This window comes from Oryzias latipes, chromosome 13 (genome assembly GCF_002234675.1).
Source record: "Oryzias latipes chromosome 13, ASM223467v1".
Taxonomy (NCBI): domain Eukaryota; kingdom Metazoa; phylum Chordata; class Actinopteri; order Beloniformes; family Adrianichthyidae; genus Oryzias; species Oryzias latipes.
The window spans coordinates 11,538,392-11,776,351 of record NC_019871.2 but is presented as its reverse complement, the minus strand read 5'-3'; the positions used below and the strand labels follow the sequence as shown (position 1 = coordinate 11,776,351).

The 237,960-nt window shown below is 38.6% G+C and overlaps 1 protein-coding gene and 1 long non-coding RNA gene across 4 annotated transcripts; one reads left to right on the top strand and one right to left on the bottom strand.

The window, feature by feature from the left end:
- Positions 1 to 11,695: 11,695 nt before the first annotated feature.
- LOC101167886 (cell adhesion molecule 1) lies at positions 11,696 to 208,207 on the bottom strand. 3 transcript variants are annotated; one of them, XM_011482431.3, is made up of 11 exons: positions 208,063 to 208,206; positions 77,969 to 77,989; positions 71,491 to 71,637; positions 54,533 to 54,685; positions 51,552 to 51,689; positions 46,006 to 46,164; positions 43,307 to 43,403; positions 39,692 to 39,864; positions 29,174 to 29,224; positions 15,517 to 15,642; positions 11,696 to 15,382 (listed from the first exon to the last, which is right to left on the bottom strand). In XM_011482431.3, exons 1-11 carry the CDS (start codon positions 208,136 to 208,138, stop codon positions 15,264 to 15,266), a joined length of 1,260 nt encoding a protein of 419 aa, XP_011480733.1. In that variant the 5' UTR covers positions 208,139 to 208,206; the 3' UTR covers positions 11,696 to 15,263. The 3 variants fall into 3 exon arrangements, with proteins under 3 accessions (XP_011480733.1, XP_011480736.1, XP_011480734.1); XM_011482434.3 differs by lacking the exon at positions 29,174 to 29,224 and having other exon boundaries at positions 208,063 to 208,207; XM_011482432.3 differs by lacking the exon at positions 77,969 to 77,989.
- A 28,385-nt stretch (positions 208,208 to 236,592) lies between these two features.
- On the top strand, positions 236,593 to 236,975 carry LOC111948451. The gene is made up of 2 exons (XR_002874465.1): positions 236,593 to 236,647; positions 236,738 to 236,975. It is a non-coding gene; the product is annotated as an uncharacterized LOC111948451 (long non-coding RNA).
- The last annotated feature ends 985 nt before the right edge of the window (positions 236,976 to 237,960 follow it).

Below are 237,960 nucleotides of genomic sequence, written 5' to 3'. Positions count from 1 at the left end.
TGACGACACCACACTCATCGGCCTCATCTCTGACGGAGATGAGTCGGCCTACAGGAGTGAAATAGCCAGGCTGGTGTCATAGTGCAGCGCTAACAACCTGGAGCTTAATGCTCTGAAGACAGTGGAGATGACAGTGGACTTCAGGAAGGCCCCAGCCCCCCTCCCCCCTGTCATCCTCTGTGACTCCCCGGTGACCTCTGTGGAGTCCTTCTGCTTCCTGGGAACCATCATCAGCCAGGACCTCAAGTGGGAGCAGAACATCAGCTCCATCACTAAGAAGGTCCAGCAGAGGATGTACTTCCTGAGGCAGCTGAAGAAGTTTCACCTCCCTGAAAAGATGCTGGTAGACTTTTACACCGCCATCATCGAATCCACCCTCACGTCCTCCATCACAGTCTGGTTCGCTGCGGCCACGGCCAGAGACAAGGCCAAGCTGCAACGCGTCATCCACTCAGCAGAGAAGGTGATCGGCTGCCACCTCCCGTCTCTCCAGGAGCTGCACATCTCCAGGACCTGGAGGCGGGCAGCCAGGATTGTAGCCAACCCCTCTCATCCAGGACATAATCTCTTTTGGCCCCTCCCTTCTGGCAAGAGGCTCCGGTCCATAAGGACCAGGACCTCGCGCCACAAGAACAGCTTCTTCCCCACTGCAGCCAGCCTGCTGAACAGAACCCCAACTCCCCCAGGTGACCCCCCCTCCCCCCCCGCCCACCAAAGGACTGTCGGTGCCACTTACAGGCCCCACCATCCCAGCCCATCTGTGCTCCCACTTTAATTCACCTTACTCTACTGTATATAGTGTGTTGTTGTTGTTAACTTAATTTTTAACTTATTCTTAATTGCACTATACACCAAGTCAAATTCCTCGTTTTGTAAAGTGCGCTCTACTGAACCTGGCAATAAAACTTTTTCTGATTCCTGATTCTGATTCTGATTCTATTAATCATTGTTTTTTATTCATTCAAAATGCAATTAAATCAATATTTTATCTTTTTTCTTTTCCTTTTTCTTTTTTTTTTATCTCTTATATCCTTTTTTATAATCAATGTTTGAACTTCTTTTCCTTTCTATTGTCATGGTTTCAGTTTGTTGTCTTTTTTTTCGCTTTAGTTCTTGTTCTGTCTTGTTTGGTTCTGTTTCCTGTTTTATTTTGAAAGGTTTCCTGTCTTGTCATGTTTCTTGAGTTTTACTTCCTTTGGTCCCCATCTGCCCTAATCGTGTTCACCTGTGTCTTGTCTGCCCTGTCTGTATATAAGTCTTGTCTCTGCCTTCCTCCTGTGCTGGTCCATTAACTTCTGCTCATGTTGATCACATCTTCTTGTCTGGCGTCCATGTCCCTTGCCATGCCACAGTAAGTTTTTGTTTTTAGTTTTGTCATCCTGCTCTGCAGCGCTTTTTGTTAGTTAAATAAACCCACTTGCCCTGAACCCGTTTGCCTCCCGTCTCTGCGCCTGGGTCCTACCTGCTCTCGAGCCTCCCCCCCACACGACATCTATACATCCAATGAAATTAAACTACAAATCAACAAACACAACTGATAACAAATGTCTCTAAAAAATGATGTGTATATTTGCAGAACCTTAAAAACACCAAACAAATAACAAATGCTTCCCAATTAAAGCACAAAAAATGGAACACAAAATGTAAAACCCAAGTTAGAAATTGCAATTTGAAAAAGATACTTTTTTCAGCAGCTTTTCAAAATCAATCACCAATTCTACTCTTCTGTGGATGAAACAAAGAACTCCAGAACAATGAAGCCATTTCTCTAAGTCTCTCTCACCTTCAGTTTTAAACAAGGTCTGTGAAAATCCACCATACATTGGTCACATGAACTCAGAGACCTGCTAAAAGTGCACAATTGTAAAAGCTCTTTTATATAGACAACTGTTTGTTTGCTTAGAGCTCTAAATATAAAAAAAATGCTTTTCTATCACCTAGACACAGATGGAGAACCATATCAACTGGATTAATAACAGGGTGGCATGTTTAGACAACATGAAGCTGTCCATCACATTTTTGACCTAAACATGTAAACACATCCTTGGCTCTGCGGTTAGGAAATGGCATTTGGGAATCTCTTTATACCAGGAGCCAGCCTGGCCATTGGAACATCGCCACAGTGCCCATCCAGACTGGGACAGCAACGGGGTCCACTTCAGAGCCGTGAGCTGCTGTGTTTAACTCCAGCTGTCCCAGCAAGGGAGACAACTGCAGCAACATCCACTGACCAAGCTGACAAGCCCTGGCAGAAAAGATCCCCACAAGAAAAACACTGGCTAAGGCAGGCTGGTCAAAAAAAAATAGTTTTGCCATTGTCTTGCAGCTCACAGATCAAGTGGTTTAGTTTTCCAGTAATGTCAGTCAAGAATGCAAGTTCAGATTTACAATGTTCATATTCACCATATTCAACAGACATCTCCTCCAATAGCACCTTAAAAATCCTGTGCTGTTTTGCTTTGCAGCTGAGGTTGTTTACGATTTTCAGAATAAGAGTCATTATATGTCCAGAGCCAATCACTTCTGCACATAAGGCCTGCTGGTGAATGACGCAGCAGTAATGCAGACATTTTGGAAAGTCTGGGTCAGCTTTACAGTGAGTGATGAAACCTGTTTGTCTATTGATCATAGCAGGAGTCCCATCTGCAGTCACTGCTACCAGCTTTTCTAATTGTACATTTTTCTGCACAAAAACTCCTTCACCGTGTTATACATTTCAACTCCTCTTGTAATTGTCTGTTAGGGCAGATGTGTCAGGAGTTCTTCTCTTGTGGAAACCAAAAGCTATGCTGTACTGTTGCCGTCCACAGACTCATCACACTGGACGTTAACCACCTGCACTTTGCAAGATCCCGGTCCAGCTAATTGGCCAAGTTATCAGACATAGCTGACACTCATCTAGACATTGTAGTGGAAATTGAATGAGTTCTATTGTTCTCATCCTTAGGGACAGTGATAGCAATTATCATCATTGCTTGAATTTTTTTCATGCTATATGCAAAAGTCTTTGTCCCTTAAGGCAACAGATTACAGCCCCCCCCCCCCCCCCCCCCCCCCCAGGCTGCTGTCGTATTAACAATAGCTTGGAGCTCCAGAATGGACAAGAAAAAACGACGAGAATGGCTCGAGCAGGGCGTTGCTCACGGGGCGGTCGCTCGTGCCATGCGGTCGCACGTGCTCGGGCCCGCTAAATGCTACTTGTAGCTTTAATTAGATTTGTTGTCTTTCATAGGAAAAATTCCACACGTATATTTTAAAAACTCAAAACAATAAATAAATAGTTAAACACTGCTATAACTCAGTTATTGTAAATATTTAAAAGCTACATTTATGTATAAATGGCTTCATGGCCACAAAAAATAGTTTTTCTAAACTGGGAAGTGGGACTTTGCGGCGCTCACTAAGTTTTGGTTAATAGAAAGTTCAAACAAATAACTCTTTTAGCGTTAAAAGTTGCAGAACCCTGGGAGAATAATTGTTTTTTCAGTCGTTCGAAATGAAATCAAGTTACATTTTAGGCATTTTGGTGCAAACTATTCTCTATAAAGCGTCTCATTAGTGTCTCATTTATAAATGGGAGTACTGGCAAATCTGAACAAATCTGCTCTGCTTTTCACAAGTTTTTATGTTTATTTTTTAGCACTGCTAAAATAAATAAATAAATAAAGTTGGTAAGCTTGTTTTCCCAAGCTTGAGCTTGATTAAATATTACACAGCACTTCATTCAGAGATCTTTTACCACTAATTAGAGAGAGATTTTGCACACTTGCATCAAACTGACACAAAAAGACAGTAAAGGAACCCAAACGGGTAAATATGTAACCAAGGTAGAAAGTGTGAAAGCTTCTTGAACAGAGGTACAGGCCCTAATGATGTGTTTACAGGTAATTATAAACATAACTGAAAATGTTGTTTACCCTCACATGTGCCATAATTACTTATGGCGCATAATGAAATTTCAGAAATGACACATTATTATTGGTCCTGCTACCATTCCTCAAAACACTAATTAAGCATAGTGGAAAAAGTGTATTCCATCTTGTTTCCATTAACTTGTCTGCTTTTGTTCTTTTCCTGCACACATTCTTCTTGTCTCAGCAGCTCTGTTGCCTTTTGTTCGCATTCGGAGAGAGTTGGTTGGAGAGCGCTGACACTGGCTGGCTGCACATCTCCCATGCAGACTTTCATGTCCTAAAATGAAACGACTGTGATAGCTCTGGATTTATTCCCTAGGTGACGCTCTGATCTCATGGTACTTTGTCTCGCCGCACGTGTGCAATCTCAGCTGTTGCGCCATCATGGTTGGTGTGTATTTAGACAGAAGACAGCACAAGGAAACTTTATAAACAGCCCTGTCCAACAACACTTTACCAGCCAGAAACTAATGCAAGGCTGAATGACAAATACTTGTATGTAAAACCTCTGTAGACGCCTTTAAACTGCTTTGCCAGAGGAAATTACAATCATTACCGAAACAGAAAGGTAAAATTATGAGAGAAAAAAAAGTTGAACAAAAATTTTCAGCAAACTGAAATTCCATTCCAATCCTCTTTTAAATGCTGAATTGTGTATACTTGTTTTGCGTTTTTCTACCTACCTCAAAGGCCCAAAGCGATTTACAGTCACAGACCCATTCACCTGTTTACATGCACATTAAAAGCATTTCCAGTGGTTTTTTGATTAAAAATTCTAAAGCTTGTGGTGTTTTCTAGGACATAGTTTCAGCAGAGTGTCAAAAATTCATTAGAAATTTGCCTCTGAGTTGTTAGTTGGACCGTTGGCATAGAGAAACCCTGGCCCCCTTCCCCTCCCCGTTAATGAAAGCTTAAAAGTTGTGGCCCACCCAGAGTATTTTTTTTTATTTAGACATTACAAATACAAATTTTTTTTTTTTTTTTTTTTAAACCATTTTTTTTAATCTGCCCCTGATTCACAGAGATTTGTTTAAATAAATCCTCAGAAATGCCATTTTGAGTTTAGTTTTCTTAATATTTTTCCTCAGTCATCAGATAATTGCAACAAGAACATGCTAAAAACACCAAAAAATGCCGTTAGGGTAGGTCTTTATGCCAAAATAACATCTTAAAGGCTTGTTTAGTCCAAGTATGGTTGACAAATTTCTTTTTAAAGTGTGTAACTGTGAGCTTTCCAATTGCATCGGCTGATCAATCCTCGGCTGTAATGAGGCAAAACCTAATTTTAACTTAAGTACACTGCAAAGTAGCTACTGCTTTGAGTTGGAGTACTTAAGTTTGCCCTTCTCATGCTTCACTGTATGTAACTACTGATCACTTTACCATAATTTTATATTTATTTATTTACAATCAGCATAAATGCAGTGTGCTATCAAAATGATGCCACAACTCTTGAACTCTAGTCACGTATTATGTGGTTGTTCTTTGCTAGCCCCAAAGCTTTAGCATTGTCTGGCATCCCTGCAGTGAGACAGAGGTGACTGGATTATGTGAAATTGAAGGGAAAGTATAAAACGCTCTAAAATATATTTTTTGCGTGCACTCCAGTACATTTTTTTTTAGTGATAGCGGTCACCTGTAGGAGTAATTACCAGTAAGGGAAAAGGTTTTCCAATGAAATTAAATTTTAAGGGACATTATCTGTCAGATCAAGTCCAGCAAAAACAATGTTTACTTTGTTTATCATCATTATAATCTTTTTTTGTTGAGTGATTTGTTGCACTGCAGGACCACCACAGTTCGGTGTTACTTTTAAGTAATTTTTTTTTGTAATACATGCAGTGATAAGTGGAATTGTTTTATCGTCTGCTTCTTCTTCGCCTTTCCCTTTTCTCCAGTTGTTTGTTACTATGCACAGATCTGCAAAATATTGCAGACACCCTCTATTGAACCTGCGTGAGCCTAACATCCACAAATTAACACGAAATGCAATTCACAAGTCAGAACTGCTTTATGTTAGGAAAAAAGCCAGTGTCCAGAACCAAGACTTAACTGATGAAAACCTTAATCATTGGGGAAAAAAAAGAAACTACTCTAACAAAAAAAAACCAGAAGTACTCAAGCCAAGCTTTAATATGGCAGAAGAAAAATTAGAAAAACTCAATGATGACTTTTGACTTAATAAAAAAGTCTTTGGACTCAAACAATATCTGTATTAAACAGAAGCTGAAAAAGCTGCATGGTGGGAAACTAAAAGGTGGAGTGATAGTTGTGTAGTAACTAAAACAAACAAAAAAAAACAATAAAAAAGACTAAATATGACCAATATACAATAAACCATTAGTTTCTAAATGAGTAACAGGCTCCATGCTGTACCTGACAATTAAAAATCATACACTTCTTAATTTATCAAAACACTGCTACTGATAAATTACATCATATAAACTAAAGTATTTTTTTTTCAAGCTTTGCCAGTGTACGTTTAACAAAACTTTGAAGCTTTCAGAACTTCTGCTGCCAGTTCTGTTGCAGTTAACAGGAGACTCCAGTCTTTCCTGATAGCAGCATGGGGGATCAGTGTAAATAAACACAAATAATGAGAATATTTTTACTGCTAACGCTGTAAAAATGCCAAAAAATGAACAACTCCACGTCTGTTCGGATTTATTTGAACTGGGCAAACGTCAAATCATGCAGCTTTAGAAAGCTGTAGAACAATAGGAAAAAAAAACTTAATGCAAGATAAAAATTACAATTTGTTATTGTTTCTGGTATATTTTGAGCTGTTGTGTTAAGGTGGCTTTAAATTGGCATTTCACCGGATTTTTCTTTAAATATATGTAAACTGTCATTAATCATACCAACATTGGTTGTTTACCCACTTCTTAATAGTATTTAAAACATTTACAGGCCAGAATCTTTCAATCATTAAATAAATTGAACTAAAAATTGAAACCCTATTTCTTATTTTAATCCTCCTTGAACAATTCAGTGTGTTGCTATCTCTAACGCCTGCAATAAAGGCTGCGACTTGATTGGTTACAGGACAATAAACAGATAAATTCAAACTTAACCACATCTTCCCAAAAGGGACTGAATTGAAGTCAAAGCTCATCCAAGCTGACGACCTGTATCCCACAATGCTTTTCTCCGCTTTTGGAGAGCGCCTGTCAGCATTCAATAGTAATTTAATTAAAACATGTAACTTTTAATTACTAGACTAATTAATTTAATAAGTCAAAATAGACTCGGAGTGATAAATTATTGAAGTGGTGATGTTCCTGCAGCAACTCACTTGTGCTCCACGTGACTGACTTCAAGGCTCTGCACTGAGCGTTAGACTGCTACACACTCGGCCCCACAAAAATAGAACTCTTTCATATGCTGACAACAGACTCACACAAAACATACAAAAAAAATCTATCTGGGAGTTGCAGCATCTCAGACAAAAGATGCCTAAATAAACTTGTACTGCAGCAAAAACCTTTTTTTTTTTCAGACAATATCTTGAAAGATAATCAAAAATAGTTATTGTGGTGATTCAATTAAAAGCCTGCTTATAATCAAAATTAATTATGCATCAACAGTTCTAAAATTGATAGAAAGATTGCATCCAGACGTAGAAGAATAAAAGATAAGGGGAGAAGATTGGGAAATGTTTGCTTTGCTTATTGTATGTGGGTGGTTTCTGTGAAGCGGAACATTAAGAGCGAATTTCTAAAATAAAAAAATAAAACACAACTTCTTTTTGCATCTGTAGTGGGGAGTCACCTTGAGATTTGGTGGGAGGAAAATCAGAGGATGCTGCTTGAAGCATACGCTCAGCAGATAATCACAGATATCCTTTTTGAAACATTTAACCTTTCTTCTCTGGGGATGGAAGGTTAAGAAAAAAAAACGGTATTATTTTTGCACCAGAAATTCTAAAATTAACATCAAGCACGTTTTCTCCCTTTAGCAAACATCAATCTCTGATTACAAATTCGAATATTGAGCATCGAAGAGGAGCATCACTAATATTAGAGCCAGTAGTGCTGTTCACAGCATCTTTCAGGATTGGAGTTAATCAGCTCACAAACACCAGCCTTTTCTCTCTGATACTTTCAAACAGGATTAAGAGGCAGGCTGTGCGTGCATCAAATTAATGCCGATTTCTCTGGGTCATACTGCAGCACTCAGAGATAATTGTGTTGTGGTTGTCACAACTTCAGGTGATTGTCCCTTATCCTTGTTGATAACAACCAGCTCATCTGTTTCATGGGACATGACTTGGCATTTCTCTCACCACTAATAGTACAGTTTTGTCAGAAAAAGGATAAAGTAGTACACTGAATGAATAAATCCTAGTTTTATTTGCAAATGAGGAATGCATTGGGTGTGTATCGGTTAGTACTTTTTTTTTTCTTCTAATTATCAGGAAAAACACCCCAGATATGCTGATTAAAAAATGGTAGAATAATTAAGTAGAATAACTAACAGTACAACGTTATCAGTAACCACAAAAAGCCAATTTAGTCGCCGGTTTTCGTACTATGGACACCGCCATGGAGACAATCAAGTCGTTCTGTGTCAACCTTTCTGTGGCAACCACTCTCACCACTCGGGAATGAGTTTGTCGGATCATCATGAAATCTGTCAAATATTTTGAACGCTGGACGTAGAGGGGCAGTAGGCACCACATATTTTATTAAAGCATCTGATTGGTCAGTTTATAACTGAAATTAGATGAACTACAGAAAAGTGTTTAAATAACAGAACCTGTAAAAAAGAAAAGGTATCGGAGCAATAATGGATATTCTGCTGTTTATTTCTCTATAGAAGGCACAGGGTTTTGGCTTGTTAGAGCCAGCTGGTGCATCCTGTTTGGAACACAAGGAGAAAGAAGGGCTGGGCGATAAAACGATAATTATCGTTATTGCGATATTACCTTTTTTCGATAGTGAAATGAGTCTATTGCGATAAACTTTCGTTTTAAATGAACACGGGAGAAACCCCCGGAAGACCCGCCCTCTTGTCCAATCAGAATTAATTATCACAGGGCTAGACCAATCACTGAATAAACTGTGCCACGTCTAGTTAGAGTGAACGTTATTTACAAGCTAGGATGCAAGCTAGTATCTGCATGCGTTGCAAATCCCAACACTTGCAGAAAATGAATGTTCCGTCTGAAGAGAAGTTAACAAACTCGGGCCAAGCGGGCGCAGATGAAGGTTCAAGAGGCATTGTAGAACGGACCGGCCTGAAAAGTTCCGCCGTGTGGACGTTTTGCGGTTATCTAAAGTCGGATAAAAGTCAAAGTAACGTCTACTGCAAATTGTGCCAAAGATGCGTTCCTAATAAATGTGGAAATACCACCAACCTTTTTTCTCACTTAAAGCAGCACCACCCCCTCGAGCATGCTCAATGCCAGACTTCAAAAACAACGGTAAGACCTGCGCTGCAGCAGCAGTCTTTACATTCGGCATTTTCCAATGCCATACGACAAAAAATTGAAGAGACATTGCGACATCACAAATGCTGTAGCCTAGTATTTAAATAAGAACATTTTTGTTTTAAGCTTTCTTTAATTTCTTGAAGAGCATTTTAAAGAAACTGAGGAGTTTCTTGGGAGTTTTTTTTAGTTTATTGCACTTTTTTTATATTGACATAATTGTGTGTCAATTTTTTGTCTATTTTTCTGTTAAACTTTAAAGTTCAAACATTTGAATTTATTTGTGGTCTTTTAAAACTGTGTGCAATAAAGATTACTTTGAAAAATATAGTTATTTGATATCGTTTTTAATATCTTTATCGCACAATATGAAAAAAACAATATCGTGATATGAAAAATCCAATATCGCCCAGCCCTAGGAGAAAGAATTACCCAGTCCAGTTCTCATTTACAGTTAATGCATGAAATCATGTAAACAGACCTACTGTAGCAAACCACACTAGGATGTACCTGCAAAGACAAATTCCATCTGATTTTTATAGTGTAGGAGTCCAGTAACAAACAGAAAACTGGATTTAAAAACTTTGACAATAAGTCTTTAAAGAAGCCACACTGTACCAAACAACTCATCAATAGTAAGAAAAATATAAAGACAAGACATGTTTTATATTGTCTTTGTTCTCCCACAAGTTAATCCTACATGATTTAATAAATCCTCAGCGGAGCAAAGTGTTGCATGCCATCAATCTCAATCAATCAATTAGTCATCTAAACAAGCCATGCTCAGACATTCGTTCACTCTTAATTTCCCCATTGTACTAATTACACTTGAACGTGTCATCCTAAATTAAAATTGAACATTTAAATGGGATCTATTCCAAGTACCTGAAAAATGACCACCCAACAGTCACGTCCTTGAATTCCTGAACAGCAAATGCTTGTTGTCCAGGGATCACTGTCTGGTTGGAATGCTGCTTAAAAAGATGTCCGTCTAGAAAGTAACTTACGGTACATTTAGACTCCATTTGACTGAAAGCGAGATAGTAAAGATGTTGTCAAAGATCTGTAATCTGCCTTGTTGCACAAACAAAAAGAAAATCAATACAGAGACACCTCATGCTCCTTGAGAGAAGCATTATATTTAAATGACTGCATGAGTAAGAGAGAAAAGTGGCTGCTTTCTGAGGTTAAACTACTCCCATTAAAGTTTGAATAATGTTATTGACCTTTACCTGGGATGGATCACTTAAAGTAATGGGAAATGGTGGTGCTGACAGAATTATGATGACAGAATAGCTTATGGTTATGAATTAGGTCCTGTTCTTCAAAATGCCTATCAATTTGTCAAATTACATTCATGTGTTCAGCTCGAAACTTGAATGTGGGCCATGGAACCGAAAGGTGTCAGTCATTTTGTCACATAAAGCATTTTCATCCTCTGTATGTGCACAACAACAGCCGTGCCAGTCATGGATGTGAACTCAGCACATCAAATTTAAAGACCCACTCAGAGGAAAATTGTGTTTTTGGTGTTTTCAACGTGTTCTTTTTGCATTTTTCTCATGATGAATGACATTTATTAAGAAAAGTAAGCTCAAAAGTGCATTTCTGAGTATTTTTCTATTCAAAGAATCATGAATCAGTAACAAATGAAAAAAGGCCATAGGAACGAGCTTGTAGTAGTAGCGTAAAAGACAACAATCGCAAGCTCCCTGCTCCGCTCCATTCTGATGCATCTACTTGTTGACAATTGGATCAATGTATGTCTTTGTTTTCCTAGTCTGAGCTGGCATCTGGCTCAAAACTGTTCGGCTGGATAGCTCCAATAGTGCTCGCCATTTTCGTTGGACCGATAGTGTTACCTTGGTGTTGTGAGGGATTGCAAGCTAGAGGGAGAGAGTGTAAACAAAGAGATAATGGGGAAATTAGTGCAGGCCTACCCCAATACATTAGTCCTGCCCACAACTCAGAGGTGAATTTCTAATGAACTGCTGCCGCTCTGCAGAAACTATGTCCGAATCTGAGTTGCTTCCCCACCACTCTCCTCGCTACATTTTCTATATTCCTCCACTTAGAGGGATAAATGTAGGGAGAGGGAGAAGCCGTAGGGGTAGGGTAACAATTCGGATTAAGGCCTATGTCCTAGAAAATGACACACGTTTTTTTCTATTGGATCTAAAAAATAACATAATCATTATTAAAAAAACACTTTGAACGCTTTGAAAATAGATCAAAAGATAACTGGAGTGGCGTTGCTTCTATCTCAATCCACTCATTTTGGCGGAATTGTTAAATTTATTAAAGTAAACCCAATAAAACTATTCATACCAATAAAATGACAACCGCACATGACTTTGACATTGAAATCTTTTTATTAAGACAAGTACTCTTCAGATTTTTTTTTCCTTTTGTAAAAATGTTTGTGTGAACCAATACAAAATATGCATGGTCATATGAGAAACATCCTCTTCACTACACAAAGGAAAAATGTCACCTGGAAACATAGAGAAGTTTCAGATTTATCAAGAAAAGCAATTTTTTTTAATAGGGGGCGTCAAAAAAAAACAATCTGCACTCCATACCTTCTTGCCCCAAACCCTTCCTTCCTCCCAGGTGTTAAAAATGAGTTTCACCCAAATATCCAAGACGTTACAGATCATTCATAAAACTGCGTCACAGTAAATACAACCACCATCGTTTCTGGAGACTTATGCGTGATACTTGATTGACTATCTGTCGTCACATCCTATAATTACTAATTAACAGATACTGTATGAGCAAAGTGTTACAGTGGAAGAAGAAGTCTCATGAACATCATTGTGATTTGGGTAACACTGACTGTACATCATTGTTGTCTGCTTAGCAAATCTAGTCGTCTTTGAGAACTAGGTCTATGCAAAATAATATTTAACATTTATTGTAACAGTGCACCATATTCAGAACACAGTAACATGTACAACTCAGTAAAACATGTACACCTTGTGATTACCTAACATTGTCAACAGCTCTTGAACTACTGGAATATACTTGGGGCCTGGAATTTGCATTCTACCTGAGATGCAGAAAAACAACCATTAAACACTCATGAACCTGAGAAAGTGAAAAAACAACAACATACTAGATATGATGCTTAAAAAAATTAGTTATCATAATGATGCCTGGGCCGTCTGTAAATGTCTGTCCATTGAAAAACACGAACACCTTCCAGAAAAAACATGTCTTGCACAGAACTGTTCCCATGACACCGCATTGCTGTGATCCCGAAAGCATTTTCATTTTTATCTATATTCTAATATAATTTATGCCTTTCCATAAATGCTTTTAAGATTTCACTGAGTGAGTCAGCAAAGTTGACGAAGTCATTCTGGCAAAATTGAACTTTCTACGTTCAACATATTGGCATAAGGTGTTCTATTCGTCTGAAGCTGTCACGCTGGTAAACATGGAAAGCTTTCTTTTATTTCCAAGCATTGAATTTATTCTATTATTTGTAAATTCTGTAGATTTTGAATGGGATGCATGCCTATGGAGAGTGTACACAGTTAGAAGGGATTTGTCCTTCAAGATCACGATCCGACAAGATAAGTGTGGGCACCAGAATTGTTAAATACCTCAATATCAGAAAAGGAAGGCACTAAAATAAGTCCTTCAGTCTTTTCTTTTGTGAAGATGGGTCTCAAAAAATCAGTTTAAGGCAGTGGTTAACCTTTTTTTTCTTGTTTGTTTTTAATCTGCTAATCGTCTTTCGCCTTGGTCAGCACTGAATCATCTTCATAAATTATCAAACGATGTTTGCTTCCACAGTTGTGAGTCACAGCAGAATAAAACCTGTGTACACTGCCAAACACAAAAAGAGAGATCTTTATTCTTTTTTTAACAAAAGGCTACTACTCTGAAGGTTTGAGGCTGCAAGATGGGAGTAGAAAAGTTCTTAGAGTAAAGCTGTGCACAAATTTCTGAGAAGCTGTAGGAGCCTGTGACCTTACGAGATTCAACACTGACCTAAAGATAAAACATCTGTACAGAGCAATGAAATATGACATTCATTTTTTTTAACTGTACAGGCAATGGCTTGGCATGGGTTTTTAAGCCAGAAGATGACCTCTTTTTGTGAGGCAGCAGATTTGTTTTCTTAAACAGAAAATGGGGATTTACATAGACATGATACACAACAGTGAAAGTAAAACATTGAACATTTCACACATGTTTATTCCCTCTGATATGTCACTCATAAAGTTAAAAGTGATAAACAAGTGACAAAAATAATCCATAGGTTCTACCCCTAAAGGCCAATTCACTGGAGATGAGCAGTCAAAATTGGGGGCTTTTTAATGCAACAATAAAGTTTAATGCATACATTGACACCATGGGGTTTACCCTTTTTATTATTACGGATTAAAATCAGATAACTTTTCACATATTAAATAAGTTAAAGTGAATTCTAGTTCTAAATTAATGCTAACTTACATCCTAATACTATATTTTAGTGACAAAATAACAGGAAGTAAAGGGAAAAGCTAGCCTTATTCCACTGACAGAGAAAAACAATAAGCATTCATACATCTCAGGTAGCCAAGTTATGGGCTGCTGATTATCGTCAATCATTTGAATTTTTTTCTGAGCTCTTGCTTTGGAGTAATTTCACAAAACCAAGGTTAATTTTCTTAAACAACATCTTACACACAGCCTGCACCACGCTGACATTTGTTGCAGACTCTGACAGGTCCAGTTCTGTTTAGATAACCATTTTGGGATCTGTGATTCCACCAGAGGAGCTGCAGTGCCTCAGAAGCCTCCCAGCAGCACCTCTCTGTTTCCAGACGCCAAAGCAAACTGACCAGAGTGACCTACTATGTGAAGATCATACAGAATCTAAATTTTACAGTTTATAGATTGTTAAACCTTTGTCTGGGGAAAACGTCCTTTAATTACTTTCTTAATAAGTACCTTTTTTGTACATTATCTTTGCTCTTTTTGTTTGGATGACACCGGAAAGAATGAAGAATAGGAAGTGAAGTGTTGATAGTGTAAGGTGTTTTGGAATTAGATGTCATGGAAATACAAGAATGTACCTAAACCTATGCGTTTGGGTAGATGAAACAATTTGCCTCTAAAATGCTGCCAGCACAGTTTAAAGCAGTCTTAATGGGGTCTCTAAACTGCATCAGCCATGAGGTGATAGAAAAACTGCTGCTGGTGGAATTCTGGGAGTAAATGTAAGAGATTAGGAAAAAACAAAAATAAGACTTGTGCAGTGAGTTTATAAATATAATGGCCCCTACATTATGAGCATTCTAGCCTGATGCTTACAAAAGCAATTGGTACAGTGAACCTGATTCGAAGGGGATGAAAGTAATCGCCCTGTGGATGGAGGCACCAAAGGACTTCTGACCCAACATGAAGAAATGTGTTGACACTCCTGTTTCATTTACTGAAGGCTGCAGGAAAGATGTATGGATGAGCTGACTTCTCAGATCTGGTCATACAAGCTAAAAGCTAGCAGCTCACATGAACACCAGACCCTTATAATCTCCTCCTTAAAAGCCAAAAGCAACACGGGATCAAGTGAAGTACAAGGGGCGGAAAAAAAAAAAATCAATCCAACAAGCTTTTGAAAGAAGACCATAAAACAAACAAAAGAAATAGAACAAGGCACAAAATTGTCTGTAAAATAATCAATCTGTACAGTATAGGACACGGAGGTCCAGGAAGGGTCGGATAGGAGACTCAACCTCTTCTTATCCCTTGGCTGTACCAGTCCTATTTTCCACCTTTTTTTCTGCCCGTCTCTTTTCTTTAAATCTTGCCATCCTTTCTCCCACGCTGTCTTGTAACCAATCAGAGTTTGACATAATACTCCTACAGCACCATGACCACCACCTGCAGCATCCCCACCCGTCTCTCCTGGCCTGTCCACTTCAGATATAGTACTCCTTCTTCTCGTCTGTGTTGTTGTGTCCCCCCTCTGCATTAATAATGGCCGTGTCTGCGTCAGCGGCATCGTCCGCACCTTTGGCTTCATGAGTAAAGTAAGTCCCTGCAAAAGAGTAAGCACTAATTAGCCCAAATCTTTATAACTTTTAGTCCTCTTCCATCTATTAGCAATAAAAAAAAGTACATACAATTTTTTGATCTCTTCATGATAGTGTAATTGCAAAGCTTGTGATTTACCTTTGTGTCTGGCAAAGTATCGACCAAGAACAATGAGTGCACAGAGGATTGCAAACATCACCACGGCAACCACTCCTCCAATGACAGCGTGGTCAATTTTTTGTGGCGCTCCGCCAGCTCTGGAGTCTGAAAGCAACAAAATAAGATTATTATTATTATTCAAGATTATTACATTTTCCCAGTCAATAAGGGAACTTCCAGTACGGTCACATGATCTCTCCAACCCAGTGTAGAGTTTTGCACTTTTTGGCTTCTAAAGGCCCTCTTGAAGCAAGGTTAAACAAAAATAAAGACCATTATTTCACCATGAAACAGTAACCTGCTTGCCATTGTATTGAAAATTCTCACACTGCAAAATATACTTTGATTTAAGAGGCCATTTCTGGAAGCTATAGAGCTCAATCACCTGAAATAGACACACGTCTAGAGATGAATTGGCACCTTGTGTCCCCATGCAGAGAAATACATGACTGCTTCAGAACTCAGAGAGTATCACTGTCCAGCACTTAGCCAGATTTATCCATTCTCCACAGAAGAACAAGCCAAAATTTCAGGCCTTTAAATTTCCCGTCTCAGAATAGTTCAGAAGCATTTATCAATAGTCTATATCTGTGCACATTTGGACTGATGGAAGAGTGGTAGCGGGGTGGGGGTGGGGGGTTGGTGCTCTGGTCTTTGCTGCATGAGGGAGCAGCTCAATTTTCTATCAATCTCACTAGTCATGCCCTGAACTTGAATGATTTTGATAAAAGACGACTGGTGGGTGCAGAATTTCTTCACACTTTTAAGGCCGTAATTGAAGAGTCCACAACTGGTGACGGAGTACCACGTAGAGCTAAAACAACTCCTCAATCAAGCGGCAGGCACTTAGCGTGAGGGCATGTTGGAAGAAGTGTAACAATAAAAGTAATTAATGAGAAAAGTTTGGATTCAGTTGAGTGCGCTCCAAAAATAGACTTGTCTTCACGGGGCTCGCCGTTGCTGTGCAGTGGTGTGTGCGAGGCAGGGGGGGTGCGAGGCACAGTTTGTTTACTGTGTCAGGGATGTCAGATAGCCCAGCTCATTCCCAAAGGAGAGCGAACAGCCTCTGCTCCATGCTAATGAAAATGCACCCACTAAATGGCTTGCGCTTGGTCCTGTCTGGTTTTGCTTCTCCCACCACCGCCCCTACCCTGCCTCCCATCTACTGTTTGACACATCCACATGGAAACGATCAGGATCCCGGCTCCCTCTGTGCACCATGGGAGAGTTTGCCTAAAAAGGTAGAACATCTGCACTATCAACTGTTATGCTTGGTTGAGTTTTATGTAGCCTACATTAAGCGCATGGCTAGATAGCTGTTTATCAGGTTCTGAGTTTACCACAGAAGTAGTCTGTAAAACACAGCCTTAAATCCTGTCAAAGCTAATGCAGAAAATGTTTTCAACAAGTTTCATCCACATTCTTGGTATACATGTATCATTCATGTGTCCTGAACTGAACCATTTTTAGCATAGCCGGTTAGGTTGGTATTTCAGACAAACTGTGGCTTTTGTGGCACAAGCACTAAATTTTGCATTAATGTATCTTAGGATCCCCTCTTTCAGAAAAGTACATTAGCCATGAGAAAAAGCCTAAAATGGCGACCATGATTAAAGATGGCGACCAACACTCAATTGTTACAAAAATATTTAATGTTTATTTTTCCCAGTCTCAACAATATGGGCTATTTCTGCACAAAATGCAAACTTAAGGGGTACAGACAGAATAATATTATATATATATTTTAAAAACTTGGATTTTCTTGTGGCAAACATGCTTTTCTGAAAGAAGAGATCCTAAGGTACATTAAACTTGGTGCTTGTACCACAAAATGCACAATTATTTTAATTAATTAATTTCGATAGTAAAATCATTCTCAGTGGTCTTTTAATTATAATTATGCAATTTTTAACTAAAATCAAAAACCCTGTGTTGTTTTTAAGACATACTTTCTGCAGATCGGCTGGAGCTCAGTAGAAATTCGCTTCTGGGTTGTCGCTGGGACTGTTGGCAGAAGTTAGCCTAGCTAATTTCCCAGCATGCCTTTGTTTACACTCTCTCCTGCTGGCGACATCCGTCTCACAAGCCCAAGCTAGTATTAGCGTAGCAAAAAACGGAGACCAATATCGGAGGAATCCAGCCGCACAGTTTAGAGCCAGATGGCAGCTTAGACAAGGAAATGAAAACGTACAGAGCTATTTGACTGAAAGTAATGGATTTAGAATTAGAGCTGAGCAAGCAGGACTTTGGCCCACCCATGGCAGTAGCTGCGTCATAGTTCCGAGCTTTTTTTAAATCCTGTTTTCATCTGTTCCTGATCCAAAGGGATTTGAATAAAGAAATACTCAGAAACGCAGTTTTAATCCTAAATTTATATTTGTCCTCCATGATGGGAAAAATGCTACTCTTTTAACTTGTTAAAAACACCAAAAACATTCTTTTTCATTGGGGTGGGTCATTAACATATTTTGTACATTTTTTTTTTTTCTAAAGATCAGCTGTCATGAGCACTGGCATACGGTTCAAATACTTGTATAAATGCATAGTAATCCATTATGCCCACACTAAATGTTGCCTTTGGGGGAAAAATGCCACTTTTTTCCAAGTTTGCTTCCATTTTTTCCTGAAAGTGAAGTCAATAAAAATAATTTATTTAAAAGTTGAAGGTAATTCTGTTTGCAGCAGTTAAAGTAAAAAAAAAAAGATAGAAATTTGTGGGTTAATGTGCTATTAAAATAATCTTTCTAATCTGTTAACCAGTTCTATGTTTTGGGACATGATAGGACATTGAACAAACTCTTTGTCAATATCTCCTTAGGAGCATCATTTGTAAGCACGTGTGTGTGAGCTTGATGGGGCTTCACATTTTACTCAATGCTAATTTGAATAAGTTAAGCTACATGTGACATTGATTTCAACGCAGAATCGGCGGGAAGCCTCATCTGCTGTTCTCCACGTGCCGCAAACAGAACACGATGGTTTCCCCCGTGGCCTCTTTTCCAGCACGTCCAGCATCCTGTGCACTCCAACCATTGCAGAGCTAATTTTCCCATATTGATGGGCTCATATTCAAAGTTGCAATAATCCATTTGAGGAAATGTATTTAATTATTTGAGTATCATAGATATCCTGATGTTACAAATATTGTTTTTTGGGGGGCAAGTTCAATAATCTAAGTTTCTGCCTTCTTCCTTCAAACATGTTTTGCAATGGTATTACTATATAGTTGTTATTGTTGCTATTATCTATAAATTTGTATTATGTTGATTCTATTGTAATTGTTAACATGTTTGAAACAAATTAAATAAAATTTTAAATCCCCAAAATAAAAAATGGAACTTTTAAGTAAGATTGTTTTTAGGTTAAACAGTGAAACACATTTTTGAACAACAACTATAAAATATCAAACGAATCATCAGCTAAATTAGATTTTCTTTGAGAAGATTTCTGTTTCGTAATTTGCTCAGTAATTATGTGTCAGAAGTCAGAACTCTGTCTCCCCCTCTGGTCACCAGCGGGAACCATCTCCAGAGTTCTAGCCACACTTCCTTCTAGTACACCTGACTCTCATTCAATCAATCAACCACAGCATACTTAACACACTGCACTGAGCTGAGATGAGTGTTATTGTTTGTGCCACTCTGCCTTCATTACTGAGCATTAAAGCTAGACCTGATCTTCTGTCTTCTGACTCTGTTTGTGTGCTTGCTTGCTGCCTGCCCCGACTTTCGCCTGGATTTTTGACCACACTGTCTCTCTTATGCTTTCCTGCCTATCATGGACCCCTGCCTACCTGACCCTGATTTATCTTTGTGGAATTTTAGCTGAGCTAATAAACCTGCTGTACTTGGATCCAGCCGTCTGCCTGTTCTTGTGATAATGAGATAAGAAGGCTCCAGATCAGACAATGTCGGATATCCTAGTTTTCCAATATTGTTTAACCTTTTCTCTTTTTAACATTTAGCCCTTTTAGCATATCCAAAAGGAAGCATCTCAGTGACTACGCAGTCTCAGTATCCTGTTTTTGCATATATAATGGCAGGAAGCTAGAAGTAAAAAAACAAAACAAAACCTCAAAATGACAGACAGTGTTATCATCCAAGCCTCTGTGGCCTCACACTTGAATTAAGTCGAATTTGATTATGTCTGTAATGGGGCTGGCTGGTGTCCACATCACCATTACAGCTCTGTCTGCCCTAGGCTTGATCTGGGAGTGTTGACATGCCCACACTGGCATTGTGACAGGATGTGCGCAGCCGTGGGGATTTATGAAGGAATAAAGGGGATTTGCAACTGATGCCTGTGTGTCTGCACGACTGTGAATTTTGCTTAGCTGAAGTCCCTGCGTCAGAGGCTTTACAGTTGCACCTTTCTGTCTCTACACTGCAATGACTAATTGCTGCTCTGGTCACTTACAGAGAATCCTATAAGACTGCTGCTGCTGCCAACAAGGGGTGGGCCTGTCATTAGGCTGATTATAAGGACACATCATTTCTGTTATTTTTTCATTTTGACACTCTTCTGCTTACATAAGGAAACGCATCACCTACACACGTGTATGTTTGGATTTATAGATGTAATGATACAGCTGTGATGGAGACCATGTCTCTTTCCCTGAAACAAGAAGCCCCCGCAAACTTACTCCTGACATTTTCTGGACAGATCAATGAGTGGATGTGCAGTTTGAAATATTTGTGTAAAGCAGTAGTCACATATAGGTCACCGTATGCGTGCTGCAGGTTTTGGGTTGTCCAGGCCCATAGAGTACCATTGGCAGGAGTCATTACACCTTATGCTGATTGCAGGTGTGTCTTGAATTATAGACATTCTGTCAATGGAATTGTCGTCAATGTGCTAAGTGTATCGTGAAGTATTTGTAAGGATAATGTATGTTGCACATACTTATGACGTACGGGATAAGCTGCCGTATGGAGCCCCTACCCCAGACTCTAGTTGTTCATAAGGTGGATACATGGGGTGTGCAGCTGCGTGTAGGATACCCACACAAAGGCTCTGCTTGTCTAATACCCTAAATTCTAACAGTCAGGCTGCAAGAAAGAAGCGCACACTTATCATGTGAACAACACTGACAGGCTCCTAGCGCAATGCCCAGGATTTAGAGGGTTAAAAAAAAGGAAAAACCTGTACAACGCGCCTGCATCTCACATACTTCACCATTACTTACCCTTATGTGTTGTTAAAGTGTTTGTTACGACCTGTCTGCTGTAGCATGCTAATATGAAAAAAAGGTAGGTGGACATTTTTGCTGTCCAGGCTCATCACACAATCTATGATCTTTAAATTTTGTGTGGGCCACCTGCTTACCACGTACAGGTTTGCCCATTTTTCACAGCACATATCTACCTGTACGGGCATTTATAACCAAGGCTTAACAGTATTCCCCCCATATTCGCGGGGGTTGGGGACCAGAGACGCCTGTAAATGAGCAGGAACTGTGTATATGGACCCTCCGTCCACCACCCTCACAGCCGAAGAATGTCCATCACCGATCCTTACTCATCAAAAACCCTTCTGAAAATGTTCTGATGCTTTTTCAAACATTTATGAAAAGAACATTGGAATGTTGCTCAACATAAAGAGTTTTTCTCTTTTTCAGAGCAATAAGACAGTACTGTAGTGTACTTTATAACGCACATAAGGAGTGTCACTCTGTCTCTCTGTGCCTTAAAACCAGGAGCCTGTGCTTCCTTCTTCATCAGACAAATGCGAGAGGTCATCTTCTTCCAGAAGAGGCCTGTTTTTTTTCATCATTCCTTCATCCGGATGATAATTATTCCCTGCGATTATCTTCCTTAGCGCATCAGTATTTTTTTCTGGCCACTTTTTAGTCTGCTGATGCCATTTCTCCATGCAGGGACACAAACTTCTCTTGGTAACAATTGAGGAACCAGTGGAAATGGCTGTGAAATATTCCTTAGCATTCAGCAAGGAAGCCAATCGGCCGGCGTAGTCTTCATCTCTGCTGCCCTCCTCCCTCGCAGCACCTCTTTTATATGATAAAGTCTCAAACAAGGTCTGTAAATGTGTCATCCCAAACTTTTAAGCACTCTATCCTAAAATAAAAAGAACATTTTTTACGGCTTTCATGGCACAATGACACAAATCTTCTAAAAGAGGTGTTGATGTGCAGATTTGCTAATCAATAACAGTTTTGTCGCAAACTTAAGATAAAAGAAGTGAACTTATGGAAATCGAATCACCCTTATTTGGACATTTAATCACATGTTAAATAGAAAGTTGTCAACTAACTTTCAGTGACATCCCTCACCTCTTAAATAGACTCCTTAGTTTTGGAACCTCCAAAATGGAAAGTTTGGTGGAGTAACATTAATGGAGTCGGAGAGAGCAGTGAAGGTGAAGGTCTAACTTAACGGAATAGAATGGCTGCGAAAGAAACTTGAACCCTTCAGTGGCAGGTTATTTTAGTTTTTTTCTAAGTTGATAAAATTCTTTAAACAGGAAGGACAAATAACAAACAAGAAAAAAACAAAAAAACAGTCGGCCCCTTTTTTTTTATCCAATGCATCCTCCCCTCCTGTGTGCGTTTACCCCATGAAGACCAAGGAAACGGAAAAGGATGAGAAAGAAAAGGAAAGCGTTTCTCTCTTTGTGAAGTTGCCCAATGTCAGGGGCTTCAAAAGTGCTCAGTGGGCTGCAAAAAAGAGGAACATCACAAGTTCAATGGCAGCTTATTCCGTCTTTAAATCCTGTTACGGCTAAAAAAAATGCCTCACAATATTCTAATACTTTATTGAGTAAAAAAATATTAATTATTTCAATGGACCTGCTAACCTGTTCCTTAGAGACCAATTAAAATGGGCCGTGGTAATATTTTTTTTCTTTGATGGATTTTTAAAAGAATAAAATATGTGAAGTTTAAATAAATAAATAAAACTTTAACTGGGAACCAAAGTAAACAGAGACAGACGAAGAAAGATTCTCTAAACAATTTTTGTGTGTTTTCAGACAATCTCTTTAAAGGGTGCAGATACATGTGGGAATTAAAAAAATGATTGTAAATAGTTAACGGCTAGAACTGTTGAAGATTTGGTTGTCTTGTAGCAATAATGGAGAAAAGGGTTCAAAGTCAGAAACATGAACACTAAATAGCACAGGAACATCAGCACTGATAATCCCTACGCACCAATCATGCTGAACAAGAAAAAAAATTCAGATTTTTGCTCTCAATCATGTGACTTTATCTCACTAGGCAAAAAAAAAAAAAAAAAAAACGGCACATAAACGGCACTAAAGCCTTGTAAGTGTACATATTCCATGCCTTGATGTGAAGACACAAAGATCTACAAATCCCTCATGGCTCATCCAATAAAAAGACCCAGTTAGTAGAATGATCAAGTCGACGGGGCTCAGCAGAGGCCAGGTTCATGTGTGCTGTAATGTTGGCTTGCAAATCTCTTATTGGTAGTTATTTTTCCGCTTTATGAATTCTATAAACCATGTAATAGTTGACCCTAAAAACTCCCTTAAACCTAATGACACCAAGGATCCGTGTGCAGCACATTTATGAGAGATTCAATAAAGTAAAAAGGCCACATCATGAATGACAAATGCTCTCTGATCTCTCCATTACTCAAGCTAAACAACACTGTGGCAGGTGTGACGACAACTTTAGTCCTCAATAAGGGATTTTTACTGCTCTGAAATATTTTTAACCTTAAATGCCTGATGTCTTTGAGGAACATACCGTCAGAAATAACTGTGAGAAATTTATGTTAGAAAGGAAAAAAGACTTTCTTGTACTTTTTGAGTAGCTTTTTCTTTCTTAACTTTGAAATACGAACTTAAAGGCCCTATACCAAACTATTACTAAACCTTTTATAGTAAATATCCATGTATATGATAATATATTACCTTTGGCCCACTAAAGAGAGATTTTTTAAATGAAGTATGAGTTATTTTCACAGCTCATTTTCCTACCCGGAAGTAAGACTACTCGATTTCTGAGGCACCGCATTTCGGTCCATGAGTCCATGTCATGCTTTTCTAATACAATTCACAGCAAACTACATCCATATTTATGATAATATATTACCTTTGGAACACGAAAGAAAGATGTCTTATGAAATGTGAGTTATTTTTGCAGCTCATTTTCCTACCTGGAAGTATGACTAATATCTCTGAGGCATCGCCTTTTGCTCCTTGTGTGTGCCGCCCATTTCATGACGTCAACCTAGAGCCGGCTTTGGCGGCGTGTCTGTGTTTCTTTCACAAAAACAAACATCTGAAGTTTTACAAAGATGGATGTGCATATTGTGCATATAAAACAAAATCATTTTTGTCGATCACCACTGGTTCTGCAGAGAAAGTGGGTGTGTGTGTTAGCCTGGGGGCGGTGCTGGCAGCGAAGAGTCTTCCTGGATGGGGCTGTTACCCACTTTGTTACACATTGTGAGAACTTACTTGTTTTTATGAGGGGCTGATGCTCTCAGCGCAGGTTTGAGGAATGCTCAGAAATGCATGAATGGATCAAAACACTGCTTTGGGGTTGTTTTTTTTTTGCAAGGAATTTACATTATAATTCACTTTAAGCTAAAAAAACAAGATCTTTCATGATATAAGCCCTTTAAACAAAATTTCCATAATCATTTGTACATTTACATTCCTGAATTTTAAGCAAACTTGCCAAATGATGTTGTTCAATAAATGACTACTGGAGAGTGGTTTCAAATATTTTGCTATTGACACCCATTGTTAGAAGTCAAACTTTACACCAAAAATAAACCTACTTACAGTCTGGTGTCAGTTTATTTGTTGAAGAGACTTGTGCACATTTTAGAGTGTGTTGTCAGATTGGCAGGTGAATGGACTTTGCAAGTTTCAGTTGTGTCTGATTATGCCAGAAATTACTGGTCCAGTCAGTAAATGTTCTGGGTTTACATCTAAAGCTACGAAAGAGGTAGAGACTGAAATCTGAGTCTGAAAAGTGGTATGAGCATCTGATCCTTATCCTTCCACAACTCACGAGTTTATATAAATTAGCAGAAGTCTATAAAGTCTGTAATAGCGTAATCTGCTGAAGAGGGCTCATGTTCAAGTTTACAACACAACCATTTGTTTCTCTTTGCTCTCTTCAACAAGGGGTTTTAACTGGAGACTTATCCAGGATATGATGTTCCAGCCTTGGATTGCCTCGGAGCATCAGATGAGCTCAAGTATTATCACCAAAGAGTCACTTTATTCCTCTATAGCAGTGGATTGTGGGTAAATTCCACTTGCTGGCAGAAGAAATACAATCATTGACAAAAGAGAGAAAAAATGGTGACCTACATTATTTCACCATCCATTTCAACTATCCACTGTCCATTCTGAAGAGTTATTCTATTTCTTTTCTCATAACATTGATTTTTAGGAACCATTATGGAATTCCATGTGATTTGTCTGGCTCTGGTATCGGCAAGGGTCAGTGCCACAGATATCTGCTGCAGCTTTGCCTTTAAAAGCCCACCAACTATAGGCATTTCTGCCTTTTTGTAATAATTTGGTGGAAGCACAGAAGTAAAACGTTTCATTCACACGAAAGAAATATTCACTTGGATCTGTGTCGTATGACCTCCAACACCCTCCAAACACAGTGCACAATACATGGTGATGTGAACTCTTATAAAACTCTCTGAAAGTAAAAAAAATGTGCATTCTCCATTAGATTCCTTATTTGGAAAAAACCTTATGGAAATTTAGCTGTAAAATAAATAAATAATAAATAAGAGGCTACTATGATATTGCATCGGTTATAGATATAGAAATTACAGGGGGTGTGGTCTTCATGCTAATGAGAGCTAAAAAGGCCCTACTGGCTCTGTTCTAGATACATTATGGAATGACATCTACTGTTCATAATTAAAGGAAATAATATATTACCAGCTAACTTTGTTTGAATGACACCAAATATCACTGATTACCTTTGCTTTCATGGCAAAATTTGCTACTTAAGTGCTAAATTGTAACGAGATTTATTTACCTACCTAAAATAACAATTTAAAAAAAGATTTTTTTTAATATATACTCCTGAAAATTGGTTATAAATATGAATATAAATGCAGAAAAACAACAAAATATTAAATTAAGTGACATTTTTGCACAATGCATGGTCCTATTTTCTGTGTTGGTTAATTTATTTGCTCTTGGTGTCTGAATGTCTTTTGAACACTCTAACTATTTCTGAAAAAAGTTTAAGTAAAAAGCCACAATCCCACACCAACATTATAAAAAATCTAACTTTAGGAAGAAAAAAACTATTTAAAATTTGACCTTGTCCCATTTGTTTTAAGTTTTTGTGATGTTATCAACGTGACCGAAAAAAAGCAAAAAGATCTTTCAAAAAACTGCACCTTAGCTGTGGTGTAATAAGAGTTTCTAAGCCATTCAATTGTAAGACAGGAAATCCAGCTTGGCCAGGATTTAGTTTCCCAATTACTAAAATATGAAGAGGAACTCATACATACACAATATTTTACAAAGCTGGTGAAAAGATTAGTCACTGAGGACTTGGCTGGAGTTCCTCAGTTGACATATTAAAAAAATCATTACCCTTCTGTTTTTGCTGATGTCATGGTGGATGGACTGCATATGTTTAGTTTTAGGCATAAAATTGTAGAAGTATAAAATTCTGTTTTGTGGTGTAAAGATAAAAAATTAGCTGTGGAACTAGCAAGCTAGGGCAGTAGTATGGCTGCCATAAAACTGATGATTTTAGGAAAACATATTAAACTGTATTTAGATCTTGATTATTCTTTTAAACATAAATTAAAATCTCCAAGAGACAGTTGGTCAGTTGCAATGTGGCATCTGTAAATAAAGTATTTTTAGTTCTATAAGAATTTTAGTATTTTAGTTCTATTATTTTTAGTTCTATCACTTCAGGGGGAAAGAAAACATGAACAACTTTAAAACTATTTAGAAGACATGACTGAACTTGCATAAAAGAGAAGAGCCTTTTTCAACTCTAATGCAGTTTTTTTCTTGTAACATGGGTGATTCTACATGAATCAGAATTTTAATCTGAAAATATTATTAATTCTTTTGTAGATAATGTATTAATAATTTTAAGTAAGAGGTTTTGCAGATTCTTTGCAGAAAGTCTGAACTTTAACTTTGTTGTGGGTCATTTAAACACAAATGTTTAAAAAACAAAAATAATTTCTTAAAATAGTGCGAGATTAAAATATATGTATAAGAAATAAAATATGTCAACATGTAAAACATGCAACATTAATTATTCAAATCAAAGTTTTTGTTTTTTATCAAGGAAAAATGTATTTTACTGCAGCTTCCCATGTATGAAAATGCTTTATATTTAAAGAGCCCATATTATGCAAAATCAATTTTTTGAGCTTTTACGTCTATTATAACCCCAAAGCAGTTGTTTGATCCATTTATGCATTGATCCTGCGCTCTTAGCACCAGCTCCTCCCAAACCAAACCAAACCAATCCAAGAAAACAAGTGGATTTTCACACTGTGACATATGAAAGGAGTAACCGCCCCTTCCAGGAAGAGTCTGCGCTGCCAGCACCGCCCCCAGGCTAACACACACCCACCCACTTTCTCTGGAGAGCTAGCAGTGATTGACAAAAATGATTTAATTTTATATGCACATCCATCTTTGTAAAAATTTAAATGTTGTTTGTTTCGTGGGTGAAATGCAGTCACGCTGCCAAGGCCGGCTCTAGGTTGACGTCATGAAATGGGCGGCACACACAAGGAGCAAAAGGCGATGCCTCAGAGATATTTGTCATACTTCCAGGTAGGAAAATGAGCTGCAAAAATAACTCATATTTCATAAGACATCTTCCTTTTGTGTTCCAAAGGTAATGTATTATCATAAATATGGATATAGTTTGCCGTGAAAGTTTTTCTCATATAAAGACACTACTTGGGTGAAAGTTTTTTTCTTTTCACAGCCAAAAAAAGTTGTTTTCAGAAATGAAATTTAACAAAAACATTGATATTTATTGAATCATGTGAAGCTGGTTAAAATCAATTTGTGAACTTGTGAATGGATCTGGCAGTTTAGCAGTAAAATCCAACCCATTTGTGAAAGTCTCCTAAAAGGTTGCAGCTGATAAATACATTAAAGTTGAGATTAAAATGTAGCAATGATGGATTTGACTATGAGAAAAAGAAATTGATAAAAAAGATGGTGATGGCACCTGTAAATTTGAAATGGCATAAAGTAGCACTTCAGAGGCCTTTGACCACAACAGGAAATGTTTGTGGTGGTTGTACTGATCCTTCCCAGTGTAATCATAATGAATGCACAAGAAACTTTGATGTTTGCTCCTTCATTGGCTAGAGGAAAACTCTATACTGTGTGGTTATGCTGATTAAAGCAGTGCAAAGCAATCTACTGCAAACCAGCTCAGAATTGCCCCAGTGACAGGGTATTTAGAAGAGTAGTGAAGTGCAAGAAAGCTCAATTACATCCGCCCAGCATGTTCCACATAATTCACAGTAAATCCTCTTTCAAGCCTCTCTTTCGGAAATGACTGTTTCTTAAAACACGGAGACTCCTGCTACAGTTCTTCTCTGAGGACAAGAGGCGATAGAAAAACTGGAGTAATACGCTGATCTGCAAAGCAACTTCCTGTTGAGGCTTACCACGCCCAGAGGGAGTCAGAGAGCGGAATATGGCTGCGGCACCATCGTTGGTATGAGAACGCTGCAGATTTATCAGCTGAGGCAGAAGAGGGAAGCTTTGAAGAATCAAGAGACAATCATTCTAAACGTGCACTGGCACAGAGCGGCGGTGCAGGGAAATATATTTCAATAAATAGGCCCATAATGCACAAAAATTCCGCTAAAAGGTCAGCTGTTTGATCAAATGAATATATAAATGAATGCTTTCTGAAAGCTTTTCATTAGAATATTAAAGCTTTTGATGCAGCCCCACTTTGAATTTCAAACTTATTATTGCTCGCCCTGGATTTTCATGACTATCTGAGTTTCAGAGCGCTTCTGATAAAAAGAGAAAAATTGAAATATTCCTGAAGTAGCTATTGATAAACCGATCTATTCTTTAAGGATATGTTTTTGTATTAAAATGTCACATTCTGGCATATACAAATGTCAACTCCCAAGGTTGCCTTACCCTTCTCACTAACCTTAATGCTGCTTTTGAAATAATAGCCATCCTACAAAATATTGTTTATATCGAAATGTGTTTTTGAGGCAAAAAGGGAACAAAAGACTTGGTGCACTTAAAACCTTGCCGTTGAACTCCACCGTCCACGACATATGTCTGGGAAAAATGCTTATTGATGTTTTGCGGCCTTGCAAAAACAAAATGTGACTGGCATTTGTGGAGGAGATGTAAAGGGCGTTGGAATATGATGAAATATAGCTGCAGGTGCTGATAAGATGGTTGGTGAAGTTTTCTTCAGATCAAACAGGAGTGGAAAGGGCTGTGACAGGTGTCTCTAACAGCCCCGCGCCTCCCGTCCTCATCCTCACCTATCTGCAGCACTATCTGATTAAAACTGACCATCCACAGGCTCTCTTCACTGCCAGTGCACGCCATCGCTGAACAGCTTATCACACATGCATGCACGCTCACACACACTGCTGCTGAGAGGGACAGCGGTGGGGGAATACAGTACCTTGTGTGTTGACTGGATTGGTGGTGGGTGTGGGAGTAGTAGTGGGAGCATCTAGATGAAAAGAGTGGGAAAAAAAATAAAGAACATGTATAAGAAATAAAGACCAAGAGTAAAGAAAGAGACAAAAGTTATTGAAGATGAGGAGCTACAACACAAAAACAAAAAAACAACAACAAAAAAACGGAAAAAAAACGTGCAGGTTTTAGCTACAGAGTGAACTTTAAAGGCTATGTTAGTAGATGTGACTCCTGACTGATTCACATCATTTGAAATCTAAACTGAAATCCATGTCAGGCGAGCATGGTAACAGTAAAAAAGTAGGTTTTGTTGAGCAAGATGAAGAACAAACATGCTGCTTTTATCCAAAAGTGGCTTTCAAGTGGGAGATAAGAGGTGGCGATGTGGGGTTCCCCGCATCACACACTTTGACCTGCATGCTGGAGAGGTTTTGGGATGGATCCACCACCTGTCTGACTGCATGATAAAGATAGGGTCAAGTATTTTTTAGCAAAAGTTGAACAAGGTAGATGTATTTTTACAAGCACTTTTTTGTTTCCATTTCTTAAAAACCTTTTAGTTATATTAAAGCAAGTGTATTGTGCACAATCAGCATTTATGTATGCACATTCCTTGGTGGTCTTCTTAAATTATCTTATGTACATCCTTTTTTTAAATTGCAAATATACAAAAAAATAGACTTTTTACCAGCTTTACCAACCAGCTTTACTTTGATCTCAGAAATGTGCTAAAGTATTTTACTGTGTACTTTTTAGAAAAAAAGTGACACAATCATGATTTAAAAACTGTTAAGTGTGAATGTGCATGTTTTTTTCATTATTAAAATATAAAATGTTTTGCTTCGGAGAAAAAAAAAGCTGCTTAAGACGTCAGTCCTTCTATCTCATGCGAAGCTTCACTTTCAGTCATCCATCAATCTTCCTGTTTGGCTGCTATCACCTGCAAATAAAATTGACTAAACTTTAAATGAGTTGAATAAAATGAAAACATATTTCAAAACATTATTTACGAAAGTAGTATTAAAACACAAGAGTATAAAGTCATAGTGTACACTGCAAAAAACAAGTCTTAAGAAAGTAATAAGACCTCTTAAAAAATGAAGTTAGTGGTTTGAATTATTTTTCTCAAAATAAGAATTCTTGATAAAACCAGTTCCCATTGGCAGACTTTCACCAGTTTAATACAAGGCTTTCTTTTTCTTTTGGTTCTGTTATACCTACAAAGAGTTGCATTTCAAAAAAATAAATTATAATAAAAATGTTATAATAAAAAGTAAAGAAATCTTCATCTTCTTGGAAGAAACATTTTTTACTGTCCTCATTCTCTGTCTCAATGTTACATGAAAGCATTTGCTGGTAGGCAGTGATCAGAGTAGGAAAAAGGTTTTTCATGTGGACAAAATAAAAGCCTTTTTATTTATTTTTTATTGTTGTTGTTGTTGTCCAGGATGTCTCAGCAAAGTTTGTCTATCCTTTTATCCATCCAACATCCAGCTCCAAATGCTGAAAAGGTTGATCTTGGGCTAAATAATCACAACACAAAAGGATGACAATTGGTTATTGTGTCACCTGAGCATATGACTGTTTCTGTCAGAGCAACTAAATACATTTGTTTTCTTTTTTATCACCAGACGGAGGGCATCAGGGTAAGAACAATGAAATCTCAAACTTTAGTCTGTTCTTGTTTGTCTGAAGCCTGAAATTTAAAGCCTCAAACAATAAAACATTTTGCTGCATCCTTGATGAGATCAGGGAAGGATAGTTGATCACGCTGAAAGGAAGCGTAGCATGACAGAGACCGGATGTGCTGCAGTGGTTGGTGTTTTATGGGCTGAACCATGTTGGAATCATGATTTATTTCAATATATGTATAAGGCATCATCTTAAGAATTAGTTAATTTACAGTGAAGTGGTTGGTAGAGAAACATGGCACCCACTGAACCATTCGTGTTCCATTACTAAAAACACAAAGAGCTGAACATGTTTGTCACTGCTTTAGTTGGATTATACTGCCTTATAGCATGCACTTTTTAATACATTTCTAATTAGGAATAAATAATAATGGCTGGCATTTAAGCAAAGATGCTGCTATTTTCCACAGTCACAATAATTAAGTCAGACTGCAAATTAAACTACTCTGGTCTCCTGCTGCAACCGAGCAGAGCCTCAAGCAGCATCCTCTGCCCCGCACTGCACTGATTAGCTCTGTTAGTAACCTCCAAAAAAAAATAATCAGAAAGACAAAATGCAGAGCAATTCAGCTATGCAGTAGAACTAAGGAGGACTGAAAGGTTTCCTCATCAGGGGAATATATGCCAGTCTCTGGTGCAGGGGGAAGATAGCACGACCCCTTGCTGTGGGAGAGCAGCAGCAGGGGAAATTGGCAGGCTGTTTCCAAGCCTTTACTGTCTGCACTCCATCAAAAGACAGCAGTGGGGGACCACACACTCCCAAACTAATGATAAAACATCAAGGACAGCATAATGCTGCCGCCGGGGATGGAGTGAATAGCAGAGGTGGTGTTGAGGGTGGTATGGGGGTATCAGGAGCAGATTCTCTTCTGACAGCATTTGAAGAGAGGGGTGGGCTAGATTTCTTTCCCTATGACCGAAGGCAGTGTGATAGCTGAAATGTCAGTGTCTGGAAGAGGGAAATTGGCCATTCAGGGATGAGGGTCTTCACAAAGGCTAGGATAGGATGTGGCACATATAATATCCACACGAACAAGAATTCTCCATGGGCAATTTCCAGGCTGGATGACTCTGGGCTCAGCATTATAAGCGCTGAAATATGACTGTATTTTGAGAAACCATATTTTTGGCAGCAAGGAATTTGATTTGAGAAACTTAAACCACAAAGTGAAACAATGTAGGAAAAATTGTTTATGCATGCCTGCTTAAACTTACATTTCTTCCCAACATCAAGGTATTTTTTTCAATTTGTTTTTCTGTCCTGTCCAAAAATAGTTACTGTATTTTGCAGATTACAAGTTGTTTTTTGTCATAGTTTGGCCATAGGTGTGACCTATACTCAGGAGTGACTTATGTTTAAAAAAAAAGACTCATAAATAAGTAGGCGAATTTATTCCTCATTTTCCCACTAGCAGCTAGTTGCCCTTTAGCAGTTGTTTCCCATTAGCAACCACTAGTAGGTGTATCAGAATTTGCTACTGATGGGAAAGCAGAAGAAGCTCAGTCTAGATGGAGATGTGCTTACCGTTGCTTTTGTGGAGCTCTTCAAAATAAAAAAATCAGATCTCTCAATGTCATCTGTGTCTTCCGTGCATTATAAATGAGATATCCATGCTTCCATGTACCGATAAGACTACAAACTTGAAGGTAGGTCCGCCCACACGGGACAAAAGAATCTAGTTTCTGAACTTATTTTTGGACTAGCACTTTGCATCAAATTTTACACGTCGAAAAAGTGGCAGCAGACGCAAACTCGACGCGTGAATCATGCACGATGGAAGCGCAGCATTACGCCCGGGCTTGGCGGATTTATTCGGAAGCATTGCACCTTTCTCCCAAAGGTGCGACTTATACTCCGCAGAGACTTAAATGGGAATTTATTTTTTCTTTTTTTTTCCGCGACTTGGAGTGCAACTCACAATTCTGAATATACGGTATATATTTAAATAGTGGTCTTTGAAAACACTGAGGTATCTTCAAAGGTTTGTTCATTTCACCAGTAAAATATTTTTGCGAAAAACTAATCTTGTGAGGTGCTGACAGTCACCCCAGACTGTGTAACTGTGCAATTCACAAGGACAGCTTCCCAGCAGCCTTTCATAGGAACAGGGAGCCTCATGCTCATGTTATGTCAAAACCCTGACAAACCCTAAATTTGCTGCATGCTGTCAATCTATGACTTTTTGTCCGCCGAGGATTTATAGATCCAAAAAGTCAATTGCGGACAGAGTCGTGGTGGTAAATGGAGCGGCAGCGTGTGTGAGTTATAGCACCAGGTCACCTCTGAGAGTAAAAGGCTTCTTTCCAGCCTTAGCACACACCAGCCAGGGGGCACAATTCACAGACTATTGCAGACAAACCCTTGTGGAGAACAGCACGACAAGCCTCTTTCCCAGCCTTTCGACCGCCCATATACAATACATGCCACACAATGGGACTTGATTTGACGTGGATTTACATCAGCCTCCCACCTGTCCAGACTGTCGCAGAGTGAAAGGTCATTAGTCTTTTTCAAATAAGAGGAGCCCACAGGACTGACTGAGGCAGAGGCTGACAGAAGACTGAGAAAAAAGAATTCATAGACAGTTTAACTTGGGCCTGAAGACAATGTAAACATGTGCCAATCAGAAAATTGTAAAAAATATTTATATTTGACACATTAAGTCAATGTTATATTAGAAAAGAAAGCAAGTACAATTTTATTGATTTATTTTAAAAAAAAGTCATTTACTGAAGAAGATCTTTGTTTGTTTGAAGTCTAATAGCTTCACCAGAAATGTATAAAACAAAACACGTAAAAGAATAAAAGAATAACATATTTTTCTGAGTATAAGTTGTGGATTTTTGCATAGTTTGGCTGAGGGTGCTATTTATACTCAAGTACGACTTAAATGTGATTTAAATAAAAATAAATAGCAACAACCGCTGGGGGGCACTGTAAGCGTCTATCTGTGTTTGATGCAGACAGCAATGCAGAAGAAGAGGTGCGACTCAGTCTTAAGCTATTCAATTAAATTCAATCCATTCAATTCAATGCAATGCAATGCAATGCAATGCAATTCATTTAAATGCAATTCAATTCATTTAAAAGCAATGCAATGCAATTCATTTCAATTCAATTTTATTTATATAGCTCAATATTATATAGCCCAATATTTACAACAATAGTCACCCTTCAAGCTACATACACTGGTCATACGTGGTGCATTCAAGATCCAAGTTTTTAAACACGCCTTCAGCATATGGTGTTCACACTGGACTGTTGCTAGCCTAAACTAGTGCATGTCCTCACAGTTGGAAGAGGCTTGATGCGAAATGTCAAAGCGGTGCAAAACTCTCAAATCTTACTCTAGGCTTTTTCCTTAACAGCTCATTTCTGATACATGAAAGACTGGTATCATATAATTCTGGCCCGGCACAAAACAGCAGTTATTGATTTCTCCTTCATGAACAATTTCAAATGGTTGACACTCGCATGTGTCGAAAAGGATGCCATCCAAACATCATTACCAAAGCTGAGTCCCTGATTGGTCAAAGTCCAACTGGTTTAACTTTCAGTGGACGTTTGAATGCTGTGCGTTTTGTATGTAGAGCCCACAAATAGACTTAAAAACGTCCTTAGCGACGCGTAAAAACACTGCAGCCAAAAATGCACAATTACACACATTTATATGAGGTTTTCAAAAGAAGCGGTTGCTTGATTGTGCATTTCCGAGCCTGGTATGTGTAGCATTACCCCGGGCTCTGCAAACTTGTTCAAAAGTGACACAAAGGATACAGAATTCAATGGATTTTGTAACTTAAAGTCATACTTAGAGTTTAGTTGTTAGCATGTTCTTTACGCTATGTTTATCATATGTTGCACAAACAAACCAGATTCCTCCTATGTTTCATAAAGCTAAATGAGCATCAATGTGTTATAGTAGTAAAGCAGGCATTTATTCAGTATATTATTGCTATCTATTCTGGTACTATGATTTGCGTCTTAAGATAAAATGTCTGTTCTTGATCCCATATTTTGTTAAATAAATTTCTCCCAAAAGTGCGACTTCTACTCCAGTGCGACTTGTATATGACTTTTCTTTTGTTACTATGCATCTTTTGTCAGCTGCAACTTATAGTCCGGAGCGAAAACAAGGTATAAATAAATTTAGAAAATGCGAGTGGATGCTCAGTGGTAGGTTAAGGTTGTGCATTGATGCTCAAAAGTTATACAACACAAAGTTATCATGTTAAGAGCAATCAATGCAGCAGAAACACACACTAATTAAGCCACTGTAGCAGACATGATTAGCCTGGGACAACAAATCCTCACACGGACCAAAACATGATTTTGCCTGGCATTAAATCCTCCAGAAAAGAGAAGTGGGAGTCACAGACATAATTATATGCAGTTTGAACACCTATTACCAATCTCCTGTGACTCATTACAGAGAGGCGAGGTCATAAAGCTTCCAACATTCACACACTAGAGAAATGGGCTTTAATGGAAATTGGTAAAATATGTGAACATGAAGTTATTAATTTATGGGGTCATGGCAAGAGATTCAAAACCCGACAATGTGTTTCTTTTTAAGGAGCACGCTGTAGTTACTGCCCTTTGCTTTGGGAAATTGTTTCGAGTGATACATTATTTAGCACTAAAGACCAAATATTTGGGAATTAAGAATTTTCCACAGGCATTTCAGTGAAAATTTAGATTCATTACAATATTATAGCGCAACATTACAGTGTTGTGTATGTGCAAATAAAAACCTCCTTTTCCACTCGTCTTTGTTGAGGAACAAACCCCCAAAACACACTGCCTACACTTGTTGTTTTCCAGGGAATCTTTCCTCGCCTATTAAAAATTTAGCCATGATTGCTTGATAATCTGCTCTGAGTGTGTCATTTGCCGGCATATGCTGGGCTTTTGTCTGGGAGTGATCATTACGGGAATAAGCAGATGCCATCATCTGCCTGGCAGAGCACGAAGATGAATAGCCATGACGCTGCAGTGCCATGAATGTTACAAGAAAGAAAAAAACAGGGAAGAAATCACATACTTCTGAGAGGGGAAATAGCATGTTGCTTTAACCAAACTGTTCAGAAGTAGGAAAATGGTGAAATCGTTTTCTTTTACACAGATTGCAGTTTTACAAGCAGCCTAAATACAAACAAAATTCTTAATTCTTTCAGCTCTGTTAAAAAAAGGCTTTGTATTTGTCCTTCAACAATTCTTTGTTGCACAAGTTTTTGAGTATTGAAAATGTGTTCTAACTTACAAAATATCAACTAAAACTTTCAACCTGACTTGATTTCCTGCTATTCTCTCTTAATGTATTTGAACCTGAACAGTTTTCTAGGCACCTCTGCCTCTCATCTTCCACTAAAGACCCACTCCAATTAATATTGTGTTTTTGATGTTTTTATCATGTGGCATTTTTCTAATGAGGGAGGACATATATAAAGACAATTCATCTTGAAAATTTGGATTCAGGAGCAGACAAAAACATGACATTTGAAAAAGCCTGTAACAGTGACGTGGTAGCTAGTACTGCAACCCACAAGCTCCCTGCTCTTTCTCCGTTCTGATGTGTTCACTTGTAGACATAGAGAAACTATGTTCTAGAAAACAACAGAGTTTTTTTTTCAATTGGCTAAGAATGACATAATCATAATTAAAAGATCACTAACAATGTTTTTACGTTAGACCAAAAGATGACTGGAATGGGTCCATAAAACCCAAGTCAGTGCATACCATACAGTTGATGACAGTGTTGATGTGAAACCCAATTTCAACTATTCTTATTACTAAAATCCATTTCCATACTGGTGGATGAGACAGACAAATAAATATCAAGTTGCTGTGGTTTTACATGCGGTCTGCTGCTGTCAGCATGACCAAAACAAGTCTGCTGACTGACAACAAAACAATTTCATCACAAGGAACCCCGCAATTGATCTTTCAACAGACCAATGTCTGAGAAAAAAATCTGTTGTAGCTTTCTAAACAAACCACTGAATTGAATATTTTTCTTTGGAGATGCTGCATTTCAATTAAACATGCAAATCTGCATCTGAACTGATGCAGATCTAGCAGTGTGAATCAACATGATGAATCACATGTGATGAGAACTGTTTAAAACACTGTCTGGTCCAGGTGTTTACTTGCAGACAGCACATTATTTTGCTAAGTGACACTTCAATTAATCAACAGTAATAAAATGAAAAACTTTAAACAAACATCAACTAATTGTTTAGTAAAGCGGAGGAAGATCTGAGCTCCACCACAGGAAAAGTATTTATGAAGTAAATCTCAGCCAGTTTAACAGTGTGGGATTTTTAAAATAATGTCCGTCTTAGCATTTTCCTCCAAAATGCTCTATGCAATTAATTAGGTAATTACTTCATCATACAACTTTTAGTGACTTCTAGGTCAACCAATAGAGTCTACAAGGAGGGTTTTGACTGGAGAGTGGTTGAAGAACAGGCATAGTATATCTTTTCTGGAGCATGTATAGTGGAAGGACGCCATCCATAAGTCACTACCAAATCAGAGTCCCTGATTGGTCACATTGGTCACAGTTTTACTCATTGTTACTTCAAATGTGCGTTCAATGGGTGCCCGATTTGGACTATTTGTGCTTTGCGAGAATTTTGAACTTGGAAGCCCCAGGTGGGCTTGCAAGTGGTCACTTGAATGCATGCTGCTGAGGGCAGTGTGAACGTAGCTTTAGAAGGAATGGGGTGGATAGCTAATATTTACATTGACGAAACAGGTTGATTTATATGGACTAATAGTTTTTAGTTATAGAGTTTTTAGTTAGTTAGTTATTAAAAAGTTTGACTGCTAAAACTCTTTATTTTATAAAGATACTGGTCTGAATGGATCTTAATAAGGCATACACGTTTGGTGTGTCCACTTATGTTGAGGAAATACACATGTTGCCTGGGAGCATAAACAGCCTGTTTCTAGTTACTTCTTGATCACTGGTAAATTTTTTGACTCACAACACAAACCAATTCCAACCTGGGAGTAAAACACAAAGTGCTTTTCTGAGCAGCAGGGAGCAACTTCTCAATGGATAGAAAGCTAAACAAGCAGCTTCCACTGAAAATGTATTTTCCCCTTCATCTCCATCACTCCTGCTGGCCAACAAAAATGGGAAATGAAAGTCTGAGCCGTGTGAAGTTCAGGGATGTCACATTGCCTTTGTGTTTTAAAGAAACTTTCACCTCCCTTGATTTGTTTTGCAGCTTTGGCTAAAATGAAAAGTAAAAAAAACAAACAAAAGAAAAACAGGAGTTGTAAAATGGCAAAAGAAAAATGGACAGCAGTGTTGTTAAAGAATAAAGAAAATGAGGCCTGAATAAAGAGAGGTCAACGCAGAGCCGCCAACAGTCTGTGGCATTTAAAGACAAGTCCTGGGAGAGATGGTCCGTCTATTGCCCTTTACAGTTTGGCTGCTGAACACACGGAAACTCCATCAACTTCAGTGAAAGTCAATAATCAAATGGCAATCGCCAATGTATTCCACATTTTAATTCTTGTATCTTAGCAGCATATTGCATGAAGGGGGGGTTAAAAATGTGCTAATCCTTTCCTTAGCTGGAAATTCACGATCCTAGTTTTCCTCCATTAAACCAACCTCCCTTTAACCTGGAAGTAATGTGGCTTTATAAGATAATCAAACAGACGAAGATATTGAGTTGGGGATAAAACTAGCGTACAATGTCTAAAAGTGAAACCAGAAGCTGGTTGTGTATTATTATAGAGCCTGTTGGCAGACGTAAGGACATAAAACAAATGACAATTAAAGAGAAAGTGAAAATAAAATTGAGAAATTTAATATAATCTGTCACACATGTTTATAACATTTTTTAAAGTTTAGTCAGGTTAAGACCCTGATTCAAATTTAAAAACCCACTCTGATGAAAATTGTTTTTGGTGTTGTAAACATGTTCTTGTGGCATTTCTCTCATGATGGAGGACATTTGCATCATTTGCATTGTAGATATGCATTTCTGAGTGTCTCATTATAAATCATGAGCAGACGGAAAAAAAATACAGTTGAAATAAGCTAGATGTGACATAGGGGCTACAATCGATAAGCCAGAAGCTCCCTGCTCCACTCCATTTTGATGCATTCACTGGCAGACAAATAGATCCATGTATGTCTTCATTTCCCTCATCTGAGCTGGCATCTGGCCAAAACTGTATGGCTGGGTGGCTCCAATATTGCTCTCCATTTTTGTTGCACTCATAATGTTAGGTTGGGGTTGTAAGGGCCTGACGGCTTGCGGGAGAGTGTGTAAAACAGACTGATGATGGGAAATGGAGGTAGGCTTACTCTGCACCAGTATTCCTGCTCACAACACAAGAGGTGAATTTTTAATGAACTCCTGGAGAAACTACATTCTAGAAAACAAAAACTTTTTTTTTTAATTGGCTAAAAATGGCATGGTTATAATTAATTATAATAATAATTTACAATAAATCAGAAGATGATCAGAGTGGTACTTCGAAATTGTAATGACCACAAGAGAGAGGTCGAAACAGACATTTTCTAAAAAATTTTTATAAATGACAATTGATAAAACAATGCATATGCACATATATAAACAATTTTTGTACTGTTTTGAGTTTCTCTGTCTTTTTCAAACAATTAGCTCCTACTTATTTCTTTGTATGTCAAAATATTTAATCAAGCTAAATCACAAGTGAACAATTTAACGCTAACGTCCTGGGTCTTAGTGAGCCTTTGAATAACCTCTTATTATCCAATCATTTATGTGTTAAATAGTATTTTTTCTATAGAAATACCTACCATACACATAGAGGATATAGTCATCATAGGCCTCTCCAACCGTGTTCGAAGCCACACAGCGGTAAGTGCCATTGTAGGACTTGTTGAGGTTCTCAATGTAGAGATCAGAGCCGGTAACCACAGCATGAGGCGGCACATCCTCATCCACTCTCAACCAGTTGATCTGATGGGGACTGTTAGGAGGACAAATGCCACTAACATTAGTCAGGCTATCCTATCCTTAAGACTAATTGAAATTAAAGGTGAGATCTCAGATCAACACAGAACTGCTGGCAGCTTGTTCAATGATGTACAGGATGACATTTATCAGCTACACATTCACTGGAAGATAAATGTTAAAGTCTGTCTGACTGCCTTAAAGCAGCAAAAGTTCCAAAAAGTACCTAAAATGCATCGCTAAAAATAAAGAAAAAAACGCTATGAAGAAATTATGAGAACAAAGAATTTAAATTAAAGCCTTATTTAGAAAAATGCTAAATTTTCTTGAATGAGTTGGGCCTAATTTTTTTTAATCCAAACAAGACCATTTTTAAACTCAAAATTATATATTCGGACTACTGTTTCCTTTAATCCAGATAAAACTACACATTTTGCTGTTGGGATTAATACATTTTAGTTTTGTTTTCTTGGTTTAAGTTTGTTCTGGCCATGAAGCTTCAGATTCTGTCAACCACACTCTCTTGATCACACCAGGTTTTATGTGGTCAATCAACTCAGCTGTTTCAGTTTCAATCAATTGTCATTCAGTCTATTTAAGATCATGGTTTTCAGTTACTCTGTCATGTTTGCTTTGTTAGCACTGCTTTACTCATGTGGTTCAAGGTTTCATCAGTTCTGTTTGTAATGTTTGAGTTTGTTTTAACTGTTTGTTTCCATCAGCAAGAGCAGGTTTTCTGCATTTGTTTACCTCCACACTATCTTTTTGTAGCATTTGTTTGAAATGCGAACTATGTTCAGATGTAATCCAGAAAAATAATTGCAATAAAAACAAAATGGGGGGGGGGGGGATGCTTATGAGTTGAGACACTAAAAACCTTTAAAATGTTCCAGCAGTGGGTATGAAATTACTAAAAATTTTGTTTCTAAAAAAACAAACAAAAATAACTTTAAATGGGTAAGTACATTTACAACTTCTCATTCATTTTAAGTTATTATTATTATTATTGTTATTTTACTGCCAACAGTCTGTGTGAAAGACTACTAGAAAAGCTTTCTAAATAAATGCCACCTGTAGTGGTGGACATGTTGAAGCCTAGATGAGAAAACTATATTCCAGCACATTCAAGCGTCTCCTTTAGATATTACAGAAAGGAAATGCTGTCTTTCTAAACGAGAATTGGCAGCTGAACAATAAAAAAAAAATTCTTGGCAACTTATGAAAGATTAGCTGGCATACCATCACATATGATGACATAAATAGGTTGGATTTTTGTTTAAGTAATTTTCCAAAACAAACTTAGTTTTCCCATTTTTAAACTTTTTATTGATTTCAATCTAAATAAAATTGGTGTTTGAAACTTATGTATTTCTTTATTTTTTACTGTCAATTTATAAAATTAACTGAAATGATCCTAGCAGCAATCCCTGAGGCACACCACTGCAACAGTATTTCCCAATTGAAAAATTGAGTTTTACAATATCACTTTCAGTATGGGGAAGCCACAACCTCATCTATATGTATATTTATATATATATAGATATAGATATCTATATCTATATCTATATCTATCTTTATCTAAATATATATAGATCTATATATATATATCTCTTTATCTCTATATATCTATATATATATCTATATATCTATATAACACAAAATAACCAGTTCTCTGAAATATTGTTCACAAATCTGTCTAAATTCGTGGTAGTGAGCACTTCTCCTTTGCCAAGACAATCCATCGAACCTCGCAGGTGTGCCATATCAAAATGCTGATTAAACAGCATGATTATTGCACAGGTGTGCCTTAGGCTGGCCACAAGAAAAGGCCACTCTGAAATCTTCAGTTGTATCGCACGGCACAATGCCACAGATGTCGCAAGTTTTGAGGGAGCGTGCAATTGGCATGCTGATATCAGGAATGTCCACCAGAGCTGTTGCTAGGGAATTGAATGTCCATTTCTCTACCATAAGCCGTCTCCAAAGGCGTTTCTGAGAATTTGGCAGCACATCCAACCGGCCTCACAACCGCAGACCACGTGTAACCACACCAGCCCAAGACCTCCACATCCAGCATGTCCACCTCCAAGATCGTCTGAGACCAGTCAATCAGACAGCTGCTGAAACAATCGGTTTGCATAACCACAGAATTTCTGCACAAACTGTCAGAAACCGTCTCAGGGAAGCTCATCTGCATGCTGATCGTCCTCATTGAGGTCTCGACCTCACTCCAGTTCGTCATCGTAACCGACTTGAGTGGGCAAATGCTCACATGCGATGGCGTCTGGCACGTTGGAGAGGTGTTCTCTTCACGGATGAATCCCGGTTTACACTGTTCAGGGCAGATGGCAGACAGCGTGTGTGGCATTGTGTGGGTGAGCGGTTTTCTGATGTCAATGTTGTGGATCGAGTAGCCCATGGTGGTGGTGGGGTTATGGTATGGGCATGCATCTGTTATGGGCAAAGAACACAGGTGCATTTCATTGATGGCATTTTGAATGCACAGAGACACCGCGACGAGATCCTGGGGCCCATTGTTGTGCCGTACATCCAACAACATCACCTCATGTTGCAGCATGACAATGCACGGCCCCATGTTGAAAGGATCTGCACACAATTCTTGGAAGCTGAAAACATCCCAGTTCTTGCATGGCCAGCATACTCACCGGACATGTCACCTATTGAGCATGTTTGGGATGCTCTGGATCGGCGTATACGACAGCGTGTTCCAGTTCCTGCCAATATCCAGCAGCTTCGCCCTCCCATTGAAGAAGAGTGGACCAATATTCCACAGGCCACAATAGACAACCAGATCAACTCTATGCGAAGGAGATGTGTCGCACTTCCTGAGGCAAATGGTGGACACACCAGATACTGACTGGTTGTCTGAGTCCCCTGACCGCCTCAATAAAACAAAACTGAAGATTTCAGAGTGGCCCTTTCTTGTGGCCAGTCTAAGGCACACCTGTGCAATAATCATGCTGTCTAATCAGCATCTTGATATGGCACACCTAGAGGTAGAGAGGTAGGATGGATTGTCTTGGCAAAGGAGAAGAGCTCACTATCACAGATTTAGACAGATTTGTGAACAATATTTCAGAGAACTGGTTGTTTTGTGTATGTGGAAAATGTTTCACATCTTTGAGTTCATACCATGATAAATGGGAGCAATAACAAAAGTGTTGCGTTTATATTTTTGGTCAGTGTATATATGTGTATATTTATGTGTGTATATGTGTGTATGTATGTATGTATGCACGTACGCATGCATGTATATATATTTATGAGGTTGTGTGTTTTTTCTTTTTTTTTCTGTTTTAAGTAAGACTGAAAATAATACAGAATATCAAATCATAATGAATATATGAAACTTGTTTTTCAACAAAAACAAAAAAACACTTCTTTAAACTTTAAAGGAAGCATTAAAGTGAAAATATATGATCCAGTTGAATACTCACTGTGGTTTTCCTTCTGCAATACACGTCAAATCAAGGTTGTCTCCCTCTCTAGTTAACCCTTCGGGGTATGTCACCACAATCTTAACCTCAGGCTTATCTGAAAGCAAAAAAAACAAACAAAAAAAAGTGAAAAGAATCATTTTCTCAAATTTAGAAATTAATTCATTGTTTGAAGCCAAAATAAATGACAAAACTGTTTTCTTTATAGCTTTATAGTCGGTCTGCAGTCGCTTTAAGCAAGATGTTTTTTTTTTTTCGTTTTTATCAATGCGAGCAAAAGATTACCAAAATGTCAAGCAGCTCGAGTGAAGCTTTCTATTTTTCTTGAAAGGTCACACAAAACAGTTATCTTCCTTTAAAAAAGTAAAAAAATGGACAGACTACAAAAGGTTACGTTCACATTTGTTTGATGTTTGACAGTAGTTAGCAACTTGTGTTGTCTTGTCAATCAGGGCACTTCTTTAAAAACATCCAAACAACTTTTGACATCATTTTAATTTCTTATTTCTAACCTAAGACTTCCAAATATTTTTTTAAAGATTGATACATGTTAAGATAACTAAATATGATGAATGTAAAGCACTTTAATAGAAAACTTTAAAGGTCTGATGGTTCAGACGATTAACGTCCAAACCCAACTTGCTTCTTAGTGTGACGTAATTGCCAAAAAAATGCTACTCATTGAGCATATTTTTTAGATATTTGACCAAGACATGATTTTAAACTTTGTGTCATTTGACCACATCAAAACAAAGAATCCAGGAAATGACATTGTAGACTGAGGTTTCTCTGTATTTATTTGTACAAGGTTTTTGAAAAAAAGTTTTTGTTCAGTAACAATATAAATGTAAAAGTATTAGGATGAGCAAAAGTTTATTTCAATACTTTATAATGTAACCCTGTTTAGTAATGACAGAGGTCAAATGTTTCTTGTAGGTCTTTATCAGGTTTGCATACACTGTAGCAGCTATTTTGGTCCATTATTCCATGCAGATCTTCTCAACATCTAAAGCAGGGGTGTCAAACATCCGGCCCGCCGGGTGGTTAAGTCTGGCCCACACATGGAGAGTAAAAATCATAAGGATGTTTAAAAAAGAAAGCAAGTTTCTAGTCCATTCCTGTGGCGAGTTATAATTTTTCAAAGCAATAACCGAAATGCGCAATTCCGCCACTAGGGGGAGCAAAGAAAAAGCAAAACAAGTGAAACAGCATAACTGCACGTGCCAAAAGCAAAATCTAACCGCTCTGCTCTGGGTAGGATGTACTTTGGTTTCCTATGAGCCTCACCGCTGTTATCTTGCTGTAAGGATGATCAGTAGTGACACCCTAAAGACCAAAATGTTGTCAAAAAGTGAAGTGTAGTGAAGAGCTTTCCAGGAAAAATGGACAGAGTTTTTTTTTTCTCGAAGCTGAATGCAAAACCCCCATGCTTGGTATGTCATCAACAGGTCGCAGTGTTCAAAGAATACAACATTCAGCACCACTATGAGACTCACCATAAAGAAATGTTTCAGCATTTGCAGTTAAGAAAAGAGAAGATTTACTAACTATTGGCTGGACTAAAAAAAAACAACCGTTTGCATCCACTGCAGCATTGACATCAGTGATGGAGCAGTGACAGACACCTTATTGTAAACATGTTGGTACAAACATCCAAACCCCTTTTCAGAGGTGAACTTGTGCCCCAAAAAGCAGTTGACCTCTGCCAACATGAGTGTCAAGGATTACAATTACAGATACAAAATTGCGGTTTGTGCCCGGCTGGAAGTATATGCCACCACTTCTTTCATAAATCGGAAAAGGGCTGTGAAAGAAAAAGCCTGGAGCAAGATTCATGAGATTTGCACCATTTTGACATTTCACACCAAACCTCTTCCAGTTGTAAATACACACGCCAGTATCAGGAAGCGACAGACCTGTGTGAACACCATATGATCGAAGCATGTTCAAGAACATGCATTCAGTCCATTCTTGAACGGACGACATATATCTAATGTGAAAGCCACAAGAGCTGTTATGGGTGAATAGGGGCTGTCTGTGGGAGAAAAAATGGGTAAACCTCTAAGAGGCACACAGGTGGCGTTGCTTGCAGAAACTATCAAGGTGGTAGACCACTCCATGAGCCCATAGAACAAAAATGTGTTATTACAAGAGAACGAGTGGCATTTACGCCAAAGGATTCCATTTTGGTCTCATCTGACCACATGACGTTCTTCCCAATCCTCATCCAAATGGTCTCTGGCGAAACGTTAAATGGGTCTGACCATGGAAAATTCATGGAAAAAACCTTGGAAAATGCAGTTGCACTAAACTAGAGGCAAAAACGTAACAGATGTTTACAGATTGTACTGCTAGTTCTTTAGTCCAGCAGAAAAATTATAGTGGAGTGAAACAACAATCTTATTTTTGCCAAGCGACGGAAATGAGAGACTATCAAAGACCCAGCTTTGGTATCTCTGAAGTTACCATGTTTCTTATTCAGCTGTATAATTTCTATGTTAGTCTGCCAGTTATTTTTTCCAAAACTTCTGTTTATCATTTCTTTTTAATGAAATCTTTGAAGCATTGTAGCTTCTTTGCCTCAGCACTACGAGTAACTAATTAAACTGCTAGCTTGTCCAAGCAATGGGACTTTCTCTGGCACTGTGTGGTTTGGTTCCGAATTGGATATTTAAGGGAAAAAAAATTGGATCACTCACATAGCACTTCCAAGTGTCTCTCTGCCAAGAGGTCCTTCACAGCTGGGTGGTCAATGATGCAGTCCACTGGGAGTCCATCGTCTTCCTTGGTGACAGAAAACCTCACCCGGCTGGTGACGGTAAACATCCTGTCATACATCTCCTCCACTGTCATTTCACCTAGAAAAGCATAAAAAAAAGGAAATGACGTGAACAGCTGAAAAGTTCAAAAGCAAATTAAGATGCTTGCAGAAGTTACCTGCTGCAGAGGCTGTAATAGGCAAATAGTCACAGCTATTAAGAGCATATTACCTGTCAAAGTGGAGTAATTTCAGATGGCATTTACATTTAATTTGTTATTCAGTTATGTGGTGCCAGAATGAGACTTCAGAGGATTCAGACAAGCCTGAGGCCTTCGATTCTGACGAGATCAGCGAGAAGCGCCTGGGTCGTATCAAGCCTGATAATGAATGCTTCTGCTGCTTCAGGCTGGAGCATTGTTGGGGCTAACCCTGCAGTAATCTGCTGCCCACTTGGCCCAAGGCTGTCAGAGGGGCATTCATTTAGAGAGCTTTACAATGCCACAGGGGCATCGCATTAGCTACAGTGCTGAGTGTGATGCTTTACTTGCACTTAATGAAGTGAGGAAATAATTACAGCCCCACCCCAACCATGTGCAGTGGGTCAAGGAGCCATTTGAAATCACACTTGCTTTTTGAGGGCAGAGCAGTTTCTGGACCATAACACATGCTGGACCAGCACTGGAAAACAACAAAACATGTAAAAATGTATCTTGCACATCTAGCTGTGCCCTACAGAGCAGCCATTAAGTGCACACAGTATCTCTGAGACCTGTTTTTACTCTTAAAAGCACAGCCACAGCAATGAACTCCTCTTTATTAGAGTGAAGTGCTGGGAGCAGTGCTGGCTTGTTCCCTGCCAAAAAAGCGATAAGAAATGCACATTAAGACATCTTTTTGTCACCCGGCAATCACGGGAGCAAAGCACAGCACATTAGATCACATTTGTAAGCTCAGCGAGGGCTTTTCCAGAAATACCTGCCAAAGGGTGCGCCCTGTGCACCAAAGAGTACAAGGAAATGGACTGTGAACTGGAGGGATATGGTGATTAGAAATTGTTCTCTAGGCAAGCCTCTCTAATTGCCTTATAACAGTTGCAAACAACAGTAATCAGTTGAACTTTACTGTGTGTCTCAGTTTATTTCTGCCTAATTCAGCTTAATTCCAGCATTTGACTGGAGTGCAGTCTCCATTAGACAATGCATTTGCAACACTACAAAAAAGGATGGATCAACTTAGTTCACAAATGGTGCTAAAAACGAGTTGCTGTCTTCTGAACCACTAACTATAGTGTTGCTGTGGGTTATAAAGTTTCTACTAAGAATTTTATCTAAATCCTAGCTTTTCATCAAACCAGTGTTAAAGCATTTATTTTACAATTATAGCTTGTTTATTTGTCAGGCCATCTCTCAGTACACCATTAAAAGGGGTTGCACAGGATTTAAGAATTTAAAGCTGTTTCACACCTAAATCACAAAATTCAGATATCTGGTAGATATTTAAACATCTTAATGACAGCTGTGAGAAACCAGATGAAAACAGTTGTAACGCTAAAAGTTTAAATGTTTAAAGACCCACTCCAGTATATATTATGTTTTTGGTGGTTTTATTTTAACATGCTCTTGTAGCATTTTTCTCATGGAGGAGGACATGTATAAAGAAAATTAAGCTTAAAACTGGATTTCTGTCTGGTTCTTAGCATTGGCTTCCATGTGTTGTGCAGGCAGAAGAGCAATGCGACGTGTGGAGCTGTCCAAATTTTGAAGAGCAACAAATTCCATTTATTCCCTGTCCATGTATTCTTTGCTGTTTTCATCAAAGTACAGCTTGCACTTTTCATTTTAGTAATTATTTTTGACCTCAACAGCATAATGTGTTCAGAGCATTCCAGATAAAATTATAAAAGGATGATTATCATGAAACTACCATAATTCCATTTTATGACTTTTTCCTGGAAAAAAGACACTAGATGTGATTGATTTACTGAGATTATAAAGCCTTTCATTGCCATCCAAATATTTCTACAGCTAAAGTAATCTTCATTTCAAAGCTATAATTCATTTTACCAATATTTTTTAAATTAAGAAAGTACTAAAAAAATGCAGTTGTGAGAGTCAGACTCGTACAGGCAGAGCAGATGTCCATGTCAAACTGAATTAGCCAATAAGAACTGTCATCCAAACCCAGATGAGGGGAACAACTGTGGACCCGGTCACGGACCACCTCAAACATGAATGCAGTAGACATTTGAGAGTCAAATCAAATGCTCTTGTGAGCTTCGAGCACTGATCAATCCCAGTGCAATCAAGCATGGCCTCTTCTCAGGGTGACATTTTCTCTCTCGGCTTACAACCTGAGTCTTCTGGCAGCCGGCACACTCTAGAGCCGTCAAAGATCAAGCCGTCTCAAAATGGCTTTGACATGTATGACTGCGGCATCGTTGTTGTGATTAGTAAAGCAGTCTAAAATGAATTTGCAGTGCACTTTAGATTCACCCTCACCAACTTTAGAATGAGAAAATAATGATGTAAGGAGGGGATGCTGTTTAAGGAGAAGAGAACTTGTGCTGCACTTAAAGCGTTTTGCCTTTTCTACTCATCTTTTTGCAGGTGATTTATCATCACAAGATGTAAAGCATTTTAACTACAAGAAAAACAGCCAAACCGGGGATATCCCTGGAATATTCATTTGGATAGGATGACTGAGTCATTTTCCTCGGTGCTTCTTCAAGTTATTGTGCACCGATTTGTTGTAGGTCTGTAAAACTGTCTCCTGGGGCATTTTGGCCTTAGTCTGATTTCAGGGAGTAAAAAAGGAAACCATTTCTGGCTAATTGCTATTTTTCAGTCTTGACAGTTTTTTAATAAATATAAACCTGCCATTTCCTGGTTTTGAATAACTAAAACTGATTTTTTTAAAACTACATATTTTAACAAGTTGATGAAAAAACAAGTTGAGGTAAAAGAATAAAAAGCAAAACCAAACCAAGCAAACCTTGACATTGTAATAAGAAATCTGAAAAAAGAACAGAACAAATGTTGTTCTAATGGCCTAGTGGGAGAGTGTAGGCCCTGAGACTGGAAGGTTGTGAGATAAAATCCATGGCTGAGTCGCACCAAATAACAAAATGTGGCCCAATTGACACTCAGCATTAAGGGGTTGGATTGGTGGGTTTAAGCACCAAATGGTTCCCACGTCCGGCTGTGTCTGCAGTTCCCCGCCATCCAGGGGATGGGTCAAATTTCACGCTCCGAGGTACTTACAACTTATGGGAATTTAACATGTTCTTGAGGCTTTTTTCTCATGATCTTCTTTCTCTTTCGGCTTTTCCCATTAGGGGTCGCCACAGCGAATCATCCTTTTCCACCTCACTTTATCATGAACATCTTCTACCCTAACATTAGCAAACTTCATGTCCTCTGTTAAGAAGGCCTTTTTCTCATGATAAAGGAAATATATTGCAAAATTAGGCTTAAATTGCTTTTCTGAGTAATTCTTTATCTAACTTGGTGTGAATCAGGAGCAGACAAAAACATTCTGTGGGAAAAAACAAGATACTGCAGCAAACCACAATCTGCCTGCTCTGATGCTTCCATTTGTCGGCGACTACATCCATCTATTTCTTTGTTTTCCTTGTCCGGTAGACATCTGGCTCATAACTGTAGACTTGAATAGCTCCAATATTGCTCACCATTTTTTGTTCCACCAGTAACGTTAGGTTTGGGTTGTGAGGGGCTGTAAGCTACAGCAGGAGAGAGTGTAAATAAAGGGATGATAGGAAGCACGGGCAGGCTTACACCGCAAACAGTCCTGCCCACATCTCTGAGGTGAATTAAATATTAAATGTTGTTACTTTATTGGCCAAGTAACAATAAAAGCTATTAAAAAAAGAAAATTGAATAAAACTGACTGAAAAACATTTAAAAGATATTGGAAACAATTACTAGAAACATGACTAACCCCAATTTTATTTTCTCCATGACTTGATGATCTTAAAGTATTTTTTCCTAAATAAATATTATTCCTTTTGTCAAATTCTTTAAAAGAATGAAAGTGGAATTTGGTCCATTTCTAAGAGTACAAGGTTTTCTACCTTTTAAAATTCTTTCTACTTCTCTGTGACGCAGCAGCATTTATATAAAAAAAAAAATTAAATGCAGCAGTCAGACGGAACTTCGTTTTTCCCAACACTTTAGCAATATTAGCAGCTAATAACTGGTCTGTAGTGCAGTTAAAAAATATATTGCAGCTGTCGTTTATGCTAATGAACATTTTGCCACCTTTTGTGGTAAATTGAAAGGCAAATCACAGCTTTCCTGTACCTACGGGAGCGAAAAAAAACAAAAAACGAGCAAATTGGTTTAAATGAATTACGTTTTGGCTCTAAAACTGCCTTGTGAGCACTCACGCGCAGGACAAACGTGATCACAGAGGTTCCCAAAAACCAACTTGATGTGCAGCTCTGCATCTCAACACAGGCGGGGCTAATGAATTGTTGAGTATGTCCATAATGAGAAGTGATTTGTGTTCTTGTGTGGTACACGATGATGTGACTTTCTGGCTCTCTTTATGTGTCTGCTGCCACTATGGATTAGCCCTGCTCAGCGTGTCGGTGGCATTTTGCTGATCTAACTGTCCTGTTCTTTTTCCCTCTCCTACACTGCACTCATAAACAGAAATTGACTTCATCTCCTGTAGGGAACACTGCGAGCGCAGATGGCATAAAGCTTCAGATTGTCTAAATATTTAATCTCCCAACAAGCTAAATGCATTCTCTCCATTCTAATACATATATAATTTGACAACAGGCAGGAACAACCACTCTGCGTAAATACAAAGTGACTAAATATCCCCGTTCCTGTACAATTAGTGATAAATAATTTAAAAAATCCAAACTGAAAGGTAATAAAATTTCAATTCTAACCCCTTTAAATTATAAACCTGCTTCTGCAAGCGCCTGCAGGCAGCTGAGAGCGCCGAAATGGAGATAAAACATGCAAATAAAAGTGCATCACTGTTTACACCATGAAGGGATGTTTTGACTTGAGTAGAAATTAATATGGGGTTGAAAACTTTTTCAAAAGCACACAACATCAACCGTTGAGGTGAAACAAAATGTTGGCGATAAATATTTAAGCAACGTTAAATCCAAACATTGATCTCTGTAATGAACATTAACATGAGCAGAGCTTCAAGGCAAATACAAATTTATTACGGACATAATACAAGCTGGAAATGCTGCAGCTGTGAATATAAAATATGTCGTGTCTCAAGAAAAAAGAGGAGGAAAGCGCTGTCTCTCTTCAACTGCTCAAAGCAGCAGGTGATCTTCGTACATAAACCTGTCGATACAATCCGTACAACTTAGATTTGGTGTAAAGCTACTTTTTTACAGAGAAGAAAAGTCTATGGAGAGCAGGACTCTCAGGGAAGTGGACAGGCCTGGAGCACGTGAAGCAAACTGGGAGAGGCTGTTATTTTACCAACCTGTCAGTTCTTCCTCCCCCTTCATCCATCTGATAGAGGCAGCTGGTTTGCTGCCAATGGCTATGCAGGTGAGCTCCGTCTCATTCCCTTCGCTGACCACATCCTCCCGGCTCTCGATGACTGGGCTGCCTGGTGGGACTGACTCATAGCAACGGACAGAAAAGCAGAGATATCAGCACCCAGAAAAGTCATTTTATTATAATTTTTTAAAGTATAGTGAAGGTATAATACAGAAAATTATGTAAAATGTTTTGCTTCTCTCTTTTATTTTATTTCTTTACTTATAAACTCTCCTGTTTATGAGATACCAGTAGTTGATGTTGTTGAGTAGGCTTTTCGAAAACAAGTACGTGTAAAACCTTTTCTAATAAACTCTTAAAAAACCCACTCCATTGAGAATTGAGTTTCTCATGATCGACTTATAAAGAAAAAAATTCCACTAAAATTTGCATTTCTGAGTATTTATTTGAAATTGTTAATCAGGAGCAGACAAAAAAATTCTGTTTGAAAACGCTTGAAACTGTTCTGTAGAAGCCACTATTGGCAGGCCGCAGGCTCCTTGCCCAGCTCCATTTCGATGGCTCCACTTGCAAATATCCGTGCGTGTCTTTGTTTTACTCGTTCGTCTGAGCTGTCAACTGGCTCCAATATTGCTCACCATTTTTGTTGCAAGGGTAATGTGATGTTGGGGATGTGGGAGAGCGTGTAAACATATGGGTGATGGGAAGTAGGGACGAGGTTGCTCTACAACAACGGTCCCACCCACAAAATAAACCACTGCTGCTCTGCAGAAACTATGCCCTAGAAAATGACAAGTGTTTGGATTTTGGCTAAAAAGCTATGAACAAAAAACAAAAAAACGTTTACAATAGATCAAAATATAATCAGATTGGCACTTTTATTTGTGAACTACATACCATTAGGATCAACATTTATTTCAGCAAGAGCTGAAGCAAGAGAGCTGAAGCAATACAACTAACTGTCAATACAACTAAAACACAAAGAAAGAAATGACTTGGGCTTGTGGGTAACCACCTGGACTTGTTAGTCAACTTAATAAATGAGTGTGTTCTAGGATAGTATACATTCGTGTAATGTTTTATTACAATGCTTATTAGCATTACTACAGACAGTAAAGACTTGATTAATATCAAGTGATGTTATGAACATATTGTAGGTTTTTAACCCTTTAATACCAGAGATATCGCCGGTGAACTCTCAATAAGATGCGCACTTTGACATACCGTAAGTCTCTAAAGTCCAACCAAAGTGAATCAGATGATTCTGACGCAGAGAAAAGCGGCTTTTCATGTCGGTTTTGTGCTTTTATCCAAAACTTTACAATGGGAAAGTTGATTTATAAAGCGCTTTCACACAGCCAAAACTGGTACAAGGCACTTTACAATAAAACATCAAGAACAGCAACGGATAAAATGTAAGCATAAAAACAAGCAAATCAATAAAAGAAATAAAATAATTAAAAACCGGTACTAATGCAGTAAACCGAGCAGTCACATGGAAGAGTAAAAGCTTGGCTGTAAAAATGGGTTTCAAGCTTAGTTTTAAAAATGGACAGAGGATGCATCACGGAGGTTAAAATGCAGAGTGTTCAGATCTACGGGGCACAAATATGAGAAGCTGATCAGCTGATCTGAGGCACCAGAGAGGAGTGTAGGGAGAAAGACTCTCAGAGAGGTAGGGCGGGGTGAGACCATTCAAAGATTTAAAAACAAATAAAAGAATCTTGAACTGAACCCTAAAATAAAAGAAGGGAAGCCAAGATGTAATGTGGTCTTTCTTTGGTGCTCCAACCAGAATACGAGCAGCAGCATTTTGAACCAGCTGCCACCGCAAAAGAGAGTACTGACTAACCCCTAATCAAAGTAATTTACAATACTCTAGCGGTGCATAACAGTGCAACGCAGCTCTTCTCTGCTTCGGAATCTGCAGAAATTATGTTAATTGCATAAATGGTTGAAGAGTTATTGGTAGTTCAAAGAACGTCAACAGTGTAAACGGGATAAAAAAAAAACTATCTGAGTAGGGTGTAACATTACAAAGCACTGTGTGAAGGAAATTGATACATTTCCACCAAATCTCTGCCCTGGGGGAGGGAATATTGTGGAATCCCCAGTTTATAGTTTTTATACTCGTGTGATGGTGATTATCTATGGTCACAAAATCCTAGAAATAAATTCTGTTCCATTCCAGCATATTTGTACACGAATTAGGTCTAACTTTGTCCGTCGTGTTCTGCAGGTAAGACAAATGAAATAGTAATTACTTAATAGACCAGAGGCTTTGTTCATCATGCAGCTTTCATTAGTTATGCATGATTAAGCATTAAGTGAGCAAAATGCTGCCCTAAAACCTCAGAAACGTGACTGCAACGTCCACGCCATGTGTACATTCATATCAATTGCACTTCATCATGTCTCAGTTCATCCTCAGTGAAACGTTGTCGGACGTCAGTTAATTGAGAGCTCTAATAAGATAAAAGGTTACTGACATTTCGCTCAAGGACTCTTTGTTGTTGCAGGAATGTAGCATCTTTATTTCAATTGTACAACTGAAGTAATATCTTTAAAGTGCTTTTAATTCATTTCAATCCCCCATGAAGACTGCATGTATAATAAAGCTAAACTAGAGCAATTTCTTTCCTAAGCATCAAAGTGTGGCACAGCTGACTCTCAACAGGGAATTGTTTGGAGCAGCCAAGTCAACATTCACCAGGATTCACAGAGTCAACACAGCTGCCAAAGTGACTCGGTCTGAGCCATCAGTTTCAGCATCTGCTCCTTTTCGTTATGCTGTCTAACACTGCAAGAGCTTAATTGGCTGACATTTTGTTTCAGTTGCTAAAGATATCAGAATCAAAGATCACAATTATTTCATGTTCACCATCTATAATCAAGCAGAATTTAATAAAAGAGTGCGTGTCTGTGTGAGAGAGGGGTTCACACATGGTTCCTCACACCTACCCAGGACAGTGATGTCTGCGTAGGCTTCCTGAGGAGGATCTGTGTAGAGCTGGCACACGTAACGTCCCTCATCGGAGAGTGACACATTGGACAGAGACACCCGGAGTTCGTTGTCAGAGAAATTCACCAGCTGGAACCGGCTGTCCTTGAGAGCTGAGGGGATACAGAGTGCAGGGACACAAACATGAGACACGGGGTGAGAAGGAAGAGAAAGTGGGGGCGCAGCAAGAACGAGAGAGGATGGAGGACGGCGAATGAGCACAAAATCAGACATAGGAGGGAGAGAGAGAGAGGCCGCCCTTTTGCAGGCTTTCTCCTTAATTGAGTAAAAGGAAAGTGAGTTTCAAAATAATTCCTCCGAGTTGATTTCTAAAGTACCTTTACAGTCCACAGAGCACTCGCTAAGAAAGGGAAGTGTGATGAGCGCTCAAGAAAAATTCCTAACAAGCTACAGAACTCTTAAAAATGGGCCGAGACTGGTCATGGATGGATGCGTCACCTCACATATTCCACTGACAGAAGAGTCATTCAAACACACATAATGAAGGAAATCGCAGTGTGGAAGAAGAGAGACTCGGATGTCTCCAACTCTGAGTCAAAAGCAGACTGGAATCTGTGCTAATACCAATATAGATTGGCTGAATTTTCTTATGGTGTCATCAAACTAGGTTAGCCATTTCTTTGACTTCCAGTCACTGCTTCTCATTTGGGTTAGCATTCATCCCCAAACACTCTTTTACATAAACAGACTCTGCCGATTTGACTGGGAGGCCTTTTGATGTTCTGACTGGCCTTTTTAGGGCCCGAGCACGGAGTGCAAGGACCCTATTGTAATTCGAATGTTTATTATTATTATTATTATTATTATTATTCTACCGGAAGAGTCGCCTTTTTGAGGCCTTTAACATACCCCAAAACTCACCAAATTTGGCACACACATCAGGAGTCGCGAAAAATTTCGTATTTTATAGGAGATTGGCATGGGCGCACAAAAACGGCTCGATAGCGCCACCTACAGTGACTTTTGTCCCGACGCCCCGCATACGCTTTAACGTACAAGCTTGATTTTTACAGGGCATGTTCTTCAGATGGAGACCTACAAAAAAGTCTGAAAGGACCCACCTGTCAGTCGCACAGGAAGTCTGATATTTTGATGACAATATGTCATTTTTGCTGTATTTTGGACATTTGCAGGCCTCGCTCTAGAACGAACTCCTCCTAGAGATTTTGGAGTAATGACTCCAAACTTTGGTTTTGTAAACTAGACACATGTCCGATGTTAAATTGCGAAGCTTTTAAGTTTTTATGGATGTTTGTGACCATGGCGGCGCGTCAAAATTGGAGGTCGTTTCGAAAACACGCCATGAAAAGAAAAATGGCCATTACTCAGCCATGCATAATCCAATCTAATCCAAAATTGATGTGCATGATTGTAGTCTGACTCTGAACACATCTGCAGTGAAAAAATCTGGAAAAAGTGTAGCGCCACCTGCTGGCAAGAGGAAATGACATGTTTTACTTGGAGCATCACTACTCCGAGTAGGATGAGCCGACACACCTGAAAATGACGTCCACCTGTTGAAAAGCCATTGAAGTTTACTCTGACAAAAAACCATAACTTTCAATGCGGGGGTGTGGTCGTGACAGAGCGGCAAAGTTGGGCATCTCGCTATGCACACAAAAGTTGCTCTCACGTGCACATTCCTTGTCCAATCTCACTGAAATTCAATGGATATGATGAAGCTTCTATTCTGAATCCATGGATATGACAATCTTGGACGAGCTCTATAGCGCCACCTAGTTATTGCATTGGGCACATTCTGCCCTGTATTTTCTCTTTGCTTTGTCCGATGTGCATGAAATTAAAACTGGAGATACTCAGAAGGGTCCTCTCTCATCATGTAAAGTTTCATGGGTGTACACCTGACGGTGCCTGCGTAACAGGAAGTGGTCGATTATGTGCACCCAAATAATAGAAATTTATTATAAATCAGCCGTTTGTCTCAGGAAGCTGAGATTTCAGAATTAGATGCCTTTAATAACCTCCAGCTTTGATATGTAACACTATAGGGTCTACGAGAAACTTCATCACTTGATTTTTTTAATGAAATTTTGGACTGAACAAAGATTTTTAGCATAAATTCTGTTTAGGTTATCAGCACCAAGAATTCAACTTTCATAGGCATTTATGTGCTACTGCTTCCTAAAAAAATTCAGAATGATTGAAGTTACAGGTGACATCTTAGAGAGCATTACATCCAAAAAGGTCCGAAAACGTCTTTTTAGGCAAAACTACAAACACCTATTTTTTTTCATAACTTAATCATCATATATCAACACCATTTATTTTTTTAAATGTAGGGATCTGTGTTTGCTGCCTTCCATATTTTTTTCAGAAGTCCAGGTGAAACAGATGATTTTAAAAAAATCCTGATTCATCCCAAAACCTGTGCTTTTTCCGTCTGGACTCCAAACAAGTGTGTTTTAAAATTACTTATGCTTCAAATATCCACACCAAGTTTCACACGCATATAGCTGAACATGTCTAAATGCTTCTTGAATATTCTTTACAGATATAAAATGAACTGGTCAACTGTAGGATGTCATTTCCTCTTACATGCTTAAGTCTTTTCCTCATGCTGCAGCCTGCTCCTCAATCATCCCTGTTGCTGGAGTCAAATTTCACCCCCCCCCCCCCCCCCACACACACACACACACCAGCTGCCAGTTCATATGCTAACTAACCCAGAAGTGAGGTGACAATAGTTTAGACACAAGAGGGAGGGCAGACTGCTTTTTCATTTGTTTTGTATGTCTTTCATAGATTTTTATGAATAATCATTGCTTTTCTAGTCATGTAAAATGCAATTAACCTAATATTTTATCTTTTTTTTTTACAAACAAAACATATGAATGTGCTCCAAAACAAAACCCAACTCTCAGTACAGTTCTACAGATGTAACATAAGACTTAGACAGTAAATGTCTCTTTTATCCTTTTTTAATCAATGCTGCAACTTCTTTTCCTTAATATAAATCCAATGAAATTAAACTACAAAACCAAAAAACACAACGTATAGCAAATTTCTCTAAATAAATTATGTGTATATACAATATGTAGCACTTTTAAACAAAATAATAACAAATCCTTCCAATACAAGCACAGAAAAATAGAACACAAAATTTAAAACCCAAATTTGAAATGGCAATTTTAAAAAGATAATTTTTTCAGCCTGCTAAAAGTGCACAATTGTAAAAGCTCTTTTATATAGACAACTGTTTGGTTGCTTAGAGCTCTAAATATAAAAACAATGCCTTTATGGACGTGGCACGGATGGCACGGATGTTCAGCAGGGTAAACCCCAAGAAAGCGGCGGGACCTGATGGAGTTCCCGGAAAGGTTCTGCGGGCCTGCGCCGATCAACTCTCCCAGGTCTTCACAAAAATCTTCAACCTGTCGCTAGCTCAGGCTTTCATCCCTGCTTGCCTGAAGTCATCCACTATCATCCCGATACCCAAAAAGTCCTCATCCACAGCCTTCCTCACGGACTTCCGCCCAGTTGCACTCACTGCTGTCATCACAAAGTGTCTGGAGCGGCTGCTCCTGGGACACATCAAAGACTCCCTCCCTCCAATCTTCGTCCCCCACCAGTTTGCTTACAAAGCAAACAGATCAACGGATGATGCCATTTCCATCACCCTCCACACTGCGCTGAGCCACCTGGAACACAGAGACACCTACGCCAGGATGCTCTTTGTGGACTATAGCTCAGCCTTTAACACAATCATTCCTGACATTCTGGTCAACAAACTGTCTGAACTAGGACTCCACCCACTCACCTGCTCGTGGATCAAGGACTTCCTGACAAACAGACCACAGACAGTCAAACTTGACCCCCACCTCTCCTCCACCCGGACGCTGAGCACAGGCTCCACACAGGGATGTGTGCTGAGTCCTCTGCTGTATACACTGTACACAGCAGACTGCAGACCAGCCCACACCAGCAACACCGTGGTGAAGTTTGCAGACGACACTACTGTGGTGGGGCTGATCTCTGGGGACGACGAGACGGCCTACAGAGACGAAGTCCTGAAACTCTCAAGGTGGTGTCAGGCTAATAACCTCATCCTGAACACCACCAAGACCAAGGAGATCATCCTGGACTTCAGAAAAAACAGAACAGATCCACCCCCACTCTACATTGATGGAAACTGTGTGGAGAGGGTCCACAGCTTCACCCTCCTGGGCACCACCATCTCTGCTGACCTCACATGGTCTAACAACACCATGACTGTCATCAGGAAGGCCCAGCAACGCCTGCACTTCCTGAGAAAACTTAGGAGGAACGACGTCAGCCAGGAGCTGCTGGTAACGTTCTACCGCTCAACCATTGAGAGCATTCTGTCCTATGGCATCACAGTGTGGTTTTCCCACTGCACCGAAGCAGAACGGCAGAGTCTCCAGAGAGTGGTAAAGACAGCGCAGAGAATCATCGGCTGCCCCCTCCCCTCACTGAAGGACATTTACCAGTCTCGCTGCCTCAGCAGAGTGACTAGCATCACCACTAACTCCACCCATTCTGCTTTCCCTCTGTTTGAACTGCTGCCCTCTGGAAGGAGGTACAGGTCCATCAGAACCAGGACAAACAGACTAAGAAACAGCTTTTTTCCACAGGCAATTATCATACGGAATGCACATACGTCCACCAACCACACCTCACTCTAATTTTACTACAATGCGTGCAATATCCTGACTGTCTAACCGGGTCACTGTGCAATAACTTGATATTTATTAAGCTGTGCTCACAGCAACTCATGTAATTCCATTCTATTTTATTCACAAATATTTAATATTTAACAGTTTCTGTCCATATTGTTCATTTTTTGTTAAGAGTTGTAAATACAGTTTTTCTTTTTCTATTCTATTTTTATTTTTATTTTATGTAACTCCTTCACTCCAAGGCTGCTGCAATTTCATTGTATCCCCATGTACAATGACAATAAACGATTCTGATTCTGATTATATCACTTAGACACAGATGGAGAACCATATCAACTGGATTGGTAACAGCAACAACCACCGACCAAGCCGGCAAGCCCTGGCAGAAAAGATCCCCACAACAAACACTGCAGGCTGTTCCATAAAAAATATAGTTTTACCATTGCCTTGCAGATCACAGTTGAAGTGGTTTAGTTTTCCTAAAAAAATTCAGAATGATTGAAGTTACAGGTGAACTTTTAGACAACATTTGATCCAAAAAGGTCCGAAAACGTCTTTTTAGGCAAAACTGCAAACACCTATTTTTTTGCATAACTTATCTTTCAAATATCAGCACAAAAAAATTAAAAACGGTAGGGATCTGTGTTTGCTGCCTTCCATATTTTTTTCAGACTTAAAAGTGTAACAGATGATTTATAAAAAATCCTTTTTCATCCAAAAACCTGTGTTAAATCTGTCTAGACTTAGTATTAAAAACTCTCCAAGATGAATGTGCCTGACTCCACCTGCAGGTGGATCACAGACTTCCTGACGGACAGACAGCAGTATGTGAGGCTGGGGAAGCTCGTCTCAGATACTCGGACCACAAGCACCGGATCCCCCCAGGGCTGTGTCCTTTCACCCCTGTTACTGTCCCTGTACACAAACAGCTGCACAGCTGGTCACCTGTCTGTCAAACTCCTGAAGTTTGCTGACGACACCACACTCATCGGCCTCATCTTTGACGGAGATGAGTCGGCCTACAGGAGTGAAATAGCCAGGCTGGTGTCATAGTGCAGCGCTAACAACCTGGAGCTTAATGCTCTGAAGACAGTGGAGATGACAGTGGACTTCAGGAAGGCCCCAGCCCCCCTCCCCCCTGCCATCCTCTGTGACTCCCCGGTGACCTCTGTGGAGTCCTTCTGCTTCCTGGGAACCATCATCAGCCAGGACCTCAAGTGGGAGCAGAACATCAGCTCCATCACTAAGAAGGTCCAGCAGAGGATGTACTTCCTGAGGCAGCTGAAGAAGTTTCACCTCCCTGAAAAGATGCTGGTAGACTTTTACACCGCCATCATCGAATCCACCCTCACGTCCTCCATCACAGTCTGGTTCGCTGCGGCCACGGCCAGAGACAAGGCCAAGCTGCAACGCGTCATCCACTCAGCAGAGAAGGTGATCGGCTGCCACCTCCCGTCTCTCCAGGAGCTGCACATCTCCAGGACCTGGAGGCGGGCAGCCAGGATTGTAGCCAACCCCTCTCATCCATGACATAATCTCTTTCGGCCCCTCCCTTCTGGCAAGAGGCTCCGGTCCATCAGGACCAGGACCTCGCGCCACAAGAACAGCTTCTTCCCCACTGCAGCCAGCCTGCTGAACAGAACCCCAACTCCCCCAGGTGACCCCCCCTCCCCCCCCCCCCCACCAAAGGACTGTCGGTGCCACTTACAGGCCCCACCATCCCAGCCCATCTGTGCTCCCACTTTAATTCACCTTACTCTACTGTATATAGTGTGTTGTTGTTGTTAACTTAATTTTTAACTTATTCTTAATTGCACTATACACCAAGTCAAATTCCTCGTTTTGTAAAGTGCGCTCTACTGAACCTGGCAATAAAACTTTTTCTGATTTCTGATTCTATTAATCATTGTTTTTTATTCATTCAAAATGCAATTAAATCAATATTTTATCTTTTTTCTTTTCCTTTTTCTTTTTTTTTAATCTCTTATATCCTTTTTTATAATCAATGTTTGAACTTCTTTTCCTTTCTATTGTCATGGTTTCAGTTTGCTGTCTTTTTTTTCGCTTTAGTTCTTGTTCTGTCTTGTTTGGTTCTGTTTCCTGTTTTATTTTGAAAGGTTTCCTGTCTTGTCATGTTTTTGAGTTTTACTTCCTTTGGTCCCCATCTGCCCTAATCGTGTTCACCTGTGTCTTGTCTGCCCTGTCTGTATATAAGTCTTGTCTCTGCCTTCCTCCTGTGCTGGTCCATTAACTTCTGCTCATGTTGATCACGTCTTCTTGTCTGGCGTCCATGTCCCTTGCCAAGCCACAGTAAGTTTTTGTTTTTAGTTTTGTCATCCTGCTCTGCAGCGCTTTTTGTTAGTTAAATAAACCCACTTGCCCTGAACCCGTTTGCCTCCCGTCTCTGCGCCTGGGTCCTACCTGCTGTCGAGCCTCCCCCCCACACGACATCTATACATCCAATGAAATTAAACTACAAATCAACAAACACAACTGATAACAAATGTCTCTAAAAAATGATGTGTATATTTGCAGAACCTTAAAAACACCAAACAAATAACAAATGCTTCCCAAATAAAGCACAAAAAATGGAAAACAAAATGTAAAACCCAAGTTAGAAATTGCAATTTGAAAAGATACTTTTTTTCAGCAGCTTTTCAAAATCAATCACCAATTCTACTCTTCTGTGGATGAAACAAAGAACTCCAGAACAATGAAGCCATTTCTCTAAGTCTCTCTCACCTTCAGTTTTAAACAAGGTCTGTGAAAATCCACCATACATTGGTCACATGAACTCAGAGACCTGCTAAAAGTGCACAATTGTAAAAGCTCTTTTATATAGACAACTGTTTGTTTGCTTAGAGCTGTAAATATAAAAAAAAATGCTTTTCTATCACCTAGACACAGATGGAGAACCATATCAACTGGATTAATAACAGGGTGGCATGTTTAGACAACATGAAGCTGTCCATCACATTTTTGACCTAAACATGTAAACACATCCTTGGCTCTGCGGTTAGGAAATGGTATTTGGGAATCTCTTTATACCAGGAGCCAGCCTGGCCATTGGAACATCGCCACAGTGCCCATCCAGACTGGGACAGCAACGGGGTCCACTTCAGAGCCGTGAGCTGCTGTGTTTAACTCCAGCTGTCCCAGCAAGGGAGACAACTGCAGCAACATCCACTGACCAAGCTGACAAGCCCTGGCAGAAAAGATCCCCACAAGAAAAACACTGGCTCAGGCAGGCTGGTCAAAAAAAAATAGTTTTGCCATTGTCTTGCAGCTCGCAGATCAAGTGGTTTAGTTTTCCAGTAATGTCAGTCAAGAATGCAAGTTCAGATTCACAATGTTCATATTCACCATATTCAACAGACATCTCCTCCAATAGCACCTTAAAAATCCTGTGCTGTTTTGCTTTGCAGCTGAGGTTGTTTACGATTTTCAGAATAAGAGTCATTATATGTCCAGAGCCAATCACTTCTGCACATAAGGCCTGCTGGTGAATGACGCAGCAGTAATGCAGACATTTTGGAAAGTCTGGGTCAGCTTTACAGTGAGTGATGAAACCTGTTTGTCTATTGATCATAGCAGGAGTCCCATCTGCAGTCACTGCTACCAGCTTTTCTAATTGTACCTTTTTCTGCACAAAAACTCCTTCACCGTGTTATACATTTCAACTCCTCTTGTAGTTGTCTGTTAGGGCAGATGTGTCAGGAGTTCTTCTCTTGTGGAAACCAAAAGCTATGCTGTACTGTTGCCGTCCACAGACTCATTACACTGGACGTTAACCACCTGCACTTTGCAAGATCCCGGTCCAGCTAATTGGCCAAGTTATCAGACATAGCTGACACTCATCTAGACATTGTAGTGGAAATTGAATGAGTTCTATTGTTCTCATCCTTAGGGACAGTGATAGCAATTATCATCATTGCTTGAATTTTTTTCATGCTATATGCAAAAGTCTTTGTCCCTTAAGGCAACAGATTACAGCCCCCCCCCCCCCCCCCCCCCCCCCAGGCTGCTGTCGTATTAACAATAGCTTGGAGCTCCAGAATGGACAAGAAAAAACGACGAGAATGGCTCGAGCAGGGCGTTGCTCACGGGGCGGTCGCTCGTGCCATGCGGTCGCACGTGCTCGGGCCCGCTAAATGCTACTTGTAGCTTTAATTTTCTTTTTCTTTCCTTTTTCATCACTTGTTCAAGCTAACTCAGCTCATTTTTTTAAAGGACAGGCAGTTTATTATTCCCCAACAGGCTCTACACTTAGCATCATGATCATTACTAAAGGTGCAGCAGGCAATGAGCAAGAACCGTCATCCCCCAATCTAATTTGAGAGCTCTTTCAAAGCCTCTCCTTAAAGAGAAACAATGATGCTTAGACACTTTGAGAGACATAACACCTGTGAGGGAGGGAAACCCTCCAGTTTGGAAAAGCTAAGTGCAGATTAAACATTTGACACGTTTTCATTGCTTTCTGATTGCTTACTTAACAGTTTTTGTCAGTATCTGCATTTTTTTTTTTTTTTTTTTGCAAAATACAGCTTGAAACAATACTCTTTAAATTTCAAAAGCAGTTATGGGGAAATTACCACATTTTTTTGGACTATAAATCGCTTCGGAGTTTAAGTTGCAGCAGCCAAAAAATGCATGATAAAGAAGTGAGAAATAATATACAAGTCCCACTGGAGCATAATGCAACCTTCACCGGGCATGTACGAGCGTTCAAAGATGTGCTAAATACAGGTTTTGGACACACTTTGGCATATTGTCTTCAAACTGAACTGTCCCTTTCTGATACTAGCACAAGCACAGTGGAAAAAGGCTCACCGATATAGCCGATATATGAAGAACTTCAAGTCATTTAATCCCGGCCGGCCATAGATTGTAATTATTAATTTGTCCTCCATGATCAATTTTCAACCTATTGGTTATACAGTGTTTTGAAAAACAACATCCATACATGAATACTTAATTTGAATCCCTGATTGGTCAAAGTTCAACCAGATTTTACTTTCAACGTACATTGGCCTAATCTTTTAAATTCTTCATTCTCTATGTTGCTTTGGAACAATTCCGCCAAGCCTGGCGTACAACTGAGCAGCGTTTCTTTTTTTGCATTGGCCTCAGTAAGAAATACTGATATACACCTACAGTGCCCTCTAGTGATTCTTACTATTTATTTATTTTTTTAAATTGTGTAAGTCGTTCCCCTGCCCACTGTGCAAGGAAAAGACAACTTATACTACAATAACATATGGTAGTATTTTATTGTAGTGCCTTTAATCGCACTGCTTTGCGATTAAAGGCAAGTTTAATCGCAAAGCAGTGTGGTGTGATACTGAAGAAGCAATTTTTTTCAGTCATAAAGAAGAAAAATGTCTTTGTTTACCAACAATTAGCTTGTTGGGATGCCATTTATGTGGCCTGCTTCAAAATGCACTCAACATAGTTTGGACCGGTTTCAGACCTTAATTTGACTGAAATAGTCAGGTGGGGCCTTTTTAAAAAAGCATGCATGCAAAGAGTGCCTGAAAATCTCAGACTTAATTTTACACAAAGAACTGATAAATTCGTAAGAAAGGTGAAAACTTCAATTTGTTGGCTTTTGAAGAGTGCTAAGGCACAATGCATACTTTGGTCTTTTGTTTTCACACATTTAACACTTGCAGCTTTGTTTTTGCTCTCTGAATGATTATGTTAACTGTTGCTTTTCACTTGGGACCATATCAACCCTATTTTAAGTTACTTTTAAGGAATTAAGATTGCCACACTTTTCCCTACTGAGGGCTGAAACCAGCAACGAATTGCGGTTTGTGATTGAGAGTTATTCCGTTAGCCGAGGGATTCAATCTTGTCATAAACAACGTTATCAACATTATTGCATTAGATACTTTCTGCACATCTTGGTATTAGCAGAAAAGCCAACTAATTTCAGATGATTAAAGGCTGATCTACAAATAAACATGTCTTAATCCTTTTATTACAAGTTTAAGGTCTAAAATATAATTAACAGTTTAGGACTACATACTGTCTGTGGCTCTTGAGTAAGCAATACTGCAAAAATGTTAATAACTGTTGCTATTTTATACATAAAAGCACCAGCACCACTAGCAGTGGTTTGATGTTTATCATGCCTCCTCGCTTTAATAAATGTATTCATTTTTATGTTCAAAACATTATCTTGCTGTTGTACGGAGCCCGTGTCCTGACATTAAGATATAAAAATATATCTTGTTCCCACAGATTAATATCTTGTTACCACAGGTTATTATGTCGTTCGCACGAAATACTATTCCGTTCCCACAAGATACTATTCCGTTCCCATAAGATACTATTGCGTTCCCTCAAAATACTATTCCGTTCCCTCGAAATGATTAACTCGTGCGAACGCAATAATTATGTCGTTTGAACGCAATAATTAATCCGTTCGAACGCAGTAATTATTCACGTCATAAGTCATTCACGCGGATATGCTCTCTGTACGCCGGCAAAACTAAGCCGCTTTCAGCGGTAACTTCTGTGTCTCTGTGACCCATTTTCGTTCAAAAAAGGAACATGAAAAACAAAAATGATCACTTTAAAACTGTCTCAATGAATATAAGAAAAATATCAAAAGATTTATGATAACTAGGCTGCTTTGTCATACGATAGCTCCTGCTAGGCTACTAGCGCCGCCGCAGAGCTCTTTGATGTATGCCGGCATTTGGGCAACTGGCTGGTCTGTTGTCAGACAGCTGATATTGTAGTTTAGGGTCGAATAGGAATAATAATATTCAGGACTTGTCTTTTATTAACTTTAGCAGTCAGTCGCTTTACATTCGAAGGCTATAAGGATACATGCTAACTGACTAGCCGATCATTGATCCTGTTATTAATTTACGTCATAGATTTACAGCAGATACCTTCACATTTCTGTCTGTGTGTGTCTCATTACATTGCATTGAAGACACGCAGGATGTTTAGAGAACAGATTTATTTATTTTAAAAAGCACAAAAGCATCCATCGTATTCACGTTCATTCACATGATGATGATCTCTGGTACACCCTCCGGTCATCTTGCTGCAAAGCCGCTTCCTGCCGCTACTTCCGTGTCTCTGTGAGCATTCAATAGGGGTGAAAATAAAAGCAAGAATGGTCGATCTGTTATTGTCTCGATGACAATCTGAAAAATATCATATTAAGCTGGCTACTTCGCCGAAAGCACTTACCTTTAGCGTGTAGCATAACAACAATAGCAGTACGTCACGTTTCCCAGAATGCTTTGCGGCCAACCATTGGTCTTGTTGTTAGACCTTGGTCACAGGGACACGGTGATTGGCCAATGATTGGCAGGAAAGCATTCTGGGAAACGTGACGTACCGCTATTGTTGTTATGCTACAAGCTAAAGGTAAGTGCTTTCGGCGAAGTAGCCAGCTTAATATGATATTTTTCAGATTGTCATCGAGACAATAACAGATCGACCATTCTTGCTTTTATTTTCACCCCTATTGAATGCTCACAGAGACACGGAAGTAGCGGCAGGAAGCGGCTTTGCAGCAAGATGACCGGAGGGTGTACCAGAGATCATCATCATGTGAATGAACGTGAATACGATGGATGCTTTTGTGCTTTTTAAAATAAATAAATCTGTTCTCTAAACATCCTGCGTGTCTTCAATGCAATGTAATGAGACACACACAGACAGAAATGTGAAGGTATCTGCTGTAAATCTATGACGTAAATTAATAACAGGATCAATGATCGGCTAGTCAGTTAGCATGTATCCTTATAGCCTTCGAATGTAAAGCAACTGACTGCTAAAGTTAATAAAAGACAAGTCCTGAATAGTATTATTCCTATTCGACCCTAAACTACAATATCAGCTGTCTGACAACAGACCAGCCAGTTGCCCAAATGCCGGCATACACCAAAGAGCTCTGCGGCGGCGCTAGTAGTAGCCTAGCAGGAGCTATCGTATGACAAAGCAGCCTAGTTATCATAAATCTTTTGATATTTTTCTTATATTCATTGAGACAGTAATAAAGTGATCATTTTTGTTTTTCATGTTCCTTTTTTGAACGAATATGGGTCACAGAGACACGGAAGTTACCGCTGAAAGCGGCTTAGTTTTGCCGGCGTACAGAGAGCACATCCGCGTGAATGACTTATGACGTGAATAATTACTGCGTTCGAACGGATTAATTATTGCGTTCGAACGACATAATTATTGCGTTCGCACGAGTTAATCATTTCGAGGGAACGGAGTAGTATTTTGAGGGAACGCAATAATATCTTGTGGGAACGGAATAGTATCTTGTGGGAACGGAATAGTATTTCGTGCGAACGACATAATAACCTGTGGTAACAAGATATTAATCTGTGGGAACAAGATATATTTTTACATCTTAATGTCAGGACACGGGCTCCGTAGTGTTGCCTAGAACAAACCAAAAATGGTTTTGAGTTCTTGTGTAACAACTAAACAGGTTTTTTTCCCCAACCAATCCTTTTTAAAATTACATTATTGTTACCTTACAAAAAAATATAGTTATCTGAACCACTTTAGGATTAAATGCGCTGGAGGCTTTAAGCTATGTACACATCTATGCACACGTTTATGAATGGGCATTCGGCCCAGATAAGCAGGGAGTGGCAGGGAGGGGCTTATTCTTTTTCTACTGTTTGGTAGCGCACGTCCGCCACCTGCAGTTGGTAGAGGTTTGGTGGGAAATGTCAAAGCGGTGCAAATCTCGTGAATCTTGCTCCAGGGTTTTAAATTATAGCTATTTTACAATATTTAAAAAAAACTTGGTGTCATTATTAACTTCTCCTTCATGATCAATTTTCAAGCGGTTGGCACTCCTGTGACTTAAAGGACGCCACCCCCCGATGTACCATTTTGTTATTTGAGAAACTCAAAAAGCAGAACATGATATATTACATAAATAATTAATTATCTTCTTGCAATGTCTTGACATGTTAAAAGCTTTAACATGTCTTAAATGTAATCAGAAAACACCATATTTTCTTCAATTAAATATCCCACTGCAGAGACTCTCAGAACTATGGATTTTTGTGAATCTTTGTATGTGTTGAAGTAACTAACCTCCTTAACTGTTATTGTCACTGCATTTTATGTTGTTTACACATTGATTGTGTTGTATACTTGCACTCTGTTCAATAAAGTTAGGAAGAAAAAACATCATCACGCATACATCACTACCAAATCAGAGTCCCTGAAATGCGAAATGCAGGTTTATGTAAGTTTACATAGACTTTCTGTTGAAAACAGTTGAATGGCAGTTACTGAGGCTGTTGTGTACATAGCTTTAGACCTTCAGGGGCTCACAACTTAAAGGCAAGTCTTTTTAGCTCGGTGTCACATAAATGCTGAGCCTTTGCGGCACAAAATCAAACATCTTCTGAGGAGTGATGCAGTGAATAAATAAGACTTCTATTGCGTCGCTGTCTGAAAAGGTCCAGCTTCACTGATAAAGGCTCATTTTTCTCATTTCGAATGACAACTTGGCTAAATTGCATGTCATTTTGCATATATCTGAAAGAATAAAACCCTCGTCCAAACAGTTCTGGCTTTCCCCCTCTAACCCACCACCAAATTCATCAGTTTGCTTTGACACACATTTACTTATTTGTGTGGTCTTTACTGCTACTGTAATGCTGAAATTATTCTGGCTTCTCTTGCTTGTAGCCGCTGTTCCTGGAGCTCTTGGAGTGTCTCTGTGTCACTGCTGTTTACCTCCTTGTGTACAAAAGTCTGCCACTGTGTCAGGCAACCCCGTTGACAGATAACAATGCCACTAGCTGGGGGGGGCACAGAGCCAGCAGTCCTTCAGGAACAGTGCTGAGAATGGCCCCACTACGGGTTTTAGTGGCCCCCCCATTACCAGAGACACAAATAAGCAGCAGCAAACCAACAACAATTCATCCACCTGTCAGAAAATCACACATATATTCGCAATGGAGCATAAGCAACACTGTTTTCTGATATTGAAAAAGGCGTTTTATTGACTTTGGTGGAGAAAATGACATGTTTGCAGGCACACATAGAGCAGCTCAATAAAAAAAAAAAAAAAAGAAGCGTAAAAGGGTATTCTCACCTCGTGGTAAGATTTTCTCTTTACTAAGTTAACGGCAATGTCACTGTGGTCTAACCGCTGATAATGGTGCTTGTTTGCCTCTTGGAGTTTGAGGATATATAAAAACCCATTACTCTCCCAATGCCGGTTTCCATATAGGTTTGGGCCTGTTAAACAAATATGGTGGCCAACTTTCCTGGTGCTGCTTGCAGTTGATAGAGCATGACCCAATCTCCCTGCCCAGACTGCTGGGCTAAAACTGAAATGGAGGGTGTGGGATTCTCACCTTGTACTGTGGCTTTGATGGAAAACTTTGATGGAAGACAAAAACTTGGTTCAAAGTGGCAGTCGCCCATTCGCTCATGCATAATCATAATGTTCAATATCCTAATCTAGGAGATTATCGTAAAATCGAACCGTGACAAGGACAAAAAAGCATTTCCATTATGGTAGCACTCTGAATTATCTTTTTATTAATCTTGCAGCATTCTGGGCTTAATGACTTGTGCAAAAGAGCCAGAAAGTCAAGGACAGATGGAATCAGGATTGCACAGAAAACCTAACCTAAAGCTGGTGAAACATGTAGCCAAAGCCACTGCTTACAAAAATACAAAAACAACAGTTATGTGTCATGAAAAGGATGAGATGTAGAGATACAGATTCTTAAAGGAAAAATCACAAAAATTCAAAAGGAAGAGAACAATCTTGAATGTTTTCCACTTAAAGTGGGATTTTTTCCAGTTTAAGGAGCCCCCCCCCTGAGAATGCCATGCTAAAGCTTTCTACATGTCATTAATAATATGACAACTGTGTTGGTTGACAGCTATTATTGTTTGTGAATGTTTGCTCCCAGAAATGACAGAGATTTGTTTAAAAGGCCTGTGGCATTTTAAATTGTCACATTTCAAAAGGAATTCACTGTTTCACTTTTTCCTCTATAAAATTGCACTTCAGGATTCATTGTCTATGAGTCACTCAGTTCCAAACTCATTCACTCAAACTTATACCTTCACTTCTTCAAATATATAGTCAAACTGAAGATAATAGTTAAACAATGTTTAACGCTGTGAAATGTTTGCAGATGTGCTATTCCCCTTTTTTAAATCAATTGAATAAAAATTAAATAATATTTCAGTGCTATTTCTGCAACTGGCTGTAGATCAGAGCAAATAACTAAAATAATTTAGATCTATTTGTAAAGAATAACAGGTGATGTAATCTTTAAAGACCCACTCCAATGAACATTGTGATTTTGGTGTTTTTAACATGTTTTTGTAGCATTTTACTGATGATGAAGGACATATAATTCAGCTAAAAATTGCATTTCTGAGTATTTCTTTATTTAAATCAGGAATAATCAAGAGCAGATGAAACATATAAATTAAAACTATAGAAGCTCTTCTCGTAGTTCTGTTTACTTTATCCAAAAAGTAAAATGTTTTTTTGCTACAGTGTAAGTAAGGGTTAATGGCCGACGAAGTGTGCATTTTTGCTTTTTAACGCACGCCGTGGAAGCCTGAACCGTCCGACGCGAGTAAAGCAATAAATATTAACCAGTTTTTAGTCCTTAATTCTTGTTTTTGTTCCGATTTGGATAGCTTTTCTCACAAAAAGCGGACTATTTGTTATGTAACAAATAGTCCGCGTCGTGCCACACCACCGCTGTAGTCAAGATTCGGCGATATATATATGCTGATTGTCCCGATGGGTTGAATAAAGCATCAGTTCACAGAGAAAGTTCACCTTTTACTGCTTGTTTTTGTCCAAGTAATAAAGCAAAAGGTTGTTTTAAAGAAGCCGGCGCAGTGATACAAAACATTGAAGCTAGGTGACCGGAACTTCTTTTTTCACCGTGCTGTTATCACTGTGGTATATCACTTTTTAATGTACACCCAGCAGCCAATCAGAACCGAGTATTCACCTGGACCATGGTATAATCAAGGATAACTGACAGGACCTTTGAAACTTAAAAATGATCTGTTAAGAAAAAACGTTTTAGTAAACGGAGAGAAATCCCTTTGAAATGCAACAAAATCCTAACATAATTTTAGAAAACTATGATTTATATTTTCAATTCTAGCAAGTCACATCCTAATTATGGAGGGATACCTTCCAAAACATGTCAGAGAATGTGTTCAACACTGTCTCTGGTACTCACGTCTGACATCTCTGAAGTAGATGGTCTGTCTGTTGGGGTTGAGCAGCTGAATGACGGAGTCATCGTTGTTCTTCACTCTGCAGCTGATGGTGGCCGTTTCTCCCTCAATCACTGACACGTTGTCAGTTGCCAAGTTCTGACTGTCAACTGCACAAAACAAGCAGAAAATCCAGAGGGGTAGAGATGAAACAGGCAGCAAACACTGAAGACTGAATATTTGGAGTCTATCAAATATTTAGATTTCTCACAACCGACACAGCACATGCGGCGCCGGTATAGGAGTAGTACAGACTGTCTGCAACCATGTCTAATCGTTTTAATATTAGAGCCATGTGCAGTGTTTGTCACTATTGATCTCCTTGGCTGAGAGAGGGCCCTGTGAGCCAGTGCCAGATGGGCTGTAAGCTCTGCTGCCCACGAAGATATAGAGAGGGGAGAGGGTAGGAAGAAAAAGAAACAAAGAACAAGTGTAAGTGGCAGGTAGTAGATACGGACAGGGTGGAGGAGGTGCAGAAGGGAGAGGGGGGCTCAAACAGACCAGGCGGGAAACGAGTGCAAAGGGATAGATGGGCCGAGTGGGATGCTGTTTGTGGCTAAGCTCTATCAGAGCTCTCCATCTGAAGTTCCATGTGACCAATGTGTGCTCAGCGTGTGCACAGGTTCTGTTCTCAATCTATAGGAACACAAACGTCTGAGTCGCCTCCTGAATTGTCGGCGTTGTCAGTGGCAGAACCTGGGTTTTGTTGTCATAACTTACAACCCACTGAACCCCCCTCTGAAAGACACAAAAAATCCAGGCTTTGTTCCTCCTGTCTTCATAGAATAGGAAGTATGGAATTAAAAGTCACCTTGTGCCATATTTATCTAGCAAACTTTTACAAAAAGCTTTAAGAATGCCTTTTAATACCTCAGACTGACACGGGCGGACATATAAACCTCGCAGTCGCAGCGCCCATAAACCATCGCAGGCGCATTTGCATGCTCAAGTTGTCAGGCGCTTCTATTGCATTCTGACATTTACAAAGTGGGTGAAGGGGGAAAAAAATCGCTGCATTTTCAGATAGTGATAATGGGAATAGACAGGCAAACTAAAATGATTCAAAATGAACTCTGTGAATGCAGCGGGCAATAAGAAATTAACCTCCTGTAGAGAAAAGCTTCTCCGACCTGTCTGATGCAATAAAGCAGCCATTTTATCCCACTCTGTCGCCAGGGCTCAGGTTCGGGACAAAAGGAAGGTAATGGGTGAACCACACACGATTATGTGCAAAAATTACACAATCCAGCCAGTTAAAGGCCAATAGTGGCTCAACATTGGACTTTAATGTTTACCATGCATTATTTTGCTTAAGTTTGGTGGAAGACAATAAAGTTAAATTGTACAATCTTATATATTCTACATCCTATAAATATAGGAAGGTGTGGAGGAGATGGAGCCATGCTTGCCGTATTCTTAACAGCCACTAGGGCAGAAACAATGACATTAAACGAGTGGTTTTGCAAATTGGAAAAAAATAAATGCATGAAAGGTCAACTTTTTCCATATTTTTATTAAAAAGTTTTAAATTATCATTCACACGTTTGTTCCTAAGCTATTTACTGTCTGTTTTTGTGCTCACAATGAATTGGACTCAACGGTCATGATGGTCTGAATTGTCTTGGAAATGTATATTTTAATCACCAGTAAAAGATCTAAAAAAAAACACAAATATTTGGAATTAAAAAAGGGGATGTTTTTTTCATACAACCTTTTTTTTTTTTTTAAAGGAAATAAATACACATTTTAGTGAAATTCAATTGTGATGCAAACCTGATGACACAATAACATCAGTTATAATATTATAAATCGGTGGAAAGCTGCTGTAAAAGCTTATTTTTTCTCAACACAGTTTAACCTGTAAACCCACTACCTTGACTAAAAATGCATAAACCTTATTTTCATTTGTTATTGTGAATATGCTAATGTGGCTCACGCGTAGCAGTGTCATACTGTTTTTTTTGTGTGTGTGTGTGTGTGTGAGTTACTAGCAAGATTGGGCGTTAGCGTAGCCAAAGTAACAACTGTTCTAGTGGTATCAGTCTGTTTTTTTTACTTGTTGCAAACAAGGTTGAAAGTTGTAGGTATTGTAAATATGATAATGTGGCAACATGTCACAAACATTTTGACATGTCACGTTTTATAGTTACTGTGAACACATCTAAAACAATCTGACTGAGTGAGGGACTTATCTCCGATTCTTTTATCTCGTTTGATGCTCCTTAGTGTTTTGTGCACCTTATATATGACCTCATTTCAAATATAGAACAGTCTTTGCCGGCCATGTAATTCGGTACACCTAATAGAGCAGAAAATATGGTAGGCTATAAATTAGTTCTAGTAAATACTGATTATAAACAAGAATAATAACAATAAATTCAATACCAACATTTACCTCAATAAAAGATGAGATAGATGTGTTCAGATTCAGCTTCGTAGATAAATGTGTTGTTGAGTGTCCAAGTTTAGGTAAAGTTTACTAATATACAGTATAGACCAAAATGTTGGACACACCTTCCCATTCATTTAAATGGGAAGGTGTGTCCAAAATTTTGGTCTGTACTGTATATTTTAATGTGTAGTTGGCTAAACCAGGAACAAGCTGTTTCAGTACTGAAGCTCTACAAAGTTTGCTATTTTTTGACAGGAACTTGAAGGTAAAACACAGAAAATTTTGACTGCTCATTGCCGAGTTGAGCCAGCACGTCCTCTCGTTAATAAGTCTGTGAACATGTGGCAATACAGCAGGTGATCGTCCAGTGCATTCAGCAACTGACAGCAGATTTGGTTTTTCTAATGCTTTTCTGGTGGTCTTTGAGTTGCTTCCCTCCCTTGTCAATATTGGGGAGGTGTCCAAATAACAGGTAAGTGGGGGAGTTCATCTGCCACTTGCATCCTGCCTTCTGTTGTATATATAATGACAACTTAGGATGATATGAATCAGAATTCCTTTGTAGATTTAATAAATGCTGAAGTGGAAGGCAATATGAAGGTTTCTGATGACTATTTCATTGTATTGCTGTAAAAATAATATGTTTGGCACTCAAAGCAGAAACATAGAGCAGCCTCAAAGCAAGGCTATGCTGATCCCCAATATGTTGGACTGAGAGAAAGGGAACGGAAACGATAAATTCTCCAGAATGTTAAGTAGCCCCAAGCAAGGTTGGTACCCCTCCAACATTCACAGCCAGGCTCATCTCCAATTCAAAACACACATGAATAACGTTGCTGTGATTAGCAATCCCATCAAAGTGAAAACAGGCTACTTTGTGGAACATGGAGGGTTTTCGCAATTGAAGTAAACATTTTCAATTGCCTCAGCATCCTAGTCCTGATTGGGTGCAAATGAGGGGAGGCAGTCATTAATTCTGGGTGGTGGGTTGGAGAAGGGTAAAGGGGGGGGAGAACATAGATGACTGGCTGACAAATTCATACTCATTCCAGCAGCTGTCTGGGAGTATAAAGTGCCTGCATCTCTACACATGGCTGCCCTCCTGTTCCTGCATCACAACATGCTGAATGAAACAGGAAATACAGACCTTCTGAAGTCTGTGCGCTCTCTGAGGGGGTGTACAGTCGGGCATGAAGTGTCTGGCACGAGGCTCGTCAGCCGCACTCAAAATCCAAAAGGCACCATCTCTCAACTTGTTTAACACAAGCCAAGGAAAATCTAGAAATATTACAAGACTGGCTCTAGCGTACAAAAAAAAATCGTTTGAATCAAATTTCTCCATTTGTGAACTTTTCTCTCTTGTTTTCTCATAAGAAACTCATGAAAGCGGCGACAAAAAGCAGGACGGTCTGCCTCTGTGCCTTTCCTCTGAGACATGACTGTCTGCGGCTGCAGTCAAGAAACCACCAGACCATCATTAACAACAAAACTTCTTCTCCTTCTCCTGTTCTACCTTTTTAGTCCCCTTTATCCTTTAGTGTCATTAAATCCCCTTCCTCGTCACAAACTGCATTTTTTAGAATGCTCACAACTAAGAAGCGTATCATCAGTGCAGGTTTTTTTCTGGATCGTTTGCATGGGAAGATTTTCAAAAATGCTGTACCCTCTAATTTGCTGAAACACAAACCTTCAGTGTACCTCATTGTAAAAAATATCCTGTAACACAAGAAGAAAATTGCTTAGTAGGACAAAGAATTTCAAACTCCCTGAAAAAAAACATCAACATTTTATATTTTTATTTAATACTTCCTTTTATCATCCAGACTTTGCTCAAATTTTGTCCACTTCCATGAAAATCCTGTTTTTGGTGCTTTTAACATCTTTTTTGTGGTATTTTCCTCATGATGGACATATTTATAAGGACAATTAAGATAAAAATTGCATTTGAGCTTTTTTTTAAAAATTCAAATCATTGTGAGTCAGGACCAGACAAAAATGCCATTTGAAAAGCTTTTGTGACGTAGAAACTACAATCAGTGGACCACCAACCCCCACTCCTCTCTGATGCATCTGCTTGTAGACAACTTGGTTTTCCCCGTCTGAGCTGGCATCTGGTTCAAAACTGTACGGCTGGATAATATAATATTATTATATTATTACAGTAATGTTAGGTTGGGCTGTGAGTGACTGTAAGATAGTTTGAGAGTGTGTAAACAGATGCATGACGGGAAGGAAGTGGGAGGCATACTCCCCGCAAATGGTCCAGCTGACAACAAATTCTTCAAACCTACTGTTGCTTTGCAGAAACTGTACTAGAAAAAGAGAAAGAGGTTTTTGGGATATTGTCATCTGCCTTTATAAGATTATAGTGGTTCTGCTTCATCACCAGGGATTTTTTGGAATGTAAAATAAAAAATAAAAAAAATGTGTAAACTGCTATAATTCAGAAGAGTAATGCTATTAAACTAGCATTAAATTCTTGTTCTAAAATTTGTAGTTATTAAAGAATACATTTGATGAAGTACAGGGATAAACAGTTTGTAAGACGTTCATTTGTTTAGCGATTTCATTCAGCTTTATTTAAGAACAGGATGTTTGTCTACCCTTAAGATCATATCCTTTAAGATTTTTTTTCCTGTCTACATGTACTGCATTTAATGAATATTTCTAAACATTTTTTTTTACATTGAAAACAAAAAACACAATTATTTCTTGCGTAAAAGAATTGATCTTTACAGAAATGGAAAGCAACAGTCAAATTTAAGGCCATGTCACACAGCCACCACGTACTTTTTGCACATTTTCGATGAGTGACATTTTGGTCTATCGTGATACATGCATGATAATCCTAATTCAGCATGTAGACGTCTGTGAACAGTTTTGGTCGATGGGTCGTTACGTGAAATCGATTTTAATTTTGAAAATTTTAGGTCTGTTAACGCGTATTTTACATAATGTATACGCAAATACGCATACATCCGGACACACAGGGGAGCCAGTTTAGCTCGTGCTGGTTTGCGGCGCTTTCCGTCCGTGAAACCAGGGTCCGAATCCGGGCTGCTTCCTATTCCCTGCCTTCCCTTGCCGGTCCCAAGCCCCGATAAATTGAGAAGGTTGCGTCAGGAAGGGCATCCGGCGTATAACATTGCCAAGTTAACCATGCGACTCATCCTCGAAAGGGAGGTTGTTTCGCTGTGGCGACCCCTGATGGGAAAAAGCCGAAAGAGAAAGAATACGCAAATTTGTGAATTTCGACGACATTTACACATATGTCTAACAGACTTTTAAGGATTTATAACTTTCATATCGCTTATATGGCGCATACATTACATTAAAATTATGTAATTGACGCATAAATCACTATGTGTGACGCAGCCTTTAAATTTCTCTTGTTAAGCACTGACTTATGAACTGATGAAAAACTTCAATTCATTTTAACTCATGCTGACTTTCTGAATGTTTCTCAAGAAAAACAGCAAAGTGGCTCAATCTTTGCCCATACGTGATCTTCACAGCTTAATATCAACTTTGCCAGGGATTACTGAGGGGAAAATTAAAACTGAAAGAGGCTTTTTAGCCAGCCTCCTGTCAAAAAGAGTCAGTCATGGCTTACTGCTTCCTTGATCAGTCAGTAAGGTGTTACTAAATGACTAGCAAACATCTGAACTGATCAAGACAGGCCTCTATGCACCATTATATCATTCTTTCAAGGGAATTTCAATGCTTAGGGTTTTGGAAATGCCAAAAAAAATGGAAGTGTGTAACATTTATGGGCGAACTGAGAGGAAATCAAGTGGACGAAAGGGAAGTTGAAGTCTGGCTTTGCCCGTGGAAAAATGTTGATTCGAGAATTACAAAGAAAAAACAGAGGATCAGCAGTTTGAGCACATGGCCAGCTTTACTTTCCTGAAAAAGGAAATACCAATATAGCAGCCATTCATGTAAACATGCACAGATGAACATACTGCGATGGACAGCCAATCAACAGACACAGATGCGCAGAAGCAAGCACTTCCAAATGAACAGCAGGTAGCAAAGAGATTTAGTACCTGTCACGGTTTCAGCAGCTCCTATCGCAGAGAAGGCCAGGGCGAGAGCAGAGCAGAGGAGAGAAAACAAAGAAGTTGTGAGCACATAGGGAAAAAAAGCAGAAAGCCACATTCTCTACTGGCAACTTTCTTCAAATTTGCTGAAAATACGGTTGGAAATGTATTATTTGTTGAGCTCTTTATAAAAATAGAAAGAAAGTAATCAGAAAGAGCTGGAGTGTGCAATCTCTTCTGCATTTTACAATCACACAAAGAAACTGAGGGAAAATTGTGCTTCCAACACTCATGTCCCCGATTAAGATTCTAGCCAGCCCCACTGTGGATCAGCCGCTGCCTCGAGATGCTCCCCTGGGGCATCCTGGAGAGGAGAGCACCCACTCGGAACAGTACCCAACCAAGCTGGCATCTCACAGGGCATGGGAGACTGGCATGTTCCCAAGTCCCTACGGCATTGCTCAGGGCCCCGTACCCCGGGGAGAGCTCCCATCATTCATTGTCTGTCATTCATAAGCAACACCCCACTCCCACCCAGCAGGTACAGAGTCACACATGACCATCTTCTCTGCACACACATCCACATTTTCCTATTAAAAAGAAGAAACTTTTCTTTTATAACACGCAACTCACACAGACTTCTGGGGCTTCTTTACTTTAGCCGGGATCCTCCGTGTTCGGTTCACAACATGCTGAAGTGACTGCTTGTCTCACTTGTCATTGCTAGTATAATAAGGGTGTAAGGTATGACACATGTCCTTGTTATGCACCTTTGCGCATTTTTCAGCATGTCAGCAACTCCCTCTTGACTAAAAAGCGTGAGTGACAAATCTCCCACAATGGAGAAACAAATTCTGAACATGCACCCAGGAGCCGCCACAAGATCTCAGACTTTCCACCGAAGGCTTTCCTGCTTTAAAAACTTCAAATGTCATTCAAACGACTTTCTTCCTATAATGTGATAATTCAATATAATGAGGTGTCTGGGTCGTCTGAGCTGAAAAGAGAGGCTGGTTTTAAGACTGGAGCATGAATGAGCTCTTGGTTTTTGTCCTGGTCTACCCAGCCCTCTGGACAGCCCATAACAAGGCTTTTGAGCTGCTTTAATTGCCAGGTAATTAGAAAGTTGTAGCAACATTATGCAAATAACTCTCATTATAATCTTGTGTGTGGAGCTGGTCTCCCCTCGTTTTATGTTACTCTGTCAGAAGTGGAGCCCAGTTTAGTGCACTATCTTCATATCAGGACACCTATTGTTTAATCTATATTCAAGCATGTTGATAAGCCTTCTGCTTCCTACTGATGGGCAATTGGATGATGCTGCTGTCAGGCCACGCCTACTTCCCCCACCTCCCCTCCTGCTGCACACGCAAGTTATGAGGTGCCAAGTCGCCCATGATTAGATATCACGGCTGTCGCTCTGCTTAGACAGTGCAGATAGACAGATAAGACGGGAAGATTCATGCGCAACAGCAACCGTTGCAGCCATCCGTCAATCCCACTGGAAGAGAGGGTGCCCCCCCCTTTCTAACTGTCCTTATCTCTTTACCTTTTTTCCTCCTCATCAAAACCCTCGTCCCGTCGCTTCTGCACATAGAAGGGTCGCGTTCACAAGCACACAGGCTCTCCGCAAACGTTGCTTCACCTGCTGCAAAATGGCTCATTGTCAGCATCTGAAAGGCCACATTTGAAGCACTCAGAGATGTCTGTTCAACCTATTGACACACCAATAAATCCATAACAATGTGGACAATTTCATAGTTGCTGAGGCAGACTGAGATCTCAGAAGACAAGTTGTCTATGTGGCAAGAGTGCCGCGGAGCCTCCCTCTCTCGTCTTTTCTTCTGCTCCGCAAAACCAGTGGGGTAACACTAATGAGGCAACATTTTGTTCTCAGTACCAGAGTGATGCCTTTGAATTAATGTGCTCCCATTCAGGTAAACCATTCCCCTGCTTAGTTATGTTCATGTTGTATGCCAGCATTGTGTCCTATTCCATTTTAAAAGACGTAACAACAGAGTTGGGCATTGGACCTCTGTTGTTCCCCCATAGTGGCACCCACAATGTTTACCTTCATGAGTGTGTGTTAGCATGCTATGCCATCTTACTGTGGGCCTCCCACTGTGTTTTCATTTAATTAGAAGAGATCAGAGGTGGGCTCCAAACTTTTTTTTTTTTGCTTCAATCAGATGGAGCCGTGGACTCCTGCCGAGCGGACCCAATAAACACGGGCGACTTCTGAGGTCGTTTTGGTTTTACAAAGGAAACCAATCAAAGAGATTTTGTTCTCCCAGAAAAGAAGAAAGACAAACGTTGCCCACACCCCTCACCCCTTAATGCTGTTAGGGATAATCATTTTTAAATTCATAATAAATTGTTTTTTGGATATATTTATGGCCTTTATCCGATGCCTATCACAGTGGTCACGGCTGATCCATCGTTAAATACTGATAATACTGGCAGTTTTAGGAACTCAACAGTTTTTCAAATGTAAGCAGAATTTTTTTACATTTTTTTTTCCAAGCAATACATCTAAAACCTGTTTTTGATGAGGGACCTACAGTTGCCCTCAAGTGCAAATCACACTAAGAAATCACAGCGACGAATAAAAAGTAAAACAAATAACATAGAAGTAGGTTTAGGGGCTGTCATCTGGACTTGGTTTTTAAAAGTTAGAAGACGTTTCACCTCTTATCCAAGAGGCTTTGTCAATTCTGAATGAATGAATGATCAAACTAGTCCAGATGACAGCCCCAAAACCTGCTACTATGATGGAATCAACCTGGACGAATGAGAGTCTTCATAGACATAAAACAAATAACAATTTAAATACAATTTTAGAAAACAGAACAAAAATCATGAAACCAAACCACAATTACAATAAAAGGAAACTAAATAAAAATGAAAGGTTTTGGAAAAGGGACATTGCAGATGTTAACGTTTGTTTTTCTGACGTTTGAGTTTTTTTAAATGCATTTTCAGTGTCCGGATACTAATAGGTTTTATGATTATTATAGAGCATAGCCAGTATCGCGTATGCCCAATAACTTTAAGTTGAAATAACTAACAAACATTAAAATCCAATAATTAACGTCCAGTAGTACCTTTGTTTTGTGTTTTAAAATTTAATTTTGATTTCTGGAAATTACTCCTAATGTTGCTTTATTTCCCTATTTAATTTTTTTGTAAGTGTGTTTCTCTTTCCATAATCTTGTTTTCATTTCTAAAATGTGATGTTTTTTTTAAAATATATTATTTGCGTAGCTTTTATAATTGTGGTTTGTTGGTGTGATTTGCCCTACATGGCCACCGTAGGGACCCCTTTGGTTGTCTGACACAAATTTTCACAACTAAAAAAGTTTGATAAATAACAAACACAAGATATAAAATAATACAGCAAAAGTGTTTCAAGAAAAACATGCTTCCCAAATGCCTCTGGAACACAGACAAAAATAGAACACGTGCTCAAGAACAACAACAAAAATAAAAACAATGCGTTTGTCTGACAGCAATGACATAGATATATTTGGTATCCGTTAAGACCATGTTTTGTAGCTTGAAGTTAGTAAAGAACCGCCTGCATGGGCTAGAATGGGTAATGACAACCTATTGGTGATATCTTTTATATTTGGTTTTGTTATGCTGAATGTTAGGACTGGACCTTGGAAAGTCTGCATAATAGTCTCCTAAAGATAAAAAATAAAGATAAAAATTTACAGTTTCATAATTCCTTTGTCACACACTATTTGCACATAAGCCTGACTGATTATTCCAGGTGTCTCCAACATATCAGCAGGAGCTGTCATGTTAATGATGGGGCTGTTAGTAACTACATGCATACATTCGTGATGCAGCTTTTTCTGCATAAAAATTCCCCTCGGCTTTGCCAGTACCAGAGCCCCTCCTTGTGGTACAAACAAACAAACCTTGCTGGCATTTGTCCACCAGCTGTTGTTCTCTGTGGTGACCTCTGCAGCTCATTGTGTGTCAATTAGAAAATGGAGCAAAGGAAACTAGAAAATCTGGTGACATAGCGCCGTTTATCTTTTAAAAATCGCTTCAACATTAGTAAACACAACCAAAATTAATCCATATTTAAGGCACTCCAGATTATAAGGTGCACATTTTTTTAAGTAGGGCTTTTAACTGCTCCTCACAGTGTAAAAAATTCAAGAAATATGTATTTTGTCATACAGCACCTAATTTCATAAAATACAAAGGGTAGTTTTATTTTGCTATTGAGCATGCATTGCAAACTAAAAAAGTGAGAACAATTACATGGACCATCAGCCTCAGCTTAATCCGATTGGATCCTAGCACAACAGCAAAACAACCTACACCAACCTGAAGAGTGGTGATTATCTAAATTTTGGTCAGCGTTGAAAAGTCTGAAGTTTCTTGCATTATTGATGGAAAAAATATACATGAGTGTGTTGGGACTGTTTTAAAAGAGAGAGAACAGAGCAAACATTTTCCACCAATAAAGATCATGCGTCTTTTACAGCATGAGACAGCTGCTTATCCAAATTATAGGGGGAAAAAAATGTTTTTTTTAATAACGCACCCTAAATCCCTTCTTTGTTATCATCACTCAAGTGCAGCTAAATCCAACCCAAGTGTCCATTGAGAGATCAGAAAACGCTCACCTGTGAACACAAGCGGGAATATTAAGATTAATTCTCCCCGGAGTCAGCTAAGACATGATAATCAGGTGGGTTTACACAGGATGCAATGCATGTTTCTGCTCGATAAACTGTAACAAAAAGGAGATTTTGCAAATTTCCCCCAGGGTGGGTAATTGCAATACGCTTTAGACATGTCCAATCTCTGGCTTGAATGGGTGTGTAAGCCAGGGGGACACATGTCGGTGATGAGTCTTTGCAACGTGAAAAAGTAATCCTTCAAAAAAGATTAAAAGGCAGATGCATCAAATTAGTTGCCCTGTGTCACTTTTGCAAAACAGGTCAAGTATCTGCGAATGCATAGGAAAAAAAAAGAAATGCATAAGATGCAGGGGAAATTAAAAAAAATCTGGGATTTGAAAACAATTAGGGGGTAAAAGTTCATCTGTTTTGGTTTTGTCATTTCTTATAGAAGCAAGTGTAACTGACGATCAAGAAAAAGGAAATGCAAACCAGCTGCTTTAATGACAGCTCTGCACAGCTTAGGTAGTATTCATCTCTTAGAGTCGTGTTAGGAAAAAAAAAAGGCAGCTTTAACACGTTTCTGACTACTGAAGATGTCAGACGGCTCCACACAGCCTCCATCTCTGTGACACAAATAAAACAACAGGAATGAAAGTGAAACAAAACAAGCAGCAGGTGCTGGAGATTCCGGTGACACATTGATGACATCCTAAGGTGATGAAATAAAAGCCATTATGCTTGGCAGGACACCTTCAAACCGTGTCACCAAAAAAGTCAGGCTGTCACATGATTAATGTTGCGGGAACTATAAATATCTATAAGCGAGAGCTTTTTCAAATATATTAATCATTACCCTTTTCTTAACGCGCACAATGATCCACTCTGTTATCCTAACAAGGTGGGTTGACTCAACATGGACTACAAAGTGCAGCAGCAGCAGGGAAGAGATTCCAGCTTAAAACCGAGGCAAAGCTTAACCTCTGGCAAAGTGACACCTCACATCTCGCTCAGATTGTCTATTTCGGGTGACACTGCAACTTTTAGTTCTTTTTTACATCAGAGAAAAAGTGTTAGACTTCTCTTTTTTTCTTTTTCTCTCAGCCCTGCCACAGTTTTCAAAAGAAACTTGCAGCAGGAGTGCTGCATTAGGTACCATGGGAAAGAAACCGATACTCTGGTTCAGCTGGGATCAAAACGCACACACAACGTTTCAAATCAAAGCCTCCTAAAGAGCCTTCAGGGAGAAATCTTTGCTATTCTGGTAGCATTTTAATGCCTCACCTATAGTGTGGTCTCTTGGCAGGGAAATTCACATGAGCAATGCGCAGGGCTGTGAATAAGAGCGTGTGCTCTCCAACTGTCGGCATGTGTGTACATCTGCACAGGCATATCTGATGTGCGTGTGTGTTTGTGTGTATGAGGGGTAATTAGGACATTAGGAGAAGCCTCTGACAGGCTTGTCATCGCCACAGCCTGCCCAGTGGAGAGGAGGTGGTCAGAGGGGTAAGTGAGGGTCCGGCAGGGTCAAGAGACAGCTGCTGCACCACCACTCACTGTCTGGAAGCTCTCAGAGAATATTAAACCGCCGGGGCCCCAGCCAACCCTCTCCCTCGTTTGCCGGATACACAAAGCTTCTCACAAGAGGATAACAGTTCATTTATTCCTCTGTTATGAAATTGCTATTGTTTCTTTTTCCTTTCGACATGAGAATATAAACAGAAAATACCAAAATAAATGCCTGTGGCATTGAGGTAATTGGGGTTATTTAGTGAAATTGTGACTGTTTTAGTTTCACATTTTTTTCCCCCCCAGATGAGAAATCTCTGCACTCCCCCACAGCTTATGCGTTTGCCTCCAGCAGAGAAAGATTCCCTAATAACAATATGAGACATTAAATACAACCCCCCCCATGGCTGATGACCTTGGTAATGAAGTGTCATTAATTGTATGGATGGATTATTATCTTCGCAAAAAATAACATGGGATCTTTCCAGCACGACTCCCAAACACCTGTGCCCATTCTCTGGCTGCCTGCGCTCATACGCTCATAATCACTTCTATCAGCCCAAAATGTTAACTGCATCCTGGGACACTAAACACGTCTATTTGTGTGCGGCTGTAATGTCTTTTGTGCGCCTCAATCAGGCACCTGTCTCGCACACACACCTGCTACCTCCTAGCTAAAAGAAAGGCCCCCTTTGTTTCCTTACGGAGTTTATAATCAGCACATTGTTTCCAATCTTCTTCTGCCATTTTTCAATTTCCCATTTCCCTTTTCTGAGTCAAATCACTGCTATCAATCAGGTGCATGTTTCAGTGAAGGGGGGGAAGTTCCTTGATGGAACCATCTCCAGCCCCAGGCCTCATTAGTCAGAGACTGCAGGGGGAAATGTGTGAGCACAAGCGGGGCGCAGGCATGTGATAAAAATGAATTCTGGAGGAGAGTGTCTGTCAATATGAGGCCATTTAGCATTTCCTATTCCATCCAAACGATGCACAGTAGACATTACACTCTCCATCTGAGTTCTTCTAAATGTGCGTCTGGCCCCTGTAAGTTCTATTATGTTTTGATTTCGCCTCTCTCTGTGCTTACAGATAGGGCGACAATAGATGCTCTGTGACACCTGACAGGAACTTCTTTGCAGCCGCGACATCACCGTATCGGCAGGGAAAACATTTCAGAGATGACCGATGTGGCAGTCGATACAAATCAAACCATAACAGCTGCATAGGCACACGCTGTATTGATTACCTTAACAAGAAGTGCATCAACATCCCTGAAGACAGTTGGCTAAGACGCCACGATGGAGCTAAACACATCGTGACACCAGAAATGGCAGAAAAGACCTCCCTTTCCATTCAGAAGCTAAAATTTAGGCAGTAAATGTGAACGGTGAATAAAGAATGAGCTAACACAAAAAGCCTGCTTTTCTTCCCCCAACATGGCAATATGTTCGATGCTTTACCGGGTGTATTGATTATGAAAGAGCTCTACTTGAAGTGGCTGGACAAAATGGCAACCATAGTAAATCCACAATGGCAGGGTAATATACAGCTTCACTGCTTTCATTTATTCACAGCTTGACATTTCCTCCCTTCCGCAGTGTGCTCTAACTGTGTGCCAATGGCCACATCATTTAGACTGGACCCGCATGAATATTTAACATTAGTGCCTGGCTCATAGCTCACAGAAAATGAATTATTTTTAGTGGGCTTTGCACAGGCACCCTGGAAAAGTCTCGCCATGATGATGAATCACTGGAGAGTTTATGTTGTATTAAGAAGGCAAAAACAAATAGTTATCAATCATTTGATTCCAGCAACTTCCGATCTCTACCTCTGTTTGAGAGATGGAGCTGTTTTTTTGTTGTCAGCCTTGAGAATTTTCAGGACATTTTTGTCACCGGAATCATGTTTGATGTAACTGTGAGAAAAGGAATTGTTGGGCTCCTACCAAAATCAACCAACTAATAATTTTCTGGCAATCCTTGAGCTTTCATGTTCACAAAATTCACAATTTCTTCCATATTTTATTTTCTACTGCTTTTTTATTCTGCTACAGTTGTCCTCTGTCCACATTTACCCTGCATCTTGCGAAATGCCTCCAGACAGATTGCCCAATTTGACTCTTGAGGATTCATTTCCCCCCTGTGACATAATGCATTTTGTCTGCAGAATAAATTATCTATATCAGCTGTGATAATAAACCATTTTGAAGCAATTGAAAAAACCGAGGTCAAACGTAACACTGACAGTGATTCATCTTGCAAAAGACTCCATTACATCTTGAGCCCATCTTTTTTTCTTTTTCTATGAAACATTTGTTTTCACAAATCTCTATCTTTAACCTCTGTCTTTACTTGCAAGTGATTTTGGATAAAAACATCTTCGAACTGACAAAGCCTGGTATAACACTTGATAAGAAAGAAGAGGAATGTTTTGCTGACAGGGCCTGAGATGGGGGGGGGGGGGGGGGGGGGCTGGCACTGATGCGTGATCCACATTTAATATCCCATGATTATAGAAAAGTTGTTAAATTCAAGAGAATTCCAGAGAAAATGTCCTCTTAAATATATTGTATTAGTCCGTGTCCGGCCCTTTTAGGCAGCCGAAACGAATGACCAAATTTAGTCAATTTTAAATAATAAATAATTGCATTTATTGCTTACCTAAATTTCAAAGTATTAAGTGCTTTAAAGCCTAGAATAAAGAAAACTATTTCTTCCTGAAACTGGTTTTCCAGTTAGCCCTTGTGCTGTCCTAGGCACTTTAACATTGGGAGTTGGGTCATCTAGACCCACTGGACGGTGCGCTGAACCTTTTTTCTTCAATGATTTGTGATCTTCACTGGTGTCCATGGATTACATGAAATCTTTCCACCTTTATCCACCTTTGTCATGGTAGGGAGAACATGTCAATGCAAGGGTGGGGTCATCTAAGATAGCACAAGGGTTAAAGACAGGTGAAGCTTGTTTTCTGATAATTCCTACATGCAAAAATCTTTTTTCCCAAACCATTTTTTTATTGTCATTGTTTTACAAGAACTTGTCTAAGTTAGTAGAGTTATCTTTTAAATGTTAAAACATTTTTGTTCAGGGTGTCTGAGGTGGGTCGCCTGGCGGCCTGATCTCCTCGATCTCTTCTGTGTGGGTGTCTGGGGGGCTTGGTGTGGTGGACCGTCCTCTTTTTACATTCCATCTTCAGAATAGTATCCATAGAACTCTCAACTGAGCACAGGTGCCAGCTCACCTTTGCACAAAAGCATGCATGATGGAATGATTTTTGCTTGACACAGGTTTGATTGTGTCCATAATTATGTGTGTGTGTGAACTGCAGTTGTCTTGTGTGCGTGTTGACATGTTTGTGTGTGAAGATCTTTGGAGCCAACCAGTATATTTGTTGCATTTGAGAGTGTCTGTGGACTAGCCATGCCCCTTTGGACAAAAATCGTACAGTGGCAATAACAAATCTCCAGCATCTTGTTGGTTTGTAACACAAAAAAAACCATAGTCCAACACGCTACACATTGAGGTTGCCGTGGTGCAGCGGTAGGGTGGTCAACTCATGATCGGAAGATTGCAGGTTTGATTCCAGCCTTAATTCCCGCCATGTGTCGAAGTGTCCCTGGGCAAGACACTGAATCCCACCTTGCCTCTGGTGGAAGGTTGCCGCCAGTGTTCGGCAGCGGAGCCACCACCAGTGTGTGCATGGGTTTGTGACTGTAAACGCTTTGGGCCTTCCAGGAAGGTAGAAAGCACTTTACAAGTATACGCCATTTACCATTTACATTAGCTGCTTTAACCTATTTAAAATAACAAGCAACTTGGTTTGCAACTACTGAAACAAAAACGCAACAGACATTTTAAGTGCCGTATAAAATCAATTATAAAAATCAGAATTAATACATAAATTAGGTGCTCCGGATTATAAGACTGTTGTTTTTTTGGAAGAACAAAAAAGGAATTTAGGTCCTCCTAATAGTGCAGAAAATACGGTAAGTAAAGTTTTGCCTCATAATCAAATGCCAATTAACTGAAACTGTATTTGTCAATTTAATTAGTTTTTGTTTCTCCTAATGTAAAACAATGGCTCACACTTAGTACTTAATGAGTACTTCAACCGGTACTAGTCCGGTACTAGTCTTTTACTGCCCTTTTCTAATTCCACCTGTACCTGTTAGCATTTATCCATTTTTTTATTCTAGAAAAAAGGTTTTTAAGTTACTATTATAAAAGGACATGCCACCAGGTAGTCAGTGATCTATTCATCACTTTTGAAGCAACTTCCATACCAAGTGAAATGTATAGTGAATTTAGAATGATTTAATGTTTAAACTGAGTCAAATCCACTAATTGGCTAAATAGCATACCCTGGACCTATTTTGAGCCGCTACATCTTCCTTTATAAAAGAAAAAGAAAAAAGAAGGTGCATCAAAAGAAAAAGATGATTTTGAAAAACTTCAAAAAAGGTTTAATAGGTTTAACTAGTCCTCACAGACTACCATAAAGGCTGCTGATAAAAAGATTTGAAAATAAAGCAGAAAAAAAAAGATTAGAAGAAGCACGGGATGAAACCTGGGTACACAGAGGAGCTGCTCCTCTATGGATAGATCATTAAATCAGCTCGTCATGCTTCCACTCCCTGCTTTAAGTTTTATTTGACTGGCTACACAATTACCTTAACATTGGTTAATTGCTGGTTAATTTAGCTCTCGCTGCAATCACAAAACGACCTGCCACTCAGCAATTAAAGAGGAAAATTACATAGAAATTCTCAGAGATCATATACACACTTTCTCAGATTGGTTGGCATTTTTTTTTTCAGACAGATTAAAGCAACCCTAGGATTTGATCTAGAGGTAAAAAATGCTTTAACACCCGTCCTCACAGAAGCACTTCATTTCTAACGGCATCCGGCTTGAGATGAGATCTGACCTCCTTCAAACACGATTCCAATCCCTTCCGCTGGTTAAACAGAAACTGGGAGGCCGAGCGGAGAGCAAACCGGTTCACACAGCCACTGGCAACTGTGGAAACAAGACTGAAGGGAAAGATACCTGTAAGTGGCCTTGCTCCTGAGTCTGAGAGATAGTCCTGCTCAAATGAAGGGTGAGGGCAGGGTAGTAAAATTAGAGATAGACTGGTTGTCTTACAATGTGTTTTCCCTGCAGGTTAATATTTTATGGATGTACGACACAGTTCGGATGACATTTTGAGATGACTGAGAGTTCAGTGATTTGTTACAAAAGAGCGAGTGTGGCTCAGGAGAAGTGAGACAGGTTGGGAAAACGGAGAAACATGGGGAGTCTGAAAATAACAAAAATTGGGCTTGAACGTGCATGCATGAGCACATGCGTGAGAGGAGCTTTCTGCAACCTGAGCCCATTACAAAGCGGAGACACTGCAGTGCAGATGTGTTTCTCTGTGAGCCGTACATGAAACACAGGAAAAGGCCTCTTTGATCATTACCTACCTGTCAGTCTGCCCTCCACAGGGACCGCATGTTACGAGGACTGATGTGCCGCGCTGACAGGCCAGAAACACACATGCAAACTAAAACACATCAAGAGCGGAAAAGCTGCGTATCCATGAGTCTGACTTTTGTTGGCATTAAGATTTGTCCCGGAGGAGGCATAACCATGACGACCAGTGGTGTTGGCAAAGTGCGCATTCATAATTCTATATTTGGGCTCCAATTAGCCTCAGAGACTGTGAACCTTTCTTAAGATCACTTTCATATTCAATAAAGAGCTCAGTCATTATTTCCCATGATTACTTGTTTGGTTAATATGATAAACACACGAAAAACCCAAATTTAAAAGCAGAGAAACAAACTAAAGTGTTGAGTGTGTCAAAAAAACTGTTCCCTATTCTAAATATTTTTAATTACAAAATAATATTTGACATTAAATTGTCTTTTGTTTGATTGGTTTTCTGAAAAAGTGACATTTTTTCAAAAATTTTTTTGGAAATATTAATGTCTGTTGTTTCAGTTCAGTAGCTATATCTCATTAAAGCTGCACAAGATTACCATTTTCTTGTTTTCTTTTGTCAAAAAAGAAAAAAAATCACTTTTAGCTAATAAATCCGTGGTTTTGGGTTTGCAAAGGGTTTTAGATATGATTAATAAAAAAGATCTGCGATCAGTCTCACAGACCTTTTTATTAAAGTTCAGTCTCTTGCATGAATTCATCTTTTAATCTCCTGTCTGAGCCCTGTGAGTCTGCCTGGCTATGATAAATGACATCCTGGTGCCTGTAGTGATGATGAAAGTCAGTACTGAACATCGGTTCTGAGCTGCAAATTAATCTAATGTTATTGTCAATATTAGGCACTGTGGGTTGGAATTTTTCCTTTAACATCAAAATGTGATATTTTTCCTTCGTAAAACACTATTTTAGAAACAAAGGCTTTGTTTCTGCAATTAGGACAAAGTTGTGCGAGCATGTGCTGTGACGGAGTGAAAGAGGACTTTTCAAAGTCAGAGATTAGATAAAATGTTGATAACCAGACTATTTAAAGCTGTGTTTCTGCTGCAACGATAACGGGATTAGAAGCAGCTCCAAACTGTGCAGAGACCTGTTGGCTTTGATGAAAACAAACTTTGCAAGCACATTGTTAGGAAACCCCCCCTCAAAAAATGTTGTCTGATTTGTTCTATTTTGCATCTTTTCAACCTTGTGACTTCAAACAAATATCAAGGATGCAGGTAAATGTGTTTTTAGAGGATTATTCTTTATCATCCTAAATGTTCGTGCCCTCTTTTACCTTTACAAGATTTTTCACCGCACTCCCAGATAAAATGGTGCTGGCAGTTTAAAGTCCCACTCAGGTAAGAAAAATCCTGTTTTCAAAATTTTGACATGTTCTTGTGGTCTATTCCTGATGATGGAGGAATTGACCACAGGATATGTATATAGAAAATTAAGCTCAAAATTGCAGTTCTTTATTCAAATTATTGTGAATAAGAAGCAGATGAAAAAGAAGCCCTTTGAAAAAGATCATATATGTGGCATAGAAAATACTCTGGGTGGGCTGAGTTCTCAGGGGCGAAGGGGGCGGGTTTGCTCCACGCCAACCGTCCTGCCTGCAACTCCTGTCCTAGCGACATCATTTAGAAATTCTTGTTAAATTAACTATAGTTAAAAGACCACTGGTACTTCCAAAATAGATTTAAAGATGATCGGAGTGGGACTTTAACTCACTTTTTAAATTCTTTCTATCAGTGGTGGTGCTAGAAAATGGTGTATTGCGGGAAGGGGGTAGAAAACAAATGAGAACAACGGGGTTGAAGGACAAACGAAAGGACCAAAAAAAACATATTTCAAAAAGTTTTATTGTTATTAGTAATCATACTGTATTAAAACAACAGTTTGCTTAGCTGAGTTGCTAATATTATGTAAAGCAGTAGTAAAAACTAAAAACAGTAGAAATTCTTTCAAACCCAGATAGGCCAGCATACACAACACAGGGGAGAAGCACATAACTTTAGGGGCTCAAGGTTTCATAAATAAATATTGATTTTGTTATTTTCGTAATGCTTAAAGAAGCATGTATTGATGATTTCTCAATCATTGTAAATAGTGATATTAATATTGACTAAATAATTTGGCTGAAAAGCTTTTTGCCGGGGGGACAAGTGCCCCACCCCCACCACCGTAGGTTTGCCTCTGTTTCTGTCATATATGACAGCAAGTGTAAACAACATCATGCTAAAGATAAACACATATATATGCGTAGGCATGTTTGTGCGTCTTTTTTGATTTGAGCTGAGGTCTACCTCATTGTTAGTCCCCCCATCCGTGCTTTTAGGGTGGTCCTATTTGGCTGCTGTAATTTACATACCTGAACCTGTAATGGTCTTTTCTGCGTCTGTTTCAGAAACAGTGAAGATAACTCTGCAACAACTTCACCCAATGCCCCACGCCATTAGAATGCATTGCACCTTTTCTGCTCATTCTTTCTGGAATGAGGTCGGCAGAAGGACATTTAGGACAAAGGAAACATGCGGCCAAAATGTTGCTGCTGCTTCTAGGCGAGACTACGTCGGTGTAACCCCACATAATGTCTGTCACGCAGATGATCAGAGCATCAGATCTTGCAGAACGACATCAAAGGCGGCTTACTGATCAAACACTCACTAGGCACACCGCATTTCAGCAGACTGATGGACTCACACAGGAACTTGTTGCTTCAATGCACCAACAGATTGTACAGTAGTACACCTTTGTCTATAAAACAGAAACTGCTGTAAACTAAAAGTGTTATGTGCTCAGTGCTGGGCACAAAAAGCATTTATTATTAAAATAACTGTTGATTTAAGCATAAACCCACCAAACCTATGGTAACATGATGAATTAAGGGCTCCTGGAGGTAATTGGTTATAGCACTTCTTGATATACTGGTATTTATTTTAAAAAGTCTTAAAACTTTAAATGAAAGTAATATTTTGAAACTTTTATTTGCCTAATTTAAATTTAATGGTTAGATCAGCTGCTCTGGCCGCTTTTTTTTTACACTACTTCATATGTAAGAATATTTTAAAATAAAGTTGGACCTTTCAAGATTTTTAGGTTTAAAATCTCAAATATCTCTTTCGAGATTTTTTTTTTTACATTAGAACAACACATTTTTTTCTTTAATATTTCTTCATTGTTTTACTGTTTTTTGGTTCGACTTCTTTAGCCTGGTTTCCACTGATCGGTATCTAGGCAAATCACATGAACTAGCCACTCAAATTTGACCGTCACGGCATAGCAACAACAATGGAGGTCTTCCAGCAGCTCATTTTTTTTGGCTACGTTTTTGGTGCCATGTATATAAAAAGCCTTTAATGTTGTTTGAGAGAAGATTGTGGACAGCAAAGAAGAATACAGTAGCTTTCCTGGAGCCAACGGGGGTCCAAAAATGTTTCATTTCGGTCCGGCTTACTGGGTCTATTTTATAGTGGGAATGCTCAAAATACCGGACTGGACTTGACCGTACCGCTCAGTGGAAACAAAGCTCATTAGTGCAGCAGGTCTTCCTAGGATTTGATCTTGCAGCAGGTTTACTTTAATATCACATCATGGTGAAAAAAACTAAAATAAGAGTTAAGTTTCAGACCTCTTGGGTAAGGTATTTTAAAAAATCAATGGAAAAAAGTGTTTGATAACAAAGAGATGAAGCACGATGGAGGAGGAACAATGATTTGGGCTTCTTTTTAGAATAGTGAAATTATGGACTCCTCTGTTTACTAAAATATTTTGGGGCTTTAAATCTAAGGACCCTTAATAATGCATGAGTATTAACAAGGGAGAGGATAGATATTTGGTCCCAAAAACCTCAAACAACTAAAGATTTATTCTTAGAACAGCTGGGGATAAAACACTCCTAAAACTAAATAATAAAAACCAACAGATGTCCAGAAGAATGTCTTCAATTGTTAGTTAACCTTTTAGTTTGGCAAATTTAGCTAAAATTGGTTTTAATAATCAATCATTCCTGATTTAAATTATTTCTCTGCAAAAAAAACAACTTTTTTTTGTGGTGTATCTTTACTTAAATATGATTCAAAAGTTGTGCAGAGTTTTATTTTTCTCTATGGGTCAGCAAAGCTCATGAAGGCCATTGGCTTAAAAACACAAAGAAGAAAGTGTCGGCTCATCCATGACTCAACACTGACACCTTAGAAGATTAGAAATGCCTCTCAGTCTAAATCAGTCTTCTATCTGCATGCATAGCCCCATTAGTTGCTTTGCTGGATGCTGCCCTCTGGGGTGCACTACCCACACAATGGTAGATGCCAAGCACCACAGCAGGAGTGCGCACGCAAACACACTTGCATGTGCTGTTGCTCACACAGTCATACTGAGCAAGATAAAGTTGAATTAGGTAAGATGATTGACGAGAGGAAAATTCAGGGAAGCCTTTTAAAGAAGGTGTTTGAAGGTTTTTTTGGGCTGACAGTACCTTCACTGGAAATCCTTCAGAATTTAACTAGCAAGGAGATTCTAATTTATTATTTTTTATATGAATTAAAAACATTAAAGCATCCCTCATATGACAAATAAATATACTAGATTTAAAAAAAAAGAAGAAAAAATATATATATTTACATTGGGGAATATCGATCAAAGGATACAGAATTTCCCAGAAAGCCTCTGTTTTAGGTTTGTTTATCTTGGACAGACAAAGCAGGCAGTGGAACAGCAGTGTAAACCTGGTTCTGTCAGTTCTCAGTGCAACTGTTTTGGATCCAGAGCAATCACAGGATCAGCAACAGAGAACATTTTATCCCTCAGCTTACCAGCCTGTTCAACTGCAGCTTTGCACCCTCTTTTCCTTTTCTTACCACTCTGTTAAAAGCCAACATTTTTACCATTTTTTTTTTTTTTTGAAATCACGGCCCTGAAAAGTGCTGTTCATGTTTGAATTTTGCTCAAGGTTGACCAAAGGACAAGTTTGCAGGCAGGTTGAGGTTTGAGCTTTTTACTTTTTGAAGGATTTTAGTTGTGTTTAAAAGAAAAGTGAACTTTAAAAAAAAAAAAATGATAAAATGAATCATCATTTTCTTCTCATTTTGAATCTACATTTACCCGATTTTGTTGGTAAAGTGTGGGTTATATATTCTAAATTGAATTACCAAAAGGTCTAACAATAAATACCACCTATACAATCTGGCAATAACAAAGGCCTGTTGATGAGGTAAAATAAAGACTAAATGAATCCAAATCAGGAGGAGCCGTGGGACTCGGGGAAAGTGCACTGTGAACAATTAACTAACTCACCCAGCATACAAATCAGGTCCTGGCACGTTACACACATACTGTAAAGCTCATTACTGCTGCAAAACACACAATCAGTCGATCAAATTCAGTTACACAGCAGCGTGTGAGCGCCGTCAGGACTGTCTGTCATTTAGCCCTTTGACTCGCTGCTGCACCCCACTCACCCGCCGCAGACACAACAGTCCTGCTTCACATCTGTGCCCAAACTCTTCTTGTTTTTGAGAACTTTTGTGTACTTTAAAGGATACTGATAGTTGTGATGCTTTCATCTCCTCCTTCCAGAAAAAGAATTCTGGAACGCAAACAGCCACGGTTAAAGATAAAAGGGATGAGATATTTAAAAAAGTGACATCACTTCAAAGAGGGAGAAGCACATTCAAAGGGGTTCTCAAGAAAGAGATTCAAAAGCCTGCTAGTCACCTATAATCCACTGCTAATACCTGGTCCCCACAACTGCATAAACCTTCATTCCCTTCACACAAGTGCTGGTTCAGAGTTGGTCTAAACGGTTTGTTAATATACCACCGACAAAATGCCCTGAATTTTCCATGACGCTATATTTGTCCACAGGAATCGGACATAGAAAAGCAGATCTGAGTGAGCATGTGAGGATTATCCCGTGAAAACATGCGTGTCATTACAGATCAACAGCTACTGTACTAAACCAACATCCACACCGCTTTCATTGCTGTGTGCTTCTCTTTCTTTCATTGTGTCAGCGTTTTGTCTGCTTTCACTTCTTTTGATTGATGCCGGATCAGATATTTCAAAAAGAAGAACAGCCTTGCCTTTAAGGAGATAAATAAATAAAAGCACAGGAAGGAACTGTACATTCAAAGGCGGCTTTTTTGTTTTTATGTCTCGCAGCTGAGCAGAAGCTTTTCGGAAGTTCAAGGAAACATCCCTAAATCATCCGTGCAGCATGAACTAGTGTGTAGTGTTTGCCATAAGGTTGGTGGAAGGAGGCTGTCTTTTCTTCTCTTTTGGAGAGAACACTTACCGTACATTCCTGAACAAAAGTGAACAAGGCGTGTTTTGATCTTACAGGTAGTTTTCATCACATTTTTGTTCTGTCAAATCAAATTAGTCACTTTTTCCTATAAAGATTAGGTTACAAAAGAGACATGTTCAGGCTTAAATAGAGCTGGGGTTTCCAAGTCATTTGGATCAATTTCCCACCAACTACAGCCCAGTAGGAGCCACAAAGTTTTATGCCACCCGTTAGAAAAACAAGATGCTGATTTGTATTTGTTATTTTTATGAAAAATGCTGATTAACTATGATTTTTTTTGCATAAATAAAACAAACAAATAACATAGCTGATAACTTTTGATAGAGGTTCATGACTTTTCTTCAAAAAAGACACCCTGTGCTGCATAAGATCACATCAACACTGCAACTGTAGTAAATAGCACAGGTAGCAGTGATTTATTCAGAAAAAGTCTTAATTTTACTGTTTGTGTTGCATAACTGCCAGCAATTTGTAATTCTAACAATTTAAAATAAATCAGAGATGATTAAAAGGACTTTCCTGTATTTTTTGAACAATAAAAAATAGTTTAAAAAATCTTCAATTCTTTTTAAATATTAAACAATCTGCCTTGTAATCTGATCTGCTTTGAATTAGAGTTTTGGTTGTGCTTACTGACCTTGAATTTATTTTCTGTGGTAAATCATGTTTAGAAATCTGTCAAAATGTTTTAGTTAAACTTCGGGAAACTGAAGCCAAAATGGTTAATAGATTGTTGGAGCATTATGGGTAATTTAGTTAGGAGCCTTGTAAAGTGAATGAGTTGAATAAAGCATTAGTAAATTTACTTACTTAGCATAGTTTAAAATAAAACTATTTGTCTTTAACCAGAGAGCCACTATGGTGAGGTTGGTAAAGGAGCCTCATGTAACAGAGCTTTCATTGTATTCCTGTTTTCTCATATCACACATCAATTTCAGCAGTTTTCAGCAAGTTTTTTCTTAGAATTATTGCACTTAAATCTAAAAAATTGTCCACTAAACTGGTTTCGGATGACTTGATTTATAAATTATTAAAAAATTGAGCTCCTAGATACAATCTCTCATTTGATTTTTATCCTAAATAAGGTAATACATTTGAGTAACATTAGTTTTGACTGCAGGTAATGGAATATTGTTCATCACGGAGCCTTTACTAAGGCGTAACATCAGTGCAAGGCTGTCAGGTTGTGATTAACATTACATGCATCTATTGATCGTTTATGCTTGATAATGAAAAGTCATTCAACTTTTCACTTTGAAATAATTTATCAGGTATTGCTTTGAAATGTCCACTTATTATTTTTAAAACCTTTTCAAAAACACCACCATTGATTTGGTTGGTCAGTGTGCAGATGTGTGCAGTGGTATTCACACATTAGTCATAAAAATGCTTTGGATTTGAATCTCCTGAGTTTTAACAGTTCTGCCTGTTTATTTCAATTAGACAAGTTTGAGTAAAAACAACAAAAAGTGTTAAAAATTGTCCCATTTAGGTGAAATATATATAAATATGAAATACTGGACAACAAACAGACTTTTTTATTTTAAAAGACAAAAAATATAGTCCCAAAGAAAGGGATGTAAGTTTTGCTTAAGATTCTGATTACTCCAGTTGCATAAAAGAGGAACTTTATCAGATTGTTCAGGCTAAGGCTGAGAAGTTTCCACTCTAGACATTGTTTGTATAAAAAATGTGCATGTGCTCTTGCACCATAAAACAGAGTTGCAAAAATGTTAAAAACCCTGCAACAGCTGTTAAGACTGCAGGTCATTTTTCCCTACATTCCAAAGAGAATTCAAATTTGGAAGAAGAAAAAACAAATCATGAAAAGGGTGTTTTAAGTGTCTTTCCAGTGTTTTCGACTTGTTGCATCTCTGGAGAAAACTGGCATGCGACTTTTATTTTATTGCTTGTTTATATTTCAAATCAAATCATGTGCAACACGCTTCTTTAACGCGTGTTCAGCCTACGGTGTTCACACTGGATGATGGGGGAGGGGCTTTTCTTTTCTTTTTTCTACACTAGTGCATGTCCACCTTTGCCCCACACTTGCCCCAACAATCAATATTAGTCAATATTAATATCATGATTGATAAAGATTAAGAAATAATCAATTTGAGCTTCTTTAATCATTGAAAAACTAACAAAAGGAATATTTTTAAATGAAATAAAATGCATAACAATAACAAAACTGTTAGAAATACACATTTTTGATCCTTTCATTTATAATGGCCTGCCATTTTAGTCTTGCAAATGTCTTTTGCACACTTTTCCCTCCCCGTATATTAAATGTTCTAGTTTTGCCTCTGGATTACGGCTTCAAACATGTTGGAATGTCAAAATAAGAGAAGTTTGGCAGTGTTTGCACCGTGACCAGGAAAGACTTGAACTGATGAGTCAGCTCCATGTTGAAATTTTCAAGAAGGATGTAATTTAAAGAATTTAAGAACAAACTTTCTCTTCCTCTCAGTGAGTAGAAAGGATACTATTGCTACATTTATATGGATGTATTATTTTGAGTTAATTCTAAGCCTCTTCAATTTTTTCCCCCTTTTTATTTGTCCAATAACTGCAAAATATTTAAATCTGAATTTACTGCCTGTGCTAGAATCTAAATTTTGTGGCTTGGTTTGATTGTTAATCTACCGCTCATTTAAACAACTTAATCTATAAGCCTAAATGTAGATGAAAAGACCTAAATTTGGGACCATCGCTCTGACAAAAAAGGAATTGAACTTTTCTATTTAGAAAATATTATGGCACCTCGGACTATAACCTAAACAGAAAAAACGTGTCACAAAACAAGCCAAGTTCTTCAAAGGAAGAAAAGATGAAAAGTGCGACTGAACTGACGGGGAGGTAAAGCAGAGGATCTGGTAATGCACAGGGGAAATCTACAGGAAAATATGCTGTGGGAGGCCACGAGCAATGCAGTGCAGGTGTGGTATAATGCGACGGCAACCTGGAGAGAACTGAGACAGGATGCATGCTGGGAGCCAAAAGGGCAGAAGACTTTCAAAATAAAACAGGGAAGTCGATAAACTACGACTTTCAAGTAGGAAAAAGAACCAAAAAATAAAAAAACTGAACACTACAAAGGAGCAGGAGACCAAGACAACTGACAAAAACTAAATTTTAAAAAGCGCTTTAGAAATATACCAAAAAACCGAAATTCATAAAAAACCTCTTTCCTAATCTTAGAAAAGGGAAGATGGCTTGTAAATAAAATACAAAAACTTGACAAAAAATGAAAAATTTTGTGTTTTCTTTCAACGTTAAGTCTTTAAAATGTATAGGACCTTTTGGCTGGGTCATTTTTGTTAAAGAAATCGTGCAAAAAAAAAAAAGATGTAAGAAAATAAGAGTTAAAACAATAAAATATTTGGACAAATTAGCTTAAGTTAGCACTTAAAATGATCCCTTAAACCGGCATTAATCTTTAAATTGGTATCTTTTGCATTAGTGAGCCGCTATCTCTTCATTATGACGTTTATCCACATAACAATGGCCATCTACCAAATACCTGCCTATGGATCAAAGGTGACAAACACGAATCCGGCTGAAAATGGATGGACCTCCCTGCAGGTTAGGGAGAAAAAATCTTGGTTTTTGCTGATGATGATGTATGTCTTTGCGCGATGAAAAATAAAGATGAGAGCTGCTAATTCCACCACTTTGATTATCGCCGTCAATTTAGATTTATCCATTGCATGTCTGCAGATTTGGCAGTCAGTTTCATAGCCCTAAACACAATCTCCCAGGGAAATGCTCCGGTCAGGAGGGATCCATAAATAATCCTTAGGACTGCGACTCTTCAACTAAGCGTTATTTAAACAAGATCGATAGGATGTTGTGATTCAAACGCAAGAATCTATTATTTTGCTTATCAGCAAAGCTCTCCAGCCGCACTTTGTGGAGATCAATTATTAAAATCAACTTCACGTGGCCCCCGTGTGTCAACAAAACCGGAAAATCAGATTTATTCTATTGGCCAAAACTTTTGAAAGGCAATTCTTCACAGAAGTAGCCTTCAGCTTCTGCTATTAAAAAACATTAGTGTTATTTTAGATTTATTTATTCAATGTGATAGCTCATTAGTCAGATTAATGTAATGCACTTTTTTACTGTATGGCTCCAAATAGCTCTGTGCTGTTGTATAAATGAATTTAAAGAGGTTTAGTTTCAGTTTTCAGTTAAAACATTAACATTCACGACAGCCCTGTTTTTAAAGATGACACCAGATTTCATTAAAACTCAACCACTACAGCTGAGCAACAAGTAAGAAAAGTTTGAGTAAAAAAAAAAAAACATTTGATAAAAAACTGGATTCTGTAACTTAGCACAAAAACATCTGATTGTTGGACAACACAGAGCAGACTGCATACAGACAGTATGCGGTCTGCTAGGGCTGCCAGGATATCTGCCATTATTGCCCTCTGCAGTGGGCTGCTCCCCACATATCTCTGTTACAATGTCAGAACCCAGTCATTTTTGTGGGTTGGGAGGGGCTGATGCTCAGAGACCACACTTTTAGAGGAATAGTCAATGTATGAATGTCTCAAAATACTGCTTTGGGTTGTTTTTTGTGAAGAATGAACATTGTAATACACTTAAAAGCTCAAAAAGCTGATTTTGCATGATATAGGCCCTTTATGGAACATCATGAAAATGGAACGTACCTTTGTCGTGCCTGTGGGAAGTGTATCGTAAAGTATTCGTAAGGGTATTTAAGTTGCTCCCAATAAGGTAAGATACTGTGGTATGGTGCCCTTACGCAAAACTGTAGTCAATTATAAGCCTCCATGTACAAATATAAGGGGTGTGCAGTTGATGTGCAAGTGCCTTAACTACGCTCTGATTGTCTAATTTCTTAAATTCTAACAGCGAAACTGCGTGCAAAGTAAGTACTTATTACTTGAACACCCTTAATGGGCTCCTTGTCCAGTCTGGAAGGTTTGGAGGCGGAAAAAAGAATAATCCATACAACCCACCTGGGGCTCACCTACTTCACTCTTGCGTGTTCTTACTATGACCTGTGGCCTGCAGCAAACCCATAAAAACAGACAGCCCGTATCCACCCGTAAGGGCAGTTGTGACAAAAGTGTTAAATGGGCACAAGAGAAAATATTCAAACATATAGTTTTAACATTTTTTAACACATTCAATAATCTAAATGCAACAGTACAACATGTTTTTTTGCAAAGTCAAAAGATCTGAAAGATCATTTAGAAGAAATGAAGTCAAACCCAAAGGTGATGATTCCCTTATCCACTCCTGGGGGTCTCCCTCTGTGTAAAAATGACAGATTTAATTCTGATCTTATCCCTGTGGTTGTGGGGAGCTTTTCGAGAATTCAGCAGAGAAACATCCCAAATCTGCCGCCACCTCTCGACTACACAGCAGGGACCCCAACGCGCTAACACACATAGAAACATGTCCAAACAGGCAGCAGCAAGAGAGACCAGACAGCTTCAAATTACAACAGACACTAAAACAGGATGACTTTTCTCTATGGGAAGAGCACTATTTACTCTATCTTCAGACAGGGAGTCGTGTTTTTGTAGGTATATTAAGGTTGAAACTATAGTTACTCTGTGGACAAGCTTTTTTTTAACCAGAAAAGACAGCTACCCACTCAAAAACTCAACTTTAACAGCTGGAAATTTAAACAGATGAGCTGAATGAAATACAATAAATCAACCCTTGTGAAAAACTCAAATTTATTTTACGTTTAAGATGAGAAAAGAAGGTTCTCAAGCACAAGTTCAAAATCCAGCTCTGAAACCGTTAATGCATTTGATCATGAAGTGATGAATAAATGAAGCTTTCGCTGTATAATAAAACATACCATTACTGTGAACATGTCAACCATTGTCATCAGAAACAAACCTTTGTAAATATAGAATACTCTCTGAGTCTGCAGGAACCTTGAACTGACAAAGTAACTCACTTACTCCACGAAGTGCTCCACTTCAGCATCCTGTTTTCTACTTATGCGAATAAAAAGATCAACTTTCAACAAGTGTAAGAACAAAAGAAAAAGCATTAAATGCCAGAACTGGAGATGCAACGCTAAACAACCTGCATGTGAAAATGTCAAGTATAGATGGTTTTTGCTCATTGTCTTTGAATGTCAAAACGTGGCGCTGTGGTCTGTTTTACATACGAGCGCCCAGTATTCCCACCCACACCGCCTCCACGCGCATTTGGTGCTGAGCAAAAATGCAACACCGCTGGACACAAAGCGGGAGGTTGTGCAACTCAACAAAGCAACTGACAAATGTGGTGATTTTTGTATAGAAAAAAAAAACAAAAAACACAAAGTTAAACAAATCTGCTAATGCATGCTTGTGGCTTTCAGACTTTCAAATGAGCTGCTCTGGTGTTTGGGATTATCACAGAGGGCCTTTAGCTTTGAATCAAGAGCCAATTTGGTTTCATTTTCTACTTAAGTACCAACAAGAAAAAAAAACGTTTAATTTAAACCATAGCCCAGAGTTAAGGAGCTTCTTTGGGTTGAAAAACGTAAAAAATAGATTTCTTTAAAATGCGCATTACCATATTTTACAACTTCTTTTGCAACCTATAGTGAGGTTCTGATGCTACATTCACACCGGTCACTTTCAATGAAAAATCTATGTAAATGCACATATATGCGCGTTTAACAGTTTTTAAGATGTTATTGGGCTCTGTGAACAAAACATGTGGCATCTGAACACACCCAGAAAGGTGAAGCAGTTGATATTTGACCAATCAGGGACTCGGATTTGGTAGTGATGTGATTTGGTAGTGAACTTCAACTGTTTAAAAATTGATCATGGAGGAGAAATCGATGATTGCAGTTTATGCTGGAATTCTATGACACCAATGTCTTTCATATATCGGAATAGAGCTGTGAAAAAAAAAGCCTGGAGCAAGATTTGCACCGCTTCAACATTTCGCACCAAGCCTCTTTTAACTGTGGGTATACGCTAGTATCAGGTAGTGACAGTCCAGTGTGAACGCCGTATGCTAAAAGCCTGTTCAGCACATTCTTGAATGCGCCACACATATGTACATAGCATTAGAATCACCAATAGGACAAGGCTTTGCAATACAACGTCACCTAATGACACATTATATGAACTGCGTAAAAATGCTATGGCAACCTCCAGGCTAAGTTGAGAAGGTGGAGATGTTAGGTGAAGGAGTTTATGGAAAATTATTCCAATACAGCCATGGCGAAGAAAAGTCATAAACAAATTGAGGTCCTATAACCATCTGCCTTCATGTTTTTGTTCAAAGACACAACTTTTATATACAAATAATTAAAAAATGTACTACAAAAGTCAAACTCCACAGAGAGAAAAAGAATGCTAAGATGATGTCTCTCTCGCCGTCGTATATCAGAAATGAAAAGGCAGCGATTACAGATAAAGACTGTTTACAAAATGTTCTAATACTGGCTGTTTGAGATGATGCGATTCCAGTGTTTGATCAAAGTCCTGAGGCCATTTTTCAAATCTATCCTCGCTGCAAAACAGTCTGATGGAAAATACATTTGCTGTGCTCTGATTACAGATTATTACAGCCCAATGAACAAACATTTGTCTTGTCAACATCTCCAGTGTGAACTACTTCCTCCTGATTGTGCTCCTATTTGTATTTCACCACATGCCATTTTTCATGTCAAAAAGTCGCTCTCGTGTATTTCCCATGAAATGTGGGGAAAGCTACTCACAGGGCGTCCCGCCAGCCATGGGGTCTGAGAGAGCATTATACCATGACATTTATCAACATTTATAAATCTGATAGAGAAACAATCCTGCTTGCCACTAATCCCCCCCCCCCCTTCTCCACCTTCAATACATTTATATCCAACCACTGCACCCAGTTCTTGCACAACATACAAAAGATGCACATTTTTATGAGACAAATAAATAATTGTAGTTTTCATTGAACAGAATATTAATAGAAATATTATTATTATAAAATATTATAAAATATTATAAAATACATCTTCTGATCTATTGTAAAAGCATTCCCAGTGGTCTAAATTTAATTTAAATTGTGGTTTAAATTGTGATAATGCCGCTTTAAGCCTAAAAATTTCCAGGACATAGTTTCTGCAGATTGGCAGGGGCTCTTCAGAAATTTGCCTCTGAGTTGTGGGCGGGACATTTCTTAAGGAATAATTCCGCCCCCTTCCCTTTCCCTTCTGTGGTCTCACACTAACTTACAGCACCTCACACCTTCAACCTAAAGATTATGTCACACAGCCACTTTGTACGTTTTGCGTATGTTCCATGTATAAAATGTGTGTCTTTTGTGATACATGCGTGATGCACAATTCACAAGTGTTTCTTGCATTAGTTCTTTGTCGATGTGCGCAGATGTCAGTCGAGGGTTTTGGCCAATGGGTCTTTACGCGAATTCGGTTTTGTGCCATGCAGTTTACGTTTATTTAACGTAGTTTATACAGAAATAATACGTGAATCTTAGGCAATGTTAGACACGATTCTTGCTAGATGCATTGGAAAATTTGCTTCCCATGACCGTTCCACGTATGTCTAATAGACTTTTCATGCACGTACCACCGATGTATAACTTTTGTATTGTGTAAATGTCGCACATATCAAGTTAAAACTACGTAATTGACACCCGAATCACTAATGCATAAAATATCAACATCTACTCCAATGGATGCATCAGAATTGCCCCAATTCTGTATCGGAAGCACAGAGCTTGTGTCATTTTGTTTTCTACATATCAAATATATTCTTTTGCAAACTGAATTTTTTTTCTTTTCCTGATTAACAGTGCTGTGAATATAGAAATACTCAGAAATGCAATTTTAAGCTTAATTTTCTTTGTACATGTTCTCCATCATGAGAAAAATGCTATAAGAATATGTCAAAAACACAATTTTCATCAGCGTGGGTCTCAGAATACCTCAGTAAAGATTCTTTTCCTTAGGCTTTGTTTGGTTTTAATTTTGTGCGTTAAAAGAATAATAATTTAGCTAATTAAATTCCTTAGAAGACTTCCCTGTCCTAGTTTGTACTCATTTCAAATTTTTTATTTTATTAGCTTCTTTTCTCTTGTCAACTTGCATGTGGGTATTTTTCTTTCTGCCATCGCCGCCCTCATTGCGTCGTCATCTTGTTTTCTTTCCTTTGGCCTGTTCTTGTTGGTTTCTTCTTGGTTTGGATTTCTTCTTTTTTGCATGAATTGTGGGTATTTTCTGGACTTTCTGCCACAGCACCCTTTTTATTTTTTTATTTGCTTATTTTAGTTTTTGTTTGGCCCTCATCCATCTGCCTTCTGCTGTCGTGTTTCTCGCATTTGGGTCCTTCACAGTTTGACACTCCTGACATAAAATCTTCTAACTTACTCATTTTCTATACCCGCTTCATCCTACTCAGGGTCAGAGAGGTCTGCTGGAGCCTATCCGAGCTGTCACCAGATGAGAGGCAGAGTACACCCTGGACTGGTTGCTAGTCCGTCACAGGGGCACATGGAGACAATCACAAACACACACTCACTCACTGCTAAGGGCAATAAAGAATCACCAGTCAGGCTGATGTGCATGGCTTTTTGACTGTAGGAGGAAGCCACTGATTTCCCCTGCACACTGAGGGATGAAGAAGTACACACAGAGGGAGTGACAAACTCTTGAATGAAATTATCGTTTTTCCGTCTTTCAGAAAATAAGGATGAACTGATGTGTCTCGCACTCCTCTGGAAAGTCAACTGTGCTGTGGTGAAACTTTATATGGCACAAAGTCACAAACCCATTGTATTGACTGTTATGGGCACTCTAAGTAAATGTATTAGCATCCAAAAGAACGGGTAAAAGCACTTCTGTTAAACATTTAAATCAAGTCAAATGTCAAAACAACGATGGATACCTTCTTTTGCTGTGTCCCCACTCAAGTAAACATGGAAAGGTTTATTTTAAAATGTGGAGTGAATCGCAAATTTTCTTTTACTTTTCAAAAACAGATTGAATTAAAGAGAAAAATGTGTGTTTTCTGTTAGTGCACCCTCTCTTGAACTTTACCTGAAAGGAGCTGGGGGCACAAGTTGCTATCAGTAACACACCATGTCAACATGGATTCAAATCCTGCAGGTTTGCAAAGGTTCCCCTGCTTGAACCACCACATGTCCAGGCCCATCTAGAGTTTGCCAGAGACCATCTGGATGATCCGGAGGAGGATTGGGAGAGCGTCATGTGGTCAGAAAAGACCAGAGTGGAACTCTAGTAAAACGCCATGTTTGGAGGAGAAAGAACGCAGAGTTACACCCCCTGAACACCATACCCACTGTGAAGCATGGTGGTGGAAATATCACGCTCTTGGACTGCTTTTCTGCAAAAGGGACAGGGTAGATTACCCGTATTAAGTAAAGGAGGAATGGGGCCATGTGTGGTCCCCTCTTCTTTAGTGACAGCACTGAGGATGAAACACTGCTGGATCCTCAAGCATGACAATGATTCCAAACACATTGTCCAGGCAACCAAGGGTCGGCTATCTAAAAGGCATTTCTTGGAGTGGTCCAGGCAGTCTCTGGATCTCAGTCTAATAAAGAATCTGTGGAGGGAGTTAAAAGTCAATTTTGTCCAGCTAAAACATTCCAGCTCTTGAGAAGATCTGCAAGGAGGAATGGACCAAAACAGCAGCTACAGTGTGTGCAAACTTGGTGAGGACTTTCAGGAAGCGTTTTACCTCTATCATTGCCAACCAGGGTTATATTGTAAAGCGTTGAGGTGAACTTTAGTTATTAACCAAGTACCTTTTTTTCTGCACCATTATACAAATAAATTCTTTAAAAATCAGACAATGTGATTTCCAGGATTATTTTTAACACTCTGTCTCTAACAGCTAAAAGGTACCTATCATAAACATTACAGACCTCATCTTTTTAAGTGGAACAACTTAAAGAATCAGTGACTGAAAAATACGTTTTATCCCACTGTGTGGTTTTAAACGTCATGGTATTTTCTTTTGAGTCTAATGTATCTTAAAGTGCTATATCATTAAAAGTTGTGCAGTCCTTTAACGAGCCCTTTGAGTTAAAAAAAAAATGTCTGAAGGTTTCAGAAAGGTGATGGTGTGGTCAATGTCTCTACTTTCCGTAAAAACATAGATTGAAAATGCCTGCACGGTAACCACTAAAAAATGTTTTTGTACAATTTCTCACTGAGCATCAAAAAGTCCATTAGTGGTCAAACTAAGAGAGAAAAGTGCACTTCTATTTTACTTTTAAATGAAAATATATTTTGATGACATTAGTTAAATTAAAAAAATAACATACAGTATTGCCACCTGAATGCTTTTTACTCTTAAATTGCCTCGAAGGAAAACGTGTAAAAAAATAAATAAAACTTTTACCAGAAAATCTGCAGCTTTGATAAGACTTTCTGGAGTAACTATGAGCTTGAAAAAAAAAGTAAAAAATTATTCATAGGAGATTTTTCAAGGTCAGGCTTTTTAATGGGATGTTAAATAATTGCATGCTTGAAATAAAATGGGACAGCGTCATTTACAAGACTGTTATGTATGATAATGGCAACAGGCAGTCCAAGTGACAGAGGTAGATTAGCTGCTGCCTCCCACGGCACCATAAATTGGTTATGGAGAAGCCAATGTGCAAAGAAACAAGAAGTTGGACACAAAAAATAGCATTAAGATGCAGGTGGTTTTTAAAAATAAAATGCCACCAGCACGCAAGTAAATTTCAATTGATATTTCAACAATTGGTGAATTTTGGAAGCTGTATTGGTGTGTTTATTGTGTAGGGTTGCTGATGAGGTTGCAGAAGAATTAATAATTGATTGAAAAGCCAAGAACATCAAAAGAGCTAAATCAAACAGCATACCAGAACACATTGTACTAATTAATAGTTTAATTCACTGACTTTCATGCATCTTCTTTAAGGCAAATTATGAAATTTTGTTCAAAGAGTGGGTGTACATTAATAAGCTTGCTTTTTACCACAATTATTTTTTTTCCTTTTTTTTTTTTAATTACTGGCATCACCTATCTATCTTTTGTTTCAGTGTAAGCTGCAGCAGTTTAAGCTTCAGTTTAAATTTTTTTTTTATATTAAAAGTAAGTAGAATCTGTCATACATTGTCAAAACTCCTTCAATTACTGAGTAGCTGAAATTGTCAAAAGAAATAAAAAAGGTCTGAACGTTGACATTTATCAATTTTTTTTTAGATGTTTCGATTTATCCTGACTTCTGTATGTAGGAGTTTTCAGAAAACAGGGCTTTGTCACAGTTCCCTCCCCACTCCCTAACAGGTAAAAAGGTTTGATGGTGCAGATCTATGTAGCCCCCTGGATTTTAGCGTAATCTGGAAAGATCCTCAGTACTTTTTTCGTTTTATGATGTCATCCATTAGCTAAAGAAAAAAACCAATAGATACGAACATTTTACGAAGACTATTTCTGAGTCCAATGTGTTCTGATGATGAAACTTGAATATTAAAAAAAAATTTCAATACATTTTTTCAAATGTCAAATAATTTAAAACACAATTGTGATCTTCGCTAATCTAAAGAGCATCAGTGCACACTAGCTTTTTATACAGACTTCTGGGAACTTTCCAGGGCACTGGTTTTTGGAATTTCGGACAGCAGAACAAAATGGCGAACACCATAAAAAGTGCACTAATTAGTTAGTAGTGAGGGATTTTGAACACAATCAGGGTCTCCTTTCCTTCCTGTTTGTCATGCTCACCCGATCTGAGTTGTCCTAAACACAGCTGTTTCTGATTTAGTGTTGATTCCCTTTATTACCTTTCTTACTTCTCTTTGAGGAGTCTTTCGATCTTTTTTTTTTGACTTGCTATCAAGTTAACGTTATGCTATTTCTCAATTTTCTCTTGTTACCAGCCACCTGAACCTAACTGGGGGGTATTCCAGAAAGCAGGTTATGCTAGCTCTCACGGTAAGTTTGAGGCTAAGGAAGTTGATAACCTCAGTTTTCGGTTCCAGAAATGGAGGTATGTTTCAGGGTAGGTCAAGTTGCCATGGCAACTCATGCTCTGAACATAACCTGGTCGGGAGCAGGTTTAGTTGAAGGTTAGTTTGTTTACAGAGAGGTGAAGCAGCATGGGGTGTCCATTTGAAGATGATTTAGTGGATGAAGAAGCTCAGATAATACTTTTTTCACTGTGAGAGGATGATAAGATCACATATGGATGTTGGAAAAATAAACTTTTTTACTTTTATCTGACATAGTTATTTGCTTAAGTTAAGATAAATCATTTGTTTGTTAAGTCAGTTTAAAAATAACACGCAGTTTTCAAACAGTTATTTTACTTTCATTTAAATTAATTCAATTCAATCAAGTAGGTGTAACGTTGGTCCTGCTGTTAGATCGGCACCGCAAAGGATTGTGGGATACCATTTCCTTTGCCTGTCTGGACGGATTTTTGTTTAAGTGTGGCTTTTTGACCTAATGTGTTTAGTTGTTTAGCTGTTTTACTGTGTTGTACCATGTTTTGCTGAGTTGTTTAGTCCTACTGTGCTTATGTCTCTGCACCATGAGTAAGAGTGAAGGAGAGGATGAGGAGTTTATATAGCACCCCTACCGCCATATACTATAATGACATTGATGGAAAATTCTTTAATGAAGTTGTGCACAATGTGCATTTTTTTCCCCGTCCTTTTTATTGTTATAAAAATGAGCATATCTGCCGGCTCATACTTAGACATATGAGTGATCAAGAAATATAATTAATTAAGATGGAAGAAATATTAATTGAATTGGAGTAATATGACATTTAGTTAGATAAATACGTAAATTTGAGTTGTATAAACAATTATTGAGTTTTATAGACGTAAGAAATTAGGTTGATTAAATTTTACTCAATTATTTGTTACCAATAGAAGTAATTCATTTAAGGTGGCAAAATTGGATAAGTTATATATATGAGTCACAAGGAAAATGGAAATAAGATCAGAAACTTGTGCGTTTACTTTGTCTGTTCTTACTACAAGCAGAAACTCTTTCTTTTGATGATGCAGCCATATTACTTTTTTTATGGACGTATAATCTTCATACGCCGTCATTAAAACCTCAGACTCCGTCTCACCGAAGTATAGCACTTTCTTTTTTTCACCTCGCGTTCCATGGTGACTCCAGAAATCGGCGATCCATTGAGAATGTCTTTATGTACTTGACATGCACGTGCATTAACCCAGGGTTACCAAGTCGAGCGTAATCACGCTAACTCATATCCGGTCTTTTGGAACCGACATACCCCAGGTAAGCAAGTTCAGGCGGATTTCAGCCAGAGTTCAGGCTTAAAGTCAGGCTAGTTTAAACATGCTTCCTGGAATACCCCCCTGGCCTCTTGTATGTCACACACCTGTTGTCATTTTTTTGTCTCCTTCTACTAAGTTTTGGTTGTGTTATGTTTTAGTTAACAATTTTTGTTTACGACTTTATTGTTTCTATTTTTGGTCATGTGACGGTTTTATTGCTAAATGAGTAAAGTTCCTGCCATTTTGCCTTCATATAGCACCAACCTTCCTAGCCCTGTAGCTTAGTCTGAATTGCCTCCTTACTCCCTAACTACTAAAAAACTTTTATACTGCAGGACTATCTAGTGCCCTGTAATTTGGACACAATGCTAACTACTTTTTTTTAAACGCCAAAATAGACGTTACTGATTTCTTAAAGTAGAAAAGCTAATAAATTAACACATTTTAGGAATACTATTTTTTGAATGCACTGTGTTCTGCTGACGGGAATTTGGATGGTTTATAAAAACATATACATAGACATTTTTCACATAAAAAATCATTTAAACGCAATGCTTTGTGGTCTAATTTACCAATCCAGGGAACATTGCACACTGTCTTTTCGTAGAGACTTCTAGGAAGTTTCCTAGGGCTCTTGATTTTGGAATTGGAGATTAAGTATAGATTAAGCTATACAAAAATGTCAAATGCCCTATATATTGCACTAAGTGGAATGTGGACAGTAAATAGAATCCACTGTGATGATTAAAACTGGATACAGAACTTTTCATCACCAATTGTTTGATGTTTAAAGTGTTTTATCTATCATTTCTTTATACTTTTAAATATCGGTTTTATAATTAATAAAAGCAGTGAGTTTGATCCAAAAAAGCAATCACACACCACTGAAGTAATTGTTGAATTTTTCATGAAAATGACTTTATATACTGCATAATTCATTAAAGAGTCTGCCTTGTAAAAGGCTGTCATGCTTAACTGACAGCTGTCACAACGTTGACGTCATACTGTTTTTTTTTTTTAATCATCTGGACCTGAAAGCCCATACATGACCTGACACAAGGACTGCTGGTTACCTTGCCTATTATCTGACATTTGAAGACTAGATTATTTTTCTTCATCTTAAATCAGTTTTGATTTAAGATTGATTTTGAATCTTTATGACTTCAGAAACCTATTTTGTAAGTCAGATTAAGGCAAAAGGCCAGCTCATACAAAGAAACAGTGTGCTCTCATCTTATTAGGCCAATCTCATGGCCTTAAACTTTCATAGAAGAAGAAAGCCTCAATTGGCTCCAACTGAAGCTTTGAACTTGAGGAGAGAAATTAATTTCTGAAGTTTTTTTTTTTTTTTTTTTCTGCAGACATTTCAACAGAAGAGGATGAAGATCAGGGTCAGTAAACTGAACTGAGGAGCTTAACCTAATGCTCTGCTGCCTACCCTCCTGCTGTTCGCTTCCAATAAAAAGCGGGCAGCTGTTTTAATAATTCATGGTTTTATTAATACATTTTCATTTTTTTTACAATATTCATTCAAGTCTGTTTACAGTTCAGACTCATTGAAAATCAAATGTGTATTTTTTCTGACCATAAAGTGTGTTTTTAACACTTATGCGAGTTCAAAGTGCTAAATAGAACAATTTTCAGTGTGTTGCACATTTAAAAAAAATGACCCAAACCCAGCACAGATGCACTTAATCTGTAGTCAAAGTACATTTTACAACATTTTCGAACATTTCTGCAACTACTCTTTTGCTCAAATATTTACTGTTGACAAGCAAACATAGTCACGAACCCAGCAGAGCTCCATCCATTTTCATCCTGAGGACACTGTGTGGTGGTTGCTGTTGAGTTCACCTTATTAAGCTGAATAACAAACACTTCAGCTGTTGAAGTGGAGAGCAGCAGCTGGGGGAGAACTGATTTGCTTTTCCACATTTTACATACGCGTTGCTTTTCATTTTGCAACATTCACTTTGCAGACTTTTAGGCAATTTTCTGTTCTGCTGATGGTAAAATGTAATTTACCTTCTCTTAGATAAACCACTTACTTTTCAAAATTGAAGAGCAAAACCTTAACTATTTCTTATTCTCTATTTGTGAGAATATAGTTTTATTTTATTTCAAAAGACAACAGGTGTTGGTCCCTGAAATATGAAATATCAAGTAATAGTTTATCAAAAACAGTCAATACTGAAACTAAAATAATACAAATTTAATTGAGCAAAGGTAAACTTATGTAATCAGCAAATCTTTTCATTTATATATTTTCTTAAAAAGACCCTTTTAAAATAATTTTCGTCCTTGTTAAATTATTGGCAATGATTTGTAACATTTAATAAAATATGATTAAGTAAAGTTTTGTCTCAAATACAAAAGGGATTTAAACAAATATACACCTCGTGGGTCAGAAGATTCATCACCCCCTATTGTAACAATAAAACCTCCAACACAGGTATATACTATATATATATGTGTGTGTGTGTGTGTGTGTGTGTGTGTGTGTGTGTGATGTTAACTGATACAAACTGTTTTAGTGGTATAAAGGTGTGAACATGTTTACTATCACATTAATGCATAGAGTTTTGAACAATAGTTAAGCTCAGGTAGACTAAAAACATATGTAAAATTACAATAATTTAATTTGTATTTGGCATGGTACACAGAAGAAGAGTTTCTTTATGTTAATTTGATAAAAATATAAATTTAATGGAAACTGTCAGCAAAATGTACACTTAAAGTGTATTTTAGTATATCTGGTCACCCTATGTCCCGAAAAGGATAAAGAGTGAGTGAGTGATGGAGTGATGGAGTGAGGGAGGGAGGGAGGGAATTTTCGACTCATGGGTCACAAAGGGTTATAACATTTGACAGAGAGGCTGAACCAAGACAAGATATGTGGGTTGTTTTGGTAAGCCACCAAATAAAATAAAGAAATAACAGATTTTGGACATAAGCATTACTTGTTTTGATTAAAAAAAAATTTAACAGAACATTTAGGAGCTTTTTTTCTCAAAACTGTGGTTTTTGTTGTCATGTCAGAGCCGGGGGTTGGTGTCCTTCAGAGAAAAATACAAACTTAGAGAAATGCTGGGTTCATGTGGGGTTTGAACGAATGAAAAAAACGACTGTCTGACTCTGAAAACACACATGAACAACAACAACAAAACACAAATCTTCCAACTTTAAATGCAGAATATCGTTTTGCACCTAACAAACAAAGTGTATTTATTGTGTATTTATTGAGCATCATCTATGGGGAGAAGTACAACTATAGGGTACTACTACCATTTAAAGGGGAAAAAAAATAATAATAAAGATTATTATTATGATTTATTCCAGGACAGATTAAATAGTATTAAATAGTTAAACAGGCCGAATGTGGTTTGACTGTCCACCCCTGCTATAGACCATGTACGTGTAGTGTAGGAAGTACACTAGCTGAATACTTCTTTAGACTAAATTGGAATATCTTCTTAAGTTTACTATATATATATATATATATATATATATATATATATATATATATATATATATATATATATATATATATATATATATAAATCAAATTTCAAGCATACTGTCTCACTTTTAGCATAAACTAAGTATACTTAGGTATACAAGTATTTCCTATTTTGTGGGATCAATACAGTTATTACTTCTACTTGTAGTACACTTAATTGGTACACTTAAATATATGACTTCTTGTTAAGTATTAAGTCTTTGAAGTTTGAATAGCTATAAAACAATTCCTGAAGTGCACAAACTCAAAGCATGTCAGGTCATAATTATAGGTCTCTTAACCATCAATTTACCTGTGTGCTTTTTCGTTATTGCTGACCTGCAACATTTTTGTCACAGGAAAACAAAAATAAAGGGGTTAGTAAAATGGTGAACTGGAAACTGGACTGTACTTTCTTTGGAAATAAATTGGTCCATTACATGGCAGGCCAATGCCTGGTCTAAATTGTCAGGGAAAGCAGTGCTGGAGGCTCTGCTGCCATAGAAATGCAGTTTAGCATTTGCCTTTGCTCCAGCACCAAGACATTTCCCCCACTGGCTTTCTAATTCAACATATGACCTCTCGCCAGAGAGTTTTAAAAGTCTTCAGGCAATGATCCAGCAGCTTTAAGTCTGGCCAATGACAGATGAGCTGTAGGGGAAGAGGGAAGACAGCTTGCCCAGGGCAAACCACAGAGCTTTGGTCAGCCTGCAGGGGTGAACTTCTACTGCAGTGTATGTAAGGAAAAGATCATGTAAGTTTTTGTTTTTTTCCACCCTGCAATATGCCACTGTTCTTTCAAGCCAATCTCCAACCACAGCATGCAATATGCCCAAATAAACCATAGGAGATCATTATGAAATCAACACTTTTTGTCTTGGACTCTGCTAAGACACACACACATTATCTGAAATGCCTGTGACTCCTTTTATGACACAAAGGTAGGGGGTTACCTTTATAAAAGTGTGCAAAAACAGAGCAGGAATTCCGATTTTTATGTTGATAGAAACAAAATTTCTTTTTACTGGATGATCAGCACAGATGACAGTTCACAGCTGCAATGGCTAATGACACCAAAGGGAGATAATATGAGTGCAACAACAAGACAAGCCATGCTGCCCTCTGTTCTTACTAATTGCTACCAAAGAGGGTTTCTCTTTTTTTTTTCCCCTCTCTCTGAGGTTTCTTCAGAATTTACGGAATGGAGCAGAGCTCATTTATTAATTGGATATGCACGCCAGAAAGTGAATAATAGATCTCAAGAAGCAAAAAGGCTGTTTTGCATATGAGGGAAGTGGCTATTTTGCATTTTGTAAGCACCCTTGAGTATGTTGGTTTGTTTTTAGTTTTTTATTTTCCTCACAAATGAATGAGCTTTTGTGTTTGGATTATGCATAACATGCACAATGACACATGTTTCATGATTAAAAGACACTATTCACCAATGTTTTGGTTTTCTGTTAAAAGCATCACCTTATGTATCTTAACAGCTCATTGCCACAATCTACATTGTACTGCAACATATGACAAGCATTTAGTATTTATTTAGAAAGACAGATTTTATGTTAATGGGATGATAGTGTTTATTTTGGCAACATAAAAATGTAATTAATAAATAAAATAATTCTCTATGTCATGGCAGCTAATTTGGATTAAATCCTTAATAGATTCGGGACATATGTTGTGAAGGCAGTTGATAGAATGTTGATAAAAAGAACATTTGGAAGCAAACAGGACACTGCAGGACATTTAATAAATCAGCAGTTGAGTTGGAAAAAACTGTCAAGAATGTTCGTTTTTGAGTAATTTGTCTTCATTTATTCACAAGACTTTCACTACACGCTATTGGATTGGTGAAGATGCTTGAAAAGTGTGCTTTTATGCATGATAATGGCATGGTAGGTTACAATAACAATGATAATAATAATTGATTGGATTTATTTGCGCTTTTTCTTGGTGCTCAAAGCGCTTACAATGTGTCCATTACCCATTCATAGTTGGTGATCGTGAGCTACTGATACAGCCACAACTGCCCTGGGGCAGACTGACAGAGACGTGGCTGCCAGTTCGCGCCTACTCTGACGTCACCAGGACATTCATACACATTCACACACCAGTGGAGCCGCACTGGAGGCAGGGAGGGTGAAGTGTCTTGGTACTTTGCAATGCAGCTGGAAGAAGTTTTTTGTGCTTCTCAAACAATTCAAACCGCCGTCACTTATTCAAATAATTGAAAGTTACATAAAACTGGCTTTGGTATGTAGATTTGTGTAGATGCAGATATTCTATAGATAGAATAAAGCTCTGGTCCTGAAAAAGCCAAAAAAACTGAATCTTTTATATTTTGAGAACAAATTAAAAATTTGATTCTTAATAAAAGTTCATAAAGCATTTTGAATTATTTGATTGACTATTGTCTTCCCACTTCTGTTTTAAGCCAAAGACCACTGCACAGGTGCCCTACGCCAGGGTTTCCCTTGACTTACGAACAGTTGGGTCCACTAAATACCTTGTCAAAAAGGTTTGATTTGTTTTAGATAAAAGTAACTGCATTTCTAAAGTCTTGAAGAGCCTATATCGTGCTTTTTTTGAGCCTTTCAGAGTAAACTATATCCATGATAATATATTACCTTTGACACGATAAAGAACAATTTTCTTCATGAAATATGAGTTATTTTTGCAGCTCATTATCCTACCCAGAAGTTAGAACTCAATCTCTGAGCCACCGCCTTTTGTGGGTGTAGCCCATTTCATGACTTCAACCTAGAGCCAATCACCGCAAGCTCTGTGGAGAAAGTGGGTGTATTTTGATAGCCTGGGGGTGGTGCTGGCAGTGCAGACTCTTCCCAGAAGGGGTTGTTCCCCTACATTCTCGAGGATAAGAAGGGACTGGCGCTTCGAGCACCGGGTTTCAGAGAAATGCTCAATGATGCATGAATGCATCAAAATAGCACTTGGGATTATTTTTTTGTGAGTAATTAATATTAGAATACCCTTAAAATCTCAAAAAATGTGATTTAGCATTATATAGGCCTTTTAGAACAAAACCCTTATGTTTAAGTTTTTTGAGTATTTTCCAAAAATGTTAGTTTTGTTGAAGCTCCCTTTATTTATTTTTTTATACATTTTAAAGAAGGTTAAAGCAGACATCAAGATGAACTCACTGTATGATCTAACAATCCAAATATACATTTTCTCCCAACCATCTAATTTAAAATGAAATTGGTGTTTACAGCTGGTGGGCGTGCAGTTTATCCTGAAAATGGAGCAATGTCTGCAATGGACGATTTAGAAATAATCACAGGATCACACTTTTTGTTGACCTGTAAAAACACAACAACATCCAATTGAAATATTGAATAACTTTATTGTCTGTCTTTACTTGGTATAAGGTTTTAATGGGCAAAAACTACAAAAAACGTCCTTATTACATATAAATCAAAGCAAAGTATCTGCAGTAACCTCCATTACACATGTGTTTGCTTACCCAAATACTGCTTGTCAGCAATTCTTCCAGTCAGGTTACTTGTTTTTCATGTTGATATTTTGAGAGAGCAAGACCAGACTCAGGGCTGACCTACAGCATACAGCAGTAAATGCCTGCAGTGCAGACTGCACATTTGTCATTATTGTCTGCAAGCAAGACCACAAAAATAGCAGTTAGAGTTGGTGGTTTACTGACTTGACAAATAAGCACATTGTTTGTGAACACACCCAGCTGAATGACTGGCTGGAAGGAATTATAGACGTCAGGAGTGAATCTCTAACAAGGAAAATAACAATTTTGCTCCAGAATTTACAATAGTTTGGCCCAAAAATTGTAATGTTAAATTGTATTGATAAATGTTAATGGCTAATAAAAACTGCGTTGTGCTTTTTTTGAGTAGTTAGTGACAAGAAACATGTATCGGTAGCATTTTTTTGTTCATCATGCAGACTGTCATTCATCAAATCTGGTGACCTCTGGCCAGTGCCCTTAGCCATGGAATCCAGATATGATGAATGCCTTATTAGAACTCTGTATTAGTGTACTTTAGCTGTGAGATAAACTGTGTAATTAATGTCTCAGTTTGAGTATAACTCATTTATTTCAATCGGATAAAGGTGACTCTTCCAGCAGACCGGAGAACAATGGCCATCTGAGGAGACAGCAGCTTGGCAGCAGAATGGAGCCCAGGAATGCTGAATAACAATCCCATCATCCATCATGGTATGTTGGGAGTTGGTGGACTGTGTTCGTCCTGAGGAGAAGCTCCAAGGAGCAGTTCACAAGCGTGAGGAATGGCAAGGCTGAAAGGGGACACTTTCCCTCTCAGTCTGCTGCACACGGTGGGCAAAAAATGGAACAAAACAGAGGACTTGTACTTCTTCAGACCCAAGTCCAAAGTTCAATTACGATTTATCTTGTTTTTTGTAGCCAAGGGCCTCTGTATGTACTACAGGCATAACCCATAGTATAATATTACTCCTGCATCATTAAAAGCAGAGCTGATAAATGACATAATGATACGAGCAACCCAAGCTCTGCTCAGCAAACCACCGTGATGGCAGTAGTAATTTTACTGTTAGACTGGCCCCTCCTGTTTACTTAACCTTTCCACAGTCCTCATTAACTCACCAACACCAGCGACTATACCCCGCTGCCAAGGGCAAACACAATTGGCAGATGAAGCCAAGCGAACACCATCACTTAGGTGGGGTGAGGTTACTCTGCTAACCATCCGTAACAAACTCCCCAAATCCTAGTATGTCATCACAGTTTTGCTGCTTTAATACAGCCAGGAATAACAGGTATTTCACAGGCTGTCATGTTGTTTAATGAGGAACAGTATAGGGTGCTGCAAAGCAGCAAAAATGTTTTTATTAACTTCCTTTTCCTATGAAAAAAACATTCCTCAGTTTTGAGGGTGGGCAAAATGCAAACCAAGCACTGCGGCTATGGGATATGTAGTCATTTATTCTGCTGGCTAAACGACATCTTACAGCGCAGCCACAATGATACAGCACCACCTTGAGAATTCACATTTATTATTAATCTGGAGAAAGGCAAGAAGTCTGATTACGTTCCGGCATAAAAATGCACGCCAACAAAACATCCTGACCACCCATAATCAGCAGCACTGAATAGAAGAGCAATTACATTTCAAGAAAATTCACTGCAGCAATAAAACACAGGCAGAAAGCTACAGATTTTTTTCCATGTACTTAAAAATAATAAAGTAAAAATAAGTGTTTTCATATAAAAACTATATTTTTGTTTTTTTTGGTAACACTAATAAACTAATAAAATGAAGTCAGTTAAAACAAAACTCTTCAAATGTAGTATGTTACTCAATTTATGCTGAATGAAGTTTCTGTATAACACAGAGGTACACGCTATAGCACTGTGATGAAAAACGAATGGATTACTAAGCCTATTAAAGGAAAGTGTGACTGAAGCTTCACTGCACACTGTCATGGTCTGCAATCTCTTTTACTGTCTGTTATTGTATTAAATAAATATATCAAACCTCTACCATCTACAGTAATCATTAGTCTGACAGCAGAAGCCATTAAACTGTTGAACTGGTAAGAAAAGACAAATTGGGTTGGTAACTCTTGAGGCAAGTACTACCATCCCTGATTTTAGGATTCTGAAATGTGATCTAATAAACTTTTGTATCATTGTATTTATTTGACAAAATATAACAATATTTCTACTTTTTGATGAGTAAATAGTTTTAAATTTCTGTTTCATAAAAGCCAACATACTGTAATGCACATATCACTAATGAATTGCATATAAACAGAACAGTACTTACGTCATACATCTATAATGATATATGTTTTCTGTAGGGTTTTTGTGTACTTCTTCCATTGTTTTAACATGGTTCATTTGTGATACACGTTTGCAATGGGAAAATTTGACGTAAAGACCATGACTTTTCCTCATATTTTCAGGTATGACCAGTTTTCATAGGTACAATATGTGCAAAATGTACATAGTAGATGTGTGACGCTGCCTTAAAACTGGACCTTCTGAAGCTGTTTTTAGAGTTTCAAGCTTCTTCAGTGCTTGTCTTACAGTCTTCTGGCTAAAGCAGATGGTCAGTAATGTCAGCAGATGCAGGAGCTTCCTTTCTCCAAAGCCCAACTCTGTTGGGTACCTCCTTTTTTTTTTTTTTTTTTGGAAACACTTAGCAAAGGTCATGTCTGTCATGTTAGAGTAAACAGGAGCCCGTTTATACCAGTGTGTTTTGTCTCTGCAACACTCGCAGCGGGACTCACATTCTCTGTTTGGTTTAAGTGGGCCTGTCTCCAATCAGTAAAATCAACAGCAGCCATCTGGAACAGGAACAGGAGTGACAGGTGAACTGTGGCTCTGCCTGCTTTGGCTGCCCATGTTATCAGCTCCTGCCTTTATGAATGGCAGGACTTGAGCCACTCTTCTGTCGATAGCGATACAACCGACAGTGACACACAAGAAATCTATTAGTCTACTTCTGCAGCTTGACATGCTCCAAGTGAACTGTAGCCATCTTGACACACTGCCATGACTGTAATACCATATATACAAAGGTGACATGATAGTATGTACTCATTTACAGTTCTTGTCAAAAGATTTAAATATTCACACACTGTGTTGTATACCTAAATTACTACAAGTGATAATCGCATGCACCTGTACAGGGGTTGACCCATGTGGGTGCTGTGGGTTTTTGGGTTGTCTGGGCCCATGGAGGGGTGAACTTGCCTTAAGGGGAGCACAGGTGTGTCTTGCAGTTCTCCTGTGGCCACTTTAAGGGAAGTCATAACAAAAAAAATGTATGACTGTTGTGCGTATGGTAAATGTATCGCTAGTACTTCTACGGACAATGTAAGTTAGACGCACTTATGATGTATAGGAGATGTAATCGTATGCTGCCCTTTATACCACACTCTAGTTGTTCATAAGGTGTGCGTACAGCCTATTCACTGACTGCATGCATGTACTGCACATACAGGGTATTTAGGTGATAGAAAAATACCTGTAGTACATCATTAGATGTCCGTGTAAACTACACTCTGACAGTAAGGCTGTACGTACTGGGCGTGTAAGGGAAGTGCTAGGAGCGTGTATTTATCACTTGAAAAGGACTAACAGGCCCCTTGCGCAGTCTGCAGTTTCTACAAAATCTGTATGACACTCCTGCGTCTCACCTACCCTTACTTATCCTTTCGAGTTAATTAAGAGTTTGCTATGACCTGTTGCTTGCAGCATCACATGTAAAAAAATATGCATGAAAATTTTCTCTCTATGGACTCACCAAGTTGTCTACGATATTAAAATTTTGTGGGGTAACATCTGCGGGCCCCATACAGATTAGCTCTTTTTTTGCCTGCAGACAACCAAAATCCACCTGTAAGGGTAGTTGGGACTAAGGCATAATACTAGCAAGGCTGACATCTAATTAGGAAATGTTAGCATGCTAACATTCTTTTTCAGGCCCTTTGCCACATGTGGCATTATCAGTCAGTGAGTGCAACAGGGTGCACAGGAAGGTTATCTTCAGCTTCACACGGAGATTATCTTGAACTGCTGCGGCTATCATTAGCTGTTAGCTCTGGTTAAGTGTATATTCAAAAATAAGACACTTCAAAGTCAATTATCTTAGTATCCAGCAGTTTAAATTTTCCACACGTTCTCTAGGGTGAGTTCTTGGGTCCAGGTAAGAACACATGTGTCTGTGGCAATTGGTCTGAGCTTCCTTTGAAGATTATTCACCTATAGCTGCCAAGCAATAACAGGAAAAATTGCAAAAAGAGATGCTGGGATAATATTGCAGGCCTGCTAAGGTTTATTTGGATTAAACACATGGATACATTGGTGATCCGTGCATTCCATGACTTTTTAGTACTTATATCCAAAGGCAGAAACATTGGTGATTACAGGCTGGAATGTCTTGTCTCTGTCTGTCGTCATTTAAAAAAAAAAAAAAAAAACTCCCAGACAATATATGTGTGTATTGCAACTTCAAAGAAAGTCAGGACCTATTTCCTGCACACTCACAATTTATGTGTTTGATCAGAAGTTAGAGTGCAAGCCTTAGAATGATTCAAGGTAAATTAATGATTCAAGGTAAAGTAATACTTTCAGTAATGAGCACTGCTTCAGTTATGAAATGATGACTGACTGTTGCAGCCATGATTTAAACAATAAAAATCCTTCTTAAAATACTCCTCATCAAAGAAACAAACAGACCTTTTGTCAAGGAAGATGTAAAAAGAATTGAGTCAGTCATGAGATGCTAGATTAAGTAAATTTTTTTATAGCTATCATTAGCTTACTGGTTTACGACTACATAAATGATTCTTTTGGAGCAGTAATTTAAAAAAGAGATAACATGTACCATATTTTTTGCACAATAGAGTGCATCAGATTTTAAGGTGCACCGTCAATAAGTGATCTATCTTTGAACAAGACAAAAGAGTCAGAGATTAGTCTTTCAGTCAGACTTTAAGCTGAGTTCATAGAACTTGTTAGCAATATGCCAAACATCAGGCACATTAGAAGCGTTAGCCAGGTTGGCTTGTTTACAATACCTATATTTCCAAACCTTGTTTGCAACACATAAAAAAACAGACTGATACCTCTAAAACAAAAGTTACTATGACAACGCTAACTCCCAATCTTGTTAGTAACATAAAAAAAAAAAAAACAGTCTGACACCACACGGTAGCTGTGTCAGCATAGTCAGAAAAACACCCCACCAAACATTTTGGCAGAACGCCACATTCATCCATTCATTCATCTGCTAAGCCGTGTGTTCCCTTTTGGGGTCATGGGGTGGCTGGAGCCTATCCTGGCTCTGGTGAAGGCTGGGGACATCCTGGACAGGTCGCCAGTCTGTCACAGGGCTAAGATGCCACGTACCCCTATAAAATCGCTTCAACATCAGTAAACACTACTAGAATTCATCCACATATTACAAGGTGCTCCAGGTTATAAGGTACACTGTTGTTTTTTCCTTTTTAAGAAAGACTTTTGAGTGTGCCTTATAGTGCAAAAAATATGGCAGCTGGTGCAATTTAAACCAGCTAATGTTGACATGACATTTCATTTTCAACCAAAAATCTTTGAAAAATCTTAATGAAAAAATGCCATTATGCACTGGAAATCTATGAGGGTAAAGGCTGGTGACTTTCATGCCATCTGTGACCTCCCGTTTACAACTGATAATATATTTCTCCAGTGGCAGAAACACAATATTGCACCCCCGCCTGTATTATTGGTTATTTTTTCGCAGGTGTCCTTCAGCCTCACTTAGGTCACTCCCTCCACTGTGATATACAAGTAAAATTACACAGAGATTGCAATACAATTGCCATATCTCCAATGAGCAAATTGCTATGAGGCAAGAGAAATTGAAAAAGCTGGCAAGGTCTCAGCTACCTGACAGTGACTGTGACTATGATGAAGTATCCTCCTGTTACCACCGTTGACTTTGCCAAATATTCGCCATCTCCACAGTCACCGCCCCATGCACCAGGCCCGCCAGCTTCATAAACAGAGAGAGGCCACTGCCAAAATGCCTACGAGTACCACCAACAGACTTGCCTGCACTGTGCTACCGCTCGAAATATCTAGCTGAGGGTTTACTTTGTCTTCATGACATGTTATTGCTCATCGATTGATTTTAAGATATTCTGGAATTGTACATTTTCCAAACCTTAATGACTTGGAACTTGGAAAGCCTGCAAAGCTCGAAAGAAAAGTCAGGAATTGGAACAGTCGATATATAGCAATCTCTAGGGTGATGAAGGAGAACACGTTTTATAAAACAACTTCCAAGAAAAATATTCCATCTTGTATAGACTGTTTGAATGCAAATTGCTAAAATTACAATGTGATTTTTCTTTCCGGTTAAAGTAAAAAAAAAAAAAAACTGTAGATCAAAAGAAATCAACTTTTCATTTACTGTGCAAGCGTTCCCGCTGGTCTTTTAACTATGCCACTATTAGCTCAAATCAAAAAGCCTGTGTAGTTTTATTGGACAGTTTCTGCAGTTGTTAGTTAGAAATTTACCCCTGAGTAATGGGCAGAACTGTTAGCACAGAGGAAGCCTGTCCTAATTTCCCATAATCCTTTTGTTTACACGTTCTCCCACTAGTTTACAGCCCCTAACTACCCAAGCCTAACATTACCGGTGTAACAAAAATGATTGGCAATATCAGAGATATCTAGCTATCCAGTTTTGAGCCAGATACCAGCTCAGAGGAGGAAAACAAAGACGTACTTTGATCCAATCCTCTACTACTGGATGCATCAAAATAGAGAGAAGCAGGAAGCTTGTGGTCCCCTAATTCTAACTTCTACGTCACTTCTTTTTCCAACAATGTTTTTTTTGTCTGCTCCTAATTGACAATGATTTGAGTAAAGAAATACTCGGAAATGAAATTTTAATATTTTATATGTCCTCTATCATGTGAAAATTCCCTCAAGTACATGTTAAAAAAAACAAAAACAAAATTTGTGTTTTTTTTAGAAATTGTTTATTTAATTATATAATTGAAATGAGAGGTCAGGTTTAAGATGATGGTTGTCAAAAGATTACCAAGTTCTGTAATTTTCTGGTTATACATGACAGGGGCTTGCTCAAAAGACAAGATTGTAGGAGCTACATGTATCCCCAACTGTCTTCCTGTATTCCTAAATGAGAACAGCACTGATTGTACGGTGTAACTAGTGACTCAGCAGCTGGAATACCAAACGTACTAGCCTATTACATAAAAATAATGCAAATTTCTTTATCATATGAAGCTGCAAATTTGTTTTTCTAAATACATTCTAACATCAGTATGTCCTAACTACAAGCTTCTGGAGCCTAAAATTATCCAGTACAGTTTTTTTCAGGCTCACTGTATAAACTCATGAATGCAATTTTTCAGAACATTTTCTACTTTGGCAAATTTTAAATCAACCCCTCTCTGGGAAATTGATTCATTTAGTTTAACCTTTAATTCTGTTTCCATGGATACATATATTTTATAATGGTCTACTTGAAAATCCTTTAGACCACTAGACCAAAACTGCTCCGTCATTCAGGAGGCTGGATTTCTCTTCAACTTTTTATAAATAATATTTGAACATGTCCTTGTTTATCGTCCAAAATACAAAGTATTTGTAGGCTTGGCCCACTTATTCATAGATAGGGATGTAAACACGGGGCTTTTGATGGACGTTCAAGACCCTGCAAAAAGATCGTTTAGCCCATGATGTTCACACTGAACCAGGAGGGAGAGGGTTCTTTTTTTTCTACTGTTTACTTGACAGAGTCTGTCAGTTCTGTTTTGTTTTTTCCTCATTCTTGTGCTTTTCTGTGCAGTTTGGCTGTGACTTCTCCAGGAGGGCTCCGCCCCCAGTCCTGTGGCTGTCCATGGATTCATGCACAGCTGCCTGCACTTTCGGTTAATTTGTTTGAGCTGTATTTAAGCTTTCTGTTTCTGTACTCAGGGAAGGAGTGTAGTTCTTGTTTATAACTCGGCTTGTGCTATTCAGTCATGCTGGTTTTGAGTTCTATATGTTTTTCCACCTAATGTGGAGATGTTTTTTGTTATTTAAAGACTTTTAGTTCCACATTCTAGCTTGCCATCTTGTCCCTCATCTGGGTTATCCTGATACATTACTAACGCATGTACACCACCAACAGTTGGAAGAGATTTGGTGCAAAATGTTGAGGTGGTGCAAATCTTGTTCAAGGCTTTTTTTCTTTCACAGCCCTATTCCAATATGAAGACTTAGTGTCATAGAATTCCAGCTGCACACAAACTGCAATTATTAATTTTTCCTTCATGATCAGTTTTCAAACTGTCTGCATTTCGGAGAATGAAAAGGGACACCATCCATCAGTCACTTTCAAATCCGAGTCCCTGATTGGTCAAAGTCCGACCAGGTCGAACTTGTGTCCAATGGTTGTGCATTTTGTATGTAGAGCCTGAAAATAGTCATAGAAACTTGTGTAGCTATGCGTGAATGCGAAAGTTTTAAAGACGATTCTTCAAAACAAGCATTGACGCTGACTGTTCATTAGAAGTGGCTGCTTGAATGGCCGTAGCCAAGGGTGGTGTGAACGTAATTTATAGGTTTAAAACAGAAAGTGGAGCCAACATATGTCTATAAAACCACTTAGTGGGGATTCATTAAACTAATCAAGTATGTTTAATATTCAATTCAATTCAATTCAATTCAATTTTATTTGTATAGCCCAAAATCACAACAACAGTCGTCTCGATGGGCTTCGAAGTAAAACATGAAATCAAAAGGATCATGAATACAAAGAGTTCAATAGAAAAATACTAAAATGAACTAACAAACTAACTAAGCTATACTGGCATCCCTGCCCTTAGACCCCCCTTCGCGGTAAGGAAAAACTCCCAAAAAAAACGGATTCCGGAAAAAACGAAGAAACCTCAGGGGTGCCCACATGAAGGAGGGATCCTCCCCCAGGACGGACAGGCGATTTACCAGAAATCTTAGAGAAGAATTAACTTATCTAAATCTACAACTACATATATAAAAGTCCAGCAGACGAGCTTCATCCAGCCGTGGTTGTGGGGACAGTCAAAGGCGCGAGTCGAGCCGGAGACAGGAACCACAGCCAGGTGTAGGAGCAGGAGCAGAGACGAGGTACTCGGTCAGGTACAGAGCAGAGACGAGCCAGAGATGAGCCAGAGGCAGGATCCACAGCCAGGTGTAGGAGCGGGAGCAAAGTCGAGGTAGACGGTCAGCAACTGGAGCACGGATGAGCCAACTGGAGTCTGGAAGCACTCCCACTCCCCAGGAAGGGAGCGGAAAAGAGGGACAATACATGAATCGCACTGCACCAAACAGAGGCATGGAGAACTAAATGATAAATTATGATCAAGAATAGAGGAGAGGAAGGGTAGAAGTAAAAACAGGAAAGAGGACAGAACCCCAGTGCACCATAGTTACCCCAGCTTCAACTTCTAGCAGCCTTTTAAAAGAAATAGTTATTATTAAGTTTAATTTAAACAAATTAACATTAAGTTGAATAATCTCTGAATACTAACTAGTCTGACAATAAGCCTGTCCAAAGAGGAATGTTTTCAGTCTAGCTTTGAATGTAGAAACTGAGTCGGCCTCTCTTACATGAGCTGGGAGTTTATTCCATAAGACAGGGGCTTGGTGACTAAACGCTCTACCTCCAACCGTACTTTTACTAATTCTAGGAACCACAAGCAGTCCTGCATTTTGCGAGCGAAGTGTTCTCATTGGATGGTAAGGGACTATGAGGTCCTTAATATAGGACGGGGCCATTCCATGTAAGGCCTTATAGGTTAACAGGAGGATCTTGAACTTGATTCTAGAATCAACTGGGAGCCAATGGAGCGAAACTAACACAGGAGTGATGTGATCTCTTCTGCTAGTTCCAGCTAACAATCTTGCTGCTGCGTTCTGAACAAGCTGGAGACTTCTTAAGGAACTCTTAGGACACGCTGCTAACAAGGAGTTACAGTAATCCAGCCTCGACGTAACAAATGCATGGATGAGTTTTTCAGCATCACTCTTAGAAAGTATATTTCTGATCTTAGCAATATTCCGCAGGTGAAAAAAGGCAGTTCTGCACGCCTGAGATATGTGAGCCTTAAATGATAAATCCTGGTCAAGTAAAACCCCAAGGTTTCTAACTGTGGAATTGGGGGCTATACTTATGCCATCCAGGGAGACTATCTGAGCAGACAGAGTATCTCTGAGGTTTTTAGGACCAAGTATAATGACCTCAGTTTTTTCTGGGTTCAAGAGGAGGTAATTAATTGTCATCCAGGTCTTGATGTCACTGATGCAGGCGTTCAGTTTCTCTATCTGGTCATTCTGGTCAGGCTTCATGGATAAATACAACTGCGTATCGTCGGCATAACAATGAAAATTAATGCTGTGTTTCCTGATTATGTTTCCTAGGGGTAGCATATAAAGCGTAAACAGGATCGGTCCCAAGACTGAGCCCTGTGGGACTCCATAGTTGACTCGAGTGCACTGAGAGGAATGGCCATTTACATTATTAATATTAAGCAAGTCAATTTTTTTTTTTTACTTCTTTAGGTAGATTTAAGATCTCAGACAAGTTTAACTAATATAATCGTTTCAATGATGCTGCAGATTAACTGCTCGATTTTATTAATTGATTTAAGCGAGATGGGAATAAATAAAAATGTGGGAGCCATATTCGGTAACAAAGGCACCAACAATATGTGTTCTTAGCAAAACTTACACTAAAATATCCTTTTTGTTCTGGGAAAAAAATCCTAACTTTGCTTGTTTGTTGCCCAAATTCTGTTTTTATGGATTTGACTTTCTTGAAGTTCAAACACAGTCAGAGACTGATTGAGGCCTTTATTGATAGAGACCGCACGGGCACGGTGGCCCTTTCAACAGATTGAAAAGTGTATGAGCATGACTGCTTTGAAAAAGATGCAGCAGCATTGATCCTCCCAATAACTAATAGTCAAACAAAAACAGTTTGTAAGTCAGAAGTGTATTTTTGTGTTGCAAATGGGAGACAACGCTGCTTTTTTTTTGCTTTTTAAATTTTTTAGCAAGTCATTTACGTTTAGTCTTATAGTTTGTTGCAGCTGAACAGCTACAGTTCAAGGTCTCTGAGTTTGTCTTTATATATTATAACCTGGATGATACAATGATATGAAGTAATCTCCCAAAAAACATTTTTTTACATTTGAAAGAATCAAAAAAAGTCTGCACTTAATTATTTTCTATTGAAATACAGAAAAGAAAAAATTTATGGTCATTTTAAAGCTTGCTTCAGAATAAATTAAATGAAATATATTAAACAGACACCTTATTAAAGAATTTGGATAAATATGAACAAATGGAGAAAATGAGAACATGCATTTCAAAAAAGGCAACAACATCCAGACTTTACCGCTGAAATCTGCAACAGAGGCAGCTTCTGACAGCAGTAAAGTGGTTGTCAGAGATAAGAAATGCTTATCCTTCAAGCGAAAATCATATTTCTCTCTCGACATTTTATCCTCCGGCGGTACCTGTTGCATCTCCACTGGATACGAACACATCAGTGGTATTTTGCTATCATTTTCTCTCAGGTCCTAAACCAGAAAATGAATCTTCGCTTTGTATTAAGGGATTCAAAAGCTGCAACATTGATTTGAAAGTCCATGAAAATCTTGTTGAGATGTTGACTCCTAACCATATTAAAATCTAAACGTTAAACAGGTTTCAGTTTAGGCCAATCTTCCTTTTTCTGACTCTTAAATGCCTGTCAAACACAATGCATTCCTCCTATTGTGCAAGGGCATACCAAATCTGCAGGTCACTTCAGGGAATCCTTTGTAATGTCCCTTCTGTGCTCATCGATCACATTTCACCACTCCTTTAGATTGGAGGCATTTTACATCTTGACAAGCCTCGCTAGACCGAGCAGCCCATATTTAAGGCGGAATGCCTGTGTTTATGTGGCTTCTTGCAGACGAGGCCCTTAGCAACATGTGGCGTAGAAACTTGATCCATTTATCTTTTGGTTTGAGAAGAAGCAACTGACCTTTCTGCCCTGAGGAAATGTTGAGAAAGCCGTATGCTGCACAATCATGGCTGTTAGCATTAAGGTTTTGTTGTTGCCTTTGTTTGTGTTACACGCGAGCAAAAAAAAGAGCTGAAGAAGGAGATGGTGAAGGATAATGTTTTTTGAAAATGTGTATTTTCTCAGCTGTGTTTTTTGTCAACATGAGTTCAGATTCTGGGAACATTTAAAATGACGCTGAATTGTGCATCTGTTGTTCGGTTACAGATGAGTCTTTTTGTTGGCAGAATACACTTAAGCAGTTAAGGTTTGCAGTATAACTGAACAACTAAATGTGTTCCAATGTCACTGTGTGTCAGGGATTTGAACTATCCATTATGGGTTAAAAAATAACATATGTAGTAAATGATTAAGTCATATTTTGTTTTAATTCTGTCTATTTATAGCCTTGCATCAGAGACAGACTCATGATTTGCTTTTTATTTTTGCAGAATAAGAGTGTCCTACATTGCAACTTAGGACTTTAAAAGAGTCAAACAGTGTTAAAACTCAAGTATTAAAAGTTGTTTTGTTTTGATCTATTTTTTTTTAAATGTTCCCGATGTTCTTTTATTTATGACTTAGCCAAAGTAAAAATTAAAAAAAACCTGTGTCATTGCAGTTTCTGCACAGTGGCAGGAGTTCAGTCAAAATTCCTATTGAGGTTAGGGCATTCATGCAAATTAACCCCGCCCCCTTTCCCTCCCTTGTTGCTAAGAGCTTAGAGCAGCAGCTTGTGGCCCACCCGTTGTATTTTCTATATCACAAATACAATCTTTTTCCAATGCTCCTGATTGACAATGATTTGAACAAAGAAATACTAGAACTGCCATTTTAAGCTGAATATACTTTATATAAGTCTAACACAATGGGAAAAATGGCAAAAAAATATGTTAAAAACACAAAAATGCGATTGTCATCTGAATGGATCCTAAAGAATGCAATTTCAAAATATTAAAATATTGCTCTAATATTTTACTCCAAAAAGATGACTACAAATAATGGATGTCTTCACATCTTTTTGAAAAAAAAAAGTCAAAAGTCTTGCTTTTTTAAACTTAAAACTCTAAGTCTATTTAAAGTTTTAAAGTAGTAGTTTAAAAGAAGTGAGGAACAGCCCCTTCCAGTGAGAATAGCCCCTTCCATTCAAAAATGTACGTTTTTTGTTTTTTTTATACGGTTAGACTTCAGTTGCATTTATTTGGACATTAAACATTTATTTAGAAAGCTAGAACAATATATTTAATTATTTCTGGTTGAAAGTATTTAGACACCTAACCTTATATACATTATATACATATTACCGATACGAAGCCCATCGAGACGACTGTTGTTGTGAATTTGGGCTATACGAATAAAATTGAATTGAATATACAAATATATTACCAAGCACAAAAATGTATTTTCCTCCAACTATCTTTTTTTTAAATGTCAGACACAAAAAGCTTATTTTAGAAGTTTGAAATCCCTCCTTTAGCCAACTTCAAAAGGAAAGGCCATCCCACTCCCTGAATTGTACCACCAGCTGTTCGAGCTCCCAAGAGTTTGGAGATGGCGAGGCTCTGCGTGACGATGATTAGCAGGCATTAAATAAACAGGGATGGATCAAAATTGAAGACAAAGGAGTCTCAAGTCACAGCAGGTACCAGACTACAAAGCAAGTCTTGTTAGCTCTGTATGGCCAGCCGCCTTTCTTCAAAACCTCGACTGCTGTCACACTTAGGAGATCGTGTAATTCTGTGAGAAATCCTGACCCAGCCAATAATCCTCCCAACTAGTCGTCTCAAATCCTTCCGTGTGGATACTCTTCAAGTCTCATCTGCTCTCTTTTTTTTTTTCCTCACTTCTTTCTTGTGCTGACTCTTACAGTCGCCTCCCCTTGCGAGGGGGTGGGATTGGTGCTGCTCCTCCACCTGCCATGCGAGGCTCCATCTGTTGGCTTCTGCCTTCATATTCACGCCTCTGTGGGGTTTGTTACCTGTTTGTTCCTTCCTGACAGGAAAATAACGATAATTCTGGCACTCATTATCCCCCTAAGCTAACATCCTCTGATATCCCGCTAAACAAACCCCTTAAACCAATTAGTGAATAAATAAATCTTAGTTTGCCTAATTGCTCTCAAACCATGCAGTGAGGTAGGTAGCAGCACCAGGAGACTAGTTTGCCACTGACTAGTTCTCTGTGCTTTTTCGATCTTCGTTCCTGTTCTAATTAATGACTTTGGTGCCATTCTGCTTCAGGATTTATCTGACACCCTGCCACCTACAATAAGTCACATCCTCCCCTTGTCCCATGGGTGACTCTTGGTGCTTACCCACCTCCCAAGAAAAATGAGAGCATTAGTCATATTGCCAAAAGCAAGATGTGTTTCGTTTATAGTGACAAAGTGATTCTTGCCCATCGGGACCAGAAGGAGAAGTAATCATAAAGTTATGAATGCCCCAGAAGGAGGAGCACAAGGCAAAGATCTGCTGCTCGCTTTAAGGTCTGCGCTGAAAATTTAAGGAGGCCTTTTAATGCTATTATAATTATTATTATTTTATTTTAAAAAGAAGAGAAAATCGTGTTGAGAATTTTTTGTCGCTCATTTGTTTATCTATTGATTGAAAATAACTGAAGTCGAAAGTATAGCACGCTTTTTGCTTAACCAAAGGAAAAAAAATACTACTGCACTGTCATTTACCTTCTTTATCCATGTTGTATTTATGGTGGTATATATAACAAATTCTTCCAGTTTTTCTGATTTTTTTTTTTCCTTTTTCCCTACGCATTCTTTTTTCCTTTTTAACAGTGCATTGTGTTCTGCATCCTCATTGGCTGTTGATCTTGTCAATCAAGCTTTTCCGTGCTGTGTCTCCTACAGAAAATTGGGAGGTGCTGCCAGGGTTACATCAATCTTGGTCACAATTAAATCTTTGTTCTCATTCTATTATACTGCATTTCTTTTCCTATGAAAGTTTGAACTTTCAGAATTTAAGAGAGAAAACTGAAAACATTAATGTCTGTATAAGAAAAGTGAGCGGTTTTACAGCCTTAAAATATCTATGTACCTTGCAGATTTCACCCATTACATTTCTTTTTTTTTTTTTTTTTTTTTTTTTTTTTTTTTTTTTTTTCTAACTTGTCCTGTCCAACAGCTAGGCAAACAGATGAGAGCTGAGGGCCTCTTGTGTTGGACATATTTTATTTTAACAAGAGGGGTTATTCATCTTCAGACAAACCAAAGGTATGTCGGAATAAACCCCTTTTGTAATTGAGGCCAAAATTTATTAATTTCAATCAGGTTTGAAAATCTTTGGTGTTGGACCGGACGGAAAAGGAAAGAGGGGAAGAAGAGAGAGGGACGTTAGAGAGAGGGGGGGGTAGGAGGGTGATAATAGGAGGGGAAGGGGGGTAAGACCATGAAGCAGCATAGAGCAGACAGGTTTACTGGTTGTTTATCGTTACGGTACGGTTCAAATGTAGTACAAAAAGGGCGGGGCCTGTTCACACACACTCAAATATTATCAACACACCTGCTAGCCGCAAAAATGTCCACATGTCAACATGCACACAAAACAGATAGTGTTCACGAACGCATACCTATGCCTTAAACCAACTAGTGTGAAATCTTTCATTCATTCAATCATGCAAACTATTAGTGCAAAGGTGAGCTAACACCTGTGCTCAGGTGAGTGTTTATGTTCTTCTAAAATGGATGGTGGAATGTGAAAAGAAGGAGGAGGAGCGCCCAGCCACCCCCACACCCATACCCCCGCCGCAGCAGCAGCGGCAGCCGGAATTCCCCCAACGCCACACGGGAACAGGCAGGGAACAACCGCCCCCCGGGCGACCAAGACCGCCACCCAGGCCAGGGCCAGCCGGACCGCCGCGAGGCCCCCAGAGCCAGAGAGCAGGGAGGCGCAGAGGGAAAGAGAGCGCCGCCCCAGCCCAGCCAGGAAAGCAGCCCCCCGCCGCGCCGGAAGAGCCCAACGCAGGGCCCCACCGGAGAGGGACGCCCACAGCCCCAGACGAGCACCCCACCACCACCCAGGAGTTCCGGGCATCCCCCCGCCCCGACCCCAGGTACGAGCCAGGACCCCCCAAGGGAGACCCGCTCCGCACTCCAGGCAGCCACCCACCCGGCCCACGGTTGGTCCAGGTAGGAGCAAGGCAGGGGCCCGCCGCCCCCGCCCAGGAGGGGGGAACCCCGGGGAAAAAAGGGCGGCCCACAAGGGATGTTATAAATATGGCCCGACCCATTACATTTCTACCACGATAAATGACAGAACACTGTATACAGATAAAGCGCAGACAAGGACATGATTACCTTTGGATGTTTTTTTTTTGCCACGTTTTACTCACGAGTCCTACATGAGCAAAGGGCATACGCTGTAGCTGATCGATGAGGTGAGGATGCCCCACATACGTGTGAGGAGAACAGCAGTTCCACTCAAGCGTGTTTGAACTCTTCTGTTGAATCAACACAGGCTTTGATAACACAAACTGGTTATTTGACCAAGGTGCAATGCTTTGACATCCTGTTTGAGCCAGATCTGAAATCTGAAATAACTGGGGCTAAAGCAGCTCATTGGGTTACCACTGGGGGTTAGGTCTAACAGAGTCCAATGCTGAATTTCACAACAATGTAAAATACAGGCTGGTCCCAAAACTAGAAATGGCAGTGTTTGGTGATATTGTATTAAGCCAAGATGATATTGATCCTTATGCTTCATTTATACCAGCATCGGCATCAAGCATTCAAGCAACCACTATCAATAAACAGTCAATGGAGACGCGTTTCAGGCTTCAAAACAATTTCGTCAGTGCGGGTTTTTTTTTGTCATTTTCCGGCTCTACATACAAAAAGCATGTTAAAAGTTAAACCGGCTTAACTGTGACCAATGGGAGACTCATATTTGGTAGTGACGTATAGACCTTTTTAGTCCTCCGTAAATGATTCAGTCCTTTTTAGTACACGGAAATGCCAATAGTTTAAAAACTGGTCATTGAGGAAAAATTATTGATTGCTGTTTTTGCCCATTACATGACACCAAGTCTGTCATTTATTGGAATGGAGCAGTGAAACAGAATGGCATTACACAGGGGCAGTAATAGCTTCTACAAGCTATTACTAAACTACTGTTTGTATACAGGCCCAATGATTAACAAATGTTGCATGTGATACAAAAGGAGAGGAGGAGACCCACAAAATGATGACAAAATGACGTTACATCAACTATAAACTTTATTATTTACTATAAAGTTTTTCAGTTAAGAAAAGTGACTCTGCTATCAAGTTGTAAAGGTCTTACGATTTATTTATTTTTTATAGATTTTGTCCTTTTGGAGCATCAAATTCAAAATGTGCACACTTCCCCTGTATGAAACAGATTCTTTTTTTGTCTTTCAGTTCTGAACCAGGGTGTAGGTGTTATGTAAATGTATGTTATGGTTAGTTCATCAATTTCTAGAAGAAAAACCAAAACTAAATGAGGCATTTCTCACAGTTCACAAGCCATTTCACATGAAAGAAATACTAGCTTTTTCATTTCTTTCAGAGAACCATTTAGGAACTTCATTATGCACCAAAAGATGTCACACACACACCCCAAAAAAACCACCAAAACATTTGGACCTTTTAAGTTAAGCCTCTTTTACTTATCTTTTTTCACCGCTATGAGCTCTAATTATGCTTTTTGTTAAAAATGTAAATAATAATCTAAAAAAGCCACTCCGTAAATGATTTTAATAGGATTTTGACAGGTGAAGTCATTCACTTATTGGCTGTAGTCGACCGCTGATCGGAAGATTGCAGGGTGGATTCCTGCCTTGCCTGCCCATATGTCAAAGTGTCCTTGGGCAAGACACTGAACCCCATCTTGCCTCTGGTGGAAGGTTGGCGCCAGCGTTCGGTAGCGGAGCCGCCACCAGTGTGTGAATGGGTGAATGGTGTTGTGACTGTGAAGCGTTTTGGGCCTTCGAGGAAGATACAAAAGTGCTAGATAAGAATACATAATTTACCATTTTTTAAATGTCCAGCACCTACTCCAGTGTTCTTGCCATTTGGACAGTAGATGAGCATGGAGGTTTCACTACAAAAGCAGGAACGCAATATTACCAGCACACAGAGCAGTGGCACTCTGATAAACTGCTCCCAAGCCTGGTAATTGAGGAGAGCATTACGTCACAGCTGATAGATTACAGTCTTACAGCAGAGTGGAGCTCCATCAACTGCTGCTGACAGTAGCGTTAGTGCTGACAACCAGTGAAAATGGATTTATGAAGGGAAAAAAAACCCACATACTCTATGCACTGACACAAAACAGTGAGTCACACAAATGCGTACACACCAGCTCAATACTGTAAAAGAGGCAATAATTCTTAAAGGAGAAGCACAGACATTCAATAAAATACATGAAGACATTATTGTAGAAAGATCTGCAGAGATCTAGAAAGCACTGGGGCTTCAATAAAATGCTTACTGACCCAGTAAAAGCATGGAGTAGCAGGAAAAAATGTGCAGGATCACTTAAAGTTGTCAATCCGCGGTGTTTTTGTGTTAGTTAATGCATTTGGTATTTCCTCATGGGTGGCAGTTACTGGGCTTTCATGCTACGATCCAATGACACACAAGGTTGCGGAAGTCGAACCTTTCAAACTGCTAAAAGGCGTCCTTGATTTTTTTGTTGTCTCACAAACACTTCATGATGCATGGTTCCCATCTCCTCCGTCAGCCATTTTAAAAGAAAAAACTCACATTTGACTTTTTAAGTGCAGCATCAGCATGTGATAGGCTGTTTAGGCTGTTCTCTTTTTTTCTGTGTTTATGCGTTGCTGAAGCAAATTCACTTTTTTTTGCAGAACTATTTTAAGTCCTATTCTGATCATCTTTCGATGTATTGTAAAAGCGTTACAAGAGTTATAGAATAGAATTATACAATTTTTTGCAAAAATCAAAAACCTGTGTTGTTTTCAAGGATTTAGTTTCTGCAGAGCGCCAGTAAGTCATCATAAAATTTTCCTTTATTCCTCATTTCCCTTTAAACATGTCCTATATAACAAGAATGCCACAAGAAAATGTTAAAAACACCACAAACTTGATTTTCATTGGAGTGGGTCTTTACCTTATATGAGAGCGACTGTGTGTTTATTCTGTGAAGGACTTGGTGTGACTGGTTATCAGTCTAACTTCCTGTCTTGTTCCTACTGCTGTGTCTCCCACACTGTTTCCACCTGTTCATAATTACTGTTGTGTATTTGCTCCTGTATTTCTCCTATAATTTAAACCCCCTCCTCCCGTTGGTTGTTTAGCTTTCCGGATCCTGCGGCTTCCTCTTGTCTTTGCTTCTCCTCATCAACTGGGTTCATCCTCCACAGGAAGTTTCAAAAGAGTTCTGCATTTGTTTGCACACTTTGATGATACAACCTTTGAAATCCTGATGCTTTATCACAAATATTTAAAACAGACAACATGTAAGCTGGACATGAATTACCTAAGAGGAGTTTTTTTTTTCTTATTCCTCGTGCATTACAAATACCGTCGCAGGGTCGGTTGGACTACAGCGGAGAGGGATAAGACCAAGTCTGGTTTAAAAGTGGCTGAGGAAGCTTTGCTGAAATCCAAAAGCTGATAAACGCTGCAGCAGATTAGCTCTATCTGCAGACGAGCCACATCTGTTTGTGTCTCAGTTTTGCAGCTTTGTGGATTTGAGATTCAGATGACAATGATTGAAACTACCCAATATTTTGAATCATTAGCATTTAGAAACCTCCTTGCTGTGTATCTGAATTTCTGAATCTCTGGCTTTTGTAGATTGTAATATGCAAAATAAATCAAGGATGAAAAGTCCTAAAAGCTTAAAGGCGCTGCATATCTGTGGCGTTGCATTCACACAAAAAAGTTGGAAATTCATTGATCAATCGGAATGTTTACATCGCCTCCCTCACGTCTGCGTCTCACATCCGCCCCTCCGCAACCCAAGCTTTATGCAGTTCTAGTTGTAGTCCGATGACTCGTCAATGTCGCAACAAAAAGTTTGAGAAAAAGCAACAAGACTGGGTCTCAAAATAAAACGTAATCAAATTTTATTTTTAATCTAAGATGACATTGACGTATGTTAACACCCCAGATATCAGCGGCCTCCATTTTTGCCACGGATGACAAAAAATGTTATTTTGGCAGAAGTAATGTATGAGACAAAACATGACTATAAAAAACAAAAAACAAAACTATAACTCAGTGAGGAAAGAGACGGCATGGGGCCTGATTGCTTAAGGTTTGGATGAGGGAAGAGAGCAGGGACGAGCTACCCGACACTGGGGTGGCCGGACAAACCACTCCTCCAGAAACCAGGGGGGAGGGGGACGGACCAGAGAAGTAACAGAGACAATGTTAGCTAACTGGCTGTCATGAGACAGACTCCCATTGCAACGTAAAAGAGACAGAGAGTGAAGGCCCCAAATACACAAATATCACGCCGACAAAATTTTTCAATAGGACTTTGAGGTATTCCTTTTTAAAAATATACCTGGAAAAACTTTGATTAAGCAAGAGCCAGCGGAAGCAGTTACAGATTACTCAAAGCAATGAATGAATGATTGATTTGGTTACAGCTATTACCAAGAAATGATCTTTTTTTTTAGGTTTCAAACCCTAATGGCTTTACAGAACCGAAAAGCATTTCCATTAGTTTCCTGGTCAAGTTAGCACATTGGTTAAGAAAAAGAGGTAAATTATCATTTGTCACATGGATTTTACGAATTCTAACTCGCATTACACATGTTATATTATTCCATTAACCAACATGAAGCAATTTTTTCAAAGTTATAACGTAATATGTATTTTCCCAGCAACCACTGGAGCCAACCATCCACCCAGCAACACCAGCAGTAACACCAGAATTGTAGGCTCTGCATACCAAAGGCTTATCAACAGAAATGCTAATATGACCTTTAATATTAGAAACAAAATTATGAATGAGATTCAGATTCAATAGCTGGCAGACATGAAGCATATCCTCCTTATCCATGAGGCAGACCCAACGCTGCCACTCTGTGAGGAGTGTAGGTTAATTGAAGTTAGACCTTTTGAAAAAATACAAATGGGTCGCCGGCTTTACAATGGATGACAAATGTAGATGAATTATGATATGGCTTCATGCACAAACATCTTACTTCATTCTACAATATGTAGCAGATATAATACTTTATATGCTAGCTCCTTTTAGGTTTATACTCCCAGCTCATTTGGCTGACGTGAAACATCCAAGAACTTCTCAGTTCACTGATGATTGGGCTGTTCTGCAAAGAAAATGTCAATATTTACAGAAATTCTGGGTTTTAAAAAATAAGGCCACTTTTTGATTTGTATATTTAAATCCGACTTTATTTTGAGTTCACTACAAGACCTGTTGATATCCTCTGAGCAAAGGAGGAAGAAAAAGAGGGAGACTTTGTATCTCATGTCATGACTGACTTAGACCTTTATTTTGTTTTTTATTGTGTACTATTCTGCCTCTCCTTGAATCCAGGAATTAAAACTGTATAGTATTGTTTTTTTTTATGTGTCCATGTGATTTTAATCTTTTTCAAATGCTACTGTTAGTAGCTTTAAAAGAATTGGCCCTTAGGTATCGGTAAAATTATTTGAACTGAATTAATTTGAACTAAATGAAATTTAATTAAATTGCAAGACCTGCAGGTTGTGTTGAAAAAGTAAAAAATAAAAGTCAAATTTAGTGCATTTTCTGCACTGTAAGTCACACTTAAAAGCTTTTATGTTTTTCAAAAAGTGCATCTTAAAATCCAGAGCCCCTACAAATGGTTTAAATCTGGTTACTGAAGTTGAAGCATTATTCAGACCCCCACGGAACTGTCAAAACGTCATTCTGTTTTTCTTTTTTTTCTTTTTATGAGTTCTGGACAAGTTGTAGTGTTGTAAAATAACTCTAACCAAGTGTAGCATTATGAGACTGTGGTTTTTTTATGAGTTACTACCAAGGTTTGGAGTAAGCTTTAGTCACAATAATGTAGACTGAATTTTAGCTGCATCAGTCTACTTTTGTTTAACGTGAATATGCTAGTGTGGCTAACTTGAAGCAATGTCCTTTTTATTTTTTTGATGTGTGGCAAACCAGGTTGAAAGTTACAAATATTGTGAATACTAACACATGGCTAACTCTTCTAACGTGGCTAATGTGATGTGTGTCATGAAGAACTTCTAGAGTTACTTTGAACGCAGGTAATACAGTCTGTCTGATGTATGGATTTATCCCTGACTCTTTTGTCTTGCTTAATGTGCCTTAAAGTTAGGTATAATTTTATGAATATCTTTTTTATTTTTTTCATTACGTCAAGGCTGAGTTGGTAACATTGTTCAAACTTATTATAAGTTTTGTTTAATAATTCCAAATATGTTGAGGAATCTTTGTGGATTCATGATAAAGAATAGTTGTAGCACTTGTGTTTTTTCTGTTCTTATAAAAGTGATCTCCAGTATTTACTACTTTATCTATGCAAAAAACATATGTGAGATCACTTTCAACTTACCAAGATAAAACTTTGATTTTTTTAAACAAATAAAAATAGAATGAAGGAAAATTTAAAACCTGCCGTCTGCTTCTAGAGCTGCAGCTTTGCAGGTTTTCTGGGGAGCGCAAAGCCATAAATTATGTTGAAAATAATTAGGTAAAAAGAAAAAGACAAGATGAACTTAGACCAAAACATGTTTGTAAGCAAAAAAGAAAAGGTCAAATATGTTAAACAAATCAGCATTCTTCCCCTCTTTCTATACAGAGTTCCAGAGTTTTTATTTTTTTTTTTCACAGATCAAACTGAAAAGAGAAATAAAGAACTTCGCATACTGAGCCTTTAGATTTTCCAAAAAAGTGAAGCAATGTGTGAATTTCTTCCTCAGAGATCAACTTCAAGCATTCGCTTTTACCACAGATCCATGCTGTTCTGCGAAATGCAATTCAAAACTCATTAGAAGAGGCAAAAATACAGTCTTCAAATAAAAAAAGACAGATTTTTCCAGGTAAGTTTAGGCTTTTACAGTATTTGTATGTACATGCTAGGATCTTGGAAATGTATCCATCCTTCTTTTTCTCCTGCCTATTCCTCCGCAGGGTCAAAGGGGTTGCTCAAACACGCATGAATATATACTAAAAACCAAAACTTACGTCTAAATAAACAAAATGTAATTCAAATATTTCCTAAGGTAATTGAACGCGAATGTATTTAGGAACCTTGTCACAATTCAAATTAGCTGCAGAGCTGCAGAGCAGTAATTTCCTTAATCAGATGTTAGAACACAAAGGCCGTCTGATAAGGGTTCGTCCAATGATGAGACGCTGTGCCAAACGTGTATTTGCAGTGTAAGTAGATGAGCATTAACTGTCATGTATATCCCTCCTGGAGGCGTTAGAGTCTCATTATACTCATGGGGGAGAGGGTTATTCTGCTATAACAACCACCCTGAAACCACAACTAACAGTTATGAAAAGAGATAATGTCTTTGGCTGAATATTTTCACACATAAAACCTCCGCTGATAGTCTCTCAAGGTTCCTGCCTCTTGTTTTGCCTTGAGCAAACTCTTTTCCATCCCATCAAGGAGAGATGAGTCTTGCTTTCCAGACTGAGGTGAGAGAAGGGCCAGTCTCCTGCCTCCATCACCATCTGCTCCTAAAGGCCACTTTTAGACTTGCTGAATAGACAACGCTGTGTTTGCAAACATTTGCTGTGATTATGAGAGGTGCTTCATCACTAATACTGACAAGACAGAGGGACTATTTGCTCTTTGAGACAGAAATGAGCAGGGGCCTCATTAATAAAACTGCTTTTAGATTCATGTTTGCATCTTGCTTGAAATAATTTTCCGCACGAGGTTAATAGTTGTTGTAACACACACACTGTTTTGATTGTTAAATCTCAAAGGAGATTCTACATAAGCACTTGCTAGGGAATTTTTTTTTAATGTCATAAAAATGATCACTTGATTAAGACTTCATTGCTCACTAAGGAGTCAAATACAAAATGCTAAAGGAAATATTTATTTTACAGTTTCACAACTGAAACAACCATTTTTGACCAGGAAGATCCTTATAAATAGTGAAAGATATTGCATCTATGCATCAAACCACTTCAGCTCCAAAAATGACCTTAATTTAGCATCTACTTGAATGTAAAGGCAGAAGTGACATCTTTTTTCTATAGCTTGAAAATAATTAATTTGTCAAGGTGTTAAGATGAAAAAGTCAGAGCAAACATTATGGGTTAAGATAACTGTCAAAATAAACATGGCCTCAAATACAGTTGGAAAAAACGTTGGCAAAAAAGGAAAAATAAATAAATGCATTTGGCTTTCTGTCTAATATGTCTTTAAATATGACTTTTCTTTGCCTTGACTATGAAATGTACCTTGTTAAGTTAAAAATATTAAAAATGTAAAAGTTGTTACAGGTATGGAACTAGTAGCGAAAATTGATTCAACAAAGCGCTCATGCCTACTGAAGACCTCTAAAAAGAGCTCCAGGAATAAAAAACGCCTCCACAATGGAAAACAATCAGACACTGATGAACAGTTAACATGTTTTATTAACGACTTTAGTATTTTTACTTTTTAGCATTTCTTTATTATCTTTTTGTGTAGATCATTGATCACAACAAATCGTCACCAACCTTCTTGTCGCATCAGTGACATCATTAGGGAAAGAATAAATAAACGGTGCAATGCAGTCACACACTTACATTACATTTAAGGTTGTTAGATAAAACAATGTCACCATATGTCTGCAAAATAATTCAGAAAAGAAAGTTGGGTATTTTGTTCCTAGAGATGTGACTTTTTTTTTTTAACAGCTTTTTTTTTTAACCGGTGTTGCATAAGCTACCGCTTAAAGTACGAGTTAGCTTACGTGTTTTTGTCTCATTATTCTCTCATCAACCTCTTTTTTTTTTTTTTTTTGAGAAGCACATTGTTTGCATGATCAGCTGTTGTCACCTGGCAACAACAAACACCACAGGAAAAAGAACAGTGTTTTTATTAACTGTTATCTATTTCAACTGAGTTAGAGAAACAAATTATTTCTCTGGTATGGCATCAATACAATTCAATTCTATTTTAATACAGTAAAAGTTCACAGTTCACATACCTACATAGCAGAATCAATGTTTCGTGATTCAATACATATGCCCAGAACCCCTTGACATAATTAATGTAATGAGAAATTTTGTATTGAAGACAGACACAAGTCGTGTTCGAAACAGACACGTTTTTTTGTGCACTAAGTATTAATTTGTGCAATACTATGTCCATTTGTTTTTGCTTCATTTTGACTGTTTTCTTACCCCATAGAATTTGAACATTTTCCACAGGATACAGTAATGCTAAAAATCATAACTGCTCTGCCAAATGTAATTTTATCCCAGGATTATATGCAACTGAAAAATTCATATTTTAACATCTAACTACAGATTACGTGTGATTGATAATACTAATTTTAAGGACCGATTTTTATTAAGTTCAAAAACCAAAGTGAACTTTGTTCTTAAAGGAAGTAAAGTGCTGTAGCAACAATCCACTGTCATCTCTGAGAAGCTGCCAGTTCTAATGTCTTTAGAAAGCCTCTTTTCCGACACTTTCTGTACTTAATGGCGAAAGCTGCGAGACTGCATCTCTAGGTTTCCATCAAGTTGTTATTGGCCTGTTGTGCAGAGGTGAGAAGATGCAGTTTGGACACTCTTTCTCTGCCTCTCAAGCCTCTCTTTGCTCATTCTTGACACCTCTTGAACACTACCTCAGAGGAGAGACTGTGAAAATATGTGCCCACTTCCCTGCATGCAGCTGCTCAAAACAACTAAGCTCTGCAGATTTCCTATGTGCTCAGATTCTCTATCAACATACGCCAGGATTGCTCGACTGCAGTTTTCTGCTCGAGAAAACCTGCAGGAATAATTGGTCAATAACTTCTCCGAAGTGATAAAGATGTGAAGATTTATAGCTGAGTTTTCCTTATTCTGTTCTGAAATGGTCGTTGGAGTGGAAACCCCCCAGAAATATCGGTGTCCAGTTCGTATTTCAAGCAGCTGCTTGAAAAATACACCATCCTGTATTTTTTTTTTTTGCAGAATCTGCCTTGGTGTCTGTTTGCAAACTAGATTCTATAATGTTACGATGGATTTTAATGGTTTATCACTGTTATCACTGTTTTAAAATCATGAGACCCTGAACTAATAAATGTATCTGCAGCTAAGACAAAAAGGGTTGCAGCTTGAAGATTAATTCAGATAAACTTGTTTTGTTTTGTTTTTTAACAAATACATGCTTTTCTCACCAGGTTACCTAAATTTTGGATAATTATTGTATTATGCATCTATGAAATATTCAATATCCAGGATGTCATTTCATCCTAACTCCCGATTAAGCCTGAAATGTCTTATTCCAGGCACAAAAGAAACCTCTTTTAAGCTATTAGATCAGAGCGGCGGTCAAACCTTTGAACCCAAGAAAGCAAGCTGCCTGGCCCCAGAGCGAGGTGGGCAATTCACAGAGGGGAGAGGCAGGGCCGTGGTAAGTGGGAGTTTCCGTGTCAGTGGGCTCATCTTACAGCCTCCCTGATGGACGACTGCAATGTCCCCCAGGGTCCAGATGGGATTCAGTGGTCAGCTTGGTGACAGCTGGTGAAGGGTGGTCAGGCCTCATGCATAATGGAGGCTCAGCAGACCACACCACAGGCAGACTGCTGCACTGATGTGGAAGTACTTCCATCTCAGTGTCAATACTGCAGAGTTACTGGAATTTCAACGGCTGTTTAACATCTCCACCACCACACAAGAAGCAGCATATCAAATTCACAGATATTGAGCATATATCCATACATTTTGCATGTTTCTTTCAATCTTATGAGCCATCTATATGTACTTTATGCAATCTTTTTTTTCCTTCTTTTATTATCATTAGGAAAATATTCCAGAAATCCCTATGTTGCAATTAATTTTTCATCAATAAAATATGAAAAATAAGATACACATAGAATACATGCAAAACCAGCCAATGTCCCTTTATTTTTTTGTTTTATTTTATTTTTATAATTCATGGGCTCCCTTGACAAAACTGAATTATAAACATTTTGAGGTGGGGGGGGGGTGTGAGTGTCATGGCAAAACCCTCAGCCTGCACCTCTTGTGACAGACTAAGCTCAATGCATGATGAGTTTATCCCTTCAGCTTATCACCAAGTGAAGTATTCATGTCATGAAGGTCTGCAACCTTTCAGAGCAAACAAATCTTTGGTTGTTAAAAAAAACAGAAGTTCAAATGTAGGCCAATTACACAGCGAGTTATACTAACTGAAACTGTCTTTTGCCTAAAAAGAATACAAATTCCACAAAACAGTGGGAAAATGTTGTGTCTTGACCTTAAAATGGCAAATGTCTTAGGCCCAGATTTAAACCACCACCGTGTCAATAAAGGGTTCTGCTTTATCAGCTAAGCATGTGTTTTTGACACATATTTACAAAAAAAAGGACCTTCCTCATATTTTCCTTAAAAGTATTTGTGACAAACACAGCAGGGAAAAGAGTCAAGAGGCATGATCTTCTGGATGAGGTTGTTATAGTAATATAAAGTAATAAAAGGTGTCATTTGGTTTGTCTTTACATGCATTTTTTGTTGTTATTGCTTGTGTAATAAGTTATTGTTGCCTTCTATGTTCTACGGTGGCCCTGAAGGGCAAATCACACGTGTAATATTGAGTTGTAAATATTATGCAAGGCATAGAGACACACTTAAAAAACATATCAAAGAACTGAAAATTCCATGTAATATTTATGACATTAAGAAATAACCACAGTTTGATTCAGTTTTAAGGGAAACATGACTGATGGGACAAATATAAATAGTTGTGAGTAGGAAATAAATAATCTATTGACATACTAAAGCCCTTGACCTACACTCCAGACCAGATAGTGGCAGTATGGCACCATTCTGTTGTTTGCCAACTGCCAAATAAGCAACACCCGAAGAAGAAGAAGTGCAAATCACACTGATAAAGCAGTCGCCACAAAAACCAGAGTTGTCCCATAGTACCTACATTTTGTAGTTTCTTTTTGTGTTTCGTTTCTTAATAATTTATTTTAATTGCTGGAAATTACTTTTTTTCCAACATTATTTCATTTAATATTTTTAATTGTGTTTTTTTAATGTAATGATTTTTAATTATATGTTTTGGTTTTTATTAATAGTCATTGTTTTTAATATGTTTTGCTTTAAACTGACTGTAACTGAATTGGCCACTGTAATGTTTCCTTTGTTAAATGTCTTTTTTAATGTTTATATTTGCAAGTCATCTACTCAATGGAAAGAAGTTGTAGATTAGCTCTTAGCTAACTCTGCAACATTTGCAGTGTACACTGACAAGAAATGTCCCCTTTGAAACATATCAAAAGCCCTCACTTGCATTACTAAAATGCATGACTAATGTGTTCGCATACAATTTCAAGCAACATTAGCATTCATTTGACACTTCAAGTGTGCTGTGCACTCTGTTTTCATGTTCCTTTACAACAGTAAAAAAACAGAACAACCCACAAATGTTTAGTAGCTAAAAGCTTTGTCCACCAGTGCGCTGCAAACTGTGTCCCTCTGCCATCTGTTGCAGAGCAGGTTGTGCAGAGTACATTTATCAGAGCTTTTACCTGAAAACAGCTGCCGCGAAAAAAAAAGACCCTGATGAGCCAGGGCACAAAGAAGATGCAACCATAAAACCAAAAACAGGAGCCAGTAAGCTCAAAAAGACCTTCAGTAGAAACTTTAACACAGAGTCGTGGAACTTCAAGGTTACCTCAGATAAAGCCATCGGAAGCTTTGGTAAAGTAAATGTCTTAAAGTTATCTAAATTCAGAAATCAGATTCACGTTATCCCGCTTGTTTGACCACATGTGTGGATGTGAGCAGACCACATATTTGGGTGTAGGCGTTGTATTTCCCATTTTCAGCTCATCAGGTTCCCGCTTGTCAGTGTGTTGATGAATCAACGCTACCAGCTATTCTGTTGTCAACGGACACACTGCAGTACATCACCTCAATCAGTCATCCCAGCCCTCGCCGGCAGCCACCAAGAGTAGCGACCCGACCCCCATTCCCCCGTACAGCAGCAAGAAAGTGCTTACCTAGGAGAAAAAGAAGGAGAGGATATTAAATCAGTGAGCATAATATTCCAGCAAGCGCCGGGCTCGCTTTCACAGATTAGCCAATCTCTCCTCTGCACAGCGTGCTGCCACAGAGTTTCAACCCTCTCCAGCTTCAACTGTAATGGAGAGCGGGGAGATTATCCCATGTATTTTGCTGCTCAGCATTTATGCTTCAGCATGTGGGCAACAACAAACTATACCTGTTTAGTTATTTCATATTCATCAATTCACACATTTCAGGGTGAGCCGCATTCAGGGAAATTTAAAGTTCCAGGAGCAGGTCAAGGTCCCAATCCGATCATCTATAGATATATAAGAAAAGCGTTCCCAGTGGTCTTTTAATGATCATGAAGTTTTTAGACAAAATCCAAAAACTTGTGTCGTTTTCAAGGACAGTTTCCGCAGAGCAGCAGTAGTTCCTTAGAAATTCACCTCTGTGTTGTGAGCGGGACTGTTGGTGGAGAAAAAGCCCCTCCGCACTTCCCATCATCCATCTGTTTGCACTGTCTCCCGCTATCTTATAGTCCCTCAGAACCCCAACCCAAAGTTACGGGTGCAACAAAAATGACAGCTATTGTATATTGGAGGAAAATAAAGACGTACAGGTACATCAATCTATTTGTCTGCATGTTAATGCATCAGAATGGAGTGAAGCAAGGACCTTTTGGTCTGCATACTTTCTACGATCTTTATCAAATGGCATTTATTATTAGTACGGTCCTGATTCACAACGATTTGAATAAATAGTATTTTCCAGACTATAAGGTGCACCATTAATGAATGGTCTGTTTTGAAAATGATGTCATATGTAAAGCGCACCAAACTCTAAGGCGCATTAAGTGAGACAAGAGTCAGAGATGAGTCTGTCAGTCAGGAAGACTTTATTACTTAACAGTAATCGGGTCACTTTCCCGGTTATACTTTGTGTTGTGTTTCGGTGTTGATCGAAGATGACACTGGGTTGGTGTCAGTGGGTCTTTTGTCTGCTTGACATTAAACAGTCAACAGCTGTCGCGACCTTGATCTGCTTTATTTCCCCTGCCACAGCCAATGGAAAGTCTGCGTTCATGCTCAGTGGCGTGTGCTACGTGAAGGTGGTGACTTCAAGTACAATCAGACATACTGACAAACTTAAAGGTACAAGAGTTGACTAGACAACTATTTATAATGAATTTGGTGGAAGTGAAACACTCAAGACAAAACATTTGTTACAGTCACAGCAGCTCTAGTATTAAAAATTCTTTTAACTTTACAACACGTTAAAAAACAGACTGATGCCGCCAAAACAAACGTTACTGTGACTACGCTAACTCTCAAAGGCCATGTCACATCGTCACTGCATACATTCTGAGCATTTTGCACAAATGAAAATTGGTCACACGTGAAAACACATTGAAAAAGTAAGAAAGGTTGTGGTCTTTTTGAGAAATTTTCACATGAACGACAGAAGAGGTATAAAGTAAACCTAGAAAAGGACACGTAAATCAACGTAGAACATGAATCGTTTGTGATTGTTGCAACTTATTAGTAAACTGTGCGTTAATTACGTGATCTGAATGAGATATGTGCGCCGTATAGGCGATAAAAAAGTTATACATTGGTAGGACATACTCTAAAAGTCCGTTAGACATACGTAGACTTAAGTGGAACCGCCGTGGAAAGCCACAAATTTGCATATGCATCTTGCAAAAGTCACGCACAATTGTGTATAACTGCGTAATTCTCAACTGACCAAACATTTTGACTAGTTTAAAATAGAATTGACAAAGTCCCGTCGGCTAAAACTCTCAACAAACATCTGCGCACATCAACAAAGGACCGAAATTTCATAAATGGAAAATGCGCAAAATGTATGTAGTGGCTGTTTGACACAGCCTTAACTTTGCTACACATGAAAAAAAACACACACACAGTCCTAAAACTCTACACGTTAGCACATTCACAATAACAGCCAACTACACATTTTGATGGCTCACTATGTAACTCTCTATCTATGTCCGCCATTATCAGAAAAATGCCAAAGAAAATGTAAAAACAGGTTTTTCTTCGGAGAGGGTGTTTAAAAATATAGGGCAAAACATATAAAACACTTCCTTTTCATAAAACAATGATTTCAAATATTAGTTTTAAACCACCTGATGCATTGATGATGTGTGACTGTTCGGCTGCCAATGTTTACGACATGAGCGGTGTTTTTCAAAGAAACAAACTGTACTTTCCTTCATCATTTCTTGAAAATATGGAGCCAACAGTGTGGGCTCTTTCTTTCATTATGCATCTGCATATTCACACAGGAAAAAGCCAAAGCAGTGAGGGCGAGAAAACAAGAAGGCTGTGGAGATTTCCTTCCCCAAAGGGGAGGAACTGTGCCCGGTATTCAGCCCACAGCCCTGTGTGAAGTGTTTTCCACTCAGCTCCATCAAAAGAAAAGGATGTCTTCCAATGCCGGATGTTACATCACACAGCTTGATTCTCCACACTCTTTTATCTACCTCTCTGCTTATTTGTACCCATTTTAGAGCTGGGGCATCTCAGCCTCTCCATCATGCCAGGAAGGCCCACAGAAAAGGCTGATGAAGAACTGGAGGAGCGAGAGGAAGGATGCTTTACAACTACGGAGGGAGAAAAAGAAATGGATGACTTCAGCGAGAGGGATCTTTATCAACCTTACGTGAGGCTTGGCTTTCGATAGCTTTATTGGTAGAGACAAATGTTCGACGATACTGTCTGTGTGACACAGGGTCTAAAAACAAGAGCAATTCCTTTTTTTTTTCTTTTAAAAACTTTATGTAAATATTTAATGCATGTATATAAAATACTTTTATGAAAACTAAGAAATAATAATAAACCATAGATAATAAATACTTCATGCAAATAATAAAATGTTTACACATAATCTTTAAACTTTTGGATGAGAACACTTTAAAGTCCCACTGCAATCATCTTTTAAACTATTGTAAAGGTGTTCCCAGTCCTGGAGAAAGCCGGCCTCAATATCCCATCATCCCTTTGTCTACACTCTCTCCCGCCATAGCTTACAGCTCCTAAGACCCCCAACCTAACATTACTGGTGGAACAAAAATGGTGAGCAATATTGAAGCTATTCAACCATACAGTTTTGAGCCAGATTCCAGCTTGGATGAGGAAAACAAAGACGTACATGGATGTAGTCATCTTCAAGTGGATGAATCAGAATGGAGTGGATTGCCGTAGTAGCTATTATGGCACACCTAAAAGCTTTTTCCAAATGCATTTTTTTCCTCTGCTTTTGATTAACAATTTGAATGAAAAAATGCTCAGAAATGTATTTATCTATTTAAAGTCTATGTCCGAATTCCCTCCCTAATCCCTAACTACTAAAAAAACTAAATAATGTGGGAATATCTTGTGCCCTGGATCAATTTGGATACCATGCTCACTACATTTTTCTTTTTTCTTTAATGGGAAATATGACCATTTGATTATAGATTAAATTAATGAATTAGTGAAAGTTATGAGATGAGCAAAATATTTAAATATTTATGAATTTACTATTCAAGTTTCATAAAGATTGAGACATTTTAAAAATACAAATTGTAGCTGGTGTTTTCATTTTTTTAGCCATTAAAAGGACAATAAAAGTAAGGTTTCCTAAAATGCATGTGAACTGAATTATAAAGACCGTAACAGTGGACCATGAGTTTTTTTTTTTTTTTAAAGAAACTAATGCTTTAACATTTAGAACTTTGAAGTATGATATTTTAAAAGACAAAAGTACAAAATTGGTTACAATCATGCATAAGAAAATCAAAACAACAAAAACAAATGTCGCATTTCATCTTTATATGGTCCGAAATTGCATAGAAGTACAATTTACATGACATGGAACACTTATCTCAAAAAATGTTAGACAAAGTCTGGAAGTTACAAAGCAATCCATTTACAGCTTCCCTATCATTTCGGCTCCCAGACAGCATCAGCTCATCATCGGCAGAGTGCAGACCTCTATGAAAGCAGAGGTGATGGCAGTCATGGAACACTCAGCTGTGTGTTAACACAACACCGAGGAGGAAAGACATAAGCAATGATCTTCCAGAGGCAATTGTTGCCGCTCATGATTCTGGGAAGGGTTATAAGGCCGTTTCCAAACACTTCAGAATCCATCATTTCACAGCGAGAAGGAACACTTGCAAGACCAAAACATTCTAGCCTATCTCCAGTTTTCCCAGGGATGGGAGTTCTAGTCGGTACGTGCCAAGGTCAGACTATACAGATAACAGAAAGAAATCCCAAAAAACAGCAACATCTCAGACTGTTGAGGCTTCAGATTTAAAAAGTTAATTTTGATTTAAAAAAAATGTCAATTGTTTAACATGGCAAGTAATATAATTTCCTTGTGAAGATTTATTAGCTTGAAAGCAGACATTAGATGGATTTTTTATGCAAAACAATGATAGTATTTATTTGACGCTATTTTGTTCATTTAAAATACTGCTAAACAACCTTGTGGATAATGCCTTTAATAAAACTTTTATGAGAAAATAAGCTCCAAAAGAAGCTATAACTATTTGTTTCGTTGCTCTGGTTGAGCAGAACACACTTCGGCATATGCAGACAGACTAAGAGAGACAAGGAGGCCAACGGCACGGTGTGTAGACCGCTGCTGATAAAGTGCAGCAGCAGGTCAATAGTTTGGATGGGTTCAAGGTTGCCCCGTTAAGGCAGATCTACTTCCTTCAGGCTTGGCAACTACCCATCCAATAGGATCACAACCAGCTCTCATTCAAGCCTGCAAAAACAGAGACTTTAGCATTCTGTTTACCCTTCAGACAATGAGATGAACACCTAAAAGGGCTTTCTGCTGGAAACAGTGTTAGTTGAAAGAACAGTTTCCGATGTAACAAAGTTCGGTACATCTCCTCCAACTTTAGCTATATATATATATATATATATATATATATATATATATATATATATATATATATATATATATATATATATATATATATATATATATATATATATATATATATATATATATATATATATATATATATATATATATATATATATATATATATATTTATATTTATAAATCAATATATAAATCAATATATAAAAAATGTTCCCTGTCTTTCACAGAGCAGCTATTCTGCTTTTGTTCTGCAGCCTTCATGCAATGGCTTAAAAGGACACACTGTAATTTTCCAGCCTCGTGAAGGGTTGAGTGCGAACATTCTTCCCAGCTTTACAAATTTTTAAGAGGCTGTCGAGCAAGGACACAGTTCTCTACACAAACCCTAATAGAGAGGTCAACGAGCACCCAGTGTTACAATGCAACTCAGTGGTGATAAAACACAGGATAAGTTGCAAAAATGGACAGTATGCCGGAGTGCTAGCTGTTCTCAGAAGTGTTGGTGCTGAAAAGGAAACTGGGTGCACTTACCACGAAAAACTAAAAAAATTCTTCATTTGGCGGAGCAGAAATAACCATTTGTGTTTATGACTGTAGCAGAAATGCTTACGCACTAGATACTAAAGCAATACAAGCAATACGGTTTGAGAATAAAAAAAGTATGCAGCACATCCTGGTGATAACATTTGCCTAATTCGTTTTACAACCCACAACAAGATGTGGAAAACTGTCACAACAACGTTTGACTCCTGGTGTCACACAGCTGCCAGACAATTATTGCTGCTAGAATTCCTAATAATTCTACAAGCTTTTGAATCCCAGACTGTGATTTATTTTTATTTCTATACATTCCTGGAGTCTTAAGTACTTAATTTTTATTAACCAAGTTTGCAACAATAATGCAACAAATATCCACCAAATTTGTTGCATTATTGCTGCAGAGCATTGTGATATCTTCAGTTGTGAGTTTGTTTTACTGTGGAAACATATTGTATTCCATAAAAAAAATCAAAAGTACTGTGTTTTTTTAGCTATTTTGTTTTCTATATCAATAAAAAAGGACGTTTTTATTCAAATGGTTGTGTTTTTCGGACTAATTATTTAAACTATTTTTTTCTGTGTATTCAATAAGAAAAAAGAAACAAAAAACTTTTTTTATTTTTTTTTTACAATTGTTTGTGATTTTTGTAAGAGGACCTGGTTGCAGACACCAACATGGCATCCAAACATCATTAGCCTGAACCGGAAGTCCGGAAATGGAAATTCACGTCCTTTTCTCCCCCTATATATAAATATATATATTGCCAAAGGTGGTAGAGAATGAGAGGGCAAAGATCCTGTGGGACTTCCAGATCCAGACTGATAGGATGGTAATGGTGAACCAACCAGACATTGAAGTGGTGGATAAAGAACAGAGGAAAGCCGTTGTGGTGGATGTGGCAGTGCCAAGCGATGGAAACATCAGGAAGAAGGAACATGAGAAACTGGAGAAATACCAGGGACTCAGAAAAGAACTGGAGAAAGCTTGGAAAGTGAAGGTTTCAGTGGTGGCTGTGGTAATTGGAGCACTCGGGGCAGGAACCCCCAAGCTGGAGGAGTGGCAACAACAGATACCTGGAAAGACCTCAAACCTCTCAGTCCAGAAAAGAGCAGTGCTAGGAACAGCTAAGATACTGCGCAGGACCCTCAAGCTCCCAAGCCTCTGGTAGAGGACCCGAGCTTGTTTGAGAAACCACCTGCGGAGGGTGAGAGGGGCGTTTTTTTTTTATATATTTGGGTCCAAAACACCAACTTAAGTAGGAACATTTTTATTTTTTCTTGGTTCTTCCAACTTACGTTATCCACAAACTTTACAGAGCAAAATGTTGAGAAGGCAGATGAGGCTACTGCCCAGCATGTTTGTCATTCTTTGCTTTCGTGGTTCTCAAAAATTATAACAAATTATAACAGAGCAAAAAATCTGAACAAACCAACACATTTTTTTTGCTTTTTTTATCGAACACAACATGCTTCCATATTTTACAAATACAAATAATTTCATAGTCTGACACTTTAAGTACGAAACCAAGTTGTATTAGAGTCTTACAGAAGAAAAAAACAACTTGGTTTCGTACTACTATATATTTTTATATCTTAATGTCAGGACACGGGCTCAGTATTTTCCTGGGTTTGTTACAACTTTTTTACATTTTATTTATCTTTATTGCCTTTTTTCAACATAATTACTTTGATTATTTTCATTCAAATATCTCTGGTCTAATGAAGCATTAGACCAAGAATAATAATAATTGTCATCATCTTTTGTATCCTGCCTTTAATTTATTGGTCCATTGAAAGTTGTTATGCTGTCATTTTTGAAAATAGATTAAAGTTTAAGAAAACATCTTTTATCAGAGTCTTATTTCAGTCATACACAAATGAAATCAAATCATCGAAGCACCAGTTCATCAAAGTTAGGAAAAACAAACAAAAACAAAAACCATGAGGGACGGTTTTCAGAAAAGTGTTTGCACTGTTTATTATTTACAGCACAGTCTTTAAACAAAGAATAATAAAATAATATTCCTTTCTGCCGTGGATAAAACAAAAATGTACCTGCCGAAATGTAAAAATCAATGTGAAAAATCCCTGCTGTTTTTTAGAAAAACGTTAATTTCTGGATCGTTTTTGCAAAGTAATGATTTTTTCAATGAGAAATCAATGGTTGGTTAACTAAGACATTTGATTAGCCATACATCAAGTGCCTAATTAATAACCCAAATTCTAAGGTATTTACTTAATCACTGTAGCTGTCCTGTGAGTGACACATTTACTGTTTAATCAATGCAGCATACAGGTGTGAGGCAAAGCCGAGCTGCAATATGCATGAACTGACAGAGTGGAGGAGCTGTGTGTGGAGAGAGGTGCTTGTTGGTATGTTTCCTCAGGCAGTGATATCAAAAACAAGCCTCTGAACTCCGCCGATGCTGCCCTTCGTTTGGAGCTGGAGTCTTTGAGCTTGAGCACGGTTGTCAATGTGCCGCGCACACTTACAATTTGTTGCCGTGTCAGAGACAAACACACGGAGCGAAGACAACAATCCAAAGATGCATAATTTTATCAAGAGACAGGGCCACGGAGGCACCGCTGAATGACACGGACGAGATGGCACATGTGGGCACTGTGTAGCATTTTAAAACCACCGAAGCAGCTTCATTATTTCTGAAGGTTTCTTTCCAAAAAGCCACAGTTCTCTGAGGATCACATCAGTGTCAAGTCATCATCTGTGACAGCAGAGATGCTGTTGTTGGAGACGGCAAAATACAGCTACAGTAAACACAGCGGTGACGGGGCTCCATCGGTGGATTTGATACCACGATCAAGCCAGGTACACAACGGGCTCCGCAGATGGCTTTCGAGTGATCGCTTTCAATGAAAAGTCTATGCTAGTTAAATCCGAATTTATTCCCTACCCTTATGAATTCTCCCTATTGCTCAAATTGTGGGGGCATTTAGAGCTTTAGAGGTGTCCAACCTTGTTTTTTTAAGGAGAATTCGTAATGACTTAGGATCGGCCAGTAGGGTGATCAATGTTGCGCTAGTGAAGCAGGGGAGAAACGTATTCCTTCACATGGGGTCGTTCTGAAGCACAGAAGTTTATTTAAAAGTAATAACTTGTTTTTGCATGACTTGTTGACATTATAAAACCAATGCTGTTATACATTTCCTGAGCACCTCCAGCAATGCGCTATAAGAGATGACCGGCGACTATTCATGACATCATCAAGGGTTATTAACGTCCGGATCTGAAGAAACTATTTTTCCATATATCTCCACTTGGAGAGCTAAATGTAGGGGAAGGGAAAAGCTGTTGGGGTGGGGAATGAATTTGGATTCGGCCAAAATCTTGCTCCCACTCCTTGCCTTTCCAGTGGGAACACCGCGGGATGAATACATGTAAATGAAACTGCGAATAGCATGTTCTTGAACACGCAACACCTGCCCGGGCATGGAAATACCTGTTTGCGCAGCAGCTTCCAATAAAAAGTCTATATAAACGTGTGCATATGCATGTTTCAGGCTTCTGCATTCACACTCTCGCATTGAAGCATGGATACTAGAGCGTGGGCTCTATATGCAAACGACAGAATATGCCCTGAAAGTTAAAGCATATGAATTTTGATCACTCAGTTATTTGGATTTGGTAGTGGCGTTTTTATCAAAGCATGGAAGTGGTTGAAGATTAATCATGAAGGAGAAATTAGTTATTGGTGCCTGGACGGAATTATACGGCAACAAGTCTTGCACATATCAGAATAAAGCCGTGAAATTAAAAGGCTGTAGCAAATTTGCCAGATCTTCAAGATTTTGCATCAAGCGTCTTCCAGCTGTAGGTACATGCACTTGAATTGGGTAGCGACAAACCTGTGTGAACACCATATGCTACAAGAACGTTCAAAAATGCCCATTTAGCGCCACACATGCCCGGTGTGTACGTAGCTTAAGATGTAACATATCCTGACAATGAAGTTCAACTATATCAATTATCAATTGCACTTAATGGTGGAGGAGAAAGTGAATTAAATCAGGGTCATGGATGACCAAAGAATACCAAGAGATATTGTTCTTGGCAACTGTATTCCATTCATTCATCATTGACGTAAAGGTAATAGGACTTCAGAGCTGTACTAATGACCAACGACAGCCTCTCTGTAAAATAGATGAAAGGTGTGCCATTATGGGGTGGGCTCATGAGAGGAGAGGCCATGCGGCTAATGACTCATTAGAGACATCTATAGCCAGACAGGCTGGGAGCCAAAAGGCCAAGAGTCCTTTTTAAAGACTCAATACCCCAGCTGACACTAATTGTTGCAGTCAGGATAGCATGGATTTTCATCACAGATAATAGCAGTCAGCTCCCCTGACACTTCTTGGCCTGTTAGCCATAACTGGCACTGCCCAGGTCTGCTAGCCTAGCGCTGCTAGTTGGTGCGCGACATAAAACAGCTAGCGCTCATTGGGGTAATGGCAGCTCTAAATCTGATAAAATGTTAGTGTTTCCATACAGCAGGGAGGCTGGTCTAAAGACATAAAATCCCAAAGGCAAATCATTTTTCTATATTTGTGTAGCATCATTCAGCAGCAGAAAGCAACTGCAGTGCTAAGCAGACACATCTCTCATTTGGACAGAGGCAAAGCAGGATGTTTTATGGTGTAGTCGCACATCCTGTCACTGTGCTAATGTAAGATACTTCCAAAACAGCATGAAAAAACAAGAAGTGTTACTCCTTTCCGCTCTTGCTGTACAGATTTGATGCACAAGAGGCTTTGCACTCCTGGCAAGAAAAAAAAAAGGTTACAAAGGTTTTTCATGCTGCATTGTCAAAACCAGGAGAGAGACCTAACAACTGCAGTGACAGCATAATGTCCTTGATACTAAATCTGGATGTTATAGTAGAAACAAAAAATTGGTGTCGGGTTTGATGGATTTTTTTGTCTGGTAAAATACCAGTAGCAATGAATCTCTCAAAAAACCTCTTATGGGCTTTTTGCGGGTGGTCCAATTACTATTCAGATAACATTAGGATAAAGTCTTACAGGTTTTAAGGGTCTCTACAAAAAGTTTTATAGAAAGATCCAATGACCACAATACCAGTAGTCTTCGCAACTGGTCATTGAAACAAATGCGGTTCCGAAAGCAGGGAAAACATTCAGCCTGGGAATAAAAGTCGCATTCACAGGAAGCCACCGTAAATCACTGCAGCTCTTTGACTGTGCCTTCTATATGTTATGAATACTCATTTCTCACATTTTTAATTAACCTCCGCAGCAGAGAAAGCCAGGCCTGCAGGCTATTTTGAAATAAGCTGCTATAAGGACAAATGATGATTTCTAACTTCTCCTGTTTTTGTAAGCAGGCATATTCATATTTCAGAAAAATAATTACTTGTCCCCAGATTTGCTCTCTTTTAATTTACCATGTGCTGTTTCTCAAATTATAATATTGTAGTATCAATACTGTGCATTTCCTCAGATTATTTTTAAAAGTCTGTGCTAGGCTGAATGATTTCAATTTTTTTGGCAGGACATCAATTTTTTTTAGAACATTTAAAAAACATAAATAATCCAGATGCAGCTGCTTTAATTCATTTACATTTTCTGAAATATTGCATTTAAAGTTTGCAAATTACAAATTAATGACAGCATCTTGAAAATCCTTGAAAAGAACATCAGTCTAACTTTTAGCACATTTTAAATTAAAATGTTATAAAATAATCGCCAAATTTTTTTTTCTATTTAGAATTTGTCTAATTATTGCAGATCAACTAAGGAGTTTTCATTTATTTTTTGAGAAATTTGTCAAAAATATGTAATGAGATTGGGCGTCCGTGGTGCAGCAGTAGGACGGTCGACCCATGATCGTAATATTGCAGGTTCGAATCCCACCTTGCACACCCATGTGGCGAAGTGTCCTTGGGCAAGACACTGAACCCCACCTTGCTTCTGGTGGTAGGTTGGTGCCAGTGTTCGGCAGCAGAGCCACCATGTGTGTGTGACTGGGTGAATGGGTCTGTGACTGTAAAGCGCTTTGGGCCTTGTAGGTAGAAAAGCGCTATATGAGTTTACGCCATTTAAGTTTGGGGAATGGGTAATTTTTTAATTGATTTTTTTTTTTTTTTTGTCATGCATTGAACTGAAAAATAATTAAAAGAAAATGTCCACACTTCACTAAAACGCTGTTGAAAATAATTGCAAACATTGGTTAGTGAGGCTTCTTTTAACATTAAAATGCACATTATCACTCTTTTATGACACACAATATTTTAGCAATAAATAAGATAAAGTTTGACAGCTTAGAGACAACTTTGGCCTTTTTGTTTTTTCTCACTATCCTGTCAATCCAAAAAAAATTCTGATTCTATTTCTTATATATCCAACATTTGTGACTCAGGCTTTTAACTTGAAACTTCAGGAGGATGTGTAAAATGTAACACTTCTCCCTGTAGCGCATTTGTTAAATTTAACACTTCCTGCTAAAGTTTCAAATGTATAATCCCATCTGTCAACAAATTAAAAAATATAAAACCCTACATTAAATGTAGTTTTATTGTTGTTTGGATGCCAAAATTCTAGCAACTCAAGGAGTTTTTCTAAATAAAATGTTGGATTTTCTTTGTGAATTTATTCATTTATTTATAAAAGTGGTCACCTAAAAAAGATTTTTATCAAATTAGTAGCACAAAGTAGCACTTTTTAGAACAGGTACAGATCAATGAACTTAATTAACGACAAAACAGTAAATAAGACCCGCACTCCTTAAACAATTTATTAGGCATTCCTAACAAATTAATTAATTTGTTTGCAGAGCTAGGGGTATTCAACCATTCCAATTCAAGGACATATTATACTTTAAGCAGAGAGTTCATCAGACCACTTATTCCTTCAAGCATTTTTCCAGGTTTTGTACCCATTTTTTCTCTGAAATGCTAAAGCATGGGAACTTTGTGTTTATAAAATTGGCTCTGCTTGTTTTTTCAAAGGTCTTCCAATGGCGATGTGGAACCACCTCAGTCAGCAGCCGTTTCAGCAAGAGGAAACAAATCCATAACCACTGCCTTTAAAAGGCCACAGGACCAACAAACCTTTTAAAAGACCAAAAGAGGTGTAAGCCGAGAAACAAAGGTCAATCTAATATGGACTTCTTTAACGATTGCTTTGCTCTTTGACTAATTCTCTGAGGCAAAAAAGAGGGGGAGGAATTGAGAGAAGATCCACTTAGCTAGATCCTTCTTTTCTTTTCTATTGTGAATAATCTGCAGACAGGTGGGACCTCAGCAAAGATGAGATTTTTTTTTTTTCTCCACGACTTCTAATGCTTTCCAACTAACCTTACAATGACTCTTAGAGCAAACAACAAGAATTTTCCTAAATATTTTAATGTAATCCAGTGTAGTGATAACAGGGATGAAACCAGTGCCTACTGTTACTGATGAAATCTAAGCGCCCCGTCAGGATTTCTAGATTTAATTTAGGCATTTGGGGACGATGCTCAGCGGCGACATGAGTCATCCATCTTCTCTTAACAGTCCTAATCTTTATGGAGGCTCTAGACTTCAGGTAGTACATGTGATGGATAGCACCTCTGGCTGAAGACAGTCCATTAGAAGAAAGAGAAAACCACAGAGCCATAGCTGGGGGTTACACTGTCTTAAAAGTAATCCAACGGTGGTGGCAGGTCTGTATACTGTTTTACTGAGGACAAAACCAACGTTATCAACACCACTTAACTGTCCAATACCTCTTATAGCTACTGAATTCTCACCTGCGGAGAGCTTAACTTTGAGTACTGCCAGAAAAAAGCCGGTTTGGAGTTTTATTCTCAAGAAGAATTAGAGGTAACCAGTGGCAGCTTGAGAACACTTTATTTTGAGGCTTCAATCAAAAGAAAAAAAAACAGACATGTTCAGATGTTTAGCTCCAGCATAGTCTGACTGACAGTGCTCCTGATAGAGGCATCTGATTGACAGCGTGTGACAGGCCAGACAGTGTTTGATATCGGTTTAAGTTAAAGGGTTTTCATGAAGACCGACTGAAGTTAGGTCTGTGTTTGGATATCAAAAGTATATGGAGGTGGGGGGGGGGGGTGCCCTAAGGCCCCAATCTTTGTGTTTTGAAAAATATATGTATTCAGTTTTTGTCTCAGCCTCTGGAGACTTCAGTTCACAGCACAAGTTTGAATTTCTAACTCTTGCTAATTTAAGAGTAATATCAGTGACCTTGTGAGGCGCTGGAATGACGCTACAAGCAGAGAAAATAAACAGAAAAGCAAACTTTGCTAGTTTATCAGTTCAAGTAAAGATGATGTGTTCCACTCCCCCCATGATGTCCAATTAAGAGCTGTGTTTATCACTGGAGCTCTGCGGTGCAGCTCTTTACAGGTTCCTACTGCTGCCGCAACTGCTTTTATCTGCACAGACAGCAGGACACCAGTTCAAAACAAAAACACGGGTTACGCGTAAAATAACGGGGAGAAATGTCTCGCGTGCATTTGCAAAGGCTTGTTTGTTAAATCATTATGAGCAGACATAAAAAGGAAAGAAAAAAAGAACACTGTTTGTCACACATTTATTTTGCATTACAGCAAGCTTGGGTGCTTTTCCACTAAGTAAATGAAGGGAAGATAAAAATGCAGCAATCCATCACAAATCATCTCTGGCCTCCCGTCATCTCTCCCAGCATGGTAGCATGCCTTGACTTTAATTAAGTTTTTTTCTGGAACCGCTGACATCAAAATAAATAAAGAAATAGAGGGAAAAAGGAGAGGAGTGTGAAGTGTGGGGAGTTTCTATGGAGACCTGCAGCATCTGGCTTGATCCCAATAATTTTCTTTTTCTCTGCTGTCATTCTCTTTCTCTTTTAAACAGGCTATAGCACCTAACCCATCTTTACTCTTGCACTCACCCCCATAACAAGGAACAGCTTGTAACTTTGATAAAGCAGCTTTAATGAACATCATGAAAAAAAGACGACCATGCTGAAGCATAACTAAATCCCGGAGATTTTAGATCGCTTTGTGTGACCTCTATGTCCAAAGATTTTAGTAACAAAAAAGTTGATGTTTCTATGGATTTTGAATAAATTTTGGGAGTTTGCCCTTTATATCAGTGTATTATGTTTCCTACTATAACCCTTGTGCTATCTTAGATGACCCCACCCTTGCATTGATGTGTTATTCCTACCATGACAAAGGTGGATAAAGGTGGAAAGATTTCATGTAATCCATGGACACCAGTGAAGATCACAAATCATTGAAGAAAAAAGGTTCAGAGCACTGTCTAGTGGGTCTAGATGACCCAACTCCCAATGTTAAAGTGCCTAGGAAAGCACAAGGGATAAAAAAGTTTGTAAAACGGAAAAAATGAAAGAAAGGATTGTAGCTTCTTTTAAAATAAAATCCTTGAAATGACTGGTTTACACTGTTTTTCTGTTGTATTCCAGTGTTATACTCCTACAAACTAAAGTAAGTTTAGGACTTGCCAAATATTGAATTTATTACTACGCACTAAAAATGTCATTGTTAAAAATAGCCCAGGATGGGTTGTTTTTAACTCAATTCCAAGGTCAAAAAATATTCTTTCTGGGTTAGGGAAAAACATAAATAGGGTTCAAATGAAACCACTAAAAAAAATAATATTGCTCCAAACAGTGACCCAAAAAATGAATATTCCAACATGAATAACCCAAGAATTGGGTTGAAAAAGTAACCCAAGTGTCTTGAGAGTGGATAATTTAACTTTTTTTACTTTCTAAACCTATCTAAAAGACAAAATCCTATCTCTCGATTAGATACAGATGATAGAGAGTGGATTTTGGAACAATTACTGTAAACATTTTAGCAATATGTAATGCAAATTTACCCTGTTAAGTTAGACTTTTTAGAACTACTCGGTTACAAAATGCACCAGAGGCTTCAGCAAATCCACAGAAGTGCAGAGGGATCTACTGACTATTCTTCTCAAGAAATACAGGAAATTGTTTGTTACTGCAGAAATGTCAAAGGGCAAAAAAAAAGACAAAGAAATCAAATTTGCACTTAAGAACAAATGATTCTCTGGCAAGGTAGCCAGTGTTGTGCATCTTGCAGAGCTTGCAGCAGCTCCTCCACAGCTCAGTTTCTTGTATCTCTTCATGTAATCCCAGAATGACTCATAGATGTTGATCAGGGCTCTGCAGGGGCCTCACCATCTGTTGCAGGAGGCCTTGTTCTTCTGGCGGCTGGAGTCAGTTTAATATGGCCTGATTGGCTGCAGTCATAGTACTGAATTGTAAGTTTAAAATATTAATGTTTCGCTACAACTGTGTTGTTGGTATACATTCCTTTGAATTTATCATGTCTTGTGTTTTATTTAAAAACCCTCTCCAATCATCTTTAGATCTATTGGAAAAGCATTCCTAAACGGCATCTTTTTTGGGACATGCGGATCAGCAGCAGTTAGAAATTTACCTCTGAGTTATGGGTGGGATGATGAGGAACCCCGCCCCCTTTCACCTCCCCGTTAATGAGAGCTTTCTGTTTACATGTTAGCTAGCTAGCATAAAACCTCTCACCTCCCTAACCAATATTATTGGTGCAACAAAACAATACTGGAACAAGCTCAGACGAGGAAAACAAAGACGTCCATGGGTCTAGTCGTCTACAAGTGAATGCATCAGAATTTTTTTCTTTTGCTCCGATTCACAACAATTACAATAAAAAATACTTAGAAATACAATGCTTAATTGTCTTCTATATCCTCCATCATTAGAATAATGCCACAAAAACATTTTAAAAACACCAAAAAGTCATATATATATATATATATATATATATATATATTTTTTTTTTTATCAGAATCCTTTAATAAAGAGCGCTAAGAAAGGAGACTGATTTTTGTAGACTTTGTGGAGGCAAGGGGCAAATTAATTAATTTGTGGTGTATCCTTAGTTTAAACCACTTTTTAAGGGTACGTTTTGCTCTTTTTTTTTGTGGAGATGTTTCCATGCTTACTACTAAATGGGGAGTTTGACAGATTCGATATTTTAACTAAGACAAGCAAAATGGAAGATTCCCTCACGGGAGGAGAAATCACTGCACACACCCCCATCCAAAGTCTTTGAGGCCTTTTTTTTCCCTCAATTTCAACAAAGGGATAATCTACTTTCAAATGACACCATATTGTTGATAGCAGAGAGGCTCATTGTCCCCCTTTCATGTCCCTGATAAAAGACACAGAGAGCTACTGTTCCAGTCACCAGGGTTGAGAGGAGAGTACCATTACACTTCCTCATCTCCATAAAGCCTCCATTCATCCATTTACCTCTCAGGACTCTGGACTCCACCAGCCTGGCTGAAGAAGCGGTGGAGTGCAGAAAGCTGCTTCACTTTGCTCCTCTCAGTATGGCACCCAGGCAGGCTGATATGCTGAGTAGTGACAGTCAGCAGATTCTCTTTGTTGTGCACTTTCATTTAGGCAACAAGGGGCTGCTTTTGTTAAGTGCAACTCACTGGGATGAAAGAATTTGAGTTGGCAAAGGCAAGCAACGTTAGCTTTACTCCGTCACTTTGAAATCTCAGCCACAACCATCTGTCTAACTCTCAGCGGAAAGTCAGGCCTGCAGAAACAGGGATGGATTATTTATTTCAGCTCCTCCGGTGGAGGCTGCGCTTTATGAAGCTGTGACGACAAGGAAGACTTATCACAACTAAATATTAATGCTATTTGATGATCCTTCAATGAAAATGTCAGAGCGGGAATGCTTGGCTTGCTGGAACGTTTTAACATCACAACATTTAAGTGCAATGAGGGAAAAAAAAAAGATGCACTTATGATCGGACAGATTGCTCACAGAGGCATGTTTTTCTCTCTTTCACTGTCAAGTATCACAGTCGGGTGGTCCTCCAGTCATAGGAGAGGCTGGAATCGGAGACATGACAGTCATTCAATTCACACATCCACTGACCTGGAGGCCTTAGTCATCCAAATCCACCCCCCCAAGCACAACGCACACAGACACGCACTCACAGAAATATCCATTCGCAAAATAGAGCCCAGGAGGAAAATATAATGGATGCTAAAGCTGGGCTTGGGAGGAGAGACGGTGAACGGGCTTTTGACCCTGAATTCAGTAACCCTTGTGCTATCCTAGGCACTTTAACATTGGGAGTTGGGTCATGTAGACCCACTAGACAGTGCGCTGAACATTTTTTCTTCAATTTGTGATCTTCACTAGTCTCCACGGATTACATGAAATCTTTCTACCTTTATCCATATTTGTCATGGTAGGGAGAACACGTAGGGGTTGGGGTCATAGGATAGCACAAGGGTTAAAAGGCCCACAGTAGAGCCAGAAGCTGAGGTAAAGTGAAACCGATCAACATGGGATCAAAGAGCGACACATGCGAACTTCTTAGTCACACTTCTATGGGGTAAGATCATCAAAATTGAACATATGCTAACAGATCAAGCAAAATATATGACTACAGCTGCACCACGTGCAGCGGTAGGGCGGTCGACCCATGATCGTAAGATTGCAGGTTCGATTCCCGCCTTGCACGCCCATGAGTCGAAGTGTCCTTAGGCGAGACACTGAACCCCACCTTGCCTCTGGTGGTAGGCGGGCGCCTGTGTTTGGCAGCGGAGTGGCCACCAGTGTGTGAATGCGTGTGAATGTGTGTGTGACTGGGTGAATGGGTCTGTGACTGTAAAGCGCTTTGTTCTTGTAGGTAGAAAAGCGCTATATAAGTATACGCCATTTACGCCATAAAACATTTAGTTTTACATGTAACATGTCTGTTGTGAATACGACTTTTCTTTGTCTTGAATATGACATTTCCCCTGTCAACTTACTGTCCAAAGTACGTCATGGCATATATATCAAGACACGAAACATTATGTTCAGCTTAGTGTGAACTTGAGCTCATTTATTTAACTAAATGGAACTTTATTGATGTCACAGCAGGGAAATTAACTTATCAAAATAAAAACTGCATTCACCATAGCTTCAACAAGTCCAACAAGGAGTAGCAGTTATGCCACTACACTGTTTAAGTGTTATAAAAGAAAGGTCCTTGTCTGTCGAAAGAGGTGATAATAAGAGAACAGTGACACAAAAACATGTAAGTTAACTCGCGGTACCAGTAAAAAACCTGGCTCTTGATTTTTTTTCTAACATATAGCAACATATGTTTTTTTTTACCTATATCTTGAATACAATCCGTCCTCTGTGAGGAACAACTGGACCAAAACAACCTTTGTAGCCGGAAGTCATGTGAACTAAACACGGTCAGAAAATAGCAATCGATACCAAAACATGACAAATGTAAAACATCGATTGTCTTGCTATCAAAGAGGAAAAAAGGGTCCAACAAAAAAGTTAGCCTAACAGCAGTCTAAAAACAGACCACGCCCAAGGTTCAGGACTCGATCCGGACCAAAATTAAGGGGACTCTGTCCGGAACAAATGATTTTTCCAATCTGAATACAACCTAGGAGCGTACGTTTCATTTTGACAGTAGTCTTACCCTGTACCCTCCACCACACCTGTTTGTTTATCAGTAAACATCACAGTCTATTCTCACTTCATAAAGGTCATCTTCACAAGTTCAAGGTTTGCTTAATTGCATTTTCCACGCGGACTTGAACCTCTGAATAGAACCTGCTAATACATGGCTACAGATAAAACAAGCAAAAAGAAAACATACCAGCAAAATACTATGCTTTGCTCCTAATTTATTTGTAAGCATCATTGGCATTCAATTTATGCAGTATATTTTCCAGCTGACATCTTTTAAAGAAGATAATCATCAGCAAGTGGGATAAAAATAGAGAGAAGTTGAACAAACAATGATTATTTTATTTAAGCTGAAAGGAACAAAGGGAATCTGTTGGTCACAATGACGGAGGAAATTCTCTCTGCTAGAACAAATTATTTGTAATTCACAGGATAAGAAGGGAATACGCATTTGGATGTAAATCTGGACAATATGTTCATATTTTCATCACCTCCCCATGTTACCCTTATATGCCAGCATTGCTTTCAGGGAGATGCTGCGTTTCACACTTTCCCGTTAGGAAATGAACGCAACACATTTTGAGAAAATCTGTTTGTGCGCGACTTTAAGGATTTCTAACATAATGTTTAAACATTTTTGGAATATGTTGAGAAACTCCTCAGGTTGTTGCTAAAATGACTCAGTAATGAAACTGGCTGCTCAGAATATGATTCATATCTACATGTGTTATTTGTGTTTGTCCCTATATATATATAAGACAATTAAATAATATATTTAAAGACAATTAAATAAAGTATTACGAGCATAAATATACTCTCCTAATTAAAAAAAATAAAATTGTTCAACATTAAATTAAACTGAAATCAAAACAATCACTCCAAAAAAATATATATATATTTTTTTAATAAAAATTAACCCCCCCCCCCCCCCCCCCCCCCCCATTCTTTATTCATTTTTGCCGCTATTACACGTTTTTAAACATGTACTTGCGGATCATTTTTAAGACGCTGCAATAATCAACCTAAAGCGATTTAAACGTTCCATTCAAGACTCACCGTGAAATTCGGCTGTGACGACAAACCAGCATGTGCCGTTCGACAACGTGAAAGGCTGCCTCTAGATCACATACAATTTTTGTTTCCCGCCTAAAAAATACAATCGACCCCCCTGCCGACCATCACAACACACGTTCCCTACACTTACATCATTATCCACCCAGAATTTTCTTTAGTATATGTATATGCTTAAAATATGCAGCAAATCCAATTGATACAGTTCAGCGAGTGAACTTTACAACAGGCCTCTTTCACGCCAGTCATTCAGACTTGTCACAGCAGGAGAAACACATGTGGAATTAATGATGGTCCACTTCCATTAAGTGTCCCAGGGAGCCATGACAGTGAGCCAGCATGAAATACATTGATTATTAATACAGCTGTGTTTTTCCAACTGTGGCCTGTCAAAACGTCTGCTTTGAAAAAAAAGACCCATATTGTGTGACTTCATGTTAAAGCTGATTTGGAATAAATGTAAGAATGAAGGACAAAGACGACCCGTAACATGCGACAAACAGATGACGCACAGCGTTTCCTCCTAAACATGCCACTGCGGCTTTAAATAGATTTTTTTTTTTATTTTACTTTATTTCTTTCTGTTTATCACAGGAAATAAAGTCAACTCAGACGATCTCAATGCGTCAAAAAATGTAGAAAATTTAAACTACATTTTTTATTTTTGCTATAATTGTAACTTTTGATTTGTTTTTAATTTATATTTGTAAGCCTAGAGGCTTTTACATTTCAGAGACTTTAAAAATTATTATTTTTTATTTTTTCAATTTTTTAATTTCATGTTTTAAACAATTAAATTACAAACCAATTAAAATTTAGTCAAGTACTTAAATAACGTCAACCAAAACTTTACATTAATGATCAACTTAGACTAAAATATCTTTTGTGTGTTTGTTCGACCCTTTCATCACATATGTCATTAATTTGGAATGTGCAATTAAATCTAGGACTCAACTTAAAAAAAGCATCACGTTTGGAAAAAAAACACCAACGATTATTTTTTTATATAACTGGAAATAAAGTCAGTCATGAAGAGGTTAAAGATTTACCCCAAATATTTCTCCCTTTTTATAATTTATGACCATTAATAATTTGCATATTGTAAGCAGTAAGGACAAATTTGAATCTTTATAGATTTTTAAAAATAAAAGATTTTATTGTAACTGTTGAGATATGACATAGATGGTAAAGAAAAGCATCAGATCTAAAAAGTTCCAAAAATGCACTAAAACCATGGCTCCAAGTTTAGCAGTGAATTCATTTGCCGCACACTAAAGGCATTTAGTCCACGTTGGTGAAACATTTAACTTTTCTTCTGCACAGAACTAAGTGCCACATGTTTAATAACACATTTCTCAAACTGAAATCTTGTTTGACTTAAACAACCATATTGTGGGAGCAGCAGCTGTTTAGCACAAACAAATGCACACAGTTTTATCGTACGCCCTGTGAGAACTAATGTTGTTCTGACAACAAATAATATTTAAAAAATAGTCTCAAAGGATTAAAAAAAGAAATAGCAGTGACCTGAATATAAACTGAATGAGTATGTCTAATAATTAAATATATATATAAAGATAAATTTGATCCAGATCATAATATATAAAATTGAGCAGCTACATGGTGGAATAAATGGCCTCATATAAAATCATGTTTTTATAACAAAAACATGGAGTCTCACTGAAGCATTTCTGAGAAATTGACATAAACATAATTAACAAAAAGAAAGAGACAAGCTGCTATTGCATTCATTTTGCTGCATACAGTAAACTGATTTGAAGTTTTGAAAATGAGTCCTATTAGATCGAGGAACTTCTGGCTGTTTTCTTTTTCAATGCTTTTATTACGGCTTATTCAGAAAACTATTTTCTGCAACTTTTTTTGTTTGTTTTGAAATGTGGAAGCCTGGTTTTCCTCTGAATTCATCATGACCTATTCACAGTATCTTAAAACCACATTTCAAAGAAAAGAATTCAAATGTACGTTATGCGTAGCATTCAATTCTTGTCCACTTTCATTACAAATGATTTCATTAAATTATTTTGAAGCCATCTTTTTGCTACTTTTTCTCCACTGTTCTTGAAATTTTCATTCATAAAAATATGAAACTTGTTTAAAAGCTGCAAATATGTTGTTTGCCTTTTATTTTGAAGTAATTTGTGGTATTTATTTGATGCCCTTCATCTCCCAATTATGTAATCATTTTTGACTGAGGAAAACATTTAATCTGTCGCACAAAATCTTTTTAATTGCGGTATCAAACTCTTTTTTTTTTTTTTTTGTAGCCGCACGACTTTAAGTCGGATTATTCAAACAGAAATGGTGTTAAAAAAAGGCACTTTACACAGGCATTGCAGCAGCTTTGGAGCTGCTCTTACACACTATCATCAAAATGCTAACACACACTCGCAGTAGCTACAAGTTCAGCGGTGTATTGAAGTGTGTTGGTAACATTTCAGAGTTAACTTCAAATCACAATCGGTGCTCTTTCAGTGAAGCTGTGTGTCCGTAAACCGCACAGAGACGCTTTAGCTGGAGAGTGTCTGCATAAACAGTCGACCCACTGGAGGCAATGGCAAGATTTAGCCTGACATTTTCTTCAGAGGTGTAACAGACAACACTGAGAATAGCTCAGTTTGTCACACAAGATGGAAAGTAGGAATTGCCAAACATGGATGACCTAAAATTCTGTCTTTTATTTGTAGTAGCATCTTTTAAAAATCTGTCTCATTTTTGGCAAGTGCTTTGACTGTGATTGATGCCAAATTTCAGCAAAAGCGATAAAACTGAAGTCATTTTTGAAGGATTACCATAATGGATGTTCTGATCCGATCACGTGATAAGGAATCGTCCTGATCACAAAGCTCGATCAAAATGGATATCTATATTATTTATGTTTATTTTATTCTTATTATAAATTATGCTAGTCATTTCAAGCCTATTATTATATATAAATACACTAGAATTTTGCATATTGTGAACGAATTGCAACATTTTCTTGCCATAAAATGCAGAAGAATGCGATGCTGGTTTGAGCAGTAAGAGAAAGCTGTTCAGAACATTTGTGAAGTACAGATTTGAATTTCCAGGCTCAATTCCTCTTTTAATAAATGTTTGAAACTGACGGCAAGTTTTTTGCCTTAACTCAGACAACGGCCTGCAAAGGTCTTTCAAATGGAAAAACATTGGATTGCTGTTTCTTTTTTATGAGAATGTCTCTCTCTCCATGGTGCCGACTGAGAGACAACAGTGCCAGCTGCCAAGGGACCGTCTACAAAGTCCCAACTCTGGAAAAAAGTGCTTAAAAAATCCTTAATGTCTCCAAAACACCCAAAACTAACAAATAATTACATTGATATGAGCTAGTGATAATCATCATATTTATGCTTCATTAATGATTTCTAAATAAAAATGTTTTTTATTTCAAAAAGTTTTTTATTGGAGATATGAATCAAATCTGATCAAATATGTTCAGTAGTTTCTCACATAACTAATCATCACCTATTTTTACAAAGTAAAGGTTACCCATATTTATGCGTTGATAGTTGCGCTATTTTTGTTTAATTGTTTGAGTTCCTTCATCAAAGTGTTTTGTTTGAGGTTAAATGATTAAAGGTTAATAACATAAAAATGAGGGACAATCTGGATCGGTTTATTAAAGTTGTTCTTTTTTTTTTATCGTGTTACAAAAGTATCGGATCAGGACTTGGAAGACACTCAAAATTAAATAACTCGGAATGATTGGGGCCAAACTACCTGTCTGGGAAACCCTTAATTACTATACAATTTTCTTCTGATAGGTTTGTTAAGGTTTTTTTTCATTATTATTATTATTATTAATAAAATATGTGACAAGCCAGTAAGCCTACATTCAAAGAAACTCAAAGCATAAAGTGAGAATGTCACCTTCTGGCAGGGAATCAACATTGCGTCACTTCCAATCAGACCGAGCAGTTTCACAGAGAAATGTACAGCTGACCATAACATGGCGAGCCGAGATAAAATGAAGTGTCCACACCACTAAAGCAGCTTCCATTTTTGCGATAGGCACACACCTGGAGACAGCTCTGAATCTGTGTGACTGCTACATCAAAGTGGGCTCCCATATAAAACAGACTTGTAAATCATAGCTGCTGAAGTCCCTCACGACCATCAACATTTCCTTAGAAGACTGCTTCATCTATTTTTTAGCCATCCTTATTTAACAGGAGCTCTCACTTTGGGAAAACAGGCCACTTGATGAAACTCGTTCCAGAAATTCGTCAGTTCTGTCAAGAAACACGACAGCCGAGCATTTCTGTGTCAGGGGGGAGGAGGCAGATATGGAAAAGGCGAAGACATATGGGTGATCAACCAAATTAATCATTCAGATGTTGCAGCAGCTGATTCCACACACGTAAAAGGTGAAACACTGCGTGCGTAAGACATGACTTCCTGTCTTTGAGGATTTATCAGCAGTCTAAGTCTTTTCTGCCCAGATACTGAGATTAAAGAACAGGCAGCCTGACAACAAAGAGCGCATCACGCTGCCTCTGTTGGCGTTACAGTCCCACCACATCCCACTGAAACTCAGAAAATGCGGCCCTTTAAATATCAAGACTAATAAAAATCCTAATCAGAAAAGTAGCGCCAATGTGCAGACGGCAGTGCGTGTCCAACTTTTACGCTTCGTTTAACCGCTGTATCTCAGAACAAAGTAAAGCAGCAAAACAATAACAAAAGGGAATATTTGGCAGACAAGCATGAAAGCCCGAGTTTAAAGGAGTGTGGACTTGCGGTGTGTTGCATCATGTGGGGGGGGGGGGCACACCACCAAGTCATCTGCCACGGAGCTCATCCTAGGAAAACCTGCAGCCGAGCTTGTGCAGAAAACTAAGAGATTCGCTTACTTATTCAACTGGTAAAGAGCAAAAGAAATCCTCTGTAGGATATTTATGAAACACAGGGAAGAAACGGACAAATGTGATTTATTTCAGGGTCACTATGCGCTTAGGGTGTTGGCACAATCAGAATGTTGTTGTTCTTTAACTGTATGTTAATAAGTAAAAAAGACAACTCTCCTAAAGTACCAACGCAGAGAATCCACGTGGCTGCATCATAAAGGTCTAATTTAGCCTGTTTTTCTGTGCGGGAAGCTGCATGAGCACACCCACCGATTACCACATGACCTCGGCAAAGAACTAAAACACAGGGTGTTTTCCCTTCACGCAGCCATAATGATACGCTGCTATTTATGTTCCGGCAGCTGGTGGGTGGCTGTGCAGCAAAGTCGCTCAGTCTGTCTCCTTTATTTGCCCCCTGAATCTTGTCAGGCTCCACAAGGTTCTGCTATATTCCATTGCCTCTGTTACTTAAGATGTAAATTTCTTTTGCAAGTTGACTGATGGCTCCAAGTGCTATGTTGTGAATGCACAAAGCTGCACATTATAAATGACTTCCCTGTGCAGATCTGCTGGGGTTTGGTGTGGCAGCTGCCTGTTGAACTTTATGGTAAGTGTGGAGTTTGGAACAGAACAGAAAACGTATGATTCATTCTAGACAAGCTTTCATTATTTTTTCTCCAACCAAAACAGCAGGTTTCAGTTGCTCTAATTGTAGGATTTGCTGCTTTGTCATATAGTATATTTCTAATATTTGGGGGATTGCTCCAGAAGCAGGATTCTTTAGCTTTTATCGGTTCATAAAGCATGAATATTGCTTTGTAGGTGTACCGGATGAGCAGAATGTCAACATTAATCCCATTTAACGTCAAACTAGCGTTCATTGACATTTTGTGGTTTAGAAAAAAAGATCATGTGTGCAAATAATTTTCTTATTAAAGATCAGGGTCCAAGCGTAGAGGGTCCATATTCTCTATCAATCTTTGCAGCATATCAGTGCTTTTTTTTAGGTATTAAATACTTCATGTAATGAAAGGTGAAATAAGCCCTTTCTAGTTTCTTAGACCTCACAGGGAGTCATTTGATTATCCCACTTCTTCTATTCTATTTTTTTTCTACCACTGTCACACTTCAAACAACAAATGAATTTAGTTACAAAGCAAAAATCTCACCATAACTATATTTTTAACCCCTTGATGTCTATAACCATCATACGGATTTGGCCTTGAAATTTTCTTAATTTAGCGTCTACTTGAAAGCAAATACATAAGAATTTATTTTTCATAAATCTAAGCATAAAGGGGTTAAAACAATAAAATGTCGACTTCATATAATAAATAAACATACATATAAACACTTATGATTTATAATTAGAAATGTATTAATAATAATAGAATATTTTTTAACATGATTTTTGTTTTTCCTAAATTCATAGATAAAATGCACAACATAAAGTCCTCATGCATTACAACTGAAGTTTCAATCTAAAAAGTTTAATTAATTAATTTGAATTTGCTTCATATTTCAATTAAAATCTGTGTATTCTTTATTTTTTTCTTCAAAAATGTAATCAATATTTGATTTTTTGTAAAAAAAAAAAAAAATACAACATGATGGTTTTACTGTAATTATTTTCTTTGGTAAATTCTATTTTAATGAATGTTCAATTTTAAGGAGACAGAAAAATCTTGTTTTTTTTAGCAACACTTAAAAAAAAAAAATTACATGCCCCCTACAAATACATATGCTTAATATGTAAAAGTGTCATCAGCAACACATTTTGTCTTTATTGATAAAAATGCTTTAAAAAAATGCTAACAATATTTTTTAATTGGAAATAATTTTGAAAAACAACCACAAAAATATAAAAACAAAGGGTATAAGGTTTACAATCTAAACACAGCTACTAGCATATAGAAAGTTTCATTTAATTTGCTTTGATTTATATATAGCCTATTATAAGTCAGGATAAAGTTTAATTTTGTACGGTGTAAATTATGACTGGATATGAGTGAAAGTGCACAAAACGTAGATTTTTAGTTTGTTTTTTTCGTCAGGACAAGCTATGATAAGCTTTTGTTGATCATTAACAAGGTCAAGTAAATAACCTTCTGGTCAGCATTGATATGTAGCTTTCACAGTTCCATAAACGTTTCTAAATATACTCATTTTTATGCTGTACAAAGCCCAATGTAATAATTTTTATGAAAACTTATAATGTGGATAATACACTGCTTACAAAATTAAGACATAAAAATACTTTTTTTACCATTTAAAGTATGTGTGTTTCCATTTTTAAATTACAATTATTATCATATTGTTTTATTAATAAATACAGAGGTTCTGTATAATTTTGATTTTTTTTTTCAAATCATTTACAGGATAGTTTTCCAGGTTATCAAAGAATTAAAAATAGAATTTTTTCAAATTTCTAGAAAACTTTATTAAACTATATTATTTTTTGTTCACATTGCTTTTGAATATTTCTAAGATTTCACCTAATATTGTTTTAAGTAAAATGATAATAGATTCAATTCATATATTCTATTATGTATATTTTGTAATCTGAAAGTCAAACTTTAAGCCTAAAGTCTCATTTTAATAAACAATAAAAAAAGAACCACTAAAAAAATGAACTGTTTAGAAATGTAAAATAGGAAGATGTATATTAAGATTTTTCTTTCTAGTGAAGCCTAAGTATTATAGAGTTACATCATTTTATTTTTAAGAGAGTTTACACAGTAGTTCCAATTTTGGAAGTCCCCCCTCTTGATGCACTTTCATCCAGTTCTGCAAAAGCTGCTTACAGAACATCTTAGACATCACTTGACTTTTTAAAAGTCATGCTCTTTCATCATGTGAGCAGCACAACCTGGCGACAGATGTAAGCGGGTCGTGTACTTTGCCCAGGCTGACGTGTGACCCGGAAAATTGGACTAAGAATATTCATGTCCGAGTCCTTGGAGAGAGTGTCTCTTCTATGACCGTCATCCGACCCTTCCTGTAGCACACATGGGCAAACTGCCACACCATACTGTAAAAATGCTACCAGATGGCCTCCATATCCTCCTACTGACTGACTCTGTGGTTATGGGTTAACTGGGTGACGCCCACTCAAGGCATTTTCTCTGCGAGTGCAGTTGAGGCTGACACTAAACAGTCCAGGAGGCATGAGATGGTGGAAGTAGATGTGAATGCCCCTAAAAAAGGGATTTACACGTATTATCTGCATGCCATCTGGATGAAAAGGGGCACCAACGCAGGCTAAGATTCATACTGAACATTCATGTCCTTTTTCTTCACGTATGAGATATTTTTCCCAGATTAAACTGTGAACCACAGTGTGATTATGTCTCTCCTTCATGCACATTTTTCTTCATTTCATCCTTGTTAGCGCTTTCCCACGTGCCTGCCTCAAAAATAGGAACAAATAATTTGCAGTAATTATACTTAAAGCGACTTCACACCATGTGTAGAATGGAACAAACTGTCTTTCTCATCAGCGGGTTGGCATGTCAGCTTTGATTTGCAACTTCACTGATGCCTTCCTCTGCTCAGAAACTCTTTGTCTTTAACACAACATTGAAAATAAATAGCAAATTCAAACATTTATAACTCTGTTAGAACATCTTCACCACAACCTCTGCTAAGGTAAATGAAGAAACTTCCAGATCATTTCATCAAGATGTGCTTTATGTGAGCGGAGTTGTCCAACCTGCCCCTCCTCTACCCCCTTTTTGCATCCCCTCACTAGCTTAGCGGCTGATTTAGGCCCCCGACTCCCCCCTTCTTTCTCTGCCCCCCTGGTCAGAGCTGCATGTGACAAATTCACGAAAACCACTTTTTTTTCCCAAAATGGCAGCATTCTGTTGGTTTTCTCTGCATAGGAACTTTTTTCGTTTTGGTTGTCTGGGGTAATGAAGAGGTCTATGTACCTATGTAGAAGTATTTTGTTAACCACGCCCACGCTCCTAATGCATTCATTTAATATTGTTCCGATCAGCTGAAGCCAGGGATTCATGTATTGCATTTTCCGCAATATTGTGTCAAAATATGCGCAACAGAAAAGGCCCCTTTGCGAGCTCACCACACCAACGCTGTACAAAAATGCACCGTCTAATTCTAAAATGTCTTCCCAAGTACCTTACCAATAATGCTTGAGGAGTTAAAAGACGATAGATTGAAATCCCTAGGAGGTGTTTAAATGAGTAGCTGGTACTAAAGGTTTTTTTTATTTCAAGATGACGGCCTCTTCCCGAGGTCAAAGATCAACAAAACTTTGGTAGTGATTGTGGACTTAAGCTGGAGGTATGTGTGGCAGATTTTACGAAAGCCGTTTGATCAATGTTAAAATTTCACACTCCACCATAATATGGCCACCAATCGGTAGGTCCTGTGGCCATCCCATAATAATTTGGCAACAACACACATGTTTTGGTTTTGTTAGTGGATTCTGAAATATATTTTGAGCCATATGAATGATGTTGGCCCCAATCATTATTTTAAGGTTACTCCCGCTGTGATGTCATCATTTTTCGATGGTGTTGGTGGTTGGTTGGGGGGGGGGGGGGGGGGGTAATTCACTATTCCCCAAATTCATTTTACAAGGCACACAAGTAGGAAAGAATTGCGACAAAAATATGGACAAATAAATATCATTTTAAGTACAGATTTATAAATAAATATATTTTGAGATTTTATATATATATATATATATATATATATATATATATGTCTTTATTTATAGACATTTTTCTGAATCTTGTAAATCTGAATGCTTTTCAATAGCACCTTAAAAGTTTACTAATTCATATCCTTGCAGCTATATAACAAAATAAAACGGCAGCTACAATTCTTAAAATATAAATTATGAAAAAAAAATCAATTAACTTTGATCAGTACTTATCGTTTACGTTCTGACTTTGCATTTTCCATGTTTTTGCCAAGCAAAAAAACAGGCTGTCAAAATATGAGTGACAGCAGAGTTTGGTATAAAATATATAGGTCTCTGGGCAGATTAATATTCAATAAAATGGCCTCTGTAAATAAAACTACACTTACTGCTTTCATGTTTTGACAGCTGATGCTGATCACATTTAAATTCAGCAGTGGGTGATGAGAAAAAGCAAGCCGGGCCTCTAAGCCGGGCCTCTAAGCCTGCAGTAAACTGCTGTGCTGCAGCAGAAACCAAATCAGGTCTCTGCTCGTCTCTCAACAGAACAGTTTGATTTTCCTTACTGTGTTGTTGTCCTGTCTGCTATTGCTTCTGTAAACAACCTTTCTGTCGTTCCTCTGACAAACATTTAGTGCCGATTTGGCTTTTACAGCCCTTCTGGTGTTAAAAAGAGGAGACCACAGAGGTGAGCTGCTGTGTTTTCTTGTTTAGGAAAAAGGATGTGTCATAAACACTTAGCATCCAGAAGTATTCTGCACCCTAGAATAAAACATTAAATATTGAGTACTGCATAAAAACAATGTGACTGTAACATCTTGAACTTTTTGTAAAATAAAAAGTATATGTATAAACATATATATATATATATATATACTATTTTCAGTGTTTTAAAGACCAACTCTGATAATCTTTTGATTTTAAAGTGGCTTAATTATGATGTTGCTGTCTTTAGAATACTTAAATACTTAAATGTCAATTTTCAGGACATAGATTGTGTAGACAGACAGAAATTCCTCTGTAAGTTGTGGGATTGTTGTCGGAGAGCAACACCAGCGCCTTTCCCCTCCCCATTGCTGAGAGCTCTCTGTTTACACGCTTGCCCAGCCCCTTACAAACCCCAAAATAACATTACCAGTGTAACAAAAATGATGTGAGGGTCTACATTTTTTCCATCACTAAGAAGCTCTTTTTCAAACAGATTTGTCTGCTCCTGATTTATAACAATTTGAATTTACAAAAACACACCCACAAATGCTATTTTAAGGTTAATTTTTCTTCATGTTTGTCTTTCAGAAGATTTCAAAAAATGGTAAAAAAAAAAAAAATTTCATCAGTGGGTCTTGAAAAAATCACATGATCAGCGAATAAAATTTGAATTTATTTTATTTATTCAACTTATTGTAAGTTTATGAGGTTTAATTTGGATTTTATGTTGTCTTTAGTCATGTTCTGAGTTGCCCTTTTGTCAGTCACACCTGTTTGAGGTAAATCATGATCCACAGCTGTCTTCCTTTCAGTTAATTGCCCTCAGCCTATATACAAGTGTCTGGTTTTCTGGGCATCTGTTCTGCTTTGCCACCTTTTTGTTTCTCTGTGGTTTTTGTCATGTTTCAGTTTATTTATTAAATGTTTTAGTTTCTGCCACCATGCCTGGTCTCCTGCATTTTGAGTCCTTCACCAACAGGTCCTGACGGTTATAAAAAACCAAGTCACTCCCCTTTTTTTCTTTTTTTCTCTTCCCCCATCTCTCACATCCAGCCATGTGCTGTAATCATCAGAGAGGCAGAACACAACCTGGGCAGGTCATCAGAGGAAAACATTCAGACAGACCAGACTAACAACCATGCACTTTTACACTCACAATCAACCTAAAATGTATGTTTTTGATCTGTGGGAAAGAGCCAGAGTTAAAAAAAAAAGCCTCTGCAGAGACGCAAACACGACATAAAACGCGTCAGACTAAAGTTTCAACTGAAAACTTTCCTTTGGATACTCCAAAAGAAGACAAAAACACTTCTCTGAAAACTAAGAATGTTTTTTATGCAACTTTATTATTATGATTATTATTGTTATTGTTCCAATGGGTTGTCTGTGACAAAGATGGAGGAATAAGAAGTGATTTATTTGTGTCTGGCAAACCAGAGGGGCAATCGGCGGTGTTTTCAATAATCTGCTTGGTGCTCTAAAGTGGAGCAGGGAACAATGATGTCAGAATAAACAAAACAAATCAGGTCTAATTGTATCTAAAATTAGATAACAGGCAGACAGGAGGATTTGTAATGGTGAGCGTGGCGGTGGATGAAAGTGCAAATCAAGTTGAGATGTGAGGAACAAAGCGCTGCCAAGCGTCACTGTTTCCCAAAAGGAAAAAAAAATTCACCTCAAGGTTACAAGCAGCCAAGCTATGTGCAGCAAATGAAATACTCAAGGAAGACATAAGTCTCATTAAGGTCCATAAAGGACATCCCTAATAAAATCCTCAGCCTGACATGCAAGAGCTCTCCAGTGATGGCTGATTAATTGCCATTGCAAATGAAAGCATGAGAGACTCTGCGGCTGCAATTTATCCTCTCCTGTCCTGTCTTGTCCGCACAGCCCGGGGAGATCGCCCAGGAAGGCTGGAGTATGGGAGTCTGGTGGGGCGGGAGGGGGGTTTTGGCTAACAGCTTCATTTAATGTGAAGGCAGACATGTTTAGGTGGCGGCTGAGATCATTTGCTCAGATCGTTAGCGTCAAATCCCTTCCTTAGTTGAAATCTGGAGGTTGAAATGAAGCCTCAGTCTGTGAAGAGAGTAGGCGGCAGCAAAGATGACCCAAAAAAGACATCCACGGCAGTCATACATCAAGTAAAGTCTGGGTTACTTTGTGGCAGCTCGCTCCGTGATCCATCAAAATAACACAATCCTTGCTGATTCCCGGTCAGGTTAATACGTTTCATCACTTTATCGTCTCCTCTTGTCAGAGCTGTTTATGATTTATAGTGAACTTCCCAATGCCAGGAGGGCACACTCGTCACACATACGGCAAATGAGTGAGTGGCTTTCTCCCTAAAAGTGCTTTGATGTTTCTCCTTTGATCATCTCTGAATCAGACCAAAGTGGATTAATCAGTGGTAAGGATGGCTTTAAGAACAGCTGGTGATGTATGGGGCTGCCACAGTTGAGGTCACACGACAGACATGGGGGTCCAAGGACAATCTAGGCCAGGATAATGCCCAGCTGAGGCCAGACGCATCTGCCCCTAACTGTAATAAGTGACTGCGGCGCATAAAGGGACAGGGACAAAGATGGAAGCAAAGATAAAGATGAAACGGATAGGGGAAAAAAGGACTATTCTATTGTCCTAAAAATAGTTTAGGATATAAATTTTTGAAACTCCTCTCCGGTTTAAATTTAAACTCCAAGAAAGAGAAACCATTTCAAACATCTTTAGTGCCAAAAATGTTTTCCCCCCCCCCCTATATTAAAAAAAAATGTTTTAACTGTAAGAAATGTCAACCACCTCAAAAAAAAAACAACCTCTTGTCTTATTTTGCCTTAAAATGCATCAAAAGTTCCAGCATAATCTGAAAATCATCTGAGTCTTTAATAAGGAAAATATTTCATCTATTTACAACACTATGACATATGTTTTCCTCATCTGATACGTGCATACTTTCCATTTTCCCTTCCTGTTTGTGATCCATCATTTCCATGTGATAACACAGCCATCCATTAAAATCAAGTCACAAGTGCAAATCTGCAGAACACGGTAGATTTCGGTAAACGTCTCTCTAACAGGAGTGAATTAGCTGGAGATAATTATTCACCATCATTGCATAAACATACATTTGTGGCAGCCGGATAATGTATGTGCATCTGCTGCAAAATATACGCAAAGCAGGTGTTCAGGATAATGACGAGACATATGCAACTGTTTATCATTAATAGGGTGAGATTGAACAGTCGTTGTGAATGCCAGGAAGAGACATTGAGAAATGTTCTGCAAATGCTAAATCAGTCCCATACCACAGTCACAGACTTTTGAAAGTATCCTGATCATTAAAAACTTCAAACTTGTAACAGAAATCTCTTCTTTTCTCTACAAAAAAATGTAGGAATGGTGTTATAGCTGCAGAAAGTTGAAACAAATTCATCTGATTGCACACAATATAAGGCCTTTTTGGTTGAGTTTTCATTGGTCGTGTTCAGTTTTCCTGCTTTTGCTACACACAGCTGTAGCTGTTTTTGTCTGCGTGGATTACTTTCAGTCTTGTTGACAGGTCATCTGTTTGTCCCCTTTTTGTTGCTGTTTCTCTCTTTGTTCATAGTACCTGTCATGTTTCAAGATAAAGCTTTGAACTCTTCCTACATCTCCTGGGAGGTATTCCAGAAAGCAGGTTATGCGAGTTACCACGGTAAGTTTGAGGCTAAGGAAGCGGATAACCTCAGCTTTCGGTTCCAAAAATGGAGGTATGTTTCAGGGTATGTCAAGTTGCCATGGCAACTCATGCTCTGAACATAACCTGGTCTGGAGCAGGTTCAGTTGAAGGTTAGTTTGTTTTCAGAGAGGTGAAGCAGCATGGCGTGTCCATTTGAAGATGATTTAGTGGATGAAGAAGCTCAAATAATCATTTTTCCACCATAAGAGGGTGATAAGACCACATATGGATGTTGGAAAAGATAAACTCTTTTACTTTGATCTAACTTAATTATTTGCTTCAGTTAAGATAAATAATTTTTTTGAGTTTAGTCAACCTAAAAATGACATGTAGTTATCAGACATTTATTTTACTTTCATTCAAATTAATTAAATTAAGTAGGTGTTACTTTGGTGCTGCTGTTAATTTGGCAGCGCAAAAAATTGTGGGATACCATTCCCTTTGATCTGTTTAATTCTTTCTGCACCATGAGTGAGAGGGTGATGAGTTTATTTGGCACTTCTATGCTAAGTGTTATTGCTGAAGTTAAACTCAGTCAAGATAACTGAATGTATGTTATATATTGCAAATCCACACTGTGTTATTCATTAACATTATTAAAAAGGGAATAGAAGCGGTTCATGAAGTACAATAAATTAATATGGAAAAACTGTAATTGAATTGGAGTAAAATGGCATTTAATAGATAAATATGTAAATTTGAGTTGTATAAATAATTATTGAGTTGGATAAACATAAAAATTAGAATTGAATACATTTAACTCAATTAGTTGTTACCAATTGAATTAATTCATTTAAGTTGTGTGTGTATAAAAAAACGCCCCTCTCACCCTCCGCGGGTGGTTTCTCCTCCAAGCTCGGGTCCTCTACCAGAGGCCTGGGAGCTTGAGGGTCCTGAAATATCTTAGTATCTTAGCTGTTCGTAGCACTGCGCTTTTCTGGACTGAGAGCTCTGAGGTCTTTCCAGGTATCTGTTGTAGCCACTCCTCCAGCTTGGGGGTTACTGCCCCGAGTGCTCCAATTACCACAGGCACCACTGTCACCTTCACTTTCCATGCTTTCTCCAGTTCTTCTCTGAGTCCCTGGTATTTCTTCAGTTTCTCATGTTCCTTCTTCCTGATCTTCCCATCGCTTGGTACTGCCACATCCACCACAACGGCTTTCCTCTGTTCTTTATCCACCACTACAATGTCTGGTTGGTTCGCCATTACCATCCTATCAGTCTGGATCTGGAAGTCCCACAGGATCTTTGCCCTCTCATTCTCTACCACCTTCGGAGGTGTTTCCCATTTTGATCTTGGGGTTTCCAGTTCATGTTCTACACACATGTTCCTGTATATTATTCCAGCCACTTGCTTCTGGCGCTCCATGTATGCTTTCCCTGCCAGCATCTTACACCCTGCAGTTATGTGCTGGATTGTTTCAGGCGCCTCTTTGCACAGCCTACACCTCAGGTCTTGTCTGGTGTGGTAGATCTGAGCCTCTATCACTCTGGTGCTCAGGGCTTGTTCCTGAGCTGCCAGGATGAGCGCTTCGGTGCTGTCCTGTAGGCCAGCCCTTTCTAGCCATTGGTAGGACTTCTTGATATCAGCCACTTCAGTTATGGTCCGGTGGTACATCCCATGCAGGGGTTTGTCCTCCCATGAGGATCTGTCCTCCAGCACTGTATCCTCTGTTCTTCATTTCCTGAGACATTCACTGAGCACACTGTCATTTGGGGCCTTGAGCTTGATGTACTCATGGATCTTGGATGTTTCATCCAAGATCCATGAGTACATATATATTATATATAAATAAGATCAGAAACTCTTTCTTTTGCTGATGTAGCCGAATTACTTTTTTGAAGGGCGTATAATCTTCATACGCCGTCATTAAAATCTCATACTGTCATGATTTGAACTTGTCTTGTTTTTGGTCCTTGTTCTGTCTTGTTTCTGTTTCCTGTTTTATTTTGAAAGTCTCCTGTCTTGTCTGGTTTCTTGAGTTTTACTTCCTTTGGTCCCCATCAGCCCTGATCGTGTTCACCTGTGTCTTGTCTGCCCTGTCTGTATTTAAGTCTTGTCTCTGCCTTCCTCCTGTGTTGGTCCATTAGTTACCCCTGTTATGGTGTTCATGCCATGTTCCTCGTCCATGTTTCATGCCACGCCAAGTAAGTTTTTGTTTCCTTTGTCATCCTGCTCTGCAGCGCTTTTGTTTGTGTTTGTAATTAAACCCCTTGCCCCGGAACTTTGTGCCTCCTGCCTCTGCATTCTGGGTCCTACCGGCTCTCGAGCCCCACCACCGTGACACATACTCCGTCTCACTGGAGTATGGCGCTCTCTGTTTTTCTCCATGCGTTTCCATGGTGACTCGGGATATCAGCGATCCATTGAGAAAGCCTTAATGTACTTGCCGTGCACGCGCATTAACCCAGGGTTACCAAGTCGAGCGTAATTACGTTAAATCATAACCGGTCTTTTGGAACTGACATACCCAGAGTGAGCAAGTTCAGGCTGACTTCAGCCAGAGTTCAGGGTTAAAGTTAGAGTAGTCTTCTGGAATGCCCCCCTGCATTTTGGCTCTAGCATCATTCCTAAAACACTATGCTGCTATGTCTAAAACATTGACTGTCATAAATTAACAATTAACACTTTGCTATAGCCCTTTTTTAAAAACTGTAAGAACCATTTAAAGCAGGGCTGCCCAAATCCAGGCCTCGATGGCCAGCCTCCTGCTGCTTTCCAGAAAAACCCTGCCTTATCTGCTGCTGATTACCTGGATCTGGTGTATTTAGCCAATAAGGAGCTTCAACGGCGGTTTGTTTGGAAAACATTTAGGACACTGGCTCTCGAGCCCTGGAATTGGACATCCCTGATTTAAAGCCTTAGTCACATACGGGTTATGCAAGTTTTTGGGTTGTCCGGGCCAGTGGAGGATCCGAGAAAAAAGCAACAGCAGCTTAAGGGGAGCGCAGGTGTGTCTTGCAGTTCCTTTAGCTACCTCAAGGGACGTCATGAAGATTAAATGTACGATTATCGGGTGTGTGGTTTCCTGCAAAAACGTACTTTATTAAGTTTTTAATCGCTTTGTTGTGTCCAGCATTAATGGAATGTGCTTTGGGCCTTCCAAGAAGGTGACACAGTGTTATATAAGTTTATGCCACTTACCAAAATTTAAATATAAAAAAAAAAGATTTTTTTTCACAGCTTTAAACCATGTATTCTTTTAAAACTTCATTTAAGAGCCAACTTAATTTTTACTTTTGATTAACAGACTAAATCGAAAACATGCTAATAAATCCTACAGTTTTTGAAAGTTTTGATTCCCTAAACAAGTTCCTCTAATCAAATGCATTCAGTTTTTCCAAATTGTCTTGGTACAGTCACAGACGTTTTGGGGGTCACTAAGGTTAATAATATGACTGGGGCAACCTTTCAAAGGTTTAACTGGATGATTTCCAACTCCCCGTACCCCTATTTCCTGTCACCACTGCAAAAATGACAACAAAGACAAAATGCCACTTAATTTGCCTATGAATTGTGCACCAGCATTCAAGCGCTGGAACCCCTGGAATGACAGTAAGAGCGCAGCTTTCAGAGACGATCGGGCACAGAAAAACCTCAGTAAACCCAGACTACGTGATTGCACAGAACGACATTTGGACAGACATCATTATTGTCAGGGACTTCATTCTAACAAGCTGCTTCAGGCTGATTGAAATCATGAAACATTCAAGTACTGAAACAACACACAGGACAGAAAAAGGGGGGGGGGATCATCCAAACTATAACTGTGAGTTTAAGTGATGCTTGACTCATCAGCATAGAGACAATAGCAAACAGAAGCATCAAACAGTCCCAGCAGCCGAGATGAGCGAAGGCTTGCTGCCAGGCTGATTGTCACTGTCGGCTGGTGGCACGTATGCTCCAGCTCCGCCAGCTGATATACGATCTATCATAAAGCAGAGTAGTGGTGATGATTTGAAAGGCTGGGTTAGAGGAGACAGCTTGTCTGAAAGCATTGTTTCACCGTGTTGCCAGTCTGATGCGATGCCTCCTGGAGTCACCTTCAAATGCCGCTCTTCTCCACTGAACGCTTGATGTCTCTCATAAATACCAATCGTAATTATGATCCGGCAGCAAGCAAACATCTATTTTTCAAGGCATTCTGACAAGAACTAAGGGTAAACTGAGCAGGCCTTGATGGCATTTTGCATGCCTTCTCTGACTGATATGTCATTGTGATGGTTTAATACTCCATAATTACGCCATCGTGCATGCCTGACAACTGTGCTTTTCTGGGTCGGTAATACAAAGATGAAGAGTTTTAGTGCAGACTGCGTGAGTGCTCATGACATAAGAGGTGATGAATATGCAGGGGAAAACACAAAAGGCTGACACATTTATTTGTGTAAAGATCATTAAGGTTACTTGTGCACAATGTCCAGACAAAACACAACAAAACAATTGGTGACAGCATTCACAATATTTTTGAACATGCGGGTGCTCCCGGGATATTGACTCATTATTAGTTGGTGTTTTGCGTCAGACACATGCTCAATGTATGGTCCACTTAGTCCTCTGCTGATGATGATGCTGCTGATTGAGTTAAAACCTAAAGCCTTAGTCGCTGCTGCAAGTTTTTGTGTTTCCCGGGCCTATAGAGGGTTGCAAAGAGGAGCGCAGGTGTGACTTGTAGTTTCTTTGACATTTGTGCGACCACCTTAGTAGATATCATTAAAATGGAACGTACAATTGTCATGTGAGTGGTAAGTGTATCGTGAGGCAAATGTAATTTTTGCGCACTTATGACCAACGAGTGATGTTGTTGTATGGCGGTCTTACATCACACTCTTATTGCTCATAAGACGTGTGTGTTGCTCAATAGTGACTGCAAGTACCCATAGGACATCAACAGAATGCACACACAAACAACACTCAGGTGTCCTAAACTCCAACAGCTCCCTGGTAAGGGCACAGAGTTCAGAGAGGTTGGAAAAAAAGAAAAAGAAACCTGACATGCGAACGTCTGACTTACTTTTGTTTAGATGTTTGCTACGACCTGTTACCTGCAGCATGCCCGTAGCAAAAATATGCATGAAAATTTTAGCTCTACTGGCTTATCGAACAGCTACTACTGTATTTTGATATTTTATCCGGGCCTGCATGCCCCATACAGGTTTGCCCATTATTCTCCCACAGGCAGCACGGGTCCACCTATGAGGGCAGTTGTAACTTGAGCTATGTTAACCCCGGGAATGTGTCAGGACACACTTTACTGTCGATACTAGTACCGATACTAGCACCTGTGCCTACAGTTAGAAGAGGCTTGGTGCAAAATGCAGAAGAGGTACAAATCTCGTAAATATTCCTCCAGGCTTTTTCCTTCACAGCTCTATCCTGATAAATGAAAGACTTGTTGTAGACTTGTATAATTCCAGCTGGCAGAATTCAGTTACGGGAATTAAAAGGGACACCATTCATGTGTCACTAGTAAATCTGAGTCCCTGATTGGTCAAAGTTCAACCTGCTTTAACTCTAAACGCGCGTTCAATGGCAGCACATTTTGAACATGGAGCCCAAAAATGGTCGTAAAAGTCCGTGTAGCAGCATGTAATCATGAGAGATTTGAACATGGAAGTGCGAAATGCTTATGTATGCACATTTACATAGAGTATTCATTGGGAGTGTTCCCTTGAAACGAAAGTTGCTGAGGATGGTGTGAGCTTAGCTTTAGGCTTAAATAAAAGTGTGTTCAGTTTCCATTCTGTTGGAACTGATCACTAGGCACAGACAAGATGTCAATAAATAGTTTTTAACTACAAATGTCAACTAAGGGGCAACTTTGACTTCCTATTTAAGAATGGTAAAAACAAAAGTTAATGGTTAATTTACAGAATTAGAGCCTGGTTGTTAGTTGCACATCCCCAATGAACTCAATGTATAACAGTCCAACTTTACCACAAAAATAAATCTAGTCACTTATTTTACCTCTATGGTTAGACTTAACACCAAACACGAACCCAATCAGCGTATTTTATGTTTTATTAAATCAAAATTGCCCTCTCACTGGGGTGTGGCTTTGATAGACATGGTTCTGTAGAATTCTCAGCTTTAGTGAAGCTCTACTTTACTACTGAAAAAGCACTATAACACACACAGGACATCTCACATCCAAAGTCCATCTATTTAAACAGTCTTTGCTCTGCACAGATGGTGGGTTCCTCCTCTTTGTCAGATTTTTTAATCACACTTATAGGTAAAACAAGATGCATTTTTTACCTGCTAGTTCTGTTTTCTTTTTCTTTTTTAGCCATTTGTGACTGCGCATAATGCATAAGGATTTTAAAAAGTGCTGTAAAAGGCTGGTCAAAATTTGAAATCGTGTGTTTCAAACCCTCTCAAGATGCAATTAAGGGACTACATTTCATTATGGCCTCTAACGCATGATGGAAAAGTGTGACAGAGATTAAGGGTTCAGTTTCGACCTTAGCTGAAGCACATCAAAATGCTGCCTAATTCATTTTTTACACATGTCCCTCACTGCATATTCCAACCTTGAGATTGGACACAGGCGTGAAGAAGAAAAAAAAGAAAAAGTACTGCCTTTGCTCCCCCACATGGGCAAAAAACCAAACAAAAAGATGAGTGTTTGAAAGTGAACAATACGTAGTCCTCCGCCTGAACTACAGCCATGATTGCAGGCAGTGAAAGAAAAGCTGCTGTTTTCTAGTATTCATCTTCTGCGTAGTCTTTTGCTGCAAGAAATGAGAAGAAGACCCCAAATCCTTTTTTTTCTTTTCAAAAACATGTCTTTTTATTTCAAAATAAAATGATAGACAGTATGGGGGAAGCAGCCTTTCCTGCAAAACCTCACTTACAAAATTAACTCCACCCAGCAACAAAATAATCCACATGAACATTGTGGCTTAAGATTTATTTTCCATGGATATCTATTACGTCTGTACAGTATGATGGCCTATAAGGGGCAACATGAAAGAAACTTGAATTAATAAATATTTGAGAATGAAGTTAGAAATTTTATGGGAAGAAGTAAATCAATTATCAGAAAAAATTTGGAATTTTATGAGAATTAAATCATAAAATAATGAGAAAACGAGTCAAAATTTTATGAGAATAGTTGTAAAATTATGTGGCAAAAAGTTAAAAAAAAATATGATAAGTAAGATGTGAAATTTTATTTCAAAAACTTCGAGAAATAATTTGTACAATTATGAGATAATTGTGCATCAGAAAGTCGTAATTTTACAAACACAAGACATGCTTTTCAGAAATAAACTCATTAGCTTTTAAAATGTGTCAAATATGATCAAACATATCGTTTTTACTTTATATTGCCAGACATCTGCTCAAGAAATATGCTGAATCTGCTCTACATTTTTTTTGTAAATTTTAACTTTATCTTCATAAAATTATTTTTGGGAAAAATATAAAATTATGATTTTTATAAAATTTGATTTGATTTGATTTGAAATGGTTTATTTCAAGCAATCAAATAGGAATAATACACAAAAACAATACAATCATCAGTTATACATTCATATAATAACTAATCAAACTTAGAATAATTAGACATAAAATTAAATATTGCTTGAAAGGGAGTGGAAGGAAGCCAACTTATGTAATCCCACCACTGTTCTACTGTAACCATTTTATTACATGATTTATCAATATATCAAAATAAAGATTATGATTTTTTTATATGAAAATGTAGACTTTTATTCTAATAATTTTACAACTTTATTATCATATATATTTATATATTCTCTTTTTTTCCTTTTAACTACCCAACCAAAACACATTTGATGAAATAAAAATAAAATCTTGTTGTTTTTTTGCTACTCCTGCCTTTGCGGATTAATACACACTATCAATGTTTTTATAAATATTTTTTCGAAATGTTTGGTTGACCAGGCAGTTAAAAGGTTGGCCCTGATACTTAGTCTCTAACAAAAGCTAGGAATATATGTGCCTTTCTTATAAGGATGTACTGTAGTTCATGTAACAGATTATATCAGATGCTTCAGATTTAGTGTTCTTTTGTTTATTTCTTTTTTACCTTATTTGCAACAAATTAGTTGCAGAAGATCAAAGTCAACGCAGAGAGAAACATATGATAATATCAATCTTCATTTGCGGTGGAGCACAAATCTACCAGAGGTTTTTGACTGAATGCATTCGGTTCAAAGCTTCTCTCGCACAAATGACGACATGAAAAATAACAAAAGCTGTCGTCGTTGTTTGCAAGCAGTTTTCCCTTTCAAAGCAGAGTGACGGAGTTTCAAGTTTTATTTATGGCTCCCGTGCAGCGGTATGTCTTAGAAACACTCAGCTTGAGAGGAGGGAGATAAAATTGCCTAAGCCCAGAAATGACAAGTAAGGTGTCACATTTCGCTGCGTAAACAGACCCCCCTTGTCGCCACAAATCAACACATGAGATGTTTATCTTAGGTTTAAAACACAATGGATAAACATTGTTCTAGCTCTCTATTTTAGGGCAGTTTGTCTCAACCTAGCATGCTTTCAACCAGGAAGTCTGCTGGCCTTGGCTTGATAGTTACACTTTTAAAGGAGTGAATGAAACTCCCTAAAGTAATTTCCAGATGAGCAGGGATTACTGCTTCACCTACACCATGTTTACTGACAGGACATTTTTAACCTTTTTGTTGATTTCACTTCTCTGGGTTGTTGCTGTGGACACTTTTCTTTCATTGGAGAGCGATAGTCTGTTAAGAAAGCGACCCAAACTCTTTCGTTTTTGAATTTTTTTTATACAACAGCCAGAGTTTCTAGAGCTTTGACACCTGGTTAACAATCAAGATTACCATATATAAGACACACAAGATTATAAGGCCCAATAAGAAAAGCAAAACAGTCAAAACCGTGTCATTTTGTGAGGATCCTGACTGCAGTAGCTGTAACGCTCCAACAACCCTTTAAGCTCTGTGGCTTTGAGGCTTAGTATAGTCGCTCTAAGACATTTCGACAGATTTTTGAGCACAGTGTACCACATAAAGTCGGTTTAAAGTCGGTAACCAGAATAATACATAAGGAACATTGCATTTTCTCTGTCAATAATTTGAGATATTTAAAGGATAGTAAGTCTGCAATAATAAGGATAGTAAGTCTAAATGTTGGTGTGGAGAAATAAGCGCTCTATAAAAAAACACATCCTTATTTATTTATTTTTTTGTATTACTGACATTCTCTGGTCCTAGATTCAGCTGGTCACTATAGCGAAGCACATAAGAGTTCATTTGCAAGTAAACCAACACTATTACATACAGATCAACTACAATTCACTTGTTTGGTTTTAAGATTAATTAAATTAAGTAAAATCTAATTTATATTAGCTTTGAAACCATCCCAAATTAAACAGGGTCAGCCAGGAAACAGATTCTAGTCTGAACCAGACAGTTTGAGTGGGAATTTGCTCATTTTTCCTGAACTTTATTTTGAAATTATGCCCTTAATATTCAAGATTTGATGCTTAAAGACAATAATAATATTAATGAAACAGAAACTTAATATAACAAAGTGTAACATAAAAGTTTTGATCTTCCAAGACCTGCTGTCCAATCTTATAATCGAGATCTGTTTTTAAACACTAGAATGATGCTGAATGTTGTCCATCAGGGAAAAAAAGACATTCATTTCAGCAGCACTGAATTGTCTGGATGGTAAAATGGTTAGTTTTTAGGTAAAGCAGGTCTCCAACTGACAATCCCCATTTTCTTTAAAATACCCAGCAGCCTGCTTTTATTTTTACTTTTTTCTACATAAAGTTCCAGTTTAAAGATGGTAAAAGAATAGAGGTCAGGGACGAATACCATAGTCTTTTAGATGATTTTTAAGTTTTCTTTCTCTTCTGCTCTGATAGTCAAAAACGTATACCCTGCTCCTTCACCGCGTCCAGATTGCTTTCGGAGGACACGAATCACTCAGCCAACCCCTCCCTACATTTAACATTTTGATGAGTTATGCGGTGTCAACCCTCTCCAGGCTGAGCACATTTGAATAAATGTATATTTGAGATTTACTGAAAGACGGGGACCCAAAATGTCACAAGTGTCACGCCGCCGAATGCAAATGCTTAAAACCTTCTGCATAGGGAATTTGTCAAACTTCTTATAGTACTCCTCACACTTTTATCAGTTAGCTTTGTTGCAAAACAACAAATATGGCATAATGTCACCTGTAATACTTTCTTTGTAATGATTTACAAGTTTTCTGACATTTGTCCAGTAGGGTTTTTGAATAAAATGTTTTAGTTTTAGCCTAATATCATTAGAAATTCAGTGAAAAAGGCATTTTGGATATAAAGCGACTCTGCTAAATTGGCCTGAACGTACGCTATGGAGAAGCAGGAGGAATAAAACAGTAATTTGTGCACACAGTGAGAGACAATCAGCATAAACCTTAGAAGATATGACATTTGGGTACAAGTGACAAAATGAAATCATGTCTCACGATCCTATTACACATGTATGCCATTTGACAAGCTTAAAGTCCTCTGATATTTGAACCAGAATAATCCTTGGAGAGCAGGTCCAGCCTATTTATTCATGCAAAGATCGTCATTCTTTTGAGCTCCGGAAATCAGCTTTGACTTTAATACCGCCTTTGTCACACACATGCGACTTTTCACTAACTACAATATCTTCCTGCCAGTTCAAGCAAAACTTTATGCAAAGTAAATCATTTACATCTCTGCGGCGCCCAATCTACATAGTCCAATAAAACCCTAAATTGATGGATGTCCTCTTAGTGCAAACAGGGAATGAATCGTGCTGCCCCTGAAAACAACAATATTCTATGGATTCATGAGGTCCATGCATGCTTTTCTTTTTAATGACATCTCTAGGCCAGTGTCGTTTGCATCTATTGATAAGTGTTTTTCCTCTGGAGCGTCTCTTTCCTCCTTGAAGATTTTCCATCCAGTGCTAAGTTGGATTTAGGAGGACAGAATCAAACTTTTCATTTGTCTTGTCCTACAGTCAGGTTGTGTGCCGTCTCCTCTGGAATAATGACCTCCTGCGATCTGAGAGGTTTTTATTACACTTTAAAATTCATAAACTGCTAACTCAGCTGGTGATTGGAAAATATTATCTATTTTTGCCTCCAGTAGAAGCTAAATAATTTACCGCTTAAAGCTTTAAAAGGGCATGCAGAATGCAATAAACTGAAATGCCTTACAGCGTGTTAGAGTCAAATGTAATTTTGCTTTCAATTCTGTGACAAACCGTAACATTAAAGGAGGCTAAAACATACTGTTTTGAGAGGTTTCTTGTTCTAAACCATGCAGTCCTTGTACTTTTATGGTTCTTTTTTACCTTCATTAAGGCTCAAAGTGTTTTACAGCCTCAAGTCCTTTTCACCTTTGCACACACCCATTCACACACTCATGGTGGCAGAGCTGCCATGTAAGGTGCTAACCAGACCACCAGGAGCACTGTGGGGTTTAGTGTCTTCCCCAAGGAAGACTTCAACAGGCAAGGTGGAAGCCAAACCTGCAACCTTTCCATCAGAGGTTAACCTCTACTTATGAGCCACAGCTGCTCCAAATCTCAAATATTCTATAGAAATTGGATTGAACAATTTCAGGTGAGTAGATTTTTTTGTGGGCAGAATCAAAATACAAAATAAAATTAATTCTGTGGTGGTTACATGAAAGGTTGGTTTACAAAAAAGTCCTTTCTCTCTTCAGGAAACAGGGACCCCATAGCTAATGACACACAGGTTACTGTTAAGAAATTGTAAAAATCTTGAGGTTTTCATGAAAAGTCGATATTCTCAGGATAAGAATAGTGAATAAAAAGACAGCCTGAGTTCAGAGTGACATGACCCAGACGTTGCGCAGTCACACGTCATTGCGCCTAGCAAAGATGCCTAACAATGTCCTCACATCAAAGAGGTTAATTTGACTTTTCTAAATAGAGTTTATGTACACGTTTTCTATTGTGCACAGATTTTTGCTTGGGATTTCTTGATTCAACTCTCTAATACGGGTCACAATTCATGGTTGGTTGCCCAAATGTAGGAGTGGACTCCTCACTTGGGTTTATCATCCCTGATGCCAAATGTCTTTTTGGCATCATTTGTCTGCTGTCGTGTGGATGACGAGGTAGGACTATGAAATATATAGATTTGGTTCATTTCAGAGCAACTGAATGTTGATCAGCTTGAAAGATGAAAAGAAATGTGTCAAAGGTGGCTACTTTCAAGTACATCCACTGTGTATTCTATTTGAGATGGGATTTCCTGCAACTTCCTAAAAGACGGGCCAGAGTTTACATTGTTCAAGTGGCGTGCAAACTATTCTCAGCTGGCATAACGCCAGCGTGCACAGGTGCCCTGCTGTGTAAACCCACTCCTGTTTATTCTGGATTTGACACAGTTTTTCACATAGAGCTTCTGCCGAATCGGGACATTGAGAAGCTTGTGGTGTGTTCACTTCCATCTGCAGTGAAATTACCTTAACATTGGGTTTAATTGATTCTAGTTTCACTTTTCACTTTGATTTACTAGTATTTTTTGTGGTAGTGGACACACATACACAGTTGTCAAGGAGGCTAAATTAGGGCTACAAAAACACACTCCATTATACTTTTTTTTGTCCTCTTTTATTTTGCAATTATCATAAAGAAGCAAAGAATTCTCATTTAGTTGAATCTACATGCAACTAGGTAACTGCTTCTAATACATAAAAATGTTGATTGCCATGCTAACTGAAGGGTTAGGTAAAAATCTAGTACACAGAAACATCTGCTTTATGAGCCTGCAAAGGACTGCAAAGTTCTGAGCTGCTGGCCTCCATCCAGAAGCTGACAGATAAGAAATAGCATTCCCAAACAGTTCACACAGCATCTATACCTCCAGTTAATAGAGTGACAGCTCACAACAGAGGGAGCAGCTCCACAACCAACATGGAAAAAATCCATACAGGGTTCATGCACAACTTGAAGGACAGAGCAAAGTTCAGTTTGTGCTCACAAAGGTTCAGTCCGTTCTGCTGCGTCGAAACATTCCACACACAAAAAAGAAAAAAAACACCCAAAAACCTCCTAAATCCTAAAGCCAGATCATTATTGTTCCTTAGCTGGAGTCACACTGAAACCATGAGTCAAAAAAAGATAGGTGTTGAACCTGTGTGTAAAAAGCAGCCCTGCTTTAATGAGTGCCAGCATGTGTTGCACCTCGGAGGGTGACAGAAACCCATCGACAGACTTTACAAAGACCAATTAAATTTATGGACTGTCAAAACTAAACGAGACCTTGTTGCAAAAAAGAGCATAAAGTACTAAATACTTCTCTGAGGAACAGATCTCGGATGATTTGTTCCTTGGAGTTGCGTGCTTGTAAGCTGCAACACCATCTACAGCAGCGAGGGTCATTGCCTTACTCTCATCATCTAATCGGCTGCCATGAATATATTTGTTGAGCTTTGTTGTTAACTATATAAGCATACATCCGTCCCTCCAGAATCTTGCAGGCACAAAATCTTGTAGTTGCAAGCATTTTACCCAAAAAGTTGTAATAAAAGTTATAATATTCTTTATTAAAAATGTTCTTCTAAAGGCTGTAACATCATGCACATGGTATTAACAATTTACCCCATAAAAACTGCATAAAATTTCTTAATTTATTTTAAAATTAACCTAACTTATCTCGTGTTTATGCAAAAATAATAAAAATACTTGAAAAATCAATTACAGCCACACGATTAGTACATTTTACACCACAATTGCCACTCTATTTATGTTGAAAATAATTTCATATATAGAAAAAAAGTTGTCAAGCTGTTTAATTGGTTGCTCATTTGTTTGAATCACAACATATTTTCAAGCTTAAAGTATATTCCGTACAGAGACAGTTTAACTGGTGGAACTTGTCATAAGACTACACTACCCAGAATGCCTCCAGGGGCCAAGATGCACAGCATTGGTCAAAGGAGACAATGGGAAGTTCTGTGTATTTTCTGTAGCTGTATTTTTCATTATGTATTTTACAAGCCATACAAAGCGTAACCCGTTCACACGACATGGCAACAAAACTTGTTCAAAATGAGAATTTTGTGACAAAGTTGTGGCGATTGGAGAAAAAAAGTGTGAAAATTGTTTGAATTTGCAAATTCGAAACATCTCAAAATCCTGGAGGCACTGATAAATGAAAGATCAATGATGTAGAAAACTTTCATTAGAGAAAGTTAGTCTGAGATCTTTAATTTTTTAGCATAATGTAAGTTAATAGGTTAAGATATTGATATAAAAAAAAACTTTGTCAATTGTCAAGCATTATTATTGTGTTGAATGCTATTTGCAGCTTTGCATGTTGGCAGTGGAGAGTGGTTAATCCGGATGTAATCATTCCCAGCAACCCTTAAAGTCTCACAGGAGCAGATGGACCAGCTTCAAAATAGAGCTCTTTCAAGTAAATTTATGCCTCACAATATAAATGCTCCACAGCTCTCTAAGAAATGGGACACTGATGGAACAAAGAAAGCGAGAACAATAAAAGAACCATCCTGACAAATGAAAAAAAATTCTTTACTTAGATACATCAATGGTGATCATTGCAACTATGCCATTAAAAAAGAGACTTTTTTGCAGGGAGCCTGCACAGTGCTTCTCAGAAGAAAAGGTAAAACTGAAAAATCTGCAAAAAAAAACAAAAAACCTGCAAAGTGTTTGCTTAACTATGATGGATTACAATTTTGAGGAGTCTCAAACCAACATTATAAACACCACTGTAGAGACGAAAAATCTCAACTTGATACAAAGTTAGGAAGATAGAGAAACTTTATAATTAGATTTCATTATTCAAAGTAATTGCTTTTTAGTCTATGAAAGCATAATCAACATTTTAAAGTAATTTAAAGTTACATGAAAATAATACTGTTTTTTTTTACTGCATTCAAGTAGGAAGTAAAAATTCATATCTTTGAACAGCAATGAAAGATACAAATTAGGGAAAGAATGGACACCGATACAAGGTACTTTATGCAGTTTCAAATCAAGGATAACTAAGAAAGAGCTGATGAAACTACTTAGATGAGGAGTGAAAAATCATCTGGATCAACTTTTAGAGCAGGCATATCCAAAGTCCGGCCCCTGGGCAGCAATTTCTACTGGCCTGCAGACCTTTTTTTTAATTGTTTTATTTCTGTGTCTGAGTTTAAACTCACAGTTCAACCAGTACTTAGTAACATGCTGAGTAATAACTTGGAGACCAGTTCCACATAGCTTCAATCCTTGTATAAACGACCAGTTTGTTATTGATGCCTTACAAGCCCTAGGGAGAACACTCGATGTCGTTGCCCCTTTGAAACCAAGCTTGTTAGACATACTGAGTTGCACCATGGTTTAATGCTGAAACACGTTCTGTTAAACAAGTAATTTGTCAGTTAGAAAAAGAATGGACCACTCCGGCTTAGAGTAGTCTCTGAATACCTGGAAACATAGCCTCTTAAATTAAAAAAAAAAAAAAAAAGCTCTGCTTAAAGCTAGAACCAAGTACTATTCAACCTTAATAGCAGATTTCTTTTTAGTACAATAGCCAGACTAACCAGCAGTCAGAGCTCAATAGAACCACATATTCCTGCTACTCTCAGCTCTGAAGATTTACTTAATGCCAGGCTAGCTAGTAATTAAAGAATATTTAACTTACTATTAACATGTTTGACTTAAATGTATTAACAATAACAATTAGTTGCTAGTAGGCTGCTAGAAGTTAGTAGCTGGGGAAAGTATGGTGCACTGGGGTTCTCTCCTCTTCTCCTCTGGTCTTGATCATTTATTTATCATTTAGTTCTTTGTGCCTCTGTTTGGTGCAGTGCGATTCATGTATTGTCCATCTTTCCCATTCCCTTTCGGGGGAGCAGGAGTGATTCCAGATTCCAGTTGGCTCGTCAGTTTCTCTGTACTTGGCTGTGAACCTCGCCTCTGGCTCGTATGTGCTCCTATTCCTGTACTTGGCTGTGGATCCTGCCTCTAGCTCGTCTCGCACCCCCAGCCGTCCACCAACTCCATCTGGATGAAGCCCATCTAATGGACTATTTAAACATGTAGTTGTAGAGTTAGATTACCTAATTTTCTTCTAAGAGTTCTGGTCACCTGTCCGTCTTGGGAATGCATCCCTTTTTTTATGTGGACATCCCAGAGGTTTCCTGCTTTTTTCTTCTTTTTTTTTCTAGAAATTTTTCCTTATCGAGAAGGAGGGTCTAAGGGCAGGGATGCCCTGTTCACCCTAGTCTGTTTAGTTTAGCCATTACCTATTGAATTCTACGACTTTATGTTTTTTATGATATCATGTTCATTACACAATTACGTCTATTGTTGTAATTTTGGGCCATATAAATAAAATTGAATTGAATGGAAAAAGAAAATTTTCATTCATAACATAATTTCTTGAATCCAGTTTTTCTCTGAGTTCACTCAATAATAACAATTTTAGTGTTTATAGAGCAGCTCCATGGAGAAAAGAATGTGCGTTCTTAGTAAAATACAGCTTGTTATCAACACAAAGATGGCTTTTTGTGAGCCAATAGATCATGCTAGTAATTTTCTTTGTCAGATGCATTTAGCTGTCATCTTAGATGTAAACAATGTGACTTTGAATTTCCTCCTTCCATTAGGTCTATTGCCTCTTATGTCTGTCCATGGAGCAGTGACTGAAGTATGAGAAGTAATCAATAGGTCTTTGGTTTGGGTGAATGGGTCTCAGTGCTTGGTTTGCACAGTCTTGATCAGACTGACAATGACAGATTATAGTGCTGCATGTGAGAGTAATTAAGATGGGTCTATCGTTACACTGATGGCTCAAGAGCATGATGTCCCTGAGGCAGACGGCACCAACCTGTCAGACAGCAGCTCACTTCTGTGTAAACAGCATCAAAAGCTGTTCAGATTCACCTTGAGAGGATGCATCAACTGCATCAATTCTGCAACAATAATCACATTTCTAAATGTGCAAATCTTTACTTTAAAAAAAACTTTCAAAGCAATCCACAGTACTTCATTTGTTGTTGAGGATTTACTAAAATTCTCTAAAACTAGATCCAGAAAGTTTGACTAAAAATCTAGCTTCAAAAACCCTCCTGAAATTTCTTGTTGGTCTTGACAAACTTTTAAGAAAAAATCTGATATTCTCTTCTTTTCAGAAAGTATGAGACAACCACAAGGTCACAAAACATGTTCTGGTGGAAGTACTGATGGGTTATTGCAATAAAAGGTTACGTACGTAAGAAACTACTTTTCCGCTTTTGCGTGTAAGTAATCAAATTCAATTTTAGACCTGTGCAAATTGCAGTCAGCCAAAAAACCTTTTTTTCTCATCTCTAAAAAATTTTGTTTCATGAAATTATGCAAGTTAGCCTGTTTAGACTAAGGTATCTCAGAGCAAACTGCAGCTCAGTCTTATTGGAAACAAGTAAAGACCACCTTGAAAGATGGGTCAGAGAGCGGTTCCAAGTCCTGGTGTAGGTACCATAACCATTCGACCTGCAATAACCTTTTGGGGTCCTTTCGACTGAGGATAACGTCCCACTACGGTAGCCCCACTTGGACAAACTACGTAGCATCGAAATCTGCTCAGGCTCTACATATTTTCATTTCACGTTTCCTTTTGTAACTTAAAGTTCTTTTCCCTCTTAAGTTGTGTCTGACATTATTCTTTGTAGTGTTTATAGAGAGATTTTGCCACAACCCACTTTGTAAAAAGATCTGTGGCTGTTAGAATGACCCTGCTGCTCCACACAGGCGAACCATGTCTCTGAGCAGAGCAGCTGGAGTCTGGTAGCTTTGTGTTCGCAGGCAGGGAGGGTACGTTGTTGTAGTGCGCGGTCCGGAGAAGGATTCGGAACGCTGTCCATTCGGCTGCATATGCACTTAATAATAATCATTACAATATTAAAAGCATGTTTTGAAGGTAATCTCGCTCTATGTCGTAGCTCTGTTAACAACGGACCGCATAATATCTTCTTCTATGGTAGTATCGTAATTTGTCCAGACCAATCACTTTCTGAATCACATAATGTGACGTCAGCACTAGTCGAAGGACCCCAAACAGTTGTTGCAGGCCGAATGGTTATGGTACCAACACCGGACCAGGCTTGGGTGTATTCAGACTGAATATTTCTTCCGGATTATTGGGGGAAACAAACTCTGCTCACTTTGAGCAGTGTCCAGTCTGAAGAGAACCTTAAAAACAAACTCTGGTGCAGTTTACTTGAGTGTGAATGCCAAGTGACTTTCTATGGACCAATATGCTGCAATGAAGAGGTGCAAGAACATAATCCAAACATAGTCAGGACTGGCAGGACTGCCCAGATTTCTTCTTTGTGTCTCTTTTTTTCATATACAGTATATCCTGGTCAGAACCTATATACTGCCCACAAATGAGAAGCTGTTGGAGCTACAAAGATTTTTGAGACTATTTGATATGATTCTGTCTCTGCTTTACTATTCAGACCACCATGTTGTGAAAGCAAACCAAGTGCTGTTGAAAATGATTAGCATTTTCTTCCCATCTGAACCAAGTCCATGGGACAATCCTAAGGCAACCCAAAGCATTTTTGTCCTTGAGTCTATTCAAATTTTTTAATATACTTTTTTTCTTCCCAGTTGGCAATCTTTAGTGTGTGGTTAAACAAAATCAGGGATACATTAAGCTACATGGGGGCACTGCTGCAACGCAACACAGTAACTTGGAAGGACTGGGCAATTCTAATGTTGTTCCCAAGTGTGGCTCTTTCCTGCTGTGTAAGGGAATAATATTTCATTCAGACTGCATAAATGCATTTGCAAACAGCACTCCAGTAAGAACTAAGGCAACATACTCCTGTGACCAGCGTAAAGTAAAAACAATGCCTTTCTAGACATCTTTATACAAATGCAATGTTCCTATGCGTCCTCTTATCACAGAGTAGAGTATGGCAGCTCATGAAAATTGCCTTTTTATTAGCAGTGCAGTAGTTATTGATTTCAGTGGTGTTTGCATTGCATAGATGTTGACTATTGAGACTTTTATTTTATCCAGCATTGCATTTCTTCCCAGGATATAGGTACAATTTGTTATTTTATCTATGAACTATAAGGTGCATTAAGCCAGACAAGAGTCAAAAATAAGATCATTGAATAATCAGACTTTTTTTTACCAGATTTACAGAAACTCTAGAACTTGTCTCTAACATGCTAGACATTAGCCATACTAGCATATTCACAACACCTGTAACTCCCAGTGACGGGACATATTGACCCCTCCCCCCTCACGTTCCAAACAGGAAGTACCTGCTGACTTCTATTGACTTCTAATGAGAAATAAACTCAGTCATTCTTGTCAGAATAACCCTTCTTGCTCTGATACCCTTTTCTTAATATCTTCTTGCTAATCCAATTGTTTTTCATAGTATTTTTTTTTACATCGCCAGTTATTCAAGTTATACACTGACCAATAAGATGCCTCAGTAAAAGCATGTGGTGCCCCGCTGGTCCCCACCTCAAACGTTTGACAGATTTTCCCGAGCCTGCCTTCAGTGAAAAGGGTGTGGACTTAAAACAAGCTAAGCTCACTCCTGATTGGTGATAGTTTGAAATGTGACTCAGACCGACTCAGGCCAATCACTGTCTACAAATGGCGGCGCCCATATCGCGCAAAAATACTGAATGAAATGAAGACATTTTCTCAGGGTGATGTCACACCCGCTTTGTCCAGTGATATTTCTATGGTATCTCCCAACCTTTATTGTGAAAAATGTCTATTTCCAGTCTTTGTCCAGTGATATATGTCTATGGTATCTCCCAACCTTTATTGTGAAAAATGTCTATGTCCAGTCTTTGTCCAGTGATATATGTCTATGGTATCTCCCAACCTTTATTGTGAAAAATGTCTATTTCCAGTCTTTTTCCAGTGATATATGTCTATGGTATCTCCCAACCTTTATTGTGAAAAATGTCTATGTCCAGTCTTTGTCCAGTGATATATGTCTATGGTGTCTCCCAACCTTTTTTTTTTATCTTGCATTATAATTTGAGTTAGATTTGGGAAAACAGAGCCTCTGCAGTTGTTAGTTAGGATATCTTCCCTCTTTATAAGTCTGTATGCTAGAGGAATGATTGTGGAGGCACTATTTGAAGTAAGAACCTAAAAGCTAAACCTTGTACTGTAACACTAAGTCATTTAAATATAATAGCTATGACTGACAAAGAACAGAACATCTTACAGCATTTCCACGGAAGATATAATTAAAAATGATGGTAGGAATAAAATCTCACAATTGTTTTTCAACAAATTAGATTCATCTGTTGCTTTGTATTATAGTATTTAATGCATTTAAACTTTGGGGAATAGTTGCCCACTGCATCTTTTATTTTACAATGTGCTGTACAGGGAGCCTTAATGATGGCTTGTAATTGCTCCATGATCCATGCTAATGTGTACTCTGTGGCCCTTTAAAAAAGAAACTTGTATTTTGTCTTTTTTTTCCAGTGCTGGCTTGATTGTCACTTTCCAAGCATTGCAGCCAATAGAGTGAAGTCTCTCAGATGCTGGGAACAGAGAGAACAATGTCATATTCATAAGCGGACACATCAGCTCTCTTCCTCATTACCACAGCACTGTGAATGCAAGCTTCTGTCCCCACAACCATAAAAGAACCTGTCATTTCTCTGTTTCTCCTAATTGACTGTTTACTTCATTTCTACACAGATATTTTTTATTGCCCTCAGTTTGTCATTCAGTATGGCTCCACAGTACAAACAAAAATGTCCTTTTTTTTTTTTTAAATAAATAAAAAATAACTACAAGACGAACACTGATAGCATTTTTACGGATGCACTCCAGTGACCTTGACAAGACAAGCAGATACAGTATTGACTCCGAGGTCCCACTATAAAGCAAGATGGACAAAAACCCCTGCACCCAGCATCCAAGGTAATGTTTTGGAAGAGAGATGGAAGTCTTTCAGAAATTGAAAAGAATATAAAGTCAAGGATGGACAGAGATTTTCAATTTTTATCTAACGTGAACCTCCATAACCATCTCTTTTCTTTGTGTATATTGGTTGACTTCCAGAAACATCGGACATGAAAGGAAAAATACTAAAGTGAAATCTCCCTGTTTGCTTTAAGCTGTGGCAACCTTCCACACATCGATGCATTTTATAAGCTTGCTCAAATAGAGTGTGAAGATTTATCGTGAACAAACATCCATGCCCTGCCACGCGGGCAGAAACCAGAGCAGGTTTGGACACATTTGCAGCTGAGGTTTTCAGTTCGAAGCAAAAGTGGAAGTGGAAAAACAAAGCTTTAAGCTGTGATGGCGTTTGATGACACAAAGACGTAACCTTTATGACTTTCTTTGTTGCAAAAGCTACAAGTGGCAAAAAAAAAAAAAATCCCTCCACGCCTCAGTTGCCAATTCTCTGCCAGCCCTTTGCTGTGAGATTAGCTACCACCACATGAAGTAGTGCCATGCATTACACTGCAATTAGAGAGAAGCTTATTAGGCACAGTTTAATGTAAATTTAATGAGTAATAAATTCTAAGTTCTTTAAATAGAAGAGTATATTATTGTTACAAATGATGTACTACAGTGATCTCGCATTATGGCCGATGAAAGAGTTCACATATCAGTGGTTCATTAAGTGCAGTATTAAATATGTCCTGTGTATTAATTCAGGCTCATTTTTATACAGCAGAAAGAAAAGCTCCTCACAAACAGAACCACTGTGCTACGAGCTGAGACCGCTAATTAACGTCTCTCATGTGATACCGCTTAAAGTCGCAAATAAACAAACAAAAAATGTGACCCACTAAAAGCCCACCTGCACAAGGAGTGAAAAATATAGTCTATGTTTTTTCAAATATGGACTCACAGGTCACAACCTCCTTTAAGGATTAAAAAATGAAAAGTCTATGTGAACACGCACACATGCCCATTTTGGGCTTCGGTGTTCAAAACTTTCACATTCACGCGTCGCTACGGACGTTTTTCATTCTGTTTTCAGCTTCAATGTTTAAAATGAGCTGCCATTGAACATGCATTAAAAGTTAAACCAGTTGACCGTTGACCAATCAATGACTAAGATTTGGTAGTGACGGATGAGTAGCGTCCTTTTTAATTCACAAAAGTGCCGTTTAAAAATCATGAAGGAGAAATTAATACTAGTTAGTGGTTTGTGTCCAACCAGAATTATATGACGTCAAGTCTTTCATATGACGGAATAGAGCTATGACAGAAAAAGCCTGGAGCAAGATTCATGAGATTTGCACCGCATTGATATTTCGCACCAACCCTCTCCCAACCACAGCTGCATGTGCTAGTATGGAATAGTAAAGGTCCGGTGTGAAGAAAGCACTTTCAAGAACATGCGTTTAGCATGTTCTTTAATGGATGTCACATGTCTGGTGTAAAATGCAGTTCCTGAAATGCATTCAAAGCACTGAAATTAACAGTTTAGCTGTTCACTAGCGGCGTTTACATGGACAAAAGTAATCAGAAAGAACGCCTGATCAGAAGAAAAATGCGTCACGTAAACACGCCGTTCGGAATAGTCTGCCCCGATCAGACTCGTTCGGATCAAAATTTCTTTCCGATCGAGATAGGTGGGTTATGCTGATTGTTGATCCGATCGTTGTTCGTGTAAACGGTTCATTCCGATGGTGTGTGACCACTGCTCTGTTTTAACATCATGCATTGACGGTGTTTCGCTCCAGAGAAAGCTTTGGAGCTCATTTCCTCTTCCGGTATTTTCAGCACTACTGCGCATGCCCAAAGGATTTATTCCGACTGGAAGTGTGACTATGTGAACGTTCGCTCTAATCAGAAAAAGTTTTTCTGATCCCATGTACACGGTTGGATTTTAATCCGACCATTGATCCGATCAAGATACTTTGCGCATGTAACCGCGGCTAATGTTGCAATGTTACAACTACAACTTGTTTACTTGTAAAGTTCTGCTAATTAATTGACTTGACTTGTTGCAAAGTATTTTTCCCCCTTTTGAAAATCTGAAATTGTCTAACATCTCTGCATAAACTTAAGAAGAAAGTAAAAAAATTACTGGCTTTAAAATGAACTGTTGTAGCTCCAAATCCTACATGAGGAAAAACATGAAATACATTTGTTGGAGATTTAAAGGCTGTGAAAGCTGAGGTTGAAGATACAGTGGTCCCTTGTTTATCACTGGAGTTGCTTTCTAAAAATAACCCACATTAGGTGAAATCTGCAAAGTAGAAAACTTTATTTTTTTCCAATTTTTTCAGATGTTTTATGGCTGTGGAACTCCTCTCTACACATTTTCTACACTTTTCTCAGACAAACATTCACTTTTTCACACTTTTCTCTCTTGTTCAAACTCTTGTTAAAACAGAATGAGAATAAAGATCCTATTTGCAAGATGAATACATTTTGTACAGGGAACATGACACAGAGGAGGTTAATTGACAAGGTCAACAGCCAATCAGGACACATAAAAAACAAAAGCATGCAAGATTGCATAACAAAGAAAAAATTGTAAAACAGTGGGACTAAGGTAAAATGGTTTTAGCAAGAGACCACTGTGTATCTATGTACATATGTTTATGTAGATACACGCAGACAACTTAATACTACAAAAACACACTAACTTAATTTCACATAAATGTATACCAAAACACGCACAAACTCATGCATATTTCATACATCAGCCATGTCTGCATGCATACAAACATCCTTGTTTGTGCAGATGGAGGCAGGCAGGTGTGTTCTGAGGAGTGTGTGCTTATTAGAATGCACTATGTTGTTACTAAATGTGGAAGCAAGAGTGTGAACCCCAAACCCCCATGGTGGGCAGTGCGACAGCACTGGCCCCAAGGAACCAACACATCAATTACTGGACCAGCCGCAGGTCCCTCCCACTAGGGAGGTGCAGGGGACAGTGCAGGGGTCACTGGTGACCACCCTACGCATGAGTCTTTTTTGTAAAATAATTGTTTGTGTTTTTTCTAAAAAGTGTTTTGTGGGTGATGGTTTATCCAGACCCCCATTAATTGACAAGTTCTCAATCAACTTTCTATCAAAGGGCCCTGCATGTCCAGTCTGCAGCTGAAAACTGAGGGAGGCAACCCTAGGGGAAGGTACCTCTGTCACCCAGTCCAACCCCCAGTGTGTCCTGAGCCAAATCCCACCCCCTATCTACACACACATCCTGATGAAATGTGATTTAAGAAATTAGGGCAGTTAGGGGAACAGCTCCAAAACTGTTCCTAATGTTTGCAACCCTCATAACCCAACCCCCAAGAGCTAGACCAACCAGCTAGACGATTGCAACAGAGGCATCACAGGGTACACTAACCTCCTAAAGCAGGTCACCGAGAGGGAGAGGTCATGGGGTTCACTCTAAAACATTTGTAATGTTTTAATATGTTTCTCGTAAATGGTCGATTTGGTAAATTGACATGATCAATTAAAGACCATCGATGAACGAGTTACTGGAGTTGTAAATGTCTGGCAGTTCTAAGCCCTATTTGTTAAAGTTTTTTTTTAGCCAATTCTTTGTGGTTGACAGACTTCATGTAGCTCAGTCGGGTGCTTCTAACTAAATCAGAGATGGTTGCATGGAAATTATAGAGAAATTTACTGGACTTTAGGCACCTTTAACCAATATTTTAAATCAGATCATTTAGGCAAACTATTTATTATTTAAAGAAATGTCAAAATACTGTATTTCAAACCTTAATTTGATGCAGTCTTGCACTTCCACACAAACATTTCTTATTGTTTTCTCATTTCTATGAATGACGGGAGGAAATTCTGCTGAAACTGCATGGAATTTGTTAGCCTTTTTGATTACAGTAAGATGCAGGAGAGGATCAGGGCTAAAAAAATACATAAAGTACATGATGCTAGATGCTAAAATGTGTGTATTTAACCACAGACAGGAACGGACAAATATTAAGGGTACAAAGCCCCCCCCCCTCACACACACACACAGGTTTTATAAAGGTACAGGAAGTGATAGAAAGAAATTCAGTCAGCATAAAACAAAGCCATTTCAGAGCAATTTTTTTTAATTATTTCATTATAATAAGTTAGAAAAGCCTTAGGGCTACCTTTTAAAGGATGTAACACTAATATTGGGCAAATATATATACCAAAAACATTCACTTTAAAAAAAGTAAGACACTTTACTTCCATCACAGTGGAGCTGAATTCACAAAACCTTTGACTCGACATGGTGAAACAGCAGTGTGATCGTGCCAAAACAGGGATTACATCGAAATCTCACACTGACAAAAAAATGCGCACGGATAAATCCATCCATCTTCCAAACCTGTTTAATTCCTTTCAAGGGCACAGGGCTGCTGGAGCCTATTCAAGTGACTGTTGGGCGAAGGCGCGGTACACCATGGACAGGTTGCCAGTCCATGGTGTATCAGTCCCATGGTGTTGCCAGTCCATGGCCATAGGGCCATACACTCACATTTATGCCTGGGACGATTTAGTATCACCAATTAAGCTATGGAGCATGATTTTGGACTGTGGGAGGGAGGTGAAATGCTAAGGGAAACTGTCAAAACCCCACAAAGTCGGGTCCTAGCTGGGATTTAAAAGAGGACCAATTAATTAGAGGTGAGAATCCTAACCCCTTTATTATCCTGCAGCCCACGTATGGAGAAATTAAATCTGTAACTATTTTCCGAATAAATATATTCAGAAAAGTGGCATTTTTACTATCACACAAGTGTTAAAAAGTTATTTTGGCCCCAGATTTGTATCCCTCAACTCTAAAAAATGACTTTTGCACTGCTATAGTACCATGACCTCATATTTGAAATAGATCTGAAATATGCAAATGTGGATCATAATAAGCTGTGTGGTTCACTATATAGTGGTCACCAACATGCAGCACTACCACAGGACAGGCATGAAATATAAAATCTCCTCTTTTGTGAAAAATCATATAAAATAAAAAAAAAAATTTAATAAATCAGCCACCCACCAGAGTACAAATATACAAGCACAAATTGAGGGCAGAGGAACACGCTGTGAGCAAATTTCAGCAGAATCGGTTTCAAAGCCAAACCTCACCATAAGCAGCCGGAGAAGAACATCTTCAATCACTTAATGGGTCACATGCCAACTGGCAAGCAAGAGCTCCATATCAACTGCATGTTTCCTTTAGTTTCTCAGATCCTGTCCTTCAGCGGCGCCTTGAGGCTTCGTGGCAGCCCGTATTGATCCACTTCACCATCACTCAGTCCTGACGAATGGCTTTAAACTGGCAATAAGTGGGATCATGGAACCCTCTGAAATTCAGCCATCTGATGTGCTACAACAGGCCGGGCCCCAGGAGACCCGCGGAGAAGACGACTGCTTAACACATTCTCCATTGAAATGCAGACGCTCATCATTTCATAACAGAACTCTCAGCTCTGTCGTTTTATCAGAGCTTGCAGGCGCCGTGCAAACACTTTCTCCCACAATGTCTGTTTCTCTTTGTTTAACTTCACCTCTTTCCATCGATTGTGCACACCTGTGTGTTTCAAACAAAATCCATCTTTCCTCTCTGTCCCACTCTTTGGAAGTTCACATGATTCTGGATCAGTAGAACAAAACTGAAAGCCAGAGCCCTTCTCAGACACAACAGGGTTTTTTTTGTAAAGAATCATAAATCCAGACAGGAACCTGGGGTGAGATTGGAACAGCTCTAGCTTGGGGCATCTGAATGTACCCAAGCTAAAGGGCTTCATCATTTTCTGCCAATATTAAAACCAGGCTTTGTGTACCGAGCTTGAGGTTATTGCCCATTCAACTGAGCATTTTTTATTCGACTGAGAGGTTAATTAAATTAATGTGACAAGGAGAAGCTAGACAATGATGTAAATGTCATTCAAATATTCAGCACGGAGCATAATAGATGCAGCAACTGTGAAATGAAAGCCTTGTAAGCAATGAACTGCAAAATAACACACTGTCTAAAATTCCCTTTAACAAGTGAGCTCATTTTGGGAGCAACTAACAGACAGGCACACATGGGGATGAGATGCAGACCTGTTGATGTGTGGTCCAGGTGAGTCACGTGTTTTGACCCTTATTTAGACCTGTCAATGCAGCTGTTAATTGTCATGAAAAAGATAAAGAGCACAGCTGTGCACGTGAAAGCATTAGTGGATCTCGCAGTGGGAAAAAAAATCCTCACTTTCAGCCCCACATCAGAAGAGTGGAGGTTTGCAGGAGCTGCAGGAGGACAGTGTGCTGGCCAGAGCTGCTGCATTGCGTGTTTTTTTTCTTCCTCCTCGCGCTGAAGCGCACCTGAAGCGCACACTTGGAGAGATCTGACAGCGGGATGAGTTGTGGCAGTAATGGAGGTTTATGCGGCATAACTACGCGCGCGTCGTTGTGCAGTTTTGGAGGAACGTGGCGAGCACTTCATGCTGACATCGCCGGTGATACTTTATCTCCGGCGGTCCATCTGAGCAGCACTAACATTACTTTTTATTGCAGCGTTCCGCAGCGCGTAAAGCACTACGCAGCCGCTTCAGTCATAATGAGAGGAGCGGGGATGCTGCGCAAAAAGTGATGCTGAGATTTTGCGCGCATCCAGCTCGCCAAAACGCACAACTTCTTCCCTCCTGCTTCTGCTGTGAAAGGATCACAGACAAACATCCACGCGCGCAAGACCTTTTTTAATCCCTCCTCCCGTATGATAATATCAAAACTCACCTTTGTGGAGAAACACCGCTGAAATCACGAAAACGCTCAAAGAAATAAGTAGAGATCCGCTTCCCGTGATCGCCATGTTGGACACCTGCTTGAGACTGGCGGCGCTTAATCACCTAGAGACGGCCATGGGATGGAAATGTAGACACATGAGAGGCGGAGGGAGGGCGCAGGCAGGGAGCCCGCGCTCCTATTCGGCAGCTTTGCAATCATGCAAAGGGATATAAAATGATATAAGAGCATCACCATACCTCGAGACTATTTTCTAAATGGATAGACTGTATTATTATTATTATCTTCCACCAAAGTTGTACTGTAATTCCCAGCTGGAATGCTGTGGGAATATTGGGTTTCCAGTGGAACTTTGCCACGTTGGACAACCTTATGAGAAATTATTCTTAGTCTTTTTATTATTGTCATTATTATTATTTGCATATATTTTCTGGTGTGTGAGAGCGCGTATGAGATTCAAAAATATTCACTCCCCCAAAAAAGGAGTGTTCAAAAAAAGCAGGGTTGTTCAGTTAAGTTGGCCAAACTTGCTTTTGGAGTCACTTGTTCCATGTCTACTCAGAGAGCGCCCCCTGTTCCTCAAATAGAGAAGTGCATGTTTCACCCATCAAGGTGCAGTACTGGAAATTTAGAGGGGGGGGGGATATCTCATCTGAAAGTAACACTCCAAGAATCACACAATTTGGATGGAATATTTCAGCTTATTAATAAGCGTCAGCTGAACTCTTTCTCTGTACTTTATTATATCTCCTAATGTCTCCATTCGTTCCCACCTGAAGTGCATTTGGACTATCTCGTGAGAATCAGAGAGCAACGGAGAGACGTGCTTGACGACTTTGAATCTCATTTCCCCCTTTCATTGTGTCAAAACAGCACAAAGGCTGTTAATTGCACAATCTATTCTCTGAGGCTGCGTGTCAGTCCTCATTCCATGGATGAGTAGATAGCATTTAGAACTTCGCTCTAATGCTGCAGCCATCCCTATCACTACAGATTGAATTCCACACATCAAATTTATTTCAGATGTTATTATCCGTGGCAGCTTGCCAGTTCTCCCTGCCACTCATGCAATGTCTCCGCAAGGTGTTTTCTCCTCACAGCAGTGGCCAAGCTGCCGTGTTTTCTGACAATGAGGCGCCACTGAGCATCAGTCTTTAAATTGCTCCTGCAGAAGTGCACAATAAGTCATTGGGACGATTTTCTTTTAAATATATACTGTTGTGTGCCATTCACTTGGTGGTTCCCTCATTATTTGTTGCACTGTGATGACCCAAAGCCCCAACTTCTGTTTGCACTCTTGGTGATCCCCCCACAATGCTGCATGGCATTTCCTTTGCTCATGAGAATGGACGCAGTTCCTGGGTCTGTCTGAGAGGAGAGGCCCAGCGTTTCTGTCTCCCCGAGCGGAATGAATAATGGATGGGAATGGATCGTGTAGCTGAACTGCTTCATCTGGATCCTCTGTAGTCAAAGCCGCAGATCCTCTGTGTGTGTGATTAAGTGTGCGTCGCATGCTACTGCAGGGACACCACTTGCGTTCGACCCCATGTACCGCAAAAGTGGCGACGGTGATATTTAATAGGTCAGCCATCAGCATTCTCAATTTAGATTAGTTCTGAAACTGGCAATAAAGGATTTTTGCCCAGGCCTGTTTCTCAGAATGTTTGATTAGAAATGCAATGCTTTTAAATTAAGACTTCTTTTCCCCTTGGTATGAAATCAATCAAATTAAGGGAAATTGAATTATTTGAGATGGTAATCTTTTTAGGCAAAGCATTCACCATGAAAATGTTTTCCTCCTGTTGAGAGACGAAGAATAATTGAATTGGATCCTAATAAATGACCCAGATGGCTCAGCAGGAACTGTTCCTATTGTGTAGAAATGTAAAATTTTCCATTTTTCCTCCTAAAAGAACAGCATAGAAGTGGACTCATATTGTGTTTTTTTGTGTGCACAAATGTATGTTTGTGCCATATTAGACCGGTGTGCACAATTAGTTTCATAAAGCAAATCACTACAAGATACAATACTCCACATATCTTACTACAGGTCATCAATTGTTCGTGTCTTCACGGCATAAAACGTGCAAGCTCAACTGGTTCCTGGCTCTCTTCTTACTTGGAATCATTTATAAAAATCAATTTTTTAATTAAGAACAAGAAATCCTGTCCTTTCAGATGTAGATTTGATTTTGCTCATTTTCCTGAAACAGATGAAAAAATAACCAAAGGGGGACATTTCTGTGTGGAGTTTGCATGTTCTCCCTGTGCATGTGTAGGTTTTCTTTGGGGACTCCATCTTCCTCCCACTGTCCAAAGACATGCTTCATAGGTTGATTGGTTACTCTAAATTGTCCTAGGTGTGAATGTGAGAGTGCATGGGTGTGTGATTTGTGGCCCTGCGACAGACTGTTGACCTGTCCAGGATGTCCCCTGCTTCGCCCATGAGTGGCTGGGATAGCCTCCGGCAGCCCCGAAAGGGACAAAACGAGTTTAGAAGGTGAATGAAAAAAGTATATATATTTACACATTATTTCCATTTATGTTTGCAATGGGGTGTTTTGCAACCTCAGGGGGTTGTAATATATTAGCAGTCACAGAGTGCCTCGCAGAGGCCTAATGGCAATTTATTTGTCATTAGTATAGTGCATGCCAAGTTTGCTGGACAGGCTTAAGTGGGCAATTTTTTGTTTGTCAAATGTATGGAAAACAAATATTGTCCTCAAAGAAATGCTGGGGCTTCCAGGACACTTTTGTTAACGTCACTTGTTTTGTTTGTGGAGCTTGAAACGATGCATTAACCCTTGATGATCCATAGAATAATGCAGGCAAAAAGCAAGTTGGCTTCTATAGAAATGGACATTTAAAACATGCTGTTACTATTGTGTATTTTGGGCGTTTTAAGGTTGAATTACTGAGGTTTTTTGTGTTTCTTTCAACTTGGTAAAAACTGGATGCTTGAACCGAGGTGTGTTTTCAGCTGCATTTGATTAGGTTTTATTTATAGAGCCTAGATCATGCAAAATCAACTTTTTTAGCTTGTAAGCTTTTTATGATGTTCATTCCTCAGCAAAACACCCACTTTCTCCACTGAGTTAGTTGTGATCGGTTAAAGGATTTCATTTTATATGTATAATATGCACATCCATCTTTGAAAACTTTCAGAAAATCTTTGTTTTTGTGAGGGAAACGCAGACACGCTGTTTATACCAGCTGTAGGGTTGACGTCATAAAATGGGCGGCACCTACTAGAAGCGAAAGCCGGTGCCCCAGAGATTAAGTCATCTTACGTCTGTTTAGGAAAATTAACTGTGAAAATAACTCATATTTCATTTAAAACTCGTTCTTTAGGGTGTCAAAGGTATTATATTATCACATACTGTACATGGATATAGTTATCTCTGAAAGGCCAAAGAATGGCATAATAGTTTAAAAGTTTAAAATGCTAAATGATGACTCCTTTAATATTTCCCTTAAATGTTTATTTCAATGTTTTACTTAAAGCACTTTGAATTGTCTTTTTACACCAAGTGTCAAATTTCTAAACAGGCAATATAAAAAGAGTATGGTTGGACAGAAAAACACTCCAGACAGAAGATGATTTCCTGTTTCTACAGCAGTCCGTGATATATTGGTAGCTATACTTTAGTCAAATTATTAGCACAGCTTGAATGCTTGGCTGGAAATACCCACCTACAGTAGACTGAAAAGGGGAAATGCAGATCCAGGATCATTAGCATCAAACTGCCCATGTCTATTTCTGCCAGGAAGCAAACGACTGTGACTACCCGCTGTTAATGGAGAATGCCATGCCTGTAATTTTTCACATTAAAGTCAAAGTCAAATTGATGATATAATAGCAGTAATAACACCAACGTATATGTGCTGAAGCCATAAAGAGGAACACTTGGGCTTTCAAAGCCCGGAGTAAACGCTAAGATATTTTGATATCTTCTTGTGTGGAATTGACATTCAAGTTTTAAGGAGGGTAAACACACTTGAGTAGATTGAGTCAAGTCAAAGAAAAGTCCTTTTTCTCACATAGCTGAATGATACCACACTGTTTCTGAAAAGCATCCTTGAGTGAGTCTGCCATACCAAACTGTGGCCACAGATAGAGTTGATTATATGGCATTTAACACCATTCAAATGGGAGGAAATCAATCATTTTGTCAAGTCTGTGCTCCTTTCTTTTTTTCTGGAGCAAACCAGAGAAGTCAAACCATAAAAAATTAAATGAAAGGTTTTAACCTTTGCAGAGCATTAAGCTCTTGGCTCTGAGTTTAATTAATCCACAGATTCATTTTTAAAACAATGCTGCTGCAGATTTGAATTATACGATTGAGTGTTAAGGGCCACCATGATAGAAAAAAAACAAATTAATATGTGAGGATGAAGTCATCAAATACCGGAAAAAAATTTAAAATTTATGAGAATAATGTTGTAAAATTAGGAAACAAAGTTCTTAATTTTACAAGTTTATTCTCATAAAATTATTCGAAAAAAGTTGCAATTAAAAAAAACATTATACATCACCCAAACTACCCTCAACTCGACCTCCCCTGCGCGCCTCTAGACGTGCTATCCCCCAGAGCTAGGATGAAACGGGCCCCCAGTGTCCTAGGAAAGGTTATGTCAAACTGGGGCCCTGTGATGAACAGCTTCCTTCTGGTGCTATACCTGTAGTTGCACCACGTAGAATGCAAAAAAGGGCAGTTAGACTGTCCAATCAAAGAAATCTAGTTCACATCCCTTGCAAGAAGGTTTTGACCAGTCCCAAGGAAACTAATCTCAAACTTGCTGCACTCAATGTCAGATCTTTATGCAACAAATCATTTTTAATCAATAATCTCATCTCTTCTTTTAATCTTGATTTTATGTTTTTAACTGAAACATGGCTTGACAGAAACACAGGAAACATAGTTCTAGTTGAATCAACTCCCCCCAACTACAAACATGAATCGGAAATACGAGAAAATAAAAAGGGTGGAGGCGTTTCTGCACTGTTTAGAGATAATATTGCAACCGGCAGACTATCATTTGGTGTGTTTTCATCATTTGAGTATGTGTCCTTTAAGATTGAGTTAAAACAAACTCCTCCCTTACTCTGCATAGTTATGTACAAACCTCCTCAGCACAGCCAAAGTTTTATTGATGATTTCACTGAAATGCTCTCAGTTGTGTGCACAGACTTTGATGGTCTAGTCATTACAGGTGATTTTAATGTTCATGTTGATAATGTCAATGACAGAAATGCAAAAGAGCTCAATGCTGTCCTTGAAACCTTTGGTCTAATTCAGCATGTGAGTTGCCCCACCCACAGCAGAGGGCACACTCTGGACCTGCTCATCACAAAGGGGGTTACTATTTACAATGTCAGTGTGGTTGATGTCGCCCTCTCTGATCATTTCTGTGTATTCTTTGACCTGTCTGTTGCTCCCAAACCACCGCCTGGCCCTGCAGTTGTCCAAAGGAGACAAATAAATGAGAGCACTAGGGCACAGTTTGTAGAAATGATAAACCCTGAAAACGTCTCTGGTGCCAATGTTGATGAAATGCTGAATTCTGTTACTTCTAGCATCTTGAATGTTCTGGATGCCATTGCCCCTATGAAAGTTCAATTGAGAAAACATAGACAGAAAGCTCCCTGGAGGAATGATGATCTAGTCAGGGCACAGAAACAACAGTGCCGCAGAGCCGAGCGAAAGTGGCGCAAGTCAAAACTCCAGGTTCATTATGGAATATATAAGGCGGAGTTGTACGCTTACAACCAGATCTTATGCAGAACAAGGGAAAGGTACTTCTCTGAAATAATTGGAAGTTGCAGCAGCAACTCTCGTATCCTGTTCACAACAGTTAACAGATTAACTAACCCTCCAACCCAGCTACCAATAGAATTGGTTTGTACACCTAAATGTAATGAGTTTGCTGTATTTTTCAATGACAAGGTTCAGGGCATTAAAAAAGCCATCAACTCCACAACACATATAACTATCGAACGGCCACCTACTCACTCTAGGCTGACTCACTTTATACCTGTCACTGACCAAACTGTCCAAGAGACCATCACCCGTCTGAGCTCGTCTACATGCTGCCTTGATGTGTTACCCACTAGATTTCTAAAGTCTGTCTTGAACAGTGTGTTGCCATCAATTACTCAAATAGTTAACATGTCTCTTCAATCTGGAATATTTCCAGAGGCCTTAAAAACTGCAGTCATTAAACCCCTCCTGAAAAAGAGCGGTCTTGATCCCACTGTACTAAATAATTACAGACCTATCTCTAATCTGCCATTTTTAGGAAAAGTCCTTGAAAAAGTTGTCTACCAACAGCTCACTGACTTTCTCTTATTAAACAATTCGTTTGATGTTTTCCAGTCAGGTTTTAGACCCCATCATAGCACAGAAACTGCTCTTATCAAGGTAACCAATGACATCCGCCTGAACACTGATGACGGAAAAGTCTCTGTCTTAATCCTGCTAGACCTGAGCGCTGCCTTTGATACTGTTGATCATGGGATCCTTTTGCACAGACTCCAAGACTGGGTTGGCATCTCTGGATCTGCCCTAAGTTGGCTCAAGTCTTATCTAGAAGACAGGAAATATTTTGTTGAAATTGGGAGTTGTGTCTCAGTCTACATGGGCTTGAATTGTGGTGTGCCCCAGGGATCGATCCTGGGACCCCTTCTGTTCAACCTCTACATACTGCCACTAGGGCAGTTAATACGCAGTAATAACATATCTTATCACAACTATGCAGATGATACTCAGATCTATGTGTCACTGACAACAGGTGAATATGGGCCGGTGGATTCTCTCAACCACTGCCTCCAACAGATCAGCGCGTGGATGCAGAGCAACTTTCTCCAGCTAAACTCAGACAAGACCGAAGTTATTGTTTTTGGCCCACAGAAACAAAGAGAAATTGTCAGCAGCTACCTTCATTCTCTGTCTCTTAAACCCTCAAATCAAGTCAGAAATCTAGGGGTAATCATGGACTCTGACCTGAACTTTAACAGCCATATCAAGTCAGTAACATCAGCGGCATTTTACCACCTGAAAAACATTGCCAAAATCAAAAACATAATCTCAAAGCGAGACCTGGAGATACTTATTCATGCATTTGTCTCCAGTAGGTTAGACTACTGTAACGGCCTGCTCACCGGCCTCTCCAAACGAGCTGTAAAACAGCTTCAGTACATCCAGAATGCTGCTGCTCGAGTCCTGACCAAAACCAGGAAGTATGATCACATTAGTCCTGTGCTCAGGTCTTTGCACTGGCTCCCTGTACCTCAAAGAATAGACTTCAAAGCAGCTCTGCTTGTGTACAAGTCTCTCCATGGCCACGCACCAAAGTACATCTCTGACATGTTAGTGCCATATAAACCATCTCGTACTCTGAGGACCTCAGGGGCCGGCCTCCTGTTGATTCCCAGAGTCAGAACTAAACAAGGGGAATCAGCGTTTCAATAATCTGCAGCTAAAATCTGGAACAGCCTCCCTGAAGGCGTAAGACAGGCCTCTTCTGTGTTCATGTTCAAATCTAGACTTAAAACATTTCTGTTTAGCCATGTATATGACTGAAAGGTCCTATCTGCACCTTTCTTTCCTTCCTTTCTTTTTAAATCTTTTTTTTTTCTCCTTTTCTTTTAAAGTAAATTTTATGTTGATTATTTCTATGATGTATTGTGATTTTAATGCATTTTTCTGTTTTGTGAAGCACCTTGAATTACTTTGTGTACGAATTGTGCTATACAAATAAACTTGCCTTGCCTTGCCTTGCCTAGCACCGACCATCCAAGCACTAGGCTGCTGAAACTGTGTGACGACGACAAATGAACATCTATTCTATACTATTTCGTATGGGGGGAAAAGGCCGGCTGAATTGGCTTCATTTGGCCGCAGCCGGAGCTGAGGCATTTTCTATGGGTGCCCTCACACCTGCTCAGTCCAGTTCTTTATGTACAGTTAATGATTTAGACCCCGCAACTATGTTAAGTGTTGACTCACTAAAAGGACGGTGTATTCACACTACAGACTATAAGCTTTTAGGATGACGTCATTGCAGGATGATGTCACCACAGCATCAGGCGCGTGCCACCTAACGAGACACAGAAAAGCATGTAAGATGCGTTTTCAGCTGTGTTAAATAAACAGCATAACTGGTGAGGAGTTGGACCCTTTTTTTTCTGTCTGATAAAACAACAATCGTTGCTTTACATTTGTCTGTGGCTCATCCGTTGCTTCATTCCTAATCTGTTTACATCACGTGACGACTGGCTATTTTGGCTGTTTTGGTCCAGTTGTTACACTCCGGGAACGGATTGTAGTCAGACTGAGGAATCTCAGAAGGAACCGAAGTTCAGTCCGACTGGAAACGAACCGAGACCACTTCAAAAGATGGGTCAGAGAGTGGTTCCTAGTCCCCCGACCAGGGTCAACCTGGGTGTAATTCAGATTTAAAATTTGTTCCGGGTTATCGAGGGAAATGAGCTCTGGTTCACTTAAAGCGGACCAAATGTGTCCAGTCTGAATACACCCTAAGTATTTCATATTCTCTGAAACCAATAGTAAAGAAACAGCATATACTGCGCTCTTCGTTTCTCATATTGGTTCTTTTTTTGGTTGTTGTTTCTATTTTTCTTAGTAAACAGACTTTATCTTAATAAACGTATGAATAAATCTTGTAAAATCTTGTAAAATATTGACTATTTTTACTCATAGTTCCATGAGCTTGTTCTCATAAAATTGTGACCTTTTTCTCATAATTTTACTTTTTTTTCGTGTATTGTTTTACTTTATTCTCATATTTCATTTTTTTTAATTTTTATAGTGTCCCTTATACTCTGTTGTAGAGTCGTTGTCAAGAATGGAGGCAAATGACCAAACAATTGGATGATGGAAGCAAAATGTGTTAATTTTTGGAGTTTCCTTGGCAGGTTCAGTTTACCAATCATAGAAGTTTTATTATTATTATTATTATTATTATTATTATTATTATTATTATTATTATTATTATTATTATTATTATTATTATTATTATTATCAGTGATGTTTTCTAAGAATAATCCTTATGGAAACACGACTGAGCATTAATTTGATTTTTCAATTAGATAGTTAGTGGTTTGTAAACCACTAAGTGGGCTTTAGTGTCCTAATTTGTATGTTAATTTTTTTGTTGTTATGATAATACTACACAACAATGTCTTGTCCTATTTGCTATGCTAAGCAGGTCTTCAGGGAAAAACAATTAAGCATTCAGCTTTTTCCTCTGTGACAAAAATAGACACCATTTTTTTATTTTTTTAAATGAAAATTTTTAAAATTGTATTATAGGCTCAGAAAATATTAAAAACTTTTTTTATTATAAATGGACTGTCTATCTTGGTGAATGTCAAAAATGAACTGTGGCTCTGACACTTAATTCTTAATGTTATTCTGCTCAAAAAAGAATGTGCTTATGCACGTTTGTTTTGAAAAGCCAGCAAAGAACTGACTCCGTACAATTCAATTTTAATACGGCCTGTAAGGCTGCAGTTATCTGCTTTTCAAATCAGTTCAGTGTCGAAGACACAGCTCGTCAAGCAACAATCTTACCATAACAGATTACTTTCCCTCCCTTGTGGTGGGGAAAGTTCTTTTATCTAATGAATGAATGGGAGCTGCAGAGTGAGGGTCTTTCTAAAAGGAGGTGGAATTTTGTCAGGTGTGCAAAGCCCTGTTGTTGTCAGGCTTAACTAGGTTTCATATTTTTATTCCTTCAGCTTCTCGTTCTTTTGGTTTGAATAAATTGTTTATGAAGTGAGATTTAAAGCTGAATAAAGTGACGTTCCTTCAAGAATTTTTAAATTTCCCAAAGCTACTCTCTATGAAAAAACACATAAAACAGAACATAACCAATCAAGTTAAAAAAAAAAAGTAAATCCTTTCCGCAAGCTGTTGCATCTATAAAATGTGTTGCATCATATTGAATTCTTTTGCTTGTCTATTCACTGTGGGTTGCATCCCAGTCATGTCTGATACATCTTGCATTTGGTTAAATGTACATTGCAAACACTAAATTGGATCCCTAAAAAACTTTATTAATGAAAAAGGTTGTGAAAGACACAGACATGTATCAAAAACTGGGAGTACCAGTTGTATACAGATATGAACAAGATTCAATTAGTAAAAAGGTACAAAATTTATCAGGTAATAAATAATTGGTTTCCGGCAAACTTTGTTTCTACTGTCTACAGTTTTTTCTGTCTGATAAAACTACAGTAGTTACTTTACATTTGTTCGCGGTGCTGCTTGCTTGCTCTGCCAGGCCGTGGGCAGCGGAGCTCGCCAAGATTTTTACCCGGCAACTGGCTAGCATAGCAAGGCAGCCCATGTGGGCAAACACAAATGGAGTTACCACAGAGACTGTGGACAAACCCATTCAGGCCCACATTCTCTGCTCACCTTTAAAACCATATGGGTTTATATGGGGCCCCCTTTCTGGCTGTGTATATATATATATATATATATATATATATATATATATATATATATATATATATATATATATATATATATGTATATATATATATATATATATATGTATATGTATATATATATATATATGTATATGTATATGTATATGTATATGTATATATATATATAATATATATAGATATATATAATATATAGATATATAGAAATATATGCTGTAATTTTTGTTGAAGATGCAAAACATGCAAGATTATACAACCTGTTCTTGTTCTGCCAAAAGAGGAACTTCTATTCACCATCAAAATTCAGTTTTTAGAAGAAGCGCCTTTTTTTCCATAAATCTTTTGTGCACATGGAAAGCATCTGCATTTTGTAAAACAAAAGCCAGAAACTGGTTTGTGTCTATGCTCTATAACTGAACTCATGAGAATGAGGTCAGCTGAACAACAGACCTTCAGCCCTTTGCATCTTAATAACCCAAATCCTCACACCACAAACGTTTTGAATAATTAGGCAGACAGTGAGATGAGGTGAACTAGACTGTAAGTCCTGGAAAAAAGACACTATCCAACTTATTCCATACATTGCATGGGAAAAAAAGAATAACCATGAGACCACAGTTGTCTCTGGATGGTCAGAGCAGAGTCACCTTGAGCATCATTTGGCCTGTAGACCGCAAAGAGCCAGGTGACATGCTGCAAGCAAAGGGATTCACATTAAGTAAGGAAAGTGAAATGACTCATTTTTCTTGACTGTACCTTCAATAACAAGGGATAGAAAAAGGGGTACTAAAATGCCTGCCGTTAACTTTCAATTGACCCTCACATTTTAGAAATTTTCACCGTGATTTATTGAGAAGCAACAAACAATCCTGTCTTTTCATTATCACTGCAACACAACCAACAGCAAATTACTGTTAAGTGAAATGGGTTACATTAGTCGAAAAAAAAGGATTCACAATAATAACATCCAAGAAATGGTTTCATCATTAACTCTGATAATGGATCATTTCAACGTTAAGCAAGCTAGTGGAATAGTTTCTCTTCACACACTGACCTTAATTATCAAAATGCTTCATTAACATCATTGAATGTTCTGATGGGTTTTCTTCATGATACTATATTTTCTAAAAAAAAATGAAAAGTAGGATCTTCATGAACATGTAGAAGTCTAGAGAGAACATAGAGAACATGCAGTGTTGGCTGAATAAGTGTGAAATGTTCATTTTGAAAATATTCTGACTGTCACTGGTTAGATGAGCCATTACATTGTGACTGGAATGAATAATTCTGCCGAGAACAAAAACTAAGTTATGTAAATCGTAAAGCTACCTTCACGCAGTCCTTGGCTACGTGCGTTCAAGCGGCCACTTCGAATGAAAAGTCAATGTTAACGTGCATAAATGTGAGTTTTGGGCTTTCGCGCTCAAAACTCTCATGTTCATGCATAGCTACGCACATTTTTACGACCAAATGTACTTGCTTCGCCTCTGTATTGTGTATGCCAGCCCATCTAGGCTTCCACGCTGCAGTTTTCATTTGCCACCCTTCCAAAGCATTCTGCCCTCCTCTCGCCCTCCATATGAAATATTCTAGTTCCGCCACTGTGTGAAACTTAAACGAGCAGTAGTGCGTGTCATGGGGTAATTTGTTGAAGAACGGACTCGGTGCTGTCGGGCTTGCTGACAAGTATTGGCTTTATTTGGCCAAATGTAGGAATTTTACATTACCACAGATAGGCTAAAAATGGACACTCATGGTTGTGACTAGTCACCAAACATGACTTTTCAACTATAGGAAAAGTAAGAAAAAGAAAAGAAAACTATCTTAGAAAAAGATCAATGCGGAATGCTTCTAGCCAAAATTCATAATAGAGGCGAGGAGACAGCGATGCGCAGCACTCCACCGTGCCGCCCAAATAATCACAATGCAGGGATAAATTGTAAGAAAAGAAATGAATCCCTTGGCCTTATGTGTTCCTAAAAAGATACAGTATCAAAGCCTGACATGAAAAAAATTTACTTTGGCGGCTCATTCATCCATTACAAAGGCGCTTACAACAGACTCTGTGTATTAAAATTTGATCAGAATATATGAATACCAGTTAATGCAGGATATCTTTATTAAACCACATCAGCGTCTGCAATCCTGCACCTGCCTATTCAACAGTCACATGCAGTTCATTATGCCTCCTTTTTTCTGTCAGTCATATCTAAGCTTGGCCATGGCTCAGCTGGGGACAAAAGTGATAAGAGCCCCATTGCTGGTCTTTTCAATTAGTTTCCCAGAAGAAAAAAAAATTAATCCCCGATTCTTCATGCCAGGATGCTTCCACTGATTCCTGCACAAATCTGTATGAATCATAATATCTTTGAACAAGACTTGGTGCTTGCACAGCGAGGTCATACATATCATTTTAATCTGATATAAGGAAGGGGATCTTGGGTTGAGAAGCATGTTTATAGTCTGTTTTTTGGAGGCTTTATTTGATCAAATCAAATCCAAAAACATTAGTAACTGCTCTTGAAACATTGGGGCAATTTTCGAAACACTGATCTGTCTATTTAAAGGGGAAGTAAATATTCTCTGGGTGCGAGTCGGTGTGTGCAGGTGTGAAGTAGGGGGACAGATGCAGGCTGACATTTGCTAAATATCCCAGACAAGGTGTTTCATTTAAACCCTTTGTCTCAGCTTGCATTTGAAAACCACCTGCGGCTGGAGCAGCAGGAACAAAGGAGCCTTGGACACATTTATGGCATCTAAGGAGCTGAGCACACATGCAGGGCTTAATTTCTTAACGACTGAAACAACAGGATGTTTTTTTTTTTTTAGTTTGTTTACTGCATCACTTGTTTCAGCTTTTCCTTTGTTCTTTTTTTAACTTTCCATTCTTCCTTTTCGGATTTTGGTTTTGGCTGGAACAGACAAATGGCTCCTCAATCAAAAATCCATTCAACAACTCCTGCGGGAGTAATTCTGAAGATCATTTATTAGAGTTCTGGTTAGCAGGAAAAAATGAGGTTGAAAAAGGTGCCAAGCTTGACCTTTGATGTTAGCTACAGCTATTGACTGTAAAAAAACAATGGATGAATTGAGGCGCGACATCACCCATAGAAAATGCCTCACCTCCAGCTCTCGCCAAATGAGCCCAAATCCCACACCACTGCATCTCCTTAACCTGCTACATCCATTTTGGGGCCATGGGGCAGCCTATCCCAACTACTATTGGGCAAAGGCAGGGTACACCATGGACACATCTATGGAAAGTACTGGCTGAGATGACGAAGTGTGATGGTTCCACTGACAACCCTGACTTCTTTCAGGCAGTGCCACACAATCACTCCCACATGCACACCTAAGCACACTTAACCAGTGACCAATTAACCTATGGGGATGTGTTTGGACTGCGGGAGGAAGCAGGGAGAACTCACACATGATGTTAAGACTGAAGGGAGGGAATTTGAAATCTTAAATGATAAAAAAAATCGTAAATATATTGAACATATAACAAACTGGAACATGACCGTCCAGAAAATCTCTGCAACAACAAAAGACTCATTTACATTTACATCTTGGATGTGCAGCTGCAATAAGTGCAAACTAAAAGGTGTGATCACGAAAAATCATGGACTAATAGTTAAACAATTTAACTAAATCAACTGAAAAAAAACGTAATATACGTAATATAATTTAGACATTATGAATCAAAACTAAAGACCAAGATCCTTTGACTGATCATTGAAAACATTACAATATTCAGATTTATCAATAATTCAAACAAAAAATAGAACAAAAATGCAGAGGAAGTTCAAACATAGTGTTTTTATGTCTACTGCAGTATGTACAAACTGTAAGGGTTTGTTTCAGGTTAAAAACTGGACGTTCAATAAACAAAACACCAATTTTCCTAATGCGCTACATCCCTAACGGGGTCACGAAGTTGCTGGAGCCTATAATGGCCACTGTTGTGCAAAGGCGGGGTACACCCTGGACAGGGTGCCACTCTGTTGCAGTGCCACACAATCACTCCCACATGCACACCTAAGCACACTTAACCAGTGACCAATTAACCTAGGGCAATGTGTTTGGACTGCGGGAGGAAGAAGGGAGAACTCACACTTGTATGTGGAGAACATGCAAACTCCACACAGGTAGGTCCCAGCTGGGATTTGAACCATGGCCTTCTTCCTGTGGGGCTACACACTGCTCCACTGTGCAGCTCCGTATTCAAAACACTGTTTTCTATAAATTAACAAACATAGCTTCTAACTTAATAGTGAGGATATGTTTTAATATTAGAGACTTTTCTTATTTTCAGCAGCACTTTCGTCATTTTTGTTAGCGATGCTTTTATTGAAAATGCAATTCAGTATCTCATTAAAGAACATCATTTTTAAAGATAAAAAACCAAATAACTGGAGGTGTGTATTTCCCTTTTTATTTAACTGTACATGTAAGGTTAAAAAATACACTCACTGAATTGAAAGCTAATGAAGCAGGTGGCTGCATAAGGACAACCCAAGTCATCAGGTGATGTAATTAATTAAAACAAAGCATTTTCATTTGTGCTTACTCTCCCTCTGTCTCAAAGAGCAAGCCAAAAAGTTATCAGTAAATACAGTTTTTCTCTTATGAGTTTTGCTTTAAAAGTAAACACATTTTAGGGTTGAGATGTTTACAGTTTTATCTTGACTGATGCTTTTTTATTGATACTGTTCTCCAAAATTCTCACAACAAAAAGGTGAAAATGTGCATCAGGTTTCCATCATTCTTGGAATGCATTTTGAGGACTGGGAACTGGCACAGCAGTTAGTAAATGATGGGTTCATTCCGAAGCTCTTTGCAGTTGACAGGTGTAAAGGGAAAAATTGTCACCTGAGAATCAATCCCCATTTTCAGAGTCTCCTTTTAGTTTTAATTTCAAGTCAACCAGCTGATTGTCTCACATGGCAAACACCACATAAAGGACCACAACAGGTATAAAGTTAAATGTACAGCTAAAAAGTCAATCAAAATTTATAATGACTGTAATACGAAAGCCATATGCTATAGTCAGTTCAAGATTTTGGAACCTTTTACTTGACTTAAGAGTCATTTGTTTCTAATCAAGGAGAGAGAAAAACTCCAAATTACATCATAGGCAAGAAAACTAAGGGTAAATAAGAAAAAAAAGAGAAAAACATACAGGTCCTATCACACATATGTTCAAACATGAAGACATAAATTGATGAATTTGATCGAAAATGGTTTTGGTTGCACAGACTTTTAAGTGTTAGGTAAACTTGTTTTGTTTCCATGTATTTTAAGTTAGGTTAAGTATTTTTAAGTGTAAAATGTTTTTTTTGAGCACACAAAACAATGATTGTTGTGCTTGGCAAAGTGGCACAAACATCTGTCCACAAGCATTCATGTGCAGGGACTTGGCAGGCCACCGGGGAGCAATGTGGGCTTCAGAATCTTGCCCAAGAACCAAGAACACATTGCAGGTTGAGAGGTCGATTGCATCAGCTCTTTGCCATCGTCACTCCATGACCACTGTTGGAAGTGTCAGTTAAAAACTCTGTCTCTGCACGACAAACAAATCTGTGTCCTTCTTTGTTTTTTTTACTGTACTTGCATTTTAATAAATCTAATTATCAGCTGATGTTAAGACTGAAAGGAGGGAATTTGAAATCTTAAATGATAAAAAAAATCGTAAATATATTGAACATATAAAAAACTGGAACATGACCGTCCAGAAAATCTCTGCAACAACAAAAGACTCATTTACATTTACATTTTGGATGTGCAGCTGCAATAAGTGCAAACTAAAAGGTGTGATCACGAAAAATCATGGACTAATAGTTAAACAATTTAACTAAATCAATTGAAAAAAAACGTAATATACGTAATATAATTTAGACATTATGAATCAAAACTAAAGACCAAGATCCTTTGACTGATCATTGAAAACATTACAATATTCAGATTTATCAATAATTCAAACAAAAAATAGAACAAAAATGCAGAGGAAGTTCAAACATAGTGTTTTTATGTCTACTGCAGTATGTACAAACTGTAAGGGTTTGTTTCAGGCTACTTGAAAATCCAAGCCACAGTTCTCCTATTGCATCATACAACAATTAATTTCTGGTCTTTTAGAAGTGAGTAAAGACGATTAGGTTACTTTCTGCTCTAAAGCAAAGGCGGCTGGGCCAAACAAAATGAGCAACAGGCAGCATGGCTTTGTTCTTATTTTTCCAACACATCATGGCCAGTCAAAAAGGAAAATAAAAAGTAAAAGCTTTCCCTTCAAAGTTCTTCCTATTCTGTTTGAAGCCCATACTGTACTTCAAATGTCAAGTATTATGCCAAAAAAAACCCATCCTGCTCTACTTTCAATTCTTTTTAGCTCTTTTTAGTCTTCAACTATTGGAGGAAATATTTCAACAACTTTAACCAAAACTAAACTAACCTTTTCTAACACAAAGTTTTAACTGGATTGATTTCAAATATTTTTTTCAAAAGCAGTGTTAATGTTAATGGAAAATTGGGTCAGTCTACTAAACTAGACCTTTATTTTTGAAAAATGTTGGAAAATCTACACTTTTATGGCTGCTTCAATGCATCTGACCTGCTTTTCTTCAGAAGGATCAACCTTTTAAAATTCAAAGCATAAACCATGGGTTGTCATCAATTTAGAGTGTTAAAAATACTTGGTTCTTTTATGATTTTAGGTAAACCATAATTTCAAGGAGATGAATCAATAATTAATAACTAAAAAAATAAAAAATAAAATAATGATAATAATAATGTGACTATTTGAAGAGCTCATCTTAAATTTTCTCTTTTAGCTAAAGATTCTGAACTTGGACTAAATGATTAGTGTAAGTGCTAAGACATAAGGAGGTGTCACGGACGGGCAAACAGGTGAGAACCCAGATGCAGGGAGAAAACAAACCACAGAAAATGTAAAACCAAGAATTTATAGAATAGGTAGAATAGAACTTTATTGATCTAACAAATTACCTTGTTACTGTAGATCTATCAATAACATTAGAGAAATGGTAAATAACATTAAAAATACATTTTAAAAATTCATAAATTCTTAACAACACACATAATTTGTTGTTCTTATTATTTATTTACTTTTAATTTACAATTGCAAATGCAGCTTAAAAGAACATAAATTCAGAGAACTTGGCATAATGTAAGACAAGCTAACACTGAAGACTCAGGGGTCATTATTTAACTGCAGGGGCTAATTAGCAAAGTGCAGGCAGCAGAGACTGCTCAAGAGGATCCACAGGTGAGTAGGCGGAGTCACAGCAAGCCTGCACAGAAAACCAAGAAAGGCCAAATATTAGAACTAAAGAAATCCAAGCCAGTGAATCATAACAAGAAGAGAAAACTGACAACAACTTTGGTTTAACTCCATCTTCTTCTAACACTAATCTGGGAATTTAGAGCTGTTTGGACAGAGGCCAGATTAACTGGACTTGTGATCCTGAATAACTCAGCTTTGCCTGTATATTTTGAGTATGATTTGTAAGTTGCAAATTGGGTTCCTTAAAGTAAAACAATTGTTTTAAAGTGTTTCATCATTATGGTCAAGTTCTTTCCAGGGTCATGAAAGAATTGCAGCAAATTCCATCTTCAGATGGAGGATACACCCTTAACCCATTCAAACCGCCCATCCCAGAGACAATCTGGGCACAAAAAAATAATCCATACTTCTAATCATCATTTAAATTAACAGGTATTTGGACAGTACTGACAAACGAATCTGTTCCAGAAAACAGTAAATCCATAACAGATATGAAACAGGACAGAAATAAGAACAACTGGTGATTCTGTGACTATAGTTTTCAAACACTCGATGATAAACCACACTGCAGTGGCAGAAGTATGAAAACATGAAAAAAAAGTTTTTATAACAAATAAGGAGCACTTTTTGAAAACAAACTGAGAGGAAGCACACACTATAATATCATAAATCGCATTATAGTCTCTGAAAGATTGAGTCCATTTCTCTGCAGTAGTTCTAGCCTTTCTGCTAAGCCTTCCACCCAGCTGAGGAAAAGATCAGAGAAAAAAATTAGGCCACAGAAATCCGTACTCTGCTATACTTTACCCTTCAAAACTGCATTCATAAAACAATCAATATCTCCACCTTGTTTTTCAATATGCCTCCTTTGTAAAAAGAAAAGTTCCATGCATGGACTATGAGAAAGAGCATCTGCAAAGTGAAGATATGCTGCCCTCACTTGTTAGAAACACCCCATTACAAGAGGAAGTCTTGATGCCAGATATTCACCTTTTTTGTGGAATTGTATTTATCTGCCATGATTTTTCTGTATCTCTAGGTGGCAGCATATTTCTTAGTAATGTTTTACATAAGCAGATACAATAAAAAGCACAGACTTATAGTTGTGTAAGTTGGAGTGAGTCCTCCATTTTATGTCTTTTCCTTGCTGAAATATACAGTCAAAGTGGGTTAGAACCTCTTTTAGCTTCTATTGCTTTGCCACATTAATGCAGTTGGTTAGCCATGTCCATTGTGGTCTTCACCAAAAGGCTCAAGCAGTTTTCATTCACATTCTGACTCTTTAGTTTAAAGATGAACTGAATTCTTTGTGGGCTCTTGGTGACTCTGTTGGTCTGTGGTCTCAGAACATTCCTCCTGTGTTCTGGTTTATGTTGATGTGGTAGTGGCGAGGTCCTGTCACTTGTCTGGCAAGAAAACACTTGACCAAAGGCCTTCTTTGTGCTTGAGGTTGGCTGAAGCCGTAGAATGACATCTGGCAGTGACACCTCATGTCTCCAGCGGTGACGGCAGACCAGCGTTTAGTAAATTGACTGATGACAATTATATCTTAATGTCTCCGATTATAAACAGATCTGACAATACATTTCCTCTTTTTGCTGGCTCGCAATAAATATCCAAAAAAGAAAATGTTAGAGCATCTCTGTGTGTAGCTTTGTGTAAGCTCCTCCAGATCTCTGTCTTTGCAGATTAATATCAGCGGTCTACAAAGAAGCCTTGTGTGCCTTCCAGGACAAACTCTCAGGACAATGAGCCCACTGTGTGACAACACTATTTCCCACTGAAGCTAAATGATACACACCTTCTTGTCCTGAGAGTTTATAAAGCTCTGTCTTTCTGCAGTAAAGGTGATCTCAAAGGTTATCTCACAGTCATTCTGCTGGTGAGCAAAGTTTTGAAACGTACTGACTGTTTTAAAACTTTATTAAGTTAAGCACATTCAGAAAGATGAATGGAAAAGCCATAAAACTTTATATATTTGTTCCAAAACAAGTCTAAGGTCCAAAAATCATTGTCATCAATCCCAGTCAGATGTTTGCAGTCAGTAGCTGCGTTTCCATTACACACATGTGCAAAACTTTATCAAAATTCTTGAAATGTTGAAAATCATAATTATGCGAATAAACACAAACTAACTCAGTCATTCAAAAACATGGCGATGGGTGAGAACAATACTTTGATTTCCAACAGATACATTCAAAGCTCTGCCACGGCACTAGCGCTCATCATCACCAAAGGAGACATTGGCGTCTTGTTCAGACCATGGAGCGGCAAGCTCTGTGCAGGTGGGAGCGGCCCAAGGCAGCCAGTGTTATGCGATTGTTGGTCAAGTCACTCATTTAATTAAAAAAAAACAGGGTTTCCATTGAAGTTTTGTGAAATATGTTACTTACTGGGCACATCGCCCAGGTTCTACAGTTTTTAATCCCATGACCCAGAAACCAACGTGCACCTCACTACTGTATAGGATTTCAAGTTAGATATATGAATATATGGATGGATGATAGATGAAGAGAGATAGAAAGAGAGAGTGGTGAGTATGTAGGTGTGAGTACAACTGAGTGCACTTGTGTGCCATTCCTTTGACCAGTCAGATGTGAAGAGGGAAAGAGGAGGATTGCTGCAAAATTGAAGCTAAAAGAATGCAGCATACAGTCAAACTTTCATCTTCCCTTATCATTGCTGGGATTTATAATTTTGTAAAGTTTATTTGATTGTTTTTCTACAAGAAGGTTTGACAACTAAAGGGAATTCAAAAAGTTTTTTTTATATAATTTTGTTAAACACTGTTCAGTAGGCTGTTTTCCTGTATATTTCCGTGGTTTCAGTCTGTGAAGGAATTTGTTTTATTATTATCATTGTTTAAATGTATTTCTTTAAATGTTAACTTAGATTGACCTTGTTACCTCTTCTGAAAACAGTTGTGTGTTTGTTCATCTGCTTCTCATCCCAGCAAGGAAGAGAGGGGGGTTTACGACACACTGTCCTGAGCTGATAAGTGATACTGTTTAAACTTAGAATCCAACCAAAAGGGTCATTTGACGACACCCCCTAATGAACTTTTTGTCTTTGTCTTGAATTGTTACCTCCCACTTGTGTTCTTAATAAAAGCAGCACAGGGAGGGGCAGACCTTTGAGAAGAGAAACGTGGTGGACCTTTTCCAACACATTTGCTCCTCTCCCTCGTGCATGAGAAACTTGATTCTTGTTGTGGTTTGTTGTTTATAATTGTGTTTTTCTTTAATGTCTAGATGCATTTATCTGACATTCTTTGGTCCATTCGAGCCGGATGACAACATATCTGCGTCCTTGGGGGAGGATCATGCCGATTGAAGTCTGTGCACAGCCCGTGAGACTAGGTCTCCGGAGGAAAGTCCGTCGTAGTGAATTCTACGCCGGCCAATCGACTGGTCTGATCCCTGGGTCCGGATTGACGTTATTCGTTAACCAGTCAGACCACAACGACAAGGCAAGTACAGCGCTTTTTCAGGGGTTCGAGTCCCCGAAGTGGCCCAGAATTCTGAGGGACAGGTTCAAGTCCTGTTGCCTAAAACACGTGTGGGTTTGGAGTCCCGGAAAAGTCCAGAATTCTAAATAAAGGTGTAGGTTCGAGTCCTGCAGCCTAAAACGCGTAAGAGGGTTCAAGTCCCTAAAAGGCCTAGAATAACAACAAAAATAAAATAAAAAAAGTTTTTTTTTGGTGTGAATGTGTGTGCATGTGTGAAAGGAGTGAACTTGTTCGAAGCAGTGAGCAGCTGGAAACCTTGCGGTGTTAACACAAGGCTGCTTGAACACAAGGCTGCTTGTTGGAGTAGAACAAGATTTCATCTCATTAGGCTTTAGGTGAAAAGAACCCAGAGTCTAAAACGGGTTTTGCTCCTGGGAGGACCCTAAACGTGTGACCGGATCAGACAATAGGTCTGACCTAGAAGCTTGTTGCACGGGGAGTGAAATTCGGTCCTGAGAGAAATTCTCTGTTGGTTCTGATCACGCTCTGTGACTAACATAAATAAAAGAAAAAAGAAAAAAAATGGGGGAATTCAAATGAAAAAATATATATGGAAAGAGGTTCATCCAGATTCAACTACATTCTTGATAAAATGGGATAAAAACTAGGATTTTAAGGGGAATGTACTGGATTAGTTCAAAGGTTACAAATTAAAAACAGAATAAAAAATACAAAAGAAACAAAAAAAAATAGTGAAGAATTAATTTGTGCAAAACTGTGGTTAAATGAAGCAACGAAAAATAAAGGGTGGCATTCAGAAAAGTAAAACTAGATAAGCATGTCTGATTGCTAAAAAAAAGTAGGATAAATCAGATGTGCGACTCAGACCCCTGCAACAGCTGGCTGCAGCAGGCTGCAGACCGAGCAGGGGCAGGATGAAAGGGGGGGAGAGCAGAAACCAGCTGATTTCTCACCTCCTCCCTACCAGGGGACAAATGCTCCTCTGTTGACGGGTTTTAACCCACCAGTGACTGATTTAAATAAACCAGAAAAAGAAAAAATAATGTTAGGAGGAAAAGGGAAAAAACTTGAATGGAGTAAAACTATGGGGGTTGGTTTGGAAGAAGCTGGAGAGCCATCTGAACCCAATGATTGAAGTGTCCAATCCTAGAGCTGGAGAAGATGGCCAGAGGCCTACACTTCTTTTGCTTAGCACCTGGACATTAGAGGATGTACGGAAGGCAGTGAGGGGAGTTATCTCTCACGGGCAAATGATGGAAGTTCAGAGAGCTTACCATCTGAATGGCATTGAATGTCAGCAAGCATGTATGACTGCTATGAAAGCAGACTGGGCAAAAGTAAAGGAATCCTATGAATGATGACAATCCACCCAGACCTCTTCCGCATAACAGTCTAAGAGTTAATTCAAAGTCTTACACTTTTAGGACAAAGAATTAGAGAAGCCTTTCCAATGAGACCTGATTATGGAAAGATTGGTCAAACTAAACAAAAAGATGGAGAGTTAGTGTCTGATTTTAGAGTCAGATTTGAAGAAGTTTTTAAAGCTAACAGTGGACTCAGGGATAATGATAATGATGATGGTCCCTATAGACAGCAGCTGAAACAAGCTTTACTGCAAGCTATGAGACCAGAGATTGCAGACTAGATAAGGAAACTTTACGTTGATCTACCAACAGGAGCACTACAACAGTTTAGGAATTTTGCTGTTCATGCAGAAAAAGTGATGGTGAATAAAAAGAAATTTAGGAATCAAAGTGAACATACATTTTGGCAGGAGGAAAGTAGTGATGTGTTTTTTGGAAGGAATGTGAACAGAGGAAGAAATTGTGGTCGTGGAAAAGGAAATTTTAAAGAAAATTTTAGAGGAAGGTCTAGAGGAAGTAGCAACAGAGGGTCAGAGCAAGTTGATGATGGATGTTGGATTTGTGGACAGAGAGATCATTAGCTGAGAGATTGTCCTGAAAGGAAGAAATCAGATTGACTAGATGGTAGAAGTAATGTCAAGATTAACAATGAATCTGAACCAGAAATTCAACGAATTTGTGATGAATTTTTAGATCTCACTGAAGTTTGTCTTATGGAAAAGCCAGAAATAACTCTTTATGTTCAGGGACAACCGTTTGTTTTTCTTTGTGATTCAGGGGCTTGTAGAACTGTGATAAGAAGTTATTACAATGATTTTCCTAAGTCAAATAAAACAATACAAATGAGATCTGCAGATGGTCAAATTGAAACTAAACATTAGAGTAAACCAGTTTGTTTTGAAAATCCTGACACTAATGAAACAACAAGCATTCCTGTGGTTTTAGCACCAAACTGTCCTTTTAATCTTTTAGGGAGAGATGTCATGATAAGATTAAAGTTAGGAATTTACCCCACCAGAGAAGGGGGGATGCAAGCACGACGTTGCCCCGATACAGACATCTGTGTGCTAGGAGGCAGAGGTGAACCACACTATTATTGGACTTTAGATCTACCTAAAACTGATCTTGGACAGACTGCAAAAAACTTAATGGAGAAAGCAAAAGCCAGAGTGTCACCCCATGCAGATTTTATGTCTTCAGACATTCTGTATGTCATGTTAAGATGCAAAAAGTCTCCTAGCCCTGACAGGAGATATGATGAAGCAGTGAGTAAACTAGGATTTCAAAAAATGTACAATAAATGATTTTTATTGGAAAGCTGAAACTAGTTTCTGTACTGTGACAGCAAAAAAATTTAATGTGTACAGAAAGAGTGACAAATTGGAAACAAATGGCAGATGCAGTTCCATTTATTTCTTGTACTAAAGGTTCACGACAAAACTGGGAAGAAATGAAAGAACATGTGCAGGAAGTGACTTATACTTTGAACAGGCAGAAACAAAGTGGGGTTTAGCTGTTGTAACTCAAGACAAGGTTCTGAAGGTAGGACCCCTGCGTGGAAATTACTCACCACAATCAGCAGAGTTGACAGCCTTAACTGAAGCATGCAAACTGTTTAAAGATAAGCCAGTTACAATCTATACTGATAGCCAATATGTGTTTGCTACAGTGCATTTGTTTTGTCAACAGTGGAAGAACTGAGGGTTAAAACATCAACAGGAAAACCAGTAACGCATGTAGACTTACTGAAAGAATTATTGACTGCTGTAATGTTACCATCTAAAGTAGCAATATGTAAATGTGAGACACACACACGAAGAACAGATCATAATTCTAAAGGTAATTCCTTTGCAGATGTAACAGCAAAGCAAGCTGCAACAAAAGATGTAGAAAAATGCACAAATGAGGATTTGACTGCAGATGCAACCGATGATGTTTTAAAGGAAATGCAACACAGCGCACCGAAACAAGAAAAAGATTTATGGTTGAAAAAGGGAGCAAAGTTGGAACAAGGTCTTTATGTCAGCACAGAAGGTAAACCTATTTTACCAAAATCCATGTACAAATGGGCAGCAATTTTGAGTCATGGGCTTTGCCATGATTCAACAGGGGGGATGGTGAACTTATTAGAGAAATATTATACAACTTATGGATTTATTCTCTATAAAAAAATTTTGTAAACAATGTGTTACATGTATGCATCATAATCCCCAAGGCACTGTTAAATTTAAGAGAGGAAGATTTTCTGAACCACCTTTTCCTTTCCATACAATCCTTATGGATTTTATTAAATTAAATAAAAGCAAAAAAAATTTGAAATATTGTTTAGTGATTATTGATGCATTTTCCAAATGGGTTGAAATTTTTCCATGTGCAACACAAGACGCTATTACAGTAGCTAAAGCTATTTGTAAAAGAATAATCCCAACTTTTGGCATACCGCAAGTGATAAGAAGTGATAATGGTACACATTTTGTAAATCAAGTGATAGACAAAATAGCTCAACATCTTTGTATTGATTTAAAGAGACATTGTAGTTATCACCCACAGAGTGCAGGATTAGTTAAGAGAACTAATAGCACTATCAAATCAAAGTTAAAGAAATGCATGGAAGAGACAAACAGACAGTAGCCTGACTGCATAGACTTAGTTCAACTAAGCATGCGTATCACACGCACAGCAGGTCAACCTTTAACGCCTTTTGAAATGTTGTATGGACGTTCTTATAGGTTACCAGACATTGATCCTACACAGCAACATTCTCCAGATGATGATGCAAATTTAGTGGATTATTTGAGAAAAATGTTTACCACTAAAGATGTGCAAAGGACAAATCAAGTGCCAGATTCCTTTTTATCTCCACAGGACACTTCACCAGTGCAGGTTGGTGACTGGGTGTTTGTGGAGGCCATAAAAAGGAAATGTTGGTCCAGCCCACGGGGGGAAGGGCCATTCCAAGTCCTGCTGACTACACCAACAGCTGTAAAGATTGCTGAAAGGACGTCTTGGATCCATCTATCACACTGCAAGAAAAAGCATCTGGGTGAGGCTAATTCCAACTGCTAGGTGGGGAAGTCTGACTACAAAGGGAGGCAGCTGTATAGAAGCTGCTTGTCTCAACGTCAGCGAAGCCGAGACATCCACCTAGTCTTAGGGAAGAAAGCACACCAGAACTCTTTTGCACTACACGGATCCTACACTGTTAGAGGACTTGAGGAGGTGATGTGCTAGTAACCTCTCCCTCCCGAAGATAGGTACATATCCACCATGGCGTGTCCAACTGGGCTAAGAGACAGTTTATTTTGTTTACTGTTCCTGCTATTCCTGACAGGAGCAACCACATGGATTCGATTCTTTTGGAATCATTATCCACCCGCAAGAAGAACCACCAGTGAGGAAAGAAACATTTCTCGACGATGGCTGAGTATTGATGAACATGATGTTTTGAATAGTCCAAAAATGAACATAACTCACCTGTATATGACAAATTCTTGGTATAGGTATGTTATGTTACTGGCTAAGGAAAAGAATAGATCGGATTGCTATGTTTGTTCTGTAATTGAAGCTTCATCCCTACATCCTAATTTGCAGGCAAAGCAATTTTCTGAGTGGAAAAGCGACTGTGTTATTGAATATAGTACCAGAGGGTATATTAGTACTGGAGCCGTCACCACTTCAAATGGAACTCTTGTAAGACCGAGTTGTAAGAGTTTGTATCAGTTTAAAAAACTGAAATTGACAAAATCATTAGCTCCATATGCTAGTGTGGAACCAGGAACTGTGTTTCCACATTGTGTAACTAACAATGGCACAGAGTTTTTAGGAACTTTGCCGATAAAGATGTGTCATGAACTTCTTGTTCCCTTCACAGTCCAGATAATCAATGACAGAGTTTCCCATGGTTATGCTGTTCCCTGCCCCAGAGGATGTTGTGTTGGATCTAATCCAGATTTAATGCCAGGTAACAATGGTACTTATGTGGTTGATCAAATGTTTTGGTTATGTGGGCAGGCCCTCTACCTCAGTCTGCCTAGAGACTGGAGTGGGATTTGTGCTTCTGTAAAGGTCACAGGTCACACTTTCATAGTTTCTGCAGTCCATGAGCCTCACCTGCGCTACAGACGTAACCTTATTGATGTCAAGCCACATGATTCCATTTGGGGATCACATGTACCTGAAGACCATGAACACTGGAATACTGGGGAAAAGGTAACTATGGCATTGTTTCCCTAGGTTGGAAATGCTAAAAATGCCCTCAGAATTGAGACCATTGATTATTGATTAGGATTATTTTTGAACGCTACAATTAAAGCATTTAAAGGCTATAGTGAAGAAATGTCAAGCATGAGACTTATGGTTCTACAGAACAGATTGGTTTTGGACTTATTGGTTGCTCAGGAGGGAGGTGTTTGTAAAATGTTAAATGATACCTGTTGTACATTTATTCCTGACAACACCGATGAAGGTCACAGCATCACTGAAGCATTACATCAACTTGAATAGGTTCAACAGGCAATGCAGGATGACAGGAAACCCCAATCTTGGGATTTCTTCTCCTGGTTTGCTTTTGGTTCCTGGTGGCAACTTTTGTTAAAAATAGTGACACCTATTCTTATGGTACTGATCATATGTTGTGTGTTCACTATGTGCAGTTTTCCTTGTATTCAATCTATGATTTCCAGAGCAGTGAATGGTGGAGTACAAAGTGTTCTTATGAGTCAAGAATACAACTTGTTATTAAAGGGAGAACAAGATGACTGTAATGATTTTGAAATTGAAATGACTTGAGAAAAAAAAAAAAAAAACTTCTCATCTGAGTGTAAATTGAAAGTGTTATGAAAATGAAGATGTCACAGAAAACTGAAAAGTGATGTGATATTGGATGTGAGATTTTGACATTTATCAATGATAAAAAGGAGGGAGTATGTGAAGGAATTTGTTTTATTATTATCATTGTTTAAATGTATTTCTTTAAATGTTAACTTAGATTGACCTTGTTACCTCTTCTGAAAACAGTTGTGTGTTTGTTCATCTGCTTCTCATCCCAGCAAGGAAGAGAGGGGGGTTTACGACACACTGTCCTGAGCTGATAAGTGATACTGTTTAAACTTAGAATCCAACCAAAAGGGTCATTTGACGACACCCCCTAATGAACTTTTTGTCTTTGTCTTGAATTGTTACCTCCCACTTGTGTTCTTAATAAAAGCAGCACAGGGAGGGGCAGACCTTTGAGAAGAGAAACGTGGTGGACCTTTTCCAACACATTTGCTCCTCTCCCTCGTGCATGAGAAACTTGATTCTTGTTGTGGTTTGTTGTTTATAATTGTGTTTTTCTTTAATGTCTAGATGCATTTATCTGACACAGTCCTAGTCAAGAGAACTTGTATGAGTTACACCAACAGTAGAAGCCATTCCATTAGCTGAGGGACCTGTAACCTGTGGCTCCGGAGCCACGTGTGGCTTTTTTTGCCCCTCGATTGTGGCTCTTCTGCTTTATAGAAAGGCTAATGTTGTTGTCCACCTTTCGCCATATCCCTACAGGGGTTTGAACAGTGACTCAGCTTTAACCCTTGTGCTATCTTAGATGACCCCACCATTGCATTGACGTGTTCTCCCTACCATGACAAAGGTGGATAAAGGTGGAAAGATTTCATGTAATCCATGGAAACCAGTGAAGATCACAAATCATCAAAGAAAAAAGGTTCAGTGCACTGTGTAGTGGGTCTAGATGACCCAACTCCCAATGTTAAGGTGCCTAGGATAGCACAAGGGTTACGTGATTCTCATCTGTGGTTTGATAGTTTTATGCCAGATGTGACATGGTGCCTCTGTCGGCCTCCTCCCCCTCTCCTCTCCGCTTGGCTGCTGATTCTCAACACCTGCGACCACTTACCTCATCACCTCATCCGCCTTCATAAGGAGCCACAGGATCATCAGTCTTCGCCAGTCCGTTGCCCCTGATGGTGCATAGTTGGTCGTCAAGTCAAGCTATTGTTCGTTTTCGCTACGTCAAGCCTGTGACTAAACCTGTCTCTCTCTCTACTCACCCTCAGGAATCCAGTACCACGAGTGGTCGCTCGAATCAGTTCCCAGCCGTTCTCATCAGTCTGTCCTCTCCTGCGGTCCCACCACGAGCCTCTGCCTCATCAAGTGTCTCCACCGTCGTCAACATCGGCCTACGGAGAAATCCACCAGTGACGCCGCTAGCTTCCGTCTTTCAGTTCGGAACCGACATCTGGACCTGCTCACGTTCTGCTCTCTGCTCCTCGTATTAAAACTCTTACCCGCCAACGCTCGCCTCCCGCTGTGTTTCTTCTGGGTTCCAGCATCTGGGTTCGAAAAGTGTTCTGTAGCCATGACAAGATGCCCTTCTTGACACAACCCTGTATCTTACCCGGGCTAGGGACCAGCCAGCACAGGGAGGAATAAATAACACGTTTTTGGTTTTGGTTTATTTGTTTTAGTTTATCTAGTTTTGAGATTTATGCCTAGATTTTTAGCATGTCAGTTAAGTGAGACAATTTATGGGTAAAGGTTTACTCTACTGTTTGTCATGGCATGGGTTTCTTTGTATTGGTTTTTGCTTTCTGTTTTGTTTCTGTCATGTTTAAGTTCTGTTTCCTGTTTTTTCCTGAGTAATCAGGAGATGTCCCCTCAGTGCCCTACCCGCCAATTTTAACTGCACCCCCTTTGTACACACCTCCTTCACTCCTCAAAATATACATTCCAACACACACAAATGCACACACACGCCCTCACAAATACACACACACACATTTCACGAGGTAGGTGGGACTTAGGACAATCTGTTCCCTACCCCCTCCCTGGTAGGGGGAACTGGGCCCTGGGCAACAGCAGCCACGTTCCCTGGGTGCTGGTTTCCTGGGCCTGGCAGTCCTCTCTCCACGCAGGGAGAGGGATCCCTGAGCTTTCTGGCAAGACCAAGAGCCGGGGATCACATCACACCTGAGCCTGGGGGTGTCTGTGTCCCTGTGGTGTGGGTTCTGGGTCTTTGCCCCTGAGCGCTAGGCCTCACCAAATTTCAAACTGTGGGCGAGCCTGGTCGGGCCATGTTTACAACACCTCTTGTGGACCCCCTCTTCTCCTGGGTGCCCTCCTCCATGGCGGGGGCGGCTGGCCTTGCCGTGGGCCAGTTGGGTGGCTGCCTGGAGCGCGGGTCGGGTCTCCCTTGGGGGGTCCTGGCTCGTACCTGGGGTTGGGGTGGGGGGATGCCCAGAACTCCTGGGTGGTGATGAGGTGGTCGTCTGGGGCTGTG

Bases quoted from the DNA above. Each gene is read 5' to 3' on its own strand.
- LOC101167886 (XM_011482431.3), bottom strand. From the start codon at position 208,138: ATGGCGATCACGGGAAGCGGATCTCTACTTATTTCTTTGAGCGTTTTC. The intron at 39,865-43,306 runs GTGAGTATTCAA...TCCTCCTAACAG, and splicing joins ATTGCAGAAGGAAAACCACA to TCCCCATCAGATCAACTGGT. The intron at 29,225-39,691 runs GTAGGTATTTCT...CTTTTCATCTAG, and splicing joins CTATATCCTCTATGTGTATG to ATGCTCCCACTACTACTCCC.